The 278,456-nt window shown below is 45.7% G+C and overlaps 1 protein-coding gene, 1 long non-coding RNA gene and 1 pseudogene across 3 annotated transcripts; 2 read left to right on the top strand and 1 right to left on the bottom strand.

The window, feature by feature from the left end:
• The first annotated feature begins 59,042 nt into the window (after positions 1 to 59,042).
• On the top strand, positions 59,043 to 61,470 carry LOC117196273 (uncharacterized). The gene is made up of 2 exons (XR_004476387.1): positions 59,043 to 59,084; positions 60,653 to 61,470. It is a non-coding gene; the product is annotated as an uncharacterized LOC117196273 (long non-coding RNA).
• A 23,557-nt stretch (positions 61,471 to 85,027) lies between these two features.
• On the top strand, positions 85,028 to 182,717 carry FNDC1 (fibronectin type III domain containing 1). Of its 2 annotated transcripts, XM_033404017.2 has the most exons (23): positions 85,028 to 85,303; positions 111,447 to 111,641; positions 113,982 to 114,068; positions 114,495 to 114,563; positions 130,100 to 130,306; positions 135,169 to 135,267; positions 136,778 to 136,895; positions 138,828 to 139,015; positions 139,729 to 139,836; positions 142,524 to 142,712; positions 144,167 to 146,770; positions 148,568 to 148,668; positions 150,579 to 150,690; positions 151,807 to 152,193; positions 160,054 to 160,122; positions 161,554 to 161,697; positions 164,390 to 164,620; positions 169,391 to 169,499; positions 174,198 to 174,277; positions 176,348 to 176,377; positions 177,155 to 177,316; positions 178,674 to 178,796; positions 181,934 to 182,717. In XM_033404017.2, the coding sequence occupies exons 1-23, from the start codon at positions 85,195 to 85,197 to the stop codon at positions 182,047 to 182,049; spliced, it is 5,637 nt and encodes a 1,878-aa protein (XP_033259908.2). In that variant the 5' UTR covers positions 85,028 to 85,194; the 3' UTR covers positions 182,050 to 182,717. The 2 variants fall into 2 exon arrangements, with proteins under 2 accessions (XP_033259908.2, XP_049551233.1); XM_049695276.1 differs by lacking the exons at positions 85,028 to 85,303; positions 111,447 to 111,641; positions 113,982 to 114,068; positions 114,495 to 114,563; positions 130,100 to 130,306 and having other exon boundaries at positions 135,167 to 135,267; positions 136,680 to 136,895.
• A 61,159-nt stretch (positions 182,718 to 243,876) lies between these two features.
• Positions 243,877 to 245,529, bottom strand: LOC101286562 (coiled-coil domain-containing protein 86-like; annotated as a pseudogene).
• Between the last annotated feature and the right edge of the window lie 32,927 nt (positions 245,530 to 278,456).

The raw sequence follows: 278,456 nt of genomic DNA, 5'->3' as shown, positions 1-278,456 counted from the left end.
AACAGAAAAGAGTTAAGTTAGAGCCCCTCATTTTTCAAAGCAGTAATATCTTTTGGCTCTTCTTATAGACTGGACCATTGATGGGAGAACCAAGAGGGAAGTACCATTTTTGATGTCCCTGGGAGATTCTAAGAGCCATCATCTAAATAACAGGTAAGTTTTGCAACTGATGGTAAGCCACCATCAGCAACTGGTCCTGGTGGCTGGCCAAGGAGACACCCACCTCGTCCACCATCAGTGCTCCCATGCTCGGCACACGGTTCCCACTGTGGAAATAGAGTCATAGAGGACAGGTCCTGCACCACTGATTCTGAAACTCTCAAGAGTAAGTTTCACTGCTGCAGTTCCTCTGCAGTTTCTACAATAGTAGAACATTTGTGAATACAGTGTGAAATTTGGAAGCAGCCATATCGAAAAACAAACAAACGAAAAATCAGTTTCACTCTCTCCATAGTCTTGCCTCATAATTTCTTTCGAAAAGCAAGTTCTTACCCTGCATGACAAGAGTTTTCAGAACATGGAAAGAAACTTAAATGGCTTTTGCTAGCAAGCAGAAATAGACAAGACAGGCGGTCAGGTTGAAGAAAAACACACACTCGTAAAGGTGATTCTCACGTTAGGACGTTTATTACTTAGCTCCTGGTCACAAGAGATTTTTCTCCCAAGAACTGGCTTTGTTTTTACGGTGGCGAGTGTCTAAAGACAATAAACTCTGGGACAGGGTCTGTGATTCCTGTGCTGAGTGCACATTTTCCTGGTGTTACTGAGAGCACTTAGGTTTCTTCCTGCATCTCCAGGCTGACTCAGGATACCCCTTCACGAAGGCTCTTACTACTCCAGTCCTGACAGTTGTGACCAAGACTTATGAGTCATTCACCCTGTATTTTCCAGATGGACTGTGCAGTCTTACCCATCTTGCTGTGGGAACACCCACTTGAGAACCAGTCTTTCCATTCCAGGCTCACTCTTCCTTTCTCTCCCTTGGTCCGCTCAGTGACCCAGAGCCCCAAGTTTCTCAATTAGAGTGATATCAATTACTTCTTGCATAGAGGATTATTTTCCCAAAGAGGTCACAATTTCCTCGAGGACTTTTCCATCACGCCGGTACCTGGCTACCTAATGATGGATGGATACACTGATCTTCTAGAAAGTTTTTCAAGTTACAAATAAAAAAATTTTAAAAGAATCTAGCCTTCTTTTCTGAATATGACTTGTCATGTTTTAGCTACAGAGTCTATTGTCATTCCCTAAAAGTGCACCCTTGCACCTCCAGGCCTGTGGTGAAGCTGCTTCCCTCCCTGGAAGGCTGTTCACCACATCAGCCCTGTGGAATCATCCCCTTCCCTCCCTCCGAGTCCAGCTCAAGTCCCATCTCCTCTAAGATGCGTCCCACAGACCCTTGCACAATGAATCAAGCTCCCTTCCCTTGTTCTGCAGCAGCAGTTCACCCTGTGCCTCCAGAAAGCAGGGGCCAGTCTTCGCCTTCTGTCCTTACAAGTGCCCTGCAGAGTGCATTGTACAGAGTAGGCAGTTACTATACTTCCATTATTTTCCGCAATAAAATTCTGTTATTAAATGAAAGCATTTGACTTTCACTGTATGTTTATTGGTGTTGAAATGTGTTACTTAGCCTCTTTGTCTTTGCTTTGTTGAGAAGGATCTTCTCTCTGTCGTGATGGGACAGTGATGCCCATGGGGGATGCCACGGACTTTGAGGACCTCCTGTCCCAGCAAGCCTGGCCACTGTGATCCGCAGGCTTAGGGTGACAGTAGTGCATTAGATTTAGGCCCATGGACCTTCTGGTTGTGCCCGAGGTAAGGAGGCCTCACCTGGCTAGGCTTGAGACAGCAGGGCTCAGCACCCGGATGCTGACTCTGTCATGAACTTGAAGGGCGCACAGACACGACTGTCTCATCACCCCGCACCCTCCACCCACCGAAGCCTCACTTCTCCCGGAGGAGGAAATCCTACAATGTTTCATCCCGGATCCTATAGCTCTACCTGCCCCGGGGCCAGGTTCCATGCTGTGTGGCTGAGGGGACGAGGGCACCAGGACTTAGAATCAAGGACCAGGCCCAGTGGAGTCAACTGTGGCCCAAGGCTCAGCCTCTCTCTGCTGCGAACTCGCTGCTGTCCAGCCAGACTGGGCTCCGTTCTCATCTTTAAATGAGGGCCTGGGATTCACGAATCGGCAGGGCCCACGGCTCTGCTAAATTCCTTTTATTTGATGAATGTGGTTGTAGTGAATTAGCAGGAAAACTCCTTGCCTGCCTCTTCTCTAAGAAACTTCCAATAAAGTCTGTGGGCGCGTGGGATGGGACTGGAGGAGACGCGTCCCAGCGCCTCCCAGCCTGGGGCTCGCGGAGGGCGCTCGGGGCGGAGGGCAGGTGGGGACTCAGTCTGGCGTGGAAGGCATCCAGTCCACATCCTTTAAGGCCATTTGTTTCCTTGGCAGGAAAAGGGCTGTCCTCCAGCCAAATTTTAACTCATGCTACTGCACGAAGGTTACCTGAACATCCCTGAGGTTTGCTGGGACCAGTGTCCCTAAATATTGCAGGTGTCATTGTGTCTTGCAGAATTATTCGCTGTACCCACAAATGCCTGCGTTTCTGTGGTGGATACATGTATTTTAAACTTGCCTCTCAAATCTCTGTGATAATTAATCTTTGTATTGGAATACAGAATACCCTCAGCATAAAATAATATTTGAGGAATTCTGTGTTTTCAGAAACCTGGCTCAAAAAATAAGAAAGGCTAGGAGAAAATGTTCTTTTTAAACTGCCTTCCCCACTTATGGAGACCACGGTAAAGAATTAGAAATAAAATATCCTGAGATTAGGAGATTAGAATCTGTGAATTGCTGATGATACAGCTACCACCATGTCATAGGCAAGGCAACACTCCAACTTACTTCATATATCACTTTACGAACTAAAGGATCCCTCCTTTCTGATGGTATTTTGGCCCCCAAAATTGCACAAAGAAAACACAGTGTCAAAAAAGGGTATGCCATCAACCCTGACCATAACTTAACTGTGGCATAATTCAGCAGATTTTTTTGAAGAAAAACAGAAAATTATGAAAATTGAAGTTCTTTGTTAGCAATCTACAAAATTCATATGAGGCATTTGTTAAAAAAAAAATCTGAATCAAAAAGGTGGTAACTATGGAAAAATGTTTAGTTAGCCCATGATTCCAAAATGCCTTTTAAAGAGATATTTACTCCAGTTTAATTTTTTTTTAACTTAATGCTTTTTTCATTTGTCATGTGAAAAAAAATTATCCAGGGCTTTTACCTCCTGTTTAAATTTTTAAAAAGAAAAGTATTTGTCATTTTGAACGCATGTGGTCCCCTTCTCAGATACTGTGCCTTATTTGGTGTCTCCTGAGGAATGGCCTCTGAGGACCGTGTCGGCTCCCAGGGCTGGGCGTTCAGGGTGGTGTGGCCGTAAGTGGGGCAGTGTGGTCAGCATCCACGCAGCTCCCACCGGGAGAAGGGGCAGGGGGTCTCCATCCGACTCCGACCTGGCCTGAACGAGCTTGTCAGTGATTAGGGTTCTGTGCTCGGTGGGTGGCTTGGTCTTCTCATTTTCAGATTCAGCTACCAACCACGTTTCATGACGTTCCTCACCCCTTAGTGGTTGGGACTGGTTGAGCGCCATTTTTTCTCAGTAACAGGAGCCTTTCTGATGCGCTCTCTCTAGTCCACGCTGGTTCTGATTTAGATCCCGGGGTATCACGTAGAGCTTGTGTGATTTTTTATATGAAGAGTCTTTGGACAGAGGGGTCAAGGTGAATCCATGAGGATTCCGGTGAAGCTGATAAGCTTCCCTTAGAGAAAGGGGGATGAGAAAGTGGACCGAGAGAATGAGAACAAATTTACACTAGGCCGTGGGAGAACGTCTGGTCATCTGTATACATAGTTGATCTTCATAATTGCTCAGCCCTCCCCTTCCGGGGGTGAATGGACGGGACCAGGCCCCTGCTCTGTTCTTTGTAGCCCACGACTCCTGGGCTCTTCCTACAGAAAAAAGAACCACAAGGTTTTGCCTCCTGCCTTTGGCCATAAAACATCATACAGAATGCTAGTAACCAGGTGACATATTTTTAAAAAATGCTTGTATCTTCTCAAAATTTTACATATGTTGACTGTGAAACTGAGCCCAAATGCCATTTCTCTGAGATATATCCTTTGTGAAAAGTTCAGTAAATCTCAAAGGGCAACCCGTTTTTCAAATTTGCCGTGTAGTGGAGCTCAAACTTGAGCAGCTATCAGCATCACCTGGAGGGCTTATTAAAACCCGGGTTGTGGGCCTCCGCCCCAGAGCTTCTGATTCAGCATGTCTGGGGAGAGGCCTAGAACTCTGCATTCCTCAGAAGTCCCAGGCGATGCTGAGGCAGCTGGTCTGGGGACCACACTTGGAAAACCTACTGGTGAAGTGTCATGAAAAAGTAAAAAGTAAATGCGGGCTTCCCTGGTGGCGCAGTGGTTGAGAGTCCGCCTGCCGATGCACGGGACACGGGTTTGTGCCCCGGTCCGGGAGGATCCCACATGCCGCAGAGCGGCTGGGCCCGTGAGCCATGGCCGCTGAGCCTGCGCGTCCGGAGCCTGTGCTCCGCAACGGAAGAGGCCACAACAGTGAGAGGCCCGCGTACCGCAAAAAAAAAAAAAAAAAGTAAATGCGTTTACTCCTGCTTCCTGGGCATTGGGGTGGTCTATGTAATGACATTTTTATAATCACTGGGTTTTTCCACAATTCTAGCACTTTGTTGGCTTTCATGCATTTGTCTTGCCCCTGAAATGAGCCTGCAGGCCGTTACAATGGAGAAATTCATTCCGACACCCTGAGACAGCCCTGGGGGCCCAAAAGGAAGTTCACAAATGTTCATTTGTAAGAATGAGTAAAATGACAGCTTCCCCAGTCAGGAGTGATACTTCTGCTTTTATCAGATACTTGAATGTATCTCTGCTCCTGGCTGCTGTGCTCAACGCTGTTTTCCCAGATAAAAATTTGGGGGCTACTCCAAAGGAACTGTGCAAACTTTCGTGCCAGGAATAATCCCAAGAACCTTTAATAGGCAGCCAGAGAGATAAGGCACGTACTGCTTGATTCACTTAGAGTCCCAAGATCTTACGAAACAGAAGCTTTGCTAATTTTATTTTATTTTTCAAATAAATGTGGTAATCACCTGTTGGTGACTCATTTCCAGTGGCCCTGGGTTAAGGAAACCAAATGCACCACAAGTTACACTAGCCTGTTCTGAACCTTGGAGTCGGCTGTTTGCCCACAGGGCATCTATTCCCCTATTAGGAGAGCTCAGCTGTCTACAAAAAGGTTGAAGGCAAGCTTCCTTTACTATTGCTACCAGAACATGCCATGTGAGAGAGAGAGAGAGTGAGTGTGTGTATGTATGTGTATAACATTGTCCTTTCACTTACACATCACAAATGACCAGGTAGACAGAATAAATAAGTGTTAGTTGAATCTTTCTTGCCAAATGAGATAAGGCAGTTTCAAGTTTAAACAGCAGTCCTTTGCACACTTAGCTGCACATTAGAATCCCCTGGGGAGCTTTTAAAAATCCCCAGTACCAAGGCCACTTCTTATACCAGTGAGATTGTCATTTCTGGAGGTGGGATCCAGATAGCAGTATTTTTTAAAACTCTACAGAGAATTGCAAAATACGCAACCAAACTTGAGGACCAGAGATCTCAGCAACAGCTTTCCGGGTAAACTGATCTTTTAGTTCTACAACTGGATCCTTCTCTGCAACCGTAGGCCCTGGACAAACTTAGAAGCAGCAGGTGCGTTCCCAGGCGGGGCAGGAGGCTGGGTCTCAGTTTCCCTCCTCAGAAGGACACCAGCTCAGGAGAACCACTTCCCTGACTCACCCTCTTTTGCTCACAGAGTGGCAGAGTTGGGGTGACTTGGGATCCACTGCAATTCTGTGGTTGATTAAATGTGGCCACAAATTCTTTGCAGCTGCTCCCATTAAGCAATGAAATCTACTTCTCCACTCCTTGAAGCTGGGCTGGTTCATGACTTGCTTTGACCAGTAGGATGTAGCAAAAGGGATGTCATGTCAGTTCTGGAGCCTGGGCCTCCAGTTGCCCAGAAGCTTCCACCTTTGCTCTCTTGCAGGCAGCCCTGAGACGGCAGTGTGGGAAGCCAGTCTAGCCTCCCAGAGGATGAATGACCACGTGGCAGAGTGGTCAGGCGCCCTGCCCGGCCAGCACCCACTTGCAGACCTCAGGGACTCTGGCTGAAGGCTGTCATCTGAGTGAGGCCATGTGAAACCAGCAGAGGAGCTGCTCAGCCAATAGTATCAGGAAAATCAGAAATTGCTGTAGTGCAAGAGACTGTGTTTTGGGGTGTTTGTTACTCAGGAATAGCTGCCTGAAACAAATAGTGACAACCTCAACTGTTCTCATGACTTTTGCACAAGTGCCACGAGGAAAGCTTTGCATTGCATTGCCAGTACTGATTTTAAAAAGCTCTGATTGAATCTCTTTCTCAGAAGGAGTCTTTATTTTAAAGCAGCGTCATGAACTATTGATATGGTATTTCTCACAGTGAGCATGTGATGCATTTTTCACAGTAATAAAGTTTAAAGGAGGCTGTAGAGATGTAAAATAAAAATCAATCAGTGGAGGAGACTAAAAAAAAAAATCAGTACTTATGGATACAAATTATATATAAGGAAGTTTTCAGATGCAAAACTAAAGGTTAAATTATCCAAAACTTTGAATGATACGTTGGCAGATTCCAGAAAAGAACGACTTTCTCTGAGGGCTCAAGGAGTTGAACTGGGCTACTTCTGTAAATTTAGTTCCTATATTACTTATATTCAGTCAGTGGGCAAAGTGCTTTGCTCAGTGTTGAAAAGACTGAGAAAGGGACATGGTTCCCAAACTCGAGGAGAATGTATTGTGTTCCTATCCCATCATTTCAGTTTCCCAAGTTACTAACTGATGACAACATACATAATCTCAATCCTGATGATTGGAATTCTTGTGGGAATGTTCTGTGGTTCTTCAGTGTGAAGAAGGAGAGCCAATGTTCCATGAGGGCTCTGTGGACGGGAGGATGGAGCAGGGGGGAGGGGGACTTCTCATCCAGCGACCTTGAAAGGGCTTCCACTGGGCAACATATTCGTGTGATTCAGCATCTAGAATTAATTAAATGAGACGGCTGTGCTTCACAACTAACCACTCAGATTGTATTACCTCGTCCTATTACACACACTTGCCCACGTATGTGCGAACACACACATGAACACATTAGTTTGCTCGGGCCACCATGACAAAATACCATACGCTGGGCAGCTTAAACAACCAAAATTTATTTTTCACAGCTCTGGAGGCTAGAAGTCCAAGATCAAGGTGTCTGCAGGTTTGGTTTCTCCTGAGGCCTCTCTCCCTTGCTGGCAGATGGCTGCCTTCTCCCTGTGTCCTCACATGGTCTTTCCTCTCTGTGTGCACATCCCTGGTGTCTCTCTGGGTGTCCTAATCTCTTCTTATAATGACACTGGTTCTTACTGGATTACAGCCATCCTAATGGCCTCATTTTCACTTAACCACCTCATACAAGATCTCTCAAAATACAATTACATTCTAAGGTACTTCGAGTTAGGGTTTTGGCATATGAATATGTGTGTATGTGTATGTGGGGGGGATGGATATTCACCACATATATATATTGCATTGATAGGAAGTATGCCTGCATTTGCTTCTCTGTCAAAGGGTTAGTATCAGCTCTCTGCCTTATGTTAAAATCTACAGATAAAGACAAAGGGACGAGGAAAGCAGGTGGTTTTGAAGCAGCGGATACTCAAGTCTGAATCATTGAAAGTGAGGACGGGGAAAGCTGCAGGAAGTCTGGAGGGCCCGGTGGCTGGGGTGTGCGTGTGTGTGTGTGCGTGCGTGTGTGTGCGTGCGTGTGCGTGCACGCACGTGTGCGTGTGTGTGCATGTGTGCGTGCGTGTGTGTGTGTTAGGGTTAGGGTTAGGGTTAGGGTAAGGGTTCTGTATGCTGGCCCTGGCTCTCCGGAGGGGCATCAGTTAACTGGAATAAAAATCCCACCTTCCTGAGCGAGATGGCTGAAGTTCTTATTCAGAAATAATTGTCAAAGAGGACATTTTGGCGGTTCTTTTCCTCCTTCTCATTTTTAAACTCTGCTTGATGTGATTAGGCAGATAGGACTTCCTTAAATGAAAGTCACTTAGTTCCCACTTTCTCTAATTGGAGGCATTTCATATAAGAAGCCAGGATGTCAGATAGATATGTGAACATTTCTTAACTGAAGGGGAATTCTGCAGATAACTAGGAAATCTGAGAGCAGGATTGAGGATGTTTGCCTAAGTCCAACAACGTATATTAATTTACAAACTCAGCAGACTGTGTTATAGAATCTATTCAGTACTCACGTCTGAGGGACCTTTTCCCAAATTTGTCTAGCAGACCATTGCCCGTCCTCCACAGTGGAGCCCTTCTGAAGCCGGCCAGAGGGGGCTCCCCACAGCCTTCCCCAGGAAGGGCTGGAGTCATTCACGGCGGGAGGCGATGGCCATTGGGGGAGGGGAGACAAGGTTTTAAAAAGGAAGTATGAAAAGTCTACCCAGGAGCTAACAGTGAGACAATGTTACACTGAAATCCTAAAACTGGCATTGTCAACGGGAATGACCAGATGAAAACATCAAATCCTGCAGACATTGAATCCTACAGGCAGACGTCAACAGGAGGAGTCTGGGTGAAAGCTGCCCAGGTCCTTCAAGAGGCGGACGTGGGATATCTCCTTCCTGTAGGTTTTAATTTTGTAGTTAGTTTCCCTTCCTGCTTACTTTTGTTTGTTTGGTTGGGTTTAGTTATGATGGGGTTGAAAAACACTAAAGAAGGAAGGGAGAGTGCACAGTATTTCAGCAACGACCTCTGAACTTAGAGATGATAAATTTTACTTAGAGTTCGTTAAATGAGTAAAACATGTGAATATTTCCTGTACTGCTTTTTCTCAATAAAGGAACTACTTTCCCCCTGGAAAAAGGAGCCATGTCAGGGACACAGAGTCACACAGGAGCCCCAGGTCTCTTCTGAAATGCAGGGACCTGTGTGGCATGGCTGTCACCGTCAGACAGCAGAGGTCTTCCAATGTCTTCCCAGGGAGCCTGCCTGGTGTTCCTCAACTGGTCCCTAGGGGTCTGAGGCTAAACAGATGAATGGTGGTCTTTTCCTAATTCACAGACTCTAAGTTGAGAAACAACTTGCTTAGTTTTAAGTTGTCCTGCCATATTTACTGGGAATTTGCCACCAACACTTGTCTATATTATTAATCTACTCTGTGATGCTATTTGATTTGGTACAAAATTATGCGGTTATTCTAAAGTCAAAGTATTAACACTTCATGGTGATCTTAAACCCTCCTTATGACTTTTGGGTGCCCTGCTGCTCAAACAAGGCTGCTAACAGGGCCCTGGGGATGCCTCATGCAGTGATTTGCTTCTGTCTCTCTGCGAGGGCAGGGGCTGTGTCTTATTGAAACCAATATTCTCTCCATATTGCCTGGCACGTAGGGGCATCCAGTGAAGGCTTGTTGAAGAAATGAATTCCCGTAGGGGCCATCTGTGAGCATATAGCACACGTGGCCTTGACTCTGCAGCTAAGGGTGGTGGAGTGTCCTCAAGTGGCAGCAGAGTCATTAGTTGGGTTCATCCGAGTGTTGGCCCAGAGTCAGGAGAAAGGAGGAAGTAGGGTCATGTTCCCACTTGGAGGAGTTTATGGGAAAGAAGAAGATACTTCCTACATGGTACTGAGTCTGGTTTTCTCTGTGGTCTGTCTTGGAAGTCCCACTAATAGTGTGGCCAGTGGAGAGAAGTCTATCCCAGGGGCCCCAGTAGAGGGACTGTATAGAAAACATTTTACAGGAGCTCAGGCAAAGATCCTGAACCATGGGGGGAGGTGGCCACAGAGCCAGGAAAACTTCGGGCTGGTCCCCTGGAATCTCTCTTTTTTTTTTTTTGCGGTACGTGGTCCTCTCACGGCTGTGGCCTCTCCCGTTGCGGAGCACAGGCTCCGGACGCGCAGGCTCAGCGGCCATGGCTCACGGGCCCAGCCGCTCTGCGGCATCTGGGATCTTCCCGGACCGGGGCATGAACCCGTGTCCCCTGCTTTGGCAGGCAGACTCCCAACCACTGCGCCACCAGGGAAGCCCTGGAGTCTCTCTTTTGTTTGTTGGTGCCCACAGGCATGGAGAGAAATACCTTGTCTGAAGCTGGACAGGGGATTCCTCACTGCTAAAGCTACTGATGAGCCCATCTCTCCCGGAGCAATAGGAACTGAGGGTCGGTGCCGGTGATCACTAGTGATACTCGTGGGGGGATAGAAAGGCTTTCGAGTTAAAGTTCCTTTACATCCTTCTCAGAGCTGTACGTTTCACATAGTATATCTATTTTTTTCTTAACTGGAAGAAAACTACCCCAAGGTTTCTTCCAGACCTCTGCATCCTTTCTCGAGGTTGCCAGTCAGGGTGGTTGTGTACTAGGACAGCAGTACTCAACGTTGCCTGGACATCAGAGCCACCTGGGGCACTTTTAATGATCCCAGGGCCCTGGCTGGGCCCAGGCCAATTTCTCTGGAATCTCTGGACTCAGGTGTTATATTTTTAAAAGCCCCTCAAGTTATTCCAATGTGAAGCCAATGTTGAGAACCACTGCTTAGAGTTTAATAGTAGTCCTCAAATGTAAAAGTTTTTATTAAAAAAAAGTCCAAAGATTTCTTTTAATTGGAAAAAGTGTATTTTTCATATTCTCATTACTCAAAAGCTACTGAAGGGATTTTTTCCCCCCTGAACTTTCCATTAATGAAAAACAACACAAATTTATACTGAAAAGAAGATTCAGCCCAAAGTAGAATTTTCCAGAAAGTTATGGGCAAGTTAAAAAAAAGCAAAGACTATCATTGAAAAAAGTGCTTTTACAGAAATTTCCTCTTAAACCTGCTTGCAGTGAATGTCTCCTTTCAAAGGTGGATAAACAGCATTTGCTAAAAAGTCCCACCTCTGGCTATTGCTAAGAAGCTCAGTGTCAAGTGGTGGAAATGCCCAGGGCAGAGTTAACTCAGTCTGACTCAATGTGGGTTTTAAAGAAGAAATTAACAAATTTTTAACAGTAAGAGCACAAGTGGGTAACAAAATGACTAGCAGCTAAATGACTGGTTGAAAAGGATTATCAGGACAGCTAGGACTGATGGCTTATCTTCCAAACACAACTTTCTAAAGACTGTATCAACCCTATCTTTTATTGGCAAAAGAAATGTTTCTCCAGTTCCTGAGACAATACTACATTCTGCATAGTCCTGAACTACCCTGAGGGGAGTAGAAAAAGTGGCCTGACCCCGGCCAGATGCATCAGGCAATTGTTAACCCTTTGCTTTGCTTTAATTTGGCCCCAAACATTGACCTCCTGATTTTTAAGGCACCAGCTTCTCCTTAGCTGGTGGATAAAGAAGTAATCCTTCAGGCTGACACCTAAGCCCTTTCATGATGAGGTCACATGACACCTCTCCCCCTGGTGCCCCACTCTGCCCTAATAAGGGCAGTGTCCCTAAAACCTTTCTAGTGAACAGACTCGATGATAAATGAGAACCCAAGATAGTCTTCTAGACTCTTCCGGTTGTTGCTTTTCTGTTATCACCAGGGTCTTCCTATAGGCTAAGCGTTTTATAGACTACCCAATAAGCACCTCACCACAATTACCAGGTGGGAATTATTACCCTCTTTTTCTTTAAAATCTCAGGGAACTTTTGCAGTCTCATCCTTCAAATCCCAGGGTTTATTTTCATAATAAAAACAATACCTTTTCACTCTTGAAGTATCTAGTAAAGTTGAGGTGCAGGGAGGTACTTATTCCCTGGGTCACCCTGGTTTCTCTGGACACTTCTGACTGAGCACAAAACTTTGTGAGGGAATCGGAGCAAAGGAATCCAGGGCTAGGCCAAGCTGGAACTGCTCTGCGGGAATGGAGAAGGGGCCATTCCTTGTTCAACATTCCTCTCCTGCAGCTGAACTCAGTGTTGGGTCATGGCCGTGGCAGTGGTTGTGATGGAGGGACAGCAAGAAAGAGACAGATGCAAAATCCAGTTCACCCCCTCCTCCGACGTGGTTGGGTTTCTGTATAGGACGGTGCTTTTGTGCCTCTGAGCCTTCCCTCCTCCTGTCCCTCTATCGAAATGCCCTTCCTTCCTCTCTAAAGTCCAACCTGCCTCTCCCTACGAGGCTCAGCCAGATGCTACCAGCTCCCCAACCCCAAATCCTCCCATTTCTCCCAACTTGAGGTTAACTGCCTGTAGTGGGTTGAATTGTGTGCCCCACACAGTATGTCTAAGTCCTAAACCCCTGTACCTGTGAAGGTGACCTCATATGGAAATAGTCTTTGTAAATGTGATTAAGGGAAGGATTTTTGAGGTGAGATCATCCCAGATTAGGAGGGACCCTAAATCCAGTGAAGGGTATCCTCGTAAGAGATGGAAGACACACAAAAACACAGAGGGGGGGCTTCCCTGGTGGCACAGTGGTTGAGAGTCTGCCTGCCAATGCAGCGGACACGGGTTCGAGCCCTGGTCCGGGAAGATCCCACGTGCCGCGGAGCAACTGGGCCCATGAGCCACAACTACTGAGCCTGCGCGTCTGGAGCCTGTGCTCCACAGCAAGAGAGGCCCGCGCACCGCGATGAAGAGTGGCCCCCGCATGCCACAACTAGAGAAAGCCCTCGCACAGAAACGAAGACCCAACACAGCCAAAAATAAATAAATAAATTTATTTTTTAAAAAAGTCATTGATTCTAGAAAATGTTAAAAAAAAGAAAAAAACACAGAGGGGAGGCCGTGTGAGGACGAAGGCAGAGGTTGGATTGACGCCTCCACACCCAGGAACACTAAAGGAGCGTCAGTATCCCCAGAAGTTAGGAGAGCAGCTGCAACAGACCTTCCTCAGAGCCTGCAGATGCAATCAACTCTGCCGACGCTGCAGTTTTGGGCTTCTGGCCTCCAGAACAGTGAGAGAATAAATACCCATTGTTTCATGCCACCAAGTTTGTGGTGATTTGTAACTGCAGCCTCAGGAAACCAAGACGCTGCCTTTCTCTGGACTCACCCATCATCCCAGCTAACTCCTCCTTGAGACCCATCAATTCTGACTCATGTCTTACTTCTCACATCCACATCTGCCTTCTCCTACCAGATCCAGCTCGATGACCCTTCAGGTGTCTGGGGATGCCTTCTGCAGAGCTGGTGCAGCGTGAGGGGGTTGGAGCACAGGGCAGTTCACACTCCCACGGCGATGGGCACAGCTCGCAGGAAGGCCTGGGCCCAATTCTGGCCCAGCCCTGAGGTCTCTTCGTTGCTTCAGGACTTTGGGCTGTCCTCACCCGACCTCTCTGGTCCACGCCAGGCAGCACTGGGTGAGGGGCTCCTTCCTGGTGCTTCCCACCATCCACACTGGCACACTCGGCCTCCATTCGGATGATCTCGCCAAGGCCCGTCTTCACCAGAGTTGCGGCTCCTTAGGGTTGGAGGTCACACTTTATCTACCTTTGATTTCCTTAGCCCGGTACTGATGACACATTGATGTTCAGTGACTACCATCTAATGCCCTAAAGGATTTGGTCTCCAGCCAACTCTTCAGGATCATTTTGTCTTACCTGTTCATTTCGCCTGCCCATGCCCGCGCCAACTCTCCCGCTTCAATCCAGTGATATTGGCTTGGCCAAAAAGTTCGTTCGGGTTTTTCCGTAACATCTTATGCAAAACCCCAAACGAACTTTTTGGCCAACCCAGTACCAACCCTCAGCCCTCAGAAGGAGATACCCTGCTGACACCTTGATCTTGGACTTCAAGCCTCCAGAACTGTGCGGCAATGAATCTCTCTTGTTTGAGCCCACAGGTCTGTGGTATTTTGTTATGCAGCCCGAGCTGACCAGTACACCCTCATAGTTCTCAGATCACCCAGACTCTACCTCAGGGGCCTTTGCATATGCTGTTTCCTTTGGCTGGAATGTCCTATTACTGGTGTGAAAAATTCGACTTTTATTGAGCACAACTAAGCGGCAGGCTCTGTGCTAGGAGGTTTACATGCATTACCTCATTTAATTCTCATAACAACATGGTACCTGGAACTTCCTTTTCATGTAAAGAAGCATTTATATGCAGGTTGACCCATACTAGTATGATAAATAAAATTCATCTGAGTGAACCGAAAAGAGCAGTGTAAGATTTCATGACATCCCAGTGACCACACTGCAGGAACTGGCCAGAGAGCACCACACCCTCGCCCAGCGTGACACAGAGGATCTCTCGGGCACCTGATAGTGGATGGGGTGGGACTTCCAATATTAGAAAGAGAAATAAGTTTTTTGTGTAACTTAGAGGAAGCTATTCTGGAAAAGGAAAATCCGTTTGTGACACCCAGTTTGAAAGACTCTTATCTCACGTGAGACTAGGGCATGTGTGTGAGAAGGGAAGTGGATGATTTCCTGCATATCAAGTGTTTAGAGCAGAGTTGCGCATGTAGTAAGCACGCTGTAACTGCTGGCTGTTAGTATCATTCGAAGACTCCTCCCAGGGGCGTGTGTCACAGACATTAATTTCGGCTCCTACCTGGTATATGTGAGCTGCTCCTGTAAAGTTTATAGGACCGCAGTTATCTACTGCAAGGATAAAACATAAACTGTTTCTCTAGAATACTGCAGCAAGTGAAGAAAGACACAATACCAGCCATTTCCTGCCCAAGCCCCAAGTCTGTGGATACAAGCTTGGCAGGATCTCGTTTCCCTACGGTGATGCCCAGTGGATATCTCAGTTCTGCTGTGGGACTCTAAACTTCTCAGGTATAAATCGGACCCCTTCATGGCCGCAAAGGGAACCGTCTTCTTGGCCCCTTTTGCAGGTGTGTATCTGCTCTACACCATAAAGCTGTCCTCCATACTGTGCCACTAAGTGGTTTGCCAGAACAAGTTGAAACAAGGAGGGAGGTTGTTAGAAAGTTTCCGAAGCCACGCCCGAGCAACTGAGATCAGACACTTTGAGGGACAATTCTAATCTTGTCAATCATGTCAGCAATGAAGCCCATCTTCCCTGACCCGGATTTTCCCCACTGAGAAAAAACAGTCAGCAGTTGGCATTTGTATCACGCACCTGCCGAGTGCTTGGGATTTCATCGAAGCCGCCTCGTTTCTCAATCCTCAAAGCTACGTGTGCAGCAACCCCTTTCCCCTCCTCACCACTGTGTACCGCAGATACAGTCACCTCCTTACCAGGTGAGGAAACTGAGGCTGGGAAATGTGGGGGAATTTGCCCGTGGAAAATAGGCAGGAAAAGACAGATCTGGGATTCTGACGTAGGTCTCCTCGGCTTCAGACTCTAGGCCATTTCCAAGTCCACGGAACTTCTCAGCCAGGAGAGCCTGCGTCAGCTGGACCGTCCAGACAGGGAAGGACAAGGCTGATGACCTGTACCGAGAGGGTCCCACACATGAGCTCTCTCCAGGTGTCTGGAAGTCCTTAGTCGGAATCTGGTTTTGGTGAAGGCGAGTACGAGGGGGGGGGGGTGACCCTCCAACTTTACGTACCTGCTAGGCCACGAGTGCTGTTCACGTGAGTCTCTAAGTCAGATGGGCGCCTGCCAGCCAGCCGAGGACACGGGTGAGTTTGGGTGGCAAGGGGAGGTGAAGAAGGCGTCAGAGGAATCACCAGAAAAGAGCAGGAAGATTCAACTCACTTCATCACATATGTTTTGAGTGCTTTCATGTGCCAGGCTCTGGGCTAACAGCAAGCCATGGGCTGGAGCTGCCTGCTTCCATGCAGGGTGAAGACGGAAGGACACCCAGCATGGCGTGGGGATTGCGAGGGTCAACAGGGCAAAGAAAGTAGGAGACAAAGTGGACCTTTTCTACATTCCCTTCTTCTCCCACCTGGAAGGAACAAGTTCTGCCCTTTCTAAGGCTTCTGTCCCTTTGACACAACTGATATGGACAACCATTCCCAAAGCAAAGATGGAGTAATTATAATACTGCTGATGTTCATATTATCATCCTTACAGCGCTTTTATAAACACGAGAATCCTGTGACCCATAAAGGGATCCACAGAGGACGGTGTGTCGTAAGGAAATAAACACCCCCATCATCTCTGCTGTTAGCAGAAAACTAAGGAAACTGTGCTCTGAATCGTCTTATGAAAGACTGGGATAGCAAGCAGCTTTCGTTCCTGTGCTAAACTTCCTACGTGACACTTACTCATGGGGTTACGTGCTCACAAGTGTGCTTTAAGGAAAAGAAATACTGTTATTTGTGTATTAAACCCTTTAGAGGGAAATAAAACGAATGGGTAGCCTGAGTCCTAGAATTGGTAGTGAATTACCAAAAATCAGCTGTCTCTCTTCCTTTCTTATCTTTGCTCACAACCTACTTCTCTTACTTCTTTAAAAGCGACTAATTTGGATGAAATGCAGGAAAAAGCAAAAACAGACTCTGAGGTAGCCCTCTGCTACTAATAATGCAGACCCTCCCCTGCTGCTTCTGGAAGAGACATTTTCACATTCTGTTTTGTTGTAACAGCAGTGAGTTAATTAAAGGACCAGGGCCTTCACGAGGATCTTAGTGCTGTGCAATTGCTGTACAATTGAACTTGGCGGCGCTCACGGAAACTTGGTGACACAAGGGTTAGAGGCCATCATGAAGAAGTGTTTCCTCCACTGATGACGAGACCTCCGTCCTTGCCCTTCTCTTCCTCCCTGTCACAAGAGACCACCCCCAAGTCAGAGAGAGGCAGCTTCTGTTTGAATCTGTAGCTCTTGGAAGACCTGGATAAAAGGAAATGAGAATTTGGTTTGTATTCTCTGTTCATCTCCTAAGTGCTAACGTGGAGAGGCTCCAAGTTAAGCCAGCCGCCTCGTGAGACCGTGAGCAGCCCCAGTTTAGAGGCTTGGTCCTCTCGCCTTCATTTCTATCCATTGCTGTCATTTGGTTAGCGATCTATCCAGTATGCAGACAGTATTTAGAAAGAAAGAACAGGCACTAGCAAACATTTCTGGACCTGTAAGTGTGAAGCACTTGACGCAGCCATCGGTGGCTCTGATGTGACACGGCACCCACTGGCACAAATGCCTTGAGATTTCCCCCAGGTCCCCAGTTCCAAGTGGAGAATGGACCTGCATTGGAGGTTTGGCACAGAAGCAGGGATACAGCATGTTTAGTAGAGCCGAGTGCATACCGTCCCCACCCAGCCCCACTTACGCAATGAAATTCTCAGTGGCCAAGTGCTGTGATAATGAAAGCAATAATAATAGATGAGGGTCTCTGTCTTCTCCATTACTTTTTGTTGAAAGCACCAAAAGTCAGCAGGACACGTCAAAGGACATTTCCTCCTGCCTCATTTTAGGAGATTCCCAGCTTTGTTGTAGGTATAAATAAAAAGCACAGTATGGTAGATCAAATACATATACACATACATACTCAGCCATAAAAAGGAACGAAATTGGGTCATTTGTAGAGACGTGGATGGATCTAGAGACTGTCATACAGAGTGAAGTAAGTCAGAAAGAGAAAAACAAATACCGTATATTAACGCATATATGTGGAACCTAGAAAAATGGTACAGATGAACCGGTTTGCAGGGCAGAAATTGAGACACAGATGTAGAGAACAAACGTATGGACACCAAGGGGGGAAAGTGGCAGGCGGTGGTGGTGGGATGAACTGGGAGATTGGGATTGACATATATACACTAATATGTATAAAGTGGATAACTAATGAGAACCTGCTGTATAAAATAAATAAATAAAAGAAAAAAGCATAAGGCCAGGCAGATAGTAGGCACTTAATAATGAAAAGAAAAAATTAGGAAAGAATTGGAATTTAGCAGGCACTTGGAAGGATGAATAAAGCCTCATGAGTATATACGAGTGCTGAAACGTTCCTTCTTTTTTTTTTTTTTTTTAACATCTTTATTGGGGTATAATTGCTTTACAATAGTGTGTTAGTTTCTGCTTTATAACAAAGTGAATCAGTCATACATAAACATATGTTCCCATATGTCTTCCCTCTTGCGTCTCCCTCCCTCCCACCCTCCCTATCCCACCCCTCCAGGCTGTCACAAAGCACCGAGCCAATATCCCTGTGCCATGCGGCTGCTTCCCACTAGCTATCTACCTTACTATGAAACGTTCCTTCTTAACAAGAACAAACTTGAAAGTTTCCCTTTCAATCTTAGTGGCCACTACCGTGTACCATAACATAATTATTGTAAGGCAGGAAGAAAACAAATTCTGGACATGCAGAAAACATTCACCCTAAAAGCAAGATATTTCTTGACTTCTGAACTCTTCTCAAGCTCTTTTTTCTATGAAGCTAACTTCACTTCACCACGAGGATTGCGAGCAGCAAACCACCATGGCTTCGGCAGGGAGTGACGAAGTTGAAAGCCAAGGTGGGGGGTGGTCCTCATCGTCCCCTGATTTAGGAGAGGAAGATCACTTTATCTTGATGAGTAGCTCTGAACTGAATAAGAATATGGAATAAATAGCGAGTCCAAAACAAGGGGCCCATAAATATCATTTAGCCTCAGCATATTTTCAAAACAATTCAACCATCCTAGAAGCACATTGGCAGCGCTAACACACAGCAGCAAACTTTGATGATAGCAGGGCGTTGGGAGGATTTCTGGCTGGTGGGGAGGGAGAGGTGGAGGGCAAAAGAGAGGGGAGGGACAAGGTCATTGTAGCAATTCTCTCATTTTTCCAAAGCTCAACAAAAGGCATTGTGCTGGCCATCTGGACAAAGTCCAGTTACTCCGCGGGGCAGGCTGACCTGTCAGTCCTAAGTATATATACTTGCAACAACAATTTTCTGCTTGAAATAATAAACAAGAACTATGGTTGCACTTAGTTCTCCTTTCTCACATCGCCACCGGGGTACCTCTGGTTGTTCGCACGCAGAGATTCAGGGCAGGAGGCTGGTGGCATCCTCAGTGTAGGCCCCAGTGAAGATGCTGCCACGCATTTCTCTATGGTTCTTATCATCGTGTAAATTCGTTCTCCTTTAAGATGTCCCCCTCGCCGTGAGATCAAAGACTGACCTTTGGGAATAAACAGACATCTAAGTCTTCCTCATAAACCTATTTTTGTGTGTGCTGGAGCACACCAAGGACCAGACTTCACCATAATGGCTGTCTTCTCCCCCAGCACGTTTTTGTTGTCAAGGGAGATGTGTTTTGGCATGCTCTTTGCAAGGAACACATCTCTCCCTCACTGCCTGTGGCCTGTCAAAGCAATAAGAGACACTGGGATTTTAACTCAAACTCCAGAGACAGCCCTATCCTTCTACAAGTTGAAATTTTAAAAGCTGCGCAGTCGATACTCAACAGTTGCTCTTCCCTCTACTGCCTTACCCCCTGCCAACACCAGCCCATGCTTTCTGATCTTCTCCATGACAGAAGCGGTCTGGATTATTTTGTGTTTCTTTGTGTCATTTTGGCTTGCCTCTAGGTGGCTATGCAAACTACAGGCCAAATATACAACTTGTCCCTTTTCTACAAAGTCAGTTGACAGCAGGGCACAAGGACACTTCCACCCAGCAAGATGCTATGTTTTCTGCTCATACAAAAGAAAAAGAAAATCCAGAAATAGTCAATGTTTTTCCTCCAGGGAGATGGAGTAGGGTGGCTACGTCCCCCAAATCAGCTCCTGGCTTTTGTTTTCTTGGACTTTGTTTTTATTTTTGACAAGACAGAAGGTGAAAAGGTAAGCTGTGAAATGTGATTACAAAGTAGTGACATAGGTGTCAGAAACGACATAGGAAACTGCCTTCTTGTTTGTAGCTACACTTGCTAAATGGTCATTAAAGCAATGGAGTCAGAAGGGAGGAGCAGACGGGCCAGGGTAGGGGAAGGCACAGCATGGGGCCTTTCCCGGGGAGGGGTTCCACGTGATGTGTGATGTGGTCAAGCTCTCTGAAGTGCCCGACATCTTGCCTCACTCCGAGAGGGTTATGAAACCAAGCAGAGTTGACTCAATATGTAGTGTTGTATCTTCAACTGATAGGCAGCTCAGAGCATCAGAAGGACCACTTTCACGTACTCCTAGAAAGTGCTGCACTGCTATTCTGAGGAGAAACTTTTTTATCCCCAGGAGTAGGGGATTGTGCCACGGGGATGTCCTCTCTCTGCCGAGACAAGATGGCAGCTGGATGGCTATGCTGTCTTGGGAGAGGTTGAGAAATTCAGAGAGGCCAAGGCTAACAGTCCCCCAGGCTAGGGAGCTATAATTTAAAAGGTAGATTATTTGCAAGCTCTCACTAGGTGAGGCTGATTAAATGACTTGGGGAATGCGTATGGAGCTGGGGAGAAAAATAGATGAAAGTGAACTGGATTCACCTTCCCAGTTAATGGATGTGATCGTGCTATAGTCCATTGGGTTTCATCAAAGAGTGCTGCCTTAGCCAGTACTTGTGGGTCAGGAATCTCATGATTACAACTAATAACACACGTCTAGACTTTTGCTTCTTCCTGTTGCCCCAGACTTACGGGAGGGCACCTACAACTCACGTCAATTCTGACGCTAACTGGAATTAGTGCAGACTGCTCAGATGAAGGGCTCAGTCCCACAAGACTGCGCACCCCTCCCCCTACTTCAGATGTGAATCACAAATCCCAGATTGTCACCTGTGCTTTAAATCAGGGTTCCAATGACCCTGTTTTATAAAGGAGGAATGCTTCCCCAGGAAAACCAAGAGTACCTCTACTGAATTGACACTTGAGACTGCTAACCAGGGGGGACTCCACATGCCACAGAACCGAAAGGAAAAGAAGGGGACTGTGAAATCATAGAAAATACAGATTTTGGTCTGCCTCTAGTTCCTGGCACAGAGCTCCTGAAATCTTTGTAATTTCCTAAGTGATAAGAGCACTTAGGAGAATATTTTATTTAATTTTTGGTCTTCGATCCTGGCTCCTGACACAGAGTTCCTTGGAATTTCCTGGGTGATAGGAGTATCTTTTGTTCTAATGAAGCAACTTTTGCTGGACTCCTGGATAGCTTCAGGATGGGGGCTGATCACCAGAAAGACCAAGCCATAATTAGAAACAGGGAACTTTCAGGCTCACCCCTCATCCTCTGAGAAGGGGAGGGAGATGGAGCTTGAGTTAATAATTGATCATGGCTATATGACAACGCCTCCACAAAGATCTCAAAACTATGGGGTTTGGATAGTTTACAGGTTGGTGACCACCACAAACTGTCAGGATGGTGCACCCCAAGTCCACAGAGATAGAAGCTTCAGGGCTTGGGACTCTTCTGGGCCTCACCCTACGTACCTCTTCATCTGTATCCTTTCTCATAGCCTTTATTAGATGATAAACCAATGAATGTAAGTAAATGCTTCCCTGAGTTCTATGAGTGATAGCAAATGACTGAACCTGAGGAGGGGGGTTGTTGGAACCCTGATTTAAAGCACAGGAGACAACCTGGGATTTGTGACCGGCATCTGAAGTTGGTGGGGGCAGTCTTGTGGGACTGAGCCCTTAATCTGTGGAGTCTGCACTAATTCTGGTTAGTGTCAGAATTGCAGTGAACTGTAGGTGCCCAGCTGGTGTGGCAGAGCATTGTTTGGTGTGTGGGAAAAATGCACACATCTGATGTCAGAAATATTGTGTGGCAGGCGTGTCAGAGTTAAGGAGAAACCTAGAGTCTTCCCTACCATTACCCCTGCTACGCTGGAGCGGGGGTGGAGAGAGCTGTATCTGGAACCCAGAGTATTCTGAGTGGTCCTTTAGTACTTCCATGTCCGATGGAAAACTATAGCAACTAAAAAAAAAAAGGAAGGGCCACTGAGGATTCAGACCCCTTTGGAACGAAGGGCTGAGTCACTGCACCACGCAGAGCATTTCAGTAAGCTGAAGGCTTGCCTGAGGACAAAGAAAGCACCCAATGAGTCGTGGAGGAAGGAAGCCATACGTCTCAACCAGTTAGAGAGAGGAGGGCTGTAGGAGCTATGCATATTTTGTTACGTGTTCTTTGTGTGTGCATATGGTAACATATTTCTTCTTCTCTTTCCTTCTTCTCTTTAAGACTTTGAACAGTATGATTGGAAACCAACTTACAATTTAGTCTTTAGGTAGCATGATATTTGGGCAGGACAGTGATTGAAGTTGAGGAATAATTACCTGTCTCTTGTCTGCATCTTTTTTTTTTCCACACCTTTATTGGAGTATAAATGCTTTACAATGTTGTGTTAGTTTCCGCTGTACAGCAAAGCGAATCACCTATATGTAGACATATATCCCCACATCCCCTCCCTCTCTAGCCTCCCTCCCAGCCTCCCTATCCCATCCCTCTTGGGAGGCTTCGTTTCTTTTGTTCCTCCCTTCCTGGCTCATGTTGAATGGATCAAATTTTCTTTTACCTCCTTATTTTCCCATCTAATTGTTTGGAAAGCATACGTTCTGTTTTTAATTATTTTAGAAGTCATCCACTAATTTTTAAAATTTAAAGTTAACATGCATAACTTGACCATATGTTTTTCTAACAAACTCTAGAGGTGATGTCTGTTTCTATTCTCTTCTTGAACAAGTCAAGAATGATTTAACTCCTGAGCTTCTTTTATGATATTGTCATGTTATATGGGGTCCATCCTGATTTTAGCTCTGTACACTCCATTAGCTATTATTATCATCTGTACCAGTCAGTAACTGTTTAGACTCCGTGGTGCATTTGACTGATTTCTTTGGCCACTATTGTGTTTTGGGATCTTCCTCTTTCCTTTTGGGGTCAATATCCTTCTTGCTGAACTATACCTTTCAGTAATTTTTGTCAGCAAGACTCTGTGGGCACTCAACTCCTAGTCATTTTATGTCTGAAATTATCTTTACTTAGCTTTTAACTTTATTTTATTTATTTATTTTTTTAACAGCTTTATTGGGGTATAATTGCTTTACAGTGGTGTAGCTTTTAACTTTAAATGGTAATTTAGCTCGAATTTAGATTTCTGTGATGACAGTTGCTTTCCCCTGAGTATTTAAAAGGTATTATTCATGGTCCCTGGCATCTCTTATTGCTTCTTAGAAACCCACTGTCGGTTTAATTATTATTCCTTTGTAGCTCGTCTGTTTTGTTCTCCTCTAAGATAAGTTCTTTTCTCTTTACCTTCGATATTCTGCAGTTTTACTACCATGTGTCTAGTGCTTCATAATACTACCCTAGATTCAATCTACTTATACAATTTGAAGACATGTTTTTCCTCCCTTCTGGAAAAATGGCAGACATTATCTCTTGAATATTGTCTCTACATCTCTCTCTTTTATCTTCTGTTTCTAGAACTCTGATTAGACACATACTAGGCTTTCTCGTTCTACCCCTGTGTCTTTTATACTTCACACTTTATCTTTCTGAACTACATCATAAGTGAGTCCCTTAGTTCTATATTCTAATTCACTAATCTTTTCTTCAACTGTATGTAACTTTCTATTAAGCCCACCTTTTGAGACTTTTGGACACCTTTTGACACTTCCATGCTTTTTATTTAATTTGTATAATTTCTGTTTGAGTTTTGGGGGAGAGGTTAATCTATATTTTCCCTCCACACTCTTTCCTTATGTTTTAAATATATTTAGACTCTCTTCAGATTGTATTGTTTTCTCCAGTTTTAGATGTGAAAATATTCCTATTTATATTTGCTAACTCCTCCTTTTGGTAATTTGTTTCCTAATGTGATTTGGATTCTTTTTTTTTTTTTTTTTTTTTTTTTTTTGCGGTACGCTGGCCTCTCACTGTTGCAGCCCCTCCCGTTGCGGAGCACAGGCTCCGGACGCGCAGGCTCAGCGGCCATGGCTCACGGGCCCAGCCGCTCCGCGGCATGTAGGATCTTCCCGGACCGGGGCACGAACCCACGTCCCCTGCATCGGCAGGCGGACTCCTAACCACTGCGCCACCAGGGAAGCCCATGACTTGGATTCTTAATTCAGTTTTAGAATGGCTTGTTTTCCATGAGATGCTATTGTTTACTGGAATCATTCCTAAGGAGCAGTTTGGTATTTTCCAGAAGCTTCTGGTAAAGCAGCTAGAGGCATCTTTAACCAGATGCCTCACCTGACATCTCATGAACCAGAACGGAGTCACATGCCTATATGTCTATTCCAGGGCCAATCAATTGCAAAAAGGAAAGAATACCTTTAGATTAATCAAGTCCACCCCAGTCAAACTGAGGGAGGTTCATCATCCTCTTAGAAACACGGGCTTAGTGGGAGGAGTGGATTCCTGAACAAAATCAGAGTTCTAGCAGAAAGGAAGAAATGGGATATGTACACTGAAACTGTAACACTCCCAGAGATTTCAAATTTGCAAAGACTTGCTTAAGAGCTAAGAATCCAGTGGAGAAATTCCTCAAGGGTTGTGGAAGGGGAAGAGAGAAAGAACAATTAAAAACAAAAACAAACATGGTCAGGGAAAATTCTGGTGAGACTTATTTTGGTGGATTACCATTTATCACCTTCTCCAGAAATGCCTCACACTTCTGTGAAAGGCACATTTGGTTTTTGTTGCCAGGTATGGAGTAGCTCTAACATTCCACTGTGTGCTTTTCTTTTGCCTTTTTTCCTTCTATTCACAAGAGAAAAAAAAGATGGGAATAAAAGCAATTCAACAAGGAAAATGTAAATAAAATGATCTCTAAATTTCAGCTGATAAAGCAAAAATTTAGTACCAACAATAATTTTAATTAATCTGTGAGTACACTACGATCCTCCGAAGGGATCAAAGTTATCTGAAGAAGGTAAAGCTATATTCACATTACTGATGCAGGGCTGTGCTTGGCCCCTGGTCACACACACAGTAGTTAAGTAACATGATAGGGAACAGTGTCTGGCTCCTGGTTCTAACTCCATCACCAGGCATACAACTTTGGCATCAGCCCTCCTGTGATTTGTCAAGCAAAGCTAGGACAGCAGTAACAGAAGCAACTGGGTGGGACCAAAGCTCTGTGAAGTTTTGCTAAGACTGGTCTACTCTCCTCTGTTTAATCAATTTTTGATGAGTGCCTGCTATGCGTCAGGAACTATACTAAGCGTTGACATGTTAGGGAATAAACAAAATCTCTACCTTCATTGGAGCTTATTGGAGATAAAAACATTGTATCAGGCTTTATATATATATTTAAACCAATTTTTGAACATGATACTGTAAACTTTTAACGATCTCATAGGCACACCCTATGAAAGAATCAACCTTTGTTCAAGGTCAGTTTGCAAGGTGGGCTTCACACATACTATCTCATTTAACTCCAGCCCCGACTCGTCGAGGAGGTGTTCTCATGAGGAAACCAAGGCTGCAAGGATTTTGCTAAAATCCAAAAGCTAATACGTAGGAGAGCTGAGACGGAAACCCAGGTCTTCTGACTCCAAATCACTCCTTTGCCTTTTGTACAGACTATACCATTGCCCTGAATAAACACCGCAGTTTTAATTTTAATAACTACAGAACACCTTATACAAAGCTTACATTGAATAGGATTCAAAGTCCCAGTTGACTTTTGAGACTTGAACTCTTTTTATTTATTTAGCTCACTTACCCTTCCAGGTGGTACAGACAGAACAGATATAACAACTCAATTTTATCCTCACCCAACAGAACTAGGGTCATTTCTATTTGTTCAAAGGGCTTTTTGTTCAGTTGCTTTTCTAGATTTTCTAGATTAGGATTTGACAAACTTTTTCTGTAAAGGACCAGGTAGTAAATGTTTTTGACTTTGTGCCACTGCTCAACTCTGCCACTGTAGAGTGGAAGCAGCCACAGACTAGGTGTAAGTAAATGAGTGGGGCTGTGTTTCAATAAAACTTTACTTATAAAAACAGGCAGCTGAGTGGATTTGACCCCCAAGTGGTAGTTTGCTGATCCTTGTTTAAGATTAATGGTCTAGATAAGTAATAAATATTCTAATATTTACTCCTCATAGCAGTTAGGATTGGTTTCAGCGATGAGTAACAGAGACCCCAAATAAGAGTGACCTAAACAAGAAGGATGTTTCTCTCTCATAAAATGCCCAGAGTGGGTCCAGTGGCCTTGAGGCTCATCACTCACCATCCCTAGAGTGTGGCCTCACTAGTAGGTCTGAGATGGCAGCATCCACTTCTAGACGGTAGGATGGAAGAAAGGGGGAGGTGGGGGAAGGGCACACCGTGCCTGACTCTTAATTAAGCAAAGTTCCCAGAAACTATCACACGACACTTCTTCTTTCATGCCATTGGCCAGACTTAGTCACATGGCCACGGGTTTGGCTGCAAGGAAGTCTGGGAAATGAGATTTTTATTCTGGATGGCCACGTGCCTGACTCGAAATGTTACTACTATGAAAGAAAAGGAAAGTGGATACCGGGACAGTTCATCCTTGTCACATCCTTGTCACATACCACTCACTTTATTTTGTAGCTGGATTTCATTTGTGAGACTACTTATGACATTGAATAGTGCACAACCTTATCTTGTTTGATTTAATAGGAATGCTGCTAATGTTTCATTTTAAAGCATGATTATAGATTTCTGGTAGAGATCCCTTATCACCTTAAGGACATTTTCTTCCTTTTTAGCTTATTTATTTATTTATTTATTATTTTTTTTATCTTTTTAGCTTATTTTTTAATCAGGATTGAATAAGCTCTCTGATAAGACAAGCGTGGCTATCACACCTCTTTATGTAGTTCACAAGGATAACCTTAAGGCCATCTGAACTGAAAAGGACAGGGTTCCCCATGTACGTGAGCTGGAACTTCTTGGTCCTCCAGGGACAGCTGGCCATGCTGTCAGCGAGTCCACCCTAGTGATTCCCCCCAGGGGAAGCCAAAGGTGCCTTTAAATGGAATCACCTCTGTGGGTCTCTGCAAACAGCCCCTGTTCTGTCAGACTTGTTCGAGGCTGGGGTATGATGATGATTTATATCCTCCTGTGTGATAAACTAGCCCGTTGGCGCCACTGGGATCCTGTCTGTATAGGCTCCTCTCAGCAGATGTTGGGAGAATTTACTGCTTGTGTAAGCATGAAACCTGACTCCATGCTCCTAGTTGAAATCAGAGTCTCCTAGTCCCTGTGCTTAAGGACTGCCAAGTTCCCAGTGGAGAGTCTTTGGGAAATCACCTTTGGGAATGACCCCTTCCTCTCTGACTTAGCCAACTTTCCCTGCCTCTAGATTTGACCTGGACCCATTTCACCTGCCTTCTCCTCCCGACTTTGAAGAGATCTGGATTTGTTTTCTTCTGGACTGATAGTATCTACTTGTCCCTTCCTAAAAAAAGGGCTGCCCTTGGTCTGGTCTTTATGCAGGCCCTTCCTGGGTGAGGGAGTCCTGTGTCTGGTACTCCAGACCAGCTCTGTCCTCTGGGCTGCTCACATGCAGGTGAAATGTCCCCTCTGCTCCTAGGCTGCATTAGAGCACAGGTCACCATCAGCCCAGGCTTCTCAAGCCACCCCACACGCATATCCACCACGTCTCTTCCCCCTTAACGTGATGCCCTGCAACGCTCGTGATGGAGCCTGTCCCATGAGCCTGCGTCCTGGGATGAAGGCGCTGGGGCTGAGTAGCAGCTGACACACGGTGGACTTGCAGCAGGAGCGAGAACTCAACTTTTGTGGTCCCGAGCCATTGAGATTTTTGTTTTTTTGGTTTTTTTTTGTTTTTGCGGTACGCGGGCCTCTCACTGTTGTGGCCTCTCCCGTTGCGGAGCACAGGCTCCGGACGCGCAGGCTCAGCGGCCATGGCTCACGGGCCCAGCCGCTCCGCGGCATGTGGGATCTTCCCGGACCGGGGCACGAACCCGCGTCCCCTGCATCGGCAGGCGGACTCTCAACCACTGCGCCACCAGGGAAGCCCTAGAACGCTTTTTGAAGCTCTTCAAAATAGGATAATGACAATAGCTTCTTAAAAGATGTCGTTGTTGGGGGAAATGATGCTGCCACGGGGACTCTTTCCCTCAAAGGTAATTGCAGACCGGATTCCTGGGTTCAGAAGCGAAGGGAGCCGTGCTGGCGGAAACGGGAAACGTGCTGGCCTCCAGCTAATGCTCCTGCCAGCGCCTCAGGGGACCCGTCAGACTGGGGCCTGTGGGTTCTGTTGCCTCTGAGCTTTGAAGGAAGTGGCCCCTGAGTAACAGCCGCAGGGCCCGCTCTGCAGCAAGTGGGAGGACAGGAAAAGTCAAACCACAGAGTGGGCTTCTCAGCGGCGGGCGCCCAGGCCTCTGTCCTTTCACTCGAGGGGCCTTGGGAAGCCCGGGGGAGGAAGGGAAGGCTGGGCGTTAACCTGAAGGGCCCGTCATGGTTTCTGTGGGAAACCACGGGTTTTCCAGACCTTCAGAACCCAGAGCCCGTCCCACGTGGCCGCCCACCCTCCGGGCCGAATGCGAGTCTCTACCATTGGCCTGTTTCACTGGAGAAGTGGACATCTGACCCCTTCCCATTGAAAACGGAAAGCACTTCTTAAGTGGGATTTTGATTTGCGAGAGATTAAGGAAAAACAACGAAATAAAACTAGAGCTGCAAGGATCCAGGCGTTTTTTCCCACCGCGCCTGGCTCTGTGATAGACGTTTTCCCCACATTCTCTCTCCGAACCTGCCCACCACACTATGCGGGGCTTCTGTTACTCCCCACATTCTGCAGAGGAAAAACCGGAGCTTCCCGTGGCAGAATGAGGCTGAATTCAGGTCCAGCTTCTGCCCTTGACCGCGGTGCTGCCCTGTGCCGCCATTTTGAAATATTCCGGCTGAACAGAGATTTCGTGGCAACGAGATACTCCTACTAGGTCAGCACTTCTCCCTGTATCCAGGGAGGTTTTGTCGAGCTCCTGCTTTGTGGGGTCCAGGATGACTAAGGCTCACCCCGTCCAGGAGGTGCCTGTGATCTAGTGCAATTATAGGAAGACAGGGAACTCCTGGTGGAAGAGACAGCAAGGATGAAGGCCCAGAAACGGGAGTCGCAGGGTGTTTTGGAAACTGTTAAGTATCCCATGCACAAACGGGGTCGGGGGTGGGCAGGAGATGCTCATCAGACCAGAGAGGAGAGTGCTGTCAATGCCACACGAAGGTGGTGGGCTTCCTGCAGGAGGCGTGTGGTGTGATTGACGGGTTCATCGAGCTGCTGTCTGACGCTGAGGATTGCAAGGGACGGGAGGGGGTGGGGTGCGGAGGCTTGCTGGCATCAGAGTGTGAAAACGAGGGTCTGGAAGATGAGATGCGGCTGGGCCGGCAGGGAGACCAGGCGGGGGTTAGTTTCAGGGTTTTGAGCACTGAATGGATTTGGGGTGAAAGAAGGGAAGGAGGACATTTTGGCTGCTGCCTGAGCCACACTGTTCAGTCCCTCCCTAAACAGGACCCTCTGTCTTGACCTTGTGTGTACATATCCCCTAGATGAGTTTTCGGGAGAGGCATGATCCAAGTGGAGGACGAAGGGTTTCGTGTTCTTCTATTATTTCATTTGCTCGTTTCTATTATTTGTCTCTCTGGTTTAACTTTGCAAGTAGAGCTCGCCCTGGTGAAAACTGTGGTGGAGGAAGTTCGAAGTCGTTGGGGAGACAGTGGGATTCAACCGGCAAAGACGGCATCACCCTCCTTTTCGTCTTTCCCCTATTCCTGGCCTTGCTCTGGGTCTTCCCTTGGTTATACAGTGCAGCATCCTGGGCTTGTAGTTTGGCAGAAAATAAAAATATTTGGCACTTAGTAAAAAAATAAACAGAGACCTGCAATGAGGAAATATTAACCCAGGACAACTCAAAGATAAAATCTCTTCTAGGACCTTTGACTCACCAAGAATTCAGTGATGTTATTAGAGAACACATGGGCTCTAAAATGAGAAGGGGGGAAGGCAAACTTAGATAACCTCTTTAGATTCCCTTGGTTAAACGGGTTACAGCCTCCTGTGACCAGCTGTTTATAATTTTTCCTTAGATTTTGCTTTGCAGTTTTTTCACTAGTATATCAAGAAAGCCTATTCTAAATTAACTAATGACACATCTGGACCCAGACCTATGAGGCCCCCGTGTCGCAGTCCAAAGCACAGGCTTGGGAGTTGGGCAAGCCCCAGTTCAAATCCCGACTTCACTGCTTACCTGTGCTGTGATTCTGGGCAAGGAAGTCACCCAAGTATTGGGTACCCCATCTTCAAAATGAGAATAAACATACCAGCGATGGGTTGCTATGTGGATCAAATTATGTAAATAATAGAAAAATGTTAATACAGTGCCTGGCACAGAATCAGAACAGAATGTTAGCTCTTATTGTATCAATCGATCCACAGTGACCAAACTCATGGACAGTGGTGTCTGGGCACTGGAAGGCATGTAGAAGGTTTCATGGCCCAGCAGAGATTTCTCTCTGGAGAAGGAGTTTCTCTGTTTTAGTTCCTCTCTGGAGGCAGAGGTGGACAGCGAGTGTTCACTGCATCAATGAAGCAGAGATTGGACTGAGGTCAATGCAGCACAGACCTGGACACCTGGCAGGGTCCATTCGGGTCATGGTTTACCAGTACTCACGAGAGACACCAAGCCTGTAAGACACGTAAAGTAACCTGTACCTACCCCTTCCCCACCTCTGCCCCCACTCGATCTCAACTCTGGGCCTGTCCCACCCTGTGCACCACAGGAGGTGGTCCCTTGTTGATGCCAGGCTACGTACTGCCCACATCCGCCAGTGGGAAGGTGGCCTGGCTGGGGACTGGTCATGGGGGATTCCCCTCTGCACCCAGAGCTATGGGGCTCGTACACTGAGAAAGGAAGAGCCCCTCCTCCCTCTCTCCTTGCTTGAAGAGTTAGTCTAATAATCTCCATCAAAAGGAAGAAATAGTCTCAAGGGTCTGTCTTTCTTTCTTTTTAAAAACATAACCCTCATTCCTCATTACTGTTGCCAGAGACTCAAGAAAGAGAGAGGGAGACAGGGGGGCAGCCCTCAGCGCTGACACAGCCCTGGGGCCCTTGCCCAGTCCACACTCTGGGATTGGGGCGTCCACCCTGCAATCAGCTTTCCCTCATCCTTACATTCAGAAGTTCCTGTAAAAAATAGACCTGGAACAAGGGAATCCATGACTTAAAAAACAAACAACCCCCGCCTCCCCAAAACCAAAAACCCTTACAGGAATTCAAAGTACTTAAACCCTCCACACACTACTCTAAAAATTCATTCCATTTTTATTTTTAAATCAATATTTAAGGAAGATAACTAATAACTGTTGAGCACCAAGGATTTGACGCATTAACATTACAGCTTTAGTAAGAGTCTACAAGGGCGCTGGATTAGGTCATCTTGCAGGTCAGGGAACATGTGCCCAGGAGGACAGAGCCCAGAAATGACCTGAGAAGGATTGAAACTGACTGTCTCCAAGGCTCACACTCACTTCAGAACCCCGCGCTGCCTACCACCAAACCTAACAGCCTCACCCAAGGGAGACAATCCAGCACTGCTTGGTCAGCCCTCATCTCCCGAGAAGGATAGGAGAAAGCGAATTACATTGGATGATGACCTCCTAGCACCAGACTGGAAGGTGACAGGGCTCCTGCGGGCGTCGGCAGCCCGAAGAACGCCACTTCAAAGTGGTAGAAAAGAAAATATTCTATTTTTACTGTACTAGTTGTATGCTTTACAAAAAGGGTTTTGATATTCCAATTAACACTGAAAAACAAAACTTTTAAAGGATAGGATTTTTAGTAAAGTGGATTTATCGTAACTAGTGTGGTTTAGCAAAATTTTATTTCTGTGAAAATGATAAAATTGGAATCTACTGGTAGCAGATTTATGCATATGTATCTCCATCTGGCATTACAGCCTGTGATGATGCAAAACACTGCCAGGCAACTTGCAGGAATGTAAGCTTAGTGCCTCGTGGAGAATTGCACATTCAGCTTGCGGAGTCATATCACAGTGCAGCCCCCCTGTTAGCTCTGCCACAGGGCCAAGGTTTCTAAGTGTGTCTGAACATCACTCGAAGTGTCGCCAGTTCCTCTTCCACCTCCGCTTTGTTCCTGCAGTAACGGGATATGTTAATATGTTTCCTTTTCCACAATGCCACCCTCCAAAGCCATCTGTTCTAATTTCTATGGCTTTGTATCTTCATCAGGTAGATGGTAGAGCCTGTCTTCTTTCTTTTTCTTGACAAACTTGTCTTGGCTGTTTTTGCACATTTAAGAATTTGTGTGTGTGTGTGTGTGTGTGTGTGTGTGTGTGTGTGTGGTACGCGGGCCTCTCACTGTTGTGGCCTCTCCGTTGTGGAGCACAGGCTCCGGACGCGCAGGCTCAGCGGCCATGGCTCACGCGCCCAGCCGCTCTGCGGCATGTGGGATCCTCCCGGACCGGGGCACGAACCCGTGTGCCCTGCATCGGCAGGCGGACTCTCAACCACTGCGCCACCAGGGAAGCCCCGCACATTTAAGAATTTAAGAACCAGTTCTACTAAAAAATTTTCTGGGGATTTTTGATTAGTAAAACAATTATACAGTAATTTGGGGGAGAAATGATAGCTTCACTATTGAATCTTTCCATCAGTAAATATGGTACAACCCTCCACTATTCAAGTCTTTGTTTATTTCAAATTGCAGACAATTTGAAATGACAGAAAAATATAAAGAAAATAAACTTTTGGATAACTAGTGGAATTTTGGAAGGATCTTGGGAGTAATTTCTTTATTTGGGGGTTGCCAATTAGAGAAGTTAATTGCCAATTTAATCAAAACTTTCCTATAAGGATCTTGAGTATTTTTCTTTTCTTTTCTTTTTTAAATAGGAAAGCATTATCATGTGTTTATTCTTTATTGACACATACAATTTCATTATTTTAACTGTTTTTAGAAACTATTAACTAATTAATCCCTGTACAGAGTTTTAATCAACACATCCCTCTTTCTTCCAAGCTCAGATTCATTTCAGTTAACAAACTTTAGAGTATTTGTTGTTTTAATGCAGCTAACACCTTTGATTTTTTTAAAATGTTTATTTATTTATTTTCTTATTAGTCATCCATTTTACACACATCAGTGTATACATGTCAATCCCAATCTCCCAGTTCATCCCCCCCGCCGCCCCCACCACTTTCCCCCCTTGGCACCCATACATTTGTTCTCCACGTCTGTGTCTCAGTTTCTGCTCTGCTCTGCTTTATTCCTCTATTTTAATGATTTTGTCTGCTGTTGCAAACTAGATATCTTCTTATTTTTATTTTCACATTGAAAAACTTCTGTTTATTTCCAACTTTTAAATTTCTTTTTACGTTTTCTACTCATTTGGATGAAAATTTTGCTTTTCTGTATCTTTGAGTTAAACGATTGATTGATGTCTTGTGACTGTTATTTTCTAATAATTGCACTTAAGATGTAAAATAGTACATAACATGGGCTAGTTTTAAACTCTATAGCTAATAGTGAAATGAGAAATCCCATTTTAAAATAGTAAATTTATTTTAATAATATGTTGGAAGTATTACTGCAGTTATATTTAAAGATTTTGAAAACAAAGACCGTGTACATGCAATTATCTGCAGCTGAACAGAAATTAAGACAGACGTTTCACAATGAACCAGGGTGGTATATACCAATTGTGCAACGACATCAGTTGTGAGAATCCCTTTTGTTTCTATGAAAGCACTAGTGTTGCATCACCTACATATTAAGTAATTACAACTTGATCTATTTTGGGGTTAAAACAAGATTTTCATTTCTCCTTTGATGGTATTTTCTTTGAATTATTGTTTCATAATCCATTAGGCTATCATGATTTGATTTCGTCAGAAAGAAGAAACCAAATAGATTGTATTTCACTGAAATTTTAAGAAATACTGCCCAAATTGGAACCATTTTGCTATAATAGAAAATCAAAATGTTAATTTTTAAATGTAAAAAACTCTTCTCTTTATATTCATCTTGTTTTTGTTATAAGCACTTAACGTAGTTATTAAATGTTAAAAAATAAGCTATATTGAATTTATTAATTTTTTACCCATCATACACAATAATTGGTTACAAGAGTAGAAAATAGTTTTTGAAATAACTGAAATTTATTCCTGTCTTAGACATGAGAACTGGGTAGATTTTTAGGTTCTGATCAAAATTCTCAAAACTTAAATTCAATATTTGGAAAGGCAAAAAATTTTGGAATTCCATGAATTAAAAATATGTATACTTAAAAATACATTTAAACATATTCAAAGTACAACAGAATAACTTCTCATGAACCAATTCTCCAACCCTGGGAAGATATTACATTTATATTTTTAAACTTTATTTACTATCCAGCTATTTATTTGTTTATAAAGTTGTGCTTTTGTTTGACTCATTACATACAATTTGAAGTGACATAATTATAAAGAGATTCAACTTTTGGTTAACTACTAGAATTCTGGAAAGATTTTTGGAGTAGCTTCCTTATTTGGGCATATAAACTTGCCAATTTCTGATTCCATGCCTGGCCAAGAGGAGACGCCCTCTACAAGCCTGTCGTTAAGTGACCCGCACAGGCACAGGATGGGCGTGGGCAGGAGTCCTCTTAGGCTGATCCTAGCCTCCTCCTTCCCCTGACCTTTTCCCACTCTGTGTCTGACCTTTAATGAGTCTTTCCTGGCCCACAGGAGCTCCCGCCCGGTCCCCATTGAGCTGTCCTGCATAACAGTTTGGGCTCTGGGGCCCGTCTGCTTGGGTTTAAATGTCAGCGTCTCCACTTAGCATTAGCGGGACACTGGGCAAGTCTTCTACCCTCTCCTGATGTCCTCATCTCTAAGGTGACTGTAAGAATAGCACCCGTGCTGGATTTAGTTACTGGCCCCAATCCTCATGCTCCTATAGTAGTATTACACATCCACTCTCCTGACGTGGCCTCCTGGTGGGCAGAGTCTCTGTCCCTGACCCTTGACTTTGGGCTTGGCCACTGGACCTGTTTGTTAGTGTACACGAGGCAAGCAAAGGCCTGAAGCATGCTTGTGAGGTTGGATGTGCCCCCTTGCACCTCTGCATCACCATTAGAAGCACAAACCCTGAGTGTCCCAGAAGAGTAAGAGACACTGGGGAACGCATGAACTTAACCTGTGGTGGGCACCCAGGCCCAGCTGAGCCCAGCTGCATCAGTCAGATGCTAGATGACCTACAGCTGTATGAGCAAGAAATAAATGCTTGTTTTTGTAAGCTACTGTATGTTGAGATGATCTGTTCTGCGTCATTTTTGTGACATTAGCTGACTAATATAGTACCTGATGTATAGGGTGATTGTAAGGATAAAATGAGGTATTGTATGTAAGGGCTTCAGCGTTCATCACACAGAAGTGCTCGCGAGTGTTGGGTTTGGGTTCTGTTTCCAACCCTCTGTGTCACGCCCTGGCTCCCTAAATCAGTGGGCTGATTTTTTCAGTTTGGGACTCTCTTGTGAAAGGCACCCAGATGCCTTGTGGTGGTCACGAACCCAGGCCGATTCCTCACATAGAGCCCCACAGTCAGAGATGGAGACTATACCGTAGAATCATCTGTGGCAACAATCATTTCAGAGTTTCTGAGAGTTAAAATGAGAACACTACTCATATCAGAAACACTTAAAAAGATTTTATACATAATTTTCCTTTCTACCATCTTTTCCCTCACCAGTGTTCCCCTGAACAGTCAGGATAATCTCCTCTTCCTGTGGATGGAGATCCCTTTTTCAATGAAGCAAGGATCCCAAGAAAAAAAAGATCTAAGACCAAGTAAGTAAAATGAAACTTTAACGTCAGCTTTCCATTTCCTAAAAGGGCCAAAAATGAGCCAGAGTTTATTTTTCAACAAGGCTAATAATTCACCTAAGTCATCTTTCACTTGACAAATGGTCACTGTGAGGTAGTATTCTAGCTCTGTGACTTGAGCACGTCTGAAGGTGCAGTCATGGGCCACACACATTCACAGAGCTGGCGTAGGCGACCGAACATATCAAGATGTGCAAAGTGATTAAAAATGGCGCCTGGGCCATGGTAAGGGCAAGTAAATGACAGACGATAATTAAATTTCTACTTAGCATAGGCTAAGTGGAGATGCCATGGGGGGAGGGGGGGTCATCCCTTCAGAAGTAGCCAGCAGGGAAGGTGAGAGCAGGGGCAGCCATGGGAGTTGGGGAACAAGCCATAACTAGAGCCTTTATATATTTTATTAAATGAAAAGCATTTCATGAATAATTATGAATAAACACAAATCCTGGGGTGTCGTTTCTGTTTTATCTATTTGGATCTCATTGAAGATGCTCTTTTTGCCAGTTGGTCAAATTATTTTGTTTCAACAACAAGAAGAGCCTATCAATTCGGTAGCATTGTAATAGTCACAATTTTTCAAGATCCCTAATTCATAACGTGAGCTTGGATTCAAGCTGTACTCAAACTTTTGTGTAACTGTGACTACATCAAATAATGATTGAGAAGAGTTAAAATGTACTGAACTAATTGCATTTGTGATTTTTAAAATCTTACTCCAGTTTGGTATGTTATTTCATGTTATATTTATGCTAATACTAGTTAATGTTTTACTTAGCTCTTTAGTAACTTTTAATAGAAAAATATTTTGAATGAAAAGGATGCTGATATATGTCTCACAGTAAATCACTAATTAGATGATCTCCCTTGGTTACCAATGATCTATTTCTGGACTCAATTCCCATATCTCAGAGTCCATATTATTTATGTATAGGATGTCCACATAATTCATTGTCAAAATGGGCTGCTTTTAAGAGTGAAAGGGGGGGCTTCCCTGGTGGCGCAGTGGTTGAGAGTCCGCCTGCCGATGCAGGGGACATGGGTTCGTGCCCCGGTCCGGGAAGATCCCACATGCTGCGGAACAGCTGGGCCCGTGAGCCATGGCCACTGAGCCTGCGCATCCGGAGCCTGTGCTCCGCAACGGGAGAGGCCCCAACAGCGAGAGGCCCGCGTATTGCAAAAAAAAAAAAAAGAGTGAAAGGGGGGTATTACTAGTAATATCACCAGGACAAAACCAGGAGTGAGCTGGGCCCGGGCCACAAGGATAATGGCTACCCCACTACGGCCGCATTTGACAGAGTTGTGGCCACTCTCTCCTCCTTGATGCATTTCCTCCCTTTTGCATTTTCTTCACTTAGTTCCAGAACGCCACACTCTTGGGTTTCTTCCGATTTCACAAGTCTCTCATTCTTGACATCCGTGGATTGTCCTTCATCTTCTCCCCAACCTTTTAATGTTGATACATCCTGGGGCTCAGTCCTTGGTCCCCTTTTCTCTTTTTCTGGTGATCTTATCCAATCTCACGCTGTTAACTATAATCTGTATGTCGATGTGATGGCTTCAAAAACATAACCAGTAAATAACTCCTTTTGTATACCTTTCCTCAGGAGGTGAAACTTAATTTCACTCCCTTTGAGTGGGGCCTGAACTTCCTGACTGGCTTCTACTGAAGAGATTATGGTAGAAGTAATCAAATGTCATGTCTGAGATTAGATCACGAAAAGCCCGTGGCTTCCATTTGGGGTAATCCCTCACTCCCCTGGATCACTCATCCGGAGGTGAGACAGATGTCAGGTTCTGAGCACCCTTCTTTCTGCCCCTGCTTCCTCCCCAATCCTAGGCTATTTTCAGCAAGGCAGCCAGTGTGATCCTTTTTCACCTTTAGTGAGATCATATTACTGCTCTGCTACAATCCCTTCAATGGCTCCCATCTCACTCAGCAAAGGAGGAAAAGCCAGGTCCTCCCTCCTATGAGCCCACAGGCCCTGTCTGATCTGGCACCTGTTACCTGCCGGCAGCATCTCCCAACCTCCCACCTTCGCTCTTTCTGTTCCTGCCCCGCTGGCCGCCTTGCTGTCCTTCAACACGCCAGGCGCACGCCAGCCTCCAGGCCTTTGCTCTCGCTGTTTTCTATGCCAGGAATGCTCTCCCTCCCGATACCCACTCGGCTATAACTCTTTCATTTCCTTCAGGTTTGCTCAAAACTCTCTTTTGCAATGAGGACTGTAGTGACCATTCTATTCACTATTGCCACTGCCCCTCCTTCGCTATGAGGTGCCAACTCCTTTTACCCAATTCCATATTCCCCCCATGGCGCATACCACTTTCCAACATACTAGATCATTTATTACGTTTCTCATCTATTTTTTCTCTCCCCTTGCCAGAATATAAGCTCCAGAAGAGCAGGACTTTTTGCGTTTTATCCCAAGTGCCTAGAACAGTGCCTCATATACAGAGACGCTCAGCAAAGAATGTGTTGATGAGACCAGTGAAGGGTTCCATGACTAGCACCGTCATCTGGTGGCAGATACATCGAGGCCAAGAACCCAAGAAATGCTCACGTGCACGGCTATTACACACCAGACCAAATCGCAAATATCAGCTGATACATCTCCATCAGTCTGTTCACTTGCTGAACGTGGGCCTTTGTGGTTCCTTTCACAGCAACAGAGCAGTGAAGAGTGCAGGCCCTGAAACCCAAGTGCCTGGGTCCTGGGCGCAGTGCCACCACCCGCGGGCTTGGTGACTTTGGGAAACCGCACAGCTTCCGTGCCTGGTTGCCTATCTATCGAACAGAAAAGTAACCTTTGAATGTTGAAGCATCCTAGGGCTCAGTCCTCAGTCCCCTTCTCTTTTTCCTTGACGCTCACTATTTTAGTGATCTGATCGAGTCTCATGGCTTTAAACCTAATACGTATGTTGATATGACGGTTTTAAAAACATGTTCATGAATCCTTTGGCATATCTTCCCCTAAAAGGTGAAGTTTAATTTTTCCCCTATTGAGTGCGGGCTGGACTTGTTGCCTTGCTTCTAAGAACAGCCTATGGCACAAGTGATAGGATGTCATTTCCCACCTGATAGGAATTTTTCGAGAACGAAGTGAGTTGCTAGAAGTGAAGGATTTAGCACAGTGGCCGGCAAAAGTAAGCACGTATTGTTTTGTTTGCAATATTCAGCAGGTTTCCTCCTAAAACTTCTCTTTCCAAATGGGCTGCTTTGGATATGTCTTGTTGAAGAAATGTTCCCAAGGTGTGGGTAATAAATAGGTTTCTGTTACTTTAGTCAGTAGGAATAGGCAATCTAAATTCTTCCAAATCCTGTTGTCTGATAGTGTGGCCTTTGTAAGATGAGCGCCAGGACTGGTTATGTCAACTTGTGAATGAGAGCACATAGTGAAATCTACACTGAATTCACATTTCAGCGCAAAACGATTAAAGCTATTTATTGAAATTCACAGAAAATGTGAGAAATGCACTTACATAATTTTTATTTAAAAAAAATAATGTTGAGGCTGTGTCCATTTTATTCTAAAGTGTGATATTTGGGAAAGAAATAAGACCTTTTGCAGAGCAAAATAAATGTTGTTAAATATCGGTAAATGTTGCTAAATACGTCAAGTAAAGGCCTTAAGCTTGTAAGTTCCTTAAATACGTTAATACACTGATGTTAATGTTAAAATACATGAACTCCATAAGAGGGGGGCAGCCTGAGCCAGCCGCGTGAACATGTGACCTGTGCTGTCACACACGTCCCCATGCTCAGAAGGCCCCTGCGCTAGGTTTCATTTTCTGCTCTTTGTACAAGACACCCCGTATTTTCATTTCACCCAGGGCTCTGCAGCCAGTCCTGGGGGTGGTTATTATCAGCTGTGAACTGCTACTGCCTCAGGGTAAAAGGATATTTCAAAACCATCCAGGCATGTTTTGAAATACACTTAACTTCTTTGTGTCTCACACTGTTTATAGTAAAATGCAATGGAAAACATTTTCCTTCGGCTGTGGAGGCAAAGGTCGTGTTCTTGTCAATAGGTTGCTGACACTATCATAGATTTTCACTCACTGTTGCTGATCACACAAATAACCAGGCAGCTCATGGTTCTACAAGGCTATAAAAATTAGATACCAAATCCTGTAAAAATATGGCAAATTTTCTTTAAAATAGTTCATTATGCATAGTTGAATATGATACCAAGTACATCCTAAAGACATATTAGAATATTCTACTCTAAATTAGATACATTGAATATACTTCCAAACACATAGGAGTTTCACTCTTTGAATTAAAACACACACACACACACACACACACACAGAAACTAAATTCAAGAGTTAGTCATCATTCCTTCCCTTTTGTCCATCACAGCTGATGGATTTTTTTTTTTTTTTTTTTTTTGCGATACGCGGGCCTCTCACAGTTGTGCCCTCTCCCGCTGCGGGGCACAGGCTCCGGACGCGCAGGCTCACCGGCCACGGCTCACAGGCCCAGCCGCTCCGCGGCATGTGGGATCCTCACGGACCGGGGCACAAACCCGTGTCCTCTGTATCAGCAGGCGGACTCTCAACCACTGCGCCACCAGGGAAGCCCACAGCTGATGGATTTTAACCTTTCTTACCACATTATAAAGAGCCTGAGAGCTTGGACTCAAACACTACCAGACACAGCAGAATGCCTCGGGCAGAGCAGACCCTCGGCAATGCCAGTAGCAATTAGCTAATGAATTATTAACAATTAACTTTCAGGCTAGTGAGGGCCACTGAGATTTCTGCTCTTTTCTTCTCTCTTTGGGCCAAAGGTGGGGCCTCAGAGTCCTTCCTGGAAAAAGCACTTCAGAAAGTGACTCCTCTTCACAGCGAACCCTTAACACGTGTGCCAGGCCATCCTAAGCTCTGCGCACGTCTCCACTCTTGTCATCCTCACCCCAAGCCACTCTATGAGGTAGGTACTATTCTTATCCCCATTTTATAGATGAGGAAACCGAGGCATATAGAGCAGTGCAGTTCGAGTGTAGGCTTTGATTGAGCACTGAGCCGCGTCCCTAAGCCTGGGTTAGAGCTGGCCACAGGAAGAGGGGTACAGCCTCCCAGGTGGCAGGAGTAGTGTGGACAGAAGCACGGGGTCCATTAGAGGGGATGAAGGTGGGTCAGAGGGCTGGGCCATGGGAGTGTGTGGACGTGTAACACACCTACTTAGAGAGTGTTGTCACCCTGACTCTCCTTTGGGAAGAGGAAGAGGGTTCCTGTATTATCCTTTCTAAGCAGTACGTGAAGGCTCAGTCCCGGGCCCTGCTGGAGCCCTGCAGCCGGGGAGGCCACGTGGCCGGGTCTGGCGAGGTCTCTGGGATGCCACAACCTGATGCCTGCAGCCGACCCACAGTGCCCCCTTGGTGTGTGGCGGAGCCCTTGTGGCGGACTGTCCCTTTCCACAGATGCCCCAACACCCCGTGTTCATCTTCGGGTTTCATTCCAGACTGCGGGCGAGCACGAGCCTTCTGAGGAAGGATTCAGGGTGTTTGGTTGAATGAAAGCGAGGGATGATTCAGCACCGCCTGCAGAGCGCTCTGTGCAGACCAGGCAGGAAGGGGCCAGTTCACATTCTCGGGATGTGCTGAGCAGGACTTCCCCAGCTGCTGTTTGTGTCTTGGGGGATTTCTCAGGGCTCTGAAAACAACACATCCCTGGCGGGGAGGAATATGGGGGGAGGATGCCAGATGTGTTTTGAATTCTTTGAAATCTCTAAGCATCTAAAAGAATTAATCACGGTGGGTAGGTGTGAGAAGCTTTTTAAAACGGGGCATGTTTTCCCCCAAAGCTTAAAATAGAACTTTTCAAGGAAATTAAATGAAAGTATAACAAAATTTGTCAATGCTCTTCTTCCTATAAAACAGAAGTACAATGCCCTCACGCCCCCCCCACCATTCCTCTTCCACGCAAAAGAGGGCCTTTCCGTCCACTGCTGTGGCGACTACCCCGTGTCTTTCCTTCAATCTTTTCTATGGCTCTGGCCTGCACTTTGCATGAAGACCCTGCTGCTGACCATGGACTTCAGAACTTTCCCCCAGGGGCCCACCACTGTCCTGATGAATCCATCCAACAAGTCTCCAGTGTCTGTGTTTACCGTCTCCACCCCAGCTTTTCTTTGCCAGTATGTAATTTGTGGAAGGCTGTCACACATTCCCCAGGCCTGTTTCTTTCTGAAAAAGAGATGGAATCTTATTCGATGTGCACGTGCCTCTGGGGAGTGTGACTCAAGTCAGAGAGCTTCCCTACAGGATCAGAGTGCTACAGCTGGAGAAGCAGGGTGCAGGTGTAAGGCTTGCTTCTGCCCCTTCCTCTTGGTGGACTTGGGGCGAGCACTCAGCCTCTCTGAGCTTTACGTTCCTCGTCTGTGAAATGGGTTGTGAGGATTAAGCAAGCTGACGTGTGTGATGTGCCTGGCAGGTGCTCAGTTCCGAAAGTGCACGGAATGGGCTGGGTGTTCCTCGGGCACCCAGGCCTGGTGACACGCTCTAGTCTAATGCTCTCTGAATTTTGTTGTGGCAATAAAGGACTGAGAAGCCGGCAGGCACAGCTCATTTCCAGAAGACAAACCCTGACCAGATCCCGAGGTGACTTTCTTCCACGTAGTCACTGCCCTGGGATTCTAACTGGACCTCAGGTTCGTTCGTGGTCGGCGGTGGGTGTGCGGATCACACCCCTGGTGCCCTGTGTCCTGTCCTCAGGGCCACTGTGTCCCTTGTTCAGAATCAGACATCCTCTTGCAGCCAAAGCCAACTGGTGGCCTGGCCAGGCGGCTCCTGTCTCTGCTGCTTGTTTGAGCTGCTACCTTGGAAACTGCATGAGCCCAGGGGCCGCCCTCCTCAGGAGAAGCTGTTTTTCATTCCCTTTAACTTTCGTGTTCCCTCTGGGAAGAGGAGAGGAACCACCCAAACCAAGGGAGAGGAGCGTGGGGCAGGGTGGTGCCCACTGGGTGGCCTACCCACACTGGCCCACGTCAACTTCCTCACTCCGCTGGCGGGATTCTTCACCCACTGCCAGCTGCTTGGGCACCCACCTCCCCCTTCCTAGAGGAGACAAAGGGAGTTACTTTGTTGGCAGGTGACCCTTGGTCCCATTTCTCATTTGGGTGTAGCTAATATATCAGATACTGTAAGGGGAAAAGGGAGGAGGGACAGGGCTCCATGCGGGGAGTGGGGTAGAGGCAGCCTGGTCTTCCTCCTTCCCTCTCTGCTCACAGCAGTTCAAGGCAGAGGAGTACACATGCACGTGTCCGTTCTGGGGAGAGGGAAAGAAATCAAGAAACATTACTAGTACGTAGCTGTTCTACAAGCCAGAAAATTACTATTGCACTTCTTCTTTTTTTTTTTTTTTTTGCGGTACGCGGGCCTCTCACTGTTGTGGCCTCTCCCGTTGCGGAGCACAGGCTCCAGACGTGCAGGCTCAGTGGCCATGGCTCACGGGCCCAGCCGCTCCGCGGCATGTGGGATCTTCCCGGACCGGGGCACGAACCCGTGTCCCCTGCATCGGCAGGCGGACTCTCAACCACTGCGCCACCAGGGAAGCCCTATTGCACTTCTTTTGACATAGCCTCCCCTGATCTAATGCAAATGTTGAAGAAGTATAACTGCATATTTTCCAAAGAGAAAAGTGATTATCATGGTCATTAACATTAACTCAATTACTGAGTTTCTAAATTTCTCATTTCAAATTTGTTGCTGTGAACACATTACACACTTTTTAGCAACCCCAAAGGTCAAGTTCCCGTAAGACTTCTTTATAAATGATGGATCTCCTATACCCTTATTGTCCAGTTTTCTACCTGCTACGTGTGTGATGTTGCCCGAAGCATGCAACCTCTCAGGCCTCACTTGTCAAATGAAGGGGAGCTTTCCTTGCAGTGCTGTCAGGCAGTGGGGACTTGGAAAATGCCTTTAACAGAGAGGAAGACAGTGACAGTCTTGAGACTCACCTCTGCTTGGCGATGACCAGCCAGCCCCTGAAGAGGAGGAGGTGACTCTCCTTGGTCTTGGGGCCCTGGGTCAGCACCACGGGGCTGTGGAGGATAGGCTCGCCCTGCTGGTTGGGCAGGTCCAGCTGCAGATCCAGCTGTTGGAGGGATGCTGCCGATGCCAGCCTTTTCCTGGGCGGGGTGGGGGAAGAGTAGGAATCAGTCTCTAGGGAAGAGTGATCGATAGGCAGACAGTATGTGAGGAGTCACAGCTCAAAACAGCAAGTCACCGCGAGTTTGGCTTAACCGGGGTGGAAATTAGGAGAGAAAACAGCGAAGAGGCTAACCACAGGTTGTTTTTTTAAACCTGAATTTACAATAAAACACAATAAACCAAGAAATGTTGGTCCTGCATCAGTGAATAGCTAATAAAAGCTTATAATGTAACTGTTAAGAATTTCTGTGAGCTTTTTAACCTAAGGCAGTGATTCCCAAACATTTTCATGTCACAGTACATGCAATAAACCCCACCAGGAGGTGAACAGAGGCTGCAAGGGCTGGCTGGCCCCCCAGGTGCAGCCACGCCCGGAGCCGAGGGGAGCCGTGCAGTGGCGTCGCTGTCACTCATTTGTGGCACGCGGGTGGGAAGCTCTGACTGACTCACTTAATTAGGAAAAGTATTCCCTAAAGTTTGAAAGGTTTAGCCTGCAGTGAAATCTAAATGAATGACTCTAACGGTCTTCCCGCACAGAGTGATTTAGCAGTGGTGCCGAGCAAACACCAGCTGCGAGGCAGACTGTCGAAATTCATGAGCATCTTCTCCTTGTGATTTTTACAAAGCTGGGACCACTCAGTCTCCGTTGCTTGTTCCCAGCTTGTTCACTTCCTGGTCATTCACCCAGTTTCTGGCAGAGATGGACGGCCTCATTGTGCGTGCGTGCGTGCCTACGTGCGTGCGTGCGCACATGCGCAGAAGGAAGGAAGGCGAGCTGGGCCACCCTTCTCTGTGACTCTGAAATGAGCCTGCAAAGATGGCTGCCTGCTTGTCCTGTTTTCCGGATGCTTTAACTTTTGCTCCCACTCCTTCCATCCTAAAGGCGACTCTACTAACTCTTGGAGGCAGATCTTTTATACAGGGAACCTTCTCTTTAATTCAGATGTGGTGTTTGAAAAAAGCTGTGTTGGGGCTTAAGGACACCTTTCTGTTATTTAAAGCAAACATGAAAATTTTCAGTTCTCAGTATATTCTAGAAATCAGTGATGTGGCACGAATCTTTGACTGAGCTCCCTGATGAAAAGTTCCCGCTCGTTAGTACCACTCTGCCTCCTGACCTTTCCACCCACCACACACCTCCCACTGCCTTCGCTTAGATAACTCTCAGCGCAAGCTGGTGTCCAGAAATGATACGGCCCGAAGTAAAGCCCGGGGGTTGTGAGGCAGAGTATTTCCAGCTCTTGCTGATGGCTAATTAACTATTTAGGGAGGGAACCAGGGTAGAGAAATGGGGACTCAAACCATAGGAACCGGGAACTAGAACTCCCTACACTGTTTATTAACGGGTACACACCACTATATGTAAAATAAACAGCAAGGATTTACTGTATAGCACAGGGAGCTATATTGGATATCTTGTAATAACCTGTAATGGAAAAGAATCCGAACCTGTACACCTGAAACTAACACAGTGTTGTAAATCAAGTATGGTTAAATAAAAAAAAAAACAAAACCCAACCCACATTGTTTAAAAAAAAATAAATAAATGTCTTTTGGTTTTCTTTGGGTTTATTTGGAAACGCCTCATTATTTATATATATCTGAGGGATAAAAACGCACTAGTAGAAAGCACAACTTTGGTTACACCCACCAGAGCCTGCTTCACGACCTGACCCAGAGGTTTCACCCTCAAGTGCCTGAGGCGCCAGGCAGGAAAGGTGAATGAGCGATAGGGAGCCGCGGGGACTGTGGAAAATGGCAGAAGTCATGCTGTGTCCAAAGGGGTGGCCCATAGGCACCATGCAGGAACGTGGGCCCAGTGTTGCTGCCAATTTTTTTAAAAGCCAGAAAGCCAACATTTTATTCAATGTCCACTAATTCTAAGCACATATTTAAACACAATAGGACAATGCTCTGACCTCTGGCCTGATTCGTCTTAGTCACCTGCAGATTTAGAGCACATGAAAACATTCAGATGATATAGAGCCTCTGATGATTTGAGCAAAACATTTGAATATTTTAAATATGATGTTACAAACCGTATTGCAAGTAACATCTAAATCTGTCAGATAATTATTCATTTGAGCTTTAAAAATTATGGACTCATAGATAATCTGTGACCAGCAAAAGGAAGTAGGTAAGGTTTCTTTTTTGAGAATGCTGCTCTGCAAAGTGCTTTTCCAACTCTGACCCTGGTCTAGACACTGTCTTCTTTTCTTTCACCTCTCCTGTCACTGCTCTTCCCCTTAACCGCCCCCTCCCTCTTTTTTTTTTTTTTTTTTTTTTTTTGCATTTCTTTGAGATCCCGGAGGACTATACACTCACCGGGGCTTTAGTTTTCCTACACACAGAGACCTAGTCTGAGCAACGTCAAGAAAAAAAAAAAAAAAGCACCTCGTGTTAACCATATTTCACAACAAAGGCGCCTCAGGGCTCTCACCCTAGGGGAAATTTTTTAAATGCACTGAAATAGGAAACCAGTGATGTAGCAAATACATGGTGAATGGAAAGTTGCCCTTTGCCTTTCCATGTGGTGATGAGTTTCCAGCCTAGAGTGCGGCTGAATGTCGGCTTCTCACAGTGAAAGTGCTGGCTGCCCGTACTTTTTGAGACCTGATCTGCTGCCCTAGAGCCTGACCTGACCTGAGAACTGATCTAGTATATTGAGGGCCCCCGCTGCACTCAGAGTCAGCTCCTGGCCTGAGCGAGCTTGGGAGCATGCCTGAAGTGGCGGAAGAAAGAGCAGTCGGTTTCTAATGGAAGCGGAGTGAGCATGCTCAAAGGGGCCACTCACTGGAAGGGGAGGGTACCGGTTTACTCTAGCCCTACCCTCTGATCTGAAGTCCCTTCATTTGTCTCTGGTTTGACATAAGGAGCGGACAGTGATGAAGCATTTGGGGGTTCTCTGAGTGACTGGTGACTCTGCAAAAGGAAGAAGGTGCTGTTCAAATAGTTTTGGCAGTAGGAAGCCTGAGCTTGAGACCATGCTTTCCAGAGGGCTGGGGTTTAGAGGCAGCATAGATGTGGATCCTCTATTCCACACAACCCCCGGGGTTTCCTGCATTAGGAGCTGCTCTGAGTGAAGTCATGGGCATACCTCTCTCTCTCTCCAGCCACATCGTTTCAATGCGGTTTCTCCTGAAGTCTGGGTGTAAGCTTTGTCCCCCGACATTAGGGTTCCTGGCAGCTCATCTCTGCTTCTTCCCTTTTTCTTACCATTTATTTTCAAAGTTGACTCCTACCTGTGGCACGAGTTAGCCTTTCTTTCTATGGGGCTAGCATTTATTCAGTGCCTGCTATGTGCCAAGTTCACCTCTTTACTCTCATTCTTTTTCAATCCTCACAACATTCCTATATAATTAGACTCATTTTACAGATGAGGAAACTGAGACTCAGTGGTGTAACCTGCAGATCGCATAGTTACCAGGTGCCGGGGCTGTGCGCGGAGTCGGGACATTTCCTTCTCCACGTGTCCAATTCCACCTCTGAAGTATTTCTCATTCACCCCTTTTCCTTTTCATCTTAGCTGCCATTGCTGAAGTTCCAAGCTCTGGTGGCACGTTGCCTGCATGACTCAATAGTTTCTCACAATTTCCCTGCCTCAGATCTTAATTCCCCCAACGCTCTGAACCTCTCCATCCTCCACATAACTATCTGTGGATTTTTTTTTAAGCTTGAACCACTCCCAGACTTAAAATCCCATAGAGATACCACTGCCTTTGAGATTCTCAGAGCTCTTGTGGTTAGCCCTGACCCTTCTGTTGTTGGCTGAGATGCCCCCTCCACATTTCAACCCAGGGACCACTTGTCGTCTGGATTGGGTGACTTCTGCAAGCCTCTCTCACCTAATTTCCTGCTCCTCTATCTCCTCTATTGTAATGCAGATTCATTTCTACACGCCCAGCATAGCGCCTGGATGTGGAAAATGCACCATGTGCAAATGAATGAATGAAGCAAAGATGAGTTGACCACATGTGAACTTTTATGTGTCTTGCCTAGTTTGCTTTCCACTGAGGGCATCTGGCATTATCTTGTCCTTTACTTGGCTTATCTCCCGTACCCAGTTTGTAGCCGGGGGCGGGAAAGTCGTGGAGTGATGGGAGAAGGCAGCAGGTGGTGGAACCACAGGGAAGCCTGATTCCTTCCGGGGCTCTGCTCTTGAGGAGACAGCACTAAGCACTGTTACAGAGCAGCCTGGCCAGGCTCGTCACACACAGTCTCTCCAGTCTCCCAGAGGCTCTCCGAGGCCAGCAAAATATTTTATAATAAAAACAACCCTTTGCTTAGCACCAACATGTACCAGCCAGGGTTCTAAGAGAACCTGACCCAACAAAGTAGAAATTTCTTATCTCTCACCTGGAATTATATCGAGGGTCCTTTTCTTTCCTTTTCCTTTCTAAAATTGCATAATAAATAAAAAGTAAGTGTATTATTTATGATACCCTATAACAAATGACAGTTAGTATTTATTCTCTACTGGCAGTCTGGCTTTTTTTTTTTAATGTTGAAATATCGTTTGGTGGTAATAGTGAAATGCCCTTTTCCCCCTGTGATGTTATCACCGGTTCTCCAATATTTTCTCTAAAACTATACATGGCTTTCAGAAGGTTTAGAGTTAAAAGTACTCTTCGCCTGCATTATCTCACTTGATTTTAATTCCCGTCTACCTCGTGAATCGGACGGGAATCCTTGCGCCCTATTGACAGATGGGCAACCCAAGGCTCAGACACGTGAGGAACAGAGATGAATGTCGACGGAGAAGGAGGTAAAGCCGGGTCTGCAGACTCTAAATCTTATGTGAGCTTCGGCCTTTCCAGTTACGTTTACTTTGTTGATCTCTCCGTAGACTATCATCTAGAGAGCCTCCCGCTTGCGTGAGGATGGTGGACGGAACACACTGTGAGCTGAGGGTTTGGCTGCGGGCTCCGTGCAGACACCCGCGGAGGGCGGCCGCACATGCATACATGGGGCAGGAAGCAGGACCGCGCGCCCCATGTTAGCTGGTCCAGGGCGGGCCTGCGGCTGGCTGCGGCTCAGCACCGCTCTCCGGCGGCAGTGGGCTCTGCGCCGCCGGGTCTCACCGCCCCAGCGCTTCTCTTGGTGTGAGTGTGAAGAGACTTGGGTGGCCCGGCAGAGGCAGAGGCGCGGCTTCCAGCTCAGGTGTACCTGTGCTGGAGCTGTATGTAGGTCGGTGTAGTCTCAGCTGGCTTTGAAGCACTTTGTATCCTACACGAGAATGTTCTAAACAGGAGTCCAAGCGTGGCTTCATGGGGGCAGGAGACATCATTTTTTTTTAAATTCATATTCTCAAAGGACTTCATGTCCCTTGACTGTCTAAGATTCACTATTCCATAGGAATTTCATGAATATATAAATGATGTACTACATCTGAACTGGAGGGGTCCTGTGTTATCCCCAAGTTGTGATGATCATATATTGCGCTCATGAAGTCAGATGGCATCTCCCGCTGCCCTGCAGATGCGTGGTGGCATTCAGGACGCTGCCCTGCAGGACGTGCCATTCTGTACTTGCAGTGACCCCACCCAGCCTGGCCAACCCTGGCTCATGTATCAGAGTCCAATTCACTTCCCCTCCACCCTCAAGCAGCTCTGACGCCCTGGGGCACACCTGGGCGCTTCCTCTGAGCCTCCCAGCACCTTGCTGTGGCTCTAACGCCTGTCTGGTCTCCCTGTGGTTCCTTGTTCACCTGTCCCTACGCTGGGGACAACTGGAGAGCAGGGCCTTTGTTGTATCCACCTTTGCATCCCCACCATCCAGCTCTGTGTCAGGTACACAGAAGGTGCTCAGTAAATCTGCGTTTGATCGACAGCCTGGAAGTGAGGTTAGGCTATGAAGAGTTGACATGAGACCAATTCCGGGTTAAATCAGGTCAAAAGATGTGGTTAGCCTGATTCACACAGGACTCGTGAAATGTCACATGAGAATTGTCACTTGCGTTTGAATGGTGTGGTCATCCTGACAAGTAGGGTGGAAATTTCAGCCACTTGCTGAGCACCTCCTGTATGCCAGGCACTCTGCCGCATTCCCTTCTGAGAGGATATGAAACTTCTGTTTGATTGGGCCAAGCTCACGTACAGTTTGAGGTCTGGAGCTGGTCCCACAGCCAGAGCACCCAGTGTGCCCGTGCTTAGATGCTCTCACAGGTACCTGCATCTCCTAAATCTAAACACCTGGTCACAAGGATCAATTGGCAAGATGGCCCCTTTTCTTTCATATGTCACTGGAAGGAGGACAATTTGATGGAATGAATCAGATCATTTGCTGATCACAGACAGCAGCCTTGAAAGCATTGGGCAAAGCGGGCACTAACGCAGAAGCAAAGGTATGAAATCCGTCTGCATTAGCAGAAGTCAGACACACTTTACCTTCCTATCGTTAACCATGCAGTGGTTTTACTCAAGGCCGACCACCATTTGACTCTTCTCTAAACCGGATTTTCAGTCCTGATTTTTCTCATCCTTCCTTGCTGTGGATATTAGCTTATGACAGAGTCCTTATATTCTTTGAAACCTTTATATTAAGTTTTAACCACTGAAGATGATGGTCAAAATCGTGGCACGTGGATTCAGGTATTTGGCTCCCGGCCAGCAAATTTCAGCCATCTCCAACTACACCCTCAAAGGGGTGACCTCACTCCTTTGCTGACCTCATCTATCCTGTCATGTACGGGCATCTTTTTCCACGTGGAGGTATGAGGAGTGGCCTTCCCAGGCAACAAATGCGGTGTGGGATGCCGTGTCCCCCAGGCACGCTTGCTCTCCTGTACGCCAGGTGCGTTACCTACGTTTTCAGTCAACTTTCCCTCATGTTTGGAGAGCTTGAGAAAGTCGTCTTCATCTGCCTGATGAAGAAAATGAGCTCCCGTAACTTTGCCAGAGAATCTGCCATCACTCATCCTGTCTCCTCCTGCACCCGTGTGCCGTGGCTGAGGGCTCCTGGCCCAGCTTAATGGCCCTCAGGCAAGCCTCCTAACTGTCCTGCTCTGCTCCCAGCCCCTTCTCTGCACCTCCCCTCCTAGATCCTGATCACACCATACCTGGCTCTATTGCCAGGGCCACTTTCTGGGTACCAGCACCTCCTGCGGGTGATGCTGAGTCAGTGGAGATGGGGGCTGTGTCTGCAATGTCCCGTCAGGCCTTTTCTGACCTCCCATCTCCCCCCATCCTTTCACACAAGTCATGATATCAAACCTACGACTCAGAGACACCCATCAGGATGACAGCTGTATGACCTCCATTCTCAAATGACAGGAGACAGTGAGGGAAAATCCTGTCTGCCATCCAGTGCTGTGGCTTCCTTCGAAATGCTTCCAGCAGATGTGTAAAAGCAGAAACTACCTGTCTGCAAGAGCTGAGCTTTCGCATTTAGGAAGGCCGCCTGCCGGCTCCGAGGGAGGAAGCTCTCTACAGGGAGCCCGTGGGCCGTCACGCAGCAGCCCGGCCTCCAGCGCGAGGTGGGGATGCTCTCCGTGTGTCTGAGTGCACGTGAGTTCTGGGTGTCCACGGCGTCCTGGAATGGGGGCTTTGTGCCCAAGTGTGGGGTCTGGGGGTGAGGGAGGGACTGCCGCGTAATCACAGGGGTGGCCTCCTTTCGCAGAGCGCACTCTGGCTCTGCCACATACTGTCCACTGCCTGGCGCGGCCTCTGCTTGGCCTTCCTCCCAGGGCCCTTGCCCTTGCCATGCTGCTTCAGGTCCCTCTGACCCCACTTCATGCAGAGAGTTTTGGGTAAAAGCCTGGAGACTTCAGCGTCACTCAGATCCGAGCTGGGGTCCCAGGCCTTGTCATGTTGTGACAAGTTACCCAACCGCTCACAGTCCTGCTGGGCTAATAACTGGGTCCCCTTCCCACGGCGCGCTGGAGGGTAAATGATGCGGTGTGGAGAGGCGGGGGCGGCGGCGTATGGGAAACGCCCGAGAACGGCAGCTACTCCACACCTTGGTTCCGCCCCTTACTTCCTGGGGTGAGTGAGAGCCCAGGGAGGGAGGTGGACACTCATCCGATTTGGACCAATTCAGCAAAGAAAAGATTAAACAACAGTCTTAGACTTGCCTTTCACTTTTGTGAACTGTTTCTTTCCTGCTCTTTGGTTCTTTCTGGAGCATAGCCACGTGATGCCGAAATGCCCAGGTGAACCAGTGAGCAGCCCGGTGCTCTGCCCCGGGGGCGGCCGGTGCCTGGGAGGAAGCTGAGGCTTCCTCTGTCCGGTTCACCTTCGCAGTACGACCTGTTCTCCTGCAGGATGGAAGGTGCCCCAGAGACACAGACCCTTGAGCGACGGGCGGTGAAATGAGAAGAGACCCATGTGGCACCTCCGCTCGGAGAGGCTCCCCGCCCGGCTCCGCGGGTTCCCTGCAGGGGCGGGGGGAGGGTGTCTCCACCTACCTGGTGGCTGGCCACACCTTGCTGAAAACCTTGCCCAGTCCTGCCGCTGGTGCTGAGGGGCAGTGCTGGGCCAGGCCCCTGAGCTGCAGAAACGAAGCAGAGCGGGGCTGTCTTGGTCTGTCCCTTTGCAGGGAAAGCATCATTCTCAGGAAATACCAACTCCCTTGGGAGGAGGGAAAGCACGGGGCGGCTCACACACCCACACCCAGACCGTCGGGTGGACCTGGCCTTAGCGCCCTCTCACGTGGCACGGCAGGGAAAGGGGGCTTCTCACCAGCACCCCTACACACACACCAACCCCTCTGCGCAGCTGGGTCGGGTCCCTGAGTCCCTGCCTAGGCTCTGCCCACAATATGCTCTCCAGACCCCTCCTGCCCATTTGGTATAGTCAGGAGCCTTGATTTCTGGGCCCAGTTTAGCGGCTCTAATGCTGAACTGGAGTTGTACTTGCAGCCCCTTTCGTGTGTGGCAATTCGAAAATACATAGCACTTTGGCTTTATTTTTGCAAAATACTGATCGCCAGTGTTTTCCCAGCTGTGCCCGGCCGGGTGTGCTTTAATGAGCTTTGTTTTGCATTTTACTGAGAAAGGCCGCAGACCTCTGGCGTATGTTCTGCTGTCATGGGCGGGGGCGGGCGGGGGGGAATCTATTCCGCTCCACTGTGCTTTGTCGACATCCCACACCCTCTATTTACTCCCACTTTGCAGGCAGTAAGGAACCCCTGGTAGGGAATGGGGCAAGTGCCGGTTCCCAGACAGGAGGCAGCTACTGCAGGAGCAGAGGGGACTGAGCGTCTTCCTGGCACCCAGTTTAGTGATCCGGTTCTTTCTAGGCGTATCATGAGATCTCACTGCAAGTAGAAATCCCTAAATGTCGGACGCTGTGATAATCAAATACAAAAACTCATTCCAAGGTCAAACAGAAATAAAGTTCATGGTCAACAATCATGTTGACCCTGCAAGATAAAGGGTGACGAGGAGGGGGTATGGTTTCTAGCCTCAGGTGAGCTTACAGGGAAAATGAGGAGTCAGGATATATATGAACAAAAGGAGGCAGATGGCAACATCGAGGCGAATGGTCCCCAGGCAGGATGTGCTGGTGGGCTGGGTCACCTCTCCCTACAGCACCAGGTGCCAGGTCCATGAAGAACCCGTGTGATTGAACTGGAAAAAGGACAGAGGAAGTGGCTTCTAACCAGCCTGGTACTGGGAGTGAAGAATGAACCTCTCTTCTCTAAGTCACCCCGTCTGTGTCCCAGCTATGCCTAAATGCTACCCCTTGTAGAGTCATTCCTTTCCAAAAGGTTTCCTGCCCCCTGATAAAAGACAAATAACATTGCAAGACGCTCTTATTCATTTATACCTCCAGGCTATGACTTTTCCCTGTCCCACAAGCAGGTTTTCATAAGAGGGGAAAGGAGGTGAATTTGAAGATGCAGGAAATGTGCTCTGAAACTGAGTAGGTCCGACCTCACGTCTTTGTATGGTCCATTCAGCTCTGAGGTTCAGGTGAGGGTTTTTGGAAGATTCACCAAAATCTCATCATTCTTTTCCTGCTGCCCTTTCCAAAAAGGCAAACCAGTAGCAGAGGGAAATCCAGCTTTGTTAGGGAAGCTGTGAGCGGCTCGCGCTGGGCCTGGCGGGACCTGGAGAGGCAGGTGGGCAGCCTCTGAGCTGTCCTGGGCACACTCCATGCCACTGCTGGGCCAGCCATTGCCCCCTGTCGGTGGGTCTCCCTCCAGAGTCATCAGCCAGATAGAGATCGCGGTCTTTGTTCCACTCGGCTGAGCTCCGGGGCTGCAGAGGCGGTGGTGGTGTGGCTTCCAGCTGTGTCTGCAGGAGCACCGGTTGGCGCAGCGCGCCAGCGGGCCAGGGGCTGGCCGGGCCCTGGGCGTCTGCGTGGAGGCGGCCTCACGCCTGTTTTCCACCCCAGCCTTTCTCCACCTGGCTTCATGACAGTCAATCCTGCTGGGATCCCACAAGGCCTCAGAGGGCCCGAAATACCCTGTAACTCGTGCCCTGGGCTGGCACGCGGGGTGAAATGGAGAACAGGAGAGAGGGATGCGTGAGCCTGGGAGGCCTGGGCTGGAGCGTTCCCACCTGCCCTGACTCACCCTGTGAGCCCAGCCACACTGCCGCACCTTCCGAATGGAGCCTCAGCTTCCTCATCTGTAAAATGGGCGTGCCCCAGGGTTTCTCCTGCTTTTCCTTGCCCCCATCAGGAATAGGATATTCGTTTAGGTCAGTTTTCTAAGCCTTATTTCTTGTGAAGTGAAATACATTATTTTCTTATGAAAGGAAATGAAAATATCGGAGACCAGGTAGGAGATTCGGGGAGGTGTGGGTGAAGAGTTACTGTTCGTTTCTTTGCCCTCAAAATATTCCTACAACTTTGCTCTTTAAAATGTAAAGTATTCTTGTCTCAGGAACAGTATTTGGGTAAGTCTATTCTCTAAGACCTTCATCAGATAATCTGAGAAGATGATGACCTGACTGCCTTGAACATGGCTTAGTTGTGTCCCCCATTGGATAATACGTCCCCAGGGCAGGGACCGTGTCTTCTTATTCCATTTTCTCTCCCCAGAGACTACCAGCTCAGGGCCAGGCATGTATAAGTGCTAGGAGTTGTTGTTTAGTGAGCTGAATGGTTGGACTGTAAGCCCCCAGGCAGGGGCGTGTCTGCTCCCCTCACTGTCTTCCCAGCACAGGGCTGACGGGCAGAGCGGTGGGACAGCAATTTAACTTCTAATGAGTTTACTCACCAAACGCTAAACGCACAAAGCCAACGACAAGTGAAAAAACTTAAATACATACTGCTAGAGAGAGTGGAAGGGACCCAGACCCAGATAATGGACAGTATCTACAAAAGACATAACTGTAGTGGCTTTCACGTGTCATATTTTGATTACAGTGTTGGAGAAAATGGGAGTTTTTCTGTTTATGGCGGAGATTAAGGAGCCATCCATTCATTCTCACACACCTGCAAAACACCTGGCCCTTCTCTAGTCATTCCAGTCAACACCTGCGGAGCGCCATGCAGGATCCCGCACTGACTACTGGCAGGGGACAAAGGAGGTGTGTCCTGTCCTCAGGGAACTATATAAAAAGGCAAGTACCTGACAAGCAGCAGTAGGGAAAGTGCCTGACGGTGGAAGGACCAGTGGGAGCTGCTCAGCAGAGGAGGAGTTTGTTGAACTAGAGCAGTCAGGGCAGACTTCCTGGAGGAGGTGGCTTATGAGCTAGAACTAGAAATACCAGCAGGATTGGGGCAGACCAGGCCATGCTCAGGCCCAGGGAATAGATTAACAATCTGTCTGGAGAATGAAACGGAGGAACAAACTGCTAGGCAGGCAATTTCACGTGGACTGTATCCCACATTCAGGAGGAGACCGCACGAGCTAGGCTGGATGGATACATTTTAGCTAATCCTGGAAGAAATCATGGTATCAAAACCAATATATGTGCCACTACCTTCAGACCCAGCTTCTTCCTCGTGTGTCCCCGGGCCTGCCCCCCTGCTCTCTTGTCCCACACCTCAGCACCACTGCCCTTTCTAAACAGGTGGTGGGCGGAGAAGGAGGTGCAGCGGAATGTCCTTGTGGTGACCTTTAAAACCTGAGGGTTTCTTGACGTTTCTAAAGACACCTCTGCCTCCACCCCCAAACGGAATTCTCTATTGCAGGGCTCTGTCTGGAAGCTAAATCATCACAGCCCTGGAGGCTGGGCGCCTCCTTCTGGTCAGAGTTGGTAACTACAGTACCTAAATGGCTGTTTTCCAGACTTCTCTAGGGAAAGACCCCGGTGGAAATCGCCCTTGAGGTGAGTAACAATTAATATTAACTGAAGGCTTCCTGCATGTCATGAAACTTCCTAGGGGATTATGTAGACTGTCTCGTGTTTTTCTTCATAGCAACCCTCTGAGGTTGGTACTGTTATTATCCCCGTTTTAACCAAGAGGACAACAGAACACTGAGAATTCAGAATGTGCCTGAGTTTACATAACCAGGAATCAACCAAGTTGTGCCTACTGACACAGAGCTGACTCTTAACAATAGAATGCAAGACTTACAGTTCTTATTGATACAGATTTGTACCATGGTGATGCTAGTAATTTAAGGACATAATGTGAAAACTCCATTGTTTTGAAGGGTGCAAATTGTTCAACCCAACAAACTTTAAATTTTTTTTTTTTTTGCGGTACGCGGGCCTCTCACTGTTGTGGCCTCTCCCACTGCAGAGCACAGGCTCCGGATGTGCAGGCACAGTGGCCATGGCCCACGGGCCCAGCCCCTCCGCAGCATGTGGGATCCTCCTGGACCGGGGCACGAACCCGCGTCCCCTGCATCGGCAGGCGGACTCCCAACCACTGTGCCACCAGGGAAGCCCTCAACAAACTTTAAATACCTACTATCTGCAAGCCCCTGGTGATGCTACATCATGAAGGACAATATTATAATAACAAAGTGACAATAACCCACAGTGTGGTATCAGTAATAAAACAAGTATTCAAATAACCACAATACAGAGAGAATGTTCTAGAAGAATGCTATGAATGTTATGGGAACACAGGGAGGAAACATGATTTCTGGCATGGAGCTGGGACTGGTGGAAGATCTGATGGAACTTGCTGGAAGGGTGACCTTTGAGCTGGGCTGATGTTGGCGTAGATGATGCCGATGTGGCAGGAGTTGGGAGGAGGCATGTGTTGGTGGAGTGAGCAGTTCTAGCAAAGGTAGGAGCAGAGGGTGTTCAGGAGGCCAGTGGATGAGTGAGGCTGCTTGGAGCTTAAGTGAGAGAAAGTAAGTAAGAATGGAAAGTAAGGATGGGCCAGATCACTAAGGGGTTAAGGGGTTCAAATGATATTATAAACATGGAAAGTTTGGGATCAGGAAAGTGATGGAAGCAATAAATATTTTTGTTAGTGTAAAAAGCTGTGAGCAAAACCAGCTTTAGGCGAGAGAGAGGCATGGACATCTACACGCTACCAAACGTAAGGTAGCTAGCTAGCGGGAAGCAGCCGCGTAGCACAGGGACATCAGCTCGGTGCTCTGTGAGCGCCTGGAGGGGTGGGATAGGGAGGGTGGGAGGGAGGGAGACGCAAGCGGGAGGAGATATGGGGACATATGTATATGTATAACTGATTCACTTTGTTATAAAGCAGAAACTAACACACCACTGTAAAGCAATTATACCCCAGTAAAGATGTAAAAAAAAAAAAAAACCAGCTTTAGGGAGAGGCAGGATGTACCTAACTAGCAGGTAACATTTGCAAAGACCCTCAAAAGGCGCTATAAATAGAACATCTACCTACCTGCCTGTGCTGACTGGCACACCTGTCTCCCAGTCTCCCCCACCAACCTGACTCCGTGGCTGGCATTTCCACCTGGTGTACTTGGTGAGACAAAGGCCTATCAACAAGGCCCCAAGTAAGTTGCAAGTAGTTGCTGTGGAGGGTCGAAAAGACAGGCGCCACGAACACATTCATAAGGATAATAACAACAGTATCAGCTGAGAGCAATTCAGCACTTACTCTGTGCAGGGCATGATCTTGGTGTGGTACAGAGCGTAGTGCATCTTCCCCATAACCTTTGCTGTAGGTACTATTATTGTCCCTGTGGTACCCGAGGAGGAAACCGCAACCCGGAGGGTCCACGCAGCCAGTAGGTGGTAGAGCTGGAGTTCATTCTCCCACCTCCTCTGGGTGTAACTACCATTTAGCAGAAGCCTTGGCTCTAACTCTGGACCAGCAGGGGAAGCAGGTCCGAGGTGAACGGCACAAGCAGCCACGTTTGGAAAGGATGTGGATGGAAAATCCAGAGTAGGGTGGCTCTCTGAAGGGAGAGAAGGTCCTGCAGAGAGCAGAGGGGAGCCCAGATGGTCTGGTCTGGGGCAAACTTCCGGTGAGTGTGGCCAGACCTGGCCTGTTAGTGAACTTGTGTGTACAGTGTGCGTGCAGCGTGTGGATGTGTAAACTTAGGTCAAGGTCACCAACCTCCGGACTGTGAGCTCCAGAGGGCAGCTGTGTTGGTCCTTGCTGTGTCCTCAGTGGCTTGCTCCAATCGACAGGTCTTGGATTTAAATTTTATTTGGTCTAGTTCAATTTGAAATTATATTTTTCTTAAAAACCTAGCTGGCAGGGGCTTCCCTGGTGGCGCAGTGGTTGAGAGTCCGCCTGCTGATGCAGGGGACACAGGTTCGTGCCCCGGTCCGGGAAGATCCCACATGCCGAGGAGCGGCTGGGCCCGTGAGCCATGGCCGCTGAGCCTGTGCGTCCGGAGCCTGTGCTCCGCAGCGGGAGAGGCCACAACAGTGAGAGGCCCGCGTACCGAAAAAAAAAAAACAAAAAAAAAATCCTAGCTGGCAGAGACACATTTTTTCCCCCTCCTAAAGGTCTCATTGTATTAGTCCAGTTAATGGACAGCAGATCTGTAAGTAAACATTCTGGGCGTCCAGTGAGCTTGCGTTCACGTCAACATGCACCAGGACAATGGCCTCATGAACACGTTAGTGAGCAGCTCTAAGACGGCATTGCCACCTGACAAGTGTTTCCTTAGGTGAGATGATGTGCAGGATGCGTTCTAAGTCCAGGCAGCGTGTCTGGTCATCTGAACAGTGTGACGTAAGGGGAACTAGGAAGGGCTCTGGCAAGACCCATCACCCACTCTGGCTTCTGTCTGTGCTCGGAATTCCCACATGAAAGGTATTTCTCCTCCTAATCACCTTGCGAGCTAACTCATTAAGGCATAATCACACCTGGAGCCTTTCGTGAGGTCGGTTTTTAGCAATGCCACTGGCTGGGAGGACATGGGCCCTCTGGGCAGAGCCTGGGCTGCATGGGGACAGGGGTGGTGGTCCCCCTATTGGGGAGGGGAAATTCCCCCCTTGCCCCTCTTCAGTTCTTGTGGCTGGACGATAATAAAATGGACACAAGACAGATTAGCAGGAGGAAAAAAACACATTTTAATTCATGGGCATGGAGGTCCCATAGAAATGAGAGCGGTCAGCTTTTATACTTTTTAGACAAAGAAACAGTAAATTTGTAAGGAACTGACAGGACAAAGAAACGTAGGTTTGGGTGTCCAATTAGTGGAGAATCTAAACAGAGTTTGGGCTTGGGGTACTAAATTAAAGAAGTAGTGGGGTTTGTTTATATATATATAAACAAACTTATATGTATATATAGGCTTCTCAGCCTATATGTATATATAGGCTTCTCAGCGCTGAATTCCTTAGCTTTGGCGATAAGGATGTCCTTCTATATCTGCATGCAGGGAGAGCATCTTTCGCATGAGACGTCTATTTCTTGCTTTCAGGGACACAGAAAGGGCGGTCAGAGTATCCCGCTTGCATTGGCCGTTTCTTAAGTAACTTCAGTTTCAAAATAACCAATATGCCATTGAGGCACATTTTGGGGCGGCCTGCCCTGGGCCCCAACACCAGCATATGGGATGGTCCATGTGAATGGCCTCCCTGCCCAACATGGGATGCAATGACAATAGCTCAGGAATCTCACACTGCATTGTTTATAAACACTTTTATGTATATTATCTTAGTTTATTTATACAACTGAGAGGCAAACGTTTTAAGACATTTAACATACAAAAACAACAATAACAGTCAAAACAAAACAAAACAAAAACTCCCTGAAATTCAGAGAGGTCCCTTGGTTTTCCTGAGGTTACACAGCTGTTAGTAGTAGGATGGCTGTAGGCAGTCACCTACCTGCTGTGATTTAATGGGTTCTTCTAAATTTTCCATGTTAAATATTACATTCCATTATAACATGATCCAGCAATTCCACTCCTAGGTGTCTACACAACAGAAATGAAAATACATGTCCACACAAAAACTTGTATATGCATGTTCATAGCAGCATTATTCACACTCAAAAATGGAAACAACCCAAACGTCCACCAACTGATGAGTGGATGCACACAATGTGGTCTGTCCCTACAATGGAATATTATTCAGCCATAGAAGGGAACGAAGTACCGATGCTAGCTACAACACGCGTGGAGAACATTACGCTAAGTGAAAGAAGCCAGTCACAAACGGTCACGTATTATATGATGCCTTTTACGTGAAGTGTCCAGAACAGGCAAATCTATAGAGGCAGAAAGTAGATTAGCGGTCGTCAGGAGGTGGGGAAGATGGGGGAGTTACTCCTAATGGGTCTGGGGATTCTGTTAGGGGTGATGGAAATATTCTGGAATTAGTGATGATGGTTGAACAACTTCGTATGTGAATGATAACTCAATTTAAAAATATCTGTTTTAAAACTATGTCCCTCATTGAGTTCTTTATTCTCTGCCACATTGCCTATATTTCTACCCATCAGAGAAGCTCCTCTTTAAAAAGGCAAACACTTAACCACAGCCGTCGGTCAGTGGCGCCTTAGAGAGATTCCTCTAACCTCCCCCAAGAGGGTCAACACCGAGAGCACGACTGCTTGGAAAAGGAATCAGGGCACCAGAAAAGTAACTCTGAGGATGGAGGTGTGGATTTGGCTGACGTGGAAACCTCGAGGCAGGCCGGCGCCCGGGAGGCCGGGGTCAGGGCCGCGAGGCGGGATGAACAGTTGGGACCCTTACTGCCCGTGTTCCATGGGGGTCATTCCAGAGGACATTGGCCGAGACATTTTGAGCTGCCTCTGCTTTTCCTCTGCTGAGTCGCAAAGTTATCTACAATAGACACTTATTTTGTTATTTACCATTAGAAGAGGACCAGGATAGCAGAGCCTAGCCTGTGCCTTGAGAGGTTTATATCCAGCTCTGCCACAGCCTAGCCATGACCTCGGACAAGTTACTTCACCTCCATGCCTCCGTCTCTTCTTTGTAAAATGGTAATAATGATAGTATTTTCCCCATAGGGTTATTGTGACTATTGGCTGTGTTCTGTAACCAGAGTGCTCAGAACTTAGTGAGGGCTCTATACGTACTTGAGATTTTATAGACTCTGACCAGTAGGTGCATCTTTTTGAAAAGCTTACTGATGGAAAGAATTACATTCTCTGTTTTCTTTCAGATTGCTTCTCATTTCGCATTTCCCCATATTTGTCTCTCTGTTAACTTTGTTACAAGTTAACAAAAAGGAATGTTATACTTTGAATTATATCTTAATTCTGTGCCCCACTGGAAATAAAGTTTCCAAATGAGAGGAATTTTTGTCATTTTTAATACATTTTAAGGAAATCAGTTGTACGGGTGGAGGGTACAGAGACGTGATTTCGCGGAGCAAGGCTTGGGCTCTCCATAGCCTGTTTCTATGAAGTTTTGGAACGAGAAGCAGGCTGACCCTTAGATTTGAGCATATGACTTCTTTTCTAAGACACAGCCCGAGGGCTCTTCCACTTTCGGATTTGCAGAACGATCCGTGTAAAGCCCCAGAGCCTGACTCGGAGTTTCCACCAGCAATGCTTGGATCTCAGACAACCACCCGGCCACAGCGCTCCTTGTGATTTCAGGCCTTCTCTCATATGGAAGTGATCTTTCAGCGCTGTGATGTGTGCTGACAAGGAGTCAGGTCCCGGCAGGATTGCCACCATAAATCTGTAGGTGATCGTCACTGACACATGGAAGCAGCGGTCACGGGGTGGGCAGGGTGTCCCCAAACATCAGAGTTGGTGATGGAGGTGCTGGATCTGGGTGTCACTGTGGACTGACTCTTCATTCCCCAAATGACTACACACTCAGGGTCACAGTGAGCCAGTTTCTGGAGTCAAGCCAGCTGGGTGGCTACGAGAAGCAGAAGAAGGTGCCTGATATCAGGCCCTCGTCGGTGGAATGCTGGCTGATGAAATTACAGGCCCTAGCCTACTTTTGCTTTTACAAGATGATTTAAAAAGTTGAATTCTAACCAGTCTTTCTCTTCTTGCAAATGAGTAGTTCGTTACTAGTTAGTAATCAATTTATTGACCTTTTCCCCAAAAGGCTTGTGCAAGTATCATGGCGCATCTCCCTCACCCACTCTTCCTCACCTGACAGCAAACGTTGTTGATTTCTGCCTCCAGAATATCTCACAAAGCGCCTCTGGGCCACCATCCAGGCCCGCTCGATCTGGGCCCCTCTGCATCTGGCTGAGGTGGTCGAAATTTAAACCTCTCATCCCTTCTCCTTCCTTTGCTCCAAGATATATCATTTCACATAAAACACTACAGGGCTGTTTTTAAGAAAGAGATCCACTCCTTAAATGAACTGAAGTTTCATTTAACAAGGGTTAAATTAATTTAAGATCAACAAACACTGTGGATTTCAATTTAACATCATTTGTAAATGAATTAACAAATCACAGTCATTTAACATCATATGTGCTGGGCTGGTGCTCTGTATGCAGAACTATGGTCATGCTCGATTGTAAGCTAAGTTCAGACGTTTATGTTCCTGAAAATATGAAGACTTGTTTTTTCTCTTCTATGCTAAATGTTTCTTTTCTTTCTTTTTTTTTTTTTTTGCGGTACGCAGGCCTCTCACTGCTGTGGCCTCTCGCGTTGCGGAGCACAGGCTCCGGACGCGCAGGCTCAGTGGCCATGGCTCACGGGCCCAGCCGCTCCGCGGCATGTGGGATCTTCCCGGATCGGGGCACGAACCCGTGTCCCCTGCATCGGCAGGCGGACTCTCAACCACTGCGCCACCAGGGAAGCCCTAAATGTTTCTTTTTAAGTGAACTTTAAAAATCACTTTGAGAGCACAGTGTATCACAATATTCAGTGTGATCTTCCCCCAGTACTTAGAGGAAGAGGGAAAAACAATAAACTAGGAAAGGGCAGAAGACACCAACATATGGAGGAGAGGTTTAGATTTGGGGTTAGGATATGCAATACTAACTCTTAGTCTCAATAAATGTTCCCCTCCTCCCCATATAGCTTTAGTTTGAGATTTCTAAATAAATATTTCTTTAAAAACTTAAAAAAATAAGAAATATATGCTCATTGTAGAAAAATATAAAATATGGATAATACATAAATAGTGAAAATGCAAAACTGACAAAAATTCCTACTTCTAAGCTAATCATGGTTAACATTCCAGTAGAGATTATTCCAGACCTTCATATGAACATATTCTAGATATCTACATAAACCCATATTGGGTCAACCAATATATACTGTTATGAACAATGGTCTTTAAGTTGGAGGCTATCTTTAGGTCCCTCTGGGGAGGAGATTTGCTATGCTCGATCCCCTTAGTATTTGAGGGCCCAGCGGACTTCAGACTGAAGTCTCCCTACTCACCGTGCTCTTTGGAGCGGGGACCACATCACGGCTTTTCCCTGGGGATGCTCTCAGAGAATGGGGACCAGGCATGCTGGGGCTGCTCCAGGACAGCGAGGAGCTGAGCTTATCGAGTCTCATGACCCAACTGGACCTGGGCAGCCAGAACACATGCGGGCCGCTCCGGGCTGGGGCGCTGTGAGAAGCGCGTTCCGAGCGGACTTCTCAGGCTCTACGCGCATGCGCCTGCCCTCGGTCGCCCTCACTCGCTCTCTCTCTCGCTCTTTCTCTGTCAACTGGCTAGAAAGTAGCGAGTTCTCACTCCTTCCTTCTATCTCTTTGTCTCTTTCCCCCTCAACTTGGTTTGACCTGCTGAGTTCTAAAGAACTTCATGCCACACGGGTCCATTTTCAGCAAATGTGACTTACAGGCTTATTCCTACACGAAACAGGTCATCCAACCCCTCTCACTGCAGAAGTTTCAATCAATTGTTGGACACTCTTACCCAAAAGAACAATGTGGGCCAGCGAGTGAAAAGCTGTGCACGGTCCCCCTTAGTGTCCGATAGAAATTGGCTCCCCGAGCAATTGCTTCTTATAGCGGCACAGGTGGCGGTACAAGCCCCCCCTCGTGAAGGCAGAGGGCTCGGCTCCCCGCCTTTGCAGAGAGCAAAATTTTCAGAGAGAAGAGAAGCTCTAATAAATGACTTGCTTTCTTCTGGTAACTTGAGAGCATTAATTCAAAAAATTTGTTTTTTGGTGACTATCAGCTTTTTGACCGACTCAGTTCTAACTGGTAATCAACAGAAAGCATGCATTTCTTAAGAATTTTCTATCAGTAACTGTTATAGTCATTCAGAAGATCCTTCAGAATTTTAGATTTAGCTGCAACTTGAAAGATAATATGGCCCCAACTCCCAATTTTCTAAATAAAGAAACTAAGATTCAAAATCAGTAATTTCTTCAAGATCTCCAAACAGTCTGATTTGGTTTCGGCTTCCAGCATATTACAGCATAGTCTCTGCTACTGGATTTATCATTTGCATTTGGTAAAAAGACAGCATTCCATGCCAAGGTGCACGTTCTAGATGCCTTTGGTTTGCGTGCTGCACGTAAGGACAGGCACGGACCGCAAATAGAAACCACTATGTTCATCTTTGTATAGACTTACACTCATGGTAGTTTCCAAATACAGAGAATCTGTTAAATATTAAAAAAAAATAAATGAAGCCCTTGTCTTAAGGTCGCATATCAAAAAAATCATGTCTCATTCGTCTCTAACTTTCTTTAAATAATGTGGGAGGAAAAGAGCAATTTCAGGGCAGGAGAAGGGAAACTGAAGTGAACTGGGACAGGTTCTCAGTTCTGAGAGTTAAAGAGCTTCTCTTCCAGACTTTTCTGCAAGGCAGTATTTCTGAGATTATCAATTGAAAGCTGAGGTCATCTGAAATAAATGTAGCCTCTGGCCAATTAGTCTATGCAGGAGTCTATTCTGTGATAGCATTTCCATCCCTTTCTTTGGGGCCTGTCCTGCAGCTTGGGGAGAGCAGCTGTTTTACGACCTGGCTGCCACTGACTGCTTGGGTCTGGCCCGGCCAATAGTTTTCCACACAGCTCCCGGCTACAGTCAATTCTTGCTCCAGGAATAACCCAAAATAGAACAGAGTTGTTTCCGAGGGATTTTGCAACTGGAATGAGGAGAAGAAACCACCTCTTGGGCACTGGAATTGTGAGAGGAAAGGCTGGGGATGCCTCGAGGGATGACATACCCCCATGTGTTCTGGGGAAGAGGAGGGAGTCGGTCTGCAAAGGGGAAAAGCAGAGCGAGGCAGACAGGGGGGACCGAGTGGGAGGTGGAGAGGCCCTCACGGCAGCCACTGGGTCCCATGGGGCCACGTGTTTTCTTTCTTTTTTTTTTTTTTTTTGCTGTACTCGGACCTCTCACTGTTGTGGCCTCTCCCGTTGCGGAGCACAGGCTCCGGATGCTCAGGCTCAGCGGCCACGGCTCATGGGCCCAGCTGCTCCGCAGCATGTGGGATCCTCCCGGACCGGGGCACGAACTCGCGTCCCCTGCATCAGCAGGCAGACTCTCAACCACTGCGCCACCAGGGAAGCCCGGGCCACCTGTTTTCTGATTTTGATTTTTGTGAGTCTCTCCAGAATCCTCCTGGCATATTTGCATCTCTGACTCCTATAAACCAATTCATGGTAAGTGGAGCAGTTAGGGCTGATTTCTATAAAATTACCCCAAATGTTCTCATTCATCTAGTTTGTCTAAGTAATTTTCTGCTAAAGGAGGTCTGGAAGACAAAGCAAATCAAAACCTTTTCTTCGTGAGTTTAAACAAAACAACGGCGTAACCTACAGATAGCCTTGCTTTCTCAGCTTCCTCAGGCACCGTAGCCATTATTCATGCCTCATTTGTGTGTGGCCCTTCGGTCTCTTACCCATCTGTGAACGTTTCTTATCCAAGCCCACAAGGTGGTGGTTCCACCTCTAGTGGCCCCAGCTGTCTTTAACCTGGTGTATGAAATAAAAATAGCCGGTACAGCGAAAACTGCGTGTCAAGTCTCTAACCGTGGTTTATTTTACACATTTATATGCACACGTTCACACACACACGCATGCGCACGAAGCCTTCAGCTGAATTATGATTTGCAGGCGTACCTGTCTCCTCAGCGCGCTGCGTTTTCCAGGATGCAGATCACGTTGTATTTCTCTCTGTAGCTCTAGGCTCAGCAGGATGCCTGGTATTTTGTAGATACACAGCCTTTTTTTTTTGTTTTTGAAAGAATGGACGGATGTATACTCATGAGGAAATCGAAATCCCAACTTTATAGGAGTAAAACCATTTACCAAACTCGCCTACCCAAAGGGCAGGGTTTGTGTCTCAATGCAAAACTTTGTGAGTAAACTAGATTTGCAGTGACTCTTGGAGCAGGCTTTGCTCTACACACTGATTTTGATTCTTCACCCTGGTCTCTCTGCTTGGCTCCTTTCACAGGGCGTACACTGCTGTCAGGGTCAGAGTCACTCACAGTATCCGGGATCAGCCAGCTCTCTGAGGGTCACACGGAAGAACAAGCTAGTTCGTGACTCCTTGTGCGCTAACAGGAGATGAGGTTTTCTTTAGTGGCTGAAGAGAAGAGGGAAGTTTTGGGCAGAGAAGCCTGGGTTGAGAGGGGAGACAGGCAGCAGCAGGATGGCTCTGGGGACCGTTCTAGAGAGAGCTCTGCAGGCTGGTACTGGTGGTGGGTCAAAGGAGCTGCTTCTTGAGACCTGCAGCCCAGGTGATGTGGCTTTGGGGGCACAGAAGCACAGTCCCCCAAAGAATTTGAGGGGGCATTCTCTTCCCTTCCGACCTGGTGCCCAGCTCAGCAGCAGGGAGCACAGGGCACAGGAAGTGGTAGGTCGCTCTGATGTTGCTGTCATGCACTTATGGGCAGAACAGACTGGGGCGGGGGTGGCGGTGGGATGGGGCAGTCCCGAAGCCTGGGTCCTGATGCCCGCAAGCCTCGCTGCTCACTGCAGGCAAGTGAGGCCTTGGGACACTTCCCCTCCACAGAGGATATAATTTTTTTGTTTGTTTTTCAGGAAGGTCAAATAGTCATAGAGATACATCTGATAAAGCCACATCGCCTCACACCATCATGAGATGAGTGCATTTCAGGTATGATTGTCCCCATTTCTCCTTTCCTCCCGTGCCTTCTCCAAGGGTCCCTTCGCTCATAATTAACAATGGCGTCTTTCCCTTCCTCCATTCGTTTATTTTTCCCACCACTCAGTTTAGTACTTATTTCTCTCGTCTTGCATATTAGTTTGGTTCACTCATCTAGGTTATATAGGCAGCTCTTTGAGGATGGGGACCTGGTCTCACTTTTCTTTTCAATACCCAAACCATCTACTACATTCTGAGTACACAGCTGATATTCCAGAATTGTCTGTTACCTGAATGAATGGCTGGAAGCAGAGTGATTTTCTACAGGGATGAGCCCAGGAGGCAGTAAAGCAGTGCGCTTCCTTCCATCCGAGTACAGCCACCCGTGGTACCCATACCTCTTTGCTTTTTTCAAACAATGCATCCTTCTCTCCTACCGTACACTCTGTATGCTCTGTGAAGATCCTAACTAGTGAGTTTTGGAGAGAAAATCTCTGAGAACTGTCAACTCAGTTTAGCTTAGAAATGTATTTAGAATTCTGTGAACAACTTTTTCTTTTCACATCTTTTTCTTGCACGCAGTAGGCATCCAGTGAAAGTTTTTTCAATAGATGCAGATAAATAGAAAGAAACTAATAAAAAGAGAACACTCCTCTGATTTGAGTAAAAGAATGAATTCGTATTATTTGTACCCCTATCACACTTAGCTTGGTCAAACTATATCTTTAGGACCCGCGGGAAGAGGAGGAACAGTTGCCAGCAAGCTCTTTGCTTGGCAAGTGTAGGAGGAAGTGACTCCACGTCGCCGCATCTTTACTGTGATGGCTCTCTATTTCTCTCTGGTGGCAGATCTGTGCACTGCAATGGGTGTTTCTGAGGCTCCAGTGAGGTTAGATTTGAACAGAACGGACTTGAAGGGTTTTAGAGGTTTTTGATTCCAGTATTTCTCCAGCTGGAGTGTTGTGACATATCCTGGAAATGCCTCTGAGTTCTCTACAAGATCAAACCTTTGCTTGGATTTCGGTGATAATCTGAAACAGATGTGTATTCTGGGTTATGTGGATGGCCCCCTTCTAAGCGCTGCCCTGCTGCTCTGTTTTCTCATTTGTGTTTGTGCTCATGGTCAGGCTGGTGCCACGTATTCCTACTTCAATTGCCAAGGGAGGCCCAGTGAGGTTCGGGCTCCCTGTAACAATACAGGTTTTGCACGAAGCCACTACAGTAGAAGCACCCCCGTGCAAAAGACTCCCACTGTCAATACTGCATTTGGAGGTGCGGGGGGAGGTGAGGCGCAGGGTTGCTTAGAAACGTGACATTCTCTCTCATGTCGGTTTTGCCGGTTGAGTCCTGTTGACTTGTGGCGTTGCTACTATTTATTTTTAAAATGTTTTAAACAGGTGCTTTAGTGATACCTAAGAGCTATAAGCCTAAATGGTTCACACCTTACTTTATCATTGTGTAAATTTATGTGTTATTCCAGAAAATGAAGTAATCCAACTGTGGGGTGGAGGGAGCAAATTTTCCCTTTAGAAGTGGTCCAAATGATGCAATGCGGGTCCCAGGTGAGTGACGTCATTCTCCCGGCATCAAGCAGTAGTCGGGGGCGGAACCGGAAATGCCCAGAAGGGATGAGGCTTTCGGACCCACAGCCCTGTGTGGTCTCCACCACCCACCTGAACTATCTGGATTTTGTTTGTTTGTTTGTTTTTTCTGTGGTACGCAGGCCTCTCACTGTTGTGGCCTCTCCCGTTGTGGAGCACAGGCTCCGTACGCGCAGGCTCAGCGGCCATGGCTCACGGGCCCAGCCGCCCCGCGGCATGTGGGATCTTCCCGGACCAGGGCACAAACCCGTGTCCCCTGCATCGGCAGGCGGACTCTCAACCACTGCGCCACCAGGTAAGCCCGCTTCACTTTGTCAGTGGAGACCTGATCTGTAATCATTTAAAAATAATAGGCATTGGGGTATGTTCCTCCTTTTCATGTTGATTCAAGTCAAAGTGTATTTCCCATTGTTCATAGCACTTTTCTTAGTAGTTTAAAAAAGTATAACATGTGATTCTTGCCCAAGAACAGTTTAAAATTAAATTTGGGGGGAAGACATATGTGGGATTTTAAAATATTTAATGATAGTGCCGCAAAGTAAGACAGTCAAGGAGCGACACTGTCCCCTTGGTCCAACCTGCCAGGTGGCCCTTGACACTGCGTTCCTTCCTTGCATCCCCGCAGTAACCTTTTTGTAAAGTCTCCTGGGAAGTCGAGAAGGAAACCCCCAGCTCCCTCGGTGCCTCAGGTGCAGCCGAGGGCTCTGGAGCCTCACTCGTGTCACCTGGAAGTGGCCCGGGAGCGCTCCTCAGGTCCATCCGTGGGAAGACGGCAGGATGGCCTACAGGGGGAGTTCAGTCTCTGCTAAACCCGCTGCTTCCGAGGTCTGATCGCGTGCTGGGCTCCTCGGGAAGAATCCAGGCCCCTGCAGTCGGGGTCTCCTTCTGTCAGCAGCGTCTCTGCCATCGCATGGCCCACTCTGCCAGGCTAAGAAAGCAGCAGCCTCCCGCCAAGGTGGGCCCATGGCCTTTGTCACCAGTGTCTGCACGTGCGCGAATGCGTTGGCGCAGGTGTGCCTGTGCGTGTACAAGTGCAGGCTCGTGGGAGGCGTGGCTGGTGTCCGGCCCTCCTGGGGAGTAGAGCAGTCCTGGGTAGAGGATGGGTTTTTTCAGCCTGTGAGGAAGGGTCCATCGGGGACCCCGAGTCCCGACTTTGGTATTCCTGACTCCAGAGGTGATGTGACTCTAACCCAAATCCCCAAACACAGGCTTGCGGTGTTTCCTAATCCCAGGCTGATTAGCCCGAAAGCCAGTGAGTGCGGCTCTACCTCTCCAGGACCTACAGACACAGGTCCTGTATCTACAACATAAGGAAGTATGTAAGCAGAGGTTCCAGAGTTTGTGAAAACTAGGACAGTACCCGTTCTTTTCATGCGTAAATTAGCCATTGTTCCTCACACAGGGGCATTTTGTGATTTCTCACCTCTCTCCAGCTAGTCTAGGGTAGCTTCCCTCCTGGGTCGCTGGTTGGATGCTGTCACACCTTGTTCTCTGTCAGGCTGGCCTGGCTCCTTCCTGGGGTACCTGTCACTTCTGCTGATGTCCCATTGACCCAGATGCTTCACATGGCCAAGCCCAGCTTCAAGCGGGTGGGGAGTAGACTCCACTTGGCAAGGCAGGAAGAAACTGCAAACTCACAGCCCAAAGGGGTGTGGGTCCAGGGATTGAGGCTTTGGGGGGAATCTCCCCCACATCCAAAGAGCAAGGATGAAGACACTGGCCCCATCTTCACAGGACTCAGAGTCTGGGTGGGGGGCAGGCAGGGAGATATACAGTTCCCACGACCCAGTGTCAGAATGGAGCAAACCCAACAGTGGCCCACAGTGGGCTCCATGCGGTGGGTGGAAGCGCCAGCAGACAGGAAGGAGACTCTACAAGGCGGAGCCAATGGCAGGAGAGAGGGGCTGGGTCTGCAGCCCCGGCAGCTGCACAGTGAGGTGTCTGGGATGGGGGGCCGGCTGCAGGGGATCCTGGTGGGTAGCAAGGAGGAGAGGTGGAAGATGAGGCCACCAGCTACAGCTAACCGACATCATTACAGACAGGGTGGAACCATGTTATTATTTTTAGTCAGTCTCACATTCTTGGTCAGGTGATTCTTGAAATTTTAAATACTTATAATAACTCCAGCAAGTTTACTGGAAAGTTGTGCAGTTGGCATTTACTGGTGCAAGTGACACAGGATGGAAAAGATGTGGATGAATTTATATCACTAGCCTAAGGATGATTTTTTCATCCTTTGTCAATTTCAGATGCACGTTGATATTTCTGTGGGAGTTACCTTTCTTATCCCAATTATATGGTCAAAGGGAAACACATTTAAAATTTTGTAGCCGAGGAGGTTGCAACTTCAGCTTTTCGGATTAAATTCAGCCCAAGAACTCTGCCGACATGAGGGGCAGAAATTGCTGGAGATGTGTTTATCATGGCCTGCAGCCACTTTAGCAGAAATGGAATTTTGTTTGAGGTTGTAAAGAAAAAAATGCAGGATTTATGGAAGCACAGATTGCCTGGGTATCTCTGGAAAGGGTGTATAATGGGTGCTCCGGTAATGAGGGGCACCAGGCAGCAGCTTTGCTTTGCTCTGCACTTAATGACACAAGCCTGTGAAAAGTTCCCACCTCCCTTCCACCCCCTTTCACTCTCTGCTTCTCCACTGTCTTCAATTTCCCTCTCTGTTCCTTTTCCTCTCTTCTTTCTTGCTTTACCCTAAAAGAGGAAGTAGCCGTTTCTGCCCCCTTGGGAGTCCCGTCCATAAACTTTAAACAGAAATTGACAAGATCTGCCTTGCTGTTCAGTTCAGGAAACATTATGGGCTACTTTTTTAGAGAGGCAGGCAGCATTTTTCCGCAGGTGGTAAAAAGAAAATGCAAGGAGATGGATCAAAAACTAGAGTTCTTAATATAATCTTTGAAATGAGAGTTGTTAATACAATCTTATTTTTGTGTTCCCCTCCCACCCGAGTCCCCAGCAGGTATTCTGGGCTTTGTCATAGAGTGAGTGAGAGAGGGAGAAAGAAGCTGAGTCAGGGCAGTTTCCTCATTCTTAAAGCTTCTGTTTGAGAGAGACAAAGAGGAGGGAGAGAGAGAGAAAGAGAGAGGTGCAGAGAGAAGAGATTTACAAAATATCTACTTGACTGCACAAAGGTTCTAGTACAAGGATGTTCACTGCAGCATTGTTTACAACAGTGAAATGCTGGAAACAACTTATATATCCAATAATAAGGCACTAGTTTAAAATTATCGTGGGGTGTGACAGCTTCCCAGCCCCCAGAATTTCTGACTCAGTCCATCTGGGATGGGGCCCGAGAACCTGCATTTTTAACAAGCTTTCAGGTGGGCTGATGCAGCTGACCTGGAAACACCCTTATATCACTCTGAGAACCATTGTTCTAAAGGAAAAAGGTGCTTCAAAGTTAGAAGCAATAATCTTCTTTCCAACTTTTCCATATTTTCTAGGAGTGCTCCTTTAAAATATCATATGCAAAATATTATAAAAGCATTCTGGAATTTTTATGAGACCAGTTTTTTCTTAAACTGAATAACACATCTGCATGAATAAATATTATTTACATACTACCTCCCAATATCTGTAAATTGAATTTCAGATAAAATTCATTCTCTGCTCTGTGTCCTAGCACTTGCCAGCTGACGTCTGTGTATGTTGACGACCACTATGTGCATTGTGTGGTGTTTTGCTGTTCCAGTTGATAAATTCTTGGCCCAAAGCCATGGCTCAAAAAGTCACAGTACTGCTGACATTATACATGAAAGGATCTCAGTGAACCAGAGGGGTGCACACCCCTGTTTGAAGAGTTTTTAAACATTTTCTTCTCTTCCCTCTGTTTTCTTTTACACTCACAGCCACTGAATCATGTGTTTCGGCGTCAGCACTTGCCTTCAGGAGTTCTTGTCCTGGTCAGTGGGGCTGCTATACTGGTCAGTGCCCAGGATCTGCTCACATCCTCTTGGACCCTCTCCCTCCATGTCTGTGGGCTCCCCAACCTTTTTTAAAGGACTTCCCTTGGCTATGGGAGGCCCTTATCCCCAATACCAACAGGCCCAGCTCCCTGACTCGCGTGGGGACCACCCTGAGGTGTAATTTATCCTCTGAGGTTCCTCTGTGGAATCAGGCTGCAGTGACCCTCTGTGGGGCGTTGGCTTGAGACTGAGCCTTTGCTGGACCCCCCGTCTCGCCTTCCTCACCTCCCAGTCGGCCCTGGGAGCACTGCTTTCACAATCAACACATCACCTGTGTATGAATCTTCATCATGGGGTCCACGTCTGGGGAATTCTGACTTAAGTCACGGGTCCTTGTACGGTGTATGTAATCTACACAGGATAATTGTCAACAATAAAAATGCATTGGTTGGTACTCTGCTGACCAGTAAGGACATAGAGTTATAAGGCACAGCTGATGGCCTGGAAGGAATCAAGATCTTGTTTGGGAGATGTAAAGCACGTAGAATAAAGTTCAGTGATCGCTGGGGGCAGGATATTATTTGAGACATATTTGCCCCTTTGCTTTCATCTTCAGGTGGCTCTTCGCCATCCTCCCCTCCCACCTGTGGAGTGCTGGGGGCGCCAACTTGTCCCTGTGTCCCACGTGCAGCACAGAAGTCACAGGAAGACCCACGAGTATGAAGAATGGTGTGGTTAGGCACGTGAGACGTCTCGGTGGGGTCTCATGTGACTAGATGAAATGGCCAGGTGGCACCTTCCCAAAGGCTGTGCACCCTCTGAGCTTCCTAAACTTAGGGAAAGGAGGGGAAGGTGACCGAGATTGTTTCTCTTCAGAGATTGTTTCCCTTCCTCTTGATAGGAGGAGGTGTCAAAATAGAAATCCAGTCAACACAGAGAAGACAAGACCTGAGGTCCACGTGCAGCACAAATGTAGGGGCGAGCGCCAAATCGATGCAGCAGGCGGCTCTGCGGCTTGAGCATATGACAGCTTTATGGGCTCAGGGAGGCTCTGCAATGCGTGTGTCTTCTTGTATCAAGTCTCTCTATCTTAGACCTTCAGGGAAGTCAAAGAGTTGGTTAAACCAATGAATAAGAAACATCCTATGCAAAAATCACACCCTCATGTTACGCTTTGCTTTGACTTGCTTCACTTTCAAGCTTGCCCAAGGCCAAGTAATCCCCAACTCAAGCCTGGTTAGAGCTAATCAGAAGAGTTTTGTTTAACAAAGCAGAGGGAGGTCAGCTCTTTAAAAGCAAAATACTCAAAAGATTTAATTTTTATACATGTAAATGCATCCTATTTACTGAGTCCCTAATTTGGCCCAGAGCTGAAGTGGCCCCGTGACCTCTTCAAGGGAAACAAGGGTGAGGGACTTGTTTGCTGGCTAGTTACTCCTCCTTGGCTTTCCTTCGTGGTATCTCTTGGAATGAAAGATGGGTGTGTCAGACCCTGGCTCCTTAAGGCCACGGTCCCTAACCTTTTTTGGCACCAGAGGCCGGTTTCGTGGAAGACAATTTATCCACGGACCGAGGTGGGGGGAAGGTTTCGGGATGATTCAAGCACATTACATTTATTGTGCACTTTATTTCTATTATTATTACATTGTAATATATAATGAAATAATTATACAACTCACCATAATGCTGTCAGGAGGCGGAGCTCAGGTGGTAATGCGAGAGATGGGGAGCGGCTGTAAATACAGATGAAGCTTTGCTCGCTCGCCCACCACTCACCTCCTGCTGTGTGGCCCAGTTCCTAACAGGCCACGGACTGGTACCAGCCCGTGGCCTGGGGGTTGGGAACCCCGGCCTTAAGGGACTTCTGTTGCCAATTACTTTTCCTATTTGTAGTATAAGGAGGATGTCATTCGCCTTGCTAATTACTGAGAATAGAAAAGAGATGAATCCTTTTAGAGACTTTGGCTGGTACAGAGTATGACCTGAGAAAGCCAGTGCTTTTATGATACATAATGTTAACAGTGATATTGACAGTGAGATGCTGACTAGCGCCTTGTGTCAGTCAGGGTTTGATCAGAGAAGCAGAGACACTAGGGGAGATAAATATATCTCCCTGTCTGTCTATCATCTACCTGTCTATCCAATGCCTATTTGTAGATATAAATATACACATACATACAGATAGATATAGTAATAAATATAGATACATAAATCTTAAGGGCTCACTTATAGAGACTTGACTGTGGGCAATTCTGGGAGCTGCTGCAGTGATCTCTCTGGGAGCTCGTGCCTTCGTGCAATGCTGGAGCTTGAAGTCTGAAAGGCAGGCAGCAGGGAAGCAAAGATGGATGTAAAGTCTTGGAAACCAGGATCAAGCTGCAAGCCAAGAGCACGACACTGGAAGCTGTATCCATTTTCATCGCCTCTGACCTAGATGGTGTGGCGGCCCTGCAGGGACTGGGCCCTTTGTCACTCAGCTAGTCACTCTGGCCCGGGGTCAGAGAAGCTGGAGGGGATCTGCGGATCAGGGTGTTGGCAGGGACAATCTTCCTAGTCTTTTTCAGCATCTAGAGACTGTGAACATTCCCGTTTTGTGGTCACATCGCTCTGACCTCTGCTTCCATTGTTGCATGTCATTCTCTGACTCTCCCACCTCCTTCTTCCATCTTTTAAGGACCTTTTGATCACATTGGGCCCAACTAGCTAATCCAGACAATTTCCCCATCTCGAGATCCTTAATTAGTCACACCTGCAAGATCTCCTTTGCCGTGAGAAGGTAACACGTTCACGGGTTCTGGAGACTAGGACACCTTTGGGGGCCATTATTCTGCTACTGCAGGGCGTGGGTTCCAACTGTTTAGTGCCACACTGCCATGTAGAACTCTGAAATGGCCTGTGCTGAACTCTGGTTAGCGGTGAAGTTTACTTAGCTCTAAATGCTGGTAAGCACTTCCTGAGTAATGTAGGGTCTAAGGCATGAATTAAGCGCTAGATCACTGGACACTATTGGACTCACAGAGGAGAACCTCATATGCTGTACACAACCCCATCTGCAGTCTAGAATCGTGTAGTTGTGACTATAATTACTCAGTGTATTTTAAACTTTTCTTTAAATTACAAAAACAACCCAGGAAGATATGCTTGTTGTAAAAAACTTCAAAATGAAAAAAACAGAACTATAAAGAATAAAAGGCAGACAAGCCTCTTGGATAGCCTCATCCACCAGAGGGCAGACAGCAGACGCAAGAACTACAGTCCTGCAGCCTGTGGAACAAAAACCACATTCACAGAAAGATAGACAAGATGAAAAGGCAGAGGGCTATGTACCAGATGAAGGAACAAGATAAAACCCCAGAAAAACAACTAAATGAAGTGGAGATAGGCAACCTACCAGAAAAAGAATTCAGAATAATGATAGTGAAGATGATCCAGGACCTCGGAAAAAGAATGGAAAAAGATCGAGAGGATGCAAGAAATGTTTAACAAAGACCTAGAAGAATTAACGAACAAACAAACAGAGATGAAAAATACAATAACTGAAATGAAAAATACACTAGAAGGAACTGGCTATTTAAATCCTGTCCTAGAGGGACAACTAAGTCAACCAAGAGAATCCATGTAGATCTGACTCCCAAAGAAACAGGTGTGAAGGGATCAGCCATCATGGAAAGTGCAATTGAATGTTTCCTGAGGGGCGCTCTACAGTATCCACAAAGGTGCCCCTGAGAAAGAGCGATGTCAGCCTCCAGGACCCTCGGTTGGCCAAGAACTCTCCTGCCCACCTTCTTCTCACGCTCTTCCATACTCTTGATGCTGGAGGGGTCAGAACTCGTTAGCAAGCTGAGGGCTGTAAAAACCTCAGGAGGGCAAGGGGCAGCAGCTTCAGTGTCTGTGGGCTTCTAGGTACAGCCGGCTCCAGGAGAGGTTGGGAGAAAGTCTAATCAAATCAAGTTTGGAATTTTTATGACTGTACAGAATTAGACATTTTTAAGTACGGAATTGACACTGTGTTTATGACTTAGAGTAACCATAGGATTTGTTTTCTCCCTATGAGTTCACAGAAGTCATGACACTGCCTGAGTTTTCTCCCTGAGACAGAAGAGGAACTGATCCCACTGTAGATATTTTAAAGGAACAGTGGAAGACAAAACTAAAGTCATTTTCTTATCAAATCTTATGAGGCTTTCCTGTTCCATATACATCTCAAAATTTTTTACTTGACCTTTACTATACTTTATACAATCTTCTGAAACATCCTCTAATCACTTACTGGCATGTATTAGACATCATCCTGCGTCAGTATGGTTTCAATCCATTGATTTTCCTGGCTGCCTAGAACTCTAGGGTCTGGATGTACAGTACTTTCACCAGTCCTTTATTCCTATTATTTTTGTTATTTACTATTAAGAATAATATTGCAAAAATATTTGTTTACCACCTGTGTGACACCTATGAATAGATTTCTCTGGATGGATCACTGATGTGGAGCTGCTGTCACATAGAACATGTTGACCCCACGTGTTTTTATCTTCCGACCCTTCGTGCTCTTTCTTTCTGATAATAGCATCCCTCTTTTCCTTTGGGGAAATGGAGATGTAATAACAAAACACCCCAAATTTTTGTCTTCTGCTGTTATTTAAAAGCAAATACAGTGGGGGCAGTGCTTGCACTGCCTGGGGAAGAAACTTAGCATCCTGTCCTCTTGTGGGGAATTGGAGTCATATGATCCAACTAAGCCAATCAGATGCTACCTCCCGAGAACACAAACAATGGAAAACGGTTGGGGATGATTTGTCCCAAAAGGGGTACCTTAATCAAGCTGGCTAAACATTTCTGCCCTAAGGCTCTATTGAGTCCTATTTTTCCTGAGATTTTGTTATTAATTCTTATTCTTCTAATACTGTGGGGGGGTTTGTTTTTGTTTTTTAAATCTAGCCCAGGTGTGTCTCTGTTGTTTGTTAATGATATAAAGAATATGTGTATTTAATATTTTGACAAATACCTCTAGTTGTCCTCCAATCTGAAGTAGCTGTTTAAACTTCCACCAACAATTGGCAGCTTTGGGACTTCATTTCACTTTGATTTGCTTTAAACAGGTGTGTAGTGTTATTCAATTTTTCTAATACAATACCACTTCGATTTCCTGATAGAGTGATTCTGCTTCTGAGTAAACTGTCATTTTCTCCTGTAGGTCGGCCAATAAATAACTTATTATTCCTAGAATGCGACAGACTTGTATTATCTTGCCAGAAGTATAGTTGATGAAATGGCCCAGGGTCAAGTTAATTTGATTTATAACTGGAGTGATTCACAAGGACATGAACTACAAACTTTGGACTCGAAGTATTCCAAACTGAGTATTCTCACATGGTCACCTTGGCAACTGTAAATAATGACATAATCATCAAAGATCAGCAAAAAGAACGGTCAAGTATTGTACAAAAAGTTCCTTTAATTCACATCATGTTTGCCAATTATTTTATTCTTACTTTAAATGTACATTAGAAAAACCAGCTGTTGAAGGCATATGAAAAAAAAAATCAGATCCTGCCACTGGGCAAATACCGTCACTGAAAGTAGTACATGTAGGATTCATTGCCCTGTGTGAAGAAACATGTCCAGGTGACTTATGGACGATTGGAGCCATAAGTAAAGGTGAAAGAAAGTGAGCACTCAGTTACCAAGAATTGTACCAGGGAGAGTGTGGAGGAATGAAATCATGCCCACCACCAACTTCTTGAAACACTTCCTGCAGTGTGAATAAGGGGGAAAACTGTACACATTTGACTTTTATCTCCTCTCCTCTCTCCACTACTTTTGTTGAAATTTAGAGAAGAATGGAAAATGTCCAGAGGAGAGAGAATTAAAATATCCTGGCACAGGGGCTTTGCAAGGTTTTGCCTGAGAGCTGGAGTGCTATTCAAAATAGTTGACAGCCAGTATGGTAACGTAAATGAACATATAAGGCAAAATTAAATCAGTTACCGCCATGTGTTTTATAGGATCTTATAAAGGAAGATCACTTGAGTAAATAAAGTTGTGTTGTTTTGTTACTAAGATACGGGGAAAAGACTGCCTTTCACATGACAAGCAGTACAACTGACAGCGGAGAGATGGCCAAGTGCCTGAAATAGATAAGGACCAGTTGCCAGGGCCTCCAGCATAGGCTGCTGATGAGAGTGGACACCGCATTCTGCTCATACTCCACAATTAAGAAAGGTGTTTTCTGTATGGAGTTTCTTTCTTTCTTTCTTTTTAAATAAGAGAAAATCAAACAAAAATTTAATAGCATGTGTATGTGGGAGAGACCCAAGAAAACTGAGTAACCCCTGGGGGTTCTTTATAGATACTATTTCAGTTTATGGGCTCTGCCTTGTGTTTTGAGTTTCTTAAGAATTTTTTAAAACATGAAGTGATGTTAAGTTTCATCTAATGCTTTTTCTGAGTCAAATAAGAAGAGCATATCGTTTTTCTCCTCTAGTCTATTAATGTGGTAGAGTACATTTCTGCTAATGCTAAACCTCCCCTGAATTCCTGGGAAAGAGCATATTTGGACAAGATATATTTTTGCTTTTATACTTGACTAGATTTGGTTTGCTAATGTTGTTTAGGATTTTTGCATCAACGTTTATCAGTTAGAGTGTCTTTAATTTTCTCTCACCTTATCATCTTTGTCTAGTTTTGGCATCAAGATTATATTAACCTCATGGAATCCTCCTAGGGGAGCACTTCCTCGTTTTACATCTTCTAGAACGGTGGTCCCCAATGTTTTTGGCACCAGGGACCAGTTTCCTGGAAGACAATTTTTCCAATGGACCAGGAGTGGGGGGGTGGGGAGGAAGATGGTTTGGGGATGATTCAAGCACATTACATTTATTGTGCACTTTATTTCTATTATTATTACATGGTAATATATAATGAAATAATTATACAACTCACCATAAAGCAGAATCAGTGAGAGCCCTGAACTTGTTTTCACTTGCCACTCACTGATTTTTGATATGAGTCTGCAAGCAATTGATCTATTATGGTCTCTGTGCAGTCAGACCTCTCTGCTAATGATAATCTGTATTTGTAGCCATCCCCCAGCGCTAGCATCACCACCTTGACTCCACCTCAGATCATCATAAGCAGCGAGCAAGCTAGATCCCTCCTACGCCCAGTTCACAGTAGGGTTCACGCTCCTATGAGAATCTAATGCGGCCACTGATCTGACAGGAGGCGGAGCTCAGGCAGTAATGTGAGCGATGGGGAGCGGCTGTGAATACAGATGAAGCTTCGCTTGCTCACCCGCTGCTCACCTCCTGCTCTGAGGCCCAGTTCCTAACAGGCCATGAACTGGTGCTGGTCCGTGGCCTGGGGGTTAGGGACCCCTGTTCTAGAAGATAAGAAAAATTTTTCTTTGAAAGTTATGTAGAATTTGCTCATAAAATTGGCTGAACTTGCTATTTTCCTCGTAGGAAGATTTTAAACTACTGATTTAATTTCTCTAATAATTGGAGGACCATTTGGGCCTTCTCTTTCTTCTTGAGTCAAGTTTAATAAGTTATAATTTTCCAGGAATTTATTTCGTATAAGTTTTCAAATTTATTAGCATTATATTGATGAGCACATTAAGTAATTATGATGAACAGATAAAACAGCTATGATACTTCATAATATTTTCTTTTCCTTTTAATATCTGCTGTTTATGTAGTTGTGTCTTCTTTTTTTTAAGTTCCTATTTACCCTCTATCTGTACCTTCTTTCCTATTTTTTCTTAATAAATTTCACAAAATATTTAGTTATTATTCTAAGGACCATTTTTTATTTTTATCTTTATTTATTTATTTATTTATTTTGATAGGTAAGAAGTGGATTTATTTAGAGACATACACATTCCATAGACAGAATGCGGTCCGTCTCAAAAGGCAAAAGTGGCCTTGGGAAAAACACACTCCACAGACAGAGTGTGGGCAGGGATTTCCAGGAATTGAGCCACCACATACTTTTGGGCTTTTATGGTTGGCCTTGGAACTGTCATGCCGCCTGTGGGTATGTCAGTTAGCAAGTGCATTACAGTGAATGTATAATGAGGCTCAAGGTCTACTGGAAGGTGAATCGTCTGCCATCTTGGACCTAGTTGGTTCTAACCAGTTTATGTCATATCCTCAAGGGCTATGTCATTCTTTTAAAGGTTGTGCCCTGCCCCCTTCCCTCCTGTTTTATTTCCCCCTCAGAGATTTTACTCCCATATTCTTAAGGGAAGCAGAGGGGCAATGGTCCGTCTTCTGTAACTGCTTCAAGGCTGAGTAGGGGCATTGACCCTGCCTGTCAGGGAGTAAAGATCTCTGGATGCCTGATCTAGGGGCCCCAGTAAGGACTATTTTTTAAAATTATACTCTCTGTTGTTGCTGTGGATTTCTTTTCATTAATGTCTGCTTTTTTTTTTTTTTTTTTACTATCTCCTTCCTTTTCCTTTAAAGAGTTTATTCTCTATTCTTGTTCTTTTCTTAACTTCTTAATTGGGCATTTAGCTTATTTTCAATGTTATAATTTTAAATCCAGGTGTTTGAGGTTACATATTTTTCTCATATATGAATATTTAAGGCTACACACTTTCTAGTTTTGCAATATCCTATGTGTTATGATATGTACAGAACTTATTATTGTTCAGTTCTGAGCATTTAACAATTTCTGTTATGATTTTGTCTGTTTAATTTCTAAATATAGATTTAAATTTTGATTTTTTAATTTTATTTTATTATTTTAAAGAATAAATTTATTTATTTATTTTTGGCTGAGTTGGGTCTTCGTTGCTGCATGTGGGCTTTCTCTAGTTGCGGAGAGCAGGTACTTCTTTTCATTGTGGTGCTCAGGCTTCTCATTGTGGTGGCTTCTCTTGTTGCGGAGCATGGGCTCTAAGTGCACGGGCTTCCATAGTTATGGCATGTGGGCTCAGTAGTTGTGGCTTGCGGGCTCTAGAGTGCAGGCTCAGTAGTTGTGGTGCATGGGCTTAGCTGCTCTGTGGCACGTAGGATCTTCCTAGACCAGGGATCAAACCCATGTCCTCTGCATTGGCAGGTGGATTCCTAGCCACTGCGCCACCAGGGAAGTCCCTAAAAATTTTATTTTTGACTTTGATTTCTGACTTCACTGCACTATGGTAAGAGATCATGGTCTGTATGACACCTATTTTTTTTTTTAATTTGAGGCTTCTTTATGGCCTAATTCATGGCCAATTTTTATAAATGTTCCATTTGCACTCAATAATAATGTATATTCTGTATATGACCAATAAATCGAGCTTGTTAGTTGTGTTAAATATTCTACAGCTTTACTACTTTATCTGATCCATAATTGAGGAAGGAATGTTGAAATCTCTCCTCTCTTGGTTTAGAAGCTATACATTCTATATTTTTTAGTTGTTACTCTTAAAAGTTTGCTGTACTTAATTTAAAAAATCTAAATTAAATTTCCCAACCTCGTTTCTGGACAATATATGTTTACTTTAACCCTCTTAAAGTAAACCTTCGATGAGCCTTCCCCTTGAGCTTCTGCACGCTATGCCATGTAATCATTTTCTTAAAACTAAACTGAAGAGTGAAATCCTGACATTACAAAAGTCTTAATGGAGAGTCAATGACCAGGGTAAGAACAGTGTGACTTCTTGTAGTGCCAATTCTCTTTCTCTGTTCCCTCTCATCCAGTTTGTCAGAAAACCATCCTACCTGTACCTTCAAGCTGTACCAAGAGTCTCATCAGTTCTCATCCCCTCCATGGCTATCCTTCCAGTCCAAGCACCATCTTCCCTCACCTTGATCATTAAGCCTGCTTACTCGCCTTTCTGCTTCCACATAAACCTTGTCACGCCACTCTTCTGATCAGAGTCCTCCAATGCACTCCCCTGCCCCACCACTGTGGGATAAAAGCCTAAATCCTAATGTAGCCTTCATTGTCCTTACTACAATGTCCCCCATCTTTTAAAACTTATCTCCTGCTCACTTTCAATCACTGCTGTTTTTAGTGTTTTAGATCCCCAGTGCCCAGAGCTGTGTCAGGCACGAAGTAGATACACAATAAATATTGGTTGAGTGAGCAAATGAATGGCAACTGATCTATCAGTATTTCCTGGAATTTACTGTGTGCTTGGTACTGTGATGGCCTTTTTGGGTGGCAGACAGGACATAAAGGTAAATCTTGATTCTCATCCTCCCGAGGACAGGGGGAAGGTACTGGTTAGAACTCATGGGTTGCGAGCTAGAAATCCCACTCCAATTTAGCCAGAGAAAACTTTTGTCTCCCGGAAGCAATCTTCAGGAAGGGCAGAGCTGGGGCTGGAGCCCAGGACTTGCCCACCTGCGCGATTCTTTCTCCCTGATTCGTTGTCCTCCATGTTTTGGCTCCAGTATCTCTGGATGGTACCCTCGAGGCTGGAGCCAGACACACAGGCCCCTCTTGGCTACCGTATCAATTTCTTGTGACTGTTGTAACAATTACCAGTTTGTGGGCTTAAAACAACCAAAATTTATTCTCTCAGTTCTGGAGGCCAAAAGCCTGAAATTCTTTCCACTGGACTGAAATCAAGATGCTGGCAGGACCGTGCTCCCTGCAGAAGCTCTGGGGGAGAATCTGGTCCTTGCCTCTAACAGCTGCTCATGTGCCTTGGCTTGTAGCCGCATCACTCCCATCTCTACCTCTGTGCACACGTTGTGTCCTCTTCTATATATCTCAGACCTCCTTCTCCTTCTTATAAGGACACATGTGATAGTATTTAGGGCCCACCAGATAATCCAGGATAACCTCTCCATCTCAAGATGCTTCACTTAATCACATCTGCAAAGACTTTTTTTCCCCCTCTGTATACGGTAACATTCACGGGTTCCAGGGATTAAGACATGGACATCTTTGGCGGGGGGTGGGGGTGGGGGGGCATATTTCAGCTTACCTCAGCTACCATCCTTCAGCATCCATGAATGACCGGAGGAAAAAAACTTTTTCACCAGCTCCAACGAGAAAAGTCCTGACTCTGACTGACCCTGCTTGGGCCACTGGCGATCCTTGGACCAACTGGGTGGGAAAGAGGGTGGTTGGGAGGGGACAGGCCCCACTGGAGCCGTTTGGTTGGAGTAGAGGAGGGGGCTGTTATTCCCGGAATAAGAGCAGGGAGGGGAGGGTGCTGGGCAGACCAAGGCCATAGCTCCATTAAATGGCGGTGGGGAAACATTGCAAAACTGGGGAGTAATTAAACATTAAAATGGTTGCAAACTGCAAGAAGAGTTCTGGGAGCTCATAGACCTTGCGGGATGAATGAAGAACTGGGACCCAGGGGAATGTTTTCCTGAAAGGAAGGCCATAGAATTCTGCCTTTCCTGGGTGCTCACTGGGCAAGCGGCGCCTGCCAGGGCTTAAAGGGGCGGATGTGGTGTTTCCGTTCAGAAAAGAGATGCTGTGTTTCTTTTTCGTCAGTCGAGAATTCGTCTTGCAATCTTTTCCTCTTTGCAGAAGGACACAAGTCTGGTCAAGTTGGGGCCTGTCACGACGGAGGGCTGACTCGACCTTAGGCTGTGAGCTGCAGTCAGATGAGGTCTGCGAGGACGCTGCTGGGCGACGTAGGCATCTGCGCCCAGAGCGCGGACCTGCCCGGGCGCAGGCGTCCTGGTCGCCTCCAGGGGCTCTCCCAGTCCGCTTGGGCGGGCGGCGAGGCTTCCAAGGCGGGGAGCCTACCACAGATAGGTGGGAATCGTGAGAGGAAGCCCTGGGCCGTGTTAGCATCATAGAGACCGGAGAAAGCGAGGCCAGGCGAGTGCTGGGCCTTGAGAGCTCCGCGCTTACAGAAGGCTGCCTTTGAACCCAGTTCAGGCGCTCCGCAGAAACCACAGCGAGGAGCAGCAGTATCTAAGGACCTTAAATCCTCCTTTCCCGGGTGCGGGGTGTGGGGAAGACCAGGGAGGGCTGCAGGAACGACCGCAACAGGCTGATAGAGGTGAAGGGGCCTGGCTCGGGTCCCCAATGTTGAAGCCAGAGGTATTTATTTAAGGTGACAGAGGCATGCCTGGGCTTGGCAAGGAGATTGGACGTGATGGGCCATTCCCGCAGCCGGAAAGCCGGAGAGGTTAGACAGCGGGAGCGCACGCCCGCACAGCAATCACTGCGTTTCTAGACCCGCCCAGCGGTTTTCCCGGGCGCTTGGGCACCCGGAGCCGCGGCCCTCCACCCCGCCCGCCTCGGGCCATCACCCCGCCACCCTCGCCACCCCTCAGCCCGCATGCCGGCAGGGGGCGCCCGCGCGCGGCTAAAAGGCGCGGCCGGCGGCCGGCGGCCTCAGTGCGGAGCGCGGCGGCCGCGGCGCGGACAGGGAGCGAGCGGCGCGGGGCCTGGGCGCACGGGTGCGGCGCAGAGCGCTCCGACGCACACCGACGGCGGGGACCCGACGGCGGCCCCTCTGCGCTCCCAGGCTCCAGCCCAGCGCCCACCCGGCAGCTGCCCGGCCCAACCCGCCGCGCACCCCGGGCTCCCGATGGCGCCCGAGGTCGGGGCGTCCCGGCGGGCTCGGCTCCCTCTGCCCTGGGCGGCGCTGCTGTTCCTGGCCGCGCTGCTGCCAGTCGTCTCCTCGGTGGGGGCTCCAGGTATGCGCAGTCCCGGCCTCGGCCGCCCGGCTCTCCGCGCCTCCTCACCGCTTCCCTGTTCGCCTTCCGTGCGCCGCTCACCCGCCTGTCGCTCGGGGGACCGCCGGCCTGCTCTGTACTGGCTGCATGTCCTGTCACTAACTTGTGCGTCCTCATCGCTCGCGAGTCGGGGCGCGGAGGGGCGGCTGGGGACGCGGGTCCGGGCGTTCGGAGCCTCGCGCGCTGGAGGCGGGCCCGGGGACACGATTGGCGGCATGGGGACCTCAGCGCAAAGCGGTTTCAACTTTGCCGTCGAACGCCCGGAGTCGGGAGACACAGCAGTCTAACATTCCGGGAACATTCCGGCAAAGAAAAGAAGGGGGGGGGGAATGAAAGAAAGGCGACCTCTCGGCTCTGCGGTGCGGGGAGGGGTGATGCTTTCCTTTGCCCAGAATTTCCCCGTGGGCATCCTTCTTTCCTCCAGTTCACCTGCCCCGAGGCACGGATGCCTGGTGAAGGACGGCACTCGGGAGACCAGAGGGAGGCAGAGAGGCAGGACTGTTCTCTAAGGGCACGGGGAAAGCTGTGGGCCGCCGCGGGGCAATCGGGTACCTCGGTGCCCAGGGAGAAGCCGCGCTCTTACGTTGCATCTCGGTGGGAAGTTTGGAGCTGGGAAGGGGGCATCTGTCTTGAGAGGAGGGAGAGGGGAGAGGGAGGGTCATTTCGGGAGAAGCTCACCATTCCCCGAAGGCTGAGGCTGGAGACGGGGTGGATGATTGCTTTGGGGGCCGAAATGTGAGAAACGCTTTTCAGAAAATGCAAGCGCGCTGTTTTCAGATTTCTTGTACGTTTCCCGCAGAGCGAGACAAATTTTTCATCCCTAAGCCGTTGGTGGCCCTTGTTTCCACCTCCTGTGCAGGCATTTTCACACTTGACACTGTGTGGCTTTTATTTATGTCATCGGTTTGAAGTCGACATTTTTGTTGACACTGCTCACTCCCAGCTGGGTTATAAAAATTCAGATGCGATTCTAAGGAGGGCTGCTTGCTTTATGACGCTATTTAGTCGACTGCCCTCCTACTACAAGGGAAAAGGGAAAAGTTGGGGGTCCCATTGCCTTCTGAGTCTTTTTGGTGGGTGCATCGTGCATAACGCTTGTCTCAGGATTATGCCAAGCGCTGGGATGCTAAATGCCACTTTTTCATAAAACGAGGGTCCAGTTGTAGGTTGTTTTCGTCTCTGTTAGCAATTTCTAGGAAAGCATTCACTGAATATTTGTATAGTACTTATCAAGAATAAAACTATTTTAAAGCCTTTCAACTTCCCCCCCTACAACCCGTGGCTTTTTTTTTTTTTTCTAAATTAAAATTCTCTGAATTGGAAAGAGTTTTTGTATCAGAAAACAGACTGAAAGTGGAGCCAGTGCCACCCTGGCATTTTGCAGCCTTGTACCTGTTAGGTTCCACTGCCACCTGCCCGACGGGTTTACATTTGCGTGGGTCCGAAGTCTGGGCGGCTTGCGATCGCTCCCGGAATCCTGCTGCCTTCCGCGTGCTGCTCCTTGGCTCGCCTTCCGCTCTGTAAATCACTGAGCTGTGGAATGTGGGAGCTGGAACGCTTACTGGCACTCCTCTCTACTGTGTTGACGTGGGATTTGCAAGAAAATGATGACCAGACTAGAAGCAGACAAAGGAGGACAAACACATTTTGAAATGCATATCTACTGCATTTAAATGATAGAAGGAAGCGACATCGCCTGCAGAGAGCTCCACGTGCTAGGGAAGAAATCGGGGGGCACGTAATTTATTCACCGGCTTCTCTGGAAGGCTTCCTGCCTGTCTTGCTGTAATAGCTGCAGTCACTGCTCCAGACTTGTACTCTGGTACTTGCAGCAGGGCTGTGGACACACTGCTTCCTCTCTCACTGAACGAATGCATGGGCTTAGCGAGCTGCTCGAGTCAGGCCCTCCCCCATCCCCCAGACCTTCGGGATCAGAATCCCTGCCATGAAATCACCCAGAGCCACCTTCCTAGTGGCTGACCTATCACAGCTCAGAGGAGCTTTCCTTAAAACAGAGGGGATTTGCAGGGCATGCTGAAGATCTAAATAAACCCTTCAACTTGGTGGTCAATTAAAATGTAAAACAAAATCAGCAAGTGATGCATGCTCCCCCCTCATCCCTACAATAAAATACTATGCAACAGTTAAAACTGTGATTGCACTTGCCAGTCTGATAAGATACGTTTTTCTAAAAACACATGAGGACACACATACTCCCATACATTTATAGTGGTTATCTTAGGATGGTTTTGGGTGATTTAAAAGCTTTTTTCTTTAAAGCTTGAGGACCCTTTCAGGGAATCCGCAAGGTCAAAGCTATTTTCAAAGTAATACTAAGATTATTTGCCTTTTTCACAGTGGTGACATCTGTAGGGAGGGTACAAAAGCTTAGTGAGAAAACTTCAACTGCGGGTGCTGTAGTGTGAATCTTAGCGTTGGTGCCACCATGAGCTGGTAGTCACTGCATTTTTCAGGCTTTTGAAGTTGAGAAAGGATATGCCAGTTTCCATGAAGAATGTCCTTGGTGCAACAGTAAAAATGATTAATTTAACCAAATCTCTACCCTTGTCTGCATGTCTTTTTAATATTCCGTGTGAGGAAATGGGAAAGGCACAGAAAGCAATTCTGCTGACTGCTCAAGTTCATCAGCAATCCCGCAGAGAAGCAGTTGTGTGATAGTTTGACTTGTGAGCTGAACTAGCCGCTTTTTTTCATGGAACGCCACCTTTACCGGAAAGAATGGCTGCAGACAGACCAGTTATTTTGACTTGAGTATTTGGCAGACATCTCAAAAAAATGAACAAAGGCGGTCTGCCACTTCTGGTAAAATAACTGCTAGTATGTCTTGCCAGTGAGAAAATTGAGCTGTCAGGTGAAAAGTAGAATTTTGCCATGTCACCTCCAATGTCCTAAACTTGAAAGCTTCCCAATACTTAGAAACTTTCCTAACAAGTTAGGTGGTGATATAAAAGAACACGATTTTGAAATACTGTTATAAAATGTGTCAACATTTAGATGCTCTGCATAAGCAAGTGAACTGGTAAATCCAAGTGACCCATGCACAGTGTTACAATATCTTGCCTGGCTAAAAGGTCCATCAAAGTGCAAAATAGCCCAGTGGATTTTTAATGTAACAAAATGTGAAAAATTCTTTTTATGGTTTCAGATTGTACATTGCAACTAACCTTTAAGAAACTGCTACTTGATGAGTTTTGGTGTAGTATCAAAGATTTTCCAAAATTATCTGTAAGGCTATTAAAATACCTTTCCCATATCTGTATGAGGTCAGATTGTCTTCAGGTACTTCAGCCAAAACAACATACTGCAATAGGTTGAAGGCATAATCGGATAGGAGATCCCGCTGTCTTCTATGAAAGAGATTTGCCAAAATGCCAAAAAATGCCATTCTTCTCATTTTCTTTGTGTTTTGGAAAACAGTTATTTTTCATAAAATACAGTTTGTTATGTCAGCTTGTAATGGTTTACTATTGCTATTTTAACATGAATTAATAAGTACGTAGTTTAACCTCTTCCTAGATTTAATTTCTGGTCAGTAGATACGGATAGATAAAATCCACAAAAACACAAACTCTGTGAGATCCTCATTAATTTAAGAGTAGATAGGAATCTGAGAAAAGGAAGTTTGATAACCACTGCCTATAGAGGGGATGTAGGTTCAACATCAAGGCGCCTGGGTTTGAGTCTCAGCACTGCCATTCACCTGCTGTGTGGCTTCGGGCCAGTTGGTCAATCCCCACTGGACCAAGCAAATGGAAAGATTCCTTCCACCTCTAGAAGCCCTCACAGATTCTCCTGTGGCCCAACCTACATGCAGCTCTGTAGGGTCCCCCTCCTACTTCTGTCCTCTTTGAGAGGAGTGGGTGAATACACCCTTTCCTTTTATCTTGTACATTGGAGCCCCTCCTCCCCCAGATGAAAGAACTGTTTTATTTGTCAACTGAGCACACGATTCATTAGTAGGAATTAGAGGTTGTAATAGAATTGCAGAGTGATAATTTATGTCCTTGGAAAGTTATCACTGGTCAGTTCCAGATCATCATCTTACCAAAACCATTCATAGCTCTATTTAAGACACAAAGGCCTGAAAACCGGCCCTGTTGGGGGTGAGGGGTGGAGGGGTGTATTCGTTTCCTGTTGCTGTTATAACAAATTACCACAAACTTAGTGGCTTAAAATAACACAAATTTATTATCTTACCGTTCTGGAGGTTAGAAGTCTGCAATGGGTCTCATTGGGCTAACATCAAAGGTTTTGTTCCTCCTGGGGCTCTAGGGAGAATCCGGTTCTCGACTTTTTCAGCTTCCAGAGGTGCCCGCGACCCTCAGCTGGTGACCTCTCCAGCAATGGCATCCCTGCACTTCCATCCATGCATCAGCTTCTCTGACTCTGACCTTCCTTCTCCCTCTTTCACTTAGAAGGACCCTTGTGATTACATCGGACAACCTCCCATATCCAGATGGTTAACTTAATCACATGTGCAAAGTCTATTTTGCTGTGTGAGATCACACATTCACAGGTTCTGGGGTTACGACATGCACATCTTTGGGGACCATTATTTTGCTACTGCAAGGGGTGAGGGTGTGGGTAAAGGGAGCCTAGATGTAAGCATTTCAGGAAAGGCCCCATCATGATTTGCTGATTAAGGAGCAGAGCTCTTTTCATTGGTCCCTATGGAATTTAGGAATTTCTTGAGTTCTAATAAAACTTCTATTCAGAAGCTTTTATTTCAGTTAGAAAATATGGACGTGAGTATTTAAATGTATAAAGATAAAGGAGAGAAAAGAATATATATGTATGTGTATTCACGTGTTTAACCATAGAATATTTATGTTAGGATACATCTGACATTGAGACCTTGGCTGCCTTTGGGGAGAACTGGGTAGCTGAGGGCAGAGAATGGATATTATTTCATTATTTTAAATAATTTTTAAAAATATTTATTTATTTATTTGGTTGCACTGGGTCTTAGATGCGTCAGGCGGGCTCCTCAGTTGCAGCATGCGAACTCTTAGTTGCGGCATGCATTTGGGATCTAGTTCCCTGACCAGGGATGGAAACTGGGCCCCCTGCATTGGGAGCGCAGAGTCTTAACCACTGTGCCACCAGGGTAGTCCCTGTTGCATTATTTTAGTAGACATATTTTAGAGCATTTGGATTCAGGGAGATATTGGTTAAACACATGGCGAACATCGTTTTTTCCTAAGACACTATCCTTGTCTTAGTTACAAAGAAGATGAATTTAATTTAATTTGGGGGAATTGTGTTATTAGTATCATCTTATCAAGGAAAATTCTGCAGTATGGATCAGGTGATGAAAATTTAGAAATTGTGAATAAGGAATTTTTGTGCCCCTGAGTAGTAGGTGATGCCACGTGGAAGATGCGGAAGACACAATTTTCTCCCAGTTCCTTCCTTTTTCGGCTCCTGGCCCGGCAGGCGGCAGCACTTGCGGTCCACAGCCCTTAGAGGGCGCTCGGGGCCTTCCCGCCGCGTTGCCCCGTTGCCGCCGCCCGCTGGCTCCTCGCGTTCCAGCCCCCGTCGCCGGGGCTTTACAGAGACAAGAAACTTAGGACATACGTTCAGTTACCTGCTTTGGTTTTCCCTTAGTGTTTGCCCTTTTTTTTTTTTTTTTCAATTTTGCTACTCATTGGAGTTTCCTTCAGATATTAAGCTGGGAAGGACAACTCACTCACTGAGAGTGGACCTGCCTGCAAGTTAGCAATTTTCAGTTGCCCGTTGGTGAGAAAGAATTTGAAGCCTAAAGCTGGGGTCAGCTGCTGGGGTACCCCTGTTATATCTGCAGGTTCTGGTCAAAGCTGCAGCAGCTGCAGGATGGGTGAGCACAAGGGACCCTGAGGGGAGGTACCTGCCTCCTGGGCACTGGAAGTCAGTTTTGAGTGAGTTTGGGTGAAACCGTCTCTCTCAGTATCTCCCCTCCATGCTCACTGGATTCTCTTTGTAACCAGAGAGAGTAATGCAACTCCTAAGACAGGTTTGGAAGTGCACTGAAATAACTGGAGAGCTGCTAATTCTTCTCCTGTGGCCTCCTATATGTGGAGGCCATGATAAAATGGTAACATCATCATAATCCTTAAAGTACAGTCTAGTTAATCCTGTGTTCACCTTTATGAGGAGTTCTTAGGTTGTGCCTCGACTTTCTTTTTAATATGAACTGGCAGTTAAAAGTGCCGCAGTTTACCATTTTCCCTGTATGTCATGTCATTTCATTTTCACTGCAGCCTTGTGAAGTTGGTAACATCCTCATCTTACCCCGAGGGGACTGTCCCAGAGTCAGACATCTAGTTGAGTGGGGGTCCTGGGATTTGGACTCCAGTCTCCTGGATTGAGACCCCATGTTCTTCCTGCAGACTCCCCGGCTCCCGCTGGCTTGGACGTTTCCTATGTCGGTCTCTTCGTTAGGCCGGTACAACCGTTTCTGATTTGCTCAGGATGCCCTTCCAAATCTGTGCTTTGGTCACATTGCTGTTGAGAAATGATTCTGTTGTACACGGAAGCATGTTAAACTCTGGTAGGGCTTAACTTCAGATGGGGTTTTAGTGAACCATATTCCCTGTTACGAAATCGATTTGGCATTTGGATATAAGCAAGATCCTTATTGTGGGGAGTGCCCTTTACTTAGTGGGCCCTGGAGGCCAGTGCTCTGTGTCTAGTTTGTTACATGAACCCTTCAACCTTTAACACAGGGCTTCTCTGGGAATGTTTGACCCGTGTGATGGAGTTCATAACCCTGAGCCGCTGGCCTTGGATTTTCACCAGAAGGCTCCCAGAATTCAAGTTTGATTACAGCGGAGGGTTAAATCAAGGACCAGCACTGAGAAGCAGGAGCAGCTCCTCTGTGGGGTTGACAGACCTGCACCTGGTGAGACTGTAGTACTACGAGCGTGAAGGGTTTCAGACTTCTCAGAAGAGATGCGTCATTGAAATGCTGGGATTTGTCTTTTAGGAATTATTCTCTGGTGTCACAGCTCTTCATTCACTCCAGTAGCCCTGACCCAGCCGCTCATTTGCACTGTGACCTTAGGCACTGTGACCTTCAGGCCTCAGTTTTCTCATCTGCGAAATTAGGGGATTGGACTAGAGATGTGGAGAAGGGCCCCTTCCAGCTCTCACTTTGTGGGAGTTTCCATTGGAAGGTGTCCATTCATTCATTCATTCATTCGGCAAGCACAGGAATGCCGAGTCCAGTACACACAGTCCGTCTGTGACAGCACAGGCACGGGGAGGGCAGGGGAGGGTACAGGCAGTGGGATGCGTGTTAGGACTGGAAGGTCCAGGACAGCTGTATTGTTTCGTCGCAGGCAGATGGTTGGCCAAAGCCAGCAGACACGGATCGGGGATGCACCTGTGTTGCTGTTGTGAGAAGGGTGGATGGTGGGTCCCTGCACCCTAGTGCTGTGGCTGGAACCACTTAGCATCGTAGTAAACAATCCGAGCAGGTGTGCAGCCGCGGCTCCTAATTTGAGACGACACCGCATTTGTCTGCAGGTGCAGTCCCACTGACAGTCACCCGCAGCTGGACCACCCAGCGCGGGGCAGGGCCAAAGAGGCGGGAGACCTGCTGGGTCACGTGTGCCCTCCTGGGAGCTCAGAGGAACAACCCGAGCCAGGCCAGGCCAGGTGAGGGCGGCCCCGGCCAGGTGGGTCCTGCCAGCTGGAATCTGAAGAACCAGACCTGTTGACACCGATGGGTACTTTGGGTCGACAGAGGGGAAAGCTGCCGGCACAATCTCACGAGGGCAGCACCACCTCATCCTCATAGTGTTTTTTGTTTGTTTGTTTTGTTTTGTTTTTCGGTATGTGGGCCTCTCACTGTTGTGGCCTCTCCCGTGTGGAGCACAGGCTCCGGACGCGCAGGCTCAGCGGCCATGGCTCATGGGCCCAGCCTCTCTGCGGCAAGTGGGATCTTCCTAGACCGGGGCACGAACCCGTGTCCCCTGCATCGGCAGGCGGACTCTCAACCACTGTGCCACCAGGGAAGCCCCTTTCATAGTGTTTTATAAAACAAAATCCTCTACAGCGAAGGCTCAGGCTCTCCGGACTAGCAATGGCCCAGCTGTGTGGTCGTCACACTGATGCTTCCACCTAGAAAGTGGAGAGCGTGGGTGAACCTGTCACACGGAGGCCAGGGGTGCTTGCTGTACTTATTGTAGGTCAGTGTAAAGACAGCTTTACGGGAGCATTTCCCCAGGCAGAAGGGTCAGGACTTCGGACGACATTATGTGTGTAAAAGGTCATTTTTTTAATGGTTTTTAAAAGTTTTTATTTTCAGAGAGCTGTAGATTCCCTTGCGTCACCCAGTTTCTCCCGAAGGTCACATCTCGTGTGACCGCAGTGCACTGCCCTGGTTGGGGAGCTGACACTGGTGCAAGTCATCAACTTTATTCAGAGCTCACCAGTTTCACATGCTTTTGTGTGTGTGTTTCTGTGTAATTTCAACACACGTGTAGATTGTGCAAGCACCACAGTCAAGATACAGAACATTCCATCGGAAGGACCCCTCCTGCTCTTCTTTTGTAGCCACGCCCACCTCCCTTCTTCCCCTCCTCCTTGGCAACCACTAATCTGTGCTCCATCTTTGTAATTCTGTCACTTTAAGAATGTCATATCAGGGACTTCCCTGGTGGTCCAGTGGTTAAGACTCTGAGCTTCCACTGCAGGGGGCGAGGGGGCTCCAATCCCTAGTCAGGGAACTAGGACCAAAAAAAAAATGTCATGTCATATCAATGGAATTGTATATATAACCTTTCGAGATAGGTAAAAGCCTATTTTTAAAAAGTATATATTTTTGCCCATTCTGCTTGAGATCACTACAGTTAGTTTGCAAGTATTTTGTGTGTACTGAGATATTATGGTGAGTAATTTGGCATGGCAGGGAAGTACTACGCCCACCCTGGTCCAAGCCACCTTACCTGGATTACTGCGATAACCTTCTCACTGGTCCCCCTGTTCCTGCCCTCTTCCCCTACACTCTGTTTTTAAAACAGCATCACAGTGGCTTCCCTGGTGGCGCAGTGGTTGAGAGTCCGCCTGCCGATGCGGGGGACACGGGTTCGTGCCCCGGTCCGGGAAGATCCCACATGCCGTGGAGCGGCTGGGCCCGTGAGCCATGGCCGCTGAGCCTGTACGTGCGGAGCCTGTGCTCCGCAACGGGAGAGGCCACAACAGTGAGAGGCCCGCGTACAGCAAAAATAAACAAACAAAAAACCGAAAAACAGCATCACAGTGATTCTCAGGATGCATGACGTCACAGAGCCGTCTACCTCTCTCAGATAGAAACTGAAGTCCTAGCAAGTTTCAAGGCTACACATGATCATCTTCCTCACCAGGCCTTCCCTCACTATCAGCTTCAGCCCCTGGGCCTCCTTGCTGCTTCCCTAATGTGCTAGGCGCCTTCCAGCCCCAGTGCCTTTGCACTTGCTGTTCCCTTGGCCTGAACAACTCTCCATAAACATGTGTGGGATATCCCGCACCGTTTTCAGGTTCTTTATGCCGTATCATCTTCCTGTGAGGCCTCACCTGACCACTCCCCACCATTTAACAGTATAATCCTACCCACACCCCACAGCACTTCTTATCCCAGTTTTATTTTTCTCCTCAACCTCTATCACTACCTGAGAGTATGCATATTTCACTTGTGTGGTGGTAATCGCCTGTCTTTCTCCTCTGGAACAGAAGCTCCATTTTGTCAGTTTTGTTCACTGAATTCTCCCCATTGCCTGGAATCCTGCCTGAAAATAGTGGGTACTTAGTAAATATTCACTGAATGATCAGATATGCTTTCTTTGGTATTAATTACATATGATATACATTCAGTCGCTTTATGTCTGTTGACCTGAGGCCAGCAGGGTATGTGTGGTTTGTGGGTGTGGGGCAGGCCCCTGCATGCCTCTCACTCTAACCTGTGGAGTCAGCACACGAATTTTGAGGAGTGTTGGCTTGTGTTGGAAGTCCCGTCTGCAGCGGGAGTGAAGAATCTTACTTACACGGTATTCTTGTTTCCTAGGGCTGCCCTAACAAAGGGCCACAAACTGGGTGGCCCTTTAAACAACAGAAATTTATTCTCTTGTAGCTCTGGAGGCTAGAAATCTGAAATCTGCAGGGCAAGGTCATACCCTTTCTGAAGGCGCTAGGGAAGGATCCTTCCTTTCTTAGCTTCTGGTGGTTTCCAGAATCATTGGTGCTTCTTGGTTTGTAGGTGTGTCACTCCAATCTCTGTCTCCGTTGTCACGTGACATTCTCCCCGTGTGTCATCTTATAAGGATATTGGTCATACTGGATTAAGGCCAACCCTGGTCAAGCATGATCTCATCCTAATTTGATTACATCTGCAAAAACCCTGTTTCTAAATCCCGTTCACAGGTACTGGGCATGAGGGCTCAACATATCTTTCTGGAGGACGCAATTCAACCCACAACATACGGTATGCCTTCATACCAACACAGTTCCTTTTCAGTAGGTGAAAGAATTCACACAACTTCCAGCCCTGGGCCGTAGTTGGAAAGTGGGCAGATGTGAGTCACTGTGTTGCATTGTGTGCTGAACTGTAAACCCAGAGCTCCAAACACCTACGCACGTTCAGTGAGCCTAGTTCATAGATCCAGCCTGGCTAAAGCCTTCGTTCATAAAGTAAATAATTAAATAGTTAAATCAGGTCTGCTATGGGCAAGTTACTCTGTTAGGCTCTAAGGCACAGGCTACAAAGACTTCATAAAGAAGTTGGGATTGACGCAACAATAAATAATGGCATCAAATGTGATCAGTGTAGCAATACAGGATCATCTAGCACTTTCTAATCAACTTCCGCCTGCCAGATAGAGTGTTAAGTTCTGAATGTTTTTACACTGATAACACACAGAATCGTGAGGTCAGCAGGAGAAATCACCAGATCTGTCCGAGGACTTGGCCTGGCGGGTGCACTTTGAAGTTGACACAATCTACGTTTTTTTCCTATTTAGTAAAAGTTGGGATGTGTTGCTGTCTTTCTTTTATCGAGGTTGTATTGTCTAGTGGAGTCTTCTAGGTGGTGTGATGTGGCAGCTTCGCTCTCCCAGAGTGTCTGACTCCCTGACATTCTTTGTGTGACGGAAAGCCACCATGTTCTCTTTCTGCTGTAATGCCTCCCTGGCCCTGCTGTTGATAATACTATTTTCTACCCTACCCAACGATTTCTTTCTATTATTTTCTGATAGACTGGGAGGATTGAAGCATCTTCTTACGTTGAATAACTCTCAGAAGCCACATACATACCTACAGATATCCAAGCAGACCACAGTCAAAGGGAAGAGAAAAGACGGACAGAGAACACCAAGCTCCTTGACTTTCCTGAGACCTGGGCTGATCTTATTTTACGGTTGTCATGATGACATTTTGACTGTAACACCCAGGGAGAGAGAGGCCTGGGAGATGAGGCACCCGCTACTGTCTGAGTAGACTGTGTGTCTCTTGTAGAACATGAGGGCTGTCTGGGATGAGTTCCATAGGGTCTGATGAGGCTCTGAAGTTGTAATGAGCTTTCCTTGCAGGGAGCAATTCAGGAACATTGTGAGGGTTAAAGGGTAGGCTGGGTTAGAGTCTTAAGAGATTAAGTGTCCTATTAGAATGCAAGTTGTGGAAAGCAGTGGCCACGGGAGAAACCTCTAGCAAAGGCTGTCCTTGAGTTCCACTGATGCCATACTTTGTTCTCTGATCATCCTAGCCTGAAGAGGACGGTCTGAGCCCTGATAACGTTTATTGTTAGCAGCACTCAGATGATATTTAATGTCGACGCCCTCGCTCTTCCGTTTGGATGCCAATATAGTGCTTCGCCCAGGAGACTGAAGACCTTTGCCTTTCTTGTATATCTGTGATTACCTCACTTGTATCCCTGGGCAGCGCCTTGCCTAATAACCCTGCATCACCCAACTGAGTAACACATTCATAGATGCTTACCCTTGAAGGTGGGGGAAACCTATTGGAATGTGGGTAGAACCGTCTAGTCATGGAAAGCACTGAAGACCATTTTAGACACGCAGTTGATAGGCAGATTGAAGAGGGGAGATTGGATCAGGTTACCCGACTTTCAACTCTGAAGATTTAAAACTTCTAAGTATATTATGTAAGGGTATTTCCTGAGATTGAGGGAAACGAGGACCCAAAGCCCACTCCTGCTGTGTGAGGAGGGGGCGCTGGCCAAGAGCCCAGGTACTGGGAATCCTGCCGGGTCGTTTTCTATTGGGTTGTAATTGGTGACATTGGTCCTTCTGTGGCTCTTCTGCTTACTGTTGTATCTCACGTTTATTGAGTGCTTTATGATTTTCTTTCACACTTTATTCTCACAAAAATCCTTGGAGGGCAGCTATAGAAAAGGAACGAATTAAGTTTGATATTTGCAGAGTGAAACATCGGTGGCATGTTTGCTTGGTTGGGGGGCTTTGAATGGGAGTGGACACGTCCTAATAACAAGTGGAGAAAAAGTGAGCTCTTCTGAGCCTTTACTTGACACTGACGGACATTCCCTTCTTCCTGAAAACCTCTCCACTCCTGTCTTCCAGGATGCAATTTGAATCCTGATTCTCCCCTTTATCACTAATGTTTCAGATTTGAAACATTTTGGTCCCTGTCATCCTTTAGACACCAGTGTTGTTTGGGTTTCATTGGAGATGCTAAGTAGACAGTTGGATGCGCTGGTGCTCAGAGGAAAAGCCAGAGCTAGAGTTACGAATTCGGGAGCCATGAGCACATGGGTGGTGTTTGCAGTCCTGGGACTGGACATGCTAACTTAGTGAAGGCCCAGGAGGGGTACGCAGAGAACAGGGGCGTCCAGAGCGGGGCTTGGAAGCACTGGAACGTTTTGAGTTCTGGCAAAGAGGGAGGAGCTGCTGAAGGAGACAAGTGATGGGAAAGGGAAACCAGGGAGTATGGTGTCCTGGAAGGCGGGAGACTGTGGCTCAGGGAGGACAGGAGAGGTACTTCCACGAGGAGAATGATTCAGCTGTTGCTGGAAGCAGCGTAAGTGAAGGAGCGAGAAGGAGAATTTGGCAGCATGACATCTTCCTGACACTTAGAAGAGCTCGTTCAGTGCAGTGAGCTCACGTGTCCCAGTGAATTCAGCTTCCACTAATGACTTTCAGTTTTATACCTTTGGTTCTGATTTCTCTCCAGGCCTACATTTATTCCTTGGAGTTATAATGACAGCTGAGAGGCAACCAGGTATAGGAGGAAGAGCATATGGTCTATGATTTCAGACAGGCCTGAGTCTAGTAAGTGACCACGATCACTTACTAGCTGTGTGCCCCTGGCGAGTCACTCAACTCTCTGAGGCTCAGTTTCCTCATTTATACAAATGAGGATACTGTTTGGGTCAGCAGATGTAAGCTTTTACGTATAGAATGGATAAACAACAAGGTCCTACTGTAGAGCACAGAGAACTATGTTCAATATCCTCTGGTAAACCATAATGGAAAGGAATATATAAAAAAGGAACGTATACACATGTATAACTGAGTCACTTTGCTGTACAGCAGAAATGAACACAACATTGTCAATCAACTATGCTTTAGTAAAAACAAAATATTGAATAAAAACGAGGATACCAAAGCACAGTTCACTGGGTTGTTACGGAGATTCAAGAGCTAGTGGTTGGTCACGTGAACTCTTTTTAACCACCTCTGGATCCCCAGTGCGTAGCCCAGAATCTGACACGTAGTAGGTGCTCAGTAGATATCTGCTGCAGAAGTAAATGAAGTGGCTGGCACTGCGTAGCTACACAACAAATGTTCATTTCCTTCCTTCTCTTTTGCTTCTCTATTTTTTCCTTTTCACAAATGGTCCCATTGCAAAACTTAAAACGTTTTGCTCATTGGGTGTGTTGCACATTTTTTCATCTTCATCGGTAGATGGTTTGCCTCTGCCCATTCGTAACCAGTAAGTGATTATCTGAAATATTAAAACATTTTAAATACGAAAACGTATTTCAGAAAGTGATTATCCTTAGCAATCTGGGTTGTCACTGGAGGTCCATGTGGGGTTGGCTTCTGGTCATGTCTGCCTCATTTACTCTGTTTCATACCTTCCTGTCCACAACATTTGCTTGGCCTCTCTTCTAAGGGTATTTTTCAGGGAGGTTTCTGAGTAAGATGAGCGGTGATTATAGCGACAGTAATGCCCAAGTGTTTAACATAGTTAGACAATGACTTTCACATTTTGGGACAAGGAATGAATTTTCAGGGAGTTTTTTTTGGCTGGCACGTCAAGCAGTTTGTAGTAGGCTGAGTTTAAGCTGCACCAGCTATTTCTCAGCTGCGAATTGAATTTGAAGAATGTGCAAAAGATCCCACAAAAGCCTGGCAAGTACTGGGTTCTCGCAGGGTCTCTGATGCCATCCAGCAGCAGGGAGGAGTCCTATGTTCCCTTCTCACATCTAGGCATTTTCTTTTTAGGGTCCCTTGTTTTCCTATTGTCATAGATAAATATGTCTGTGGAATTCCTCCAATTCCATTTCCCTAAACCATTCTGGGAAGCTGGTGGTTTAGATGGGGAAGAATTCTTGTGTTTGTCTCTGGAACAGTAGCTTTTGCTTACATTGGTTCCTGAATAAAATGGCCACAAGGGCTTTAAAACCTTAACTCCTAATGTTCAAATTCTGCCAGCTCTGCTGGTTAAGTTCACCCTTTCTGGCCGCATCATGATCTGGGTAGCAAGTCCATGGCATACTGACAAATAAATCACTGACACTGTCAAAATTAAATTCCTCAGTGTGTGTGAAAAAAAAAAAGACACATAAATGTATAAAACCAAAAAAGAAATTAAATTCCTGGAGTGGATCCCTTAGAAACACCAAACAGAATGACATTAAAGTTAAAGCAGTTCTCATTTAGAAATCGAGAGAAAAAGTGATTTGTTTTTATGGATCCAGAAATGATGATATCAGGTAGCAAGGACTGGGCTGCTGATAGCACGATATCTAGTGAGCAGTGGCTCAACAGGTTAGGGAATTGTTTATCTTACTCACCGATAAACTCGGGAGCAGAGAGGTTCTCAGGGACACAGGATCTTTTTGTATTTCCACTCTGCCACCCCAGGCCAGGTCATCATTCTCAGACTTGTTACTTGATTGATGTTCCAAGATGGCTGCTGCATCTCCAGGTATCACACTGACATCCCGGGGAGGGGGAAATGGAGGAAGATACAAAAGGCAAAAGCATAGGACAGCAGATCCTGACCCTTTGATAATGCTTTCCTGGAGGTGGCGGCAGTAACTGTCTCATATGTCATTGGCTAGAATTGACCACATGACTACCCTTAGCTATAGGGGAAGCTGAAGGGTTATGAATATTCAGTATCTCAGCCCCTACTATAGAAGAAGGCAAGGGAGGAAGAAGCAGCTGGGCATGGCTCTTGGGTACCCCACCCACAGTATCTATACAGCAGTTTCTGAATTCAATGCAAACTGCTAAACTGTTCTTAATTAGTTGGGAAACTTGGCTTGAATGGGACTAATAAAAATTCAACTTAAAACGTCTCAGAAAACATCCTGAGGGAAAAGGCAGATTCATTTTAAGAGAATCCTTTGCGCTGGAGAATCTGACTTTGGCTTTGCCGCTTGCTGTTTGTTTTGAAACAGAATTCTTTGCTCCTTCATTTTTGGGTCAGTTTTTGTGTTTTTCTGCTTTGTAGATCTTTCCCAAGGTGCTGGGGGTCAGGAGAGAAGAAAGAGAGAAGATAATGAAGGGGAATAAAATGAGGCTAAACTATATTAGCAAGTATTCTGGCTTCCACTCTTCACCCCAGTATCCCCCCAAATACAAACAAACAACCTAGAATCTAGAACATTCTAAGCAAACTTTGTCCATCTGGAGCTGTTAACCCTTGAGGTGATGCGAGAGTGTTGGAATGACAGCGTTGTTTACCAGCATCAAGGGACTGTGGCTGTGTTGAGGGTGCAAATGGCCTTGGCTGGGAAGGTGGGGGCCAGCTCCTGTGGAGAAGGGGTCAAAGGAGAAAGCACTGTCCATGTGGCATTGGGCTCTTCCCTTGGGAAGTCCCCATGTGCCCACAGGAGTGCCTGGTGGCCTCAGGCGTGACCAGCTTGTGTGCAGCCCCCAAGGGGAGTAGTTTCCCGAAGCCAAGTGTGGGGATCGGCTCAGCCCATGACACGAGGCTGCCTGAAGCCGGCGCAGGGTGGAGGAGGCTTGCACACAGCTGGATGCGGGTGCAGTGGTGCTGCCAGCGAGAGAGGATGGAAGTGGACTCAGACAAACTCTACTTAAGGACTAGCCAGTGGCTCGAATTTTGAGATTTGGATGGCTTCACCATTTGGCTTCTTTGAGCTAATGGAGAAAAAATGTGATTCACAATTGTATTCAGTGACCATCCAGCACCCGTATAAGCACAGTGGCATGTACGCATATGAATTTGGCCTTTTCCTCTGACTAGAATGGTGCTTTGTTGTTATCAAAATACTGGAAAATGCCCAAGGGGCGAGGGACCTTGCGGGGAATTCAGGTTTAGCAGAGGCTGCTGGCGTGGGAGCAGGGGTGCAGTTGCACCCAGGGCCCGGCTGGCCCCTCTGGCCATTAGGAAACCGGGACTGATGCTCCAGCCACACACAAGAGCTGCCCGGGCCGTTTGGAATCTTCTAGCTTCTCTACTCACATACACCCTTCCCAGGTAAATACGACAGGACATATTTGCCATATTTGGGGGCATGGGGTGGAATGTAGAATCCAGTAAGTCACTATTAACCTGGAGAAATTGACTGGGTTTTGAGGGATGTGAACCAGGGGTGAAGTCCGGAGAGCCCTGGCTACCTTTGACCTCCCGAGGGACCCGGAGCACCTGCTTGCCTTGGTGTTTCTCTCTGCGTGAGGCCGGTATTGTGTGGATCCCCATGGTGGGCTCAGAGGTTCTGTCTGCAAAGCTCTTTCAGCTCCCTGGAGTGTTTTTTACGTTTAAAGACCCCAAAGATCTAGAGTTTGGTTTCATTTTTTATTCAATTATACCTAAAGAACTGTGCCGACCGTGGGGAACACTTTGATGGAACCCCATGCCTAGCGTGAAATGTCAGAAGAGGAGCCAGGCCATTATTTTCATACTCTGACTCTGTCTACCCAGCCCCAGATTTTCAGGTGGAAAACTCAATCAGCCACCTGTAAATTTTACTAGTATCGGTTTTACTTCGCACAGTTGCAAAACACCATGTACTTCCCCCCTCCCCTTTTTTTTTGGAAGGGAAGGGTCATAACTATTTGGCAAATAGAATTCCAACATCCATTTGAAAAATTATTTAAAAAGCAGTCATTTCAGTGTTTTGCGCACATGCTGCCAACCATCTGGTTGTTTCTGCATTTCTGGATAGCCCTGTGCTGTCTGGTATCTTATGGATAATTGTTGAATTTTTCCAGCTTTCCTGGGAATCATAGTCAGATTTGTAGATCTCATTGCTTCCTCCCCCAAGCTACACTGCAATTTCAGTACGTCCTAACCTTTTTTGGCGTATCGATTGGATTTTTGGTCAAACATTTGTGGTTACACTGAGATTTGTGTTTTCTTCATTTCAGAGTCTGGGAAGTATTTGGCGGTTTTCAGTGGAAAGTCAAACTTGAATTTCAGACAAAAAAGCAGTAGAGAGACTTACACAAACCTGAAGGGTTTTTTTGCATTAAAGAGCAATCCTTGGTATACTTAAGAAATAATTTTAGCATTTTGGGGTTTTAAGGGGCCAGTTTATTTCCAAGGCTTTTAACATTCCTTTGGGGGTTTTCTCCTTAACCAAGGTTGTCCTCTCCTGCTTCTCGGCCTCCGTTGCCAGACTGGGTGGGCTACGAGGCGTCCTCAGCTAAGAATGGCAGCCGTCCCTGGCTGGTGTTTGCCTTAATTTCTTTGGGTGTGTCTGCACTGGCAGCCTTTTGTGACCAAATGTACTGGCTGCTGGGGTAGCTTCGAAAAAGTTATTTTTGACTTCCATAGAAGACTTTGATTAATAGGCTCTTAATCCATTAGGTTCTGACTGCAAGTGGCGAAAACCCAACTCGAACTAATTTAAATTCCGGAATTCATGGCTTGTGGAACCGTACCTTGGGAAAGGGCAGGGGTCGAGCTGGTCTTAGGGGTGCCCAGACTCTTTCTCTCCATCTCTGGTCTCTTCGCCGTGTGACAGCAAGAACTGGTCACCCACGATGCCAACCGAGAGCAAAGGCAGTATTCAGGGTCCAGCTCCAGTGAGAACAATTCCTGTGAAGTTTTTGGGGTTGGCTGGGTCACAGGACCAGAGAGGTCTGTTACCAGAGAACTGGGGGAGGCTTCACTGGGTAGAGAAAAATAATATGTGTCCTTCACACAGCACATTTTTGGTTCCCTGCAGAGGATTTTAGGGTCTTGCAGAGATTTTAGGGTCTTATTAGGACTCTTTAGGAATGTAGGGAGCTGAGAGACTTTGGATTCAATTAATTTTAGTCCAGGGAATCCTGAAGAATCGACACCAGTTCCAGTGAAAGATGGCAGAGATTGCAGTTCTGAGAGAACACTGACCCCCCTCTGGGCATTTGAATGAATCTCTTCTGGCGGAGGCGAAACAGGATAAGAAGTAAGGGAATAAAGCAATTTGGACTTCACATCTTTCTATTTTATTTAAGCTGTGAGGCTGAGAAGCCTTCACTCTTGGACTTTTTTTCCCTGGGACTTTTGTAATAGGAGAGACAAATTGAAACGGGGACTTTTTTATGTTGCTAGTATTATATTTTCAGAGTATCTTCATTTTGTCATTTCATCTCATTGCTGAAATCTCGTGGGCTATGTTGGACACCATGAGGTGGGCAAAATTTGGGACTGAAATAGGAAAGGGCAGAAGTGGATTTTCAGGCTAGAGGTCAACTTGACTTTGGACTTGGTTAAAGAATGAGCCTTCCTTATTTCAGAGCTTTTTGGGGACCTGGGGGCGGGCAGTCCCCACCTACGACCCCAGAAAGATACATGGTGGGACAGTGATTAGTACTGGGGGAGGCTCTGAAGGGGGGGCAAGTGGTCCTGACCCTTGCTCTGAAGAGGCAGCCGCACTTGGCCTCAGGTTGAGGTCACGCCCAGTGGGCTGAGGGAACAAGCTTCTGGGGATGCTCCGGGACTTCCATTGTCCTCTCTTCATGTTTGCTTTGGCCTCTGTCCTCATCCTGTGCTCCCTCCCCTCCTTGAGGCGTGCTGACTGGAGGGGTGAGTGGTGAGAGCCCAGTCTCCATTGGTCTACTTTCTCTACTCGGTGGCATTCCCGAATTAGAAGAGTCAGGCACACAGGTGTCCTCTTGGAGGCTGCTTTGCTGTAGGAAGGCTGCATTTGGCTCCAATCCTGCTTACCCATGGGGAGCGCTGGGTGGAGGCCCAGGCCTGTTGCTCTCACCCAGCCTGTGAGGCAGTGGTCCTGAGCTTGTCTGCTCTGCAGGCTCGGCTGTGTCTACCCAGAACTGGAGACGGGAGGGGGGACAGGAGGCGCGATGGAGGTCACACATTAGATCCACCTTCTCCAGTGCAGCCTCCTCAGTAATAAACCTGATAGTTTGATTTCTAACTCCTTTATCTACTTTCTCAAATTGGTTGAGCTCAAATGTTCCTAAGGACCGCTTTTGTCCCCTACCCTTCAAATCCTGGAAAAGCTCCTTCACATACTCAGTCAGGTGAGATAAAATTATATGTGATTTGTTATTTATCAGCTCAGCTCATCATTGTGCATCGTTGCTATCCAACGTCAATCTATAAATTGTGTAGTACAATATGACCGTGAGTTTTGAGATACAAATCTATTTTTCAGATTTAGTTTTCAAGTCAAATCAAACTATCGTTTGAGTCATTTCCCTCAGTAAGTATGCAGTAGAAAACTCAAAGAAGAAATACTTATTTTTCTTGTAATGACTGTGTCAGTTATTGTCTCAGAAAATATTGGGTTCTACCAACTAACATTTTATCGGTGGATTTTCCTACCTCAGCTTGGGGTGTAGCCTCCTTGTCTAGATGATTCTGTGAGAAGTTGCTCTGTCCAGTGCAGTCACAGGAATGAACGGATTTGAGCTTGTTTTTCAGCTACTGTTCTGTTTCTAGATGGTAGGTTGACCGTAAATGCAGCTCACAGTATTCATTCATTCCTCTGATACTCGTTGAACTCTGTGTGCCAACGCTTTGGTGTAGCGGATTTGACTAAAGTCAGTCCACTTGGAAAGCTGCGATGGAGCAGGTACAGAGGAAGCATGCAGGTGGCTTAATGGTGGTCTCACAACTTCTCCCTCACGTCTGCCATCCATCTCCCTTCCCTTCTCTTTTTGCCTGTCTGGAGAATGTAATGAAGTAACTGGAGGGTGTTTTTTAAAAGTAGAACAAAGCAAAACAAACAAACACAACACTTTGGCTCCAGAAAGATCCAGTTACTATTCTGAATCACAGTCTTCAGCAGGATTTCCCCATGGATTGTGTCATTTTTTTGAATCACTTTTATCCTTGATTCATTGTATGAATGGATTCTGAACTTTCCTTCTCTTAATCTGAGAAGTAGCCCTTGACAGAGCTCCCTTTCTAGGAACATATTTATTTTCCGCTGTTGCAGATAGGTGTGTACCCTTAAGGATGGGTGGTGAGTCTGAACCAAGAGTTTCATTTTCAACACGTTCAGTTTGGAACTCACGTGGGCCTATCAAATAGGCAGTAGGGACTCTCGGTCTGGGATGGTTAGGGCAGAGCTGGGCATGTGGAAGTCATTGACTGTACGAGTAGCTGAAGCCTGGGCAGTACCTCACACTCCCCTCCCTAGACTCATCCTGAGATGGGTCCTCCTTCCTTGGAGCCTAGGCAAGTTCTTTTCACAGCTTTTGGGTCTCTTGGGAGAGAGAGGGAATTCTGGAGGTGGGAAATGAGTCCTTGAACAGATCTGTACCTCAAGCCTTCAGGGGCTGGGTTAGTGCTGGTTCTTCTCCAGGCTTTAGCATATGCACCTTGACCTGGTGCTCTTACTGATGGACCCAGACTCCCATGGGAGTCTCAACGTTCACACAGGACATTGGGAAGTTGTCAGGATCAGCAACTAAGTGGTTTCTTCTGGAGTTAAGGTAGAGGTCACCAGCTGGCTGCCAGTGGACTGAGTCTGGCCAGCTGAGGTGTGTGTGTGTGTGTGTGTGTGTGTGTGTGTGTTTCTTCATATAGTGTTTCTTAAAACTTAAGTGAATTAGTATAAAATTGGGAGACTTCACACAAAAATCAGGATTTCTAGCTTCTTAGAAAAAACTCCCCAGAATATTGGACAGTCTGGATCCTGAATTCCTTTTGGTCAACAGGTGCCAGAAAGTAAATTGTGCCTCTGGTCGGAGCGTTACAGTCCTTAATATGTCTTCGCTTATTTGTTTCATCTTCCTGTCCTTGGAGGTGTTTGGGTTGGGGACCCTCGGTTGACCTCATTAGTCTAAACCATCCTAATGTCTTTCTCTTCAACCCATTAGCCATTTAAGTGAGTACTGAGTGTGTGGTCCGTATCCGATGTCCAGAGAGATGCCAGAGTGGGGAGGTGGGGAAGGGACAGGTGAGGGATTGAGCCCTGTCCACTATGATAAATGAGCCCTGTAGATGTTGGGCAGACCAGGCCGGCCATGGGACCTAGCTCTGGACCCAGCCTTCCCGAGGGCTTTCGTCAGCCCTGGAGAATCCCTTGAGGCCACTCTGCGGACTCTCTGAGGACCGACACTGCAGAGCCCTTGGAATCTTGAACTCCATCCTTGAACAGATGTGCATGCATACTTGGACCCTTCAACCAAATTGGCCTGCTGGGCCCTCTTGAATGAGGCCTGGAGTTTGGAGCTTAGACCAAAGTAAGAACTCTGGGTGCTGACTGTCCCTACTTTTTATTCTCCAACGGACCAATAGAGGTCTCATGGGAGCCATGGCATGGAGATGTCTAGCTTGGCAATTCCCAGGTGTCTGATATGTCATCAAAATACCATTTTGCCGCTCAGTACCTGGTAAAACATTCCTGAATCTGGATGAGGTTTACTGATATGAACTGTAGGATGACTCTGTCATGGTATGAAATTGCTCGAGTCATAGCAGACTCTGCAGGCCGCTGCTTCTGTCTCGAGCACCTTACCGTCTATCTCCATCAAAGACAGCCTCGAATGGGGGGTGATGGGGAAGGACACGGACAGGAAATTCTTTTTGTTTCCTCTGAAATCCCTTAGGGTGCCGCTTGAGCTCACGTCCTCCTTTTGCCTTCTGTGGAGATGAAAAAACAGCTTGTCACAGCCCTAACGTGTCACACACACTCTGTGAGGTGCCCTCCCAGCATCCCCTGTACTGGGTCATGTGATTCCTGTTCTATTGACTTTGGGTTTGTCCTTCTTCTCTTTGGAGAAGCTGTTTGTGGCATACATGGCTTTAAGGAGCATACCCCTGTATCATCTTCATCAGATGAGAATACTGAAAAGTATTACAAGAGGGTTCTGTGCTTCATTTATCTAGCAGACAGGAGGGTCTGTTCTAAGTTTCTAAGAACACTTAAAAATAAGGAAGGAGCCAGTGTATGTCGTGTATCCACTTTATGCTACCGGAATGCTGATCTGGAACCCAGAATGCACTCTGCAGACCCTGAAACCAATTTCACACTCCTTATGTCTCTACTTCACATTTAAGGAATGAAGTCATGAGACCTACAAAATGATGACCACGAATAGAACGAACTGCTGTGTTTCTAGCCCCAAGAATAAGTCTTCTGTCAAGTAATCCCAGTTCACGCACATTGATCTGTGCCTGCTTCTTCCTTAGATAGAGGCTGGTTTGATGAATACTCTCAGAGTGCAGGCACTTGGGGGGGGGAGGGGTAGGCCTGGAATGACCACAGATTTCCTTTCATTTAGCCCCCTCCTATTCTTCTTTTCGTCCAAGCCTTTCTGAGGCATGGGTGATGTTGACTAGGCAGCATCGACAATGATACCAATTTTAAGTATCAGAGTTGATGAGAACCCAGGGAATGAAAATGTCGCTTAATCAAGTCACTGTAGTATTTCGTTTACTTGGCCCAATTTGTGTGTGTGTTGGGGAGTTGGGTGGGGGGACGGGTTATGGTACATGGGTCTAAAGCCTTTGGAGGATCTTAAATTCAGGACTGATTTTACAAGCAGATTGACCCTAAGGCTGCCTCTAAGGGATGATTCCAGGGTCCCCAAAGGTCTTCGTGTTCAAAAACGACCTTCATTAGGTAACTGTCCAAGGCCTAAAATGTCACCATTAGAAAGTTGTTCCTTTGGCCTAAGATTTTGTTATAAGAATGCAAGTATTGTTCACTTACTCCATGCCTTCCAGAGAGAGGAGAGGATGAGTACAGGTAGCAGGAGGCAAGGTGACTGTAGGTGAATGCAGGGTACCCCCCAGAGGGGAAAACGGCTGGGAAGGTGGGATAGATGGTGGAGCAAATGATGAACGCAGCTGGAGGCCTCACAGTTGGTTTTAGGATACTAGTGGCTTCCTAAATTAATTTTCCATGAGTGTGGTCATTGGTCATTTATGAGCAGGGACAGAGTCTGAGGGTCTGTGAGCTGTGGACACAGCAGGATTTGCATTCGGTTCCACCCCTGTTCCACACAGCTGTGTGACTCTGGGCAGTTCTCCTAACCTCTCTGTTCCAGGCCTTGCTTTCTTCATCTGCCACATGGAGGGAGTAAATAACACCTCTCAGGTTGTGTGTGTTAAGAGCACCTATTGCAGTGTAAGTTTCAGGGCAGAGGGTGGCAGGTGGTAGGCGCTCAATAAGCCCTCTTTTCCTGTCCATTTCCCTCTCCCATTTTTATACTTTAGAGTTGTTTTGCACCATATGGCCTTTTTCTTAGTGCACGGTGCTGATACAGGCAGTTATCGAGTTGAGACACGCTGATGGTACTTGATCATTGGCAAGAGGAGAACAAACAAACTCATGCATGGACCCACTTGGAAACTGATGGGGTAGGCGGAACGCAGTGATGTGCATTAGGTTTTGGCGACCCAGGGGGATCTGCCTCTTGTTCTTCTTCACTTTCCTCATCTCATTGGAGCTCCTTGAGGTTTTGAATGTTCCCCTGTGCTGGGCTGATGCAACCATTTGACTGCCATCCTCATGTGACTTAGAAATTATTCCATGCTGTGTCCAAGGACAGATGTAAGGCAGAGCAGGAATGAACAATGAGCATATTTATAGATTGTTCCTCTTTTCAGATGTCAGTAATGAACATAAATCATCTTCAGACCCAGGCCGTCGTGTACTGATTGGATCGCTCGCACCCAGAGGAAAATGTGATGGTGTTAGGGCTTCGCAAGTCACATTTCAGACCATCTGTCTGAAGGGAGGTTTGGAATTGAACTGTAAAGAAAAGCGTTATTCACTTATTCATTCATTTGTTTTCTTCCTTAGGAGAATCACCTAACCATGAACATCCTTTCATGGTGCTGGAGTCCTTGCTTTGTTTCCACCGATATTTTGGTCAGGGTGAAATATTGGATCCCTGGGAATGATTTCTGCTGCTGTGGGAAATGGGGATTGCAACTAGAAAAGGTCAAACACATGGCAGAGAAGGAGGGGAGGTTTTTGTAGTGAAGCCTTGGGAGAAATAAAGGAAACTGAGGAAAGGGAGCCCCGGTCCTCAGACAAAGTCAATCCTGAAAAGTTTCTCGTAGGCGAGGAAGGGTCAGTGAAAATTATGGCAGAGTCGCCATGATTGCTAATTTGAAATATCCAGAAACTCACTAGTGTGCTGTCTTTATTGTCTCCTCAACTCAAAATTTCCGCAATGGTGTTAAGCTTCTGGTCTGTGCTTTCTCCCATCTCGGGTTTACAGGACCCTCACCTCTGACATTGCGGAAGGAATGCTTTCTGGGGTCTGGTCCGTGCTCAGCTTCTGACACTGTGTTTTTGTCTCCAAAGTGGACATTCTTCCTCTAGTGCCTCGAAAATTATTATATTCATACTCCATTTTTTCATTCCTTGAACTTCTTTAGTGGGGGTCCCAGGAGTTCTCTCCTTTTATCATTTTTACTCCTGAGGCAGCAGGGTAATTTTGGGAAGAATAAGTGATATATGTTAGAATCAGCCATACTTATTTTGTTCAGAATCTTCATTGGTGTTACAGTCATATACTAACCAATCTATATGTTATCACGAAACACTCCTTTTTCCCTTTCTTCTTCTATGAGAGTCTAAATTCATTTTTCTTAATGTTACTAAGTTTAAATGTTTCTGTGTTTTTAAGATTACTTCCCCCCGCCCCGAGAATGCCTTGCATCATTGAATAATCAGTTTCAGATCCAGATTTGCCCCAGAATTGACTGTTGCGTGAATATTAGCATCTGTTTATGTTATGTTGCATTGCAATATCGGTTACATTATGAGCTGAGATATTTTGTTTGACAAAATATTATGTTTCATTTTGGTTATTTTTGAAAATCAAGAACACTCTTTTGGAACTTCATAACTGGAGATAAAAATGTGCTTCTTCATAATTTGTCCTTCCTCTTCTGGGACAAGATATGGAAACATTTAAATTAGCTACATGCAGGTAAAACCAGCGGGTTACCTCTCTTTCAAGGTGTTGATCTTGGTTTGTTTTCTTTGTGGAAATGAATGATTCTGTTATCTCACTTTGGATACAATGGAAATTCTTCCTGATCATGGGAGTTTTATGTTATTCTTCTCAGAGTTGTTCGAGAGATTGTCCAGCTGTACCATGTAAAATCCTAAGAATTTATTTAATACATGAATGCTTCTGGAGAATATGTCAAATTACTATTTCGTTAATCTTGCACTAGCAAGGCAACATGATCAGGCTGGGGAACGCCTAGAGTTTATTTTGATTTGTTTTACTTTTGGTTTAAATTTACCACCCACAGTTCCCTGAAATACATAAAAGCTTGTAGGTTTGGTATGTCTGTTTTGCTGTCGCACTGTAATGATGTCCAAATGTGATGGTACTTAAAGTCTTCAGGATCAGACAGATTGAGAGTCATTTCCTCTTTCGCTAACCATGTCAGAGAACATTGGAAAAAATTCGTTTTCCCAATCTGCCCTTCCCGTGAGTTGATAGTTGCGCTGTTTGCATAGCTGACCACCCACTGAAGCCAAGGCATGTGAAACTGCTGTCCACTAAAATGGGCCTGAAAGTCACGTGGGACCCACCCAAAGATGCTACCAGTAGACCCGTGGAGCATTACAACATTGCCTATGGGAAGTCACTGAAAAGTCTTAAATACATCAAGGTGAATGCGGAGACACACTCCTTCCTTATTGAGGATGTGGGTAAGTGACACTCTGGTCTTGTTACTGGTCAGAACTAACTGTACACCTACATTCTCCTTCCATTCTCAGGGTGACTATTTGTGGGACAAAAATGGTACCCAGTGGTTCCTCGGGGATGGACAGCCAAGGTCAAGCGGCTGTTAAGCAACAGCCTTCATCTTGCCCATGGGCTTCCCCAACCTGCATTTGAAGTCCAGTACTCCTGGATCTCTCTCCACATTGACGTAGGGAACAATTTTTTAGTTTCTGGATGTGCTTTTGGAAAATACATCGACCCTTTTTTATCTTATAGGAACTTGACAACTGGACAAGTCTGTAGCCTGATCTTGAGATTTCTAACTTATAAACCATGTTATAATTAGGGATTACTCAAGTAATATGTCCCTGTAGGGGTGTGTGATGTGTCATGCTTTGCCACATGTGGTTCAAAGATATAACATTTCTCGCCATTAGATTTGATTCTGGAAGTTTGGGGTATTTAGCATTTTGCCTAAACATATTCTTTTATAAGGGCAGGTGTAGGTGGTTTTGAACTTAGGCTTTGAGCTGCCTCCAGTGGATCCTCTATCTTCTGCTTTTTTGGTCCCACTGGCCTGAAACCCTGTTTATCCTACAGTCATCTCATGGTCCAACCTTAAGATGGATCATAGGAAGTAACAGAATTCAGCACCTGTGACAACCAGGTTCCCCGCCGGCCACGTTAGCATTCTGCTGCCTTCCTTCAGTGGATCAAAACCAGCTCGTGGCTTCTTAGTTTCCTGGTCACCATCCAGTACACTTACTCCTTCTCTACCTCCTGCACTGTGATATTAAGCTTTCTGGGTAGCAGAGCAGAAAGTGCACGGAGGAGAGACAAAGAGGGACAGATTCCCGTCTTCACGGTTCCAGCGAAACATACGTTTCACCGGATCTGAATCTCCTCCACGTCACTAGGGCCCCACAGGGTCCTACTGTGAGGTTAAATGGAGTTTCTATCCCACCAAAGGCACGAGCAGCGTCACATGTGCTTGCTCAACCCTTGTTAGGGTTGCTGCAGAGGAGAAAAACATGCAGAAAGAAAGCCCTAGAACTCACTGCAGACTGAGAGTGTCTCCCCAGCACCTTTCTGATGAGTTAACTGAACAGAATCAGAGACACGCTGATGACATTTCTTTGAAATTCAAATAAGCTCAGAGCGAAGAGAGAAAGCGCCTGGCGAAACCTGGTTTTGCTTTTTGTCTGAACCTAGAGCATTTCCCAGTTAGTCCGGCAGGTCGTGCCAAGCCCTCAATGCCACCAGGCCCTGCCGTGGTCAGACAGAAGGCGGACCAGTCTTGAGCATAGCAGGGGTCCCAGATGTGTAGCTGCCCCTGGGCCTCTGGCTTGAGAACTGAAGTTTTGTGAAAGGAACACTCCTCACTTTGAGCAATGCAATTAACGTTATTGCCTTTGACGGAGCTCTTACCTCTCCAACCCTGCATGCCCTCAAGTGCCCACAAACTTTCATCTCTTCAAGGAATCGGCACCTTCACTTACCTTTCATAAGATAATAATTCATTTGGAGGAAAACCAGCACTACTAGAGTTTTGCTTTTCGAAGCCGCAAGTTCAGGGTACCCTCAATTTGTAACACGGTGTCTAGGTTTCCTTTTGCATCCCAGCAACTTCAGGGTCTCAGCCAAAGAGACCTTCGCTATGTGTCCTTGACATGTAGATGCACGTCAAAAAATGAAGCCCAATTATTTCACGCTTAGCATATCCAAGATCCCAGGAAATGTTTTTCTAGATTTTTGTTGAAATAGTCAAAGACAGCATGTACACATAGTAAGGGAAATATTTTATTATGAAAAGAGGAACATTCCATGTAGCTTTATTTATTGCATAAATAAAGATTTCCCATGAAGATTTCCCATGCACTAAACTTTACGAGTTACACTGAAATTTTCTCACTATTTTTTGGAGGTTGCCATTTGGAGTTTCCATTGGGAAATACTCTTCGTAGTTACTAACCCTGTGGGTTAAACCAGTTATCTAGTGGACAGTGCATGCCTGTTTCCTACATTGATTTCACATTAAAAAAATGCAAAAGCTTTTCTTGTTGACTGTTCATGCATCCAGGTTTATTACACATGTCATGTACTTTGTATTAAATAAATTTTATGTTCTTTTGGTCAGATGTGCTTCAGTTGCCTGGGATGAATGTCAGTGATTTTGATTAAAGAAAAGAGAGAAAGCTATAGTTAGACTGGCCACTTAATTCAGATTTTTATATTTGGTTATAACTGGTATAAAGAAGACAGTGACTTAAATTGTCATTCTTGGAGATTTGAAACGGTGGCTTGATATAAACCATATGTTTCAGAGCCGGGGGTAGTGTACTTTGTGCTGGTTACTGCAGAAAACAACAGTGGAGTGAGCCGTCCAGTTTACAGAGCTGAAAGCCTGCCTGGTAAGTCTTATCTAGAATTGGAGGCTGTATTTTTGTGACTTTAGATTGGGAGATTCTTTGCTTCATCAGGTCAATACAAATCTAGAATCATTAAAGAGTTCCCAAACAAGAAATTTTTAGACTTGTATGGCAAGCTGAAAGATTGAAAACTAGGAGAGATTTATCCCTTCTTTTAAAATAATTTTGATGTAGGTTATTAGTGTATTGTCTTAAATTTCGGAGTACTCATTAGAGTAAACTATGTATAAAAGACCAAAAATGTGTGTTGTCCATACAGGTTAGGGGCCTAGTCACTCGTATGGCCTGAGCAGATCCTTTGGAAGATTGTTGAAGAGACCATTGAAATATGCGTTTAGGGATGCACTGAAATGTGGACAATACGACAGTCCTCCTTTCTAACGATCAAGTTACATTTTCCTAATTTAGGAGGTGAATGGATCAAGATTGATGGTTTTCCCATTAAGGGTCCAGGACCATTTAATGAAACCGTCACAGGTACTATTTGCTCATTCGGTTCATGTCTTCACCGAAGCACCATCTCAAAAGAGGGCCGTGCTTCTGTCACACACACATGTGCTCACAAACCTTCATCCGGTTCCCATCGCTAAACTAACACACATGCCGCACGGTTTTGGTCGATCTGCTCTGCACCGGATGGACCAGACTGCAGCCAGTCTGCAGTCTGCACTCCTCACTGCTCTTCCATGTTCTGGTGTGGGGGCATGTCTTCGTCTACATCTGGGGTTGCTGTTGCGCTGTTAACAGGCAAATATGGTGGTTGAGATGGCAGTCCTGGCCCGATGAGGATATTTGCACCTCTTCTACCTGTGGATGCAGAAATGAATGGGGCCCACCAAACAGTGGCCTTGATTGGCTGACATGCTGCATCAAGGCTTTCTCTCTTTTCTTATCCATGGGATATTTTGTGATATGTTAGATAACCTGCCTTCCATCTCGGCTTCATATTTGTATATATGTGTGTTTTATCATTTGGATGTTGATGTTGTCTGGCCATATTGTTTTACTTGTTGAGAGACGTGTTGACATTTCCTGTGTGCTTCATGAATATATTTGATTCATGGTTAAACAATAATGCAAAATGAAAGCAGTTATTTCAGAGTGTGGTTGGGTGATATCCCAAAGGCAGTGTGGCAAGGAACAGTGTTTTAAATACATCGATCTGGTATTGTTGTTGAGAGGAAGGTGAGTATGTGGAAACCAATGACCCTAATCTGCTTCTCAGGTCAGATTTGATGGGTGTAGGCAGTTTTCAAAGTCCGCTTTAGACAAAAAGAGAGTGGAAGAACAAAGCAACCAGAAAAGGAAACTGGATTTCTAGGAAAGGTGATATGTTCTTGTTTAAATACGTTGGATGTGAGGGGATGTAGTGGCGATGTCTTATAGGTGATTGGAGATGAGGGCCTGAAAGTTGGAAGAGAGAAACAAGAGGTAGCTATGGGTTTAGGAGTCATGCTGTAGAGGGAGAACTAAAGCAGGGAGAGTGATGAGTGGGTGAGAATTAGGAGAGACAAGAGTAGAAGCCAAGGATCAAACCTTGGAAGACATTGACAGTACAAGAGTCAAGAAGGTAGTAGTACACCTAGAAAATGTGCAAAATAGGAAAGGACGTTTATTTCAGAGGTTGTCTTCCCCTAAAGATACACGTGTAAACATTCACAGGCACACATAAACCTTTTACTGACAGATGTACTGTGCCTTGCATTTGAATTTTATACTTTGTATTTTAAAAAACCATTTTATTTTTATCATCTTCCTGATAGAGTTTTCTGAATGGCAGTTTTAGAACAAGTAATTTCCTTACTTTTTCTTAAGTAGTTAATGTCTTATGCCTTCTTTAATAGAAACAGGTGTGTGTGTGAGAGTGGGTGTGTGTGTCCTTTCTGAGTAAGCACATGTGACAGAAACCCTGGGAATTGGGAACCACAGACGATCATGCCCCAGCTCACTCTTGGTTTTATGGACTGTGAGATCCTTTAACCTCTCTGCAGGAGCCTCTGTAGGCCCTAGTTGCCAAAGAACGCTCTGCTATGATACATAACGCTGTATTTGCCATACATGATGTTAATAAAGATGCTGGAAGAAATTGCTAGCCAAAACCTTTTGCAGTATATGATATAAAGCAGAACTTAAAAAAATGCATATACAGAATGCATAGACTTGGTTACAGTGCTCCAGAAAAGAATTACATTTCATTGTTAATGAAAAAAAAATAATTTATGGGAAATTATCAGTAAGGGATCAACATGCATCTGTACCTTTTTTAATATGGCCTGGGAAATATGCTATGCTATTTTTCTGAGGAAATTGTTAATATATGATAATCCTGTTAAACAAAAGAAGTACTATTCTGAATTCCAGGTATCTTCATGCAAAGGAAGGGATTTGTCCTAGAAACGCAGACATTAGCATCTGCACCTGGTGTGAGGCCCCAGGGGTTGGCTCTGGTGCTTTGATCAGTAATACCTCACGTTCTTCCGGTGTTTATTTGAAACCAGAGGAAAATCCGTTCTTTTATTCTGCTGGAAACAGTGGTTTCAGTTCAGATTTCAGAAGGCCTCCTTTGCTGGCTGGAATCTATCTTCACCTCATGGTCTTTACTTAAAAACAGGACTTTAATTATTTAATTCATTCATTCAGGGCCTGCGGCTTTCCAGGCAGAGTTCTGGGTGCAAAAGACGCCACAGTGAATAAGATAGACAAGGGCCTTAATGGCCTTAATGAAGACTGCGTTCTAGTGGGAAAGAAAGACACTAAACCTGTAAGCAAAAAGTAATGCATACAACCTGTATGAGTTTGGTAGGGATGCCATAACAAAATATCGCTGACTGGTTGCCTTAAACAATAGATATTTATCTTCTCACAGTTCTAGAGTCTGGAAGTCCAAGATCAAGGTGTCAGCAGATTTGATTTCTCCTCATGTGTCAGCGGATTTGTCTCTCTTTGGCTTGTCTTCCCTCTGTGGGCATGCATCCTGGGTATCTTTGTCCAAATTTCTGCTCCTTCTAAGGACACCAGTCAGATGGGATTAGGGCCACCTGAGTAATAACCTCATTTTAACTTGATCACTTCTTAATAGGCCCAGTCTCCAAACGCAGTCACATTCTGAGGTAACTAGGGTTTAGGTCTTAAACATAAAAATTTGGGGGGTGGGGAGACACAAAATTTAGCCTGTAGCAGAATCATAGATTCTTTGAAAAACCAGCAGCGCTGTGAAATAGGACAAGCAGGGTGGCGGAGCCTGGGGGGTGCCAGTAAGATGGCTGAGAGCCTATGGGGACTGTCTGAGAAGCCACAAGCGGGGAGGAAAAGCGCGCAGGGAGTCCTGGAGGTGGGCTGGACCTGAGTGGTTCTCAGATGGTCACTCAAGCAAATGTGGACGCTCTCAGGACTCAGAAAACGATAGGACCAAGCAAAACTGCAACTCTAGGGCAGAAGTTTAGACCTCCTCTTCGGGTAGCTCATCGCATATCTTTTTGTTAGAAAGTGTTCTTAGTATGTAAATGTAAAGTCTCTCCTGTTGAGTTGTAAACCCATCTGCCTTTGTTTCGTCCCAGGGAAGAGGTGCTGCAAGTCCCTTCACTTATTGGAATCCTATTATTTAGTTTTCCTGCAGACTTTTCTGAAGTTGTTTTAGCTTTTTTCCTGTGACGGGATCTGGGTAATCTGCTCTGTGCAGAACCAGGCACTGGGAGTCAAAATGAGGACCACGGTCCACCTCTGCTTCCAGCCAGCCCGGGGCCTCAGAGGACAATTCATCTGCTCTCACTAGCTCTTCAGCTGGGAAATTTTAGCTCTCAGTAGGATCACATGTATTTTTAATAATGTTATGGTTTTCTAGCAACCTAGTCCTTTGTGCTTTCCTTAAGCGATGGTGCCCAAACGAGACATAAAATAAAAGTCAGATTGATGCCTCATATTTTCTTTACATTATACTTAGTTCATGAAGCTTACTTTTTTTTTTTTTTTACAGTTAAATTATAGCTCAGACTCAAGTTCAGCACAGAGTTCACAATTCTCTTAGGCCATTTTCAACCAACACTGGCATGATACCTGTGGTCCAGCCATTACTTTCCTCATCACAGTCACCCCCTGATCCCCAGGTTGCTCCCTGAATCCAGATAGCTTGAGGGCACTTAGCTTATTGTGCGCCTTGCCACACCTATGTCCTGGACTGCATCCACCTCCGTGACAATGGTCCCTTTGATAGTCTCACTCCTGTCACTTAAGATGAAGCTGCTCCCCTCCACAATCTAGAATCATGAAATTCCCCATCATCTCACTTCTTCAGTGCCCTCATGTCAGAAGCTTGTTTCAGATCCAATCAGGCTTTGGGTCTGTAGACCCTTCCCCTTTCCAGAGTCCAGAAGCCGTCTCCTGGCTCCTTTCTTGCTTAGTTTATCTGGGTCCCCAGCATTTCAGCCGCACTCGTGTCAGCATGGCCATATGCCAGACACCCCCTCCCCGCAGCTCTCTGGTTTTCCCTCCTGCGTGCTAACTGCTGAGCCTTGTGGGAGAAATAAAGAGCTAAGCTGGTATGCATTGTGACAGCTTCTTATAGCTGGTTTTCTAACTTCATCTGGGCCCTCGGCTCTGCTCGGCAATGATTTGTCCTTACTCAGTTTCCTTTCTTTCTCCCACAGTGGCTAGTCCAAAATTTGGCCACTTTCTTCAGGCTCCTTACCCCACCTGCCTTCCTATCACTTCTAGCAAGTAACCTTGTTTCCTGCCTCCCTGGGGAGTAAAGGTCATCAGGGTGACATCTCTTGTCTTCCCCCTCTTGACTTCTAAGCCTTCACGGCTCCCTTCCCTCCTGCTGGCTCTGAGGAAAGTTTGCTGTTCTCTTTCAGGCTGACTTGAGACACGGAAAGCTTCTTTGCAAGCGTGGTTAGACCCGAGGGCTGTTCTGGGGTCGCATTCAACTTTGGAGCCTCCCCTCCCCCATAGGAGCTGGCTCAAAAGCTGATTGGAACAGGTGTCAAATTATTTGACGCTGAAACAGTGAAACTATGAAACCCCGAAAACCAAAGCTTGGCCTCTTCCCTTTCTTCCCTGGCACTCCTTTCATAGGAAATGTCTGTGGACATATCAGGAGGGCATGCCCCGAGCATGCGTTTTGGTCTTTTCTATCAGTAGTTCATCAAAATGAGCACCCATCTCCAGGTACATTTTCTTGCTAGTTTGTTTATATAGATGTGACTGATGTGGAATTTGAAAATTCTAACCCATTGTCTTAAGATGGGCTCCTTCCCTAATCTCTTAACTTAGAGCATAATTAACCCATCAAACCGTAATCGTCTCCACTGCCCACTGTTGCAGCCCAGACTCAGGCTTAGCCAACAGTGAGAGCTGACCTTCTGAGCCCCTCAGACATACAACGATGGGGCTCCCCAGGAAGGCTCCAGGCTCTGTTCTAAGAAGCTTCTCAGGTTCTAAGCTTCCTTCTAAGGTTCTAGGGTTCCTTTCAGCTTTGAAATGTCATGAATTAATGACACTAAGGCACTTTGAATGAGTGATCCTAAGCTTTGCAAGCAGTTGGGAAGCGTTCCTGAGAAATAGCTGTTTCCCTTAGTCTCCACCCTACTTGGAGTGTCTTAGGTCAGCAAATCCAGGAAGCGTATTAGCCAAGGAAGAAACACTGCATTATAGTTTCTGGGTGTTGGGGTGGTGACTGAATGCACAAGGGTGCCCAGGATAAAGAACTGTCTCCAGTGATACGCTGGAAGTGGCACCCTCCCCTTCTCTGGCTGCAAATGGCAGGCATTCTGCCAAGTGAGCCAAGGAGACGGTCGTGGTCACTCACTTAAACTGATGTGTGTGTGTATGACTCTGGGAGAGAGTAGCCTGGGTGGTGCAGCAATAGGCGAACCACAGACAGCACTGCTGCCCTGGGCGGTCGTCAGATAATCCTGGAGCCAGATCCCGGGGCTGCTGAGTGTTGGACTTGAGCTTTAAGTGTAGCCCAGTTCAAACTTTTTAATTATGAATCAAAGACTGTCCTCTTTGCACGCACTGGTTTCAATTTAACAATTCTTTGGCCCACAGGGAATTAATACTGTCTGTGACATTATATTTTCAGTAGCTCTCTCATGCAATTATTAGTGTTTTTTTAAGTGTGCAATGCACAGGGCAGACCTGGTTTGTGGTTCCTGGTCTGGGTGGTGAGCTCTTCTGGGGCAGGGCAAAATGATTTACTCATCTTTGTATCTCCAGAGCCCGGGCCAAGCGCACAGTATGTGCTCAAGACATGCTTGTTGAGTGAAATGAATTTGGAGGCTGCGTCTTCTCCACGCCTGTGCTCTGGAGGACGTGCAGTGTGTCAGGAGGTCGGGCACCCCCCTCCCGTTTAGCTGCTGGCTCTGGGGCTGGCCCCGGGCAGGCTACTTTGTCGTCACTTTGCGGTGCTGTCATTAGTCAGAGATCCTAGTTCTTTGCCCCCCATTTCTTGGCGGGGCCTGGGGGAAGGATGGCGTTGAATGCATTTGGAGATTGGAGTTCCTCAGGGCTGGCTGCGCTGTGAAGACACGGTCAGATCCACCTGCTGCGGGGTTACCTCTCTCCACGTTCATCCCGGGGCTCAGGTCTCTACGTGAGGGCCTGTTTCAAAGCCGCCTCTCACATCAGAATGCGGTTAGACTTCACCAGCCTTAGAGGTTGTTCTTTAATCATAAAAAGTAGGCAGTAGAGGCTTGTGTGCGGAGCTGTTGAACGTCATTTAGCCAGACGTTCTTGGGTGGGAACTCGGGAGTCTCAGCCCAAACAAGAATGCCATGGGAAGGACTCAGCGCCGGCCAGCTGCCCGGAAGAGGCAGCAGTGGTGAGCAGCCTTCCAGGGCAGCAGGGCTGAAACCCACATTTTGCGGTGTTTCATCTCCATGTCTACACTGATGAGTGTAAATATCTGTGCACAGATTTCCCCTTCAGTGAATTGTTAGGAAACCAGCGACTGTGAGAGAGGCCCTTTCCTCCCATGGATGGGCGCGTATTTCAGAGGCTGGTGAGTGGCTGCTTCGAGTGGGTGGGGCAGGGGCTGTGGACAGCTGGGGAGATGAACTGTCCCCACTGTCCCCACGTGTGTGGCCTTGAATGGAATGTCGGCCGTCCTTGCCGTCAAGTCTTAGAGGAACCTGCAGTACTTAATAAACCTACCGGCCCGATAAGGCCAGCGTCTTGGGGGCTGGATGCCACTTTCTGACTGCGTATCTGTCACCGGCTTTTCTTTCGACGTCTGAGTGAAAAAGAGGGTGGGAGGAGCAGTGATGTCACTGAAGAGGGTTGCAGCTTCTCATACAGGCTCCCTGCAAAGGAAGCTGTCCGTCCTGAAGGAAAGCACTTTCTTTTCTCAGTTGTCAACCTATTCATATATTGTAACGGGATCTTTCATTTGCATGTTGGAGAGCGCTAAAAATTGAAATAATGAATAGGAAAAAGGTCTTTCACACCCAGAAACAACTGCATTGCTGAGTATCCTACTCCCAAATGAAACAAATGCAGAAGAGCTTTAGACTAAAACAAACCAAACCAGAAAAAAGCTTTGAATAATTTTTCTTAGGATTTTTAACACCCCTTCCTCTTAGCTTACATCGAGCAGCAGGCTCTGTGTCCTCTGTGAGGTGAGGAAACACCAGGTGTCCACATTTCAGCCGTTAAGGAGCTCAGGAGAGGATGATTGCCTCCTTTGCTTTCTGTGGCCCTCTTGAGTCCTCAGGAAGTGTGGCTGAGAACTGAAGCATCACCAGATGGGCCCAGCAGATGCTTCTAATGATGTGTTTTCACATCCCTCGTGGAGGAAGCTTTGCAGCGGGTCACCTGCAGGAGGTCCCCGTCCTTCCTTCCACCCTGAGGCAGGTGAGGCTGGGCCAGGGATGGGGAGTGAGTGAGCTGGGCCCAGGCAAGGGCTCACCCTAGGCCCCGGTGCAGGTGGCTGAGCACGTCGGCAACTGTGTCACTGTTCCAGGCTTGTAGTTGAGCCACTGCCCTGAGTAGGACGCAGAGACCTTAGCTCTGCCTTCGTGGTGGTGGAGAAAAATTATTGGCTTAACGTAGGGAGAGACGCCCCTCAAAGGGCTTATGATCTGTAACACTGAGGGATGTGTCCATGCAAACAGTTATAGGACTGCTGATTTCTTGTTCTGGTCGTAGAGCACGGCTTCGTCGCCAGCTTGTGCAGAGTTTGCCTGTGTCGTTAATGTCCTGCTGGCTGCCATCGTGGGGCGACCTGGCCTTTGCAGCCTCAGTCCTGTGCGGTGACACTGATGGTGTAATTTTCACTGATATTCATAGCACCACTGGGGTCAGAGTCAGCCACTGATGGACATTTTTGGCTGACATCCTGAAGCTGCTGACGTACTGGTCATTCTTGGGGCTTCTCAAACTGGGTTCTCAGAACTCGGGAGAACGTGGCACTGCCAGGAGTCCAGGAAGGCATGAGGTAAACGACGCAGATCCGACGGCTAGTGGTTTCTTGATGGCCGGTTATTTAAAATGTTATTTTTGACTTTAAAACAGACACCAAAATATTATAGAGTATTCTATAAAATTCAAATGCAATTTTGGGATAAAACCGAGATTGGGGCTGAATTGCCACGCTCCAGGCTCCTGGGGGTTGAGCTCATTTTCTCTGCTGTTACATAAACCTTGGTGAAGCATCTGAGGAGCTCTGTTCAGTGGTAAAGTGAACCAGCACTTTTGTGAAACAAACAGCCGAACAAAACAACATGGTTGGAGTGGAGCGGTCCCGGGTTGGCTGAAGCATTTGCTTTGTTTCTGAGACAGTCCTGCTGGATTTTGTGGACCCCACTGGCCTGTGGGGTTGGCCTCTAACTGCACCATCCCTTTCTATACCCCACGTTGAGTAGGACTCCCTGTGGCTTCCTCATCTGGTGACAGCCTGGCTGTCCCCGCGTGGTCCTAGGAAGCAGGAAAGAGGAGTCTCTGTGAAACCTGGACGGGGGGCGGCAGAAATCTTAAACCGAGGGCACTTGGGTTTGTCTGTATTGAAAGTTAGTTTTAAATGCTTTATAAAAGGCTTCCCCAATCCTTAACATGATTCGTAATTGACATTGATCAGCTCGGGGGAGATCAAGGTTTTTTGGTTTTTTTTTTTTTCTTTCAAGACCTTCTCTCTTCTCCCAACCCCTCAAAAAGCAGCAGCGATGGACTGACTCCAGACGATGGTTTAGGGGTGCTGCTCTGGTGTCTCTGAAGGACGCTGAGATGCGTGCCTGTCACACGCATTCTCCCCTTGGTGTCCACAGTGCCTCCCGGGATGAGTCAGGCAGCCAGGCCACTGGGGTAGCTGACCAAGTACTTGGCTTTTCGTCAGATGGTCGCTCCTCGGAGACGGAAACACGGATGAATGTAAGGGGACTAGTGTGATGAGTGGATCCTGACGGAACAGATGGACCCAACTTCCCTGAAGAGCAGCCAGGCCCTTGGGAAGGAGCTTGGCTGGCATCTTCTGAAGCAGGGGTACCCACGGCATGAAAGTCTTAGGTGGTGACGCCTGCCTCTGCAGACCCGTCCTTCACCAGAGGTGTCTGAGAAGCACCAAGGGGGCCCTCGACCCGGACGGGCGCCACGCTTACGCCACAGCGTGCTGCTGGCGACGCCAGCCCTGCAGCCGCCGTGAGCTTCAGAATAACAGTGCAGGGAACAGGGCTACAGCTCCGACAGACCTGGGTTCCGATGCCAGCTTAGTGCCTCTTGCTGCCCGGCGTCAAGATTCTCCCTTAATCTTCCTGAGCCTCGCTTTTATTGTCTGTCAGTGGGGTGTTTATTGGGTTATTGTGAGGGTGCTTGTCAAATGACTTACGTCGTAGGGATCCAATAGATTAGGAAGGTTGGTGATGCTCTGACAGACGCTATTCCAAAATGAAGCCGCGAGATTTCCTTTCTCCTTGTTAAATAGCTGGGCCTGTCCGAATAGACAACAAGTCGGTACATCGTTAAATGTACTGAGGTCCTGCAGAGCTTTGGGACTCATCAGAGGTGTTGCAGGAGGATTATGTCAGAATTCAGCCAGGAAGAAGGAGCCCTTGGCAGACAGAGGCTGTGAGGTGTTGCTGACCTGCCCCCGTGTTGGGGGGGCAGGGGACCCAGACTCACATTGAGGGCAGCAAAGCGCGTGTCTGTCTCCTCCGGCTGAGAGAGCTCACGTCACCCCCTCTAACGCATCTTCCCTCCCCCTCTCCTGCCCCCTCTCCACTTCCTAATCATGCTTATTCATCAAAAGCACATACAAGCTCTGGAATCTCACCCAGACAGATAGACGTGGGAGGGGGGTGTGTTTTCACAAGCCCTCAGGTGTTCTGATGCACAATGCAGCCTGAGGACGGCGCCTCGCGGCTGGAATCCTGCCCACCCTCCGACCAGTGTCCCTGGTGGCCTTGAGGTCTGCTGCTTGGGGAGGCCGGGGAGGCTGCCTGGGGCAGAGGCTGGGCAAGTGGAAGGCCAGTGGGCACCCCGGCATGAGGATAAGGGCCATCTTCTCAAAGCTTGGAGGTCAGCACAGTGGGAGTCAGGTTGGTCCGTAAGTGGGACAGACCACTTACTCTGCGAAGCTCTAGACTGAGTGATCCCTCACATTCTCCTGGAAAACGAGAACGTCCTGCTAGCTGAGACCAGGCCGGGGAAAGCGGTCCCAGACAGCGGTGGCCGTGTACTTTTATGCCAACGAAGAGGAGGCACCTGCTCAGAGTGATTGGTAACTGAGATGCTGATGAAGGCAATGAACAGTGCTTTCTATTTATGGTGCAAAAAAGTCACTGGATGGAGACAGCCTCATATTTTAGAGGCTTTGGCAGTAAGTCCATCTCTTTTGCTCATGTCTGGTTCTTTGGAACCCATTTTTTTAGTGCCCACTGTGTGTCAGGCATCACGAAAGGCTTTGTGATACACCCACAGCTCACTTTCCGGAAGGAGCCACCCACCCATCCACTGAGTCTGATAAATGGGCGATTTCATTTTTATCACGACCACAAACACAACAGGCACTGTGTGCTTGATAGATGCCAGTACGATGTGAAATTACGTGGATTCGATTACAAAACCCAGTGTGCTAGACACTAGTTTACAGAGGAGGAAATTGAGGTTCGGGGAGGATTCTCAAAATCACACAGGCAGTGAGAGGTACACTCAGATTCACACCCCTACTTCTGAGCCTGTGGAAGCCCAGGTTAGACACGTTTAACGAAGCCTTGAATTGTAAACGGGCAAAGCGTCATGTTGAATTTTGGATTTTTTTCTTTGTGATAAAAACAGATTTTAATTCCCTCCAATTTCAGAATACTTGCCAGTTTGCATAGCTGGCGATACAAATCGGGAGAGACATTCTTCTATTTATTTATTTTTATACATACATTTATTTATGGCTGCGTTGGGTCTTCGTTGCGCGCGGCCTTTCTCTGGTTGCGGTGAGCGGGGGCTACTCTTTGTTGTGGTGCGCGGGCTTCTCATTACTGTGGCTTCTCTTGTTGCGGAGCATGGGCTCTAGGTGCACAGGCCTCAGAAGTTGTGGTGTGTGGACTCAGTAGTTGCGGCTCGCGGGCTGTAGAGCACAGGCTCAGTAGTTGTGGCGCACGGGCTTAGTTGCTCCGCGGGATGTGGGATCTTCCCGGACCAGGGCTAGAACCTGTGTCCCCTGCATTGGCAGGCGGATTCTTAACCACTGCGCCACCAGGGAAGTCCTGGGAGAGACGTCCTAATTGTGCCTGGCTTTTGGATACTTATCATAATCTACATGGCGATTGTTTCACCCAGCTGACCTGCCTAGTGTACGGTGTGTAATCACTGTAGGTCTTCTGTGATCGACCCGTTCTGTGCAACATCTACCTGGTTGTGTGGTACCCAGAGTGATGGACGGAGTCTGTCCTGCCAAGTTTAAAATACACTCGGCACTAGTGGATGTGAACTTGACTACTCTTGGCAATTGTGACTTCCTGTTTTCAAGATAACAGATTTACAGGGATTTATTAGAAAAATTTCAGAAGGCTTCTGTGAGGCTATCACATACGGTTTAGAGAAAACAGATAATCTCCTTGCAAGTGAATTTGAACCATATGAATAGTTTTTCTTCATGTGCGCATCAGCTTAAAAGAGGACTCCCAGATGATCTATAAAAGATCTATAAAAGCTGTTGAAAGTATGTATCACCAGAATTTTAAAGGAAGGAAAATTTGAAAGTACTTGAAAAAAATTGTGGTTGGCTTTTCTAAACTCAGAGATTTGAAGGATGGAGGGCTGTGTGTTGAGGGATGACATTGTCACCTCACTCTGGTTTCCAGAGTCAGCGGCCTCTGCGCAGTCTGGGGGCAGTTGTCTGGGACAGTCTTGGGGGAGGGGCCTTGTCTGGTTCCTTAGCTACCTGCTGAGTATACTGTCTGATCCATTAAAAAAAAACGCATACACGCACGTGTAATGCCTACTGTGCAAGGCATTATGCTCTCACTCGGAAGGGGGCCTGTCCAGCTCAGAACCCTTGTCCCACATTCATTAGCAGAAGAGGTTGGGTGTTTGGTGGGATGGCTCGTGGGTAAGGGGAGAGCATGAATGGAGGGGGCGTAGGTGGACAAGAAGGGAACTTGGCCTCAGTGGCTGAATTCAGGTCGCTGCTTGGCACTTAGCCGTGTGGCCTTGGGTCTGTTACTTCACCTCTCGAACCTCAGTTTTCTTGTGGGGATTATGACATCGATCCTACTCACCTGGGAAATGTTGGAAGGACACTTAAAGTGAGCCACGCAAGAGCTCGTGACAAACTGGGAGGTTGTGTAGACGGTAGTCAGTGTGGCTGGTTGTACTGTAGCCTCAGCCCTGTTCCCAGAGCTTGCTCGGCAGGCCTCGCCTCGTCCTCCAACCCTGGAGTGGAGGGTTAGACAGCAGGCTGGAGCCTGGGGGAAAGCCTGCACAGTCCGAGGAGGAGGCATGGCCGACGTTCAGTGGGCCTGGCATGGGTCAGGACCTCAGGCAAAAACCTGTGCCGTCTGGGACCGAGCTCCTTGTTCCTGGAAACACGCCTTTCTCCTCCTCAGGGACCCTGTCATTTGGGGGCATTCCAGTGGTCTTTTTCCTTATTACTGTTTGTTCAGAATTTTGCTGTTGAGTGTCAGGGGCTGTCTGTCCTGGAGCCCAGCCCTACAACACTCCCCAAGGTCCCCCCGTAAAAGTGCGCTCTCCAAGGACGCTGGTTCCACCGTAAAATGGGAGGCTGGAAGGGTCCCAGGACAGGGGCAGAGCCTCAGAGCGGGGAATGCCACCTCTGGTCAGTAATTTATTTTTCAGCTGACTCCTGCGAGACCCATGCGTGTGTTTTCGGTAGCTTTGCCCATTTTGCTGGAGATCATCCCGGAAGTCCCACGCTGATACGCTGCCTAACGCAGAGGACGGGAGTGTGGTTGTGTCCCACGGGGCTTTAGCACAGGAGCTGTGGAGGGCAGCCCTGAGGCCGGTCAAGTCGGTGACAGCAGCGTGGACACCCACTGCGTTTACTGCTGCCGCTGGGGAGATAGGCTGTGGTAGCCAGGTGGGTTGGGGGGAAGCTGCCAGTCCCACTGGGAAAGCGAGCAGAGCCAATGGCCTGTGGCAGCCTGAACAGGAGTCATGTCTCACCCCCGCGTCACTGAGGTTCCCTCGAGGAGGTATGAGCTTTTCTTAAAAGTAAAGTAAGCGTCGTATGTTGTTGGCAGAGATCGTTTTCACCTTATAGACGTTTTAAAAAACATAGCCCTGACCCCTGCCCAAAGCTGGACACTCTGGAACCAAACACCAGCGCAAGGGGTTCACCTCGGAGGGGCCGTGGCATCACTCGTGAGAGGGGCTTCAGTTTTGTGGGTGGTGATAGTTTGTACTGGGGGCGCACAGAGTAAAACATGACTTAGAAGATGTAAAGAGAACGAAGCAAGGTTTTTTGCTCCCTTTAAAATTTCTTCTCTCGACCTCTAGCCCCCTGCTTATGGCTCATGTCAAGTTTATTTCATAACTTTGCATAAATCTGAAAATGACACAAACTCCATCCCTGAAAAGTTAAACTCGGTTGTGTATTTTGTTCCGAGGAATGTCCTCCAAAAATGTGCTAACTTCAAAAACCAAACCAAAGCTTCATTGAGACTAAACATGCTCCTCCTTTTCCAGATTTTGCTTTCCACAAATGGTTTTTACAAGATATTTTCCCTATTTATGTTTAAAAAACTATTCTTACCCTCGCCGCACACAAAGTCTGTTCAGCAGTGACACATGCTGACGGAGAAAATCCATGTCCACAGTCACCCCCAACACTTAACAAGATTTGCCAGCCTGTACCTTCCTAGAAACACTGGATGTCACGTTGTTATGAGTATGTAACAAGAGATTCCACTAGGAACTCGTAAGAGTAAGCAACTCATAGGATTAATACAGGAACTCGTTCGATTCATCAATGCTGTGGCGTTAATGACTTGGACTATTGGTACTGAACACTTTGGGCAAATTATTTTCTTTTGAATTAGAGCGATAAGCATATTTGTCATTTCTGTAGTTGCTTGGAGGTCCCTAATTTTTATAGAGGCTAGACCTTGAAATGGAGAGCCCACCCCTGAACTTGGAATAACATTGAAATTGTAGTATAACCCCAGTGAAAGTGGTTACACTCGCATCACCAGGGTGCAAGACCAAGTTTTGTATAGTTAGTTCATTGACTACATTATTGGATTAAAAACAAAAAAAATCTCAGTAATCTCTACTTTGTGAACTGGGGAAAATATTTGTTGAACCGTTATACGGTATTCTCTCAGTAGCCTTTAGGAATGGCGGTGCCCAGTGACTGATTAGATAGATCCAGCTAATATTCAAAAGGATATTCCTTTTGGTTCGATTCAAGACATTGGAGCCAGGTGTCTGGGTTTTCGGAATAACCATCTCCAATGGCTATTTACTGTGCTATTGAAACTCACTAACTCATGACATTTGTTTTTGTATTTTGTCTTAGTGTTGAAATGTTAGCTTAGGTGGGAATTTGCCAGTTTAATAAAATTAGTCAGAACTGATGGCGGGGTTGATATACGGAAACTCATTAGGTAACTGGAGCCCCAGAAAGGGCTAGAATGTGGCCCACTGTCAGAACCAGGCAGTGTAGTTGTCACATGGTCCACAGCCCTTGTTCCCAAGCTTATCAGCTCTAAATTGATGTAAAAACAAAACGTTGAACACTAAGTATTGGCCACTGGAATGCCTTGCCTTGAGAATGTTAACAATGAGAGAGATTCTTTTTTTTTTTTTTTTAAATTTGGTTGTGCTGAGTCTCACTTGCGGCATGCCTGTGGAATATAGTCCCCTGACCAGGGGTCAAACCCGGGCCCCCTGCATTGGGAGCACGGAGTCTTAACCACTGAGCCACCAGGGAAGTCCCTAGAGCGATTCTTGAGATTTTCAGTTTAGTAAGAAGAGTTCTCTAAATGGATTCATTTAGCAGGAAGGCAACAACAGACATGGGGAATAGCAGCTGGGTTTGTCTGAAGGGGCAAGACTTGGACATGTAAGAGAAATTAAGATCAAGACCAGAGAGCGGTATTTAGTTCTTAGTGATTCGCCATAAAGACAAGGAAAGCCCTTTTTTTTTTTTAACTGTATAGTGGAAAAGCTTCCAGGAGGACAGTTAAAAATAGCATGAAAGTGTTTGCTGTATTTCCCGCTGACCTTTTGCTTTAATGGAAGATATATAGTTTTGGCTTTAAGGGGGCAAGAGGAAATAGATGAAAAGGAACATTGTAAAACACCCAAGATTTCTGGCTGGCAGCCTCACACACAGTATGTTTTCACTTTAAGTCCTTGAGATCTCTCCGTGTGCAGTGTGGGGAGGAACGTGGACACGGAGTGTCGATGCCCTTGGGGGAAGGATGTTCTTACTAGAACTGGTAACCAAAACTGGATGTTTTAAGCCCAACTGCTAATTGTGGTGGTCAGCCTTTGGATACGCTTTCCATCCTTGATGGTGAGCTCCAGGGTTTGCTGTTTAATGGTCTCTGTGTCATGTCCTCTTTAAGAAAAGGACGTGCCCAACAAGCCCTTGCGGGTCCGAGTCCGCTCCTCCAACGACCAGCTGTCCGTGGCGTGGAAGGCGCCTCACCTGTCTGGAGCTAAGAGTCCACGCAGATCACGGGGCTTCCTTCTGGGCTACGGAGAAAGTGGCCGGAAGATGAATTATGTTCCACTGACGAGGGATGAGCGAACACACGAAATTAAAAAGCTAGGTGAGTTTCATGTTCATTGCTATTCGATGTTTTAATGATGTTGGCTGTCATTTTAAGATTTTGAAGCCTGTTCATGACAGAACGTCGTATTTCAGTTGTAACGTTCATTTTCCAGGTATTACAGTTATTCAAAACCTCATTCTCTGTTCTATCCTCCGTCCATGCCTCCATTCTTTCCACCTTCTGTTAGTGGTGGGACAAGGCTGCCCAACAAGTGCCCTTCAGCGGCTTCCTGACCCAGTTGCACTGGGTCATTTTTCTGGCTGTGAGGGGGCGGGGCTAATGCTTTTCCATCTCGACTCTGCTCTCATCGTTTTGCTCTCTAAGCTGCACCTTAGATCCTGGGCTACTGGACCTCGCATCCCATCGAGATGAAATGTGGTGGCAGCTGATGGAGCCTGCGGACCCAGCCTGCCCTCCTTCCTCTTTGCAAACCCTCATCGGGTGAAGGAAGCATCAAAGCACAAGCCGTGGAGGCTGTGACCGGGAGAGGTTATGTGCTTGGTTGCTTGGTTCCAGGCCTGATCTCTGCTGGCCTTGCTCCTTGGTAGGCCTGGACAGTGGACCCGGACCACGCTCCCAGGGGCACAGCAACGATCCCTCACGCCTGGCGCTTCCTTGGGGGTGGAGACACTGCAACATTCGTGCAACACTTCTGCTTTTCTCCCTTCCCTCATGCCCCCTTACCTACGTGATGAGTTTCGCAGGAGGCGCTGGGCAAGCGTGGCTCGGCCCCTCCCTACCGCCTCCTCTGGGGGAAGCCAGGCTGCAGAGTACACATTCTGTTCTGCCCCTCTGTGCCCAAGTCGTGGAGGGCCCGGGCTCCTGGGGCAGCAAGGTCTGTCTGACTCTGGGCTTTGCTGTTAGAACGTACACCTGCCCCGTGTTCTCCAGCTTAGTTTGTATGAGCCATAGATATTGTGGCCTCCACTGCTTATTCTTGTTCACTTTCTAATTAGATCAGTGCTCAGGCAAGGAAGAGGGTGGGATTTATTGGGCCTTCCCAAGACTCCAGTGGGAACGAGGGTCTCTTCACGACGCGGTCATCAGGCGTGGCTTGGCTCCCAGCCTACGCAGTGAGGGGCTAGAGACTGACCTGGGTAGATTTGAGCTGGTGGAGACACCGAGCGGAAGCCAGGCTGGACTCGCTCCCTGGAAGATTCTCGGAAGTTACCTTCCCTGCTCTGCTCACACACCCACTGCTGGAAAAGCCTGTTGGGTGCTCATGGCACAGGGTCAGCCTGGCGTTCTGTGGGCTTTACGGGGTCTCCACGTGGTGGCACAGGCAGCGGTGAGCCAGGCATGGCATTGAAGCCTCAAAGTAGACTCCAGACTTTTTCCAGCCCGAAGAGACTAGCTACCTGTGTGCTTCAAAGCCGCACGAAAACAAGAGGGATCGTGGGAGCGAATGGAGAAACCCGAGCTGTCCATGCTTCGTGAAGCCTGGCTGCAGGATTAGCAGCGAGACCCAGAGCTAGAGGCTCCACACCTGGAGCCACAGAATAATCTGGGGACTCTTCATTCATTCATTCATTCATTCCTGGGCCTACCCCTTGCCTTGAGTGGTTGTACCGTGCAGGGTAAGTGGCTCTGTTTTGGTGATTCAGGCCAAATTCTACCCAGGATATCAGCAGATAAGTAGTCACTAGTTTTGCATTTCTGATACTGTAGAGAGAGCATTTTGTAAGTGGAAAGTTTTCATTGTTCTGCATCTTTCATAGACACCACACATTAAAATGTCCTTTGGTGTCAACAAATTTTTCATCTGACTGGTTCTGTTAACTTTGTTTTCTCAGTAGTGAACCCCTGGCTCGCCTGAGTGTAGCAGAAGGATTTTTGTTTGTTTGTTTGTTTTGCTTCCTGAACTTGAGCAAATGTTGGAACTGAGGTCAGTGGTGGGCCCTGATCCTGGCCTGAACTGACAGCTCAGGACTCTGAGGCTTCCAATACCACCTGCTAGCTTAGGAATTTTCAACAAATAAAAAGCGTTGGGAAAAAAAAAAAAAAAGCATTGGACTTGCCATTGTGAACGATCTAAGTGGTCACCTTGAGGAGGAGGTCTCACTGGACACCTGCTCCATCCTGGCCAGGAGGATGGAATGATGTGAAGAATTCCTGTGGATGTCGGCGTGGCCTGCTATGTTAGGGGATGCCTGTCTCCTTAGTTTATCCTGCATGGGATTTTAATTCCATTGATGACCGAGATGCCATTGAAAGTGTGGTACTGCGAGGAATGGCCAAACGTTAAGGAAACTTGGAGAAAAGTGGTGGGCCTGCGGTCCTTGGAGTCATTCATTAAACATGTCCTCCTGGGCATCTTCCACGTCAGGCACTATGCTGGGTACCAGCTCCCCGGCGGTCCCTCACAAGGGCCGACGGTACCCAGAGTGCTTAGTGCTCACTGTTGTGAAAGCAGCTGGAGAGGGAAAAGCAGGCACCGGAGGCAGGAAGCTCGGGGCCTTTTGCGGGGGGAGGGAGGGCGCCAGTGTTGAATCCTGTGGTCAAAGGAGTCCCTGGGGGCATGGGAATACAGAGGGAGAGGAGGTAGCCAGCCCAGGTGAGATGGGAGCCGGACAGTAACGAAGAATGAGCAGGTGTACATTTGGAGTCCTTCAGAACGTTTCCACGGACCTTCAGAAGTAGTTTCTGCCACATTACGCCGAGGTTGGGAAGTGAGGGAAAACGGTGGCTCTGACAGGGAGGGTTGGGGCTTGGGGTCCTGTGGTCCCTGGGCTGGTGATGCTGCAGTCATTTTTGAGATTTTATTTCTACCCTTTATTCAATAATCAGGAGCACAGAAAGAAGTGTGCTTTTATACCACTGTGTTTTTATTATATTTCTATGAAAAAGAGATGGACTGGTGCATACCCAGCTGTCAGGTGCTTTCTCAGGCCCGGGGTCAGTGCCCGGTGAGCCCTGGGCCCTGCCCCTTCCTCACCTGCATTAGCAAGAGCCTGGGGTTTGGAGCCACACAGAGCTGGGTGTGAGACCAGTCCTGCATTTAGGCCATGACCCTGGGGTCAGTTCACCGCACTGAGCTGGTTCCTCATCTGTGAAAAGGAGACAATGAGAGTAGCTTCCTCGTGGGGCTTTGTCGGCACTAAATGAAGAATTGATGTGCAATGCTTAACGCGGCACAGAGACTAGACCCAGTACGTGTGAAACCATTGTTACAGTTTACTGCAGTGTAGACTGTTCCTTTGAGATCATCTCGGGCCAAGCTGACTTGGAGAGCACAGCAAATCAAGAACCTGGGCGTTCAGCAAATCCAAGAACTTGAAGAGACGCATCGCAGATATGTAAAAGAGTCAATTGTGGGAAATTATTCTTTTCTTGGTGGTTCCTGATAAATGATAAGCCAGTGCTTTTCACACTTAGTTATTTGTACATGTTCGTGGATTGTGAGGTTGAATGGCAGAGTTTTTTCTTTGTTGACGTTTGGTGTACTTGCCAGTAGCAGCAAGAAATGAACAGACCTGAAAGGACTCCAATGTTGAGAAGTTTAGTTTGATGTTCTATGAATTCAAGGGTTACAAACTGGATTCTTCCCTTTTGTAAAACATATATTTCAAAATTCTCTGACAGAATAAGATGTGAGAGCCTCAGTCTAAATAATTTATTCATGTCACAGTATGAGTTTCACCTGCCCTATGTGCGTGTGTATTCACACACACACACACACACACACACACACACACACACACACACGGGAGGGAGCAGGTTGTCCAGTATTGCCCCTTCCCTTGAAATGCGATTAGACTTCAGGAGTTTACTTTACGTAAACAGGGCTCTCAGTGTGTGTTTCTGAGCACGAGTCTCCTCTTATGTTTAACTTGACATGCTGTTTGTAAAAACGACAGGTTTATTTTCCCACTGCCATATGGAAGTTTGCAATGCCTGCAGGCAGGACACCAGTGTTAGAAGTTTCCTTTAGCGTCTCAGTGCCGCCTCGTTAATGTGCGTTAGAGGTATGTCAGGTTGCCTCATTTTTATTCTTGAATTGATCAAGGCTGCTACAGGAAACGAGGTCGATAGAACCTGGAGTTGGGCATTAGCAACTTTAGATTTAGGGAAGATTATGAGTCCTTTTAGGGGTGTGACCTTGGGCAAATCAATCCATGTTTATGGCTTTAGGTCCTTATTTGTAAACTAAGAAGGTCAAATTGGAAGCTAGCCAAGGTTTCACTGGGGTCTCAGACTCCGTGATTCCATAGCTCTTGAGAGTTGTAAGTTTTAGTTCATTATTGTAATTTGTTTCCAAATAAAGTTTTCAAGTTTCGGGTAAGTTGGACATTAGTGGGCCCAATGCACCATTTGGGGGGTGGGGTGGAGGTGAACTAACTGAAAGAACAATCCAGAAATAAAGGATGAATTTACTCTTCCATTTGCCCTTAGCTAATCTTCAGAGACCCCGTTCTGAGGATTTTAGTTCGAAGGGCACAGCACCCCATCCGGGCTGCAAGCCTGGTGCACTGGCTCTTCTTGTCTCTCTCCCTTCTTTTTGATGACAAATAAAAACAGTCATTCCCTCCTCTATATTTGGAGGTAAAAAAATTGAGGGAATTGTGTGGGTAAATATTCCATTCATTTCTTTTTTAAACATTGTTCATCTTTCTTTGATGCTAATGAGCTAGAAACCCATTTTTCAGGAATTATAGGTAAAAATCCCTTCCACATTTCCTGACATAAATCATGTTCTTTTTGAGTTTAGTTCCTACAGTTCTTGGTCTCACCTGTAGTTTTCCTGAATAAGTAGGAATGCCCAAGAGAGATGAGAAGGTAGGAGGAGAGGAACAGACGAGCAGGGGTGTGCTTTCCGGAAACCAGCTGCAGAACCTCATCTCCTGCTTGTTGGTCCACAGCCTCCGAGTCAGTGTACGTGGTCTCGCTGCAGTCCCTGAACTCCCGGGGGCAGAGTCAGCCGGTCTACAGGGCTGCCCTAACAAAGCGGAAGATTTCAGGTATGTCTCCAAGGACGCGTCTGGTCAAGCCATGGTCTAGGGCTTGTTTGTTTCTGAATGATGCTGGCTGAGCGACAATGCACATGGATTCTGTTGAGTATAAAAGGAAACAGCAGGGCAGACTTGGTCACATTTTGGAAGCCTGTGTGTTTCTTTTCTACTCAGAGGCTAGAGTGTTCCTGTGATGAAATCTATCTCTGTGTATATTTGAATGGCTTCAGATCTGTCATGATAGGAGTGCCGAGCATTTACTCCATTTAACGGGCACAGTCTGCTCCATGCATAAGCTGCCCTTGGTGAGAGGCTGGGAACAAAGGGAGAGAAGGACGAGTAGGTGTGGAGGGGGCAGCGTGCAAGAGACGCACTCAAACTGTATTTCAGCTAAAATTGCCTAAAAGTAGCATTGAGAAGAGTGAGAAAAATTGTAGTAGTGTCTTGCTGGTAGCCTGATCATTGGTTACTTACTAAGGGATACTTTTTTCCACATCCATTCAACAGATATTTTTTATATCAATCATATAGTAACAAATTAAATATACCTTTTCTGATTCATGTCCCTTAATTTAAAGAGGGAACCTACAGCGTAATGATTTTCATGAATTCACAATTTATTTGAATTATATAATATAGCATATATCTATATATTATACTTTTATACTGATAATTATTAGAATGGTACGTTGTATAAGAAAAATCCCACATGTATGTTGTTTCACTTTTTAAATTCTTTAATTGCTGCTCTAGAAGAAGTCCCTGTATCACTTTTCTAACAGGCTCCATATTTCCACCTTCCCCTACTTGTAGTGAAAGCCACATCCTTTTGAAACATGATCCCTGAAAGATGAAAAGAAAAACACAAAACAGACAAAAACCCCCAAAAATTCCAAGAGACTAAAAGCAAAACTGAAGACATCTTGTGAGTCTCGGTGTTACAGATTGAACAAAAACTATAAACTTTGTGACGTTACTGTATTCCATTGGAAACTGGCAAACTGAATTCTCTTTTCTGTCTGAATATTACTTTTAATCTGCCTTGGAATCACAGATTCTAAATTGTAAGGACCTTGGACTCAATGTGACTTGTGCAATCGTTGAGCTAGAATTTTTATTTCATGCCATGATTGCCCAGGAAATGCTCTGAATTGACCCCTTCTTCCCCTAAACTTTTGCCTCCTGTAAAAATTGCATTATTTCCCAGAAACTCACGGTGTATATTGAGAAAACGCTGAGTGATTTGGAGTATCTCTGACCAAGGGCAAAGCACCTCTTTTTGTGCTACTGTTCTTATGTCGATTGGGTTAGGCAGCTTAGAATGTGTTTAAGAAGAGGAAGAGTGGGGATTTTGGGTTTTCTGCATTGACCAGTCAAATAATTGCTTGACTTTCTATTCATTTCATTTTATCTACCTCAAGCATAAGCAATTAAAAAAATAAACTCTGGGGACCAGAGGGACTCAGGGCAGAGCCTACTGTTGGGGACAGCCTTTCCATGTGCACAACTGTCATTGCAGAAGAGGATGAACTGGATGTACCTGAAGACATCAATGTCCGGGTAATATCGTCCCAATCTGTGCTGGTAGCCTGGGTGGATCCTGTTTTGGAAAAACAGAAGAAAGTTGTTACATCAAGGTACCTTTCCTTCTTTCTTTGTCATTATTTTCTATATGAGAGACATGGTTTTTCCGGCCCTGAAGAGACGTGTATTTATTTGAACGATTGTATTTTTGGACGTATGTGAACGCTGACCTCTTTTGTAGCTGACGGGTAGACTGTTGTATGACAGTCTAGCTAATCTCGAGTGTGGTACACATTGCCCACAAATCAGATTTGTGTAAGACACACAGTAGGACCTCACCTCTCATCTGTTCAAAGTCTTAACTTGTGTTTGGAATTTTCCTAGATTCTGTTTCCTTCTTTGCCCCCAGTTGTGTTTTGCTTTGTCTCATGAACATTCTGTTCACGCACAGGGGACGTGGGTCCATCTTGGGAAGAGTCTTACCATCTTCCTGTTATCCGGGAAGAGTGGCAGCAGGAAGGGTCCCATGTAGAGTGGTGGACGTTTGCCTGGTGCCCTGCACACAGTGGTTCTTCTTTAGACACTGCACTGCTTCCTGTCCAGCTCCTCTGTGTGTAACAAAGTGCACGTATTTTGTCCTAAGCCACGATCTTATGCTATTCTGGTTTTTACATTCATTTGCAATAGCGATGGAGGAAAAACCATAAGGTTAAAACAATTTTTGTGCTAAAAAGGCCACTGGTGAATGCCATTTCTAGTTAGTGGTAGATTAATAGAGTCACAAAAATTTTGTGTGTTAAATGACTAAGTAGTATACGTAGCCAAGAGAAAGCCAAAGATTTGGTCTAGTCACTACGTATTAACTTTTGAACCTATTTGCAACCAGGAAAAGTGATTATACTTTAGACGATGAATGGAATATAATGCTGAGTGTGTGTGTGTGTGTGTATATATATATATGATATATATTATATATAGAGATAGTATACATTAGATATATATTAGATATATTATTTGTACTAGATAGAGCTTCTGTCACTGTCTGCTAGTAAAAAAAGACATCTGCTTCTTGTCAAAGACCTCAGAAAATGCATAGTGATTCTCTCCCAAGCCATAGGGCCTCCCCCAACATGAAGTGTTCCTGATTACCACTGGACTTTGACTTCCAACATCTTGATGAAAACAAGAGGGCTTGAGTTTTCTTAGCAGAACTTTTATTGCGAATCGGTGTGCTGTGTCTGCAACTGAAGTCTTATCCTAACTAATTAAATATCGTAATGAATAGCACACTTTTAATGCATCAAATGCTTTCTACTGTAAAGTGGCCACAAAGAAAACTTCTTGGAAAAGCGGTCCAGTAAATGGCATTTGCAACTCTTAAATGTCAAGTGTTGAGGATGTCTTAGGTCGGGGCTTGCCGAGTATGACCATGTTGGGTCACACCGTACTTCTCTGCCTGATAATCACACAGCAGAGTTCCTTTCATAAGCGCCTCTCTCCTGCTCTGTTACACATTTTTGTTCCATCTCATGGTAATAAGTCTACTCAAAACCACATGGTGCCTTTCGTTATAGAAAACATGCCTGCTTTGGCATGAAATGAGTCCTCTTGTCTTTCTTTTCTGGAGAGCCAAGGTACTTCGGGCCAGTTCTGGTTCTTAATATCGCCTCTTCCACACAACGTGCACATACACACATACACACACACACACACACACCTAATAAGGCCCTTGCCTCAGAAAAACAGTCTCCCTTCTATCCCTTCCTTTTAATCGCTGCTTGACCTTTTGAACAATAAGACATTTTGGTGTTGAAAAGACAATAAGGTCCATCTCCTCTGGGCTATTTTAGACACATCTTCCTGGAACTTAAGTAGGTCCTTTGAGCCAATAACAAAGTCAAAAGTTTAGAATTTTCTCCTCTTTGATTTCTCTACTTACCTCCAAAAGTCATCACTTGTGGGGAAGGGAAAACGTCAAGGAATCCAGTGTTCAGGTGCAGAGAATTGGTCAGAGGGGTGTGCTGTTGCCTTGCATTTTCTTACAGACAGTACACTGTGCGCTACCGAGAAAAGGGGGAGTCCGCAAGGTGGGATTACAAGCAGGTCTCCAACAGACGAGTGCTGATAGAGGACCTGATTCCAGACACCATGTATGAATTTGCAGTCCGCATCTCACAGGGTGAACGAGACGGCAAATGGAGTACATCTGTCTTCCAGAGAACACCAGAATCTGGTCTGTATTCAAAATGGCCTTTGGACTTTCAACTTGGGAATTACCACTAAAAGAAGATTTAAAGACAGTTTAAGAAGCCAGTAGCGATAAAGGCCAGGAGTGGCATTTTTCAAAGTAACATTAACCCTAAATTTTGGAAGCGTTTCTACGTATGAACACAAAGAAGTTTCCTTGGGTCCATGTTGTATCCTTCACTTTTCATGAGCATGTTATTCTGACACGTGGAGCACATTAAAACCACGGGGGGCCTCCATAAATCCCCACTGTATGTGTGAATGCCCCTGGACAACACATGGCTCTAGAATAGAGGAGAGACTCTTCTTTTTTAAGGCTGAGGTCGTGTTTGCTTTTGGGGGAGAAATTTGTTCTATATTTAAGACTACAATTATTTTCTTTTAAACTGTGTCTTTAGAAACCTTATTCAAAAGAAGTTGAAACTGGATTTTCATCTTCTTTGTATATTTCGATATTCAGCAACGAGGGAAATTCTGAATTCCTAAAAGCATTTCCCTGTGTAGGTCTAACCTTACTATATGAGTTGGGAAAACTGATATACATCACGCAAAGAGCAAGTGGAGAGTTTTCTCTCGTGTGTAATGAAAGTTAACACAGCAGCTCTGCAATAAAAAGTGTGTATGTAGGGACCACATGTCACTTACTTTTAGAATACCCGTAAGGGCACTTTTAAACCTTGGATCCTCGTCCTTTTGTAGCTCCTACCACAGCGCCTGAAAATTTAACCGTCTGGCCAGTCAATGGCAAACCTACGGCTGTCACGGTAGCTTGGGACGCACTGCTTGAGACGGAGGGGAAAGTGAAAGGTAGGAACCTCATTACTTAAGGTATAAGAAGCACGTGGGCGTGAAATACCCCAAAGAGAGCTGTGTACATTGACTCTGATAAAAACTGGTTCTAATCGCAGGCTTGGTGACTGCACAAGCAACAGGGAAGCAACGCACCTATAAGGGGTGATGAGGCAATGGACAAGGATGTTTCATGAGGGGTTTTCATTGTCAGTAAGACCCAGGTCATCGTGAAGATGACTTTTCATCTTGCCTCTATGCAGGGATTTTGATGCTATTATCGAGAGGGCTGTTTTTAATTGTATGGATGTGACATCACAACCTTTAACCAAACAAAAGGACACCCTGTTTTTAATGCTGTGGGCCTTTTCATGGTGCCAGTAAGATCATGGCAGGTAGGAGTGAGCAGAAATCCCATGGGACCATAAATGTCTCGAACGGGACTATAAATATTTAATGGGCTTGAAAATCAAGTAATAAAATAAAATGTTAAATAGACTTTTTCCCTGTTTGTCAGCATTTTGAACAATTGATTTTGGGTGGGGGGGGGCTGGTTGAGGAAAATATGACCTTAAAATAGAAAAAAATACTGTAGATTTAAAAAAATGAAAATAGCATAGAGTATCCACAGCTAGTTAAATTTTAAAATGGTCTGTTGAGAACATTAAATAAAAGCGCAGATAATTTCTTTTTAATGTAAAAACATTCAAGAACCTTTTGGAAGTCTATCTGGAGACACTTAAAAGGGTGGTGTTGAGGGTTCCCCTGACATCACCTATACAAATGTACTCTAAGGCTACTTTTTATTGTTGCTTGATTTTGGAAGAAAACTATAATATGGAAAGTTTGTGTAAGCTTAAGAAAATTCAGAAAATTATCACTGATCTTCTTTGAGAATTTCTTAATTGAAGAAATTGGGTGGTTCTGTTTTATAGTCAACTGTAAGTTATCTTTTCTGACCTATAAGGATATCTTTTCACTGAACGGTAGAAATTACGGAAGGTGGAGGTAGGACAGTATTTTCTAAACTTAATGCTTTCTCACTTCCCACGTTTTGAAAGAATATATTGTACTATTCTTGTTCATTTTTTCAGTGGAATAAATCAGAAACAAATGAAGAGAAAAAATAGTTAGGATACCCCCTTTTTAATTGTTCTTTTTATGACAGTTTGAACATTGGCTTCTGTATCATTATTGTGATGCTGAAAAGACTTCTGAAACTTGAATAAAGACATGTTTTAGCTGACTACCTTTTTTATAAAAAAAAGTTATGAAGTTATTAAAAATAAATCAGTTATTGCTCCTTTGGTGACCTTATTACCTACCATGCCACTTATTTTTTTCCCCTCTCCCACATCTTAGTTTATATTTATAGCTCTTTGGCAAAAGAAGCTCCCTGGTAGTCAATTAAATATTGCCAGAAGTAATAAATAGCTACTGAGTTTTTATGTCCGAAAGAACTCATGTACCTCACTAACCTAAAGGTGTAGTGGTGGGATTGTAAATTCATAATTATCCTGGGGCATTTTTTTATGCCTGAGAAATAGAAAACATAATAAAAGAATATACTTTGACATGGTTAAATTTTTTCCAGATGAATTGAATCCACACAAAAAAAAAAAAATCAGAATTACAAAATTTTGTAGACAGTGGGTTCTTTTAATTCTTACTTTTGACCACCACAAATGACTAGTTTGTTCATTTTCAATGAGAAAAGAATGCTGGGTTTTTTTGTTTTTCAGACAAATGTACTTTTTAAAGATTAGAGCTTAGGGAAAAGGACAGATCATCCAGGCTCCCCTAGGAAGTATGATAATTGCTTGGTCATTCTGTAATTTAAATTATTTTTCTTGGTTACCTCCTACTCATATTAATTTGATAAGTTTTGTAAATCTTGAGTTCATTGGCAGGAAAGTAGGCATGACAGTTTTTAGTTGAGGGTGAAAATTATGCTTCAAAATGTGGCTTCCTTATGTTGCAGTTCCATATAAGCATAGAGATATATGAGTCCCTTGGACTGAATTTGCTATGATTTTCAAAGGCCCAGGGCATTATATATTTATGGATATAGCCAATTAAGGATGGAGACATGAAACATCACATAAATCCATGACTCAGCAACTTTTCCTCACAGTTTTAAATACTGTGAAAAATCTTTATCCGAATGTATTAAGAACTTTCATAATTCCTACAAAAGTGAAATTATATTCCAAATATGGAATTTATCTGGCTTAATGCACAAATGCAGATAGCCCAGATTAATAAAATGGAACTCTTAAAGGTGTCAGCAGCTCTTCAGAATCAGTTCCTAGGAATTGTCATTTTTTTTCCTGTGGTTTCTTGTCTTCTGCATACAGTCTGTCATAGTAAATTAGTAAATAAACACAATGAAGAAAAAACCCAAACACAAGGGTAAATATTTTTGGTAAATGTATGAAGACTGGCCTCCCAGGGTCCATGTATTTAGTTTGCTGTAAATGGAAGGTTGCTAGCTGACTGACTCCGTAGGCCCGTCTGGTAGCCTGATTGAATTGTCAGTTCACCTTCTACTGTGTCTTTATGCTCCAGCTACTGACTTGGCGTGCATCGCTAGAGAATTAATTTTAGTAATGCACGTTCTAATTCATCCTGCCCATACAGTCTGTCTACTGGACACAGGACTGTTTTCAGTTTCCTCCTTCCAACCGTCTGCCAAATCATTTCAGAATACATTCTTTCATACGCCCCGGCTCTCAAACCATTTGGAGCAAAGTCCCTCACCTATCCTGGAGAGACTACTTCTGCCCTAGTGGATGGTCTGCAGCCTGGGGAACGCTATCTTTTCAAAATCCGGGCCGCAAACAGGAGAGGAATGGGGCCTCATTCCAAAGCCTTCATTGTCGCTCTGCCGGCAAGTAAGTAGGCATTGTGTATTTGTGGCTCTCTTTTTCTCTCTCTTCATTACTGCTAATTGTGGTGTGTTACTTTGAATCATGCTCTTGGGTTTAGAACTGCTCTGTGGATGAATTTTGGGGTTGAGGTACCATATTGATGTCTGTAACATTTTTGTGGTCCCTTTAGAAATTGGTCTCCCCAAACGCTAAAATGTTATTGATGGCTAACAGCATTAATTACTATTATAATAGTAATTATGAATTATGTAGTAATTATGTGACTAATATATTCATTATGTGATTCATCTTATATCATTGTGTAATTTGGGGTTTATGATGACAGGGAAAGAACATTTTTAGAGGCAGAATGTGACATTTTTAGTTCATTTTAATGAATAAATGGCACATAAAATTTTTATAGTTTGTATGCCATTATTTTGGGGTGCAGCCTTACTCAGAAGAATTTCAGTTACCTTGTTTATCTGCTCAGTATCAAACCCCAGCAGGTTAACAAAAACCAAAATTGGAGTGGGGTGTTTCTGGACTGTGTTTTCTTTCCTGCTTGTTTACATTTACACCAGATATTGGGAGCTTTCTCCTTCATTATATGCTGTGAGGATCCACAGTATACTGCAATATTACACAGTTCTATCATTAAAAAAACCTGAAGTAGATGAAGTTTGCTCTCTCTGGATCCCGCATTGCTATATAAGTCCTTCTCCCCTTACAGCATCCCTTCCCGCATTCCATCCTGCTCTCAATAAAGGGTAAATTATAGGGTACACATAATACAATGTTTTGCCTACCCCAGGGGTCTCTTTATTTTAGGCTTTATTGTGGGATTACAAATGTATCCATCATAAAACGGATTTTAAGCAAGAAAAAAGCAAGTAAGGACATGTTATGCGGAACAGGGGACTCTTTGTAATGCCTCAAAAATTACAAATTTGTAGCTCGCCCCAGTCATTTGCAAATTATACACGACACATCTCCGTATAGCTTTCAGTATAGATCATTCAACATTTTGTGCCAGGCTTGTGTGTATTTCTTGCCTACATTGTCAAGAATGGCTTTAATGCACTTGTAATATCTTGACAGTTGTATTAAGAAAGTCCTATATAAGATTTTGTGCTTACAAAATCAATGAATTACTTCCAAGTACTCATTTCAATTACTTCCAAGTACTCGTCACAAGCCTGAAAAGCCCGGCTTCAAATAAGACGTGGCATACATAGCCTGATTCAATTTATAGAAACTCAATACACATATTTTCTAGGACTATATTACTTAAAGCAAAATAGAACTTTAAAAGAGATTTGCTGTAACTGGGAAAGCAAGTGTCAGGTCTAAAGGAGGAGAAGTCATCGATTATTATTACTAATTTTAAACACCTCCATACTGCCATCTTACTCATTTTCCGTTGCATATCTTTCATATTTCTTCTTTGACATCAAACTCTTTAAAATCTATTACAGCCCCTACCAGTGAGTCTGATGTTCAGCAGAAAGCAGACACGGAAGATCCTCACGAGCCTGAAAAGCCCGAGCCGTCCTCATCTTCGCCCAAAGCTCCAGCTTCCTCAAAACACACTCGTTTGCCTGTTTCTCCCCAAGGGAGAAACGTCAAGAACCTGCTTCTTGACTTGAAGAACAAAATATTGGCTAATGGTGGGCTGCCCAGGAAACCCCAGCTTCCCCCTCGGAAGAGTGAAGGGGTGGATCCTCAGTCCACAGAAATCACCGAGGAGGAAGTGCTGGATTCCCGAGGGCACCCGCCAACCTCGCCCTCGGAGACCCAAGGCCAGAAGCCCCAGCAGAGGCCACCAAGTAGACCTGTCCACCCGGTCCTCCCTGCGGGGCGGGCTCCGGGGAGAGCCCGAACGCCGGGGCTGCCCCGGAAGGACGGCGCGGACAAGCGTGGCTCGTCGCCCGCCTCTCACCCTCGCCCAGGGGCGCCCCCCTCCGCCTCTTCGGTCCCAGCCACACCCCCCGAGGGCCCCGCTCACCGCCCTTCCAGCTCTGATGACAATGACTCCGTGGACCAAGAGGAGGAAGGGCCAGCCGCAGGCTCCCCGCAGCCGCCTCCCCAGAGCGCAGCGCACGCCCGGCCCGCCCTGGCGCCCGGCCGGCACCCAGCCTGGGGCGCCCTGCGCGACGGAGGCTCCGCGAACCACGGCACAAAACCAGCCTTGCCCTCTCGGAGGGCGCCCCACTCTGAGGATGGGGAGGAAAATTCCAGGGCTTCAGCCCCACCCGCGAGACTGTCTCCATCCCACGGGGGGCCATCTCGGCTGCTGCCCACCCAACCACAGCCCGGGCCCCCGCTCTCCAGGGGCTGGAAGGATGGTCACGAGGCCCCAGCCGCCAAGTCCACCGCGCCGTTACGGGCTACCCAGCCCTCCTCGGTCTCCTCTCGTCTCTCCTCAAGGACACAGGCCTCTGAAGGCGCAGATGACACGGACGGCGGCGGTGACAAGGATGCTGAAGAGAAAGGGAAGCAGGCTGAAGCCACGGCCCCGACATTTCGGTCCCGGGCGCCTGTCTCTGGACATTTCAGTGCGCTCAGGAACAGGCCCTTCGCTGCCCCCGGCAGATATCCACACAGGTTTGGCGGCGGCCGAGGACCCCGGTTACGGCCCTCCAGCTCCCCGCCGTCCACCGTGGACCCCCGGGTTCACTCGAGGGTGAATTCTCACCTAGCTTCTGACCACAGGCGAGGCTTGGGCGGCCATGAAGACAGCGAAGAACAGGCAGGGGACGAACAGCCGCTCCCGGCCACCGTGGCGAATGACCACGCGTCTTCCTCCTCCGGGCAGCCTGTCTCCCGGGGCGCGGACCACCTGAGAAGAGGCCCTCAGAGAGCGGCGAGCCCGCAGCGGAAGGAGCCCCTCGAAGAGAACCCCAAATCCGCGGGGACCTGGGCAGGGGCGCATCCTCAGGCCAAATCTCCGCCCTCTAAGGCGCAGGATGTTCAACAGAGCACCAACGCGGGCGTGGAGGGCGGCTCTTCCCAAACGCAGCTGTCTCCTGCGCCTCGCTCGCAGCACCACCGCGGGACCCGCGTGCCCCGAAGGATGGGTGCTGGGTCCGCCGCTCCGGAAAAGCAGCCTTCATCGGCCGTCTCCGCGTCCCAGCAGCAGCCCCGCGGCCCGCAGAGCAAGGAAGAAGGGCGTCCGCCTTCCAATCCCCAGGCCGGGCGTCCCCACCCCACGTCGCAGGAAAGCGCCTCCTTCTCAGACCCTTACTCGTCCAGAGGCAGGCAGTCCTCCCTCACGGCGAGCTCCCAGGGGGGGCTTCCCGCGTCTCCCCAGAATCAGAGCGAGGATTCCGACGACAGCGCAGAAGCGGAGACCAGGGGCATCCGGGCGCCCGCATACTCGGCGGCTGCCAAGGTCGCCGCCCCGTCCCTTCCCAAGCACCGCCAGGTGGAGGCTCAGGCAAGAAGCGCCGGCGACAGTCACCTCCGCAGACCCTTAGGCAGGCCCGGCAGCCTCCACCCCCAAGCCCGCCCCAGGGTCCCCGGCAGAGCAGGGCCCCAGGCGGTGGGGAAGAAGGACGGTGCGTCCCAGGCCACGCCATCCAAAAGGGAGCCCTTGCCGTCAAAGTCGCAGCAGTCGGTCTCGGCCGAGGAGGAAGATGAAGACATGATGTTTTTTAACGGAGGAAAGGACAAGGACCCACTGTCTTCCTCTGTTCCAAAGTGGCCCTCCTCCTTCATCCCCAGGGGCGGCAAGCACGTGGATGGGAACATCGCTAAGGGGGAGACAGAGCCTGCTATCGTGCTTGCGCCTCCCAGAGTGAGCTCCCCGCAGGACAAGAACGCCACCCCAGTGAAGCGTCCTCTTCCTCCACCTCCGGGCAGCTCCCCGAGAGCCACGCACCTCCCGCCCAGACACGCCCCTCGCAGCCCTGCCACCCCAAGTCCCACGGAGGCCCCCCCGTCCCCGCCGCGGTTCACCACGCGCGCCCCTGCCATCTACTCGTCCACCACCCCTATGCTCTCCTTGCGCCAGCGCATGATGAACTCAAGATTCCGGAACCCTTTCTCACGTCCGCCTGTGAGACCCCCTTCCAGACAAGGTAATTTGTTTTTAACTTAACGTTTTCTTTACGGTTCTCAACAGTGTTCGTAGAAATTCCTGAGAGCCTTTTATTTTATCGAGCATCTGCTCTGTCCAAGCGTTGTGTCAGGAGCCTTGCAGATGTAACATGAGCGCATACTCATAACCATCGCCTGGGTTTGCATTGCTTCTCCTGGTCTTCAGATGAGGAAACCAGTGCTTAGGGGTCTGAGTGGTTTGCTGGAGGCCAGACAGCTGTGAAGTGGCTGAGCTGCAATTCCATTCCCAAACACTAACTCCACAGCTCTCGGCCATTCCGCTATCCCATACTGCTTCTTTGAGTTCCTTAACATATGCTCTAAATCTGAAAATATGTCGTAGCCATGATGCCAAACTCAGGTTCCTGTGTTTTACGTTATTTTTACCTGTCCCTGTGCCAGGGCATATTAAGGAGTCCACAGGAAGGAGTACCTTCCTGTGTGGGCTGAATCGTGTGCTGCTTGTTCTGCATATAAAACCCTCAGCTGAAAATACCCCGGGACAAACTCAAATGTCTTGGGTGAGGATTGCTCAGACATTGCAATCAGTGAATGTTGCTTCAAACCTCCAGAAAAGGCATGTTGAAGATGAATGTCACACAGCGGAGTAGCAGGCCGATGTGTGACTTAGGTTGAGGACAGAATGTAGGCAGCTGTGAACTGGAGTCTACATGGACCCCAGGGCAGGATCTAAGGTATTTACCCGAAATCTACATTCAGTTAACTGGTGCCTTACCCTCTCCTTGCATGGAATCAGGGCTTACTAGAACACTTTTGAATGAATGTATTAATATTTGTTAATCTGTGCAATATGTTGTTAATTTAGCCCAGCTTAAAGACATAGAACAGTACCCCACGTGGAGTTCAGTTTTCCATTAAAACGGACTCTTTTACACAAACCTAAGACCCTGACAATAGAAGTAAAACCCACATTCCCTTGTACATAGAAAAAACTCAATAAATTTTAATTTTTCATTAACTATTTGAGCGAGAGAAATGTCTCTGACCTGCAGATAGCTGTCAGGAAGCCCAAGCACTTTATCTGGTGGGCCAGGCTGGAGCAGAATGCTCCCAGTGGAGTCCTCACCCAAACTGCAGCTGATCAGAAAGGGTGTGAGGTGAAGAGAGAGGGCAGGTGCCAGGAGCAGACAGACAGCAACTAAGGCCAGCCAACTGGGCCTGCCACTTCCTCTCTGAACAAATACCTCTCAAGCAGCCCCACTGAAGTCGAGCTTTGAGTCAGCTCTGGGTTTATGCTCTGCAGTTGATGAGCGGGACCCAAGTCAGCTAGAAACAGTGAGCGTGTTAAGTATACTCTGTGGAGGAGAGCAGGACAGCATCTCGTACACTTTAGAGAGAATTTTCCCCATCGTTCCGACTCTCCTTCCCTCTACCTTCCAACTGGCTAAAATAAAGCTACAGCTACTAGCTTTAAGGTCTTAAGCCTTATCTGGAAAATTTACTTATGCTGAACACACTTATTCCCCCAGTAATGTCAGAAAACTGTGACTTTACCATACTTTTCATAGGCATTCATATGTGTCATGTACAAGTCACAATTTAAGACTATCATTGTCTAACATATTTGAGCTATTGGTTTAAAATTCTGTTTAGTGTTCCTGTTTGAAAAGATGTGTTACTAGATATAGTTTGGTATGAAGCCAACTTTCCAGGAATGTTGAATTTACCAGGTTCTGTTGTTGGATTTTTTTTGTTTCTGTTTTGGTTTGTTTTTTGTTGTTTTTTTTTGGTTTGTTTTTTTTTTTTGTACTGTGTAGGTTATAATGGAAGACCAAATGCAGAAGGGAGAGTACTTCCTGGTAGTAATGGAAAACCAAGTGGACAAAGAATTATCAATGGTCCTCAAGGAACAAAGTGGGTAGGGTAAACTTCTTTACACATACCGGTTATTTTCATGCTGTTGGGAAGAGAAAAATGGTGGGCATTGTATAATAAAAAACGATCTCTAGTTTTAACCACTTGTGTGTCGATACACTTATACTATATTGTTTCTTCCAGTGCTCAGAAAAATCCCTGATTCTCCTGAGTAACGAGTTTGCTTTCTTCTCATAACTAATTAGGTCAGACATGGGCCTTTGTTCCCATTTGCCTTGATAGGTTAGGAAGGTCACACAAATGTTTGGGCCAAACAGTTACAGAAAACCTGAGGCCCAGCCTCTCAAATGAACTTCTGTTTTCCCACTCCTGCCTGATAACTTTATTTTATTTCTTGTTATTGTTCGATTAAAGAGTATACATATTTTCTGTAAATTGTCTCAAATCCTTTGTAAAAGGAAGCAGGGTAAAAACAATTGAACAAACCAAAACTCCCGGAATCCAATAGGCAGTTTTTAATCAGATCACCTTTTGAATCTTCCAACAATTTGACCAAAATAAAAAATAAGTATTAGTAGCTTTATGTATGCTTAAGCTAAATGACTTTAACTTCCTGGGGTTAAGATAAATGTTTAGGAGTTTTTGGTGGGTTGGGGGTGACAGGCAGAACACCTTACAATGTTCAGAGTTTTAAAATATTTTTTCAGAGAGTCAAAAACTTATTTATAGTAGAATTCCCAGTCAAAACTTCCCATTTAAAACAATAAGGTTTAGGAAAATGTACTGAAGAACTTCAAAGAATTTTCAGTCACAGGTGACCTAAAGATCCATTTTATCATTTCTCAAAGGAACAGAAATTTATGGAAGGAAGAATGCATATTAAAGCGAAGCGTCATTGTAAACAATTTTGAATTGAAACGGTGTGGAGTAGATTTCCAAAGGAGGGTTTATATAAATAAGTTTTATTTTAATTACTGAGATAGCACCCAACAAAGTGGCCTGCTTGCAGGGGCTCCTCCAATGGCCTGATTGTGCAGAGTCATGGTTTGCAAACATTGGTGAGCATCGGAATCCCTGGGGGGCTTGTCAGTGCGGTCTGGGTAGGGCCAGGTAATTCTCATATCCGACAAGTTCCCAGGTGAGGCTGGGGCAGCTGGTCCAGGACCACACTTGGAGAACCAACAGTGTAGAGCATGAGTTGTTTCTTAACAGAGGTAATAATACCTTTTGTTCAAGTTTTATAATTCCTTAGAATATGAAAATTTTGCATGCATACTGTATTAGGCAATTTAATTACAAATTAAATTGGTTTTGTTATAGCAACTTTGATTTTTAACACTCACAGCTAAATAGAAACATGTCATGTTCATGGCAAGAAGTTAAAACAATTCAGAAATATATGAAAAAGATAATACGCATCCCAAACCACTTCTTAGAAATAACCCCTGTTAACAGTTTGGGATATAATCTGTCCAGCATTTTCTCTCTGCACTTTTAAGTTTATATACACAAATGAATATATTTTAGTTTTGCAACATAATCGGTCCTATAATCTAAGTCTGCATCAGGATATGTCAATAAATATAGAATTTCCAAATCCTTTTCATTGGCTGCATAGTATTTCACTGGATGGATGGGCCATAATTTATTTAATCTCTTTCCTCTGTTGATGAACACTTAGGTTGTTTCCTACTTTTTACATACTACAACATATTAAATGGTAAAAGTATTTCGAGCATCTTTTGAATATTTGAGAAACTTAAAACAATTTACATATTATATAGATAAGCAATTATAATATGAAATGTGACTGTTTCGTACTTTATCCTTATTAAACCTTATGAATGATGCTGACAAAAATAATGTTTGCTCTTCACATATGTTCATGCAGTTGGATTAAGGTGAACATTTTGAAACGTTCAATATATCTTTTAATCTGTGTCATGGATTTAGGTCGTGGATCTTGATCGTGGGTTAGTATTGAACGGAGAAGGAAGGCACCTCCAGGATTCACAAGGAAATCCCCTTCGAGTTAAACTAGGAGGAGATGGTCGAACCATTGTGGGTAAGTGAGAGTGTTTTTTAAGGAGCAAAAGTGTCCTGACTTAGCTGTAGAGTGACAACTTCTCTCTTTCTCCTCCTACTCATTTTTTTTTTAATTTTTTTTATTTTTTGCGGTACGCGGGCCTCTCACTGTTGTGGCCTCTCCCGCTGCGGAGCACAGGCTCCGGACGCGCAGGCTCAGCGACCACGGCTCACGGGCCCAGCTGCTCCGCGGCATGTGGGATCTTCCTGGACCGGGGCACGAACCCGTGTCCCCTGCATCGGCAGGCGGACTCCCAACCACTGCGCCACCAGGGAAGCCCCCTACTCATTTTTAATGGGGGCCCTTGAGCCATGTGGAAAGGAGGTGCCTCAGAAGGGGGCAGAACTTAGCGTCTTCCCTGATCCAACTGTCTTCTTACAGACTCTCCACCCTCTAGAAAAGGTGGCTCTTGACTTCATTCTTGGGATTGGGCAGCTGAGAGCAGGAGTCAGCAAAGCAGCTTCTAAAGCCAAACCCTGTCTGCTGCCTGTTGTTCTATAGCCTGGGAGCTCAGAATGGTTTTTACATTTTTAAATGACTGCCAGAAAATCCTGGAATGATAACATTTGTGACATGTGAATATTATAAAATTCACATTTCACCATCCATACACAAAGTTTCAGTGGAGCATGGAAACATGCATTTGTTGGTGTACTGTCCGTGGCTTGTTTGCCCTGTAGTGGCAAAGTTGAGTAGTGGCGTCATAAAGCTTAAAATACTTACTCTCTGGCCCTTTACAGAATAAGTTTGCCACCTTACTGTCCACAGTAACACTGAAGTCTTTAGGGGTAGGAATGAAGAGGGGGAAAGAATTACTTTCCTTACTGGAGACTTCGAGTTATTGCAGGTAATGGGACATAACAATGAAATATTTATATATTTATATAAGGTAGTACGGAGTAATGGATAATATAAATAGCCTAGAAATTTCTGGATAGCAGCAGATACTGCTCCCTCACCTGATGTCCCTTTAATTATTTCTTTGCCTTTTACTGATGAAAATAGAAGCCTCTGAGAAGACATTTTCCACTTGCTTTTTGCTTTCCCTGTGTCCTTTCACCTTGTTGCACAGATTTTGTTTGATTTTTGTTTCAGATCTGGGAGGGACCCCCGTGGTGAGCCCCGATGGCCTCCCCCTCTTCGGGCAGGGGCGATATGGCAAACCCTTGGCCAGTCCCCAGGATAAGCCCATTTTGAGCCTCGGAGGGAAGCCCCTGGTGGGCTTGGGGGTCGTCAAGACAACCACCAGTTCCTCCACCGCCAGCACGCGACCCCCGACCACCACGCCCCCTCAGCCCACCACGACCAGCACCACGCGCCCAGCGACCACCCGAACCACTATGCAGTCAACCACTACTACCACCGCCCCCGAGCCCACTGCTCGCATCCCCACCTGTCGCCCCGGGACCCTGGAGCGACATGACGAGGATGGCAACCTCGTCGTGGGCTCAGATGGGATCCCGGAGTGCCACCCCGAGGAAGGTAACCGTCTTCGTTGTGCCGGTAACTCATGTGATGGCGCGCTGCGTTGCCGACTAGGGCCGCAGAGACAGCGGGGCGGTGAGTGGGGTTGCACAGTGGAGAGGCAGCTGCAGGCACTTATAGCTCACGGGGTTTACTGACCGCGCTGTGTCACAGCTAGGATGGTCAGACTCAGCAAACAAAAATATTGCGTGGGACGTGCTTATATGAAAGCTTCTCTACAATTCAAATCTAGGTGGGCATCCTCTGTTTTATCTGGCAACCTTTGTCACCACCCAAGTCAAAAATCTGGCTGAAACATGGGGCGTTGTTAGTTTGGACCAGTGTGCTTCCCAAAGTGTGTCCCACTGGATATTAGTAGATTAGTACTTGTTATAATAATAATTAAAATATAATAATTATTATATAGTAATTTTTAAAAAAAGGTTCTGTGATTACCTGTGTGATGTAAACAAGGTTAAAGGAATTTCTTACTGTTGGACTCTAACTGTTGAATAGTCTCACTGTGAATTTTCAAGTAAAGTAGCATTTCCCAAGCATGTTTGATCAGCAGTCCCTTTGGAAAACGCTTATCCTTGCGTGGCAGCAGGGGCCGTCCACTGGCTAAGACTGAGCCCTTTCCCTGCTCTGGGACACCCAGTCAGGGCTGTCCTGCGCCCCTGCTGTGTCATCCTGTATTTGCCTCAGGCTCGAGAAGGCAAATTCACCCCCTTCCCTCGGGTTCAAATGAATTGCAACGCAGGCTGTAAAGCTTCTGTCTTTTTAAGCTAACGCAGAGTGAAGACCCTTCATTTCAGGAAATCACACTCATGCCCCGAATTCTTACATAGCATCATTGACCTGATAAACCCAATCAGTTTGAACATGAACGCTGTCTCCAAACTGGGAATTCTGTTTGAAGTTTGTCTTTCCATGGACAAGTTCTGAAGAAACAGGAACATTTGACATATCTGAAAAATTCACACCAAAGAACAAGGAACACACTGAAGAAGAGGACGATTGGGAAGAAAATTCTCACACTACCAGCTAACCCAGTGAGTACAAATTGGAATTTACCTTTGGGTTTCCGGTATGAAAATATTATGTATCTTCCTTACTTCTGCGTACGTTGATGTGTTTCATTTTTTTAATTGAAGTATAATTAGAACAGATATTTGTTTAATAATTGGTTGTAAACAGAAGAGTGACTATTTTGGATTTGGTTCTAATTACTACTACTATTATTATTAATATTTTACATTTTCTTTTCTCTCCTCTGATGTAGGCTTTATTGCATGTTCTTTGCATTTCTGTTGTATTTCGGGGCTTTTTAGTTGGCATGAAGGTCAATATTTTTCTTGGTATTTTTGTTTCTTCTTTTCTTTGCAGATCATGCTAGAGATGTGTATTTTTTACTTCACTCCTGTCCATTCGTCTGATAGCCTAGCCCAAGCCAAATTAGTGTCCAAGTGTTAATAATAATTTATCTCTAAAAGCAACTAGACTCCAATAAAAATAAAAAAATAAAAAGAAATAAAAAAGAAATGCAATGGTAGTTAAAAAAAAAAAAAAAGTAACATTTTACCTCTAGACAGCATTTCGAAAATAAGTACAAAGTCTTGGAAAAGCAATTAAATTTGGGGAGAGCAACCTATCATCCTCAAACAATATCATAATGTACTATAATTTATGATTTTAAAAATACTTCTGTATGGCTTACCTTCCTTGTTTATTTCTGCTGCTCCACTAACAACTTTATTAAACATTTTCTTCCTAGTATCATTTCCAATCATAGTTGTTTTTATTAAAAAACATCTTTAATAATAGCTTTCTTGAGACAGAAATCACATACCATCAAGTTCTCCCTTTTATTTATTTATTTTTATTTTTTTTATTTTTATTTTTTTTGGTATGCGGGCCTCTCACTGCTGCGGTCTCTCCCGTTGCGGAGCACAGGCTCCGGACGCGCAGGCTCAGCGGCCATGGCTCATGGGCCCAGCCGCTCCACGGCATGTGGGATCCTCCTGGACCGGGGCACGAACCCGCGTCCCCTGCATCGGCAGGTGGACTCTCAACCACTGCGCCACCAGGGAAGCCCAAGTTCTCCCTTTTAAAGTGGACAGTTTTTAGCAGATTCATAGAGCTGTGCAACAAGCACCACTATCAAATTCCAGAACATCTTCATCACCCTCCAAAACAAACCCTAGACTCGTTAGTAGTCACTCCCCATTCTCTGCTCCTCCCAACTCCGGGAAACCACTCATCTACTTTCTGCCTCTATAGTTGCCTGTTCTGGACATTTCATGTAAATGGAATCATGTGAAATGTGTCCTTTTGTGTCTGGCTTCTTTCAGTTAGCATAATTTGTTTTCAAGTTTCCTCCACCTTGTAGAATATGTCTGTACCTCATTCCTTTTATTGCTGATTAATATTCCATTGTGTGGAGAGACCACATTTTGTCCATTTATCAGTTGATGGACATTGGGTTGTTAACACCTTTTGTCTATTATGACTAGTGCCGCTGTGAACATTCACGTACAGGTTTGTTTTTTTTTTTTGAATTCCTGGTTTTAATTCTCTTGTGTAGAGTTGCTGTGTCGAATGGTAACTCTCTGTTTAGCTTTTTGAGGAACGACCAAACTGTTTTCCATAGCAGCTGCACCATTTTTATTCCCACCAGTAATGTATGAGGTGTCCAGTTTCTCTCCATCTTCACCAACACCTGTTATTATCTGTCTTTTTCATTCACAGCGGGTGTGAAGTGGTACCTCACTGTGGTTTAGATTCGTAGTTCCCTAATAACTAATGATGTTGACATAGCTATTTTTTATACTTTCTGTGTATAGGTTCTGAAATTGAAAGTGAGCATGATTAAGTCTTGTGTCTAGATAAACCCTGATTTAGGGAATTCATTTGATAAATGTTTCTTTATCATTGTACAGTGATTTCATTATGAGAAAGCCCGTGTGGTAATTTGAAGAGGATGGAGTAGCTCTTGTTTTTGTTTTTCTGGCTTCATTCATAATTTTGGAAAATAATGTCAGCACGTGATCATTAATCATCTACTCCACATGGGTTGGGTTCTGTGGGAAACATAGAAAAGTCGGTGACGTAGCTGTGCCTCTGAAACCTCACAATCTAATGCACAATCTACCTGAAATTACGGTAGATAGAAACAGCTCCCTCTCATTAGGAAACCAAGTTGTTTACGGCAGAGCGAGATGGGATAAAGATCCATTTCTGCAGGCCTGAGGCTTTGGTGTCTCGTGTCTCCTTTGGTTCTCTCATCTCTGTTGTCAGGTCTCATCAGTTCCCACCGATTCTTCCTCCGTCACATTTCTTAGACTTCATACCTCCATTGCTAGGCTGACCCTATTGGCCCAACACTCAAATGATTCCTCCTTACTGGGCTTCCTTATACCAGCCTCCGTGTGCCTCCTACCCAGATGTGCAGCTCGACACACATTCCTTGAACGTGACTCAGCCAGGCACTGCGCTTGCCTCAGAAATAGAAAGCACGGTCCCGGCTTCCTTCACCACTGGAGTGCAACTGTCAGGGCTAATCCTGCAGAGAGGTAGAGGGGGAAGGGAACATCTTAAGGGGGAACTGGCTTCTAAAGACGGCTTGTAATTAGAAAATCACAGTCAAAATTGTTCACGAAAACCCTCTGTATTATCTCTAAAGTACAGTAGAGTTTGCCATTTCTTAGTTGAACACGTTCCAGTGGCCTCGACCTGCAAAAACACATCCTGTAAATGGGACAGTGAGACTCAGGACAGATGCTGATGTCAGCGGAGCGACAGTCCCAACTCTCCCCCTCACACTTCACTCCCAGTACCACCTGTACCGTGTCTCCCTGCCTCTTGCTCTGCTCTCGTGTTCGTGTTTTCTCTCCAGTACTTTTTTTGTTGTATTCGGTGTACAGTGGGCCCTCTGTACCGCGGGTTTCACGTCCACGGATTCAACCAAACTTGGATTCCTTGTACTACTCTATTTTATAAAAAGGACTTGAGCATCCACAGATTTTGGTATTCACAGGGGCTCCTGGACCAAGTCCCAGTGTACATCTAGGGACGACTGTAGTTCGGTTTATAATGCACACCCACAAGTGCTGGGGCTCCATGTGTTTACAACCAATGTTTATTTACCAAGCAAATTTTGGCCATGGCACTTTGCAACCTAGTAACCTGAAATTGCTGTTGTAGGGATGATGATTTAGAACCTGTGTTGTGATCCCTGAGAGAATACCTCTCCTTCCAGGAGTCCCCTCTTCAACCCCCATATAGCCGACCATTTGTCATTATCTTCCATTGGCAAAGTCCTAACATTTTGTTTCTAGCCCTCCAATTTTAAAATCATCTTTTCACGTCTCTTAGTCTCGGCTCCCCTGGTTAAATCCTGCCCCTCTTTCCCTTGAAAACACTGCTTTAAAATAGTGTTTTGGGAATAACCTTGTGTCATTAAATCATTCCAGTAATTTAAGCATTTGTTATAGAGGCCATATTGTTTGCATATTCCTGTAAGCATAGATGCATATTATATGCTTGTTTCCAGCGTATTGGTGTTCTTTCTCTCTCTTACACACACACACACACACTTTTTTGCTTGCTATGACTTCTCTATTAAATAATAAACTCCTTGCAGTAGAGATAGCGTCCTCTGCTTCATCTCAGATTCCTCATGGTACCTAATTATGCAGCTTTGGATATCTACACCATACCCCAAGCCATAGGCATTCTCTGTTTTCTACTGAGAAGTCTTTTACCAGCGATCCTTGTTTTTCAGGTTCCGTTTCGACAGCAGATCTGATGGTATCGTGTGTGTCTGGAAATGTTACGAGCCAGCTAAACGTCTTCAACAATTTGTAACGTGACCTTGGGGCATGTTTTAGAAGACCATCAGTTATTGTGGAAAACAGTTCCCTCCTGCCACAGCTCACTCTCGAGACAGAAAATACAAACAGAATAATTGAAAATTCACTTGAGCTGGAAATTGAAAATTCACTTGAGCTGGAAATTGAAAATTTCACTTGAGCTGGAATTGAAAATTCACTTGAAAATTCACTTCAAATTCAACCAAATAATTTGCAAATATCCTTGGGTTTCAAACGGCTGGAATTTACCTTCTCTCTAAACTTCTAATGAGAATCCTTTTTATAGTTAAAAAAAAAATATCTCTGGAGCTAAGACCCGAACATTTTACGCTCATTTTTTTTCATGACTGTTTGGATAAACTACTCAAGAAAATAAACTTGAGTACCACATGGTTGGTGGCTGGCACCTACTTTTATATGAAGAGGTGGAAGCTTTTGACATTGATTCTGGGTTGGCTTATAAAACATCCAGTTTTATGTAGCTCCAAATGCTTCAAGATGGCATTCAGGTGGGGCAAATTCTGAGGGTCAGCTTTTCCCCCAAAATTGTAAAACTATTTCATTACATCTGCAAGTTTCTTCTACTTGGAATCAAGATGGTGCTCTTTTAGAAAAATTATGCCTGACTTTATTTGGTCTTGAAACAAGGAAAATAAAAATAAAAAATAAATAAAAATAAATAAAAAAAACAAAAAAAGGAGCACTAAATCACTCAGTAGGATGTTTACTTTTGCCAGAGACTTAACTGTCACTCATCTCAAGAAGTGATCCAAGTTCGCAGGTGAAAGGCATCGTGTCTGTGGCCTGGTGCTGGACCAGAGCGTTTCAGCTCCTCAAGGAATTGTATTTAGTATCAGGAATCCATGAAAGAAACCCTATATTTCCCCTTTTCTCATTCACTCCGGGATGCAAACATTGTACAGTTTATTCATTTTGACCTGAGCAAGAATAATAATGAAAGGAAATGAACCTGAGCTGATAATGAGGTGAAACAAGACTACATTCTTGAAAGTTAAATGGACACAGGGAGGAAGATGGTTTCTGGGACACAACAGCCAGGTAACTCCAAACGTTAGGTGGTGTCAACCTGAAAACTGTCTAATTGAAACCAGCCCAGAAGTCATTCCTCTTGGATCCAGACATATTGACATTGGAATGACCTAAAAAAACATCGCGTCTAATCGTTTTTCTCGAAATGCCCATCCTGAAAGGCAGATCATTTACAACTTCTCTTTGTTGACTTTCGTTGGCCCTGTCAGAACATCCCCAGCGTCACCACCTCCCTGGTGAGGCAGGTGGGGGGCGTGTCACGGGCCTCAGGTGTATGCGGGGCTTTTCATCGCAGAGGGGCCAGACAGGCGAGGCAAGGTTGCCACTGTCCTCGGCTGGTGGAGTTTGTTTCGGCAGCATCGCACTCCTGAAGTTATTCAAAGTAGGCTCAGACAAGGCTAGTAGAATGATTACATTGGTGTATCTCTCAGGAATGATCAGTGATTTCCTAGCAAGAAAACCATTCAAAATCGGTGCCTGTGATATTTTGAGTGAAGGGCGTCGGTATACTTTCTAGTTCAATTCCCCTTTCATTATGCTGCGGAATGACGATTCTAATAAAGTGCCTTAAGGTTTACAAGCAAAAGATCGGTTAGTCCAACTTTTAAACAATGGCGGCAGTGATGAAGTATGAAGAACATAGTCTTTGGAGCCGAGGCCTTCAGGTCCAATTCTGTTTCAGCGCTTTACCCTTTACCAGCTGTGTGACTCCAGGCATGTTATAAATCCTTGGTGTCCTTGGATGAGAAGTGGGTATAATGAACCCCATTTATCTTATGTGAGGATTAACTTGAACAATATATATGTGACAGTGCCTGATGCCCAGAAGGCAAGTGATAAATCCTAGTTCCTGCTTGCTGTCCCCTCACACCCGCTCTGCCTTTCAAGTGTGCCTTGAATTGAGAGTTCCGTATAATTGCTGTGGCTTCAGGTCAAAAGGAAGAAAGGAATTCCTCTGAATTTTTAAGGTGCCTCAAGATTTTACCAGCTACAAAGAAACGGTCTCCTTTTTGCAGCTGCGTTTTCCTCCCACAGATCGAGAAGTAATATATTGATCTCCTCCCACCTTCTCAAAAAAGCTTCTGCTGAAAGGACCCAGATGGTGGACGCAAAAATGTGGTTTTTGCTTTCACTCACCTTTCTTAACCAAGTTGTCATCCATGCTCGTGATATCAGTTCAGTCATTAATAATAGTCATTTTAACAATGGTTCTTATAATTAGGGCTTTCTGGAAGACATCAAAAAATCACATATAAAAGTCTATTAATTGCATTTAGAGGATAATTTTGTAGTCATAATCTCACGGTTTTGTAAATAAAGCCCTACCCGTTTGTAAAGGAGTTTGTAATCACTGGAATATTATTTCCAAACTTCATATGCAAGTTAAGAAGTCTAATCAGTACAGATTTATCTCTGAGTCGGTGAGAGAGGGTGGGAGCTCAGAGGGGCAGTGAAGCCAGATTGGGAAAGAGGAGAGGCAGGAGGTCACCCTGCTTCTGGAACATGTGAGTGGCAGGATCCAGGGGTTGGAGAGAATGAGGGTGCCATGAACAAAGGAGCTCCCGGAAGAAGGAGTTTTGTCCCCATCCTGGGTACCAGCTGCCACTCTCTGCTCTCCCAGAATGCCTGTTCTCAGGCCTGCAACATCCCGGGCCAGGGGGAGCCTGGGCGCCGCAGAGGTGGGAGGAAGGTCAGGAACAGCCCCTTGAGCTGGACGGGGATGCTGGGGAGGCATCTTTGTTTCGATCCTTGAGGGCGCCCCAGGGCCCTTTTCTGAGTACAAAGGAGAGAAAATCTGGGTTCCAGCTCCCTTCCTTCTGAGGAAGCTGAGGAGCCCCTGGCAGGGGGCGCTTGCTCCCCTGGAACCATCATGGGGCTGGATCACTGTGCCCTCGGCGTGATGCTGAGAAGAAACCCTGGGGCGTTTGCTGACCCTTCCCCTCTCCTCCTTCACTAGATGAGTTCTCAGGATTGGAGACCGACACGGCAGTGCCCACGGAAGAGGCGTACGTGATCTATGATGAAGGTACTAATGTTTTTAAACACATTATTTGCATACTTTTCTGATGGGAGAATCTTATTTTAATGACTAAGTGGATGACTTCAATTTCTGTTTCCTTCGGAACTCAGGGGTGGGTGGCAATGCTTAGGGAAAGGTGGTTATACCGTCCCCCTCCAAGCTACCCTCCAATACAGGTTAACCTAAAGGAAAACAGTGTTCTTGATACACAGATGCAGCTTGCAGACCAGTTCCCTGAGCCCCCCTTTCCCTCCCTCTCAGCCCCTCCCTCCTCTAGAGATCCTGGAGCTGCTTCATTCTGAGCCTTCCTGTCCCCCATCCACACCGTTAGTAAAATGACTTGGTTTAACCAGGTCTCGGCCTCCAGCCTTGACTCTTCCCATTCTCATTCTTTCCTTCCTCTCCTTTTCTAATTACATAAAAAAATGCAGTGCTCTAGATGTGCTGATTCTTTTTTTTTTTTTATCATAGCATGTTTTCATGTCAAGGTAAGTTTCTAAGATAAAGAATACACACGCCTTGCATGGCACCTGGAACACTCACTCCATCAGTGGTAACTAATCCTGTCATTGTACTTACGACCCTGCGATGGTTCTGTGTGTTTTGTAAGTTGCCTCTGAAATTGAAGGAATCCACGTGGAAATCTTGTCCCCACCCCAGTGCTGGCCTTTGACACTCGGGATGTCTGTCCCCACTTTTGTGCTCTGCCTGCCTGCTGCTGTCTGTAGTTCCAAGGCTCTTAAATCACGAATGTGGGAATAATGTCACCTTTGATGCCATCACGATTGTTCCATGTAGTGGTTTAATCCCCCAGTTTTCAAAAAAAAAAAAAAAGACTTAAAAGAAAAACAGCAGATGTGAGAAAGCAAAGGAAGCTTTCTTAGCATCTTTGAAAATAGCACCTTTCTTATGGTTTGGAGCTGTTGAAAGGGAGCAGAGTTTTCTTTTTTGTTAACGGATTAGTTCTCTGAATAGGATTAATCCTACACCCCTCCCCAGAGAAAAGCCCATACACAGAAGATAAATTTTTTAAAAAATCAAGTTTCTTTTCTCATGTGAATTTTTTATGGCTTTAAAAGGGAAAATTATTTAGGCAGAGAATGGTCTTGGACCAGTAACAGGAGCCTGCAAAACGGGGTGAATTCTAAGTTTCTGTCCAGCTTTGATTCTAAAAATCTCATTTTTCTGGTCATCGTGTTTCTTTTTTCCTTCCTTTCTTTCACCAGGAGCTGCTTTTCCGAGAGGACTGAAGTGGGAGGAGATACTGTTTTGTTAGCATCAAATTCTTTTCAGGCATAGCGTTTATTCCACGGAGTGGTGGGGTGCGTGCGCGCACGTGCTTCCGTGTAGAGATCAATCTTAAGAAGGTCTCTTTTGAGGGTACACGGTGCCCCTTTTCTGGAAGTGCCCAATTACGAAACCATCGCATCGTTTCAGATTATGAAGTTGAGACCTCAAGGCTGCCGGCCACCACCAAGCCCTCCACCCCTGCTGCCACTCCTGCTGTCATCCCCCCGGAAGGCTCCATCAGTTCCTACCCTGAAGAAGAGTTCGATCTGGCTGGAAAGAAGCGATTTGTTGGTAAATAGAACTTCCTGAATCAGAGAGCCGTGGGTTTTAACTTTCGTTCTTTGACGAAGAGCACAACTAATCCCTTGGATTGGCCAAGGCACTTGCAGTGGTAGCTTATTTTCCCGGATGAATTTTCCATTTGGGCTGATTCAGCGAGTCATTCCTGTTTAGATGCACATGAGCTTGCTTTCTGCAGAAGTCGGGAGGGGGGATGAATGCAGGAGAACGTTTGGGATCCGACAGAATAGAGTTCAGAGAGGCTGCCTTGTGTGGACAAAGAGGAAGGAACACTTTCGATAATCACCAGTCCAGGGAATATGAGTATTTTTACTGTAGCCAACTTTTCTGAGATGAGACTTCCACTAGGCCTTGCCTGCACTTCATTAGCTTCTTCCTAAAAGATGAGCAGTTTACTGAATTGAGCTACTTAGAGTTTCAAAGAGCTGAAGCTGTTTTCCTTCAGTTTTTTTTAAAATTAATTTATTTATTGTTGGCTGCGTTGGGTCTTCGTGGCAGCGCGCGGGCTTTCTCTGGTTGTGGTGCGCGGGCTTCTCATTGCGGTGGCTTCTCTTGTTGCGGAGCATGGGCTCTAGGCGCGGGCTTCAGTACTGTGGCTCACGGGCTCAGTAGTTGTGGCTCACGGGCTGTAGAGCGCAGGCTCAGTAGTTGTGGTGCACGGGCTTAGTTGCTCCGCGGCATGTGGGATCTTCCCGGACCAGGGCTCGAACCCGTGTCCCCTGCATATGCAGGCGGATTCTTAACTAGTGGTCACCAGGGAAGCCCATTCCTTCAGTTTTTTCTTCCACTCTTTTTTACATTCTTTTCCCATATAGGTCATTACAGAGTATTGACTAGAGCTCCCTGTGCTATTTATTCAACAGGTTCTTATTATCTTTTCTCTGTATAGTACTGTGTTTGTCAATCCCAATCTTCCAATTTATCCCTCCCTCTTCTTCCCCCCAGTAACCACAATTTTGTTTTCTGCATCTGAGACTCAACTTCTGTTTTGTAAATAGGTTCGTTTGCCCTTCAGTTTATTTCCTATAGTTTTTGTTAGCCTCAAGGACTTGCGACCTAGAAATTGATTCTATTCTTCTTTCTCGATTATTAAAACAATTTCAGGAGGATATTTTGTTTCACTAAACTGTGTTTCATTCCCTTTGGGAGTCTTCTTTTCCCATGCCTTTAATGAACTTTGCTAACAAGACAGATTAACATATTACTAAGTGGAAAAACAATAAGTTATTACTGAGTGGAGACAGGCAACAGCTTAAACTAATATCACACTTTTCTGTTTCCAAAACAAATGTTCTGCCATCAGCAGAGAACAACTCTTGCCAGCCAAGATGTAGTATTGAGTGTCTGAACCACACGTACTTGAAGAACAAGAATCTTTGTGTGTGTGTGTGTGTGTGTGTGTGTGTGTGTGTTATCTGTTTGAAGTGCTTTCTTTTTTTCTTTTTTTGAATTTTAAGAATCTTAATTAGAAGGAGGAGTCCTGAGACAAATGGTAATGCTGGGCCATGGCACGCAGAAGCCTGGCTGAATCCCCCGAATGTGCTGACTTTTCTCTCTGTAGTTCCGTGACAGAAATAGAAATGCTTTCAGTGCTATTATTAACTGCTCCAAAGAACTCTTAAAAGCCTGAAAGGCTTACTATTGTCTGGCTATTTTCATATGCCTATAACTCTATAAAGCGTAGTAGACGGCTCCCCCAAACCTCCTGATGAGATCATGAACGAGCTCGAAAGGCCTAATTTTATACAGAGTATTGGAATATAGGGGATCTAAAAATTGCTTTCAGTCCTCACAGCCACTGAGAATGAGAACCTGTACGAAAAGATGCAATGGAACGTTTAGAAAGTTCTAGAAATTGTTACTTGGGAGCACTTGGGGGTCTTGAATGTATAAAGCTCAAATCCAATTCCTTGGCTTTTCTAACTTCTAGAGCATATGTAATAAGAAGAGCTGTGGACTAGAGGGAAAAGCTTCTGTTTGCCCGCTGCTCTGGGGGCCTCTGTCAGCATCCGTAGGCTCAGCTGGAGTGTGGGTTATCAGTTCTTGTCCTGCCTTAATTCTGGGGCCCGTGTATCTACTGAGATCACGTGTATAGAGAAAGCTTGAGCCTATCCATAAATGTGAGGTAGCTATCATCGTCCTGAGTGGTAATGTTGTTAGAAGGGTATTCAGGCCTGGCCTGTGCAGACATTGCAGGTAGTTATGTGAGTCCCTGAAGTCCCAGGGAAGGCCACCCAGAACTGAGGCTAAGGCTGTGTATCTTGATCAGCGTATAGTTTTTTCTGGTCCCAAGACAGCCTAGGGAATGAACTGAGGTTGAGAGAACTCTAAGTCGGGCTGATTCACACCCTTCTAAGTTTTGGGGCGTAGGAATGGCAGAATGCTGCAGGTGTATGTTATACTAGATTGTAGCTCAGAGATGTTTCAAAACCACCGAGGTCATAATCATGGACGTTGATGGGGCGATAAGCTCTTTTGACACCATGATGTTGAAAGATATAAATATATAGATCCATACAAGAGGGCTAAGGATGCGCGTCCGAGTTTGGCGTCAGGGCTGATGACCCTGGATGCTTAGTAGGAAGAGGCTGAATCGGGGGGTCTACTCCTGGAGCAGACATCATGTTTCTGCCTCCAGAGAAAGCCTTCAGCAATCCGACTGGGTATCTTTGTTCTCTTCCAGCTCCTTACGTGACGTACCTAAATAAAGACCCGTCTGCCCCATGCTCTCTGACTGACGCTCTGGATCACTTCCAAGTGGACAGCCTGGATGAAATCATTCCAAACGACCTGAAGAAGAGTGACCTGCCTCCTCAGCATGCCCCCCGCAACATCACTGTGGTCGCCGTGGAAGGCTGCCACTCATTTGTCATTGTGGACTGGGACAAATCCGCCCCGGGAGATATGATAACAGGTGTGTCCAAGGCAGATGCTCAGAGTTCCTGTCAACCAGTAGGTGGGAAATACAGACAGTAAGGGATGGATGGATGATGGATGAGTGGATAGATGGAAAATGGATGGATGGATGGATGGGTACATGAATGGATGGATTGGATAAATGAATGATGGATGGATGTAAGGATGGAAGGGTAGGTTAAATGGATGGACAGATGCATGAACTGGATGAATTGGATGGATGAACGCAGATGTCTTCTTTTAAAAGGATGAAATAGAGGCAGTATGGGAAGCCTTGTGGGGTAGTATGAAGAGCACTAGATGAAAGTCACAAGTCCTGAATCCTAGTCCCAAATTGGTTTTTATGACTTTGAGCTACCTACCTCATCTCTCTGGACCTTGCTTTCCTCCTATGCAAAATGTCGTTACATCTCTTATACTCTGTAATCCTGCAAATAGCCAGGGAGTCCACAGAGCCACACTAAGATGAGATCCCACAGCATGGTGATGAAAGAGCTCCTACTGTGCACTACCCGGAGTCACAGTCAACCCTGGGGTCGTGACAGCCTCTTCCCTTCTTTCCATGTCTGCTGGGTGCTTCCAAACCAGTCTCCGTGTCCCTGAATTCCTTAGATGGGCCCCAGATGTGATGGCAAAGCGCCCAGGGATCTTCCTCCTCCTAGGTCTTGGCCTGTGAGATGTTCATGAGTTCATTTGATTCTGCCAAGGATATAGTTGAGGATAAATTTGTTGAGATAAGTTCCTACAGTAAAGAATTAATGTGTTTTTGAATAGACCCTTCTTTTGCAAATGATTCTTTTTGGGTCAGTTAGTTATATAAGAGGAAGGAACATATGTGTGTGTGTGTGACTCGGGACTGGGGATGGTGCCGTTAAGTCAGAGTTTGACATATTATCTGTCACTATTATGCTAGTGTGGTTCATCGAATTCAAAATTTTTAGTGCTTTTGCTTTATGTCCCCAACATTATCTCTTAAAATGATAAGAAAATATCCAAGCACACCCAAAGAGCAACTTTTCTAATGGAGTTTGCACAGCAGCCCAAAAACCAGGATAAGGAACACAGGAAAGAGTGCCTGGCTATTGTGCCGGGTAAGGCGGAAGGGCCAGGGGAGAGCGAGGGTACAGATCAAGGGGGCGGAGTCTTGGTCTAACTGTAAGTGACGGTCGCCCCCAGCCTGTGAGCTGCAGAGGCTGCAGAGGCCAGCTTCTGTGAAGTCCAGCATGTTCCTAATAGAAAACGAATAAGTCAACGGAAGGAGGAAAGCTTGTAGTCAAAGCAGCCAGAAAATCCTTTTATTAACTGAATATGATTTTATGAATGGCAATTTTGAAAAGCAAGCAAGTAAGCATACAGAAAAAAATAATGGAAAATCTTAGCTTAAGCTATTTAGCTTTTGATCTCTTGCATAACAGATGTTACTTAGAATAAATATACCACTGTGCCCTGAGCCACGGGGCTTCTGAAAAACAGAAGGATGGATACAGGATGAGAGCGCCAGCCACCTTAGACATGCCTCAAGGGCTGCCGCGTGAGGAGCCTTCAGAGAAGTCCCGGTAAATGTCACCGGACTTAACTCCGAAGCAGTTCCTGTATCATCCCATAGAGGGCGTGCTTCTGAAACACATGCTCTTGTTAACTTCACATCCCAAGCCTTCCTGGAGACTTTGAGGTCATCTCATCAACACATACCCTACACCTAACCCTAAACCAAACCGCAGTGCCCTAATCACGAGTACTCATGCCACGAGCATAGATAACATGGCTGAAGTATTTATAGGGATTCGGGCACTCCCGATAGAAGGTTGTGCTGATACTGCGAAGCTGTTTACTGTGGAATAGTTCAGCACACGACAGCCCTGCAATATGCAGGGCTGTTTAGACCCCAGAGGCTAAAAGAGAATATCGTGGGAGCTCTTCATCAGCAAATGAAACAACCACCAGCTCTTTTCGCTGTAGAACAGCGAGGCAAAGTGGATACACAGATACCTCCTAGACCCAAACAGAACATCACACTTCTGGGCCCACTGCAGGGCATTGGGTCCTCCATGAGATATTGAGCGCTCTGCTGGTTTCCACCAGCTGTACTCTCTTGCACAGGCGGTTGAGTCAACATGTAACCAGGTGGTATCCAAACGATATGAAACTCCTGCAGAGTGAGTAGGCCGTTGCTTTCCCTGATCAGTCCCAGTGAATGAGGCAGTTACTCCATCAGGAGTGACTCCATAGGAAATCACCCACATGATGGCCTCTGAGTTTTTCAGGACAGGTTTTGATAAGAACAGAGAAAGGAGGAGTTACACGTGCTCTGATAGCACATTATAAAAATTCAGACCCAAGGATAAGCAGAGAAACCCGCGTAGCATGTGGGACGAAGCACAGGGTTCTGATGGAGTTGATTTCAAGGCGGATTAGCCGGGCAGACCCGTCAAAACGGGGCTCCTCGGGCACATGTGTGAGGATGTGCCTTTGTTATATGCAGCATGTGTGGCTTGATGCGGCTGTCCTCAGAGGAGGAGGGAACCCTGTGGAGAGGGCAGCAACCCTTCCCAGGTCGCCATGAAATATTTGTTGAAAAAAGAGAAGAACGAATTCCTCCAGAAAGCAGCGTGGAAAGGCTTCAGAGCCCAGTGCCTCTGCTTCTGCTCCCTGTGTGCTCGGCAATTAGCTGTGTGACTCTAATCCACTCTTTCCATCACCAGAATAGGTCTTAATGGAGGCAGTCAGAGAGAACAGGTTGCTAAATGAAGTTGTTTGCCTCTTAGATGCTTTTGATGCTGTTGATCTTTTCCTCCTTGACCTGCGATCCAATTCTCTCAACCCGAGTCTCCCTCGCAGGCTCACCCTCTTTGACCAAACACTAAAGGTCGGACTTGCCGAGGGCTTGGTCCTCAGTTCTCTTTTCCTCTTACTCTGCGTTCTCTCGCTCCAGGATGTTACCCACGCACACGGTTTTAATTCATCTGGGAGGGGAGTCATTGGTTTATAGCTCAAGGCCCAGCCTGCCTCTCCTCTGAGCCTCAAACAGTGAAAGCATGTCTACTTGACATCGTCACCGGGATGTCTCCAAAGCGTCTCAGACTCAGCGTGTCCAGAATCAAACTCATGATCCTTCAGAGCCCCAAACCTGCTCACCTGGGCTTTCTATCTCAGAGGAGCCCTCACTTTTCCACCCATTTTTTGCAAGCTTGAAGGTTTGGAGTCATCTTAAAATCTCCTTTTATTTCCCCTCCATATTCAGTTCATCACTAAATCCTGTCGGCTTCACCTTTCAGGTTTCTCTTGCATGCATCCATTTCCCTCCATTAACACCACGGAACCTGAGTTGTCACCGCCTCTCACCTGGATATTGTGACAGCTGTCTAGCTAGACCATCCCATCCATGCCCCACACCGTGTCGGTCCTCCACTTTGCACCAGAGAGATGCGCTGAAGACAGTCTTATTGTGTCACCCCTTCAACGTGTTCCCTTTCTTCTAGAATGAAAAGCAAAAGCCTTCGTGACCAAAGGGCCCTGCATATTTTTTCCATTTTGTGCTTCCTCAGCTTCATTTCTTGTCGCCCCTCCTCCCACCCTGCCACTCGGAGGCTCCGCCTTCTCCTGGCTCCTCCCTCTTCAGCATCTTTGCCCAGGAATTCCCTCTACCTGGAATTCACTCCACCTCCTACCATGCATCTTAGCTGCTTCCCGTCCTTCAGTCATCAGCCCCATTTGGGGGCCCTGGGGGAGCTCTGCCCGCCCCCCGTCCCCCAGCACGTGGGCTGCTCCTCAGTTCTCATCACGGCTGTGTAATCCTGTGTGTCTGCCGGCCTACTGCTCCTGGAGTTTTAGATAAAACGAGTCGCCGTTTGACCTCCAGCACGTAGTGCAGGGTCTGACACGTAGAAGGCACACAGTAAATGTTTGTTGAATGAATTAACGAATGTGAACTTGGACCGGATTTTTACCCCCTCTCTAAGACTCAGTCTCCTCGTGTGTCAGAATGAGGGCAGGGAAACCTATATACTAGGACCAGGAGAATTCATCGAAGTAAGACTTAATCCAAAGGATTCGGCGTGATGTTTGGCACGTAGAAAGTACTTGACAACGATTTCCTTCCAACGTAAGTAAAGAACGTGTGAAGCTCTGCGGTGAGCTTCCCTTGGCCTAACGAGGCAGCCTTGAAGGCTGGGCAGGTGTCAGGGCTGAGGGCCCACCCGCTGAGGCCCATTAACAGCAGATAAGGCAGAGAAAAGAGCTGCCTGACAGGGCAGGCAGAGATATTCAACAGCTAGAAACTAAAGGAGAGCCGATAGCAGTAGGTGAGGAGATCACCCACCGTGAGTCTGGGGTCTTTCAGCCACACACACGGCATTCACCATCACGGTTTCTTCGTTTCACGTGAAGGACGATTGTATATATCTCTACCAGGAGCTTCTTAAATACTTGTGTGGAGGTCACTGATCCTTTCTTCTGCTGCGCGCTCACAGATGTTATCAATTCTAAGGAGATGAGGAAGGCCAGGGAATGTGGGAAATGAGGACACGGAAGAGAAGTAGGGAACCAGCTCGTCACCAGGAAGTGTCTTTAATTTTGTCATCTGCATCTGGTTTCACCAGTGGGTACCAGCGTTCTATCCCATCTGACCCAACACACTCCCCTTCTTGACTTCTCGCACAGAGCTGCCTCCACGCCACTGTTTCCTTCCTGTCATCCTCCCCTGGGTTATGCCTCTGGTGTGATGTGGTTCCTTGATGCTCATTGGGTTCTGCCTCCTTTCCACTTGTAGGTTACTTGGTTTACAGTGCATCCTATGAAGACTTCATCAGGAACAAGTGGTCCACCCAAGCTTCATCAGTAACTCACCTGCCCATTGAGAACCTGAAGCCAAACACAAGGTATGATGTGTCAGTCATTTACAAACAGAAAACGAGACCTATGTGCCTGGTCATGGATATCCTTAGGTTGAAAAGAAAAGGATTAATCAAAAATGTCTTTATGGTTTCTTTTGAGTTCTCTAGTTAGCTCTCATAGACTGTCAATGAATGCTCACCATATGTCATGTATTTTTCTTAGGGGAAAGCACTGTGGGCACCGTAATTGTTAGATTATTGTATTTCTATTTTGTTCCCTCTTTTCCGGAGACTAAAGCTACCCACCATTGGGGAAGGAAAGGTTGCTCTGTGTGTTGAAAGGGGATCGATCTGTTTGTACTCACCCCATGGTGGCTTAGGCAACGCAAGCTTTGTACGTGACATGGATGGAGCAGCAATGACTCAGACTCTATACTGTACAAGTTCAGATCATTCAAGAAAGATGTATTTTACACATTAATAACGGTTACAAGAAGCGTGTAACCTAGTCGGGGCAGTGGCTCGCTAGCCAGAGGGCCATCTGAGAGTGAGCCCCCAGCGTGAAATACGCAGAACTTGCTTCGAGGGTACAAACAGCATGAGCGTGCATTTCCTCTTTTATACTATCTGGTTTTGCTGGTAACAGCCATCAGGAAAGAACACAGTGGTCGAGCTGTGGTATGCTTGTAAACTGGCTCTCTGGGAAAAAAAAATCAAAGCAATAACAACTGGTTTATGGTATTTGCCAATTCCTCCCACCATGGCCAGTTCTGAGCTACCCTGGCTCTGCGGAACGCCTGATAGTTAGCGATCGGCTCTCTGAAGCCTGTAGAATGGCTCTAGCACACCGTGGACGTCAAGCCACTGTGTTTCCATAGCGAAGTGTTCTAAGTGAAGTGACTTGGACCCAGGGTCTCCCATTTTTTTATAGAGTCAGAGGAACACAGAGGAGATTGGAACAAAATACTCTCCTTAAACAGAAATGTGTTGAAAGGGATAGAAATTGGACAATATCCTCGGGCACTGAGAGACTTCTGCACTAGCAGAGAACTTTCCTCGGGGCCTGTTAATGTCCTGGGCTCCCTTGGACTGCGCTTTCATAAACTGTTATAAATTTTGAGATTCAGCAAATAAAAAACAGGAAACTGAGAGAGCACTTTTCTTAGCTCTTCTCTGATAGTAACGAAAAGTTGATTCATTGCAAAAAGTAAAACTAAAGAAAACGAAGTCAACATGTCATTTTTTTATTGCGGGCAGAGTGAATGTTCTTACAGCACAGCCTCAGTATCAGCTGAAAGAGGCCTTAGGGATGTTTGGCCGCATGGCTCCTTGCAAATCCCAGTGCCCTGCACCCTCCGCAGTCCAGCGTTCCTGTAGCAACTTTTGGTACCAAACTGGTGCTGAGTTGTGAATAATATCAGGGCCCGGTTACGTAGGATGGTTGATTCGTTCTTTCAGTAGGTATGATTGAGTGTCCGCGATCCACCGGTAAGTGCTTACTGAGTGTCTGCTCAGGCCAGGCACCGGGCTCCACGCAGGAGAGAGCAGTGGGCGTGGGGAGGACGTGGGGCAGGGGTGCACAGTACACCGTGGCCCCTCATGGCTCGCACAGCCTGGTGGAGACAGATAGTTTATAGATGCATAAGTATGAACCTTCCCCGGCCAGTGTTGTGAGGGAGAAGTACACTGTTCTCTGAGGGTACGATAGGGGGCTTTTTGCCTGAGCTTGGGGGTTAGCGTGCAGTCAGGTGAGCTTCCATGGGGGAAGATAAGCAGCACTTCACCTGGAGAAGGTGGGTGAGCAGGTCAAGTTGCTCCAGGCAGGAAGGGTGTTGGGAAGCCGGTGGGCTTAAGGAAGAGTAGGAGGCTGATGTCGGGGGCGGGGGGGGGGGGGAATGGGGAGGAGAGGAGGCTGGAGGCTGGACCAGCCGGTCCCAGAGGGCCCTAGTGTCCCCTGAGGCTCAAGTCCTGCGTCCACCCACACTGAGCGCCCTGATAGACAGGCTGGGAGCAGCAGCTGCCTCTGCCCCGTGGTTCGTGCGTCCTGCGGAGGGAGTGGGCCGGCTGGAAAGCAGGGCGTGTGCTTCCTGCTACAGAGGCTTCCTCCGACGCCCCAACAGCTGCTGAACTTTTACAGCCCGGGAAGCGTGCCACAATGTAAGGACGCTCATTTTTCCCCGCGTTTCCCCTAACGCAGGGCGTCTCCGATGGGCTCACTGGGGTGTCCACGTGTTTATTCCACGGAGGCTGCGTCTCCCCACCCTCTGCACAGTCCTCAGGGCTTCTCAGGACCCCCTTCAGAGTCCTCGTAAGAGACGCAGAAGTCGGTCCAGCCCAGGAGAAGACAGGATGTAAAAACTGGCTTTGGTTCTTTATAACTGGATCTTCTTTTCTGACAAGTTTAAGTGGGCATTGCCCACCTTATTCACCCAACTCAGCCCTGAATCACTTTCTGGAATCTTCATATTGTAAGTCCATACCTAAAGTACAGAGATTTGTCACCATGGAGGCTGTTGAAAAGAAGGCGCCAGAAGCTTGTAGAAGAAGGCAAGGCATGGACTGCTTTTGTTACTTGGGTGAGACAGAGACTCTTCAGGGTATGAAATGTACATTTTAGTCTGTAGAAAAAGTCTTATGTGGTTTTCGAAAATAGGAATTTTACTCCTTTCATAATCCCATGTTGTTTTTCAGCTCAGCATATTTAAACTTATTTTGACATATTAGGCGAGTTCAAGTGGAAATACATCTTTAGAACTGGGCCATGTGGGCTTTGCGGAGCACTGGAATTATTGTGTGGACAGGAGGGTAGCTTTGGAGAATACGTAGGTTTCAGTGGTAAAACAAAATGGATACAACCAAGAAATCGGAATAGTCTCTCAGGCAATTGGTCATCCCTCTGCCATCTCCTCAAATGCACAGGGTGTTTCCCTCTGTGGGTCTGGGGAAGAGGTAGCAGCGTGGCTCCAGGGATGGCTTGAGAAATATTCAACAGAAAGGTCCCCTGTAGCCTCTGAATATCAGTGTCACTCTCTAGGTTTCGATTTCCTTTTTTTTTTTTTTTTTTTTTTGCGGTACGCGGGCCTCTCGGGGCACGAACCCGCGTCCCCTGCATCGGCAGGCGGACTCTCAACCACTGCGCCACCAGGGAAGCCCTCCTATTTTTTTAAGGAAAAAAAAGTATCTGTAAAGTTGGACTGTTATCATTGATGTATGCCCAACCCACTGCTTGAACTGCTAGCAGAGTCTGCCTTTAACTCCACGACCGCTAAGTTAAAAGTACGCACAACTGAGAAAACACGGAATGCTGAGTGAATTGAGATTTGGGAATTCCTATGTTCTTAATTGTGCATATCTTTTTTATAAAAAAAAATGACATTTAAAAAAGGATTCTGTCCTACATGAGATGTGAATATACTTTCTCGGAAAGCTTAAAAGAAGACTTGATTTTACCGAATGGGCTTTTCTTTGCTCTCTGTTTAATCAAACCCCAAGTCAAATATCTCTGTGTAACTGTGAGACCAGAGGCTCCCTTGAGGTTCTCAGAAAATCAGGAGGCTTGGTGCCAGGGCAGAGGTGCCACAGACACATGCCTTTGCTCTCTAAATGTAAATAATTCTCCTTTTAAAAATTTAGGGTGTCTTAATTAATGCATGTGATCTGTGTGTCTGACAATCAAATACAGGATTTTGTAACATTGAAGTGTAGCTTCTGCTAGCTGGAAACCAAGACTCCTCCTGAACTCTCTGAAGTGGTGGAGAGCTTCCCCGCACAGGGATTTTTTTACCCACCTTCTTTACCCGGAAGTGTTGATAGTTAGGGGCTAAGAGAGCACAGATAACACCTGGAATCCCAGAGGGGAGGACAACAAAGAGGAGCAGTAGGTAGAGTGGGTCTTAACTGTGTTGGTTTCCAGTATTTTCTCATCACCACTTTTGGTCCTAGAGCTCATCAGAGTCCAAAGTAAGATGCTCTGGGACTCCCAATCTGCCTGGCTTGTCGTTCTCCCTCTAGATGAACAGGCTGATTCAGACAGTGTGCTTTCTAGCACATTCTCTGTTCCAAGAAAAAGATTAATCCACAGCAAAGCGTCTCCAGGCCTTTTCCTCTTCCCCTTCCCGGACTTGCTTCTCTTTCCTCGAGGCACAGAAGCTGGAAACTCAGTGACTTCACGGCTCCAGAGCCAAGCATAGCACTTGTCCTGCACCCAGAACATTGCTGTCGTGTTAGTTCCCCCGAGGAGACCGGCCTCAGGACTGCTTAGCCTTCTCCCTGCCAACAATGGGTTTGCATCATCACACTGTCAAACATCCTGCTTTTTCACACACAGTCCAGTGATTAGAATTAGGTTACAATTGGAATTCTGCTTGGTAAGCGTTTCACCGCTCCATCTTCCCCCTCCAGTCAGTAGAACTCAAGACGGGACAAGAGGAGACCATTGCATTCAAGGACGGGCCTGCGCGGGGCAGTTCAACCCTTGATGCTCTAAATAACACACACAATCTAAGTGGCCTGTTTGCCCAGTATGCCCCTCTGTTCCCATTAGTCACATGTATTGTTTTAAAAAGTTATTCGAAAATGAGAAAGTTTAGAAATAACATGAAGAAATAGCAGTGGTGTATGCATCTGTGAAAAATAGGACTCAAACCCTGCCACGGAGGAGGTGCTGAATAGTTTGGGTGTTTGTCTCATTACACAAAAATTAAACAAGGTTCTCTTTCAAAAAATGTTTTCTTCCAATTTCAGGTATTATTTTAAAGTTCAAGCCAAAAATCCTCACGGCTATGGACCTATCAGCCCTTCGGTCTCATTTGTCACAGAATCAGGTATGGGTGACTTCATGTCCTCGTTTTTTTCCTTTTCTTAAAAACAAATAGTCTGAAATCATGTCTACAATAGAATAAAAACTGAAGAAGTGAAATCCTCTTCTCTTTAATCAGTTCATATTGGATGTCATTTTATAAGATAAACATGATTTTCTTTCTGCTGAGCTAAAAGTTGGATAATAAAATTTAAAGTAATCTTCATTGGAACTGCCTGGGAAGTGAAAAGATCAAGTTCCAATCAAAAGGGGGGGAGAAAATCTAGTTTTCAACCATGTGGGAAAGATAAGTTTGAATCTATCTGTAGAGATTTAGTTACAGAGATAAATTCCTTTTGTTTTTTTAATTGCAAACAGCTGAAGAGCATAAATGTCATGTGACCTGAGGGTACCTTGCTTCTTTCAATTAGTCACATCTCTTAAGTTGCTTCCTTTACTAGGAGATGAAAATGTCTCTACTTAACATGGAGGGTCTAATTAAAATACTGTCCATCTTGCAAGCAATATCACTCAGAGGATGTCCCTACTTTGGGATGCTGGTGTGCAGAGGTCTCAAGCCCTTCAGTGAAATGTCCCCGTGGTCATGGTCTGAGGCAGTACACACAGAGCTGCCCATGGTGGCAGGTGCCGGGTTGGCAGCCTTTCTGTGTAGGAAGCCAGGCTGGAGAGTTGGTACCCATGGTCCCAAGACAGGCACTTACAGAAGCCCAGCTGGGTCGGCTCCACACTAACGTGGCTGTCGCTTCCATTTGGTTAGATTATTTCCTAAGAGCAGGAGAGTAAAACAAGCATTTACACTTACAGCTAATGGTATGTCACTTTATTTTATAGAGAGCAGATGATGTCAGAATGAATGGTCTGTACAAAGGGGCAGCACAAAGCAGATCTGGGGGGACGAAAATGTTCTGTGTGTGATCGTGGTGGAGTTCCATGAGTCTATACGTGTGGTAAAAATTCATAGGATGTGCACCCTAAAAAAGTAATTTTACTCTGTGATAATTTAAAAAAAAAAAAAAAAAAAAAGGATGGCCCATGTTTACCTGGCCTGTATTTTATAAAAATGAACTTCTTCTAAAGCAGAATTCCTTATAATGTAGTTTTATATTAAGTGGCACTATTTGGGCTAAGATATAGACATGTTTTAAAACAGCTATATTGAGGTAGAAATGGCATACAGTAAACTGTTCATCCTCAAGATGTACAGCTGAGGAAGTTTTGGGGTATGTTTGTACCCTTGGAGCCATCCCGGCAGTCATGCTGGTGCACAGCTCCATCACCCCGACAGTTTCTTCCTGCTGCTGTACAATCCAGCCCTCCCTTCCCTCCCCGTGTGCCCATCCTCTCCCCTCTTCTCAGACAACCACTCATGGGCCTTCTGTCACTATGGATTCATTTGCACCTTCTAGAATTTTGTATCAGTGGAATCATACAGTGTGAGTTCTTTCGTCTGGCTTCGTTCACGTAGCATCCTTTTGAGATCCATCCATGTTGTCATATTTATAAGTAGTTCATTCTTTTTTATTACATAGCAGTGTTCCATTGTATGTGCCACAGTTTGTATTTATTCACCTGTTAATAGACATTGGATTGTTCCTACTTTTGGACTATTACAAATAAATCTGCCATGAGCATTCATGTACAAGTATTTTTAAGGACATATGCTTTCATTTCTCGGGTAAATACGCAAGAGTAGAATGGATGGATTGCATAGTAGGTGTGTGTTTTTACTTTTTTAAGAAACCACTGAACTGTTTTCCCAAGATGGACACATTTTAAAACATAATGAGTATTGAATTATTTTGTGGTACCCAATGTCAAAATATTATCGTCAAGGACCCACACCATCTATATAAATAACAAGACAATATAAATAGAAAAGAGTATTTCTTGAAAGGAAATGCCTAGAAAGTAAAAACTAAGGGAATGTCTTGGCATCTGTCAAATGAATCTTACACTTTCTTTATCTATTCTAGCTTGGGTAGTTCTTTTAATTACAAAAAAAAAAAACCGTTTCAACAGTTGCATGGCTGTGTGATGTAATAGTGAAGCCAATTATTTATTTTTCCTTCTACAGATAATCCTTTGCTTGTTGTGAGGCCACCAGGTAAGTTTCTCTTCTTGATAAACTTGACATTCTAGTAATCAAGTTGAATATTGAATACGAGATTGTTATGGTTACAAGTAGATGCGCTGAGCCGCTTTTGTATTTTTGTAATTTTCTGACAACTTCTATGGTTTCTTTGCACCCATCATCCTAATCTAGGGAAAAGCATGTTCTGGAAATTTTTAAATAGGGCCATAGCAGCCAATATCTGTAAAAACCATTATGGGTGGCCAGTATCTATGAAAATAGATAACTTTATTTTCATAGCCCCTTTGAATATTTTAAATTGCTGAAAAGATAGCAAAATGCATTAAGTGTACGACAAAATTTTACTTTGTTTTTCAAATAAACCAAGAAAGACCTATTGCTTAAGTTCAAGACTGGTCTTATGAGTGACAAGAACAGGAGGTGCCCGTGCTGAGGGATCTTGGGGGTGGGGAGGTAGGGTGACAGCCCTGCAAGGTCAAATTTGCCATCATAGCTTATGTTCCTTGGCTTAAATTAGGCTTTTTCTTACTCTGAGAATCCTTTATAGAAATGCAAACACGTTAACTGCATTCAGGTACAAGGAACTCCCCAGTTGTACTTCAGTACAAAGAAAGAAGAGAAAAGACAGAGAGAGAGAGAGAGAGAGGCCACTGGGAGGTGGGAAAACTGCTCAGAAAAGCCCTGAGAGAAGGGGAAGTCCCAGGGAATAAATCAAATTCTCCGGTATTTTGTGCAAGAATAAACGCTGTGAAACGCCATGACTTAGAAGGTGTGCTGTGTGTCGCCCAGGTGGTGAGCCCATCTGGATCCCATTTGCTTTCAAACATGACCCTGGCTACACGGACTGCCACGGCCGACAGTATGTGAAGCGGACGTGGTACAGAAAGTTTGTGGGAGTCGTTCTTTGTAATTCACTGCGGTATAAGATCTACCTCAGTGATAACCTGAAAGGTAGGTCTTTGGGGATGCTGTGCTATGGGAAGGTGTGGAAAGCTTTTAGTTTATCAGATGCTAACTTGACGTAGCAGGTGCATCAGAATGCATTTGAGGTATGGACCCATCACATCTCAGTCTGGCTCAAGTGCAAGCCAGTTTTGCAGGCTCTATTCTGGAGTGACTAGTATTTACATTGGTACCCAGGAATATATGTATATATTTTAAATCTACTACTTTTTAGGAATGAAATCCAAAATTCTCTTAGAAACTTAAAGGCTGTTTTTCTTTGTTGTTAATCCCATAACATTAACAATGAAGAAAAATGGCCTTTAAGCTTCTTTAAGGTATGAGTGTAAGCTGGAAGTATTGAGGAGAAGTACCCCCTACGATTTTTGCCATTGGAACAACTTTACAGAGAAACAATGTGGATGGTGAAACATATATGAGGTGCACTATTTGTTCTGTGTCCAAAACTTACACTGTTTTCATCATGGTAGGGGATTAAAACAAAGAATAACATAAGTATTTACTTTGAACTACTAACATTTCAAAGTACCATTTCTCCCCCGCTGGTTTTAACTCACCCACTTACCCAAAATTGTTTTGTATTTCAAAATTTGCACAACTTTTAATTTTTCTAGTACATACATTTAAAAAGAAAGAAAACTTGCCCTCAGCTGGTTTATATGTTGTCAGACGTCAGGTTTTTTGTTGTTTTGTTTCTTGCTGCTGCTCATCATTTCTAGATAATGTCAAAATCTCCCCAACCATCCCCCACCCTTGCAATTTCTCCGTGTACATGCCTCTCCCTACAACCAGTCTGTTCGTTTCTTGCTGCTCTTTTTTCCCTCTTGCACACTGTCCTTTTGCTCCGGGAGAGGCTACACAGCCATGTCTGGTATCCCAGGGTTGAGAGAAACACCTTTGCCCTACTGTGCAGCTCTGGTTCAGGACCAAGGACAGCGCCTCATGCTACAGACACACCCCCTACTTCTAGTTATGTACGAAAATAGTTTCTTCTATTTTTCTAGGTATTCATGCTTTTCATAATTACTTCATGATACGTTCTCTGCCTATCAGAGTTTCCTCCTTGTTTTTAAACCAAAGAGTAGAAAGGTCTCCCATCTACGGGCTGAAAATGCCTATAATATTAGTAGTTTCCATTTATGAACAATTGCTAAGTATTTAGCACACATGAGCCTGCTGAATCCTTATAACACTTTGAAACCGGTGCCATTATCACCATCTTTCAAACATGGAAAGTGCGACACACAGAGCTGAAGTCACATGCCCACTTCAAAGCTTGTGCAAATCCCTCAGCCAGCACGGCGGTTCTGGAGCAGTCAGTGACTCATCGCCTTCCTTTACGCAGATACATTCTACAGCATTGGGGACAGTTGGGGAAGAGGTGAAGACCATTGTCAATTTGTGGATTCACACCTGGATGGAAGAACGGGGCCTCAGTCCTACATAGAAGCCCTCCCTACCATTCAAGGTAATGTGAACCAAGGCCCAGTGTAATATACTGGGGGGTGGAGAGGAGGGCTGACATAAGGAGAAAATTCACTGTAGCTCTGCATTTGGTTTACCATTTGAAGATAGATATTAGCAGAATTTTGGAGCATAAAAATAAGGAAGAAACAAAATACTCCTACCACATGCTGGGTTTAGGGTGAGCCTTGGAGAGGTAGGGACACAAAGGAATATAAGACCTTACCCCTACCCTCAGGAAACATGGTCAGTAATTGGGAAGGGAGGATAAATATGTGAAAGGTAACTAAGAGCAAGCAACTTAAAGTACAAATAATGACAAGAGTTATGTCACATGATTGTCCCATTGTCAGGTAATTGTGCAGATTATAGTTACTCTCTGAGTTCAAAGGGCAGAGGCTGGGCTTCCCTGGTGGCGCAGTGGTTGAGAGTCCGCCTGCCGATGCAGGGGACACGGGTTCGTGCCCCGGTCCGGGAGGATCGCACATGCCGCGGAGCGACTGGGCCCGTGAGCCATGGCCGCTGAGCCTGCGCGTCCGGAGCCTGTGCTCCGCAACGGGAGAGGCCACAACAGTGAGAGGCCCGCGTACCGCAAAAAAAAAAAAAAGGGCGGGGCTGCTGCTTGAGGCTTCCAGGGAAGGTTTTCAGAAGAGGCAGAGTCTGAGCTGAGTCATAAAAATACATGCAAAGATTAGAGGGCCTTCCAGGTGGAGAATGCCATGAACAAGAGTCCCAAGAAAGAAAAAATAAACAAATACAAACCAACCATGATATGCTTCAGGAGATCATGTATCAGCTATTTCATGATGGCATTGCAAGGTGAAAGTAAGTGTATTAATCTCAAAGTTAACAACATGTAATACATTACTAACTGCCCCAAGCCCCCAAATAAACAAACAGAACAACTGAATGAAGTCCAGCAGTTTAGTGACCTGGCATTTTTAAAGATATAAGATGCTCTGATCTTTAACATTTTTTAGTTTGGAAAAAAATACCATAGGTGGTACAAAGATTACCCATTTTCAAAAAATTAAGATACATTAAAATACACAAAACAGTAAAACAAGTATGTTAGGCAGGGTTCTCCAGAGAAACAGAACCAACGGGAGATGGAGAGAGGGAAAGAGACAGAGGTGGAGAGAGGGAAAGAGAGAGACAGAACAAGATATATTTTAAGGAACTGGCTCTTTAAGGAGGCTGGCAAGTCCAAAGGCTACAGGGTGGGCCAGCAAGCCTGCTAGAGACCCCGGGAAGAGCCAATGCTGCAGTTAGTCCAAAGGCAGGCTTCTGGCAGAAGACCCCTCTCTTCAGGGAAAGTCAGTCCTTTCCTACTAGGGCCTTCAACTAATTGGGTGAGGCCCACCCACGTTGTGGAGAGTAATCTGCTTTACTTAAAGTCTGCTGATTGAAATGTTAATCTCATCTAGAAAATAATTTCACAGAAACACCTAGAATAATATTTGACCAAATAGCTGGACGCCATGTCCTAGCCAAGTTGACATAGAAAATTAACAGTCACAATAAACATACATAATACACCACATCTCTTAATTGTTTCAGGATCTTGCAGTGCCCCAGGGTTAGTATTAAATGCATCGTTTGTATTTCACTGTGTTTCTGTGACTGTTCTGTCATGGTTTGGGCTCTGAACAGAGGTGCTGGTTCATCAGAAACTCACTGGAGGAATGGCAGGTAACCTTTCATCTTACAAGAGGACACAGGGCCAAAGGGGTGAGAGCGGTTGTTGAGTTGCCAACATTTTTTGAGGAGGTTGGAGCATCACTTCTTCTTGAAAGGAGAAGTGGTCAGAACTGCTACAGGATTCTTTCCTCTGAGAGGTTTACTTGAAAGATCTGAAAGTCTACCGCGGATTCCGAGAGGTAAATCTTGGAGGCCTGCGGTTCTAGGCAAGTCAGGGGCCCCAGATTCTGTGGGAATCTTGGTTAAGGTTGCTTGCCCAGCTCAGGGCCTGCCCTACTGGGAGTGCTCCATTGTGATTGACTAAAATGACCCTCCTCTGTGGAGAGAGAGAGAGAGAGAGAGAGAGAGAGAGGTGTCACACATGTGGAGACTGGATTATCCCCACAAATCATCCTTGGGATAAACCTCCGAGGGTGGGTGTTGTGACTCCACACAAAAATGGTCGTATTTATTTGGAAGTAACTTTTGTCACAAGAGCAACTTATCAGAAATCTTCTGTCCGAAAGGAGGTTGTTAGGATGAGGATTCTTCCAGTTGGTTCAGGTGCTTTTGATGCTATGATGCAGACACCAATTCCAAGTGTGGGTTCTTTTCCCGCACCACCAGGCAATTCTCCAACACCAGCGGGTGCTCTACAGTTCAAATCTGTACTGAAACCATTTACCCAGAGATAGCATCAGATGCCACAGTTTCAGACCTCAGTCCTACAAGACTGCCCCCTTCATGCACTTTAGATGCCAATCACAGTCCACCTTGTCACCTGTCCTTCTGATAAGGACAGGCTATAAATCAGAGGTTCCCATGACCCCCTCTTTGGATTTGATTAACTTGCCAGAGGGGCTCACAAAACTCGGAGAGACATTTCACTTACTAAATTGCGGTTTATTATAAAAGGAGGGAACTTGGGAAGAGCCAGGCGGAGGAGATGCATAGGGCAAGGTATGGGGAAGGGCAGGGAGCACCCATGCCCCTTCGAAGCACCACTCTGCCTGAATCTCCATGTGCTCGCCAACCTGCAAGCTCTCCGAACCTGTCCTTTGGGGGTTTTCTGGAGGCTTCATTACATTGGCACAATTGACGAAATCATTGGACAGTAGTGATTGAACTCAATCTCCAGCCCCTCTCTCCTCCCTGGAAGTTGTGGGTAGGGCTGAAGGTTCCCCCCCTACAATCACACGGTTGTTTCCTCTGGCGACCAGCCCTCATCCTTAGATGCTTTCCGAAAGTCACGTCATTAGCATAAACTCCGGTGTGGTTGAACAGGGTTTACTATGAATATAATAATATTCCACACACCTTTATAGCTCTTGTCACTCAGGAAATTCCAAGGGCTTCAGGCGCTCTGTGCCAACAATGGAGATGAAGACCAAATATACATTTTCTATTATAAATCACAATATTACTGATTATTCTTTCCCTTTCTTTCCTTTTACCTTCCAGGCTACTATCGCCAGTACCGCCAGGAGCCAGTCAGCTTTGGCAACATAGGTTTTGGAACCCCCTACTACTACGTGGGCTGGTATGAGTGTGGGGTTTCCATCCCAGGGAAGTGGTAACCACAGGACAGTCGTGCTGGAAGCTCGTCCTGCCCGGCCCCCTCGACTAACCTGCACTAGGGCCTGTGAGCAGGAGAAGGGATAGTGTCCCAAGCTTCACTGTCCCCAGTGTCAGCAAGGCCACACGGTGGACACCGGACACTTCAGGCATCTTTGATCTGGAGCTCAGTACTACTTCTTGGCCTGGACCACACACAGGATTCAATGTTGCTGTTAACTTTGCTTCTCCACATGTTTTGCTTATAATAGCTCATCCCAGAGACGGCAGACGTGCGCAGCTACCAGGACGCCTGGTGTGATTTTCATACTTTTTAGGCACAAAGTTCAGACACTTTGGTATCTCCAGGGATCAGCATACACACGCTGTGCTTGCTTTGTGGGACACCACCCATGTTCTTTTTTCTCACTGGACCCCTCCAAAAGTAGCTGAATTTAAGCTTTGGATCCCTTTCTATGCAGTAGAACTGAATTACTAAAAATGCCACCAAAGGAAATGTAGCCTACTTAAGATTTATTCTATGGACTTAACCCACCACTAGACCAATTGTATCAAATCTTACTTGTAAATTCTCAATTTTGATATATATATATATATATATGTATATATGCATATACATATCCACACTTGTCTGCAAAGACTGATTAAAATTGCTAAGTGTGTACTTGTTCACTAGATAAATGTGTGTGGGACTTTTTGGAGCAGAGGTGCTGTTTATTAACCTCTTTTTAGAAGGGTCCAGAGAACAGGTACTCTGTGTAACACGGCAAGAACGGCAAGGCACGCGTTCTTCCTGTGAGCGCTGCTGAGCTGCGGAAATGACTGGGATGCAGCGATGCTAGCTGTGAGCCGGTGGCAAACTGAGTGATTTCCACCTTCCATCCTCGTGTGAGAAATGGACTGGTGGTCTCTGTGTGGACATATCCAGTCAGTTTCCAGATTAAGATTTTAGGTCCCAGATGATCTTGAAATCCAGTTTAAAAAGACTTCTTTCGCCTTTCCCGCCTAGCTCAGTATCTACTCCTTGAAATAGAAGCATCTTAGCCCTCTCAGCTGCAGCATGAGAGGGTTTATTTAATGACACTTCAATTCTTCTTAAAACGTGGTGTCCTTTCCACATGAGTGGCACCTCCGCGTCCTCAGGCAGCTCTGGGGAACGGAGGGTTTGTCTTTCCTAAGTTTCAGGGTAGAAGAACCAGTAGTGGGAACGAGCCAGAGGCAGACACACTTCTGGGGCCCGGGGGCTGTACCACTACGTAAATGATGTAATGGCAGAAAGTGTTCCGCCAACTGGAATCAGTTATTTTCGGTGCCAGCAGCGTGTTGAGGTGAAGCCTGATGTGTCCGGTAGGTTTGGAGATAAAACAGGAAACAAGTCACTGCGGGATTTTTGTGATGGGGCAGCGGGAGCTGACATCTTCCCCAGTGGCCACAATTCCCTCTTCTACGGTAAACGACAGTGAAGAAAATGCAGGCGTTCTGACAGTCTGGGAAAATACTAGGATAGGAATCTTCTGGGTTTCTGGGGCTCTTGTACATAAAAGGGGAATTGTTTTAAAGGGTGTCTAAAAAACACCTATTTTCCACACTAACATTCAGACATGCTTCACAGTAACAAGCAAGGATAAGATCTTTAAATATAAGTGAATTTTCCTAATAAACCCATCTTTGTTCTGGGGCCTCCCGCGGAAGAGATGGGGGATCAGGTCCAGCACACAGATGCAGGCATCTCTCCTCCGTGATTCACGCTTTCATACATTAAACGTCGTGTTCCCTGTCGGCCTCACCCTGAAAGGTTTTACACTCATTTCATACACAGAAGGACACGTTTCCCTCAGAATGATTTTATCCTTACTTCCCAGAAATACAAAGATTTCACTGGTGTTCATTCAGGCAATGTTTTTTGAGCCCCACCTGGAACCTTAGACTGTATTTGATTCTGGAAAGCTGAACTTTGATTACAAAGAGATGTTTGCAGTTCTTTATAGAAATGACTGCAAATCCCAGATGATAGCACAACCGAAACAAAAACACTGAATTTATACAAAAAGGTGATAGTATTCTCAATACTCTTGCCAAATTAGGTTATGCAATAGTTCAAATGAGTCCACCACAGTGGTCACATCAAGTTTCTAGTGCTGTGTGGTCCTGGAGGACACGTTTTAGGGACTCCATTGGCAGCAGGATGCCAAGAAGGGGACATTCAAGATAGTAGAGGGTCTGGAAACCATTCCATGTCAAGTTAGAAGAGTTTAATTACCAAATGAGCCTTGTTGGAAAATACTGAGCTGTTCATCGCTAAAAAACCTTAAATATAGCTGGAAATGTCTAAACTTGCAATTTGAGGCCCTCAGCCGTTTTTAATTGGCCTGTGAGCTCAGAATGGTTTTTCTATGCATTTAAAGGGTTGTAAACAAAACAAACAAACAGTCCAAGCAAAAACACCAATAATGTGCAATGGAGACCATGTGTGGTTCCAAGGCCTAAAATATTTACCCTATAAGACAGAGTCTGTATAGCTGTAGATAAGAGTTTTCTTGAGGTTTAAAGAAGGCTTTAGCGAAGTCCAGATTTTAAAACTAGCACATGCTACTTAATAGATGTTTAAAACTAGCACATGCTACGTAATAGACGTTTGTTGGCCCTTCTCTGACTTGAGTTATATTTATTATCTAACTAGCAAATCTGAACTCTGCATTGAGCGGTTGATCCGGGTCCCCCAGTTTCCTGTCGGTCAAGCCCCCTGTGCTGTGGTCTCAGGAAGTATTATGGTCTCTAGGGGACTTCATGCATATTTAATATAACCATTTGGTTAGAACATAATTTCCAGCTTTTACCAGATGAGTTTTGACTTATTTTTTTCCCCTTTTTGACCTATTCAAGCCATGTATCTTGGTCAGTTCAGGAGGGTGGGGAATTTGAGAATGTGGTGATGAATGGGGTTAAAACACGTTTGCCTCTCTGCACAGAACACAGATCTTAGTCACTATGTATAATTATAACCCCACTGGTGTTCCAATGGTTAGGACTCTGCACTTCCACTGCTGGGGACACGGGTTCAATCCCTAGTTGGGGAACTACTAGATCCCGCATGCTGTGCAGCGCAGCCAAAACAAAACAAACAAAAAAATAAAGATGAGGAAACTGAAGAAAAGGACTGTTCAAGGATACACAGCCTCAGACTGGGTGGATCCGGCCAGAATGAGCCTGTGATTCAGAATGGTTCCTTTCAGTATATATAGTTATCTTAAAGTCAGGTAGAAAAGTAAAATTCAAACAATGCAAAAATCCGTCCTTAATGAAAAGCACAAATGTATTTCTTACAAAATTCTAAAACAACAACAACAGTAAATTCCACCAATAGAATCAGCCCACACTTCTGCAACAGAATACAGGTTGTAGGTGCCTTAAAATCATCTCCTTAAGATGTAACTATCTTGCAGTTGGAGACAAGAAGTGAGTCTAAAAATATCTCCCCAATCACCCTATGTCCCCATTCTCAGATTAGGCTGAGTCAGGAAAATTGTATGAAAACACAAAGTGTACTTGTCATGAATGGCGATCGAGTTTAAATATTAATTGTAAGATGATCAATGTGCACATTTAAAAAATCATGATGAGAGCTAAGCACATAAGGATTTATGATAAAAGGGAAATAAAATCAACACAGAAATGGAGGCTGATAAATTTAACACACACAAAAAATCCTTGGTCCAAATTGGGAAAGCAGTTCTCTCTCAAGAAGAGATTGTTTGTTGGCCAAGAACAGAAATGCCCTCAAGTGTTAAGGAAAGGGTTTAAGTGAGGTTGGACCACGTGGTCTCAGGACAGGGAATAACTTGCAGGAGGTGCTGCCAGGTCGTGGAGGTGAGCGAGCAGTTGTTCTTGCCTCCCTGTCAATGAACAAACACGCACCCCTCCAGCCTGCCAAGCCGTCTGAGTCCCTCTCAGCTCCCGGTGGTTTTCTGCAACTGTTTGTCAGACCACGCCCATGGTCTTCACGCTCCACCCCGCATCGCCACTCACCTCTATCCGCTTCCCCTCCCACTTCGGGAGACCCCACCTCACTCCACCAGGCAGATGGCAGATCTCGACGCACCTGCAGCCGCGTCCATCCTGCCGTCCCCACAAAGAGCTGCCCCCTCCGGCCCAGGACCAGACTCTGATCTGGAACTGCAGTGTCTCCCTTTTGAAAGATCCTTCCCCAACATTCAGACGTGCTTAGTGCTTCTCATTTAAAAAAATTTTAATTCGAATTAAAAAATTTTTTCAACACCCGTGGTCCCCTTCAGCTACTCCCTTCACACTGTGCTGGCTTTGAGCTCAGTTCCTGAATTAATCACCCCCATTCCATCCCCTCACCCCCTACTCCCCTGTATTTCTTACACAGCCACACCCTGGCCTCTCACAGCTCAGCTCTCCCAGGTCTCTCCTGGTGGCTACATCCTGTGGACACTGGTCAGGCTATTTCTGTTGTGATCTTTCGGCGGCACGTGACAGCGTGTCCTTGAGCCATCTCCTACCTGGATCTTCCCTCCCAGCTCCAAAGGCATCCGAGCCTTCCTGGTCCTTGTTTAAGGGGCTTTGGTATTTCAGGGTGACTCTGGCCACTTTCTCCCCTGGCTTTTCTTTCAAAAGCCTAAACACATAAACAGATTATTTGAGGTGGGGGAGGAGGAAGGTGGGTATTATGGGGTCTTTGTGGAGTGGGGGGAAGACGGGTAAGAGCAGTGCAGGAGACATCCCCCCAAGACAGGGGGAGGACGCTGGTTGGGGTTCTAGGAGGAGCAGGGCCCCACAGACCTCTCTCTCTCCATCTCCCTGGGAATACAGAGGGGTGAGGAGGACCGTGGGGAGCTGATGAGGCTGGACCTGGGTGAAGGGAGGCTTCCAGCTCACCCCATCCGAGCCCATCCCACCCCACGGGGCCGGGAGCAGGAGGGTGTCTGCCTTCCAGGGCCATGGAGGCCTGGGTGGTGGACACTGCGTTAGTGACAACCATGCCTCTCTTTCACAAAGCAGATGTCAACTGAATCCAAAATACATGCCGGACATCCTTCTAGACCCTTTTCCAGGCTGCAGTGTGCCCAAAATACACACGATCCCTGCCCTCGTGGAGACTGTATCCTCGTGGAGCAGGCAGAAGACACACAAGCCAGTAACCAGGTGTCAGCTGGTGGAAGTGAATGGGACAAATAGAGCAGATGACTGTGTCGTGGGCAAGTGGGGACCTAAAGCAGCGAAGAGGCTCCTCAATGGCTGGAGAGAAGGGAGGTGGGCATGGAGGGAGCACCAGCAACACCTGAGACCGAAGGGTTTCTGCCTTGGCATGTGGGATCTCAGACTTGACTTTTAAAGGCAATAATAAAATAATGCTCATTTTCTAGTCTTTGAATTCAGTAGAACTAACCTAGTTGACCTAGTTATGTTGCTAAAACTTTGACACAGTAAAGGAAAATGTCTTGTTCCTGTCCCACCCAAGGGAGGGCTGACCCCAATCCAAATCCACCCATCCAACTAATCACCCATCTTCAAGATCCACACATCTAGGGGAGAGGAGAGGGACAGCAGGGGTCTTGCACCCAGAATCACCCAGCCAGGCCTCGTCCATCCTCTCAACAGTGACTGGCTACTGACTTTATATTTGGGTGGAAAAAGGGTCCTTTTGTAATTTTCCCAGAACAAAAGGCATTTACCTCATGATGAGCTGAAATCTCCCTTCCAACAGAAAAATCAATTGGTGTCTACCTTGCCTGGAACTTTGCCATGCCAGTTTCCACTGCTCACTGAATTATCAGTTTTATGAAGGCAGAGGCTGTAACAGAGCAGGATCCCATGGGGCCTTCCCAGAACAGATGCCCCCCCACCATGTCATCTGCCTGCCTTTTGTCTGTAGAAAAATTCTAGTCAAAGAATAAGTTTAATCAGAGAAGTGAGAAATTGCAGAAAGAAAGGAACACAGTCAGGCAAGACACAATAATCATAGTTTAGCCATTAAACAAAGTCAAAAACTTTTAGTTCCTCCTCAAGAGCTATAGGTAATATCCTGAGTCATAACCTTTGAGCTGTTTTTCAGATACCAAAACCCCCACCAGGTGGAAGAAGTTCACTGTGTGCTGCCCACAAGCACGGAGACCCCAGACTGGCTGGAACCAGAAGGTTGATGATATTGACTCCCAATTACATCACCACGAACCAGTCAGAAGCATGGCCACGAGCTGATCACACACCCCACAATCCCCTTCCCTCACCCTGTCTTTAAAAACCTCTCCCTGAAAGTCTTCGGGGAGTTCGTGTCTTTTGAGCACTAGCTTCCTGGACTCCTTGTTTGGTACCTGCAATAAATGCTGCACTTTCTTTCAGCACAACCCAGTGTCAGTAGATTGGCTTTACTGTGCGTGACCGAGCGGACCCAAGTTTGGTTTGGTAACAAGGCCACATCTGTTATTTCATTTACTATATCACATCCTGCCATCTAACTCAGAGCCTGGTGCTCTGTGCTCTTCTCTAAGTGCATTTCTTCCATGTGTTCTACTTTGTTCACTCTGCTGGCCCTGTTCACTTTGTTTCAGAGAATTTGAGGCCAAGATCATTTTCTCAAGGAAGTCCCATTGCCATGGAGAAATCTGTCCAGTGTCCGACAATGGTCCTCTGTTAGCTTATTTCCAGTTCTGTGACAATGTTTTTGGTTTGTGACTTTTTTTCCATTTAGAAATTGGAGATGAGATACACTGTAGGTCATTTGTAACATAGAACCTGGAATATAAAAGGTTGGTAAATCAAGCCTATTTCGTTTTTTTCTTTCTATCTGATAGCAGGGAAACTTGTAGTTGGGCAAAAAAAAATTTGAGCAGGGAAGGAAAAACCCATGCAAATAGGGGTCCCAAGAAGTTTACTCCTTCCCCTGTCTTCCAGAAGGCTGGTTGATGCCAGGTAGTAGAAGGGCCTGGGTGGCAGCTGTGTCTCAGGCTAGGGAAGAGGTGGCGAGAAAGATTCTAAAGATGGACTTCTATGTTGACTTCTTGCCTTCCTGCTCCTCTCTGGCCTGTCTTTCATGTCTTTGCAGTCTACCTGTACTGGACAGGACCCCTCAGAGCACCTGCAATTTACACTTCAATCCACTGTCCCTTTCTGAGAAAAGCAGCTTTGTGAAGGAGCAAAAGTTGGCTACACTGTCCAATTCTCGTTGGACAAGAACAGTTCTGAAACTACAGCATGACAGTAGGGAATGTTGAGATGCATCCATCAGATTACATATCCCTTATGGAGTTGATAGGTAGGTAGATAGTAGATAGATGAATGGATGGATGGATGGATGAATGGTTGGATAGATAGATAGATAGATAGATAGATAGATAGATAGATAGATAGATAGATAGATTAGGGAGAATAACAGCATCAAGATTTTCAACAGTGATACCAAGAGAGAGGCTCAGGGAGCAAGAGAGACACTGGAAGAGCCATGCTGGTCTACAGGTACCACATCAGTCTGTTTGGTCCAGATGTTTGCTCTCAATCAGAAACCTTGGTTTCTGCTCCACAAATTCTTCTCTATCCTTGCTGTCTGCAACTGTTGTCCCATTTCTTCAAAGATGATGCAGCCATCTGAACAGATATAGACCTTATACATATTTCATTAATTAAGCAAACATTTATTATTTACTAACTTGTAGAAGGCCCTGTGATGATGGATTAGTATCCCACCAGTAAACAGATGTCACCTTCAAATTAGGATAATTAAAGGAGGTTTAAGAAAGGGATTGTTTATGTAGGTGCAGGTGGGGAAGCACAAGGAATAGTGCACCAGTGGGCTGTTACTACCTGCAGCCTGGAGGGCCAGAGGGATGAGTGGTTGGCAGAATCCAGGAGAGTCTGACAGACAAGCCCAGCTTTAGAGAAGTGATGACCTCACTCAATGGATCAAGCAACCCTGCAGGGAGGGAGCCCAGGTTTCCTCCTGCTTACTCTCCTCCCTTCCTTTTCTCTTTCCCCTTCCTCTCACCTTCCCTCTTATTTCCTGCCAGGGTCCTCGTTACCCAAAGCCACCTGGAAGCCAGGTGGCAAGGAGGCTGGTTGATGAGGTTGAAACAGGTTGGCTCGCACCACAGAGAGCAGGGTGAAGAAAGGAAGAGAGCAGGTCTGCAGAGACACGATTAGAGGCATCCACCACTTGTGGGAAGTGATAATGCATTTTTTGCAATCATTCGTTACTTTCAGCCCATTATGATACCATTAGCAAAAATTAGTTAAAGACAATTTTTAGAGAGCTCATTTAAATAGAAAGGGTCTTCACACTCCCTTTTCTTCTTGGAGCTGGTAGACTTTCAAGGACATTTAGTTTAAATCATTATACAGTTAAGGAAACTGAGACCCGGAAAGCTGAAATCACCTGCCAAAGGCACACAGCTAGTTACAGGCCCTGCTCTCCCAGCAGCAGGAATGGCAGGTGTGAGCACCTGGCTACCATCCCCATTTCCCTGATTGTGACGGACATTGCTAGTTGATCAAGGCAGAAGAAGCTGCATCACTGTCAACACTGACCTCTCAGTGGTGCTCTCAGTTGAACAGCACCCGTAGTCAAATTCAAACATGCTTGCGGTCCCCACACTACACTGTCTCATCCCTGTAAATGTCTCTTGGGCTTTTTTTTGGCCATGCCGCCCAGCCTGTGGGATCTTAGCTCCCCAACGAGGGATCGAACCTGTGCCCCTTGCAGTGGAAGCGTGGACTCCTAACCACTGGACCGCCTGGGAATTCCCAATGTCTCTTAGTGTTGATTCCTGACAAAAACTAAACTTTCATTCTCAGGGCCCCATATTATGTGGTTGGAATAGAAGAGAAATGATAGTTTGAATGAACTCAGTGTTTTCCACCCCAGGTTTTGCCTTGGTTGACAAACTTGGCTTTGTTCAGCAACAGGTTCTCATTTAGTTCGATTTATCAAGGATTTGCTCAGCGTTTGTTGGGTACTCAGCACTGTGCTGTTTGCTGCTGAGCCCAAAGGGAGAGAAGCTGGGTTTGTTGCCCTCAAAGGTCCAGTCAGCTTCGGGGGAAAAGCACCCACGCCTCGCCCTCGCGCGGGGCTGAACCTGGGGTTACTCCTCCCAGCCGTCTCCTGTGAGCCCAGACTCAGGAGCGCTCTGTCTCCTCCCGTGTCCGTCCCTGCGCATGTGCCGCGCACGCACTCTTCATGGCCCTCCCACCTGGCCCTGCGCAGGCATCGCTGCCGGACCACCCGCCACCCTAACAAGACCCCAGTAAGCCCAACCCCACTACCAAACCTTGGAAGGTTTGGAAATGTATGGATTTGCCTCAGGATGAAAAAGTGCAGCAATTCACAGATGGATCTCGAAAGCTCCCTATGGGAGCTGGTCCTGCCCTACTAAACTGAGATTCCTTCAGGAATGGCTGTGTATGGCCAGCTGCTCCCGGGCACTACATGCCCACGCTGGCCCAGGACTTCACGGGACCCAACTGCAGACCCAGGGCCATGTCGGGAGAGTGGATGCAACCTAGCTTGTGCCTTCAGTACCTGGTGACGTTTAGCAACAATGTCAGGCTTTCTCCACTGTTCAGCGTTTATCCATCCTTTCTTTAATTCAACAAACTTTCCATGACAACAAGTGCCAGGGAGTGTGAATGAATAACAGACACATAGAGTTCATGCCCATCTCAGAGTTCACACTCTACCCTAAAACAATTCTTGAAAAACTGGACTTTTTTTGAAGCTTGGTGAAATAATATCTAAGTGATGCGTATCTTATGTTTGTTTCTCTGTGTGCTGTCATCTCTATTGTTCTATGTCCGTGTAAAGCACAGCTGCTTTGAGCCTCTCCAAATTCCATTTCCAACGTTTCTGGGCTGCCTTGTTGTATAGGAAATATTTATTTGGTGACGACTGCTCTGTTCAGCTTTTGATACTGAATTGGAAAATGTGGTCTCTCCTTTGGGAATGTTCTGGTTAATGAAAAACAAATGGTGGTCTGAGAGGTACAAAGCTTGTTGACCAGTCCAGAAGATTTTCTTGGTATAAATTCACGGCTTTTTCTGTAGTCAGGATATTTCATGTACTGACTGAGTTGGAATATACCTTGTAATCTGCTTCACAGTTCAAATACAAGGTGAATACCATTAATACATCCATCCATCCATCTATAATAGCCAATTGTCCTTACTAAGTTCCAGAGACCTTTCCAAGTACAGATTCATTCTTTGTTTTCATTTTTTATTTTTAAGCCATTTTATTGAGCTATGAGTAACGTACAAAAAGCTGTGTATAATTAATATATAAAACTTGATGAGTTTGGAGATAAGTCTACACTTGTGAAACCAACACCACAATCTATGCCACAAACGTATGTCTCACCTTCGAAAGTTTCCTCACACCCTCTTTATTTATTATTATTTTCGCATGTGATAAGAACACAGTGTAAGATCTACACTCTTGGGGCTTCCCTGGTGGCGCAGTGGTTGAGAGCCCGTCTGCCAATGCAGGGGACACAGGTTCGTGCCCCGGTCCGGGAAGATCCCACATGCTGCGGAGTGGCTGGGCCCGTGAGCCATGGCCGCTGAGCCTGCGCGTCCGGAGCCTGTGCTCCGCAACGGGAGAGGCCACAACAGTGAGAGGCCCCGCGTACCGCAAAAAAAAAAAAAAAAATCTACACTCTTTGCAAATTTTTAAGTATATAATCCAGTGTTGCTATAGCCCCTATGCTGTACAGTGGATCTCTATGACTTACTCATCTTGCATAATTGAAACTTTGCAGACTACTAACTCTTCATTTTCCCCTCTCCCAGTCCTTGGCAACCATCATTCTACTCTCTGCTTCTATGAGTCTGACTATTTTAGATTCCTCCTATAAGTGGAATCATTAGTACATGACCTTTGTGACTGCCTTATTTCACACAGCTTAATGTCCTCTGGGTTCAAACATGTCCTCCTTTTCTAAGGCTGAATAACATTCCTGTGTGAGTGTGTGTGTATGTATAATGTGTTTTTATTCACCTAAAAATTTTTTCTGTTCAGTAGAATTCACGCTTTGTAGCGTATATCTCTGTGAATCTTGATAAATTCATACAGTCATGTAACCACCAATATAATTAAATTCCATCACCCCCCAAATTTCTATTCCCCATCGCCAGCCCTGTCACCAACTGACCTGTTTTCTGTCTTTATAATTTCACCTTTTCCAGAATGTCATGTAAAAGGGACCATACAGACTTCTGAGCCTGCCTTCACTCTGAATGAGCTTAATGCCTTTGAGATTCGTACCTGGTGTTACTACATGGAGTCATCCTTTCACCTCCTGAGTACTGTTCCCTTGTATAAATACGCCACAGTGTGATTATGCACTTACCAGATGGAAGGACATTTGAGTAGTTTCTGATTTGGGGTGCTTGTGTATAAAGCCTCTATAAATGTTCGTGTACAGGACTTTCTGCGAACATAAGCTTTTATTTCTCCAGGAGTGGACTTTCCTAGTCATATGTTAAGTGTGTGTGTGTTTGCCTTTGTCTGAAACTGTCAAAATGCTTTCTAAAGTGGAGTACCATTTGCATTCTTACTGGTAGTGTGTGAGAGTTTCAGTCATTCTACATCTTTGCCAGCACCTGGATTTTTCTATTTTAAAACTTTAGCCACTCTCACAGGTGTGGAGTGATGTCTCACTGTGGTTTTAATTTGCATTTCCCTAATGACTAATGATGTTGAGCATCTCTTCATGTGCCATCCAGATATCGTTGAACTGAAGTGTCTTAAAATATTTTGTCCATTTCTTTTAATTGGGTTGTTTACTTATTTTTACTTGTTTACTATATGAAACATAAATGTTTTATATAGTCTGGAAATGAGTGTTTTGTCAGATACATGATTAACATGTATTTTCTGCCAGTGTGAGGCTTGACTGTTTACTTTTCTTAACAGTGTCTTCTATATAGCACAAGTTTTAAATTTTATTCGTTTAGTTTATCAAGTTTTTCCTTTTATGAATTGTGATTTTAGTGGAATAATTAAGAAATTACAAAGATTTCCTCTTATGTTTTCTTCTAGAAGTTTTATAATTTTAGCTCTTAGTTGTAGGTCTATAATCCATTGTGAGCTAATTTTTGTGGAAGATGTGAGGTATAGGTTGATGTTCTTTTTCTTTCTGCATATGCAGAAAAAATGTTCTAACATTATTTGTTGAAAAGACAAGCCTTTCTCCATTCAGTTGCCTCTACTGAAGTTCAGTTGATATGTATGTGGGGGTCTATTTATGGATTCTATGTTCTGTTCCATTGGTTTATCTTTACATCAATACCACAGTCTTTTTTTTTTTTTTTTTGTAGCTTTGTAATGTCTTGAACTCACACGAGCTATCCAACTTTGCCCTTCTTTTGCAAAATCATTTGCCTATTCAAGTCCCTTTGCCTTTCCATAGAAATTTTAGAATCTGCTTGTCAGTTCCTACCAAAAAAATGTATTGTGGGACTGGCATTACATTGAATCAATGATAAATTTGGGAAGAATTCATATATTAACGATACTGAGTCTCCCAGTCCATGAATTTGATATATCTTTTGATTTATATAGATCTTATTTGATTTCTATCAGCAATGTTTTTAGTTTCCAGGATACAAATCCTGTGTATATTTTGTTGGACTTATGTCTAAATAGTTCACATTTTTTTGGCAATACTATAAATGGTACTTAAAAAATTTATTTCCAATTGCTTATTGCTAGTATATAGAATTACAATTTATTTTGTATGTTGGCCTTATGTCCCCAATCATGCTAAACACACTTATTAGTTTTAGGAGACATTTTTTGACATCTTGGAACTTTCTACATAGGCAATCATATCATCTATGAATAGAGACAGGCTTATTTCTTCCTTCCCAATATATATGCACTTTACTTCTTTTTCTTGCCTATCACTCTGCTAGGACCTCCAGTATGATGATGAATAGGAAAGGTGAAAGAAGACATCTTTGCCTTGTTCCTGATTTTAGGAGGAAAGCATTTAGTCTTTCACCACTAAGCATGATGTTAACTGTAAGTTTTTCTTGTAGATTCCTTTTATCTTGTACTTACTCTCTTTTATTCCTAGTTTCTTTTGAATTATTGTTATTAATGAATATTGAATTTTGTCAAACTATCTATTGAGATAGTTTTTATTATTTTATCTGTTGATATAGTGAATTATATCATTAGATTTCAAATATACAACCCATCTTGCATTCCTGGAATAAACCTCATTTGGCCATGATGTAGTATTATTGTTATTTTAATATACTGTTAATTTCAATTTTCTAGTATTTTTGTTGAGCATTCTTGCAACATGCTCATGAGAGATAATAAAAAGTACAACTATTCTTCTCTGACGAACAGTCTGCCCTTAGTTCTTTGCTTTCTGAGAGCCAACCACCATTCCTAAATGCAGGCTGTTTCCTGTGTCTGTTGCCACGTTAGGGTGGATGAAATCCTGGCATTGTTATGGGCTCATTAATCACCCAGAACCATTGCTCGTATGCTTAGGTTTTGAATAAACCCCAAAGACATTTGCACAGCCTCTGTCTGCAGTTTTGAATGTCAACCACCGAGTAATAGAAACTTTGTTCCTACATCAATGATCCGTCTATATCTCATGACTAAAATTTTATTCAGCTGGAGCCAAGAAGACTGTCTTTTCCTCGTGAAAAAAAGCTAAAGTCACTTTTATTGCAACTGGCAAATAACAAAAATCTTAATTTAGTCTGAAATCCTAACCTCACTAAGTTTTAGTGGCTTCTGATCTGGGCCAATACAGCAGCCCTCAGCTTATAAAGGATTCATACTTAGAGTTCATCTTCCTTGGTTTCTGCCATGATAACCAGTGTAAAGCAAATATCTCTAGATTTACTCCCGCCGCAAAAGCCACCAAGATCCTCTAAGACTTCTCTAAATGTTTTATCACATATTGCTGACAGACCCTCCTTAAAGAAAATCACCTGAATTTTGCTGCCATCACAGAATGACTTCTTACATTTATTAAAGGTGGAAATAAAATATATATGTATCAGATTGGAATTAGGAAGTTATACATGTCCATTTCGACAGAAAAATCAAGTTAGTTGTAGTATCTTTTGGAGGAAAGGCCTTTTTGAGTGAATACTGCTTGTATAATTTTTTCAGCATTGTACACCCAGCACGCAGCCAGGCCTGAGCACTGTGAGAATTTGCTAGGAACTTATACTTAATGACATCCCCTTAGGGTGTCTGTAAAAACTGTTGCAGAGCACATGCACTGAGCTGCTATAATCACACATGTAACGGTGTATAGGTTGCACACTGAGCAAGAATGTGGAAAGACCTAAAAAGATTTTTGAGGACTCAGTCTCCGCTTTCTATTAGTTTCCCCATATTTCAAATAATCAAAACCTGTTGCCAAATGTGAAATAAAATTGAACTGTTAACTTTCACTTACAAGAGAAGATACAAAGTACTTTGCTTATTAAACGTACCAAGTTACTCAAATGCCCCAGAACCACCGTCTGCTATGTCTTCTCTGCTGACCACACACTGGGGTCCCGCCAGCCACAGAGCTAGGTGAGACACAGGACCTTCCAGATGGAAGCGATGCAAGGAAAATCTTAAATCTCATCAACTCCAAAGTTTCTTTTCTCTTTCAGAGTGAGGAGAAAATTCAGGTACAATAAAGCAGTGAGAATCTTCATAAGAGACTGTTGATAAAAAAAAAAAAAAAAAAAAAGCAGGCGAGGAATGATGATGAGTAGGCGGCTTCTGGTCACGGAGATGTTTTCATTCCCTCTGAGTTGGGCCTGTGGCTGTAGAAGTTGACCTGGATGGGTCAGTAGGATGTAAGGTTTGTGTGACTCTTGCAGGAAGGCGTCCATACATCCAGAGCTTTTCTTGTTACGAACATGATTGTCCTTATTTAAGTGGACAATGGCCATTACTGTGGCTCTTCCCAAATATTCTATTCTCCTCTTTCCAAGCACTGAGTAGGACGGCAAATTCCTTGTGCTGCCAGCAGCAGTGATGTGCACCACCTCCAAGCAGAAGCACTGAATTTCCTGAGTGAGGCACTCCCTTTTCCTGCTTTGAAGGTCACGAAGGCAAGTGTTGCTGTGGATCCTTGACCATCCCGGATTCTGGGTGACCACAGTGAGCGGAGTGTCTCCAACTCATCCTGCATGTGCAGCAAGAGCAAAGGATCCACACCTGTTGTGTTTCTCCTGTGATACGGAGGTTATTTATTAGCACAGCAGAGATTTATCTTTGAGTTCCTTACAAATTCAGGTCAAAATACATGTGAGGGGGTAATATTTTGGAAATATTAAGTTTTTTTCTTCCCCTTTTCCCCCCTCTATGTCATGGCTACTTCTTCTGTGTTCATTGTCTCGGGAGGGGGATGTGATGGTGTGAAAAGCAGATATCCATTCATTTATTAAGGTATTAACTCATTTTGTAATTACTTATTGAGCTACCTGACTGACACAGATCTCAGTGCTGAAGATCAGCCTTGAATAACGGAGCCTATGATCTCTCCTGGCTTTGCGTTTCCAGCGTCTCTGTTGGCAAATGGAGAGTGCAAGCATCAACAAGATAGTGGATGGCAGGAGCTTTGAGAAGAATGTGGCTGGTCTTCTCTTTTCCCTGGACAGTGGTCCTGTACTCCACCTTCTGGCAAGGCAGCAAAGCCTGGGGAAGTTGGGAAGAATCTGAGGGGGGCTCAGTGTGGTAGCTCCACAAGAGCCCTGCCCAAGTGGCTAGAACTTGGGGAGGGACCAGCAAACCCAGGCAGACAAGGCGAGTCTCATCAAGGTTCCCAAGCCAGGAGCAGAACTATCCCTGTGCCCCAGGGGGAGGGATAGAAGTAACAGCTAAGCCCCTGGGTCTGCAAGAGGCCAGTCGACAGGACTTACAAGGATTGATAACCACAGACCCTACGATCAGAGGGCGATCTCAGCAGACACCCATTGAGCAGACACCACTGAACAGCGTGGACCTGTCTCCTCCCACATGCACGATGGCTTAGCTCAATGTACGCACTATAGAACTTAGCACAACTGCAGAAAAGGGGAGGGGCATCCAATGAACGGGGATTCAGTTTTTGCCACCCGGTGGGATCAGGGTAGCGAGGCCCAGAATGAAAGGTGCATTTTTGGTCACAGAGGGGCTGAGATTTATAACTACTAGGCACAAATAAGATTTCTTCCTGGAGACAGTCTGTACTTGAAACCCATGCTGAAGACCAGCAAAGCAAACTCAACGTGGCTGCAAGTAAAAATAAGCCATCAAGGCTCAGTCTGTCACTGACCTGGAAGAAGACAGCACAGAGAGGTGCCTCGGCGGGTCAGCTCCACTGCAGGGGGAAGACACGGCTTCTCCTTTGGCCCCGTGACCCCCCGCACTCCCCACCCCCGGGCTTCTCTCCTCCTCTGTGGTCTCACCTCTTCTGCCCTTTGCTGATGTCCCCTCTTCAAATGAGTCTGGAAAGCCCAGACTGCCCCCAAGGTCAGCCTTAGACCCATCTCTCTTCTCACACCCTGCAAAGGATGGACTGTTTGTGCCCCTCCACCCCAGGATTTGTATGCTGAAGCTCTAATCGCAGTATGGTGGTGACAGGAGGTGGGGTCTTTGGGAGGTGATTAGTTCATGAAGGTGAAGCCCTTATAAGAAGAGACACCAAGGAGCTTGCTCTCTCCCTGCCATGTGAGGACACATCCGGAAGAACGCCATCTGCGAGGCAGGAAGGGAGCGCTCGCCAAAACCCAAACATGCTGGCCCCCTGCTCTGGTACTTCCAACCTCCAGAAACGTGAGAAATAAATGTCTGCTGTTTAGGCCACCCAGTCTATGTTATCTGTCACTGTGACTCAGACACTTTCTACTCTATTTTCAGCTTTGTGCTGAGAATGGTACGCTGTTGAGGAGAGCTGAGAGCAAAGCTCCCTGGGAAGGACAGTTAACTCAGAAATAACATCGTGGAAAGACAGCATCCAGTCTCGTGATGTTTGCAAATTTCTGTGGAGTTGGCTCCTTTCTGTGATCTAATTCATTCCTGTTTCCAATCATTCTTTTAAAAATGTTCACAAATCAATTTTCCATGATCTCCATTATCTACATCCCCATTTTTCATGACCACTGATAACTCAGCAGCCAAGGACAGCACAGTTACAAAATACATTCAATTTTGTTTAGATTTAATTTTGTTCCAAGATTATGCTTTGATACCCTGAAGATAAAAAAAAAAAATTAGAAACCATGGGTCAACTTAAATTAACTTGTTGAGAGATATTCTCAGAAGAAATCTAGAATATTTTTATTTTTAAGTGTTGCTGAAAATATTTTTGGCCTCTGAGTATATATGCATTCTCCACTGAGCATTTACTTTGATGATCCTATCTAGATGAACCGTTTCATTCAATTTGATTCAGTTTGATTTTATTCAGTTCAACTCAACTCAATTCCATCATACTAATTGATATCAGTTAGTATGATGGAATTGATGTAGGTGATTATTAGCACCTACATTTACATATAGCAATTTGCTAGGCATTCAGTCATGGTCCCTGAATTTGAAAATTCGTCATCTAATTGGGAAAGGGAACAACTGCAAGATTATTTGTAAGCCAAAGCATAGTAATCAGAAGAGGCTGGGGATGACAAAGATGAAGCAGTCATACCACACTTTCCTCCCATGTCCATGGCAGACATTGCTAATCACTGCTGCATTATCTCTGTGGCCAGTGGTGACCTCAAGATCTTTCTTGGTCAGTCACGATCAATTAATCCATATTGGTATGTTAACTGAGCCTCTTATCTATCCCTGGAATAAATTATATAAGTGCTCAGATGAATTCCAAATTGGAGAATTTCATTTGGGTTTGTGCCTGAAAGTTTTTTGCTTAAGAAAATAAAGTAGCTTGGGAATTCTAAGGATTTGTTGTTCAAGAATGAATTAGAACAACGTAAGTTTTTACTGAGTTTTTCCCAGTCAAAGCACAGCATGAATTTATACAGTATTGCAAAGAAACATTTGAGAGACTAATCAGAGGGTTTTGAAATCTGTAATTGAGATTAAAATTTCAAAATCTGCAAACTGTATTGAGGCCCAGAAGCACAAGTTTCCACCGTACTTTACCACTATTCAATTACGTGATCTTCGGGAATTCTCAACCCTTCGGTCATTTGAGCCTCATGACTGGGTTGGGAAGCATAATGTTTTTACAGCAATTTTTTCAAAATAATCTGAATTCAGCATCCTAATATAAGTAACAGATACAAATGCAACATTCCTGGTTGAAGCTGGGGCTTGGAGCCTGGGCCCGGACCCCTGTCATCTGCCCTTCAGCCTCCACCTCAAACTTATGGAAGACCCTGAAATACCTGCAAAGAACGTTAGCAATTTGAGGAACATATTTTGAAGACTCCTAGACAAGAGATTCTTTAGCTATTCTTCCAGCTCTACACATGTTAATGAGTGTAAATCAGCTAGATCTGATTCAATACAGTTGTGATGGCATTGATAAAAATAACAAACTCTGGAAATCATTTATATAAAGGGAAGATTTGAGCAGATAGAGCAGGTAGTCAATGCTTTGTGCTGTTGCGGGCCACTCATCACTCACAAGGTCCCGGTCTGGGAACTTGTGTGCAGCCCATCTGACTGTTTTCCTATTACTTTGCTCCTTCTACCATGTGGCAGTGTGAGATCACTTCTGTGTATATAAAATGAGAGAAATGAATAAACTTTTAGTGGACTCGGAGGCCAGGTTTTAAACTTCAGTCTATTTTTAGTATTTTGACATTTTCTCCTTGACACCAGTTCAATAGCACATTAAAAGCCTTTCCAAAGGCTGTATTTATCATAAATACAGACTCATTGGATCCTGCAAGTCATTGAGACATCAAGGTCATGAAACTTACAGTTTGGCTACCACTTCTTTGGTATAAGTAAGAGTAAAGAAGTTATAAATGAGAAGCAGAATCTTTGATCTCTACTGGTAGCAGAACAGGGATTTGGCGATTTGGCTCTTGCATTCTGGGATCTAGAGTTTCTTAGGCCCTGACAGCTCGGGGGTTATGGGGAGCCTTTACAGCTTAGTAACATCAGACCATTCATGGATTCAGTCCTGCTGGTTTTAGGTTGGAATCACACAAGGAAAAAAAGGCAAATTAAATCATTTAACACAATCCTGCTTTTTGATTGCTCACATGTAAATAACTAAAGAGAACCTGGAACATCTCTTCTCGGATAAACTTTCACAACAAATTTTCCGAGCTCTAAGGTTCTGAAGAACTGGATCTCTCACGGGGGACCCAGGAACTCACACAGACACTAGTGAGTAGCAAAAAGAACATAAAGAGAAATAAGCTTGGGCCACATTGAACAGGACTGGAGGCTGGTATCAGTCCTTGAGCTGGAGGTGATGAGCATAGGTTTTTTTTTTTTTAATGGGAATTGCCTTTAAAAGGGGAAGATTGGAAGAGAATCAGATGTGCTAGGAAGTGGGGTTTGGAGCTGGAGACTGTATCAGACTGATCCTCACCTGCATTTTCTTCTTCTGGTTTCCTGACCCATCTGTTTACAGCTCTCCAGCACGCTGGACCGAGATTTCAGTGGGCGTGGCCTCCCCGCCTGTCAGGGCTGCGCAGTCTCAGTTGTGCTCTTAGGAAATGCACCTTCCCGGGAACCCACCTCAAACCTCTGAATTAGAATTTCTGAAGGTGGTTCCTAGAAACAAGTAGGTTTTTAAAGGAAAATCTTCAGCACTGCTTCCTTGGGGAAGCCTTCCCCGACTTTGCTGTAGCATGGGCTGCAGTGCTGACTGTACACTTATTTGCATGATTATGTGTTATTTTCTGTCTTCCCCGCTCAACCAAAACTCTACAAGAGCAGAGACTGTGTCATTCTCACTCACCGTTGAAAGTCAGGTCTTAGCACTGCACCAGGCACATCACAGCTACTGAATCTGTTGAATGAACAAATCAATGAATAGGTAAACAGGTGAATGAATGAATGGAGGGCTAGGGGAATGAATAAATGAGCCGCTGGGTTTGGGAAATGCTATGGCGGTGAAAGTCCCTTCACAGGTTAGCTTTTCTGATCTCTGCTAACATCATACTCCTTATTACGGGATGTACGTTGTTATGATTATTACGGGAAGGCGGAAAGAAAATTAGGAGTGGAATTTGCAAGATGGATAAAAATATAAACTACATAAAATTTTGTCAAAGTTTACTCCTCTGAGTGGGGATCACTTGGTCACATTTCCAGCTCAAAGGGGGGCAACTGATGTCATGATGAGACTGATGCGGCCCAAGCTTTGAGCCAATCTCATTGTCTTTCTTACGTTATCCTGGGTCTAAAGGAGACCCCCCTTCTGATTGTTTATTACTTACTGAATTCTGTCATGAACCATGTTCACACACTGAAGCAGTCAGAAACTAAAGATATCATGCGATTTTACACGGTAGAGAGCCCCAGACTCAGCTGTTGAACAGAACTGGTTACTTTTCAAGTGAGTCTCAGAACCAGGGTGAATGTATAAGATCTTGCAGGGTTTACACAGTTTTCAAATAACCTCATCAGAGGGCCCAGAAAATGGCAAAACAAGTTACTCCAGGACATGGGCTAACTCAGCAGATGTGACTGAGACAGGAAGGAACAGGTCTTGGTTCAGGTTTACGGCAAGTAAGGGGCCCATCCTTTTCAGAAGTCAGGAGACGTGAGCGCTCTGGAGGCTGGAGAGCCAGGCCAGGCCTACAGTCAGAAGTCAGAGCAAGCTCTCATAACTAACGTCGATACCTAAGACGGGGTCCAGAATCCAGGATTACCAGGGCTCCAGCACAAGCCTGTGCGCAGGAGTCCAGAGTGTCAGCCAGAGTTTCAATGATTATGATCCCACTCAGAGGTCATCCCAAGTTCAGAGTCAACAAACGCTGCACAGCACAGGTGCCGGGCGCCGACCCCTCGCAGTTAATCCTCGCCCTAAAGTTAGAAACTTGGTCTTACCACCACTACCTATAGCTGAGATTGGGCAATAGTTCCAGATAATAGATAAATAAGAATAGATAAATTAATAGATAAATAAATAATAATATTTTTGAATATTAATAACTTATTAACATGTATTAATTCACTTGAGTCTCAAAATGCAATAAATACTTACTAAATGCCCTCTCTACAACAGGGAATACGCTAGGTGTTAGAGATTTAAAGGTAAGTAAAACATTGTTATCACCCTCTGATCTCAGAGTCCAGAATAGTGGTTCTCAACTGGGGTAATTTTGCCTCCCGAGGGACATTTGTCTGACAACGGTCTTGGAGGGGGGGCAGATGCTAGCCGCGTCATCCAGTAGGTAGAGGCCAGGGATTATGCTAACTATTCCACAGGACACAGGACAGCCTCACAGCAAAACATTATCTGGCCCACAATGGCAATAGCACAGAGACTGGGAAACCCCGAGTGAAAAAGTGACATCCACACGTAAAGCTGTAAGTGCAATAAAGTGTGGGACTCCCCTGGTGGTCCAGTGGTTAAGACTCCGTGCTCCCAGTACAGGGGGCGAGGTTTCAATCCCCGGTTGAGGCACTAAGATCCCGCATGTCACACGGCGCAGCCGAAAATAAAAAATAAATTAAAAAAAAAGTGTTAGGCACGTGATGGTGCCGGGATTGTACAGGATGCAGTGGGGATTCGACGGACAATATGATCATTTCTACTGTGTGGGGGGCAGGGAAGTCTGCGAAGACTTTTTGGAAAAGGTGGGTCTTGAAAGATGAACAGGCGGTGCCCTGGCAGATAGATGGGGGGGCGGGTGCAGGTACACATCAAGACCAAGGGCGAGGAAAGCTGTGACCTCCTAGGTCTGGGAGACTGTCCAGCCCTTGGGGTTAGGTCCCATCCAGTTACAAAAACTACTTTCTGAGGTGTCCAGAAAAAAAAGATAATTGCACATCAGTTTTGCCCTCAAGGAGCTCATATTATATAAGACCAGTCATACCTGTAAATCAAAATAATTCCTTTCGTCAAGTTTTCGTTTTGACACAGAAGTGAGGAAACATAAATTAAGGACACTTACAATATCAACTCTGAAGTGTGTTCTAGCCATTCGCCATTGTTTGATTCACTTTGAAGTGTAAGGGCAAGCCCATGAAATTGATCTTCCCACTTGAGAGCTCAAAGTTCTCCTATGAGAAGTACACAAAAATTAAATAACTGCATAGTAAGCTTCCTTTACCAAGGAGGGCATAATGAGATCAAAAGCCTATAAAATATTTTTGGAATTTGCTAGAACTTACTGAGGGCTGTCACTTTGTTCATAATACTTTCTCCCTTCAGTCCTATCCCATAGAATTAAACCCCGCCTGAGCAAGCCAGCCCTCTTTGCTGGATATTCACCTACAGATAGAGGCTAGGGAAGTGCTTTATGGAAATGCTGCCTTGTATAGTCAGAGCTCGAATGTTCCCCCATATACGAAAAAAAAAAAAAACACAATAATGAGACATCAGGATAAAAGAGAAAGATCAGTGTCTGAGAACGCAGGAGAAAATACACTAAGTAAAGCCTTGAGCAGGAGGTGGGTTACATAAAACTCTGGCTGATGTGGCACAGACTTTCCTGAAACCCTGTTATTCAAACTGTCTTCTTATGGCATAGGATAGGGTTACAGGAGCGCCATGTGCCGGGTAATTGATTGAACCGTTAAAAATAACAGCATAAAAGTTTAGAGCTTTAGAGCTTTTTTAGAGCTAAAAAAGTTTAGGGCTTGATTCTTTTCAGAAGAAAGCTGGACTTGCAAAAGTGCTGATGTGTATCTTTGCACAGTTCTATAAAACTGTGGTGAGAAAGGGAAATTTATATTGGAACTCCTCCACCCGTCAGCTGAATTTCCATTACGCTGTTCACTAGACTGCCCTGCTGGCTGCTGGCTGACTGGGACATGGGAAAGAAGCTCAAGTCCAAATGCATGAGGCTGCACCTCAGCCAGCCACTGGGAAATTTACCAGAGGAGGACATTTTCTCCAGGAAAGGTGAAGACACGTGTGCGACATGGGGACGAGAAGGAAAGAAGGTCCGAAATCACTGATGAACTTTCCAGCAGCAGAGATGACAGATGGTTTTATGAGCAGAGACAATCTCCTGCCTGGTCAGATAGTAGAGAAGAAAATAAATGTACCTAACGGCTTTCCTGTGTGCAAGAATGGCAACCCCAGGACTGCTGGAAACCTCAAAACATTTATAAAGCAGTGTTCCTAGGGTGCTCTCTGAAAAGAGAAAACACACCGCCCTGTGTTTTCTCGTCCACAGATGTGGTGACTGAGCAGTGCTGATTCCTGGAGCCTTGTCCTGACCACAAGGTCAGGGGCACTTATGTAAAAGAGGTGGAAAGAGCATCCGTCCCATGATTTGGAAAAATTGGGCTGTTATCTTTTAAATCATTGCTTATGTATCCCTCTCGCTGTACTGGCTTCTTCCTTCCCTGAGTAATTTGACTTTTCTTCTCATACCCCATGTTCCAGGGGAAGGGGAGGGAGAGAGAGACTCTGTCACTGGAGGGGTCCGTCGTCTCTTGGGCAGATTCCTCCTTGCACGAGGGTGCCCTGGCAAGGGACACCTGTGGGCTGAAGGCTCCCAAGGCCCCTGCCAGGTCCGCCGAGCCCTGATCCCTGGCAAACTCACTGGGCAGCCTTTTTCCCATCTATCCCTGTATGTGTGTAATCATCCACCTGGATGGGGCACCGTCTACTCGTTCCCTCAAGGATGCTGTATGTGCTGGGGGGGGGGGCCTGTCTGCAGCCCCTATTCTCATTGAGTTCTTGTTCAGACCAGTCTACATACATGTCCTCCCTCTTCCCACTCTTGCCCTGCTCCTAATGCTGCAGGATCCTGGAGGCACTCCAGCTGCTAGACCTAGAATGCAGAGATGGATGGGGGCAGCCCACCTGTGATGTTCCGGATGAATTGTTCCCGTTGGAATGGCCGAATAGGTCCTGGCTCATGGCTGGATGCTGTGCTGTTAGCTGCATGCTCTCCTGTGTGTGTGCGTGTGCACATGTGTCCACGTGGGCTCCATGTGAGGGTGGTAAGCCCTTGCCTCGTGAACATGGACAGTCGAGGCTTTTGTTACTCAGAACCATCCCAGAACTGGGAGGAATGGAAGAGGAACGGCCAGAGATAGACCAGGTTGCCCCGTGCTTGAAAGCAGGCAGAGAGGTGGAATTCTGGGAATGCAACACCGGTTCAGCACAGGCGAGAGTGCTGTGTGTACATGGTCGGCCCCTGTGCTACGCAGAGGCCGTGAGGGGACTGGGAAGCCGTCCCCTCGAGACCCTGACCTAGTTTGGAAAAACAGTGGCTTAGAGAGCAGGATAGACTGGAAAGAATCCTGCTGGAAAGAGTCCTGCAAGTAGACAAGAGGCACACTTTCTAACCCCACCTTTGCCCCTAAACAGCTGTGTGACCCCTGGAGTTGCTAGAAAGCCACTTCTGCTGAGAGCCTTTTGTGGTGCTATTACTGTGGCCTTGATATGTTTCAACCTGTGGGTTGAACCACTTTTGCAAACACAGACATTCTGGAGCAAAAGCAGGACGGGGAGAAAAGGTGTGAGCTGAGCCCTGACATAGTGAATCTGGAGTGTTTCAGAAGCTCCCAGTATAGAGCAGCCCAAGGTAACCAGTTGCAAATGCAGAGGGAACAGGAAACCACACTGCTAGGGTCAGTAGATCTTCCAGGCGTTATGGAGATAAAGAGATTTTTCTAGGAGGCTAACGCAATCAAAAATCTACTCCAAACAACCTTTTGTATTCCTTGTGATTATTTTAATGTTCCAGCCACTTATGCTTTTTTTTTTTAAAGATTTAAAGGTAAAGCATTCTTCCAGAACCCTGCTCCACATCTATCTAGAACTGGCCTCTACAAATGTCCAGTCCTATTTGCATCTTGTGGGGCAGGGAAGGGAGGTTGTCCTGGATATTATAAAGCAACGGGATAGATAACAGGAAGTGTTTTCCTGCTGGAATAACGTCCCTGCCCTCAGATGAAGACTTCCCTGTGGTGCCAACCACTGTTTGATCTTTTCTTTCCTGTCTGGATTTGAAATGAATGATCCAGATCAGTGGTATGAAAATCATGGTCTGCAAAGAATGAGCTGGAAGGTGGCCAGGTCCTTGTGCCTAATTAAAGCCAACAGATGTTATGAGCAGTTGAAACACCCTTAGAGACACTGTGTTTACATGTCTAACTTCTAACAGCAAAGGAACTGGAATGAGTCAGATTGGAGGTCTGAACATCATTGCCAGCAACACAATCAGTATTCTCAGAGAGTTGAGAGTCATTGCTTTTCTGTGTTTCCTGTCACTTCTCTCAACACAGATCCTCCTCATTTCCAGTTTCCTGGCCTCTTCCTTCCTTTATCTCCCTGATGGCAGACGGTTTATTCCCGCTGGAAGGATCCTGGTCTCTCCAGTGAGGTTTGCTGAGTGGCTGTAACCTGACCCCTCTCTGGTTTGTCTCAGAGAGGAAAGTTGCTACCTTCTTCAGTAGCAAGGCTGGTCTCTGGGGTCCTTCCAAAAGCAAGAAACATTTTCATTCTTCTTCAGCATGAACAGGAAAGAACCTGAAGCAACTAGTTTTTACTATTCCTGCAGGGGTAAGGTTTCACTTCCTATTTTTTCTATTGTCAAACAATCCTTACATATAAAGGAAATTACTGACAGAGTTATGTCCCCTAACTTCAGAATTATATAAAATTATATGATCCAATTTGTTCTGTTATGAGGTGCAACAGCAGTTCTACACAGAATGGGTTTGATTCATGTTTATAAGGTGAAAAAGATACAACCAGATTTGGTCCAAATGCTTTGGACCTATCTTTGAGGTTTTGTTTATTAGTTAGTTTGCTTGTTGGGGGTTAAAAAATAATTTATTTTCCCGATTTTTGATCTTCTTTAAGTTCCACAGAAAAGGGAAATCACAATAAAATTGATAAACCTCTAGCCAACCTGATAAGAAAATATATGTATACATAGTAATATTTGTCATATATATATGTATATATATACACACACACACACAGAGGTGGTACAAATTACTTATATCAGGAATTAGAGAGGATGGAATCATTATAGAACCTAGAAATATTAGGGGATGTTATAAATAACTTTATGCCAGTACATTTGACAACTTAGATGAAGTCAAAAAAGAAGCCTTTGAAGATACAAATTACCAAAGCTCACTCACAAAGAAATAAATAACCTGAAAAACCTTATGCTTTTTAAATAAATCAAATTTTTATTTCAAAACCACCAGACCCTGATTGCTTCACTGGTAAATTATATCAAACATTTAAGGAGGAAATAATACTAGCTCTTCACAAATTCTAGAAAATTATAGGGAAAAGAATACTTTTAAACTCGTTCTATGAGGCTAACATTATGCTGGTAATAAAACCAGACAAGGGTATTACATGAAAAGAAATTTATAGACCAATATCTGTCATGAACATAAATGCAAAATTGTTTAACAAAACTTTAGCAAATCGAGTCTGGTAATATATAAACAATACATAAAAAGAATCGTGGCCATTATGACCAAGTGTGTTTTATCCCAGGAGTGCAAAATTGGTTTGACATTCAAAAATCTTTCTATTCATTTCACCATATTAACACACTTATAAAGAAAACCATATGATAATCTGAATAAATGCAGAAAAATACATTTGAAAAAACTCTCACATCTATTCATGATAAAAACTCTCAATAAACTAGGGGGAAAAAAGAACTTTCTCAACTTGACAAAGGGCATCTAGGAAAGATGTACAGGTAATATCACACTTAATGGTGAAAAACTGAATGCTTTCTCCCTAAGATCAGGAACAAGACAATTATGTCCACTGAAATCACTTCCATTCAAACATTGTTCTAGCCAGTGTCATAAGGCAAGAAAAACAAATAAAAAGCATCCGGATTGGAAAGAAAAATGATCATGTATGTAGAAAATCAGATGAAATCTAGAAAAAAGCTACTAGACATAATAAGTGATTAGCAAGTCTGCAAAGATACCAATGAATGTATATAAGAGTCAACTTGGGGCTTCCCTGGTGGTGCAGTGGTTGAGAGTCCGCCTGCTGATGCAGGGGACGCGGATTCGTGCCCTGGTCCGGGAAGATCCCACATACCGCGGAGCGGCTGGGCCAGTGAGCCATGGTTGCTGAGCCTGCACGTCCGGAGCCTGTGCCCTGCAACGGGAGAGGCCACAACAGTGAGAAGCCCGCGTACCACAAAAAAAAAAAGAGTCAACTGTATTTCTATATAATAGAAATGAACAATTAGAAATTGAAATTGAAATTAATTTTAAAAATTATTTACAATTACACTCAAATATTACACATTTAAGGATACGTCTGACAAAAGATGTCCAAGACTTGTACACTGAAGCCTACAAAGCACTCTTGAGAGAAATTCTTAAAGACCTGAATGAAGGAGAGATATACTGTGTTCATGGGTCAGAAGACTCAACATAATTAAAGATAACAATTCTCCCCAATTTGATCAATGTAATTTCAATGAAATCCCATCTGGGCTTTTTTCATAAAAGTTCACAAGCTGACTCTAAAATTCATATGGAAATTCAAAGGACATGAAATAACTAAAATTCTTTGAAAAAGAAGAGTAAAGTTGAGTACTTACACTACCTAACTTCAAGACATTATAAAGAAATGATAATTAAGACTGTGGTATTGGTGGACATGTAGAACAGTGGAATAGAGAATACATAATCCAGAAATAGACTCACACATATATGGACAACTGACTTTGAAAAAGCTGCAATGGCAGTTCAGTGGAGAAAAGACAGTCTTTTCTACAAATAGTGCTGGATCAATTATATATCCTTATTGGGAAAAATAAAAACTTCAATTTATGCTTCATGACATATATAAGAATTAACTCAAATTGGATTATAGACTTAATTGTAAAACCTAAAATGTATAAAACAACTAGAAGGAACACAGAGGACAAATATTTGTGACCCTGGGTCAGGCAATGATTTCTTATTTGCAACAAAGGAAACGCAATACATAAAAGAACAAGTTGATAGCTTAGACTTATCAAAACTTAAAACTTCAACAGACACTGCTAAGAAAAAAAAGATAATATGCCACATACTAAGAGAAAGTCTTTGCAAGCAAGTATACATTTGATATTGGACTTGTTTCCAAAACACATACAGAATCCTTAAAACTCAAAAATAAGAAGACCAACAGCCCAATAAAAATGGACAAAAGTCTTGAAAGACACTTCACCAAAGAAGATATACGAATGGCAAATACACACACGAAAGAGGTTCAACATCATTAATCATTAAGGAAATGAAAGATAAAACCATAAGATACAACTCACACATATATTAGATTGACAAAAATTTAAAAGACTAACCCTACCAAGTATAGGCAAATATATGGAGGATCTGGAATGTTCATCCACTGCTGGTAGGAATGTAAAATGTTATGACCTGTTCAGAAGTTGTCGTTAAGCATATACCTACAACTTGACCAGTAATTGCACTCCTAGACAATTACCAGAAGTTGTCGTTAAGCATATACCTACAACTTGACCAGTAATTGCACTCCTAGACAATAAAAGCATATGTCCACACAAAGAGTTGCACATAAAATGTTCACAGCAGCTTTATTTATAACAGCTCCAAACTGCAAACAACTCAAATGACAGAAATCAGATCAGTAGTTGCCTGGGAAAGGAGAGTGGGTGGTGAGGAGATTACAATGGGCCACGGGGACACTTTCAGGGTGATGGCTATTTTCATTATCTCAATCGCACCAATGTTTCATGGATTTATACATATGTCAAAACTTAATACATTATATTTAATATAATTAAATATATTTAATTATATTTAAACTTAATAGATTATATTTAATATAATTAATGTAATATATTAATATAATTATAATTGTATTTAATATAATTAATGCAATTAAGTTGATAGCATGTCAATTACACCCCAATTCAACTGTTTAAAAAATTGTATACTGTGCTGAAGCTTAAAGACTGGTACTAAGATGGTGCTCCAGATCTCCTAATTCTTTGCAAACATTTCAGAAAGAAAATAGCCCAAAGCATGAGTGAGATATTATTCACTGGATTATTCTGTGATTTTATAAATATTTGTCCAAATATTAGTCCAAGTCATTTCTAGTATTTCTATCACACAGGAGTTGCAGAGCAGAGCAGCGAATGTGCATTTTGCCCTATTCATGGAGTGAATGATTGGGCTGAGAGGTGAGTTAGGGAAGGTTGGTATCAGGGGTCAGAAGCCAAAGGCGAAGGTGCTCTTTTCAAAGCACATGTACTCAGTGCCTCACTTCAGCTAGAGAGCGGGGTGTGCTATGAGGGTGCTGTGGACTAGAGTATTCCCAGCAGGAGCCCCTGCTCACTCCCATTTCAACATGGAACTTTCAGTGAAGTCAACACCAACCCAGTTGGATCTGGCCCGACTCCAGGGTAGCTGGGGGTTCCCTCCAATGGGTCTTTCCTCTGTGTCAACCAGGTGATTCACAAACAGAGCAGTACTTGTCACAAGTGGGCTAAGATTAGATAGAGATTCATAGCTTAAATCCTTTTCCCTTGGCAAAGAGATGGGTGTGAGCACAGTCTAGAGTCCACCCAGTTTGCCCAGAACTTTCCTGGGTTCATCACTGAAGATGTCTTGTTCCCAGAACTCCCTGGTGCCAGGTGAGCTCGCATGTGGCTTAATCCAGAGCGCTCTGCTTTACAGGAACTTCTCTGCTTCGGAAGAGCCCATGAAGCACCCACACCCGGGAGGTGGGGAAGGGGCACCAGATGAGAAAGGTGTGGGTAGAGCTTAAGCCGAGGCCCAGAGTGTAGCCTCTTACTACTGTGAATGAAAAATATCGCCTGCCGTATCCGTAAACAGAGCATGTCGCAGCCATCCAGCCATCACATCACAGCCGCCCCAGCGGTGAGCCCTGGGGGAACTCAGGATGGAGGCGGGATGCCCACCATCAAGCAGTCGGCCGCTGCAGCCACCCCTGACGGTGCACCTTGAGGAGACTCAGGGTGAAAAAGCACAGGATACTGGCCCCTGATAGCTGAGGTGCGTATCAAAGGAACGATTTCAGTGAGCCCAGACTTTGCATCTTCCCATACATAGAAAGCGCTAATTTCATTAACTTGAGATGTCTGGTTTTCTTTCATTAACAGCAATCTTTTGATGTTTGGCTACCTGGTCTTTGTCGCAAAAACTCCTGTGTATCCCGGCTCCTCCCCTCGCCTCCTCGGAGCAGTCCCTCAGAGCGATCTGAGATGCTGTGTCCTGGGCTGAAGTCCTCAGTTTTGCCCGTCAAATAAAACATAACTCTCAGCTTTCAGGTTGTGCTTTTTTATTTCAGTCGACATTCCCTAAGGATGAACAATGTTAAATAACAAAGAAATGGACTTCCCTGGTGGCACGGTGGTTAAGAATCCGCCTGCCAATGCAGGGGACACGGGTTCAAGCCCTGGTCCGGGAAGATCCCACATGCGGCAGAGCAACTAAGCCCATGCGCCACAACTACTGAGCCCGTGTGACACAACTACTGAAGCCTGCGTGCTTAGAGCCCATGCTCCGCAACAAGAGAAGCCACCGCAATGAGAAGCTGGCACACTGCAATGAAGAGTAGTCCCCGATCTCCGCAACTAGAGAAAGCCCGCACGCAGCAACTAAGACCCAACACAGCCAATAAGTAAATAAATAAATTTATTTAAAAAAATAAATAAATAACAAAGAAATAACAGCCAGTGTGACAGTGAAAACAACTGTGGAAACCCTTTCAGCTGAGGATTCAGAAGGTAACAAAACCAAACATTCCCCAGCCCTCCGTGGCCAATTCTTCTTCCTTCTTTTACTCCAAAAAGAGATAAAGACCTGGGGTTTCTCTCCCCAAGAGATTTACTCTCCCTCACCCTGGTCTCGCAGGTCACCTGACACTTCATTTCAGGTGGTAGCTCCTGGGATGGTGACAGGGAAGCCATAGTTAATGATCCATAACTTAAAACCTTAACAGGGGTTATCATTACCTCTGCTCCGCGTTGACCGTCCTCCTCTCAGGAGCCTTTCCCGTAAGTTGGTGTTTTGGGGGAGCGAGCGGGCCCTTTTGGGGCAGGCCTCCCAGTGTGTGGGAGGGGCTCGTCTCTGGGCCTCACTGCTGGCTGGACCCCTCGGGAGCTCTGAGCCCTTGGGCAAGGTTCCCAGCCTCTGTGTCTGGGTTTCCTCTTCTAGAATGGAAATAAGAGTACCTGCCTCGTGGGTTGTTTCGAGAACCAAGTTAGCATCTGTAACGTGCTCAGATGAATGCCTGGCTCACAGTGAGCCTGCAGAAATGTTTGTTGCACATAACACGTAATCGTTATTTTTTTAATTGAAGTAGAGTTGATTTACAATGTTGCGTTAATTACTGTTGTACAGCAAAGTGAGTCAGCTATAAATATATATACATTCTTTTTTTATGTATTTTTTCCATTACGGTTTATCATAGGATATTGAATATAGTTCTCTGTGCTATACAGGAGGACCTTGTTGTTTATCCACTCTATATGTAATAGTTTGCATCCCAAACTCCCAATCCTTTCCTCCCCAACCCCCTGTCCCCCTTGGCAACCACCGGTCTATTCTCTGTGTCTGCACAACACGTAATTTTTTCGCAGCTGCCTAGAAGCAAACACACAGCAGAAGCTTCCTCTTCATCCTAACGGCTCCGGTACCTCTCAGCTGTTAGTAATCCTCCAAAGCCTCACTCAGCTGATGTGTCTTATGGAAACTCACGATGTCTTCTGAAAACTGCCACCATGGCGATGAAGCCCAAAGCCTGCCAGTTTCAAGCAGGAATGGCATTTGGCTGTGTGGGCATGTGTTTCATTTCCAGAGAGAAGAGCCTCTAAATTCATCAAACACCCAACTTAATACAAAGTTCAAAACTTTTCATTAAGGGTGTGGTGCATTCTGTGGCAATGTTTATAAAGTTCTTAAACTTGAAGATGTGCTGAGGAAGTGGCCAAATGCTGGAACTGATGGGAAACACCGTTCTTTTTTTATGAATGTTGACGTCACATTGTTTCTCCATTTCCTGCCATGCTGGGGACACCTCTTCCTATGACAGCAGCTCCCTCGGAGCAGTGATCAGGTGTGGAGAGGCAGCCACGTGAACAGGGGAGGGATATTCTGAATTTTCCATATCTAGACATCACCTTGAAAAATGCTGAAGCATTTCAGAGCATAAACTTGGAAAAGAAAAGCTTTTTGGTCGAGTAAATTTGGAAGATTAAGTACCATGTGCCCTGCAATCTGCCCTGAAGGTGAGAAGGACAGACCTCTACCTTTGGAGGGAGCCCCGTGGCTTCAGGGCTCCACTGCTGGGCCATCAACTCCCTGCCAGCCTCTCCTGAAACTTGCTCTGGGTCCCGGGGAGAAGGTCAGACCTCTTCTGCCACTGGTCTCTCAAGACAGCTGCAGTGGAGCAGATAAACCCCCTTCCCGCTAACTCCAGGACACATGACATCTCTGCTCACACTAGGAAAACATGTTTCGGTAGGAGGTGAACCTCAAAGGAACAGGCTTTTGCTGCTCCGACAGGGGATTGGTTAACGTAACTGCCCTTCTGCGGACGCTGCTCTAAGCCAGGAAACACGTGTTCCAGTCTCAGCTTCCAACACAAACTTCCTTAGCTCTGTCTTCTCCCAGATGAGCATTCTTGCCTCTGCAGGTGCAGGCCTCCTGGTCCTGCGCCTTCCCCTCCAGTGAAATCACTCAGGATACAAAGGCCAGAGGCTTTCTGACTTGCCGGTTAAATCAGGGTTTGGAGTCCCTACCACGGGGCTTGTGTCCACCTTTTTTCCCATAAAACACAGTCCACTTCTCCGGCAGCCAGTCTCTCAGCCGCCTTTGCTGGGTCGGGGGCTTTCTCCCGGATCCATTCAGGTGCCTTAGACACCTTCTCACCAACCGGCGACCCTGACGTGCTGGGGGGCTCCTGAGACCTGGCAAAGGGCAATTTACTGAAAAAGAGGAGAATCAGCGGAGACTGGATTTTCATTTTAAGATTACGATGTCAAATACATTGCCTCTCTTCTGTGCAGCAAAACAATTTAGAACTTGGCTTTTATTAGTAGTGTCCTAGAAGAAACAGAGGCCGGAATGTGATTAGTATTTTTAAACCTACCCTGCTTCATCTCTTACCAAAAATATAACGCTAACAGAAAACAAAAAAGGCCACACCTTCACGTGAGAAATGAATTCTCTCCGTAACACGCGATTATCATTTAAGATGACAACGACATGGTACATGATATATACAATGTTTACTTTTGGCTTTTCTCATTTAATCCTGATAATTTTTGTATAAAGTTGACAGAGTAGATAGGATTCTCTTTACTTTGTAAAGGGGAGTTGCCTGAAGCCACATGATGGTGTAATCTCAGCACAAAAGAGGAATTTGGTTCACCTCAGTCTGGTCCAGGATTGGATCCATCTGGGGGGAGACAGGCTTCTCTCAGCCCATCCCAGCCGGCATGACGGGATTCTTGACTTTCTTCCTCTACCCCGCCCCCCAGGGAAGGCAGCCTTTTAGCAAACGGTAGATCAGACTTAAGCCTAGAGAAGTGGGCGGTGCCGGTACCAATGAGGAGGTTTGCTTTTTCTGGTTCTCTGTACAGATGGCTGTGAACATCCAAGGCAGACACTCTTAATGTAATAGGGATGAGGACAGACATCACACTGCAGTGGAACTCAGTGGAGGATGGAGTAGAAAAGCAAGGAGGCAGCGACCCCAGAGAGAAGGGCAGGTTTCCAGGTGTTTGTCCGAGGAGGCCTGAAACCGACCCCAGGGCAGCAGTAAGGACAGTTTCCACTGCCCCCAGACGCTGCAGGAGACAAGCCTGAGCCTCTAGGCCTTGGCCACCGTGGGGCAAGACTGCAGTTTCCCCGCTGGACCCTCCTCTTAGGGGGAGGAATTGCTTCCAATTGCCGATGGGAGGAAACTAAAACTTTATAAGCCTACTGCACTTAAGCTAAGTTGGGGCCTCTAGTGGGTATCAAATATAGATAACACACATGTGGGCGGTAGACCTCACTCCATGGAATCAGTGTGATTCTCAGACGTGAATTTTCTCAAATGTTATAGACCGCGGGTTCCCGACCCCCGGGCCATGGACAGGTACCAGTCCGTGGCCTGTTAGGAACCCGGCCGCACAGCAGGAGGTGAGTGGCAAGCGAACGAGCAAGCGAAGCTTCCTCTGTATTCACAGCCGCTCCCCATCACTCGCATAACCACCTGAGCTCCGCCTCCTGTCAGGTCAGCGGGCGCATCAGATTCTCATAGGAGCGGGAACCCTACTGTGAACTGTGCGTGCGAAGGAGCTAGGTCGCACGCTTCTTATGAGAATCGAATGGCTGATGATCTGAGGTGGAGCTCAGGCAGTGATGCTAGCGCTGGGGAGCGGCTGCAAATACATATTATCATTAGCAGAGAGGTCTGACTGCACAGAGACCATAATAGATCAACCACTTGCAGACTCATATCAAAACCCTATCAGTGAGTGGCAAGTGACAATTAAGCTGAGTAGACTGGACATAAGCAACACACTTTGGGCGTCACTGTCTCCCGTCACCCCTGGATGGGACCATCTAATTGCAGGAAAACAAGTTCAGGGCTCCCACTGACTCCACATTGTGGTGAGTTGTGTAATTATTTCATTATATATTACAATGTAATAATAATAGAAATAAAGTGCACAATAAATGTATTGCCATTGAATCATCCTGAAACCATCCCCCGCCCCTGTCCGTGGAAACACTGTCTTCCATGAAACTGGTCCCTAGTGCCAAGAAGGTTGGGGACTGCTGTTATAGACCATGATCAATATGGTCCCCAAATAAGAAAAATTAAACTTTTAAGCATGTAATACAATTGTAAAATGACACTTTATATAAAAGTGTCTTTTTCTAGAAAGATCTCAATAATACTTCAAAATACTGAATTAGAGACTACATTCTAGACAAGGTTGTTTTCTGGTTTGGTGCGTTAATGAAAAAAATCACGTTGCTGGCAGGGACCCTCATCTCCTCTTAACTTCTGACCTGCACAAGGATCACAGACAAACCCAGGGTTCTGATTGTGTCACTGGCCCCTGCAGCTCTTGAAAAGAGCTAGATTGACGCTGGATGGGAGAGCCAGATAGGGAAGAGAGGCCACGTGCCCTGCGGCATCCGGCATCTGGAAGTCAGCTAGGTGAGGAGGGCGGGGTTGCGGTGCTGGGTCTGAAAGCACAGCCAATCAAACTGCAGAATCTCAGACCCCTGGTGATCATCTGGGCCAGTGGTTCTCAAACATGTCTGTATCAACAGAATCCTCCCCTCAATGGAACCCTGATAGTTAAGTGACAAAGCCTGGGCTCCCTCCCAAACTCTGGCTTATACAGAATGAGACATGGTGGCTAAAAGCCTAGACTGTGCTGGAGGGCCTGCTGCTGACTCCCTGGTACATCACTTACTGGCTGTGTGACTTTGGACAAGGTCCTTTAGCTCTCTGAACCTCAGTTTTCCCACTGGTAAAATGGGGGTGATAATAGCAGCACACTTACCTCGGAAGTTTGCTGTGAGGCCTGAATGAGTTAATGAGCGTAAAGCACTAAAAACAGCACCAAGCATGGAAGAAGCATCACCTAGGTGTTCACTATCGCCGTATATGAATCCGTTTCCTGCCTTGGAAGCTTGGTAATGATAATTTTTGATAAGGTGTCTCTCTGTCACCTTGTACACTGTGGCCTCTTTGACTCATTCCCAGATGATGTAGGTAGAATTATTCATACTTTTATTCCACATTGTACAGGTTAGCATCAGTGTTGCTCTATAACAGACCACCCAAAACTTGGGAGCTCAAAACCACAGCCATCTCACTGCCTCTGATCTTATGCTTCAGGAATTGGGCAGGACTTAGAAGAGATGGTTCATCTTTGCTCACATGGTGTCAGCTGGGTGGCTCAGTTCTCATCCATGTGGCCTCTCTCCTGCCCTGGGACCCTCACCATTCAGGGGTCCAGCCTGAGTTTCCAACATGGCAGCTGGCTTCAAAGAGGAGGAAAGCTGGGCAGCCTCTTGATGTCTGGGCTCAGAGGTAATGTCACCCCTTCTGTCTCATCCTGTTGGTCTATCAGGTCTTTGAACAGCCTGAATTCAGGAAAGGGAAATTGATTCCACCTCTTGATGGGAGGGGCTGCACACAGACGTGGGATGGTGTCCTGTTTACACCCATCAGCGGTGGTACCCATCCTGCAGACAATTTACCACGGTGCTCTTTTGCAACACTTATTACAATTATTTATTATGCACGCCTTTCTTCTCTACGTGCATATGTGTTCCCTTCTCAATGATAGCACCATGGCGTGTTTATCCGTGTAGCCTCAGAGCACAGCATACAGACTGACATGCTTAATAAATGCTGATTGAACAAGTGCATGAGGAAACGGATGAATCTCGATTTTTACCTTAACTTGGCAACAATAACAAGAAGAGAGTATTCTTTAAAACAAAAAAAACAAAAAAACCTCAAAGCCATATTTGAGATTTTGAAAATGTCAGATTTTCTTTCCTTTGTAAAATTTTAATATTCAGTACATGTACTTCTCTCTCGGCCATTATGTGTTCAGCCTTTGGGCACTACAAATAGGAAAATAGAAGTTTTAAAAGGATTCTGTGAAAAAAAAAATGTATCTCACCCAAAACGCAGACAGAAGAGGTTTAACTGGAGACTGTATGGGAATCAGGACTTTGGGGAAGTGATATTCAAGCATTGAAAAAAGGTGAAGTGAGATAGGTATATGTGTGTTGGGGGTGGGGGGAAACTGAAATTTCAAACAAGTGGACAATTTTTAAAGCAAAGCAAAGTTGAGCAATAAAAGCAAATCCCTATCACATCTCTAGGGAATCTGTACTTTAGTCTCAAGGCACGTTCTTGCCTCAACTCTTAGTAAATAGATTTTTCTCTTCATAGAGAGCTATAAAGCAGACCCTGGGTTGGCATTAAGAAGCTTTGTTTTCATCTTTGCATTCAAGCTAAACAACCTGCAGTCCTTGTGTAAACTGAACTCCCCAGGAAAGAAAGTCTAGGGGTCTGGACAAACAAAGAAGTCCGCAGAGCCGCGGACTCAGCGAAGTGCGTGCGCACGTCCCCACTCTGCTCTGACACAGGCCCCGGCCTCTCCCCACAGCTGAAAGCAAACAGGACATCCTGCTTTGTTTGGTGGTGGCTGTGGATTCCTGCAGCTGTGTCCTCAGCCAGGGATTCAAAAAGCAAGGGAAGCAGTGGGGATGGGAGTGGGGTGGGAGGGGAAGAGCAAACTTCTCACTTTAGAGGGTGCTTAGAGGGACTTCCCTGGCGGTCCAGTGGTTAAAGACTTCGCCTTCCGGGGCAGGGCGTGCGGGTTCAATCCCCGGCTGGGGAGCTAGGATCCCACATGCCTCGTGGGCAAAAAACCAAAACATAAAAACAGAAGCAATATTGTAACAAATTCAATAAAGACCTTAAAAATGGTCCACATTAGAGCGTGCTTAGAACAAGACAAATCCCTAAACTGTGGCCGCAGCTTAACCAACACCAGCCCCATGGAAACTTGGGAGCAGCCTGAGGCCAGGATCATTTGTCAAGCACACTGGGTTGCAAACAGGAATCTCAATAGTCACTAATAGAACCTCGCTCGCTTTGCGAGAGACGTGCTTCATTTTAATGCTTTTGCTCCCTGGTTTGGGGGGGTTATTCGTTCTTGTGAGCTGTGCCTTTGGGACTGGCAAACTCCAAACTAGCCATGTGGATCCCTGGTCATGTGGCACAAAGACACTGCAGGCTGGGAGGCTTGGAGGGGTGCTTCTTGGATACCTGTGGGGGGCGGTGGCTGAAACCTGGAAGGAGAGCGGGGAGGACACTAGCTTCGGGGTCTAGCACTGACTCGAATCAAACTCAGCGGCTGCCACTTACCAGCCTTCCAACCTTCCAGGCTTTATCTTCTCTGAGCTTCTTATCTGTAGAAAAGAAGTAATCATACTTCCTCACAGGGTTGCGGGGGGGACTATACTCTTCAGCGTCACTCCAGGGCTTCATAAATAAGAGGTCTTATGCGTTACTTTAGAATGTGTGAACCAAAGCCATATATGTTCCTATTGTGGAACTTTCCCATGATTAGAAGTTCATTCACATGAATCTCCATTTTATGATGATACTGAAAGAAGGAACCATGTTAGACAAGAAGAACATTCAGTTCATGGCCTTAGACCTCACAGGAATGAGACTGGCAGCTATCAAATGCCAAATCATTTTTTTCTCACCCACTAAATGGAAACTTCTTAGAAGAAAGTTCTCTACTCCCTGGGTGATTTTATTCATGCAGAAGAACAATCTCAAGATAAATTTCATTTTAAAAGTCATTGGGACTTCCCTGGTGGTGCAGTGGTTAAGAATCCGCCTTCTAATGCAGGGAATGTGGGTTCAATCCCTGGTCTGGGAAGATCCCACATGCCGTGGAACAACTAAGCCTGTGTGCCACAACTAACGGAGCCTGCGCTCCAGAGCCCGCGAGCCACAACTACTGAGCCCGTGTGTCATAACTGCTGGAGCTTGCGTGCCTAGAGCCCGTGCTCCGTAAGAGGAGCCACCACAATGAGAAGCCCGTGCACTGCAATGAAGAGTAGCCCCCACTGGCTGCAACTAGAGAAAGCCCGCGTACAGCAGCGAAGACCCAATGCAGCCAAAAATAAATAAGAAATTTATTAAAAATAAATAAATAAAAGACATTAACACCCCCTGCACAAGTGTTTTCTTGGGAATGAGCTCTCAGAGTTTCAGCAGAGTGAGTCCAAAAGTTCCCAGAGGAGTAATTGAAGAGGAACTCACTGAAAGCCTTCCAATTTGACATATCTTCATCCATAATTTCCAAGAGTGTGAACTATCTATAATTCCTCCTGTATAGGACAATCAACAATAATTGCATTAATAAGAAAAAAATGTATTTTTTAGTTAATTGATAGAAAAACCAGTGTTGACAATCTTAAGAGTCATCTTATAGAAAAAGGAGATGAATTTTTAGCTCTTCATTTTGGTTATTCAATGACACTTTGCCAGTTGAGGGGGGACTCAGACCTATTTGGAAGCCATTAGGTTGAAAGTATCTGGAAGAGCTGAGCAGACCAGCCAGGGCCTCCCTGGATGAGCTAGTCCACAGAAGGCATTGTGTCCAGGAGAGGCTGATAGATCAGGGGTAGAGATGCCAGCCTGGCTGACCAGAGGGGCAGAAACGAAAGGACAGTAAGTCTTCCAACAATAAGAAGGCCAGGGAGAAGAGCTGCCTTAAGAGAGATCCCTAAGTGGGATCAGATTTATTCTGAAGCCTTTTATCCAAGGTTTAGATCAGGCTCAATCATCCTTGTAGGGATGACTTTTTTAAAGGGCTGAAGTCAGACAAGGCAATCCTGGGTCCCTCAAGATGAGTGAGTGCTCATTATCAGAACTTCAATTTCTGTGCATGAAGAGAGAACTACTAAAACCCACAGAGGACCTGCCCAGATACCCGGGATTCCTTCTCCCCAGAGAGTTTGGATTCCAGGCTTGAAGAAGTTCAGGTGTGTTACAAGTTGTCTGTCACCTTTGCATACAGGAATCCTCATCCTTGACTCGGTCCACCCTAAGACAAGAGTAGGAATCCAAGGCCTTCCAGACCCACTCCATCAGGGGGGCAAGGCCTGGTTTGGCTTGATGTTTCTAGCAGGAGAATCAGGCAATTAAACCAAACCTTGGCCCTTTCTACCTACTGGTACAACCAGATCCTATACTCCAGAATGAAGCTGACCTCAAGTTCTTCATTTTGGTTTACCTAATTTGGGAATGAATGCACTGATGGAGAGTAAAAACCAGGTACAACTTATTTGAGGTGTTAGAGGAAAAAGTGAAATACTAGATGGATCCACAAAAAGTGAATTAATAGAAAAAGACTAATTTTCTGAGGAACCACAAGAATCCCAAGGAACTCTTCTGCTGTTATTGGAGAATAGGGTCAAAATAACTCAAAATTTCTGCTAATGTTTCTTGGTAGTCTGATGGGAATTACATTACAAATGGCAGGGCGGGCTCAGAGATCTGAAAAATGAAACCTGACAAGCAGGAAGTCATGTGCTTCCAGGGAACCTTGACTCCCAGGAAGTGCTTAAGGCGAGCTGTTGCTTGATGAAAAATATGGAATGAGGCCTCTTATTTCAGCCAAAAGCAGCCACATACTCAAAGAGTCAAAGCCAACCATAGGAGCTCATGTTTCATAAAGAAAACCAGTCCTCTGTCAGCCTCAAGAGAACCTACATCCTTCGTCTGAAGTAGAGGCTTCCCAGGATGAACTTTGGGAGGAAGAAAGGAAGAGGAGGAAGAAGACGAGCAAACCAGAAGTTCTTTTTTCTCTGATATAGAGTGGAATTCCTAATTTTAATAACCCACTCACCAGCCAGGTGACAGGAGATAGGAGCTGATGTCACCCAGTTTCAACCAAAGGGGCGATTTTGTCTATGTTTGCAAGAATGTGAGAAGTTCATTCAAGCCCTTGCTTCTAAATATATCATCTTTATTCTCGTTCAGTTTTTGGCAAAAGATACTCAAGAAGTTTCAGCCTTATCCAAGAAGTCTTTGGGACTTGGGAAAATATGCTGAGAAATAGAAGATGTCATTCAAAACTACAGATTCAGCTCAATTCACAAAGTAATTATTTCCATTCTCCTTTGTTACTTCCTATTGTGGGCATTAAGTATTTCACACGGAAAACAATGATCAATTTCTAATAACACAAGGATATATTTAGAAGTTAGATGTATCTTAAAAAATAGTCTTGTTGAGTTTTACATTTGTGTGCATTTCTAAATATATATTACATATCGATTAAAAATAAAGTTAACGGGCTTCCCTGGTGGCGCAGTGGTTGAGGGTCCGCCTGCCGATGCAGGGGACATGGGTTCGTGCCCCGGTCTGGGAGGATCCCACATGCCGCGGAGCGGCTGGCCCCGTGGGCCATGGCCGCTGGGCCTGCACGTCCGGAGCCTGTGCTCCGCAATGGGAGAGGCCACAATAGTGAGAGGCCCGCGTACCGCAAAAAAAAAAATAAAATAAAAAAAAAATAAAGTTAACAAAAAAGTATTGCTTTCCAAAGGTCATCAACTAATCATTATGTATACACTCACACATATGTGTGTGTATGTAACTTTACAGTATTAGTCTGTATTAGAAAATTAATTCCAGAATATACAGGCTTACTTTTGTAAAAAATAAATTTATTGATTGATTGATTGGCTGCGTTTGGCCTTCATTGCTGAGTGCGGGCTTTCTCTAGTTGAGGCAAGCAGGGGCTACTCTTTGTTGTGGTACGTGGGCTTCTCATTGTGGTGGCTTCTTGTTGTGGAGCATGGGCTGTAGATGCGCAGCCTTCAGTAGTTGTGACATGTGGGCTTCAGTAGTTGTGGCGCATGGGCTTCAGTAGTTGTGGTATGTGGGCTTCAGTAGTTGTGACTCTCAGGCTGTAGAGCACAGGCTCAGTAGTTGTGGCGCATGGGCTTAGTTGCTCCGTGGCATGTGGGATCTTCCCAGACCAGAGATCGAACCCATGTTCCCTGCATTGGTAGCCAGATTCTTAACCACTGCACCATGAGGGAAGTCCCTACAAGCCTACTTTTTTTTGTTTTTCAGTTTGGGCTGCTATAACAAAAACACCATAGAGTGGGTGGCTTAAATAAACATTTATTTCTCACAATTCTGGAGACAAGGAAGTCCAAGATCAAGATGGTGACAGATTTGTTGTCTAGTAAGCCCTGCTTCTTCAACAGACATCATAGGCTGTCTTTTCACTGTGTCCTCACGTAGAAGAAGGGGTGAGAGTGTTCTCTGGATTAACACCTTCTATAATGGTGCTAAGCCCATTCGTGAGGGCTCCACACTCATGACCTAATCACCTTCCAAAGGTCTCATCTCCAAATTCCATCACATTGTGGGGTTAGGATTTCAACATAGAAATCTGGGGGGAACACAGACCTGAAACTCTGATATTAAGAAAATTAAGATATACTTGGTTTCTTGCAGATAAAAAGTGTTTGGGCTATATTTATAAATATAATGATTGGTTGAAAATAAGGTTTATTTCTTCTTGTTATCTTGTAATTCTCTTTGTCATAGGTTTAAAAATTCCTTCCACGTAATTATATCATTAATTGTAACTTTACACTTTACCTTCAAAATCACAGTTCTGATGAGAACATTTCAAGTTTTAAAAACCTCCTTGGAGTTCCACTTCCACCTCTAGGTAAAAAGCTGCAAGAGTATTGGCCCACTATAATAATGAGAAAAATGCAGAAAAAAATATAATATCACAGCATTTCTTGACCTATCAGAGAACTGACCTCACAGGGCAATTAAGTAACACAAAATCCAGGAGGAATGGGCTTCCCCAGGAAAGTCAGGATGCACAGACTAGCTCACCTATGAAAGAACATGGGAGGAAAGGAAGTTGCCACATAGGTGAGTAAGAAGAAATGAGCTAGATTTTTAAAGAATTTCTAAAAGCCAACAGTAAGCTAACATGACTCTATAGGATGCATGGAAGTCTCAGACATCAGGGGACTTTGCTCTGACTCCCAGAATTTTGTCCATGAACTTCTAGTGGGGGCTCACAAGGAAGCTCAGGGGCAGGGTAGGAGACAGAGAGCCCCCCTTAGTGGTGCAGATGTTGGGAAGTAGAGCAACTGCCACTATGAAAAAGGCTTGAAGCCTTGCCCCTTGCCTGGGGATCTTTTCTCACAGAACAAACATCTTGAGCTTCTCAGAGAAGGAAATCAAACCTTGTCATCCCCAGGACACAGGTAAAGATTCATGGTTGCTGTGGGAAAGACAGAACCAAAACCGAAACAAAACAAAGCCCTTTATCCATAGGGAAGGGGAGGAAAGGGTCCAGGGCCCAGGATCCCATACCAATATAATTAGAGACGTCCTACTTCAGGTTGGGGGTCAGTAGACACTCCTCTGATCAATATCTGCCCCAGATACAAGGCAAACTTTGGCTGCTAAGGCAGGTGGAAGAGGAATAGGAACACTGAGAAAGTCTCACCACAAGGTCCAGAAACAGTATCTTTCTAAGGCTGAGGCTGGTCAAGGCAACAGAGAGCACTGCCTGCCCCCACCCGTGTAACAAGCCCAGAATAACAAGCAAGAGCAGTCAACCTCTGGGGATGGTGTAAGAGATAGAGAGACCCTCTGTGATGCAAGTACGCAGGGATGGCTTTTAAAGCAGAGGATGAAGCACAAACACTGAGAAAAACCATACAGAACCTAAGCATTGGACTGTAAGCATGAGGCATCATTACAGAAATTTGAACCCTGTGGTGCTCTGAATGCATCAACAACAACAACAACAAAAATCCAAGCCCAACTCAACCCCTGACTAGATTGACTCACGTGGGAATGGGCTTACAGAAGAAAAAGTACACATATTTCCAGGCAAATATTTACTTTAGTCTTTACCGTTCTGCAGAAAATGTCCAGCATTTAATTAAAAATTACAAGACACAAAAGAGGGAAAAGTAAACAGACCTGTCATCAGGAGATAAAGCAATCAATCAACAGAGCCAGACTCAGATGGCCCCAAACTGGAACAATTAGAAATAAAGTTTAAAATAAGTATGATTATTCAGTTAAAGGATCTAGTGGGAAAGGCGGGATGTTTCAGTAGAGAGATGGAAACTATAAGAGTCAAACAGAAATGCAAGAAATAATAAGAATAAAATGGTGTCAGAGAGAAAGAATTCCTCTGATGGACTCATTGGCTAGACCCAACTGAGGAAGGAATCAGCAAACCTAAAGAGAAGTCTTTGGGTATTGGGGGGGGGGGGAGATAGAGAGAGAGAGAAAACAGACTAACAAAGTTTTGCAAAACAATATAGCTCATTGGAGTTCCAGATAGAAAAATATAGATAAAGGAGTAGAAGAAATATTTTTAAAGATATGGCTAAGAATTTTTTAAAAAGAATTACAGATATTAAGCCACAGATTCAAGAAGCTCAGAGAATCCCAAGATAAATAATAAGAAATAAAAAAGTAAAAAACAAAAAAAAATAAATATACCTAGACATTTATATTCAAGCTTCAAGAAATTGTTAAAGAAAAAACTTGAAATAGATACATGTATTGATATATGTATAACTGAATCACTTTGCTGTACACCTGAAACTATCACATTGTTAATCAACTATATTCCAAGATAAAATAAAAAGTTAAAAAAAAAAGAAAAAACTTTGAGGGCAACCAGAGAAAAAAGACATACTACATACAAAGGAATATACCAAAAATAAGAATTAGAGCTGACTTATCTTCAGAAACTATGCAAGCCTGAAGACAATAAACTAATGTCTTTAAGGTACTGAAAGAAAATATCAAAACAGTATTCTCTACCCAGAGACTGTATCTTTCAAAAATGAAGGTGAAATAAAGCTTTTCAGCAAAGAAAAGCTGAATTCATTTCCAACAGACCTGCCCTACAATAAATATTAAGGAAAGTTCTTCAGGCAAAAGGAATATGATAGTAGACAGAAACTTAGATCTACACAAAGAAAAAACCCTGGACATAGTAAAAAAAAATAAGTAAATATAAAATATATTTTTTATTGTTAATCACTTTAAAAGACAGTTGATTTCCTAAAGCAAAAATAGTAACAATGTATTGCTGGGTTTATGCCATATATAAAGTAAATATTTAACAACTGTACTAAATATGAAACAGAAGGATTAGAAATATATTGTTGCAGGGGTCTTACAATATACGTGGAATGGTAAATTATTATTTGAAGGTACATTATGATAAATTAAAGACATATATTGTAAATCCTAGGGCAACCACTAAAGAAAAATTCGGGAAAGAAAGAATTATTAATAAGCATTAACTATAAAGGGGCATGAGGAAAATTTTTGAGGTGATATATTTATTTGTTTACTTGTCACAGCAATTATAAACTCTCATAGAACTGTACATCTAAAAGGGGTGAATTTTAATGTATGCAAAACATACTTCAATAACTCTGACTCCTCCCCCCAAAATAGAACAAAAAATAATTTGCCAAGGTTATTCCACTGCTCCTTCCTTTCCCCTCCCTTCTTTGCTAAAAAATTTAGCTGTAGATCCATTTTGGTGGACTTTGCAAGGTGGGCATGCATGCTTCGTGCAGAGGAGCCACTGCGCGGCCAAGGGGAGTGTCAGAGTCTGTGAAGAGTACAGGGGCATCCACCCCCACCACCACGTTGTGACCTTTTGTGAGATGCCATGGCTCCAGCTGGATGAGGAGGACGTCACCATGTGGGAGGTGCCTGGGTAGGAAGTCAGAGCGCAAACAGAGTGAAGAGGGCATCCACACAAGTGGGGTGTCAGATCCCGTGGGGTAAGTAAAGCTTTCACAGGTGGTGGTGGTCCAGCGTGGGATGTCACAGGCTGAGCAGGTGAAGAGTTGTCCATTTGAGAGAAGGACCCAGCGTAGGTGTTGGAAGCGCACATACAAGTTGGGAGTCACCCAGCATGGGGATTGGGATGCAGAGCAGGACAAGGAAGGTGTCCACATGGGGTGTGAGATGGCCCACCATGTTGGTGGTCTGGAATGAAAGCCTGAAGAAGTGAAGAGTACGTCCAAGCAGAGTATGGTCCAGCATGGGATGGTGGCATACGAGTGGGTTAAAGATGGTGTCCGGGCTTAGGACCTGCAAGGAAGTGGAGAGGCCGCAGGTCGAAAGGAGGGCTTCTGGAGTGTGGAGTTCCAGAGTTTGGAGCCGTGTGGATGAAAGTCTCTTGGTGCTGCAGCCAGGAGTTAGTGCTGTGCCTCTGAGGTGGGAGAGCCAACTTCAGGACACTGGTCCACAAGAGACCTCCCAGCTCCACAGAATATCAAACGGCGAAAATCTCCCAGAGATCTCCATCTCAACACCAGCACCCAGCTTCACTCAATGACCAGCAAACCACAGTGGTGGACATCCTATGCCAAACAACTAGCAAAACAGGAACACAACCCCACCCATTAGCAGAGAGGCTGCCCCAAATCATAATAAGTCCACAGACACCCCAAACACACCACCAGACGTGGACCTGCCCACCAGAAAGACAAGATCCAGCCTCATCCACCAGAACACAGGCACTAGTCCCCTCCACCAGGAAGCCTACACAACCCACTGAACCAACCTTAGCCACTGGGGACAGACACCAAAAACAACGGGAACTACGAACCTGCAGCCTGCACAAAGGAGACCCCAAACACAGTAAGATAAGCAAAATGAAAAGACAGAAAAACACACAGTAGATGAAGGAGCAAGGTAAGATGGTGTCCATACAGGGGATGCAGCCTGTCACCGAGTGTCAGAGTCCATGGAATAAATGCTCCCATGGCATGGGATGTTAGAGCTCAAAGAGTAAGGAGGTTTCCTCCTCTGTCAAGTTGGAACAGATGGTTTCAACTGAAGCTTTGCTCAGGAAAATGACTTACTGAAAATTTGAGTACAGTTGGAATTGTTAAATTCAGGCAGCTGGGCTGGGTTGAAACAGAGTGCCTGTTCCACCTCCATTCAGCAGCACTGGGGAGAATGCAGATTCTTGCAAAATACAGGGGAGCTTCTGGCCGACCCAGGAGAGCAGACCTGTCACCACTTGGATTCCCCCAGCAGATTCAGGGCTACCGGCATTAGTGGGGCTAAGTGCACCAGGCCAGATAGAGCTAAGGATGCAGGACCACCAGGGATTCCAACAATAAAGAGAGCCAGCTTTATGAGATTGGGAAACAGGAAATTCCTGAGGAAATGATGGAAACTAACTTCTCTTTGAATCCATCTCCACCGGTTGAGATCTTTTCTATCTCTCCGACCTTTCCCATAATTATCACTTTTCCTTTGAAATCATTTTCCCAAGATTCCAAACAGAGGCAAACTCTCCTCCTTCCATACATTCCCATAGCATTTTTTAAAGCTTTTCATCCTGGAAATTATGAAACATATTCAAAAGTAGAGAGAATTGCATGATGAACACCTTTTGCCACATACCCATCACCCAGCTTCAACAATTACTAATACGTGGCCCTCAAGACGTTTCACTTGTGTTCCTTTTTTGACAATTATAGTCTGAACTTTGAATTATTTCCGTACGAGCCTCACGCAGCCATATCCCTTCCCCTTCCCTCACAGACACATGCAGACCTCATTTAATTGCACTTCACTTTATTGTGCTCCGCAGAGTTTGTGTTGTGGTTTTTTTTACAAATTGAAGCTTTGTGGTAACCCAGTGTTGTCAGATGATGGTTAGCATTTTTTAGCAATAAAGTATTGTTTAATTAAGGCATGTCCATGGCTTTTTGAGACATAATGCTATTGCACACTTAATAGATTACAACAGAGTGTAAACATAACTTTTATATGCATTGGGAAACCGAAAAATTCATGCAGCTCGCCGTGGTTGCAGTGGTCTAGAACTGAACCCGCAAGATCTCCAAGGTATGCTTGTGTAAGATTCTGCAGGACAGGTGGGACCCGTATCGTATCATCAGTGTAATACCCACTGTATTCAGCAAGTGCTTGGCACATAGCTGCTTAATTGAATTGAATTAACAAGCACTCGGTACTTCTGTTTGAGTTTTCTTGCTCTAAATACCAGAGGCAGATTTCCCCCCAAGACCTGCGTAATTTTTTAACTTTGGAAATACGAAAGGTCTGTAGAGATAACGAAGTCCAGGGAATCATGCCTCCACAGGTGATAGATTTCTTGCAGCAGGTTACTTCACTTCCATGAATCTCAGTTTTATCATCTATAAAATGGTCAAAAATAATATCTACTGTACATTTTGCTGTCAATTTTTTGAGATTTTATGTATGTCTTTATCAAATACAATGGCTGTGAAATAATTTGTAGTTGTAGAACACCTAGACTTAAGAAAGAGAGCATAGTTCGTTTAAAGCTTTTAGTCAAAAGATGACCGTTCCTAGGAATACTCCCCAAAGTCCTGGGCCCCCAAAAACCCACTTCTCCAGTGCAAACTGATCCAGATTTGGGGGGTCCGTTTGAGTGAAGGAAATGTCTACCAGACATTTTTCTCAACCTGGACTCTGCAGAACATAGGATAATAGCATTGGCCAAAAGCATTTTTGAGATAAAAGACAACTGCCACTCTGTTCATCATTCAGTTGTAAAATGTTATTTCCCAGGATTATACTAATTAGAATAAAGTGGTAACTATATCCACCACTTCTTGCTAAATCACTCAAAATGCATTAACCTTAAGTGGTCCACATATATGGCAAGCCATATTTATGTATTCCCGTTTACTGGTATACTTTGTCTAGGGTATATAGGCTTTGGGTCTGACAGATGAAGCCTGAAATACTTCTTATTAACCACAAAATCTCTGTGTTGAGGTTTTAGCAAACAGTACAGCTGCAGGAGCAAACTAGCGAGGCCATCAGTAATGATGAGCTGCAAATTTTATTCGGTTTCCAATCCAACTTATGTGAACCAGATCTTCAAAACTTATTTAACGATAGAAGATCTATACCTCATGTTAAAGGTACACACGTGTCTCATGATGATTCACGGTGATAAGAGGAGAAAGAGAGGCTTAGGCAAAGAATGAGTCCAGAAGGTATGGATTAGAAGGATCTTTTCTTTTTAATTTCAAGGATCCTTCACCATTTATTAGGTTCATGTGAAGTCATTGCATAATCAATAATCCTTCACAATTTGGGAAAGGAGAAAGAGAGATGTTTTTTCTTCTTAAGACCTAGTTGGCAAAACACAGACCCCAGTTAGCTACGCATGGTGATCCGTGGAGTTCTACCTCCTGCCTGCAGGATTCCAAGAACAAGAGAGTTAGAGAAGGGTGCTCGTGTATGTGCCTATTACGGCTCCAAGCATAGCTCCTGATGGAGCCTCTGGCCTGGTTCTTCCTAAGCATCACAACAGAACCACTCAGATAAGATGACTCCCCACCCCAGCTCACACTGTTACCCAACAGAACATGGGCCAACAGAACAGAGAACGTGTGTATGAGGAGGGACAAGGACATGGCAGAGGAGTGAGACACTGTGGTACCTGACCCAGGAAAGGGGAAAGGTGGTCCTTCATAGGTTCCCTCTCTGGGTCTCCATTTCATTTCTTGCCTCTCTCCCTTCCACATCCACGGGTCTCCTTCGTGCACAGAGGCTGAATCCATAGAATAGACTCAAGCATTACAGGCAACTCAGCCCGCCCCTTCACTCTGGTCTCCAACTGATACTTTTGCCATTGTCACCTTTCCCTGCTGCATCCTGATTAAAGTAACTGCACACCACTCCCCTCCCCCACTCCCCAGGTCACGCAGGTGACACTAGACTCGTGAAGGTGTGCTGCTGCAGGTGCGCTGCTCTCCGCCCCCGGCATCTCTGCACCACTCTCGGGGGAACAGGGCACGTTTGCATCCTCTCCATGGTGAGATGCCTGGGAGGGGGTTGCCTCACTACTACACACAGCTATTTCTTTTCTACCAAAGCAACTCCCTGTTGAGCAGGGGTCTTCCCATGAGGCCTGCTGCCTCTGCAGCGTTCAGAGACAAAGCCAGAGCCCCAGCTTCAGGTCCTCCCTGCAACCTTCCTGAGAGTTCCTTCATTCTCCCACCATCAGGGGTTTGACCCGAAGCAGAGTAGAACTCTCTCCTCAGGAACTCACCAGCATCTAAGCTCAAACCAAGTCACGTCTGGTGCTTTTATTCCAATCGCTGGCAGAGATTCTTCTCTCCTCTGGTGTGGGAAAACGGTCCTTACGTCATCACATCAGTGCTCTTCCCCAGTCCACTTACATAGATCGCGTGCCCTAAGTTCCATAGATCTTCTTCCTGCTTATAGTCAAAGTCAAGCTTATGAACCCCAAAAGAAAACTCTCCCCCAGATCGCAAGATCTTTAATTCAAAATTGGCTTTCAATACTCTTGTCTCTGCTATAGAAACTCAGTCAAGAATTTGACGCTACTCTTAGCTAATCATCCCTTCCCCTGAGGTTTCTGTATAAAATGCCGTCGACACCATCAGTGGTGGGGAAAGTAATGGGAACAAAGAATCAGACTGGAAAGAATCTCAGGTAATACCTCAAGTATGCTCATTTCCAAATTACTTTTGCCCCTTTCAGCACTAATCCAAACTCTAAGCCCAGGCTGAATGCTCTATGTCAGTAAAGGAGTCGAAGTCGACCAAGGATGCGGCTGCGTGTCTGCCTTTCCACATTGACCCTGTATTAAAGGCTGTAACAAAGGACCGCAGACTGGGCGGCTTAAACAATAGAAATTTACTGTCTCACAGTGCTGGAGGCCAGAAATCCGAGATCAAGGTGTCAGCAGGGTTGGTTCCTTCTGAGGGCTGTGAGGAAAATTTTGTTCCATGCCTCCCTCTTAACTTCTGGTGTTTTCTTGGCAACCCTTGGGGTTCCTTGGTTTGCAGGTGGCATTCCGCCTGTGTCTTCACATCACCTCCACCCTGCCCCCTTGCCCCGTATGCACCTCATTCTCTTCGGATGGCATTCCTTTTCTAAAGACACCAGTCCCTGGATGAGGAACCCACTCCAGCATGGCCTCAATTGAACTTAATTACAACTGCAATGATCCTATTTCCAAATAAGGTCACACGCTGAAGTACCCGGGGTTGGGACTTCACCATATAATTTTTGTGTGGGGTAGGGGCTGTGGAGATACAATTCAACCCATAAGAGGCCCTTTTCTTGTCCTCCAGCTGCTCTGAACAGTTTCTGAGAGTCAAAAGACTTCTGATCTCAGGCTGTCTTTCACTGCATCCCTCATTGGAGAAATGCATCCCCTGTCCCAGCCCCTCAATGAAGAGAAGCCGTGCTTTTTACCCAGTGGAACCTGGGAGCAGAAATCCTTACTTGAGGCGTCCACATGATTTTTGACTGATGATTATACAGGCTGGAAGAGGGAGCAGAGCAGGTCGGTACTGGTGTTTCATTCAAATTGGATTTGATTTCATTCCAGGGCCCCTGGAGACCCTTTGCTCACATTAAGTTTTCTTTCATTAATAATTTTCAGCTTCTGTTAGTAGCCTCGATTTCAAGCACTCAATTTAGCTCAGAATGAAATTACTAGGCCTATTCAGCTGTAATTCCGATGGCTCATTAATCCAAGCCTGTGGTGTAACGAACAGTCAGTGACCTCGCATGAGCGAGCAGGTACCTAAAGGAGTCACCGGAGCCAGCCAATCAGGTAGCACTTTTATTTCTCCTCTTGAAATGTTAGACAAACCACCTGTGTTGAGAGGTCTGAGTCTGAGAGCTCAGACACGAATAAGTTCATGCATCAGTATTTCTAAGACATCTGTGTTCTCACTGTTCACTTACCTTCCGTACAGAGGATTCACTGGGGCAGAAGCTGATGTCAGGGCTGCCTCGTTCTCAGAGAGTAACAGCTTCTCCCAGGGGCAGAAAAGAGGCGCAGATGTCTCTTTCCTCCCCTGAAGGGAACCTAAGGACAACAAAAGCTCCATCTTCCCTCTAGAATCATACAGGGGGCTGGGAATTGAGTTTGAGCGTGGAACTTCAGAAGCCAAAGAGCTGGAGTAGTTGTTTTTTTTTTTTTTAATTGAAGTAGAGTTGACTTTCAATGTTGTGTTAGTTTCAGGTGTACAGCAAAGCGATTCAGTTTTATATATATATCTATTCTTTTTCAGATTCTTTTCCATTATAGGTTATTCCAAGATATTGAGTATAGTTCCCTGTGCTATAAGTAGGTCCTTGTGGTTTATCTATTTTATATACAGTAGTTGTGTATGGAGTAGGTATTTTTAAATACTGCACAATTTTCAAGCCCCTTCCGTCTCATCCCCTGAAAATGTGACTGGTCCCACAGCCAAGGGGCCAGCACATTCAGGGCTGTCTCAGCACACCTGGTTACTGAGGAGTCAGGGACCCAGGTCCAAGAGCTCTGGTCCTTGTGCCTGTGGACCCCCCGCCCCCTGTCTTTCTGCCTTCCCTCCTCTTTCCCCTCCTCCCTCCTCCTGAAGAGGCACCCCATTGTTTAGGGAGCTCCTGTTTGCCAGAGGCTGAAACTACATCCTCTGCCCCGATTCGCTCTTTCTGCCAGCTGATGGTATGAAGATATTGCTAATACTTTATTGCCAGGTTTGAGTTAACATTAATGTCAAAAATATAGACAGCATGAGAACAATCATGCATATCTCCAGATACATCATATTATCTTTGGCATCAATTTTACTGAGTTGAAAATGAAACTCTTAATGGACACTGAGTATTCAGTTTGCTACCCATATGCCTATTCCTACACAGCCCAGATGAAGTGTTGACCAATAACAGGGTTTATACTTGCTTAGAACACTTTAGAAGACGGAGGTCAAGTGGAGCATGGAAGACCCCTCACTAGTTAGTGCACGCAACTAGTTATGGGGCATCATAAATCCAAATCAGAGAAGCAGCAGTGGAAAGTCAAATGCAAAACTGACCATAAAAGCAGAGTCAAGGGGACAAGCCGGAGTGGCTGACTGACAGGATATAAAGCCAGTAGCCAAGAGAATATTAAGATCCACTTTGGGAATCTGTGCTAAGCTGAAAACTGGAAGAATCAGATGATTTAACCAGAAATCCACGCAGCCCAGCTTAACACCAGCAGAGAGCACGTCTTTAGTAAAAGACTGTTTTTGATGTTTTCAAATGTTGCCATTTATACGTTGCTACTAAAGAGCGTTGGGTCTGAAATTTTGGATATCTGGCAACTATGGTTACACAATGTCAATCCATTGTTCCATTATGTTTAAAGCTATGCAAAAAATTATCAACAGAGTGAGGTTAATCTTGTTATTCAAACTGGAATGCTGTACTTTTCTATATTTACAGTATACTCACCATGGAAATGGATGGACAGATAATCCTTGGGTAACCTGCTGACACCACCACTGGCTGGGAGATGTGGTTTCTAGCTTGGGAAAGAATATTTGGCTAACAAATGGTAAATGATGACCTAGCTCTCCTGGTTCAAACTTCCAACTAGATTTTTAACAACTTCCCAACCCAAATCCCATAGAAGAACCCCAGGAGTCTTCTATGCTTTCCCCCAACTTTCGATTACTGCCACTTACTCAGTAAAGTATGCCAGACACTGCAAGGCCACAGAAACATGTAGACTGTGACTGCATTTATCTATTGGTTTCTTTTGTTTCAGCGTGGTGGAGAGGCAAAGATGGCCCTGAAATCTTATGGCCCGTGAGAAGATAAGAAAGGAAACCCTCACCCCCTTTCATTGTCAAGGCTTCATGTTGTACTGCTCATGTGCTGGTGGATTGGGGGCAATGGGGCATATAACAGCACATCTCCAACAGAGTAACTTTGTGAGACTAAAACTGGGTCTTTATTGTAAACCCAATTTAAGTGAGAGAGTTTATGGAGTTCAAATTATTAGTTCATTCAATAAATACTTAATGAGAGTTGATATCATGCTTGGTAATATTCTAGGTGCTAGAGATTCAGCAGCTAACATAAGAAAGTCCATCCCTCAATTGGGAGTATGCGATTAACAGGTACACACTACCATATGTAAAATAGGTAAGCAACAAGGATTTACTGTATCGCACAGGGAGGTATATCCAATATCTTGTAATAAACTGTAATGGAAAAGAATCTGAGAAAAAAGAACGTAGATATATACATATACATATGTATAACCGAATCGCTTTGCTGTACACCTGAAACTAACACAATATTATATTAAAGAAAGAAACAAAAAGAAAAAAAGGAAGTCCATCCCTCAAGGAGATTATATTTCAGTATGTCTGTGGGAGAGGGCATAATGGGAGATAGAAAATGAACAAATAAACAAATGTACGTGTCAGCAGGTGATACCTACCGTGAAGGAAAATAAAACAGTGTTCAGGGGAAAAGAGTGACGGCTGACAGTGACTTTTTTTTTGAACGGGGTAGTCAGGGTAAGCCTCTGATTAGTGGTTATGCAAGCAGAGACTTAAAGTATGGAAGGCGGCTGTGCTCCGTCAACATAGCATATCCCCACCGTAGGATTTCCTAACACCGCCTCATTCCCCTTCATTCCGCAGCCGGCGCACAGCTCAGTTTAAGATACCCCACTGTGTTGGGGCCAGAAAACAAAAATGGAACATTATTCACTATTAACTTCAAAAGCCAGGCAAAAAACAGAAAGGGTTTGAAAGGCGGTGTCATCTGGCATCATCATTTCCCCTGCCTTCCCTCAGAGAGAGAGAGAACAAGTGAGCAAACGCGCTGGTCACTGACCTGAGCAAAGAGATGAAAATCAGGAGCGTGAGGGACCCCTCAGAGCCGTTGCAGGATCTGTGCTGACAGGTTGTCCAGTCAGCACGGGAAGGCCTCACACCTGGCGTAGCTCACCTTGATGACAAAGACCAGACGGGGTAAGCGTCACCTGCACTTGCAGCCAGAAGCAGATGAAGACTGAGATGGGGACGTCCCCATACCCCACCTGCTGGGCTCACATGCACGTAACCCAGGAAGGAAAGGGACAGGGGACTCTGATGCTAAGACCAGCCGTTAAACCCACAACCGCGAAGAAATCTCTACATTTGACGGTGTTTCCCAGACACACCTAGAAGAAAATCATGTCTGGTTACGTTTAGTTTTTAACTGAATGGGGCTCAGAGCCAGAAATGTATCTAATTATTCTAATTATGAAAAACTAAATTAAATTTCACCCACTCCAGTTTGCGACTGCGAAAATTAGCTCCTGTTACACAAAAATGAATTGGTCGATTCTGTGGGGATTTATAAGAGTGAGGCATGGACTTATATATAAAATAGATAGCTAGTGGGAAGCAGCCGCAGAGCACAGGGAGATCAGCTTGGTGCTTTGTGACCACCTAGAGGGGTGGGATAGGGAGTGGGGGGAGGGAGACGGAAGAGGGAGGAGATATAGGGACATCTGTATATGTATAGCTGATTCACTTTGTTACACAGCACAAACTAACACACCATTGTAAAGCGATTACACTCCAATAAAGATGTTAAAAAAAAAAAAAAGAGTGAGTTACTCGTGTGTGAATAACGAGGACTCCACCGGCGGCCTGCAGAGCTGCCCCCCGCCCCCCCGGAGCTCTGCTTTGGGGTAAATCCTAACCTGGTGCCAATTCCCAATATCCACAACTGACCTGATACCCTGCAGGCTGCTGCTCTTTCATATTTAAAACTGCCATAATAATATTCGGCGTTTATGTTTGCTGTGAGAATTAAGGTATTTGGAAGAATGCCAAGCACTAGAATGGAAGCGTCCGTTGAATGCCTGCAGCTGCCGGGCCACACTTCCCTTCCCGGGAAAAGCCCTCCAAGCAGCGCATTTGCTCTTCGTGGTCCTCGTCACAAGCCAAAGACAATGAGGGGCACGAGGTGGCCTTGAAGGAAGCTGGGTGGTGGCCAGACAGCTCATTCAGACCATCTTCCTTGGTGGCGCCGAGGCCAGGTGCACACACAAGACGCTTGACCTGGTTCTCGACCGTCCTGAACTGCGATTCTGGTTTCCCGTGAAGCTTCTTTCACGCCCCAGCTCGCACATCCCATGTGACGCCTTGTCCCCTTAGGGTCCTTGCAGTAAACCCTCACTTAGGCCTGTATCTTTTACATAACCTCAAAGAGCACATGGATAGGGCATCCCTGGTGGCGCAGTGGTTGAGAGTCCGCCTGCCGATGCAGGGGACACGGGTTCGTGCCCCGGTCCGGGAAGATCCCGCATGCCGCGGAGCGGCTGCACCCTTGAGCCATGGCCGCTGAGCCTGCGCGTCCGGAGCCTGTGCTCCGCAACGGGAGAGGCCACGGCAGTGAGAGGCCCGCGTACCGAAAAAAAAAAAAAAAAAAAAAAAAGAGCACATGAATATACATTTGCACCAGCCAAATAAATGTAATATATAAAGTAACCAATAAAATACAAGTAAACCAACAAATAAAATACAAATCTGCTCTTGGCAGCCTGCCAGCGAAGCAATACCATTTGGGATCGTTAAGGGGGTGCTTTGTAGCTGTGCGTGTCACGCTGGTTGCTAGACACTCTATTTTGTAGCATACCAGGGGACATCGTTAGCATCCTTTGTCCCCCCACCATAGACCCCGCAGCAAGCCCCTTCCCAGGAAGCCCCCTCTCCGCAGACGGAAGTGGACATCTGAGCGCACATCTGGGGACAGAAGTAGCCGGCCTGGAGAACTGGGTGAGGCCTGGGAGGAGCCGGCCCCCACAGCCGTATCTTCTCCCAGAGCTGGAGCCCCGGTACTGCTCTCCGCGGAGCGCCTCCAGCTGCCGCAAAGAGACGGCAGCACCCGACACACCGGCACAACGTTTGAAGTGGGTTTGGTCACCTGCAAGGACTTGTAAACTGTCCTGAGTGTGGGGGTGAGGGGGTGTCTTGGGGGTCATTCTTCTAGACAGGATTGCTCTCCAGGAGCTGCCCAGAAGGGCAGTTTTGGGGGTGGAGAAGGCAAAGCCGGCCCAGGTTTGGAGACAGACCAGAGAGAGGACAGAGCTCGGCCAGGCACTGCCCAGGGAGGACGGTTTATTTAACTGGGGAGCAGCATGTCTTTCGGAAACTTGATTCTTGTTCCTGAGCTAAAGCAGTTTCCTATAAATTTTTTTTGTAGACTGGGTCTCACGAATTCACTTTTAATCAGAGCCAACTTTCTTATCAGCAAAGTAGCTGAAAAGCTGCGCGGGGTAGAGGCAGACCAGACAGCTGTAAAGAGCCGCCCCTTTGACACTTGGTGTTTACAAAGAGCTTTAGAGACAAGACATGAGCTTTTTTATGGTCTCTTTCCTTTTTTAATGCGAAAATGTTTTTCGCAATAAAGGCACTCATCACTTAGTAATCCCACAAGCCTGGGATTGTATAACTAAATTCATTTTCTTGTGTCAATCATATACAAACTCTTTCAAGTTTGATGGACCAAGAGTGAGAAGAAGGGATGGTACAAAGGATGAAGATTACTTAAACGCACATCTTCTGTGGGGTTTTTTTCCTGTTAAAAAGGGGGGAACATTACAGAGTTCAGGAAGCTGTGAGCACTCTCAAAGGATGCAAGATTGATCAACTCCATAGGCAGGACATGGAGTAAAGCCCACAGGGGAGGTGTGACTGCTGCAGGCATAAGGAACAGCATAAGCAAAGACCCCGGGAGAGGATGGAGCTTGGAGAATTCCGGGAGCAGAAACACGGCTGCAACATCTCATCCCGAGAGCAGGGAGCAAGGAGAAGAGAGGGATGATCTGGAACCGGAGAGGCCAGAAGGGACGAGACCACATAGGGCACCAGACGCCACAGCAAGGGTTTGGGGGTTTATTCTGTGAGAAGCGAAAAGCACAAAATGGTTGCAGGAGAAAGGATTGGAGCCTGGGGAAGCAGGGGAGCAGGGAGGTTTGGAGAGAGTACCCTACAGTGTTGGTGCCAGAGCCTGGGTCCAGACTGGGGTGATTGGGAAGAAGGAGACATGGGCCAGCCAAGAGACCAAGGGGGGGAAACTGAAAGGACTCAGTCATGGGCTAGGGATGGGGAGTGCCAGAGAGGGAAGTGCCCTGGTGACTTCCTGTTACTAACAGAAACCGTTAGTTTGTTCAAACTTTTGTTTACGTTTGTATCAGTTTCCTAGAGCTGACTCAACACAATTCCGGCAAACCAGGTGGCTTGAAAGAACAGAAATTTATTCTCTCGTAGTCCTGGAGAGCAGAAGTCTGAAATGAAGGTGTCAGCAGGGCCAGGCTTTCCAGAGGCTCTAGGGGAGGAAGTTCCTTGCCTCTCTTGCCTCTGGTGTTGCCAGCAATGCTTGGCGTTACTTGGAGCTGCCTTACTCCAGTCTCTGCTCTGTCTTCACGTGGACTTGTTCCTTCTGAGTGCGTTCTCTCTGTATCTAAATCTCTCTCTCCTTTTCTTATTAAGACACCAGTCATTGGATTTAGGATCTACCTTAACCCACAACGACCTCATCTTTTTTTTTTTTTTTTTTTGCGATATGCAGGCCTCTCACTGCTGTGGCCTCTCCCGTTGCGGAGCACAGGCTCCAGACGCGCAGGCTCAGTGGCCATGGCTCACGGGCCCAGCCGCTCCGCGGCATGTAGGATCCTCCCAGACCGGGTCACGATCCTGCGTCCCCTGCATGGGCAGGCGGACTCTCAACCACTGCGCCACCAGGGAAGCCCGTCGACCTCATCTTAACATGATTATATTTGCAGATACTCTTTCCAGATAAAGTCACATTCACAGATACTGGGAGTTAGGACTTCAGTATATCTTTCGGGAGAACACTATTCAATGCACTGTATCTTAAGATAATACTCTGTCACGGCTGCTGATGTTCTATATAAACACAAAAGATGTCGATAGTTTCCCCGAATGCCTCAGTTGTCTTCATTATAGTATTACAACTTGTTGATTTTATGTAGCATGGTCAATTTCAACAGCCCAACAAAGGAGTTCAGAATTGGTGAAATCCATATTATGAATTCATTTTATAGCTTACTAGTTTCTCCATTATTAAAGCCAATTCTCATTTTCCTAAAAAGTATTTTGGTTGAAGTGTTCTATGGTGAACTTTATGGATGACTTTTACTTTTTTCCTTAAGGAAATACGGCTAAAAATCATAACTATCTTAACTATGATCTCCAAAGATGATAGCCACAGAATTCTATTAAGAATATCATATGTGTGAAGGGTCTTATTGCCCTGGAAGAGAGCTTCATCGGTCCAAGTCCTTGGATTCGGGCAGAACTGACACTCCCAAGCCATTGCTGAATTTGTGGCGGTTCTTCTAGTGAAGAATACACACACACCCAAATGCATTTCAGTAAAAACAGCATCCCATGGTAAATATGGTGCCTTTGAAGCAGAACCACTGTAAATTTTAGAGATAAGTTACTGTGGCAAACCTCAGACTGTTGCAAATACTTGTATATTTATCTGTGTGCGTGTATGTTACTTTACCAGAAACAATGGACCTGAAAAATGACCCAATTTATTTTCCTAAATCCCCAGGAAAAATGGATAAGTCATTGTAATTTTTCCATTCCTACAAACATATGTATTTTGTATGTTTATATACCCAGAACATGCTTTTCAAGTTCAGGCATAACATTACTTGCCTTTGTTGCTTGGCCTACCCCATTTGTTATAGTCTACATGGCTGTCAGAGTTATATCAACAGACTTTCACCTTGCCCTGAGCCAAAATGCTTAGATTATAGTTCAGCCTACAGAGAGACCTATTCACGCTCCTACTGGCTGTGATAAGTCAACCCTCCACGCCCTAGTGGGATCCCTACCTGCTAGCATTTGGGTTCCATAGCCTTCTAAACATACCTTTGGGTCCCATGAAGTCTCTGACCTTGAATACAGTTGGCCCTTGAACAATGAGAGGGTTAGAGGCATCGATCCTCTACACAGTCGAAAATCAAGTATAACTTTACAGCTGGCCCTCCATATCTGAGGTTCCACATCCTCAGATTCAACCAACTGTGAATCAAATAATACTGTAGTATGCATTTATTGAAAAAAAGCCATTATAAGTGGACCTGCACAGTTCAAACCCGTGTCGTTCAAGGGTCAACTGTATTACCCCTATTTCAGCTACACAAATAAGCCTCTCGATCCCAACTTCCTTAAATGCCTCTAAACCTGATAAGTAGACCTACAGGTTAGCTCCACACCACTCTTTTGTTCCGCACCTTTGTTGAGATACGATTGACATATAATATCGTGTAAGTGTAAGATGTACAATGTGATAATTTGATACCTACAGGTATACGTGTGTATATATATATTATGAAATGATTACCACAATAAGGTTAGCGAACATATCCATCACCTCACGTGATTATCATTTTTTAATGGTGGTGGTGGTAACATTTACGTTTTACTCTCTTAGCAATTTTCGAGTATACAGTATTGTTAACTAGAGTCACCACGTTGAACAGTGCATCCCCAGAACTTATTCATATCATAACTGGAAGTGTGTACCCTTTGACGAACACCCCCATTTCCCCCCCACCCTCACCCAATTCCTCTTGGAATTGATTCCTGTGCTGGACATTTTCCCTTTAATCCTCTGAACTACTATCCAGATTGCTCTGTGCCCAGGGGGGCTGGGATCTATGAGCTGCGTCAGCATCATCCCTTGCCCTCTGCTTACAGCCGCATTTATAAGCAGGAGCTCAGAAGATGGGAGCTGAGCCACAGATGTCAGTGGCTTCCCCGAAGGCTGCAGCTTCCACCAGGTGACCCTCCTTCTCCCTCAGGAAACTGGTGAGCCTTTTACCCTTCTCCCTTCAGGCTTAGGGGGATAAAGTCTCCTTGCTGTATCTGGCCCCATTGTGCTCCACTGTTCCATGATGATTTAAGCTTACCCATATTTTTTGCAAATAATCACAGTATTAAAATTTCCTTAACTATCCCCATTTAATGTGCTATCTTTTCCTGCTGGGATGTTTGGCCTCTGCTTTACCCTTGAACTTGTTGCCAAAACACATAGGTTGTTGGGATCATTTCTAAGGAACGTGATAGGTCGATATTCAAGTACTAAAATTTGCAAATGATTTACTCTTTTATGGAAATTAGAACTGATTCAGATGTATGCCTACAAGAGCAGCACTCTCCCTTGCATTCTTCTACACTTTCTTGTGCAAGAGCGAAGGGGTGGAATCAGTGCGATCTAGCTGGGACTTGCTTGCGGGTGTGACACACATGGGAGCACCATCTCGTGTCCTCCCCATATTTCTCTCTAGACTCAATTCTCCAGCCTTGGATTCACTTTCTGGTCGATGCCTTGTGCGCCCATCCCTTCCTGGATTGATGAGGCCCTTAATGCATTTCGTGGGATGAATGGCTGAATGTCTAAACACTGGTATTGGGGCACAGCGCTGTCCCCCTCGGAGTCCCTCAGCATGCCTTCCCCAGCCCAGCCCTTGTTCACTAGCCATTGTAAATTACAGTCACATGTGGCTTCCCTTGGTGCCTTTCAGAAGACAGTGCAGGATACAGAGGAGGTTTAGAGAACCCCTTCAACTGAACACACCCTGGGGAATTCCTTTGCCAACACTTCTAGGTTTGGGTGGGTTTCTGTCACAGGTTTTGCCTGGACACATCAGATTCAGCATCAGATTGAGGGAATTCCCCAAAACAAACAGCCTGGTGCCGTGGAGGAGTGTCTGGAACCATCATGAAATGTTGCAGTTGATTGGCAGGTAAGATATGATCAATTATCAATGAAAATAAAAAGAAAGCCTGTGAGGAGAAGAGGAAGAAAGGAGACCAGACGACTCAGCAACGGAGGCAGACAAACTCTCCGAAGCGGTCCGTCCCCAGCAATCCCGAAGAGCTTTCCTGTGTGAGTTCACCCTCTCACCACACAGAGAGGAGGCACACATCACAGGGAAGTCAGAGTTGGCCACAGTCTAGAGGCAGAGACGTGTTCTTTATTCCATATAAGTCACAAAAATGGGAAGCCTTTTTTCTTTCTTTTGCTAAGAGATCAACTTACAAATGGGTTTGGGGAAGGGAGCGGTTGAGCTTGGTTAGTTTGGTTGGAAGGTTTAGAAGCCAATTCTGCATACTCCACTTCCTCTTTGTAGAAAATTTGTTTCTGATCATCTGTTACTGATTTATTTAATAAAAATGAAGTTTAACAGGTTTTTGGGGTTTTTTTACATTTTATTTGTTTATTATGTTTTCTCCATCAGAATGAAAGATCCTTGAGGACAAGGACTTTTGTCTGTATTCCCTGGTACCTAGAATTGTACCTGTACACAGCAGGCGTTCAATAAATATTTCTGCTGTAGTCTGGATGGCATGAGTTAATCAGATCCCTGGGACTTCTGCAGAGTCTGGTACAGGAAAGGGGGAGCTAGATAGACCCTGCCCCCTGCAACCTCCCCATTTTAACCTTGAGTGTTGAAAAGTGGGGCGGAGCTGGATTCAGTCCCCTGGGTGGCAGGGTCAGTGGGATGCAGAGGGACCCAAAGCAGCCTTTGGGGAGGTGTGTGTGTGGAGAGGAGGATTCCTGACTTCCAGCCTCCTGGCCTGGGTTAGACCCAGGACTCTGAGACAGAACATACATATTTTGGGGAGTCACCCTCCAGTCACCAGCTCCCTGAGGAACCAGAAATTACTCTTCGTGGTTTGAAGGCACTTGGAGAGGAGCGAGCTGACCCTCCTCGCTCCAGTCTCTGCCAGGTCCCAGGCTACCTCTGGGTCTCTGTGCGCCCTTCGGAAGGCTCAGAGCCCCGTCTCGGTGGAGCCCCTGTTTGGGAAGCACGGAGTTGGAGTCCTGGGTCAGCAGAGGCGTGTGGCCAGTGGCCCGAGGGCTGCCGTGTGTGACACGGCGGTTGGCCACAGAAGGCCTCAGTCATGCCGAGCTCGGCGCTTCTGCAGCTGGGCCAGTGTCCCGCTTCTCCGCGGAGCGCAGCTGCTGCTTCTTCGCCCGCCTGCGCCTGGCGGGGTAACGGGTCGCTTGGACGATCTCCGCCTTCCGCTCGTTCTCCGGGCGGCGTTTCGGGTTCTCCTCCCCCAGGTGCCGGGCCAAGTCCTTGGCCAGCTCTGTCTCCTGCCGGTCTTGCATCTTCCGCTGCCAGGATGTGCGCAGGGGCTTGTCCTGGACCATCCGGGAGACGCTCTTCTTTGAGCGGTCCTTCCGCACCCGCCCGGACCTGGGCTTCCCCTTCGGGACTTTAGGGACGTCCTCCTCCTTCGGTGTCTTGGACGCTGGGGCCTGGGCTGAAGACCCTTCTCGCTTCTCTGGCCCGAGGCCGTCTCTCTCCGGCTGCCCGGCCGGCGGTGGCTTGCTCTGCTCACGGGGATCCCGGGGGGAGCCGGGCTCTGGGGTGTCAGCCCTGCAGCGGCTGAGCGGGCTCGGGACCCGGGTAGGGCTCTGGTGACCCGGGCCCGGCTGTAGCTGATGTCGGGGGGACCCCGCGGGGGTCTCCTCCTTACTCTTGGGCACCTCCGAGTCCGCTTCTTCTTGGTCCTGGGAAAACTTCGGCCACTCCCCACTTGGCTTCGGAGGGATTCAGGACTCGATTCCGGCTGTCTTTGGGGGCGACTCCAGGCCTGGGTCTCGCTGACGAAGGGGGGACCCTGAGCCAGGCTCTGGCCGCTTTCTGGGGGACCCCAAGTCTGCCCCGTCCCGTAGACTGGTTGATCTCGGGCTTGTCTCCGGCTGATGTCTGGGAGATCCCAGGCCGGCTGGCTGCACCCTCCGAGGAGACCCGGGCTCCCTCTTTTCTTCTGGGTTTGACTCGAGCTCCACAAGGGCCCGTTTGGCCCGCAGAACTGAGGTAAGGTTCTCGGGGGACTCAGGCTTTAGGCCTTCCAGCCACCGGCTGCGCCTCTGTGGTGTATCCATGGCCCGGCCAGAGTTTCTAAATCGAACAGTTACTTTTAAAATCTTCTAATTATACAATGAGATACATAATTACTAATTAACATGAGATGTTTGAAGATGAATGGTAACTAAATAACCCCTTTAGGATTTTAAGGCATTACGTGCGACTATATCTTTTAAAGGCCTCTCTTGGCATAATTTGAGTATTTTTGGTACCCAATTTTATCTGACTAACCCAGATAAAGGGATTTAAAGTGAATGAAGAATCCATAAAAGACATAGGAAGAGAATGGGAAACACACCCAGTACTTAAACAGCTAACATGAAAAAGACTATTTTATTATATGTATTCTGGAAGATAATATCAAAAAGGGTTTTACAAGCAGTAAAAAAAAAAAAAAAAAAAAGACAAAAAACAGTAGAGCTCTTTCTATAAATAAAATCTTGCACGTAAGACCCGCAACCTGTAAAACTGAGGAAGCTCCTCCTGTTGCTGCCCAGGTGGGGCCCGGGCCCAACTGTCCCATCCCCCATCCCTCTGAGGTCCCGACTTGGAATCCCCAGCACTTTACAGGAAAGAGTCTGGAAACCTCTAGACTCTCCTGCTCCGCTGTTCTCCACACGCATTCAGAAGCCTGTGAGTAAGTGGATTTAAAATGTGAGAGGAGAAACATTAGACACGAGAAAGGATTTTCAAAGCATTGAACTGAAGGCCCCAAACAGAATTCCAGTGGCTTCTAATTGTTGATAAAAGGAAGTACAAAAAGCAACCCCTTTAAGGCCACTCATGATCTGGGGTCAACCTCTCTCTCCAGCCCAGTCTTCCACCATCCAGCCCTGCACCTTGTACCATGCTGTAACCCTCCGCTGTCCTGTCTGCACCCACCTGTGGCACTGGAATGGGGAGAGTCTGAATGGGATGTGCTGTAAGAATAACATTGAATTTTGAAGATTTAGTGTGAATAAGGAACGTAAGTATCTCAATAATCTTTATATCGGTGGCATCCCATTTTTGACGTATTGGGTTAAACAAAATATATTACTAAAATTACTTTTACCTTCTTCTTTGTACTTTTTGAGAAAAATGTAGCTGTTAGAAAATGTACCTTACATATATTGCCTGCATCTGTGGCTGCTTCCAGCCAGTGGTCTGGCTGGTAACACAGGTGGCCCTTCAGGGGCGTCCACGGGCAGTGAGGTGGGGGGGGGGACCATGGAGAACCAAAGTACGTGCCCCTAGTGAGGCAGAAATGTGGGCCCAGTTGTCTCTAGTCCTCCCGAGTTTATAAAAAGACATTGGTCATCTGGTTGTAAATGTGTGTGGGGAGTGAGTTGCTCATGAGTGTGCATGAATTTTCCAGACTTTTAAAGGTTGGCAACTATTCCATAATTTTAAAAACAAATCTAGCACAACACTGTTCAAGCCAAACAAAATATGTCAGGAGCCAGACCTGGCCCCCAGACTGCCAGTATGTGCGATGCTCTTCACTCTTTCCATCTTCCCAAGGACTGTGCGTCTAGCTGCTTTGCCCCATGTCAGTTGGGAGGGCTTCCCAGGCCGGTTCCCATATCTTCCCATCCCCAGCATCTCATCTGTGGCACCAAATATGCTAAGTAGATGATTGTTAAATGACTGAATGAATGAATGCGTTCTGGAATCTTCTTGCTTGGAGGTTCTTCAATGGGAAATCTTTTTTCCGGGGTCTGAGTTGTGGTCCTGCCCTGAAGGGAAATGGGGAACCAGCTACTTTACCTCCCAAGACCCTTCTCATTTGAACAAACACTGCAGAACATCCATTTCTTGGAACAAAAGGAGTTCCTGAAGGTTCTTTTTGTGTTAGTGTTGAAAATATTTTAAAAAGTCAGAAAGTGTGATTCCTCCAGCTCCATTCTTCTTTCTCAAGAAAGAAATGTGTTTCCATACACATTTAAAAATTTTTTGTTCTAGTTCTGTGGAAAACTCCATTGGAATTTTTTTTTTTTTTGCGGTATGCGGGCCTCTCGCTGTTGTGGCCTCTCCTGTTGCAGAGCACAGGCTCCGGACGCGCAGGCTCAGTGGCCATGGCTCACGGGCCCAGCCGCTCCGCGGCATGTGGGATCTTCCCGGACCGGGGCACGAACCCACGTCCCCTGCATCGGCAGGCGGACTCTCAACCACTGCGCCACCAGGGAAGCCCGGAACTTAATTTTTAAATGAGTTTTACCTGGAGCCACAGGACCTGGGGCAGCTTCCACGCTCCTCAGGACCCGGCTGCAGGTGCATCTGTGGAGGAAGTGACTTCGTGTCCTGGTCTGTGAGCGGCCAGGTGCCCCCAGGCTGTGCGTGGCTGGCAGTGAACACAGGTTGCTCAGAAGGCCACGCAGATCGGAGTGTTCTGCACCCCCTGCACCCTGAGTCATCGGATCCCGGTGAGAACGCATGGACTTACACAACCATACCCTTGCCAACATCGTATTTTGTAACATATACACTACAACATTTCAGAACTCCTGGAGGTTTAAATTCTTCAGACTTTTTTTTTTTTCAATCTAGTGATTTACAATGTAACCACTTAAGTGTTAACCTTACTTTTCTGAGCCCACACGTCACTCACTGTCCTGAATCCTTGAGAGGAGGAGCTGATGCCCAAGCAGAGACACTGGCCACGTGGCCCGAACGTAAGCCGCTTGCTCCCTGCGTTTCAGTACTGCACTAACACAATCAACTTTTGAATTTGAAAACTTTGCAGTTTTCAAGTAACAACAATAAACATAAATCAGAAATCCTAAGTACTTTACATCACCATGTGGGAAGCCAGCCAAAGTACCTACCAGGAAAACCTGGAGAAAAATAAGAAAATGGGCAAAAAAAGACAAGGAATTAAAAACGGCTCTCTCTAGGAATGAAAAGTTAATCTAGGAACTTGAAAACGGGACTCCTGAGTACGCTTGAGAAAAGACGTGTCTTTCCAGTTGCCAGCACACAGAACTTGGGCTCTGCATTTACTAAGTTCCTTCCAAAACCTTGCGTGGTGGGCTTCCCTGGTGGTGCAGTGGTTGAGAGTCCGCCTGCCGATGCAGGGGACACGGGTTCGTGCCCCGGTCCGAGAAGATCCCACATGCCGTGGAGCGGCTGGGCCCGTGAGCCATGGCCGCTGAGCCTGCGCGTCCGGAGCCTGTGCTCCGCAACGGGGGAGGCCACAACCGTGAGAGGCTTGCGTACCGCAAACAAACAAAAAGAAAACCTTGCGTGGACCTCAGCAACACGGTCACAAGATCACGTGTTTTTGGTAAAGTGCACGCAAGTAGGACATTTTGGCTGCTCGCGGCCAAGACCGTTGTCTCTCTGCCCTTCAGCTTCCCCCTTTGTCATACCTCCCCCCATATCAGGTGGAACTGGAAAGTCAGCGGGCCTGCGGGTGATCTGTCTAAAGAGAAGTTGAGTTGAGCTTCGTGCGATACATACATTTGTATCGTTTCTCTCTCTCACACACACGTATATAGATATATCTCACAGCCGTTTCCACGCACAATTACATCATTGCCAGCTGATGTAGGAGCAGCTTCCAGGAATTCTCCTGCCTCCCCGCTGCTGAGTCCCCCAGGTCAGACACAGATGTACAAAGACTCAGGAATTATTGCAACATGAATGTGAGCTCCAGTGCATAGAATCAGAAGTTACCCCATAGAAGTTCCTCCAGCATCAGGAACGAGAATTGGGAGCAGAGGACTTAGTTCTCCCTGCTGCCTATTCAGAATTAAAATCCTCTCTTACCAGGATTATACTGCATGACGCAGTGTGTGGAATTATAAACGCGTTGTGCAGCTTTGCTTTTCTTTGTTGGGAACAGTGCCGAATAGAATTGATCAGAACTCCTGTGTTCAGGAATAAAGATGCAGACGTAGAGAATGGACTTGAGGATACGGGGAGGCAGAAGGGTAAGCGGGGACGAAGTGAGAGAGTAGCATGGACATATATACACTACCAAAGGTAAAACAGATAGCTAGTGGGAGGCAGCCGCATAGCACAGGGAGATCAGCTCAGTGCTTTGTGACCACCTAGAGGGGTGGAATATGGGGATATATGTATACACATAACTGATGCACTGTGTTATACAGCAGCAGCTAACACAACATTGTAAAGCAATTATACTCCAATAAAGATGTTAAAAAAATAAAATAAAAGTAAGGAGAAAAAAAAAAGAACTCCTGTGTTCAGAGGGCATGAACTTGCAGCAGGAATCCAAAAAGTTGAGTGTGTCCATAACAGCCTCTAGGGAAAGGAAGATTGATAGAGATTTTCCCAAGTTTGATAATGATCCCAAAACTTTACACAACATCATCTGAGTCGAGAAGCTAAAGGAAACTTTTCTAAACTATCAGATGGTAAAACAACCGAGCTCAAAAGATGATTGAAGTAGCTTTTCATTTTCTCTACAAAAAATAGTATAAAATTGTTGCTATATGAAGAAGTGATCAGAATATGCAGCCCAGTGCTCGCTCCGGCAGCACATATACTAAAATCGCAACGATACAGAGAAGCTGTTTTGTTCACGGATGTGTCCTCAGAGCCTCGAGCAAGGCCTGGCACACAGTAAGCGTTCAATAAATGTCTACCGAATGAGTGACCTCCAAAACAAAAAGACTATGCAGCCAAAAAAGTAGGAAAAGGGTATTACAGTCAGGCAGCTAATTAATAAAAATAGTATGATATTTTTCTAGGTCTAGCGATGTTTTTTATTTGACAGCTTTTTAAAATTGGTAACATACTGCAGCTTATCTTCTCATGCCAAATTAATATTTTCACTAGGTACCTAATTTCATGTTAAAATTTTTATATTCTTTTTCTTAAAGAGGACGACTCCCAAATTGTGTAAGCTTCAGGCCCCACAAAACCAGATCCACCCCTGCCCTTGGGTGAAAGTGGAGATGACATTCAAGAGAAATGTGAGACACACATTTTCCTACTGGCAGAGGAGGAAAAAAATGAGGTAAAAAAAAATCCTAATGACAAAATAACTGAAGAGGAAAATCTGAAAATGGCTAAAATTCAGCAAAAATGAATCCTCTAGCGGTGGAGGAGGAAAAAAATGAGGTAAAAAAAAATCCTAATGACAAAATAACTGAAGAGGAAAATCTGAAAATGGCTAAAATTCAGCAAAAATGAATCCTCTAGCGGTGGAGGAGGAAAAAAATAAGGTGAAAAAAAAATCCTAATGACAAAATAACTGAAGAGGAAAATCTGAAAATGGCTAAAATTCAGCAAAGAAAAATGAATCCTCTAGTGGCAGAGGAGGAAAAAAATGAGGTAAAAAAAAAATCCTAATGACAAAACAACTGAAGCAGGGAAATCTGAAAATGGCTAAAATTCAGCAAAGAAAAATGAATCCTCTAGTGGCAGAGGAGGGAAAAAATAAGGTAGAAAAAAAATCCTAATGACAAGATAACTGAAGAGGAAAATCTGAAAATGGCTAAAATTCAGCAAAGAAAAATGAATCCTCTAGCCTATAGGCATTCTCCCTCCTCAGCAGTTTTTCTTCCAGCAGCAATAGCACCCCCAGGGTTCAGCCTGGATGACAAGCACCAAACAGGCTTCCAGAACATGTCCACTGAATGTCCTAATTCAGAACCTGCCTCCCCTCCCTTGCAAGACCTCAGCCTGGCCCCTGGAGCTCCAGGCCAGATAATGAAATCCAGCCTCTGCCTTGTAGCCCTCAAAGCTGGCTCCTTCTCATAGGTAGGTGCTGTTCCCCATGAATGAATGGGAAGCAACAGACTCAGGGTCTCAGGGTCTTATGGTTTGTGTTTCTTTTACTCACCACGAGGATGAAATTGTCCTGAGCCATCGATGCTCTTTTCCATCGCTGGTTGTGCAAGGAGCAACCACGTTAAGCATAAAGTATCGCTTCCAGCCCAGACCCTCTCAATACATACCTGACCCACCCATACATCAGGTGCTGTTTGATTTGCTCATCCAGACAGAAACTGAAACGGGCTTCCTGTCAAGACCAAAGCTTTCCCTCTACCCAGCCCATCTCACTTGCTACTGGTCCTCATTTGAACTTGGTCTTGTCTTGCTAACTCTAGACTGTGGCTCTGACATCAGCTTCTGGCCTCTCTTCCATCTTGGCAACCCTTCAGGCTCCATTCCTGGCTTGGAAGCCCGGGTTTTGCTGTGCTCAGTCTGCCTTCCTGCTCCCTCTCCACCCAGAAACAAGATCACAGGGCCCCACAGAGGTCCCTGCACCTCGCAGCATCTCCCCGTCTCTGCCCTCTGCTCCTTCTCTGCGCCCTTGGCCTCGCTCATGGTGCTCATGCTGCAACCTTTGTTCCCAGGCCCTTCCTATTCTTCTTTCTCTGCCTGTTTGAGTTTGAACGTTGATTTTGGGCTCTGGGTCGGCAGCCACCCTCCATGCTTGGCTAGCTCCCAGAACCCAGGCCAAGGCCAGATCCCTGGAGACCCACTGCAAGGAAAGGAAGTTGAGCACACACAGTCCAGTTTTGCTTTTTCCCTTTGTCTGAACTTCCATGTTGCCCCAGATGAGCACACCCCCACTCTAGACCCCACTCCACAGAATTTCGCTGACTCACCCGTTCCAATGGTGGGATGAGGACGGGGTTTGGCAACTAAGTTTATCAGGATAGAAGGGTTGGGAATTACCTGGCCCAACACTAAGTCTGGAGCTATGACATCACCAGCGCCCTGTAGTACCCAGTTTTGTTAACCCCTAGGTTCACCCAGCTCACTTCCCTCCTTGTCTAGAAACCAACCAGCTTCCCAAGACCAAAAACACGATATGCAAAAACTTGCAGGAGATTATGCATGCTGCAGGCCTCATTGTCTGATTTAAGCTTTGTCTAGGAGCCTCTGTGTAATGGCCAAACCTGAGAACGTGGTCACACACGCGCACCCTTTCATCTTTCTTCATTTCTAGGTGGTGATGTATTTTTATGGTTCTTCAGAATGAGGAGGTACAAATGACTGGTGTAGTAAAGAAAGCCTTCCAAACAGTTTATATTTAAAATAAACTTAATCCAAACACTTGGATATAAAGCAAATTAAGTAGGAAAAATAGTTTTGACGACACAAAAAATGTGGGCAATTTCCTAAACACAGCACTTTGTTCATTGCTGAAAGGTGTTTCGGTGTTTCATCAAACCTTGCAGCTATGTCAGAACTCGCAACATCAAGAAGGCAACTTCGAAGGGAGTGTCCATCAGGTACCATATCTGAGAAGTTAAGCTAAAAAGGCTGATAAAGAATTAAGATGATATAATTCCAACTTCAAACTTTGAAATATCCAAATTCTCCACTTCAGCTGGATTCCAACCAAGTGAAATGTATTGAGAAATTAGGTCTCGGTCTTCATGAGACAGAGTAAAGCTGAGAAGTATGGAGTGACAGGAGGTAGCAACTTCCTGGATGACAAACTTCCCCTGAGCTTTCTCCAGACTCTCATCTGGAATTGCCAACAGTCAAGAACAGATACCAAAAGATCACATCTGGTAAAAGGACCACAGGCCAAAGTGACGTTGCCAGCAAGGGTTGGCCTGGATTTTGTCCCATGTTCTACCCTGAATTCCTTTGGAAACAGTGATCCTGTGTGGGGCATGGCTATCCTCCAAAGACTTCAGATTTAAAAGTTGTGTGATATTCCCTTAAATCTTGTTCTTTGCTCCTGTGACTAACTCATTTTGAACTGATTACACATTAATTGCTATAAGCCTTTCTTGAACAGTTGCATACCATGTCTAATCTCCCTTGTAGCCATATGAGGGCTCTGAAGTTCTGGTTCCACTTGGGATACGATGTCCCCAAACCCAGAACTGAGCACGGGGTGGTTGTAGGGGGTGGGGAGCAGCCCTTGGTCACCTGATGGAATGTAAAGAGCCAGTGGACGTCAACTACATTCGGATAAACTAAAATCAAAGACAGGCCCATGGTCCAGCTGAGGCACTGACCCAACGAGGAAGGCAGGGAGGCAGGGTCCAGGTAATGGAATGACAATGAGGGTAGAGGTGGGTTCTGAGCAAAGGGTGAGAAGCATAGTTTTAGCAGATAAATACTTCACAGGCAACTTCTCCAATAACCAGTCTCTTTTAACCTCATCAACCTGTGACTATAAAATAAATTTTTCTTCCTTTTAATAGCATATTTTCACTGTAGTAATTCCCTGGTGCTCTAACTGCCAGTAGTAGCATCTCCCAATTACACCTTCCCAGATATTTTGGGGGCACTACCTGTAGTGGTTCATCTGTTCTTGCATAACAAATAATCACAAACTAGCAGTTTAAAAAACACACATTTATTATTTCACAGGTTCTGTGAGTCAGGAATTTAAGCATGGTTTAATTGGGTCCTCTACCTCAGGGTCTCCCACAGGTGGCAATCAAATTGTCAGCCAGGGCTGGGGTCTCATCTGAAGGCTCCACTGGGGAAAGGTTCATACTCAAGGTCAAGTGGTTGCTGGCAGGGTTCAGTGCCCTGCTGACTGGTGGCCAGAGGCCACCTCAGTTCCTGCCACATGGGCCTCTCCAACATGGCTTCTTGAGGGCAAGTCAAGAATGCAATAGAGTCTGCTAGCAAGACAGAGTCACAACATTATATAACCTGATCAGAGAGGAGACTCCCTGTCACCTTTGTTCTCTTCTCTTGGTTAGAAGCAAGTCAGTCAAGGGGATGGATTGCATAAGAGTGTAAATGCCAGGGTCATCGTGGGCCATTTTTGAAGCTGCCTTCTACACCCCACCGCCAGAATGAGTTGCTAAGATTCCCTGGCTTAACCCCTGGCTCCCACTGCTGCCTTGGTCACTGGTGGCCCTATAGGGAGACCACCATGCTGACACTCATGCTCCCCACATCAAGAGTGAGACAGGAGTCTGTTCACGGTGACACTTTACCAAGAGCCCTTGGGATTAGGAAAGCACAGCTCAGAGAATGAGCAGCTCAGCCCACAGCTCAGCCCACAGCTGCTCCTGGAGGGTGTGCTCTCAGGGTCCAGACACAGGCCCCAGCGTGACCCCAGGGGTGCCCTACCAGACAGCCCCCACCTGGATCCCAGCCCACAGCCATGCAGCAGGCCCTGGATTCCACCCACCAGCAGAACTGCCGCGACTCTCCTTCGCTTACAGCCGTCTTTCCCCAGATGTCCCACCCCAGGATCCACCTTTCCTCTGATGACTGGGTTGGGAACACCCATTCTCTTCCAGGGCAAAGTCCCTTCCCACCTAAAGTGTGTGGTCTGGCTCCATGGTCTAAACAGGACAATCACAGTCCATCAAACACTCCGAAGCAAGAAAGTCCACAATCATCCACCACCCATTCCTGCAGCACTACTTATTCAGTCTTAGAAAACACCACGCAGAAGCCCTCAACCTCCAGCCCAGGGTGTGAGCCATGCCGTTCCCATCCTTCTCGTACTTTTCCCTCCAGGGTCAGAGAAAGAGAAGATCAGCCAGATGTTCCCACTGCCTTTGTCTTTAGCTCCCAAGTTCTTGGGAAGAAGTGCTTAGGCACACCCCCCTAAGAACAATAATGCTCAGGCATAAGACAGCCCAGCTCTGGGGGCAACGGTGCCAGTGATGTGCTCAGAGGATATTGTTGAACACAGCGTCTCAGCCTGGAACATCTTTGGGTTACTTTGCTGCGTTCAGGGTTTCCTCTGGGCAATGGGTAGGCAGTCTTTCTGTGACCAAATGTCTGTAATAGAGATATGCTAATCTCTACCTCAAAAAGCAAAAAACCTTTTTGGCTCCTAAAGTTTCGGTCTTTTCAGCTTCAGAATAATGCAATGGTTTAGTCCCCACCAGGCACTCTCGAACAATCCCCAGAGTATGGGCTGATGAGGACACTCAGGAGACCCAGCCATGTTACTTTCTTAGGATAGCAGGTGCTGTCAGTTTGGTTTCATTAGGATAAAGCAGCCCTTTAACGTACTTGGTGGACCCTTACTTCTCCCAAACTCCAAGTGGTACTTTCTTCTGCTGTTCTGGGATGTAGTAAAGGAGTCTAGTGGTGTCTGTGCACCCAGTTCAATGCAGAAATGACATGTAAACTGGCCATTGTCATCATCGCCATGACAGGAAGGCAGACTCCATGGACGGAGCAACGCACACGCGTCTCCCGGTTGGGTGGAACTGTCCCCTCCTCTGAAATGTCACACACCTCCTGCCCCATGCTTGCGCCGCCCAGGACAGAGGAGACGTGACTGACGGATGCTGCCCCATCATCCAGCCTCTGACACTTCAGAAGGAGCTGTGTTCCGCAGCGTGTGTCACTTTGGGTGGTGAGAGGGTAGTTAGGAAGATGAAGAGGAGACGGGCGGGGGATTCTCCTCTGTGGTCGGCGTGCTGGAAGGGAAGCCGCACTCCGTTCTAGGGACGACTCTCGTCCCGGTTGTGTGGAAGGTCTAGAAGGCAGAGAATCTTGTGGGAAGGGTTGAGGAATAGTAATTCCCACTTTAGCTTGGTCTGTGAGAACGGAACGATGCCAGCTGAAAGCAATGCCAAGCACAAACTCATACACTTCAAAGAAGTTTTTTATTTTTTCAATCAGAAGAGACACGAAATTCCAGACTCTAGAATTTTCAATTCCAAATTGTTGAATTGATGAGGTTGCAGTCTTTCCGAGAGTCTGTTTGGAGAAAGCAGCAAACACATGAAAAGGAAAAACTGTGTTTTACCCAAATGAGCTCCCTGAATTTGCAGAGTATGTTATTAAGCAAAGCCGTGATGGGACAGAATCATTTCACATTCTTGAAGCCTGACGCTCTGCGACGCTTCAATCTCAGGACTGGCAAAGCTCTGGAGAAACGACAGAGAAGGAGAACTCAGAAGGAACCGAGAATCTGGAGTTTAACGTGGGAAGGAAGAAAGGCAGGCGCTTCTCAAACGCTTGACCTACTTTCTGCTGCCGTGAAGCAGAACGCCCCGGATCCACGCGGGCAGCCCCGCGGCTGGCCGGGGGCCTGGAGGTGCTGGCATGGGGTGGAAGCCCCGCCCACCCCCCCGATCGCATGCCCCAGTGCGGGAAGCAAACTGCACAGCTCTCCGAGGGGCGCCACGCGCATCCATCTTCAATGCCTCTATTGATATTGATGGGACACTTCCCGGCACATGGAGCACCTAAGTGTGAAATTCATCCTGCCGTGAGCATTAAACAAGCACCTATGGTATACCAGTCAGAGAGTCCCCAGGGAACTTTCTGGGGAAACATGTGAAAAGAACAGTCTAGAAGTCCCAGCTCTCTGGGCTGTTGAGGAAGGGACCCCTGGAAGAGCACAAGGCAGCACGGCGGGGGGGAAACCTTGCTCAGCCAACAGCACAAGAAAGTCATTTGTGTTTGGGATGTTCCTTTGCATGTAGGACTCCTGGTGGTTTTATTCCCAAGCGGCCTTTACTGGAAAAAGAAAAAAGACTCTAGTGATCTCTAATTGCTATGTAGGCATCTTGAAGCTCAGGCAGACATTCAGGGAGTAACTGTATGGGTCGCTTGCTGTGTGTTTGACACTGTACTAGGCACAAAGAACTCCACAAAGACAAAAAGAGAGAAAAAACTACATAAATAATAAAGACACTGAGCCCGCCGTCAGGGTGCTTCCAGTCTAGTGAGGAAACAGCCCTGAAAGGCTGCCTGACGCCATGCAGTTTGTTTTAGAAAGAGTTTGGGCCATTTCCTTTGCTGTGCAAAAGGTTTTAAGTTTAATCAGGTCCCATTTGTTTGGTTTAGCTTTTATTTCCATTCCTCTAGGAGATGGACCCAAAGAAATATTGCTGCAATTTATGTCAAAGAGTGTTCTGCCTATGTTTTCCTCTAACAGTTTTATAGCGTCTGGTCAAGTGGCAAGACTTTTCTGAAGTAGTCAAAACGTATGGAAAAAATGGATTAGAAACAAAACAGCTTTAATCCATTTTGAGGGGTTTTTTTGGGGTTTTTTGGTGCATGGTGTTAGAGAATGTTCTAATTTAATTCTTCTACATGTGGCTGCAGAATGGAAGAAAATATTTGCAAACGATGCAGCCAACAAGGGATTAATTTCCAAAATATACCAAACAGCTCATACAGCTCAATATAAAAAAAACCAAACGACCCAATTAAAAAACAGGCAGAAGAGCTAAATAGACATTTTTCCAAAGAAGATATACAGATGGCCAACAGGCATATGAAAAGACGCTCAACATTGCTAATTATTAGAGAAATGCAAATCAAAACTACAATGAGGTATCACCTCACACCAACTATCATATGATATCACTTATATGATGAATCTAAAAAAAATGATGAAATGAACTTATCTGAAAAGCAGAAACAGACTCGCAGACATAGAAAACAAACTTCTGCTTACCAAAGGGAAAGGGGGGCATAAGTTAGGAGTTTGGGACTAACAGATACACACTACTATATGTAAAATAGATAACCAACAAGGACCAACTGTATAGCACAGGGAACTCTACTCAATATCTTGGAATATCTTGGAAAAGAATATATATACAGAGAGAGAGAACTGAATCATTTTGCCCTACACCTGAAACTAACACAACATTGCAAATCAACTATACTTAAATTAAAGAAAAAAAGGAAAGAAAAAGATTGGGTGAGAGAGGAGGGTCAGAGGGAGAGGAAGAGTCAGCAGAGGTGAGCTTGAAATGCCTCCTAAGAGAGCATAGAGTGTGCCAGGAGGGGTGCAGGGGGGCTGGCAGGGAGCAAGGGGAGATTCCAGCAGAGGGCGAGGGGGTGGCAGGGCCCTGACAGGTCCCAGGGTGGCTGGGCAGGTGTGGTGTTGGGGCAGGGAGTGGGATGTGGGTGGGAAGGAGCTTGAGACGGGAAGAAGTGAGAAGGTAGATAAGGAGGGGCAGGTCCTGGAGGGGAAGGGGCCAAGCCAGAGGCTTTGGATTTTCTGCTTTAGACAATGGAGAGTCAATGAAGGGCCAATGAAGGGTTTTAAGCTGAGGAATAACAATATTTGCTTTTAAAAAAAATGTGTGTTCTTTTCTTGAGTACACAGTAATGCCCACTCATTGAAGAAAACTTGTGGAGAGTGCAGAAAACACTAAGAAAAAGGTTGAAATGAATACAATTTACCAAAAATTAGAAATCGCAATCCCACCACCTAAAAAGAATGACAAGCATAGCAAACTGTGAGCATCTAGTGTTTTCCTTGCTGTCTTTTATAGATAATGTGGTTGGGGGTTTTGGTGGGAGATGAAGAGGTGAGACCCCCTGAGAGATCACCTCATCAGTCAAGGTGAAAAGAAGGAAAAAGGGAGCCCAGGGGAGGGTGGAGCCTCATGCCTAGTCTTTCAACAAGGTTCCCAAGGAGTGGCAGTTTACCTTCTTCCAGGTGAAGAGAACAACATTTATCTGCAGCGTTATCTGAGAAACTCAAAAATATTGTGAAAATATTTTCAACGCCCAGAAGCTCTTACTCATCTTTTCATCGGTTTCCTTTTCATAATGTCTAGAACACTGGGCTAAGGAAGGGAGGGAAGAGAATAAGAGGTGGGAACCACGGATGCTATGACTGTTCTTAAAGACTTGTACTAGGTGTGATGCCGTGTGCATCCCCACCACCACGCTGGGCCAGTGTTACCAAAATGTCCATCCCTCGCTAACGTTTCCTCACTCGTTTGTCACTTTGTTTATTCTGTTTTGTTTGTTGTCCGTCTCCTCCAACCAGAAAGTAAAATCCCTGGACAGAGGAGTGTCTTTCTTGTTGAACCACGGAGTCTCTGTGAAAGGCCATGCGCACCTCCACTGGCTTGCTCGCTGGTGAATCGGATGGGATAGGGCTTAAAAACATCAAGCACAGTCCAGTGTAGGGCATTGTTGTTACAGTGTTGCTTTAGCTGGCCCTCCACGAGCTGAGCCCTGTGCTCTCCAGACGTTTATCCAAAAGCGTCACTGGGGAAAGAGTCGGGCCATCAGCCGTTTCCAGCTGGCCAGGTCTTCTAGGGCTTTCACTGAACTGTTGGGCTTTCTGACCTCTGTTTCCCACAGGAGGCCTGGAGTCCCTGTAGGTCTCACAGAGTTCCAGTAGGATTTATTCAGGAGGTGCCTTTGCTATTTAATGTTGATAATGAACCCCTCACTCCCACTGGAGAGCCAGTGTACATGGAGGTACCCACAACAGATTGAATTCCTCAAAGGTGGCTGAACCAATACACAACCCATCCCATACACTCAGGCAGTACGATCAACACATCTGCAAAGCGGGGTGGGGCGGGGAGGTCCACGTTCCCTCCCCTCGAACGAGGGCAGACCTTGGTGACTGCCTTGGCCAGCAGAACACAGTGGAAAGGGTGCCACAGTCCTGCCAAGGCCAGGGCGTAAAGGCATACAGCTCTGCCTGGCTCTCTCTCTGTCTTGAGGTGGTCACACTTAGCAGCTGGTCACCCAGGCCACGTGGGGGTGAGAGTCACATGGGTGTGTCCTGGCCCACAGCCCCAGCTGGGCCCCCGGCTAACAGCCAACATCAACGACCAGATATGAGAGTTGTGAGCCTTTGGATGATTTCAACACCCAACCTTCGAGTTTTCCATCTGAGACCCCAGGAGGCACAGAGCAGAGACAGGCCACCCCTGCTGTGCCCTAACTGAATTCCTGATGCACAGAAACTGTCCTAAATAATAGAGGATAATCGTTGAGGCCACTAAGTTTTGGGGTCATTTGTTAGGCGGCAACAGATAACTAATACACTGCCTTCTCGAGACCACACTCTTTTCACTCCCAGCATATGTGCACCTCAATATAAGAAATAACACGGATGGGCGGTCGACCATCTGGCTAGAAGAAGGGTCTAGGGGATTTGTATCGAAGTTATGCGTGCTTCCCGACCACGCTATTTTCACGTGGGGTGACTGAGGTAGGACATGATGGAGACGCTGCTAGTTAGAGTCACTATACCTGTGCAAGCATCTCTGCAATTGAGCAACCCTGTAAGTGCCTTTAGTAGCCCTTCCATAACTTGGTGAAAGGAGTGCAAAGCTCTTCTCATTGATCCCTAAGAAGTGCTAAATAAGCTACTAACTTGAGAACTAGACATATCCTTGAGTCTATAATGTTATTGGGGTCCCCAGTGAATGGAAGTCGACCTACCCTATCCCCACTCCCACCCCCATATGCACTGGACCTCCGATTGTGTCAGTGCTGGAAATGGAGGCAGCTCCACCTTTGGAAGTGCAAGCCACTTAGAGGACTATGAAAAGACAAGCAATGACCGCCGAAGTCTGTGTTACTGTTATACATCTGGAATAAAACAAGAGGGGTGTGGACGACATCATCCTAGCTGTCAAGAAGCCCAGAGAATAATTGGCTTCCAAAAAGTGTTTCCTTAGATGCCCGCAAGTCTCAATGCTAGCGAAGTGGCCGTGGGGATACAGGACTTGACGAAGGGCAAGCCGAGAGTGTATCACATTTCTGTAAACCACCGGCCTCCCCCATGTTGGCCTGCACACACTGAGCAGTGGGCTCGGAAAGCTTGCTCCACTCTGAGTCTTTTCTCAGGAAAGTAGCAAGACTTTCCCGAAGGAGTCAAAACGTATGGAAAAAATGGATTAGAAGCAAAACAGCTTTGGAGAAGGCATAGAAATAATGGAGCCGTGTCTTATTTGTCAAGCCTGCTTCCTTGAGGACACCTTGCTTGTTCCTTGATGCTCACAGGTTTCCCCTCTGGGTAAGAAGACAATTCTCTCTGGTTCACCCTTGAATGAACTGCAGGAAAAAATGTCTGGGGTGGCAAGTGTCAGGCTGATGTAAGGGGAGTAGATAAATGAGAAATGCAGGGTTACACCCTTTCCAGGGAATGTTTGAAAATGTGTCATCGTTCCTGAAAATCTATGAACTGCTTTCAATGTCTGAGAATGAAGAGGGAAAGTCTAGAGCTCTAAAAAGGGAAAGCGGGTATGTTTAGGGCTACGGGAGCCTTGCCTTTGTATATTTAAATGGCCGTTGTGATCACGGGTACTAGACTTTTTTTTTCTCTATGAGAAAGCTGTGGGTTTTGTTTTTTTAAAAAAGGGAAGATCATGCCATCTCTAATTTTGTTAGGGGAATAGCCTTTATTATAAGAATACTTGTGAGTTACCTAAAATGGGTATTACAGACTGCAAAATAGGAAATTGATCTTTCTGATAACCTGTTGAGGCATTTCACCTGAGTTTAATCTGATCACTCACTTTAGAGTTGAAAGCTTTTCGCCACTCGGAAAATACAACTCCACAAAACCATTACAGAGGGAGGGGAAAGATGCCTGTTCAGTGGACCTACAAAAGACAAAGTCAAATTGGAAAACAAGGAGACAGATAGCCAGGGTCTGTTCTAAACTTTTCAGAGAACAGTGTTTCTGATTCATCAAAATATAGATTCGAATCCAACAAACATTTTTGAGACCTCTTTTGTGCCAAAAATATATATGTATAATATGTGATTTATATATACGTCATTTATATACATGAGCTATATCTATATGTATATCACACACACACACACACACACACACACACACACACAGATACAACACAAACAAACAAGAAAACAGACTGAGGTGAAGAAAGCTTGATAACAAGGTAGGATGGATTAAATCCCACAAGTAAGGGAAACCCTCATTACCTCTAGAGATTTGATGAGTATCTTAAAGGTAGAAGATTGTCATGCCCTGAAGAATACCAGCCCCAGCTGTGGATTTCAGCCAACCCTGGCCAAGTAAAGCTGTGATGTGTTTTACTCTAGTCATTTATTGAAAACACAAATCTGCAGCAAGTGTAAATTACAGGAGAATCCAAAACAAATTAATAAGAGGCAGCCAGACCGAGCTCTCCACGGCCTCTCCAGGCTGCAGCACTGATAAGGTGCCCGTCTGCGGAGGTCGGACCATCCAGCCACCAGCATTTTCACGTCGGCGGCTCCAGGCTGCAGCACTGATAAGGTGCCCGTCTGCAGAGGTCGGACCATCCAGCCACCAGCTTTTCACATCGGTGGCTCCAGGCTGCAGCACTGATAAGGTGCCCGTCTGCGGAGGTCTGAGCATCCAGCCACCAGCATTTTCACATCGGCGGCTCCTGACTGCTTCCTGGTTGTCCGGCTTGCTGGACCGGAGACCAGAGTTACGAAAATCTGATTTCTCCTGCCGCCTTCATCCCTAACCTGGGCATCCTGTTTTTCTTCCTGTTCTCTACCAACTGCAGTAAGGAGGTAAAACGTGCCCACAGTCAGCCAAACCACAATGACGTTTGATGGTTGGAAAGTTCTTGGCTGTGAAGTGCTATCCAGGTCCCAAAGGTTATAAAAACCGAGATTTAATGCACAGAAGAGCAGTCAGGACAGAAGGCAGAGTACCACGTTCTTTAGTTACATCCTCCGATGTGATGAGGAAGAAAAAACGGCGAGTTCTTGGAAGCACAAGGGAGGAGTGATTCAATTTGGAACTGGCTACTGGATCCAGTGGAAAAAAAAAATAGGGGAGGGCCTTATACAGAAAGTGTGAAGAATTCCAGGCTGGAGAGAGCGGGGCATTAATCTAAGCATGAGGTCCTTCTGAGCCGGGGCCTCGGTGATGACACAGACCACATGCCACGAGGCCAGTCCTGCACAGAATCAAACCAAAAGGGAAATAAATTTCTGATGCTTATCATGAGATGCAGCTGGTGCATGAGAGCACGGGCAGTGTGGGAAGAGTGAGCATCAGCCCCACGAGGGCAGGGATATTCGCTCTACCAAGCAGAGCGTGCTGGGTGAGGAAAAAATCAGAAAACAAACCCCATTGCTTCAGGATCTATTCCTATTCCTACCATCACCTTCAAGGAGGCACAAATATATATCACAAAAAATATTGATAGACTATCCTTAAACCCTTTGGGGGCAAAACCTAATTCATTATATTTAATTATAGATAAATATATTTACTTATGTGTATTTACATATGGAAGATATATCAACTCTAGAGAGAGAATCACTGTATCAAAACCACTCTGGGGACTTCCCTGGTGGCGCAGTGGTTAAGAATCGGCCTGCCAATGCAGAGGACACGGGTTCGAGCCCTGGTCCGCGAAGATCCCACATGCCGCAGAGCAACTAAGCCCGTGTGCCACAACTGCTGAGCCTGCGCTCTAGAGCCCGCGAGCCACAACTGCTGAGCCCGTGTGCCACAACTACTGAAGCCCGGGCGACTAGAGCCCGTGCTCCACAACAAGAGAAGCAATAAGAAGGCGTCACACCGCAACAAAGAGCAGCTCCCGCTCGCCGCAACTAGGGAAAGCCCGTGTGCAACAACGAAGACCCAATGCAGCCAAAAATAAATAAATAAAATAAATTAAAAAAAAAAAAAACCACTCTGGCTTGGCCATTTGAATTCCATGATGCTTCTACTTGTGTTCCTAAGATGATTTGATTTTTTTCAAAGATTTTCCAAGTCTAAAAAGACTAAAATCTTAATTGTTAAAGAAAAGTTCATTATACCTGATGAGAAATTAGGCACTGGGCATCCTTTTCCCTATGTCTCTTTGTCTCTTTTTGTTGTGTACTATCTGTCTCCCTTTTTTCTCTTTTCTCCCTTCTTCTCCCCTCCTCCTGTTCCCACATAAGCCAGATGTCTTTTACTGTCTGCATAATAGAGCAAAACTTGGAGTTCTAACTACAGCCGTCATGGGACACTGAACCACAACATATTGTATGATCAAACTCAATTTTTAGGGATGCTGTCTCCATTTCTTCAGAGGTATTACAATCGTCTGATATTACTATTACACAGGTCTTAGAGTAAGCATAGAAGACAGTATATAAAAGTTTACACATGAACACAGAAGTGTGCTTTTATGAATATCACTTTATCATAGCTCAATCCTGGGCACTCAAAGTCAAAGAAATTCTCCTCATGGCCAGCATGTGGCCAGTGTAGAGGATTTGTGATGAATTAAAATACCTTGGAAATATTAGATAGTTCTTCAGGACAGGTAGATAGAAGAGTGCTGAACTCTCACGTAGGTGGGATTTTGGTCCAAAATCAGGGTTGCACATGGCAAACCACCTTGCACAGAAGCCTGTGTCACTCCTTCCACTGCTTCAGAGCCACTGAATCCACAATCTCACCTCTGGTCCTGCTTGTCCCTGGGAGGTTGAACATAGTCCCATCAGTAAAAACATTCTTTGTAGAAATAGCCAGGTCATGGAAGCAACCTAAATGTCCAACGAAAGACGAATGGATAAAGAAGATGTGGTATACAGATATACAATGGAATATTACTCAGCCATAAAAAGGAATGAAATTGGGTCATTTGTAGAGATGTGGATGGACCTACAGACTGTCATATCGAGTGAAGTAAGTCAGAAAGAGAAAAACAAATATCACATATGAACGCATGTATGTGGAACCTAGAAAAATGGTACAGATGAACTGGTTTGCAGGGCAGAAATAGAGACACAGATGTAGAGAACAGACGTATGGACACCAAGGGGGGTGGGGTGGTGGGGTGAACCGGGAGATTGGGATTGACATCTATACACTAATACGTATAAAATAGATAACTAATGAGAACCTACTGTAAAGCACAGAGAACTTTGCTTCACTTCGATGTGCAGTAGAAACTAACACGTTGTAAAACAACTCTACCTCAATAAAAAATAAATTATTTGTAGAGAGATGTAGCCCCCCGGCCCCCACCCAATACCAACTCGCCTTGTAAGGCATTCCTGGATTTTTCCAGAGCATGTAGGGTTGCCAGATAAAATGCATGATTCCCTGTTAAATATGAATTTTGCATAAACAATAATTTTTTAGTATAAATATTTTCCACATATGACATGGGACATACTTACACCAAGAAATTACTTGGTTATCTGAAATTCTAGTTTAACTGGGCTTCTTTTGGGGTTTTTTTCTTGCTACATCTGGCATCCCGAGAAGCATGGCATTTAGCCGAACACACTGTGGGTATTGTTCACCCTTTACTGTACTTCATTTATGTTCTTACTGCAAACCTACCCCAGAGTATAACATATAGAAAAGGTGTGTTGCATCCCACCAGGGCAACTGAAGCAGTAACACTGACCGAGGAAATAAATGGCAAAGGGGCCCTCTGAGAGGAGGGTGTGGGTCTAGGGGGCCGGTGCAGCTGTGTCCTGGGCTGTGCAGACCCTGTGGGAAGGTCCACAGTAGCAGTGACCACGTGGGAGGGCTTGACTGGACACAGTGCCTCCTCTTAGAGGGGCGGCAGGATTTGCCGACCTGGCATCAGTTCTGAGCCCTGTTAAGAAAGAGTCCTGGGCTTCCCTGGTGGCGCAGTGGTTAGGAGTCCGCCTGCCAAAGCAGGGGACACAGGTTCGTGCCCCAGTCCGGGAAGATCCCACATGCCGCGGAGAGGCTGGGCCCGTGAGCCATGGCCGCTGAGCCTGCGCGTCCGGAGCCTGTGCTCCACAATGGGAGAGGCCACGACAGTGAGAGGCCCGCGTACCGCAAAAAAAAGAAAGAAAGAAAGAAAGAGTCCTGTTGCACAGGAAGCTATTATTTAAGCCAGTTAAATGCTTTCCATATCAGGCATTTATTATTTATGCTGTGACCTTCAACTTTACATTCTATACTCTATCTTATCTAGAAAACCGAATTTTCAGGGAGTTGACTCTAGATTATAAGGTGAACGTTGATTTCATTTTCTTGAAATACTCGTACTTTTCTAGCTCAAGTTTGTCAATTTTATCTTTTCAAAGAACCAACTTTTGGTTTCATTGATTTTTCTCCATTGTTTTCTATTCTCTACTTTGCTAATTTCCACCCTAATCTTTAGATTGCTATTGTTTTACTGGTGCCTTAAGGTGGAGGGTTAGGTTGTTAATTTGAGATCTTTCTTCTATATTATTATTGGCATTTACAGCTATACATTCCCCTCTAAGCACTGCTTTAGCTGCAGTCCATAAGTTCTGGTATGTTGTGTCCTCATTTTTATTCATCTTAAAGTGTTTTCTAATTTCCCTTATGATTTCCTCTAGACTTACTGGTTATTAAGGAGTATTTATTTAATTTCCACATATTCGTGAATTTCCTAAATTTCTTTCTGTTATTGACCCCTAATTTCTTTCCATTGTGTTCATAAAACATACTTTGCATTATTTCAATCATTTTAAATTCATTTAGGCTTGTTTTACAGTGTAGCATATTGTCAATTTTCAAGAAGTTTCCATGTACGCTTCAAAAAAATGTATATTCTGCTGTTGCATGGAATGTTCTATAGATGTCCATTAGGTCTCGTTAGTTTACAGTGCTACTAAAGTCTTCTATTTCCTTGTTGATTTTTTGCCTAGTTGTTCTATATCCATTATGGAGAGTTGGGTATGAATGTCTCCAACTGTTATTGTTGAATGGTATATTTCTTCCTTTAATTCTGTCAGGTTTTGCTTCATGTACTTTGCAGCTCTGTTTATTAAATGCATATATATTTGTAATTGTTTTATCTTCCAGATGAATTGATGCTTTTATCATTATAAAATGTTCCTCTTTATCTCTAATACATGTTTTCGTTTTAAAGTCTATTTTGCCTGATATCAGTAAGTTCACTGCAGCTTTCTCATAGCTGTTGTTTGTATGGTATATCTTTTCCATCCTTTTACTTTCAACCTATTTACATCTTTGAGTACTTTAGATTCAAGACACTTTAGGTAGCTCCTGTAGACAGCATTCACTTGAATCTTGTATCTTTATCCAGCCTGACAATTTCTGCCTCTTGATTGGATTGTGATCCAATCAAAATCCATTCATATTTAATGTTATTATTGATATAGGTGTTTACATCTGACATTTAACTTTTTTCACTATGTTCCATATATGACCTTTCTGTTCCACTATTCCTCCTTCCTGCTTTCCTTGGCATTAATTAAATATTGCCAAGTGTGACATTTTTGTTCCTCGAATGATTTTCCCTATATTTTAAAAATTCTTTTCTTAGTGGTTACTTTAGTGTTTTTATGTCTTAACTTAGAATCTATTTCAGATTTATACTAGCTTAATTCCAGTGAGAGACAGAAACATTATTCCTATATAGCTATATTCTTTCCCCCTCTTTTTGGTACTATTATTGTTAAGCATATTACACATATATAATATATGAGAAATCCAAAATCACATTGCAAAATTATTACTTTATATAATTTTATGTCTTTTAAAGAAGGTGACAGAAAGAAGCAGCCATGGTTCAAATGCCAAAGACTCTCACTGTCCTTACAGATGTTAGGCAGATTTTCCTGAGTAAATTTTCTTGATTTGCTGTGTTCCCTCAGGACAACTTCCAGCGAGTCTGAATGATTTTTGTTGCTCTTTATCGTTTTCTTCGGTTATGCTTGTTTCGCAGAGCAACAGGCCCACATAGCAACTCATATTGCCATTCTGGATGTGGAACTCTGAAATGCATATACTTGTATTTCTCATTGCTTTTTGAGGGATGCTTCACATACGCAAAGAACAACTTTCACAAAGGTTTAAACAGCCTGTACAAGGGTGGGGAGACTTTTCTTTATATTTGCAATGTCACTGAACACAGGTGGACTATAAGTTTTGAGTTCGGTTTATTGGATGTGTTTGTTTATACCCTACTTCCTGCATCAGACAGGATGGGAGATGGTTTAACAGCTGCATACACCACGGCAAGAAGGATAAAAATTAATAGAGAAAGTAAAGCAAAGGGAAAGTAAGAATTGCTCAGAGGTATTTCCAATAATGGTGATGCCTTTTGCTAAGTTTTTATCTTTCTTGGCGCTCAATGTAACCAGGAGCAGATGTGACTTTTTCAAGGTGTCTCGTCTCCATACAGGAAGTAAACTTGAGAATTTATCCCATGATTGAAACTCACAATCTGAATGAGCACCTGCTTTAGGTTCTTTGGGGCTGATTTCCCAATAGCACTTAACCTATGAGATCAGCTACTCACTGACACAGTTTATAAGCCATTTGCTTTAATGGAAATGTTCCTTCCGTCTTGTGCCAATATTTATAAATCTCCACACAGAAATTCACTACCTATCTTGTTCCTCAGAAATATTTCACTGAAATTTATCATTGCATTTGTCTTATAAGAATAAATAACTGAAGTTGAAATGTATATGAATAATTCATTTGGACTCATTTGCAAGATCTTGTTCATGGCTCTGAATATATAGAGATAGTTGATACATAGACTAGTAAATTCCCCTTCAGTCTGATTATTGTTGGTTCATAACACCAGTCCAATGTCTTCTACTTTTGTTTCAAATTCTATTGTTAAGTCATACATATTAAAATCCATCACAACTGTCATTGGGTCTTAAGACAGACAGTTTACTTGTAGCAAAATAAAGGTGATTACATCACCACTGGAATTTAAAACCTTAGAGTTGCTTTATTCGATTGTGGTAAAATCTTCTGTCTACCAATAATTATCCCATCCTTCTTCCTTGCTAACAAAACCCTGATTGTATTCAGGGTGGCAATCTGATCAGCCCCAGACAATGATTCATGATGGGTTTAGGCCAATTATGACAAGCTTTCATCTTTGCCACATACCCGTTTTCCCAGACTGCTTTGCAACCAGGGGTGGCTATTTGACCCAGATCTGGTCATGAGATGGTTTGAGGGAGCTGCTAGGGGGTCGTCCAGGAAATACTTGCCTTTGTTGTAAAAGGAAATCCCTTTTTTAATCAGGCTCTTTTTTCCTTTCTAAATTTGCAAGGACATGATGTCGGTTCAGTGACAGCTATTTTGTGGGTACAAGCCTGCGGATAAAAAGCTGATACCCTGAGGACTGGAAGGATGAGTCTGCATCCTCATGACATTCTATGAACTTCTGCACCAAACCTGGACCCTCACCTTCAAACTTATTATGTGAGACAATTAAACCACTTTAGGGTTGAAGTCACTTTTAGTCAGACGTTCTGTTGCTTGGAGCTTAAAGTATTCCTGATACAGTGTTCCTACTAGTGGTTAGTTAAAGTTGGATGGTGTACAGAGAATTTTACCATGAAGGCAGGAGAATTAGACCCTAACCCCATGTAGGGTAGTACTTAAAACAAGATCTGAGTGATTTACTCAGATAGTTGTGTCACTAACACTTTACAGAATACAGTACCCTGTATTTAGTAGCAATTGAAAACCCAAAGAGAGCAGTGTGATTGGGGGTTTTCCCCGTTTGCATCTGAATAAAGGTGCACAGGAGACCCCTGTCAGATTTGCAAGAACCCCCATCCTAAGTGGATCTCACCAAATATTTTTGCTTTTAGATGTCCTGCAAATTCCTACTCAGAGCTCCTCATGAAGCATCTGCAAGCTCTTTCCTGGCTCTCAGGTCTCCTTGGAAATGGAGGGCTGCCTCGTATCCCACTGCATCCCCTCACCCTCCATCCCTGCCTTTACTGTGCCCTAGGCTAGGTGCACATTGAAGTAAGCAAGGACCTGCCTGTGGACTTCTTGTGAGGGGTCTTTGTACCACCATAGTTGAGTTGATACACCATTCCCCCCTGTTTCTAACTTAACGACCCACCCGACCAACCGACCCACCATGGGAGGCTAACTCAATGCACACTTGTTACTGTTATAAAACAGTGAGTCTGTTCACTATTTCCTTTTCCTAAATGCATCTACTCTTATTTCAAAATATAAGAGCAGAGCCTCCAGAAGTTATTGGGGTCTTGCCTCCCCTCAGATCAACACTAAATCCTTACTAAGCCAGATGGTAGTCTATTTTTATCCTATATGGCAACTAAATCCAATAAGCATAGTCATGTATTATATTGGTATGCGATTCAGAGTTTACAGGGTGCTTTTATAATAAACATTTTGTCATTTAATGTCCTAGCAATTTTACGCATTGGGTACTTTAATCCTCTATTTAAAATAGGTTGAGACCCCGAGAGATTAAGTGACTTGCTTAGGGTCACTGGTTGTGACTCACAAAGAGATATTCCGTGTGTGCCCTCATTCTCCAGGGAGGCTGCGTGAGATCACGGAGGGGCGGTTCTGAAGGGCTACAGGTGATTATCAGGCAAGGAGCAGCAGCACATCCTGGTCTCAGGGTGAGCGCACGGTGGAGGGACAGGGCGAGACACTGTGTGTGCGTGATTGGAGCTGTTAATACAGAAAAGCATCCTGAGCGGCCCCGACTGGGTGCTGATCTGGTGGCACCTGGAAATCACCCCGCTGGAAGGCTAAAGAAAATGACTGAGGGTTAGAGAATGGGGTTTCACAGCTGCTCTAGGAGAGCCATTGGTCAATACAAACGTGAGTCGGGTTCTACCAGAACTGCTCTAAAGAGAAGCTAAGCTTTATTTTTAAATGTTATCCCTGAAACACATACAAGGAATGTCTTTGAGAGGAGGCAATAGAGACGTAGAAGTACCTGTCATTCCAAATGCATAAGGGAAGGAAAAAGGAAGTATCATTAGGACTAATGCAGGTTCTTAAGAAAAAGTCCAGCACAGTAGTAGGGGCGGGGCACAACTCAAAAACATTACTTTCTTACATCACTTTGGTTTAATAAGACCATAGAAGATTTTTAAGACAAAAAATAGCGACTTCAGAAAAGCTTTAGGCTCATAATTTCATCTGAGAACCAACACAGTCAAATTTTGAGTCCATTCTAGTTAAAAATGTATATCTCTTGGACATGGGGTAGGGCCTGCTCCAATGGACAGAGATTATGGTGTAGGGTGACCAGCTGTTTGCACAGGACTGAGGGGGGTTTCCCCGGACACAGGACTTTCAGTGCTACAAGTGGGAAAGTTTCAGGCAAACCAGGACGAGTTGGCAATCTGGAGTCACACTTCTCCCACCATGACACACTCCTTCTTAGAACAGCCTTAGTGTCCATAGTTGCCGGTGGGCCCCTCTGAGGCTCACCCATGATACCCTGACAGGTCAGGTACGGGATGGACAGAGAGATGGGAGTCAGGGGGGTTGGGAGGAGTAGGGGATGCTCTGATCGTGGTGGTTGGTGATGGATTCAACCAGGGTGGGGTGAGGGGATCAGGGTGGGCAGACACTTGAACAGTCTGGTTCGGCAGTAGTCTGTACCCCATTTGATGATGATTTTAGTGGTCCATTTTTAGAAGAAAAAATAAACATGAGTCTCTCATATGTGCAGTACACCTTTAAGAACTCTACCCCCCAAAAGTGCTTCTTGTTGTTGTTACGAAGAGAGAGAGAGAGAGAGAGAGAGAGAGAGGGAAAGAGACTCTAGTATTCATATCCTGATGAATTCTAAAATGCCCGTCCACTTCCTCTCTCTGCACCCCCTTCTCCATTCTCTGTTTGCATTGGTACGTCAATTTATTGTTGACCAATCAAGGATAAACTAGGAATGACTTTTTCTACTTACTATGCTAATGTCAGTATGACAAACTTTGCCAGTTCAAATGTGTACTGCCTCAGAAGTGGCACTGCATGAAGAAAAATTACTTCCTAATAAAAATATAAATGAAAAACAAAATCATATACTAAAATCGAAAATGACAATAATAGACCAGAAGTGATCTCTGTATGATGTAGAGGTGGATACAATAAGAATTGAGAAGAAAACTGAAAAGCAGTCGGACTGACTTTCCTTATGATTCATCTATCTTTGGATTTCAGCCTCTGAAAGGCAAGATGTTTCTTTGATGCAAAAAGTGTCCAGAGACAAATGCCAGATCTCATGTAGAATTTACATCTTGGGTAGATTGTAAAGTCAAGAATGCTCCACGAAAGCAAATAGAAGATGATTCTAAGTAAACCCTGGAACTATAGTCAGTACTTTGCAATGTTGATGCCATTTACAGGGTAGGAAAATTAGTTTCACCCCCATTTTGTGGACTAAGAAATCTAAACCTCTAGACTCATATGACTTTAAGATTTTGCCTAGGCTTATATAACCTCCAATGCATATGTGGGCCAAACCATTTGATCCCAGACTTGCCTTTTCCTACCATCCCACATGGAAGTATATCACAGTGAAGGGAATCTCTCATGGTTTCCTCCCCTTGCCAACACTGTACTTTGTACACAGATATGGTTTGGTAGCTGCAAATAAGTATAAACCCCCCAATCCCACCATTTATTAGCTGCATGACCTTGAGCAAATTATTTAAGCATGGTAAGTCACAATTGGCCATTTAAATAATGTGCATATGAATTCTTACTTTGCAGGGCTGTTGTGAGGTTTAACAAGACAGCGTACATAAAGGATAGTCTTTAGCACATAGTAATTGCTCAATAAATGCAATTTTAATGTGGTAAAACTACATAAAATAACGCTCTGAAGTGAACTTCTTTTCTGTAAAAACTGTCATTATATGTCAAATTTTATGCCAGTTTGTGAAGCGGTTTAAGTCATCAGCGTCACTCATAGGTATTTCTTATATCTCTGCTCTATCTGGGAACAGTGTGTGTGTGTGTGTGTGTGTGTGTGTGTGTGTGTGTGTGTGTACATGCCTGGGTGGGTGTAGCTGTTTGTGTGTTTGAGGTGGGGAGGGGGTGTGTTTGCAGGAGAGCGGGGTGCAGTACAGGGCAGGTTTTATGACACTGGAGCTAAGCTTTCAAAGAGTTTCCAACCTTGTTGAAGAGACAAAATCTGGACCTAAAAATCAACAACAGCCAGATCAGACAGTTTTTAAATGAATGATGGAAAGAATAAGGAGATGAGAGTCAGGGGAGGTCAGCCCTGGCTACAGGGGCCCAGGAGAGCTTAACTGAAGACAAGGGTTAGCACTCACCCTGGAAGGAAGAGGACGTTTCCGTAGGCAGAGAGTCGCAATCACCCTGTCCCCAAAAAAGAAACAAGGAATCCCAGAAATCATTTCTCCTGGATTTGGAGACCAAGAATCCGGAAGTCAGGAAGCCATGAATGTCCCTATTAGAGATGGCAGCAAGGGCAAGAAGGGTGGAGCAAAGCTGGGGCTCTGCAGACAGAAGCAACAGGACGACTGTGGCTCTGGGGCCGAGGAGCCCATCTCTCCAGGACTGGCTGGCGCTTTGCAAAACACAGAGTCCGGAGAGCCTTAAAAAGCTCACCTTCCACAAATAGATCCCCTTCGGCTGCAGCGCAGGTGGCGCCCTGGCCTCCCCACGCCCAGGGGCAGCAGGAGGCCTGTCTCTCCAGCCACACACACGTCTAGCCACCCGGTGTGAATGGTGTGGCTGAGTGAACAAAGGACAGGCAGAGTCTCACACTTTCATAACCTGGTTTCACAGCTGTAGCAACCTGTTGCCTGATTTTAAATGGCAATATCCTTTAAACCCTAAATAATCCGTGTCGTATCCTCTCAGTGTTTATAATTTGGAAATTTTATTAAAATTTGAACACAGGAAAATGACATTTCCATTTCCGCCTCTGGGAAATAGTATTAATAACGCTATCCCACTGACCCACCTTTTACCACGATCCGCCCCCCCACCCCCACCCCGGCTCTCCACAGTGCTCAACCAAGTGTGGCTGTGGGGACCTGATTCCCTTGGGAATTCAAAAGCGTTCTGGAATGTTCTCGAGACGGATACGAGGTGTGATGGTTAATTTTATGTGCCATCTTGACAGGTCTATGGTACCCAGTTGTTTGGTAGAACACTAGTCTAGATGTTGCTGTGAAGGTATTGTGTAGATATGGTCAACATCTGGTGACTTCAAGTAGATTATCCTCCATGATGCGGGTGGGCCTCGTACAATCAGTTGAAAACCTTAAGAACAGAAACAGAGTTTTCCCTAAAATGAAGGAATTCTGCCTCAAGGCTACAGCATAAGAACTCTGCCTGAATTTCCAGTCTGCTGGTCTACCCTACAGACTTTAGACTTGCCAACCCCGAATCGCTCTCTCTCTCTCATATACACCCTGTTGGTTCTGTTTCTCCAGAGAACCCTGAAATAATTTGTGTCCCCTGAAATAATCTCACAGGACGCAGGAGAAGGATAACCCGGGAAGGTGAAAGGAGTCCACAGTGGGGGAGGGGTGGCCGGGTCAGCTAAGACGCCTTCTGTCCTGCCTAGGACACACGGGCCTGGTGACCTGTGAGCGCACAGAGCAAGAGAGGCAGAGACACTTCTACAAATGCTACAAGTTTGTGCTCTTTTTAAAAAAGGTCATTCGTTTCCCATTTAATTAAATATTCTACTCTAAGATAGGACCACCATACCTATTTACTGCTACAAGTATCGGGTAATGATAAAGTTTCTTACTTTCCATGACACTAAACCGGATACTCAGAAACAGCATGCCTTTCAGGCTGAATTTGAAGGTAATCTCCCAGCTCGGGACCAACCCTCTCTCCCCCTTCTCCAGTCTCCTACTTGATTAATGAAAGGTCTTTATCTTCATAGTTTTAACTAATGGCTCATTCCTCACTTCTGTAACATTAGCCAAAAGAAACTACTCTTCATTAAGGCCGTTAATGAAATCAGCCATTTCTCTTATTTGAAATGTCTTCATTCCTGTAATATTTTCGTGGCTGCAGCAGCTGTTGGACATCTCCTAGTTTTTTCAGGGCTTTGCAGCTCTGGAAAAATCTTTACGAAAGGTTCTACAGCTTAGTTTAATGTAGATGTCTGGAACCGGTGTGGTTAGCACAAAAACTCAATCACAACAGTAATTATATTTTATTATTGTAATATACGGGAAGAAGAGCCTGGCTTCCCAACTGGAAAGTCCCACGGTGAGTCAATAAATTTTCCACCCTCTGACCTCCTCAGACGCTCAGGGATGGGGAGCCTTGGGGTTTGGGGCCATAGTGAGGGATTCAGGGGGCACGGGTCTCGTCAAGGTCAAGCCCTGAGGCCCCGTGCCCCGGGCTGGAAGCAGGAGCAGAGCTGAGGACCCGACCTGAGGAAATCGCAGGGCACTCAAGGGAAGGGATGACTAAGAGCGTTAATCCACCTTCACCGGCACGTCCACCAAGGAGTAACCTCAGTGGGTTTGGTTTGGTTTTTTAATAGAAACACCAAATTTGGAAATAAAATTATGCTGGGTTTTCTGTGGTACTTCAGTAATCCCCTAATTTTTTTTCCACTGGGAAGGAGGGACCTGGTTCTTCCAGGCCTGGACACCCAGCCAGGCTCAGCCCCTCTCACCTTTCCTGCCCCAAAGGGTTCCCTGGGCCTGGGGCTGGGGACTGCGGGGCAGCCCCTTTGAGAAGCAGCTCTGCACCCACACACCCGCTGAGATGGGTTGGGCGGGAGCGGGAAGGCCTCCCTCACGTGACTGCTGACCTGCAGCTCCCTGCACTCTGTGTGGGAATTACCAACAGGAGTCAGGGAGCTGCAGGAGGTCCTTTCAGGGGCTTCTGTCCCCATCCCACCACCCCGCAGCCTGTCACACCCAGGGACATCAGGGACATCCTCCTCCAGCAGCCATGGCACTGGGGCCATGGCCAGGGCAGGGCTGAGCCCGGGAAAGGCCTGGGAGGAAACAGAGCCTCTCCAGGGACTCTTCCTATCTCTAGCTCCCCGGACCCTAAGGGGACTCTTCAGAGTCCATGGCTGCAGCCCCACAGAGGTCACCACGTGGCTGGAGCACATGGTGAGGACAGCCAGTCCTCAATTCCAGGCCCAGGACCATGAGACCCACTTGACTGTGTGAACCCACCTCCAGAGCCTCTGCTGCCCGTCATCCCCTGCATGTGCCAAATATGGGGTGTGATCTGAGGGACCCCCCAAAAGTTACCACCACCACCCATCCTCCCACTAAAAATTCTTCTACACCTGTCCGAGGAGGGATAGTCATGACCTGAGAGTAAGGCTTCTCTGAGTCCTCCCTTAAAATACATTTTGGGGGGAAGGACAGGTCATTCATTGCACCACTCATACTTCTTTATCACAGATTAGCTGGTTAGATACCCAGCAAAATGCCTGGAAGGAAGGGGCCAAATGATGGACATAATTTTGGTAAAGGAAGTAAAGCAAGATATTCCATAAAAAGAGGGATGGGAGCAGGGTGGCTCAATATGGGTGCTGTAGCAGAGAAACCCCAAACCACAGTGGTCCCAGGGCAGTGAGACAACAGATGAAAATGGGTCTAACCAGTCCCACTTCCCCTTCACCTTTAATGACCTTCAAACCCACTCCCACTCTTAAATTCCTCCCCATTCTTCACAGCCCTGCAAAGCCAGCCGGCAGGTACAACTAAATTAATTAACTAAACAGATACCTGATCAATAGATAATAAAAGTCAGTGTCTCTGGATTTTGTGTTTCTCATGCAGACAATTTCCAAGCACTAAATCAGCTCGTCCGAGATCCCACTTTCCAGAAAGAACCCTTTGAAACAACTAATAACCAGGGTGGTCTTCTTCCTGAAGCTCCTACCTTCCTGAGGCCCCCTGTTCCAGCTGCAAAAAGCTTTGCTCACCCAGTTCAAATTCCAGGATGTATCCACTGTGCTTTGCCCTTATCCTAAACGGCGTGTGCAAATATCTGGTTAATGTCACGACACAAGCATTTTGAAATGACAGTGAAAGACCCACCTCATCACTGGATGAATGCGGGGCTGCCCAGGTGCTGCAAAGAACAAGGATCCTCGGAAGACAAGGTTGGATCGGGGGGGGGGAGGGGACGAAGAGAGAGAGGACGTTTGTTCACACCTAACCTGTGATCCACTAGCATCTCGACAGCGCAGAAACCACAAAGCATTGCCTTTCTTTTGTTAGTAATGTGCAGATTTACAGAGAGGTCACGGGGCATGCATATTTCATGATAACCTCTACCGTTCACTGCGCCTTATCCTCTTCAAGTCTGTGCTCGGGACCTTCCTTATTAAACATAATCACATGGAAGCGTCCCGTGGATTCTGAGAAGTCAATGCAATTATGACCAGCGTTCTGCAGATGAGGAAACTACTTTCAGAGACGTCAAGTTAACTTACCCAGAGTCAGAGTCAGCACTGTAACTTGGGTGGGTGTGATTCCAAAGCCTGAGCTTTAACTACCAGCTCACTCTGACCGTGAAATCTTCCACAGTCCATCCCCACACGCTTCCGTGGACGTTTCTGGTTTACATTTCCAACTGGTTTTGTTAAGTCTGAATCCCGATGGCTCCTCAGTCTGCTAATATGATCACAACTCATTTAAGAAAACGAAAATGGAGGCAGAGAGAAAGGCAGCCGGTTCATAAAGCTGCCCGGAGCAGAGGCGAGCACACAGGCGGGCCCCGCACACCTGTTTGGCCAGATCTTTGGGTTCAGACAAGCCCTGAGAAGCCCACATTCCTATAAAAGGGCTCTGAGGACGGCTCCAGGCCGTGAGCCTCGTGACGGTCGATCTTCCTTCTGAGAAGGAAAGAGGAGAGGCCATGGGCATAATGCAAGCATCTCCTAACGAGATCTGCTCAGAAGATGTTTCTCCAAGGAGTCAACTGGAACTTTGGGTCTTAGATTCACAGGGAGCTGGGCAGGGAACGGGGTCCTGACTAAAGGGAAGGAGAGATTATTTTTCAGGCCAAAGAGTTCACAAAGTCATGAAGGCCTGTCTCATAATCTGGCTGGTGACTGTTCAGATGCTCCAAAGTCCCAGAGGAAATAAGAGTGGGAAAATGAAGATAAATAAGAGTGGAAAAGTGAAGTCTGAAACTTGAAATAAGGCCAACAGGTCACCAGAAGGTTCGGTTTGTGCCTAAAATATTTCACGACATACTTCATTAATAGAAAATAATGTAGCCAGTGTCTATGTTGGTTATAAAATAATTATAAAAGTCACATCTGAGAACCATCACTTAAGAACCAGACCAATACCTTTGAAACGACCTAGGTGTGTCCTCCTGATTGGTTGACCTGTGATAAGGAAAATCCTGAAACTTATGTTTATCATTGCACCTTTTAAAAATGCTTTACATATGTATCTTTAAGCAGTACATGGCTTGTTTTTGAACCTTATAAAAATAGTACCATAGGGCTTCCCTGGTGGCACAGTGGTTGAGAATCTGCCTGCCAATGCAGGGGACATGGGTTCGAGCCCTGGTCTGGGAGGATCCCACGTGCCGTGGAGCGGCTGGGCCCGTGAGCCACAACTACTG

This window comes from Orcinus orca, chromosome 12, assembly GCF_937001465.1.
Source record: "Orcinus orca chromosome 12, mOrcOrc1.1, whole genome shotgun sequence".
In the NCBI taxonomy this organism is placed as follows: domain Eukaryota; kingdom Metazoa; phylum Chordata; class Mammalia; order Artiodactyla; family Delphinidae; genus Orcinus; species Orcinus orca.
This window is presented reverse-complemented; position numbering and strand designations above follow the sequence as displayed.

Excerpts from the sequence above, each read along its gene's own strand:
- FNDC1 (XM_033404017.2), top strand. The coding sequence starts at position 85,195 with ATGGCGCCCGAGGTCGGGGCGTCCCGGCGGGCTCGGCTCCCTCTGCCC. Across the intron at positions 130,307-135,168 it reads ACACGAAATTAAAAAGCTAG|CCTCCGAGTCAGTGTACGTG; the intron begins GTGAGTTTCATG and ends GTTGGTCCACAG. Across the intron at positions 146,771-148,567 it reads GAGACCCCCTTCCAGACAAG|GTTATAATGGAAGACCAAAT; the intron begins GTAATTTGTTTT and ends TGTACTGTGTAG.